General features: G+C 38.9%; 1 protein-coding gene and 3 long non-coding RNA genes across 8 annotated transcripts; 3 read left to right on the top strand and 1 right to left on the bottom strand.

Moving 5' to 3' along the window:
- Positions 1-72,200: 72,200 nt before the first annotated feature.
- On the top strand, positions 72,201-74,613 carry LOC130142936 (uncharacterized). The gene is made up of 4 exons (XR_008819578.1): positions 72,201-72,642; positions 72,822-73,019; positions 73,621-73,668; positions 74,052-74,613. It is a non-coding gene; the product is annotated as an uncharacterized LOC130142936 (long non-coding RNA).
- Positions 74,614-75,939: 1,326 nt separating this feature from the next.
- Positions 75,940-103,539, bottom strand: LOC130142988 (uncharacterized). 4 transcript variants are annotated; one of them, XR_008819602.1, is made up of 5 exons: positions 99,628-103,539; positions 96,175-96,393; positions 95,370-95,474; positions 92,674-92,765; positions 75,940-77,109 (listed from the first exon to the last, which is right to left on the bottom strand). It is a non-coding gene; the product is annotated as an uncharacterized LOC130142988 (long non-coding RNA). The 4 variants fall into 4 exon arrangements; XR_008819603.1 differs by lacking the exon at positions 75,940-77,109 and having other exon boundaries at positions 92,645-92,765; XR_008819601.1 differs by lacking the exons at positions 75,940-77,109; positions 92,674-92,765 and having other exon boundaries at positions 95,025-95,474; positions 96,175-96,406.
- Positions 81,415-92,785, top strand: LOC130142989 (uncharacterized). The gene is made up of 2 exons (XR_008819604.1): positions 81,415-85,272; positions 92,544-92,785. It is a non-coding gene; the product is annotated as an uncharacterized LOC130142989 (long non-coding RNA).
- A 470-nt stretch (positions 103,540-104,009) lies between the features above and the next one.
- MAN2A1 (mannosidase alpha class 2A member 1) lies at positions 104,010-232,019 on the top strand. Of its 2 annotated transcripts, none has more exons than XM_056323960.1 (22): positions 104,010-104,508; positions 117,232-117,492; positions 128,381-128,525; positions 140,117-140,288; positions 141,967-142,094; positions 143,465-143,638; positions 146,215-146,401; positions 151,051-151,228; positions 155,294-155,496; positions 160,814-160,999; positions 162,375-162,489; positions 165,388-165,455; positions 184,576-184,741; positions 186,613-186,843; positions 186,954-187,076; positions 195,187-195,301; positions 201,078-201,211; positions 202,286-202,427; positions 206,272-206,405; positions 221,827-222,021; positions 228,016-228,126; positions 229,064-232,019. In XM_056323960.1, exons 1-22 carry the CDS (start codon positions 104,374-104,376, stop codon positions 229,214-229,216), a joined length of 3,456 nt encoding a protein of 1,151 aa, XP_056179935.1. In that variant the 5' UTR covers positions 104,010-104,373; the 3' UTR covers positions 229,217-232,019. The 2 variants fall into 2 exon arrangements, with proteins under 2 accessions (XP_056179935.1, XP_056179936.1); XM_056323961.1 differs by lacking the exon at positions 104,010-104,508 and adding an exon at positions 104,934-104,952.
- The last annotated feature ends 56,339 nt before the right edge of the window (positions 232,020-288,358 follow it).

The following is a 288,358-nucleotide window of genomic DNA, read 5'->3' as shown; positions in this document are numbered from 1 at the left end:
ACCATGACAATGGCTAACTGTATAGAGTTCATGCTTAACAGAAGTGCTGACTTTGCTTGCTTCCTCCTGTACATAGCTGCTAATTTTTGCAGAACTTTGAGAAATCTAACTATGTTGAAGATGGTCAACTAATAGGGATGAAGAAAAAGTGTAGGCATTCAGTGTTGTGTTTTTTTTTTTTATCTCAGCCTTTAATAAAACTGACAGACCTTGGGCTGCCCAGTCTCTGGACTCAGAGGACAATGAGTGTGGGAACAGTGACTTTCCATTTGTGCACAATGAAGTGGTAAGGGACCAGCTATATCAGCTGAATGTTCACAAGCCCATGGAGCCTAGTGGGATTCATCCCAGAGTACTGAAAGAGATAGCTGATGTTATGGCAGGACCTTTCTCAATCATCTGACAAAGGTCTTGGGAGTCTGGGGAGGCCCCTGCTGACTGGCAACCAGCCAATGTTAAGTCAAATTTACAAAAAAGGTATGAGGGAAGACCCAGGGAACTACAGACCTGTTAGTCTAACCTCAGTTCCTGGAAAAATTATGGAGAAGGTTATACTGGGTACTGTTGAAAGGCATTGAAGGAATGATGCAACCATTAGGCACAGTCAACATGGGTTCACAAAGGTTCCTGTTTAACTAATTTGATATGGTCCTATGATAAGGTCACCTGCCTAGTGATGAAGGGTAGTGGTGGATGTAATCTTTATAGGTTTCAGTAAGGCTTTTGATACTGTCCCTCACAGCATAGTTCTGGACAAGTTGTCCAACTGTGAGATGAGTAGGTACACAGTGCGCCGGGTGAAGACTTGGCTGAAGGGCAGACCTCAAACAGTTGCAGTGAATGGGGATACATCTGGCTGGCAACCAGTCACTGGCAGTGGAATGCACTCCACACACCCACAGACTGGCATAAAAGGGAACAGGAGAAATTAGGCACCAAAGGTTAAAATTAGCCCCTGTGAATACTCTTAATGGTGCATCAATCCATTACTCCCTGGAAATACAAAAAGTTTTGGCAGAAAATCTCAGTCTGAATAGAAGAGTACTACTTCTGTACAAACATCTTGAGTTTGTATTCTCAGCTGGGGAGCAAGAGTGAATTCTTCCTGAAAACTTGCTTTGCTGGGTGGTGATTATACTCCAGTAAAGACATGATCCAAAAGTTTAACAGTTTCTTCCTAATTAATTTAAAGCTGTTGCATAAGACACCTCAGTATCACTGATGCATCCATGCTACAATTCTTATTGTATTCAAAAGACTAAAAAATGCATAAATAGAAAAATTTTCGTGTGAGCCACATGTGAGCATTTAGAATTTTGTAATGTTTTTAATCTTCATAGTATTCAGACCAAGCTTTTTTCTTGCAAGCCAAACTGTAGCTGCACATACTGATGAAGTGCTCAGTAAGAACATACAGAACACCACTATATCAAGGAATGCCACCTCTTTTTCCATCTCTAGATTATTAGGTTTTATAACAAGAGAGTAATTTTTTGATGATCAAGTTCATCCTCCCTGTTGTGGTTTAGCCCTAGCCAGCAACTAAGTAACATGCAGCCGCTTGCTCACTACCCTCCTTGCCCTGGTGGGATGGGGAGGAAAACTGGAGAAAGGTAAACTCCATGGGTTGAGATAAGAACAGTTTAGTAATTGAAATAAAGTATAAAGTTAATAATAATAATAATAATAATAGTAGTAGTAGTAGTAGTAATAATAATGATGATGATGATAATTATAATTATAATAATAAAAATAATAATGCAAAGGGAGATAATGAAAACAGAAAGAGAAATAAAACCCAAGGTGAGGGGGAGGGAGTCAACCTAAACCCAAACCGAAGTGATGCACGGAACAATGGCTCACCATCCGCTGAAAGATGCCCAGCCAGTCCCCAAGCAGAGATCCACAGTCCTCCCCCATCCAACTCTGCCCAGTTTATTTACTCAGCATAATGTCATATGGTACGGAATACCCCTTTGGCCAGTTCAGGTCAGCTGCCCTGGCTGCCTTGCCTCCCAGCGTCCTGTGCCCTTCCAGCCTTCTCCCTGGCAGGGCCTGAGAAAATGAAAAGTCCTTGACTTAGTATAAGCACTACTTAGCAACAACTAAAATCATCAGTGTTTTACCAACATTATTCTCATACGAAATCTAAAACACAACACTGTACCAGCTACTAGGAAGAAAGTTAACTATCCTAGGACTGTATCCACCCCTTATTCCATACCATTTACATCATGTCCAGGTCCCACACTTTTCAATACACCATCAACTCTCTTGTCTTTTGATATATACACACAGGTATCTTTCCCTTAGTCAGTGGGCCATCTCTATGAAATGTCCATTGAGTCAATTTAGTCCATGATTTTTGGCTCCATCTGTTATAACAGTCTTTCAGGGTAGGAAAAATAGCATGTGGTATTGGACTGTTGCATGCTGAAGCCAGTTCTGATTTCATTACCGCTGCATTTGTCTGGTTTCATCAAAGTTCATTTTCTATTAATGTGGTGGCTGGAAGGAAGTTGGGTTCCAATCCCTAAATCTGGACTGGCAGAGATGGGTGCCATGAGGTGTCCAGTGGGGTGATGGGCATATAGCCACCATATAGTGATAATATACAGTGTTATGTAGCAATTAACATCATATGATTTAAACTATTGGTTATTCTCTCCCAAAATCAAATACCCTTGAGGCACACACTGGACTTCCCATCCTCCTACATTCCCCACTAAGTGCACCCAGGTCTTTGAGCAAAAGCAATCCCATGGATAGGTTTGCCTTTGCCTGAGGCAAACTATCTTCCCCAGCACGTTTTATGTGCACTACAGGAACTTTATCCCATTCTACAGTATGTAAAAGTTTTGATTGAGCAGGGCAAGCCTGACTACCAGATCCTTCAGTGTTGACTAGCAAGGTGGTTTTTGCTAAGTGTGTATGCCAGTGTTTGAAGGTCCTGCCACCCATTGCTCTCAGTGTAGTCTTTAACAGTCCATCATATTGTTCAGTTTTTGTAGAGGCTGGTGCATGATAGTGGATGTGATAGACCAACTCGCTGCCATGCTTTTTGGCCCAAGCATCTATGAGGTTGTTTCAGAAATAAGTCCCATTGTCTGACTCGGTTCTTTTGGGGGTACCATGTCACCATGAGACTTGCTTTTCAGGGTCCAGGACAGAATTCCAGGCAGTGGCACGTAACACAGGATATCTTATCTTTCTAGCCATCTAGTGGTTGCTTCCACCATTGTAAGCACACGGCGCTTGCCTTGGCAGGTCTGTGGGAGTGCGATATAGGCAATCTGCCAGGCCTCCTCAAATTTGCATTTCAGCCACTTCTCTGCCATACTACAGAAGCTTTAATCACTTACTTGGCTTGCTTAATTGCAGCACATGTTTCACATTCATGGATAACCTGTGCAATAGTGTTCATGGTCAAGTTCACTGCTAAATCACAGGCCCATTTATATGTTGCGTCTCTTCCTTGATGGCCTGAAGTGTCATGAGCCCAGTGAGCTATAAATAATTCAGCCTTATGTTGCCAGTCCAGATCTACCTGAGCCACTTCAATCTTAGCAGCCTGATTTACCTGTTGGATGTTTTGCTGTTCTTCAGCAGCCTGACTCTTGGGTACATGAGCGTTCACGTGACATTAACTTCATAACCAGGTTCTCCACCTGGGCAGCGACATATTGCCATAATGTGGCAGTGCAGGTGGATTTACCTCTGTGCTGCCAGCTGACCTGTTTCCATTGCTGCAGCCAGCCCCACAGGGCATTTGCCACTATCCATGAATCAGTATAGAGATAAAGTATTGGCCATTTTTCTCATTCATAAATGTTTAAAGCCAGCTGGATAGCTTTCACCTCTTAGCAAAATAACCTGATTCACCTTCTCATTCAGCAGTTTCTGCTATGTGTTGTTGGGGACTCCATACAGCTAATTTCCATCTCCAGTGCTTTCCTACAATACAGCAGAACCCATCATATTGCTTCTCATTTTCTGGTAATTTATTGTACAGTGGGGCCTCTTCAGCATGTGTCACCTCCTCCTCTGGTGACATTCCGAAATCTTTGCCTTCTGGCCAGTCCATGTCCATTTTCAAGATTCCTGGGTAAGTGGGGGTTCCTATTTGAGCTCTTTCTGTGGTCAGAGTGACCCACTTACTCCATGTAGTGTCAGTTGCATGATGTGTAGAAGAGACCAGGAGGAGCTGAGCTTCAGTAACAGTCATTTCCAAAGCGGCTCAAACCCCTTCATAAGCTGCCAAAAACTCTTTTTCAGTTGGAGTATAGTGAGCTTCTGATTCTTTATACTCCCAGCTCCAAAAGCCTAGAGGTCAACCTTGAGCCTCCCCAGCTGTGGTGTAGAGCACATATTTTACATCTTGCCCTGTCTGGGACTGTCCCAAGGGGATGATCTATCTCCTGTTTAATTTGGTCAAAGGCTTGTTGTTGCTCAGGGATCCATTTGAAATCATTCTTCTTCCAGGTCACTTGACAGAGAGGACTTACAGTTAGACTGTGACCGTGCATTCTCCAAAAACACCATGCCTAAGAAAGCTTGTGTTTCTGTCTTATTAGTTGGTTGGGAAATAGCTGCTATTCTGTTGATAACATCCATTAGGATCTGATGACATCCGTCTTGTTTTATTTCTAACCATGGGATCTCCTGGGCAGGTCCCTCAACCTTAGTTTGTTTTATGGCAAAACCCACTTTCAGAAGACTTGGACTATTTTCTTCCCTTTCCCAAAAACTTCTGCTGTATTGCTGCACACGATGGTATTATCAATGTATTACAGGTGTTCTGGAGCTTCACCCTTCTCCAGCGCAGCCTGGATAAGTCTATGGCAAATGGTAGGTTGCCTGTTTCCACCCCTGGGGCAGTCAGTTCCTGGTGTATTGGATGCCCCTCTAAGGGAAAGTGAACTGTGCCCTGCACTCTGCTGCCAAAGGGATTGAGAAAAAAGCATTAGCAATATCAGTGGTGGCATAACACTTGGCTGCCTTTGACTCCAGTTCATATTGAAGTTCTAGCATGTCCAGTACAGCAGCACTCAGCAGTGGTGTGACTTCATTTAGGCCATGGTAGTCAACTGTTAGTCTCCATTCTCCATTAGACTTTTGCACTGGCCTTATGGGGCTATTGAAGGGTGAGTGGGTCCTGCTGATCACTCGTTGGCTCTCCAGTCAACGAATCAGCTTATGGATGGGAATCAGGGAGTCTTGGTTGGTGTGATATTGCCACCAGTGCACTGTTGCAGTAGCAGTTGGCACCTGTTGTTCTTCAGCCTTCAGCAACCCCACAAGAGAAGGGTTCTCCAAGAGACCGGGCAAGGTAGACAGCTGCTTAATCTCCACCATCTCCAAGGCAGCTACACTGAAAGCTCACCCGTACCATTCTCAGTCCTTGAAATACCCTCTCCTGAGTTACTTTGTGCCGAGGATGCATGGAGCCTCTAGGCCAGTCACAATGGGATGATTTTGCCACTCAGTCCCAGTCAGGTTTATTCCAGCCTCTAGTACAGTTAGCTGTTGGGATCCCCCTGTCACTCCAGAAATTAATGGTTCTGACTCTTCATAGTTTGATGACATTAAAGTACACTGTGCACCAGTATCTACTAGAGCTTTATGTTCCTGTGGGTCTGATGTGCCAGGCCATCAGATCCACACAGTCCAGCAAACCCAGCTGTCCCTCTCCTCCACCTGGCTGGAGACAGGGCTCCTCTAGTCCTGGTCATAGGATTCTCCACTTACTTCTTGTAAAGACAGATTAGATTTCCTTTCCAAAGGATCAGGAGTAAGGTCAGCACTTCCACGCTGTCTGGGGAACTGCCCGTTGCAGACTGGAGCAGCAATTTTCCTGGAAGAACCCCCATTTTTGACTGGTTTACCTTGCCATTTGTGTACCTGTCCCTCTAGGGTCAAGGTACATTTTCCATCACACTTCCTTATGTCCTGTTCATGATTCCACAGGAAAAACAACAGGCTACCCTGCGGTGTGTACCTTCTGTATCCTCTCTCTTGAGTGGAAGAACACTCTATGGTTCATAGCTGAGATACAGGTCCATGCAGGTGGGGAGTAGAACCTATCCTCTTTTTGTTGCTGAAACTCATGGAACATTTTTCCACACCTTTCAGACATTTTTTTCCACAGCCAACACACAAGTCTGTAGGAAGGAAGAGAGATTTCCTTCATACTGCTGGAGTTGATGAGCCACTTCATCTGCTATTGGTGCCTCTTCATCTCTTCAGGTCATTACTGCCAATGAGTTGGCATACAGCAATGGTGTGCCCTACAGATTTCTGCTACATGGGTTGTGTGCATTGGACTTTGGATCTGTGGGTGACTGCGTGTTTTTCGGATCATAATAAATCATCTCTAGCATGGTTAATTCCCTCAGGTACCCTCCATGGATACCTCTGTCCAGGGAGGTCCAATTGCCTGGGTGACATATAACATCCTCCTTGAAAGGATGCCTTTCCTCCACACTTGACAGGAGTTGCCTCCAGAGGCTGAGGACTTGTGTCACTCTTCCAATCATCTTGTCAATGCCCCCTTCCCTAGGAAGTGGTCACAGCTACTTGGCTTCCCTACTCTAATTCCGGCTACTAGCCCTGTGATCCCAGCATCAAAGCAGCCAGGTGATATTGTACTCACCTGCATGATGGCTAAAATCTTTTTGCATATTCTGCAGCTCACTTAGAGATAAGGATCAGGTAGATGTTCTGCCTCTTCCTCCTGTTTTTGCGATGTCCTTGCTTTGTCCTCCTTCACTAAACAAGCTATCTTTTGTGTCCGCTTCTTCTTGCATATAGCAACTGATACCAGGACAGGTTGGTTCTCTGGTTCAGCTGCAGTGCCTGTCACCAGGGTTGGAGTAGCCACGGTGTCTGTTGCTTTGCTGGCAGATCCAGACACTTTGATTTCTCCTTGAGGGTATACTTGAGGTGTTGAACAGGGCTCAGTAGGCATGGGCTAGGCACCAGCACATTGCAGCATACTTTTCCCAAATATTTTACAAGTTTCTCCAGATTCTGCACTTGTTCAGGGGTGAAGTTCCAAAACACTGTAGTCACCCACTGCCCTAGGTACTTGCCCATACTATCCTACACCCCCTGCCACTCATAACTATCCAACTTTGGGGAAAATCTCTGGATGGTATACTTAAATAGTTGTTTAACCTTAAACAAGACCCAGAACATATTCAGCATTCCTAGAAAAAGGATCATGCTGGTTTCAACATCCCAAGAATATCCAAAATTTTCAGAATTCTTAAACACTTCTGTAATTAATCTGGTGGGGAAGGGGAAGATGTGAGAAGATATCTCTTCCATACGTTGGCTTACTGGGGGGAAAAGGCAAAAGGTGTAATTATTAATAGTTCTCATTAGACTACTGCTGAAGTACAGAGGTGACAGCAATGCTGAGTGTACATACAAGATTAGTTTCATGACCAACAACTCTATCATATCACAAACCAGTATTACAAAGTACAACAAAACAAGAACCCCAGCCTAGGTACCAAGGGTGATAAATACCAAAATAGTGAACACATGCTGCAAGTAAGGTGTGATAAAATGGAACTCTGAGAATAAGAGCAACAACTCTGAGAGCAAATAAACCAACAATGTGACCACCAACTATTAAACCAATACAATGAATGCTTCTATCAAATTTGTTTTAACATTCAGATCTGTTGTTATCTCAACACTCCATACCCCACGCTGGGCACCAAAAAGGACTGTCATGGTTTAATCCTAGCTGACAATTAAGTTACATGCAGCTGCTTGCTGACTCCCCCCACATCCCAAGTGGGATGGAAAGAACAACTGGAAAAAGGGAAAACCCATGGGCTGAGATAAGAACAGTTTAATTGAAATAAAATAAAATAGAATACTAAAAATAACAATAGTTGTAATGAGAAGGGAGATAAAATGAGGAAGAGAAATAAAACTTAAAGGGGAAAAAAACTCAAAGTGATGTACAGTACAATTGCTCACTATACACTGAATGATACCCAGTCAGTCTGTAAGCAGCGATCCATGGCCTCTCCAGGCCAACTCCTACTGATTTATATATTGCACATCATATGGCTGTGTCCCCTCCCAGCTTCGTCTGGCCCCAACCTTTTCTCTGGCAGGGCCCGAGAAAATGAAAAGTCCTTGCCTTGGTATAAACACTACTTAGCTAACTTAATTAAACAACTAAAACCATCAGTGTGTTGTCAACATTATTCTCATTCTAAATCTAAAACAAAACACTGTACCAGCTCCTAGGAAGAAAACTAACTCCATCCCAGCCAAAACCAGGAGACACTGTCACAGAGGAATTCAAAGAAAATTATGACAGTGTACTGAACAGCAGACATGAGAAACAATACCATGATTCCTGTAAAAAAATTACACTGCAAACCATAAACTGTCATGCCTGTATATTTTCTTGGATACATCTCATTTTTTGTCCAAAAGTTTTGTCCAGTAGTTTTCAAGAATTTAGTTCCCCCCTCACCCCGCCCCCAATGTTTGGTATTCCTACAGTGTACATGAATGGTAGCTTCAACTGGAGTTACTGTTGTATGTTTGGAATGTTTTACATTAGGTTATTTCTAGATATTTCTGAGCAAATGAGATACGTGTACTTCACAGCACAGCAAAAATGTCTTAGAAGTATGAGAAGTACTGTGTATATACTCTACAAGTAATTTGTTTATGTAGTTATGTAGATGCATCCCCAAAACTCTGAAATTACAGCACAACAAGCTGTAAAAACATCAATAACAACACAGAACTCTAAATTAAATCTTCTCCCAAAATTTTAAATGGTTGTAAAATCAAGAAAGCATAGTAAATTCCAGTTTAAAACACAGATAATATAATCCCATCATGCTAAAATTCACTTGCCACTCAAGAACAAGAAAACCATTCTGTTTAATAAAATTAAGTCAGAAGATTTTAAATCAGTTAAAATAATTTTGCTGGAAAATGTTAAAATTAGCCAAGTGATATTTATGCAAGGTAGCATTATTCATAAGTAATATTATTTGTTACTACCACTCAGAACAAGTGTTCTGATGTATACCAGGTACACTTTGCAGATTACATAGATAATGTCAACAGGTAAGTTTACAATAGAATAGATAATAAACACAAACCACCAGTTTTGGAAAGGTGGATTATAAATCCTTCATAATCTGAGATTTTAAAGTATTTTTAATTGATTAAGAAGATTATTTCAGCATGACTGGATTATTCCCTAAACTTGTATTTCAGAGTGCTTCCCAAGGTCCTTTGATTCCTGTCACTACTGCAAAGAAGATTTAAAAATATCTAAGTTTTGTCTTGACTCAGTATGGCAATTTCTATGTAACAAAAGATTTCTTTCTGTATCAAAATCAATGAAATAGTACTGCAAATAAACAAACATTTTAAACTAGCTTAGTAAAAATAATACCTGTTTCTTGTAGCTAACGTCAGTTATTGATGGCACTAGAACGTAGCCTAGTGAGCTTCCAAACAAGCTATCTACTATCTCAGACCTTTTTTACATCTCCAAAACCAAACCAAACCAAAAATGGAACATGATTTTATTCTAGGTCATGTTGTCCAGATAACCAACCCAGATGCTAAACCACAACTATAAGATATAAAAAAATTGCTCTTATAGTCTGAAATTGGGCTGAATAATTAACCGAGTTATTAAAGAATAATGTTATTTAAAAGGTTGCTTTATTGGTAAAATATGGTTGTTAATCATAGCAATTACTGATCAATAAATGCATCTTCTATACTGCAATTATTTAGCATTGAAAAGAGCAGTTCAGTTGGAAGGGACCTACAGCAATCATCTAGTCCAACTGCTCAACCTCTTCAGGGCTGACCAAAAGCTAAAGCATGTTATGAAGGGCACTGTCCAAATGCCTCTTAAACGCTGTCAGGCATAGGGCATTGACCACCCCTCTAGGAACCCTGTTCCAGTCCTCTGCTAGATGGGAATTTACTCACCTGTATACTATGTATTAGTGATTCAACCACGTTCCTATTGCCCAGGCCTCCTAAAATGCCTGTTGTTATGGGTTAGCAAAAACTGAGCTTTGCAGGATAACTCAGAGTAGTAAATGAAATCCTCACTACCAGAAAATTGCCAGGGCAACCAAAGAAATTAAAGTTGCATTAAAGAGACTGAATACACTCCACACGTATTTCTATCTCATAATAATGTACTAAGATGTACGTGGGCTATAAAGTATGAACAAAGTACTGCATGCAATCTTTCTGTGTCCTAAAATACTCTCTAAATAAAAAAGAATAATAATAACTTAAATTCCTAGCAATATCTGTGATTAATTCAATTCATTCAGCAGTGATATGTTGATTCAAAGTTTAGATCCTAATGAACGGTTCTGTATTAGGAAAAATAACATGAACAACACCTCCCCAAAGACCCCATCATAGTCCACAAAAATCTATTACACAAATAGGTACTGTACTAGCTGTAGCTACAAACCTGAGACTCCCCCAATCAATATAAAAACATAATCCTTGTTTATTCATCAACCCAGCACACAGTAGGATTAAAATTTGAAGGGCTTTAGTCATGAAAACAGTTTTTGTCAGGAAGGTACTCAGACAGATGCATGAAGGCCTATCTATGCACACAGAAGTCAAAGGCTGCTAGCTCCCTTCGTTCTTGTATTTCTTGCACTTGGGGCTGTGGAAGTCTCTCCCCGTACCTCCTTCCTAAAGTAACAGCATGTTTAAACAGAAGCAGTCAACTCCTTCCATCCTGTTAAAAAACAAACAAACAAACAAAATGTTAAAAGAGAACTAATTGCTTTTACACTTGCTCTTCATCTACTGTAACAGTTACAGCTGTTACTTTGACTTGCTACAGCATGGGCATGCAACACACTAAAACTAGGCATGAAAGATCCAAGGAAAGGGTGAGGTACAAGCTTCTAACTGGGCAAGACTAATCTCCTCTACCAAATTTCTCAGGTGTGTCAGTGTGATATTGTAACACAGAGAAACAGTGACACCGCAACCTGCAAGCACACCAAGAGAAAGGAATACTGTCACAGTGATTGATTCAGTTTGTCAGCTCAAAGAAACGAAGTGGTACTAGGAGCACTTTTTAGATACACAGCAAAATGTTTCAGTCACTAGCTCAAGAGTTTGCACTCTTTGGCATTTAAAGTAAGCTAACCAGCTTCATTGGAAAAGCTTAACAATTGTTCCAAAATGGTTAATTTTTGCTCTTCAGAATAGAAATACAAAATATTTCTGATCCTAAAGCCCAGAGCAGCTGAAATAACTCTGTCAGTGTTCTCTGGAGCTGACTGAAGCACAGTGTATGCCTAGGCATGTATGCTACATCTCCAAATTTTGGCACAAATTCCAATTTGTCAGGGCTGTGAATGTGAACCCCTTCTTGTGTTTAGCTGGCAGTGTGAAGGAGTTCAGCTGGCTGAGTCTAGGGTGTGCTCCTTCACCAGTGCAGCGAAGAAAGACTTGCCCCTCCTTTCCCCCGGGGGGTGTTCCATATGTGGCTTTACCACTGGTGCCACAGCTGTGCAACAGTTAGTCTGCACCAAGTCCCGGACCAGCCCCAGCCTGGCCCTGACCTGGACCAACTGGCTGGGCTTCCCAGCTCAGCCTTACACCTGCTGCAGAACATAGCTGGACTGCATCTGGCTGTGACCATCATCTCCAGCCCTGATCCTGACCCCTGCAAAGCTGCCAGAGGGGACACTGTTTCCATCTATTTGCTGTCACACTCGGCTTCTGGCTCACCTTTGCAGAGCAGCCAGGCCTCGCTGTGCCCTAATGCAATTTTGGTACACTGTTTTGGCAAAAAGAAACCATTTTGGAGTTTAAGGCTGGCAATTGTGTGTTTCTTGAGAGAGGGATGTCAAAGCGTTAGAGGTAAATAATGAGTTTAATCTGTTAGGATCCAGATAAGAGGTCTGCTGTGTTATCATTCTTGGTATCATGGTAATGATTAAATGCAAAAATAAAGCCTAGCCTAGTAAAGGAGAAAGAATCAAACTTTTGGAAAGCTCCTCAGAGGCTCAATAAAAGTGTCTTCTGAATTTTCAGAGTGCAAAGATTTCTGTTGCTCTGAGAAGATAAAGACTGCCATTCTGAAGCTCAGAGAAGAAAAGATTACCTTTCTCAGGCAATTGTAATGGAAAACGCACTGGTGTCTCAGGATCTTCAGCCCACAGCCTAGAATTTTAGCTTAAACCATCATGAAAGGTGAATTTGTCTTAGCCTATTGGTCATCTGTCAGATATATTTATGAGTAATGGACCAAATTCTACTTTCAGGTGCAGAGATGCATGTTCAAGAATAGACAACGTTGATGCATTTTTACTCCTGACTGCATTTCTGGCAAAGACAGTGTGATCCTGGTAGTTGTATTTGCATAACTAACAGTAAAGTTTGGGCTCTGTATTTTTTTTCCAAGTTCTAAATTATTCTTTCAGACTTTTTATTGACACCCTTGAATACACAACTGCTCAAGACACTCCTTTTCCTTTCCTGTAATAATGAAAAATCTGACTTGAGAGAAGGCAGATCTAATGCATTAAGGCACTCTTTTATTTAGTAGGTTCTGTGGGTGAAGACTTGGTCCTAAAGTGGAAAAAAACTAGTTGTGTAGCTGTTGCAAGAATGTCTTTCCAACACTTGTATGTAATAGCTGTTCAGAAATTACTACCAAATACTGTTATTTTGAAAACTGCCTGGTTTTTGTGAGGATGTATGTATTTGTGTCAACAAAGGATTGATTTTTTTTTTTGCTTTTGGTACAGTGAACTGAGGGTTTTTCATCTTCAGCTACTGAAGTTAAAGAATCCCTAGCCAGTACAGTGACATCACTCTGTACAGATTTGAATCTATTTTTCACTAATTCAGCATTATTTTCCTTACTAAATTTGAGTACTATAAAGAACTTTTTGAATATGTGCATAATCAAATGTACCAAAATAGGTCCTGGCTCAACAAAGAGGGTAAGCCTACTTTAGATGATAATTACACTGATGGTGATCTTATCTGTAGATATTGTGGTTAAAATTTTCAAACAAGCTTAAGACAGGCGTATCAGTTGCTAATTAATCTGATTATTGGTCTGTCTGCCTCAGAGTTTTTCCAAAGACAGTGAGTAGGACAGACTTCACTGAAAACAGCAGCACAGTCCACAGTCCAGTGGAATAATTCTCATGTTTGTTCAGCATCACAATGTGGATGCTCTTTCATCCACAGGAGACCAGACCTGACAGTTCTTTTCTTCATAATACAATGGATTTAAAATGATACAAACAACATAATTAGCAGAAGAGCTGAAATTTCAGAATTTAAACTTTCCAAATTAAATAGGACGGCATAGTTAATTTGCTACAGATTGGTTTTCTACCAACCAGAATCTGTCTAGAAGTTATTATAGGAATTATCTTGCTAGTTATCTTCATTCCGTTTTAGTAACGGCACCTGTAACATTTTATTGATGTAACTAGCAAACCAGGTGGCAATTTTGCTAAATCTTGGAGAAAAAAGTAATTGATTTTTATACAGTCATTGTGTAGGACAACTTGAAAATATTGAACTGGATATACATATTGACCTACTTCCAATCAAGCACCTAGTTATGTTGTTGATAATCTACTATACTATTGATTGCTAGATACTTCCCTGTCCTCCAGAAACTCCTAGATGTGCTCGTATCTTTTATATGTAAAACATCAGGAGACTGTTGGCAGAATTTGAAAGTTCTGTGTAACTTCTGCAGCCCTCACAGATCATACTGCAAAAGCCAAGTCTGTTTTGTTTATTCTATTGCATGCTTCAAGCTAATTTGTTTCCTGGCAAAGAAAGTGGAATATATACACAGCCTGAATTTTATTTACTTATTGAGTTCATAATCATCCATGGCCAGTTAGATTGCTTATTCAAAATAAGCCAGTTAATAAGGATACAAAACAGTTATCTCACTTAAAACAATTGCTGTAACATGCAAAATTATGCTCAACTTCATCTTTTTTTTACTGCTTCTGTACACTTTCAAATAAAATGTGTTGATTTCCCCAATAACCATACTTTAATGTACCATCCAGAAAATAAACAATGAAATAATGTTTTCACTGCAGCAATGTCTCATCTAATTTCAAAGACGAAAAGAGTACCAATAACCATTGTACCTTTAAAAACATAGAAGTTCAAATATTTTCCACCTACCGTATGTATAGGAATGGAAAAGCTATCAGTGAGCTCAGATTAAGAAGCTGCACCACAGAACAGATTTGAAGAGACAGGATTCAGTCTCTGTGCCCCAGAGATAACATTAAGGAATAAGATCAAATACTACTGTCCATACGTAAATCAGAATAGAAAATAAATATGGTGGTACTAGTCTGGCTATCTGCCTTCAGAAGAAGACTTTAAGAAGAAACTAACCAAGAAATCACACAGAAAGCAAACTTGCAAAATTTCCCAAGTCTTGTCTCTTATGCTAAAATCAGGGAAAATATTGCAACATTATTTTATGTCGATAATTTGAAGATTTTAGAAGCTCATTATTCAAAATGAACACTTTAAAAATAAAGCCCACTATTACAAAGAGAGTTAGAATAAAATAAAACAATGTGTCTCACAAAATTTGCAGACCTAAACAATTACATATGGAGTGCTATTCACTTGAGCAGAAGTTCCTCAAAGATACCCTGGTGATCTACACTGCCTGCAAAAACTCTGAAAACTATGCTTTCACCAATACCTTATACAGCTGTAAAAAAAGTGAGCGAGTGAAGATTCTGGATGGTTTGCAAATCAATGTATATTTCTAGCTTTTATGAGTTTTTTTTATACAATATTTGAAAATGACACTATATGCTTTTGAAACAGGAAAAAAGTTAAACACTGCTTTCCAAAGTGGAATTTCACAGTTTTACCTTATGAAACCACAACCTTATTTATTCATTTTAAATAGTTATTTTCCCTGAATGGAAACATTTCTGTGGAGGTGTTCATTCTGAAAAACTGATATTTTTAAGACAGAGATAACTTTCAAGCATCTCTGATCTGAAAACATACACACACCTGGAACACTTCTTTAGCTTTTATGAGTATGCAGGCATCATAGCATAATGTGAATACTTACCTGGTTTATGTTTTCTATCGTTTCAGACAAAGCAAACCATAAATGTTTGTCCCAGCCCTAAATAGCTGCAATGTGAAGGTACTGAGCCAGGGGAAAGTAATTGTCCCCATACAAGAGAAGAATATTGGCTGGCAACTGGTCACATGCTTTCAATATAAAATTTTAGAAATGGAAGGATATTTTCCAAAGAATTCAGTATGCAATGTATTGGGGCAACATGTCACTAACAGTCAGTTAGCCTCCTGCAGACTCCAGTTCAAACTGGAGCCAGTGATCATGCTGAAAGTCTGCCCTCCCCAGCTTCTCAGAGCATAGATCTATAGAGGACCAAGCGGTGATTGCACGGCTTTCTAATGGGTCCGTTAGCCAACTATGTCAGGGTTTCCAGCAGAGTGTCCATATGCACCTCATCCCTGCCATGTGGAAGAAGGAAAGCTAATACTAAAGGGTAGCTCTAAGCGTCTCACACAGCCTATGGGCCATCACGATGCTCCAGAGCACCCAGCTATTAAAGGGGACAAAATTGGGAGGTTTTGGTCAAAGGTGAAGACGCTCAGTAGCAGATCTAGCTCTTAGGACTTGAGTTGCAGGTGAAAACATATGCTGAGGTGCAGGGAAAACATATGCTGGCTGACCCCGCCACCAATTCTCATCGAGAAGGCAGCTGTAGCCAATGTAAAACAGTTGACACCTTCGGCTCCAGAAGCAAACCACCGCATCTGGACGCCAGCACATGGGCCCGGCTCCAGGAGGGTAGAGCCGTAGAGCACGGCAGGAGGTAAGCCAGCCCTTGCTGGGCGCCCAGCCACTGCGCCGGTAACAGCACCTGCGTGGATGAATGTACAACCGGCGCTGGTGCCGCAGCCTGGCGCTGCAGCCGGTTACCAGGATGTTTTTCCCGCTCTGAACTTTGCCCCGCCGAGCGCTCCCGCAGCCGCGGCCGCAGCCACCGCCGCGCACCGGCCGGGGGCGGGCAGCCTCTGCGCTGGGCGGGCCGGGCGGCCCCGCTCCGGCGTCCGAGGCCCTGGCTGCGGAAGGGACGCCTTTCACCTCGGGAGGGGCGTTCGGTGAGGGTAGGAAAAGCCTCCCCGGGGAGCGCTGCCAGCAGCGTCACATCTGTAGCTAAAGAACCGAATTGAGCCGAGCTGCGGGCGCGCGCCCGCTCTCCTCGGCTCCCTTACGCCCCGGCCCCGCCAGCCGGCAGGTGGCGCCGCGCCGCTGCTCTGCGGACGGAGCGCGCACCCGCCAGCCCCGCCCCCCTTCCCCCGGCAGGACGGCGGGGGCCGCTGGCGGGGCGGGGCCGCGGCCTCTCCGAGGGAGGGGCGGGGCGGGGAGGGGAGGGCACCCACGTCGGCGGGCGAACCTGCGGCGGGCCGGCCTCGGCGGGGGGGCCTGAAGCGCCCCCCGACACGGGAGGCCACGGGTGCGGGGGTGGCACCGTGTCGTGGGCGCCGGGCTGGCGGCCGGTGCGCGGGCCGTGCCAGGGGGGAAGCTGTGCCGGGGGGGGGCGGGGCTGTGCCTGGGGGGGTAACCCTGTGCCTGGGGGGGGGGGAATCCCTGTGCCTGGGGGGGGGGATCCCTGTGCCTGGGGGGGATCCCTGTGCCTGGGGGGGGGGCTGTGCTTCGGGGGGGCCCTGTGCCTGGGGAGGGGGCTGTGCCTGGGGAGGGGGCTGTGCCTGGGGGGCAACCCTGTGCCTGCGTGAGGCCTCTGTGCCTGGACGGCCCTGCGGGAGCCCCCACCAGCAGGCAGAAAAACCTCAGCTCCCCAGTGCACCGTGTTAGGTAACAGCAGTGTTTACTAAAGGAGACTTTCTAAAAGATGCAGGGCTCTTCTGAATAGGAAAGAGAAGAGGTCAAGACTCAAGACTCAGGAACTCTGAAATAATGGGGTATTTATAAATTTTAAAAAAAAGCACTTTTCTTTATAAAGAGCCATTTATTTGTAAACATTTCCTTCTTGCAGTAGTGAAATTTTCCCTTGCTGTAGTACAATCCCTTGTTGTGTTTTTAGAAGTTCAGATTCTGATACAGTGCCAGGGAACATAAGCTATTAATGAAGAAAGTTATGTTCCTGGCATTCACCTTCAAAGGACATCGTGTGCAGGGACACTTCACACAAGTAGGAAAGCAGTGAAAGTTGTGGGCAGGCTCTGACAGCTGTGCAGCAGTTACATGCATGTCTATAAACTTGGTGGAGTGGTATGATGATGATGATTTTTTGATACGCTTATATACTACTTTGGTTCCTTCAAGGGTAGGATTTGGGAAATATAATTTAATCCATATTTTTCTGAATGTGGAAAGCAGCAAAAACGTTTTGATACAAATAGCTTAATATGCTGCAATTTCATGACACTACAGTGACGTAGCTGCCTTTTTTTTGTCCAGAGAGGATAGGAATACAGTATCAGACAGCCGACTTATACTATATCACAACATAAAGGCGATTACACATGCAGATAATAGCTCTTAGTGTACCACAGGAGTATGTAACACAAGCAGTTTATATTGGAACTAGAACTGCTGTTGAAGAACTAAGTGTTTGGGTAATTTGTGACTATTGTATGGGTCATGTCTGCAATAACTGAAAAGCAGCTTGGAGAGGCAGTCCATGAAGTGTTTGGCTGTATGGGTATGTGTACTGCTGAGCTAGCAAAGTCAGTAACAGAAGTGCATGATGTTGCGCCTTATCTCTAAGGCCTTTGCGATAATCCACTACTGCAGTTGCCGTGGGAGCCAGAGATATGCTTAAAACACGTAAAGGCAACAGTCCATGAGGTCAACATTCATATGGCTGACAGGCCAAAAAGTTAATAGCGGAGAAGTCTGTAAACTAGGAAGCTGCAAATAAGTATCTAGTGTGTCCACGCAGAGAGAAAGTCCTTTTTGGAAAGACTGTAGAGGAGTTTATTTCAAAAATATTTTTGTCTGGTGTTTTTTTAAGGCAGAGTGAAGTTTGTGTGTAATTCTTCAGCTCAGTAAATGTCATTCAAGCAACAATACAACTTCAGTCTTCTGAAAAGTAAGAGAGGGCTAGAAATCATGAGTGCATCAGAACTGTAACTCTTCCTTAGGCCAGTGAGTACTTATGCTGTTTCCAGCTTTCTGACTTACTGACTTCTGGATACTTCAAAGCATTTCACTTAGCAGGATGTAAGCACATGGTGAAAACATCTGTATTCTGAAGTGTGGAGGCTGCTGTGTAGAATAAGAATGTACACACTAATATAGGGTGTTACTTCAGAATATTTTTAACTCTGCCACTCTGTTTCAATGCTCAAAATATATTTTTAAACTAGAGATAGGTTGTTAAACCCAGAGTTTGTTAAATAATACTGGAATCTTGATTGATTAATTGTCATTCTCACAATTACAGGCCCCGTTTGCAATTAGCAGGTAGTGTGGGTAGCTGGCAAAACTTACTTGGTTTCTGCTGCTGGCTGGTGTGCTGGCTTCATTTGGAAATAATGCCAGAAAATTATAAAGATTCTGTATTGCAACAGTAAGGAGGGTTCTGAGGAGACTGCTGCCTGCTTGCTTCTCAGAGCAATGGGGTCCTGAATCCCAAACTATGCTTTTTTCCCTGCTGTCAGCACGTATCTCTGTTTGAGTGTACTGTCCAAAACTGTTGAAATAGTCTAACCTGTTTGTCCATACATTCCCTTTAATTCCCTTTTGTCGTCCTTGTAACTCCTCTGTCATCTCCTTACATGCAGAACTAATCTTGCCATTCAGACTAAGAATAGAAACATATCACCTTGAAATGACTCCTCAGCCCTTTAAGAATCCAGTTCAAAACTGTCTTTCTTTTAAAAATCTGTACAGATTTTCTGCAGTTTACTTTGCAGATACAGCCCCTAATTTGTCTCCCCATCATAATTTCCTTTTTTTTTCCCTATTTTTTAACCTGCTTCCTTTCTTCTTTCCTTTGCAGACTGTGCAAGCCATTAATGTCAATGTTTTCTTTTTTGCGTTTCCTGCCATCTGTATCTTGCTAACTTCCCTTCTTTCAAACTGCATTGTATGCCATATCTCATTTTCCTATGTCAGTGCCACTAATTGCTTTCTCCCTCAATTCCATCTGATAGAATAATTCATTCACGTAAAAGACAGTATTTATTTTCTGCAATATATACCTTATACTGACTTTCATTGCTATATTTACTGTGGAATATTCTCTCCTTAATGATAATAGACAGAGAGAGCATGTTAATCACAAGCAGCCAGGACTTTGTGGCTGAGGAACAGTTTAACAAAGTGGCTGACAGATGGGTCTGCCACTGTACTCTGTTATTTCATAGCTATCAAAACTCTTCCATACCATCCACATCTTCTAAGAGTTGACTGGCCTTGTCACTGGCAGCAGGAGTTAGGTAACAGCTGTGGTGCCCAGTACTGTCACCATTCCAAAGGTCATACTCTACGATCTGCGAATTACTGCTATCAGTAAGGGACAGATGGGTTGGTGTTATGAAGAGTCCAGAAGGCTGCAGAGTGTTGTCCTAAGAACTTAACAATTTGTTCCTAATTTCACCATGACTGTTAAATCTGTACTTGTCCTTTAGACTAAATATCTCAACTAGGACTGTCTGCTCAGGATCACGTAGCAAGTTTTTCCACAGAGATCCTTCAAGGGTAAGTTATTTTCTAAGCATTCTAGTGAGGAACAAAATGAAACAATGGCCTTCCCAGAAAATGGGAAACCACTTTACAAGAATACTGTTTAAAATACAATAGTACTGTAAGCTTTTCCTATATTTTGGTGATACTTTGTGCTACATGGTATCATAATCTTAGATTCAGTGCTGCCTTCACCAGCTGCAGTTCTTGCACATGTTTTGCTGCAGGTTTGGTCTAGCAAATTCTCGGTTCCCAAAACATTAAAAAGTCTTTCCTGACATCTGCACTCCTTTCATCATGCAAATGCCCTCCCTACTGGTATACTTACAGTTAATTCCTTCTGAATAATACTGCTCTGCCCAGAAATAGTGGCATGACACGCAAGCTAATAGGTTATCCATATTCTCAGCATCACAACACCATCAGGAATGGTAGATTTTTACAGCTGTCGCCATTGGCATAATTTCTGCAAAGTAAACCCTGTATCTTTTAATATTGTGAGGGGGTTTAATGGGACTTGTTTCAAGACTTCATATTTGCTTTGTTAAATAAGTTGAGCTTGCATTATAGGTACACCTAGGATGAGAGAAGTAATGAAAAAGCATTATCTACAATTTTCTGCTGAAAAGGGGTACCTTGGTTTTGATGTTTGTATCCATGAATAGTGCTGTCCTTATGACTCAGCACTGATTTCACTGGAGGGAATTACTACAAAAATTTAAGGAGCATGTGCGAAACAGGTGCATTTACCATAAGTAGGATGCTAATTTTTGTAAACCTACAACAAATGCAAACTTTACCTTGTCCCTAATCTACTGTAAATCTTAATTGTATGATGATTCATAGGTCATGCTTCTAATAAAAAGAAAATTATTTGGGAAAGGTTTAATTTAATCAAGCAAAGGGTCTGGGCGGTATCATACTTTACAAAGTTGTTAGCTTTCCAAAAAGTTTTTAGAGCAATTTTAAGTAATGCCATTCCTTTTCTCAGGGTGCCTTTGCAAAGTAGTTTCAACAGGATTATTTCTCTTTGGTTTTTGTGAAGATGATGCAGATCTCAAAGTATGTAGAACCTAGCAAAAAGAATCCATAAAACAAAAAAGCAAAAAGAAATCAAAAACCCCATGGAATACTGTCATAATTTTAGCTATGTGACTTAGAGAGGTGTACGTAGGTGGGTATGCACTATTTAGGCCTTTGGAAGATATGGGGGAAAGGGCAGTGATAACACTTTAAATTTAGTCTTTTGACTGCTTTCACACAGAGTTGAAGGGAGATCAGATGGTGCCCTAAGGTGGGAGATTTCTTTGTTGATTTTATTTATGTGTCTTTGTCATACCAATCTGTCACCTAATCAGCATATTCCAAAAGTCTGTAGGAATGAAACCTGGAGAGCAAATCGCTTGTGTCTCTTGTTACTCCATCTAGTGAGACCCATCAGCTTGTAGATAGGTTGTGAAGTATGTTTTTCAAATGTTTATGATATATAACCAATTTGAATGTGTTGAAAAGGAAAACAATTTTTTTTTTATGTCAGTAAACAAACTGACTTTATAGCCTTACTATATTTGACAAGTTATATGAACTTCTAAGCAAAGCTAATGTATACAATTTTTGTGATGTGTTAAAGAGGTGTCCTGACTAGCTTCGTATGAGCCATCTTGGGTATCTGAAACAAGCCAAACTTCATATGGTTGACTTTCCCTTCCAGAAGACTATTTAAAGTGGACTATGGTACTCCAAACCATTCTTTTAGTTAAAGGAGATTTTTCTTGAACTACATTTTTTTTCCTTAAGCCATTTGCTGCAGGAGTACTTGTGTTTTCTTTTGAAACGCTGATACTACTGTCAGAGCATTGCAGTTCCAGTGAAAAAGGACCATTTCAAATGATAATGCATATAACAAATACTGACTTTGTTATAATGCAGCCTGGGATATGGAAAAAAGAGGGTTTTAGTCCATGTAAGCTGGAATTGTTCAGAGGCGAAATGTTATGTAAGAACTCTGGCAAAATAAAGTAGTATTTCATGTAGTTCCCTCATGTCTTGTTTCTTACTTTTCTCTGTAATTATAAATAAAGTATGCACTAGATCTGGTTTTAAAATAATCCTTTATAAAAGAAACACAATTATTCCATCTGGTGTATCACAAGCACTTTAGAAAAAGTAATGCAAATTGTGATGTATCTCAAAAAAACTATGTTAGTTACACATAAGCACATACATATGCAAATGCTAGCCCATATCCCAAAAAAGTTTATTCAGCACCCCAGCTGTCAGTGTGACAATGGTTAAAACTCACATTAAACAAGGAACTTAATTTAAAAATATGATGCTCTCTCACTGAACTATTCTGCCCTACCTCTATGCTTCACAGCAGGACTTCTCTCTGGAATTTTCCTCTGTTCTCTTCTGTAGCTACTCCTACGTAAAAAGTAACTATGTCTTCACTTGCTCCTTCAAAGGTGAGTTGCAGAAATAGAAATGACCTTCCAAAGCAATGGGAGGTCTTCATTAGTATTATCCCAAACAAAAGCAGTATAAAACAGAGCGAAAGTTAAACCTATTCAAAACTATGTGTTTTAAGTCCGCTAGGCACTGATGCTGACTTGTGAAGGAGTATTCGTGCAGGATCACCGTAAGTAAAGGAAGCTTACAGCTTTCTACTCTACCTGGGTAGATAGTGGGATTTCTGTGCATTTAGATGTGAGGCAGTAACTGAGAATCCCTGGCTACATTTCTTATTTTTTTGCTGAGTGGATTAGATTTCCATGTGGTGGTGTTGCTGTAGTCTGCGTTTGCAGTAATAAAGGCAAAAAAAGAAAATCGTGTATTCTGGCAGGGAAACAGGAAGATGACAGAAACAATACTGAATTTGCACTGAGCACAGCAAAATGTAGTAGCAATATTCACAAACATTCACACCCAAGTGACTAGCATTTCTTTCACCTTTGGCTTTCCTCAATTGTTGCAAGGGATCTCTCCTGGAATTTCCATTATCCACTTATCCTCTACACTAGGATTGCCTGTCAGCTGCTGCCACCTCCATAGTACATTTAAGAGAGAAATTTGACATTTGAACTAGTAGCTATGGTTGCAGGCAATCTGCTTTGTTCTTAGTCTAAAGGAGCCACAAATAAAGATAGCTTTGCAGCATCTGGATGAGCACTGCCTTTCCCATATATGGAACACCCCTCTTTACTGTGACCATGTTTACTGAACCTCTTTACTGTGACCAAATTTGCTGAACACATTGCAAATTTACATAGATTAGGTGAGTCGACAGAAGACAGTTTATACTTTCTGTTTTGGGAAAATCTTTTACTTTCATCATCTTCTTGAGGATTACAGTCATGCTTTCCACCCATCTCTTTTCCCTGCCACATAGACCCTTTATTTTTACACAAATTTGTATCTTGAAATAATTCAGCTGATGCATGTTTCCTGATAATACATGCTGGGTCTGAGTGTTTCTAAGGTTCAAGATCTGTTTAAATCCAGGTAGGGGGTATGCATCAATGAGAAGAACAAACTAGAATAACAGTAAAATGTCATGTAATACTCCCATGATGGATTTAAAATTGGTACCAATGAAAAAGAAAACAGGTATATAATTTTAATCTTTCACTGAAGGAGGCATGGACAGTCTACTAACTGTGTGTTACACTGTATAGTTTAGTGAGCAAATAGCATTGTTCCTTAAATCATTACAGGATATGAAAGATTTTATGGGGCTAAAAAAAGCCAAAAAAACAACCCACAACAAAAAACAAAAAAAACCACCCCCCCCCAAAAAATAAACAAAAAAAGAAAAAAAGAGTATGTGCAGTCTTTGGTGTATGTTGCACCCAGTACCAGAAGAAAGTATTGGTTTAAGTGACAGGGAACATAAAGGGGGAGGGGAGGCAAACATCTTCTAAGCATGCTCTGGTACCAGGGTGATGTGAACCCTGAATTTTGGTAGGTGTTTCTTCTCTCCTGACATTAATCCTTGAATCTACAGCACCCAAGCTAGAAGGAAATGACTAGAAAATGGGTACTTTAAAAATTTTCTTGTTCCTCCTCTCCCGTACTTGCTGATACATGTCCACTATTAATTTCTGTAAATATCCTATTCTTATTTTAAAGGTAGTGATACCCATTACATAAACAAGAATTATAACCAGTTGAAGCCTCGGAAACTATGCTGTTAGGGGTCACAGGAAACAGTATTTTTGTGGATTCAGACTTAGAAGTCTGTACAACACTTATGGGAGAATTTGACTCCCAACAGATACACATTAATGAATTAACTACCTGACTTGACAAGTGCGTGTTAGGTCATTCCTGTCTTGGATACCAAGTCTGGATTTCTGTAACCTGGTTTTCTAAAGGTCCTCTTCCTGTGAGCAATGCATATGATACCCTTTGGAGCATTTTGACAAACAAAGTAAGGTGCGTCAAGCAATTTTGGATAAAATAGCACACTGTCCAATATTAATGTGTTTACTCTGTACTAGTTTTACAGAACTCCTAGGACTACTCTGAAATTTACTTGAATGAATAGTTGATAAAAGAAGCAATGTCTTATGTGAACAAACTGAAGAATACCAAGTGGGGAAACAGAAGCTTTATTTTGCTAGGGTTTATACAGATTGGTCTACACTTTATACTCAAGATCATTAAGAATTATTCATAGAATCATCATTGTATTTCATGCTGGTAACAAGCTTAATCTGGAAAGACTTGGAAAAATGCACTCATCATTTCCATATCTACCTTGTTATCCATAATTTGAATTGCAGTCATTAGTTAAGTCTTAGACAGTATAAAAAATGAAATGACATCAACTGATCATATGGAATAATATGCATCAAAATGTGCCATGAAAATAATTCATTAGATTTTACAGGATAGCAAAGTTCACCAAGGGGTGTGTGTGTGTGTGTTTATGTGTGCAATCTGCCAAAGCTGAAAAAAACAACTCCTTGATGAGTGTTTCTTCCTTTGTACCAGCCTACCCACTGAGCTGGTAATTATTCTTGCTTTTTATCTAATCATTATAAGACAGAAAACAATCTTTTTCCCCGCTTTCCTCCTTCACAAATCAACCATAGGAAACTCTTTGTATTCTGAATCAATTTTTAATTTTCCCCTGTCCTTCACAATTAATTTAAAATGTTTTAAATTATATATACAGTAATTAATGCTCTTCAAAAAAGTAGCAGTGTCTTATGAGGCAGTTATACTGATCTCCTATCCCTTTCTCACAGACAGAAGTCTGAGGAAAAATCTCTGGAAGGTAAAGAAAAATGCATGTTCAATGAAAGTGTGTTAGAATATTCAGGAAGGCATTAAAGAAGAAATAGCTAATCCCTGACTTCCCTCAGAAGAAACAAGTTGATTATACAAACAGCTCTGAAAAGCAATAATGACAACTCATTTTAGATTCATAACTGAGACATTTAATAAAATACTATTTTATAATCACAAAGCTTGAATTTCAGGAAAGCCTAAATCCCATTGAATTTCACTTTAAAAATTATATTTCTGTAGTCATTTGGTATAAATATTATTTATTTATAAATCATCTTCAGTATATAAACTTCATGTAACTTTTCAGTGGAATATGTGTCGCTGAATGAAATGAATATATTACAAATTCTTCAAAACAAAGGCAGTTTCTTTGCTCTGTATCTATACAGAGCTCACTGTTACCAGGACCCCCAAACACATTACACAAACATAGTAACAACACTAGCAGAACCATTAATATTGTATTCTATGAGGTAAATTGTGTTTCTTTACAATTTTACATCTTACATTTTATGAAGTATCATATACTGCATATATCAAATATATTAGATAAAGACTTTAGTAGTAGTAGTTGTAGTTATATATGTTCCTATATTAGAATTACAATGCAGCATAAAATCATTCCATTTAAATGAAAAAATGCATGTATACCAGAAAATGACACAGGTATATTCCGGCAATTTAAAAAACAACTCAGAAGAAAAATAATGCTGAACATAGTTCATAATAGTACAAATTTGAGTGATCCTGTTCTGAAAGTGGTCACAGGGGAGATGCCCCACTGGGCCTGGTGTTTATAAACAGGGAAGGACTGGTGGGTGATGTGGTGGTTGGAGGACATCTTGGGCACAGCAGTCACGAGACAATAGAGGTTTTGATTCTCAGAGAAGTGAGGAGGGCGTTCAGCAGAACTGCCACCTTGGACTTCTGGAGGGCTGACTTTGGCCTGTTTAGGAGCCTGGTTGACAGAGCCCCTTGGCAGACAGCCCTGAAGGGCCAAGGGTCCAGGAAGGCTGGACACTGCTCAAGAAGGCAGTCTTAAGGTACAGGAGCAGGCCGTCCCCATGCGCCAAAAGATGAGCCAGTGGGGCAGAAGACTGAACAGAGAGGTTTGGCTGGAACTCACGGGGAAAAGGAGAGTTTCCCACCTTTGGAAGAAGGGGCAGGCAGCTCTGGGGGACTGTATTATACAGGGTGAAGATCAGAGAGGGAAAAGCCTGGCTATAACTCAGCCTGGCCACTGCTGTAAAGGGTAACAAAAAATGTTTTTACAAATACATTAGAAACAAAAGGAGGGCCAAGAATAATCTCCATCCTTTATTGGATGTGGTGGGGAACATTGCCTCAAAGGATAAGGAGAAAGCTGAGATACATAATGCCTTCTGTGCCTCAGCCTTGAACAGTCAGACCAGTTATCTTCAGGGTACTCAGCCCCCTGATCTGGAAGACAGGGATGAAGAAGGGCAGAATGAAGTCCCCACAATCCAGGAGGAAGGTTAGTGACCTGCTCCTCCACTTAGATGTACAAAAGTCTATGGTGCTGGATGGGATCCCCCTGACGGTCCTGAGGGATCTGGTGGAGGAGCTCACCAAGCCACCCTCCATCATTTATCAACAGTCCTGGCTAACTGGGGAGGTCCCAGCAGACTGGAGGTTAGCCAGTGTGATGCTCATCTACAGGACGGGTGGGAAGGAGGATCTGGGGAACTACAGGCCTGTCAGCCTGACCTTGGTGCCAGGGAAGGTTGTGGAGCAGATCACTTTGAGTGTCATCACACAGCACGTACAGGACAACTGGAGATCAGGCCCAGCCAGCATGGGGTTATGAAAGGCAGGTCCTGCCTGACGAACCAGATCTCCTTCTATGAGAAGGTGACCTGCCTATTGGATGAGGGAAAAGCTGTGGGTGTTGTCTACCTGGACCTTAGTAAAGCCTTTGACACCATCTCCCACTGCATTGTGCTGCAGAACCCGGCTGTTCATGGCTTGGACGGGTGTGCTCTATGTGGGTGCAAAGCTGGCTGGATGGCTGAACCCAAAGGGTGGTGGTGAATGGAGTTACGTCCAGCTGGCATCCAGTCACAAGTGGTGTTCCCCAGGGTTCGGTACATGGGCCAGGCCTATTTAGTATCTTTATCAAGGATCTGGATGAGTGGATCAAGTGCATCCTCAGTAAGTTTTCAGGTGACACCAAGGTGGGTGGGAGTGCTGACCTGCCTGAGGGCAGGAGGCTCTGCAGAGGGACCTGGGCAGGCTGGAGCGATGGGCCCAGGCCAGTTGTATGAGGTTCAGCAGGGCTCAGTGCCGGGTCCTGCCCGTGGGTCACACCAGCCCCACGCAGCGCTACAGGCTGGGGCAGAGCGGCTGGAAAGGGCCTGGTGGGAAAGGGCCTGGGGGTGCTGGGTGACGGCCGGCTGGGCAGGAGCCAGCAGTGTGCCCAGGGGGCCCAGGCGGCCAGCAGCACCCTGGCCTGTGTCCCCAGCAGTGTGGCCAGCAGGACCAGGGCAGTGACCGTCCCCCTGCCCTGGGCACTGGTGAGGCCGCCCCTCAAACCCTGTGTTCAGGTCTGGGCCCCTCACTGCAAGGGGGACATTGAGGGGCTGGAGCGTGTCCAGAGAAGGGCAACGACTCTGACGAAGGGTCGAAGAGAACAAGTCTTATGAGGGGTGGCTGAGGGAACTGGGGTTGTTTAGTCTGGAGAAGATTCAGGGTAGACCTTATTACTCTCTCCAACTCCCTGAAAGAAGGTTGTAGGCTGGTGGGAATTTGTCCCTTCTCCCAAGTAATAAGTGACAGGACAAGAGGAAACAAACTCAAGTTGTGCCAGGGGAGGTTTAGATTGGGTGTTAGGAAAAATTCTTCACTGAAAGTTTTGTCAAGCATTGGAACAGGCTGCCCAGGGAGGTGGTGGAATCACCATCTCTGGAGGTGTTAAAAAAATGCGTAGATGTGGTACTCTAGGGACATGGTTTAATGGTGGGCTCGGCAGTTCTGCGTTTTTGATCGGACTCGATCTCAAAAGTCTTTTCTAACCTAAATGATTCTATGAGTCTATGGTGCTATGATTCTGTGATTCAAGGTGTTGTCTTAGATGTCCATGCTTGTACAATGCGTTCATTTTTGGTTTCTCCTTGCAGTGAAAACAGAGTGGGTAAAAGACATGTGGGTAACAGTCAATACAGAGAAGTGAAATGACAGAAGAAGAAACATTCAGGACAAAAAGAAAAGGGGAACAGGAAGAAAAGGAGGAGTGAGAAATAGCAAAAGAGAAAGTTGGAATGGCAGTTGTACAGTAAAGGAAAAAAGCAAAGCCAGCCCACCAGTATTTATGATAAAAATTTCTGTCTGAAGTTTCAGACTATTTTGGCCAGTAAATGTGTTAGCCTTCTCTGACTGCTTCTTGGGCAGCTATTGAAATCTTGTAGATTGTTGTGGCCAGGATTTGAAGTCATCTCTCATGTTGTCCCAAACGTTTGTATCTTACTAGTAATTAATCATTATTCCTCTCACAGAAGATTAATATTTTTCTTTAGCTTCCATAGAAATCTTGCAGTCATCAAACTTGATTTATGCCATTTAAATTGTTTGTGTATGGAAGATACTGAAAAAGCATTTTCAGAGTCTGTACAAACAGACTTTGGCACTAACAGAACCACTGGCACGATATTGTCCTCTCCTCATGAAATCATGCTTGAATTCATATTACTAATATTCAAAATTTCCTTGGTACATCTAGATTAAAAGTAAATAAATTTATATCATAATGGCAGTCGTCAATTTTAGAGTAGAATTATTTTGTGATTATAATGCATCTAAAATATATATCAAACCTGAACAACAGAATCAAAAGCCAGAATGAAATGACTCATGTAGAAATGCTGAGAAACAACAAAGCAACCAACATCCAGAAAGGAATCCAGGGAAACCACATGGCTTGAAACAAAAGGAAAACAAGCTGGGTGATAGAAGGCATGCTGTGCAGAAGAACATACAAACAGCATACAATAATGTATAGAAATGACTGAAATAGGATATAAAATACAAGAAAAGGATTAATGAGGCAGACAGAAAAAATGGTCTCCTGAAGTGCCTAATAATAATAATGACAAGCAGTAAGGAAATTTAAGAACAGTATGGCTAAATCAAATGTGTTGCACAAACCCCATTGTTCCACTGCTTTTTCTTTGACGCTTCTTTAAAACAAGTGGGGTTTTGTCTAGGCATCTGATCCAGGGCATAAGGCTAAAGGAGAATCTTTGCATCTTGATACCCTTCTGTGAAAGGAATGAAAATGGTACATTGAACACTCATTATGAAAGAACTGGCTTTGCAGAACTGTGATATTTTTATATAGGCATATTTTAAACTGCTTTCTATTGAGAATGCAGTGTCATGGCATCTGTTTGGCAAGACAGAAGGGTAAGAAGCAGGATGTAGACTAGTAAAAGGAGATAGATTACAGAGCTGTTGGAAGAAGCGGAGTGTCACTAGCCTTTTTCACCAGCAGTTTCATTTCCAAACTGACTCCTCCTAGTACAATGGTATCAAACATATTTCTCACCAGCCCAGACGGCAGAAAAATCTCCAGACTCCAGAAAAATCAACAGGCTCCAGCCGAATGATGGCTGTACAAGGTGTAAGGAAGTGACCAAATAGACCCTGAAAGCTGTTGATATGAAAATGATGAACTGATTGATTACAGGCACATTAATGCCTTTAAGTGATCAAGAATATGTGGGGCAAGAATTTTGCTGAAAAAGTAAGAATTTCAATCCATGATAAAAGTGTTAGCGAATCCAGTAAAAAATTTACACCCAAGTCCCCATTTCTGTGTCTCAAATAGAAGACTTTGTCCAGATCCTTTTTCATCTTTCTTTTTTTTTTTGCTATTCCATGAATAAATGCTTTGAAAATGATTTAAAAATATTTTTTAAAAATTAGATCTGCTCAGCCTATGTTTATTAACATAGTGATGTAGAATGATGAAAATGCCAGCACCTTGTGATTTTATCCCTTCTTAAAGAGGTACGTCACATGAACTGTTAGTCAGAAAATGAAGATGTGAGTACTGGTTAAACAGATGTTAAAATCCTGAAGACAACAAAGAAACAAACTTTCTTTTATTGCAGTGTTGCTACTCTGAAAGTTACTCTGAAAGAAAAGCAAAACAGATGTGTTAGATCAGTTGCACATTTGAGAAGGCTAAAAGGCTGAAAAAAAAGAAGGGTCAAGGTAAAGGCATCTGGTGCAAAGATAAAAACAGCTGTTCAGGCATAGTCTGACAGGACAAAAGCCTGTGTCTAAGGAAGAGCAGCAGCATTTTGACACCTGGAAAATACAGAGGTCCCAACAGAGACCACCCATGAATGGAAGAAGTGGAACCACCTTGCACAAGTCATCAGCTTTCATCCAAAACCACAAGACTTTTCTTCCCCATGACAGTGTCTTAGCATTACCTTTTACCCAACCTCTCCTAAGTATCTGAGACATGATTTATGATCCAGACTGGTCCCTGTCATGCAGAAGAGTTAAACTTTGTTTTCTTTTAAAAAGTGTAACCACACAGAGACCACAGTGGGAATGATTTGTTTCCAGTATAGGACTAATCTGCAGGTATCATCTTGTAACTGAACATGTAAATAGATCATTGCATCAACCCGTTATCCCAGACAAGAACTAGATATACCCCTATCATGGCTGTACCAAACTTAACTTTCATAAGAATGAAACCCCCCAAAACCTGTAGGAGTCTGTGTTGCCACTGGAATGGAAAAGCCATTCATTATTGGACACATTAGAGGAACTAATTTAATGTTTAAACTTGCGTCACTTCATTTTAATTCTAGTTGCTTGCTACTAATGGTGATTAAATTTATCTGTAACAAACTTTGAGGATCCTTTCATTCAACTTAACTAAATCTATCACTTATGTTCCTTGTCATTTTTTTGTGGAAATGCAACATTTTTCACTAACATCAAACACTGTGAACGCTTTGTTACTTCAAGTAGGCACTACATATCACTCAGCTGTTCAGTTTATAATGCAGGCTCATTACCATGCTCATTATTGTGAATTATGGAAGTTGCCTGGCTGGCCTTCATTAACCATCTGGCACTTAAACACTGACTTGTGTTTATATATAATGTTAATTTTACAAAAGCACCTGAACATCCACTGGAAGCATGGATTTAATCTGTTTCTCAGCATTTTTGAGACCCCAGTGACTGTTCCAAAACCATATTTTGATTTACCTTATTATTTTATTTACCTACATGGATGACATCACATAATTGCATGCATGTACACAATAACCAGGAGAAATTTTTCCTCCTTCTCCTGCCTGTTCAATAAAGTGATTGTTTTCTCTGTCTTAGCCAGTGGCTGATTTAATGAAGCCTTGACCAGTATCAACTTTTCAGATCAGGCTTTTCACAAAACAGTGTTTTTCGGCCCAGCGCTTTAGAACTGGGCTTTACTGCCTTAGATAAGTTTCCAGATTTCTTTTATAAGCTGCTTCTGGAACGGCCAGGAAAATATATTTTGAAAAGTACAATATTTCAGTAATTCCACAAGGCACTAGAGTCTGGTCTTAAAGGGTCTGAAGGAGAAGTAATACAGGTTGGATATAGCTAATTTTTCCTTTCAAATTCTGTGAAATTGCTTTTCATTCTAGGTCTTGATCATTCATAACCTTCAGTGGAAACAAAACAATTTGTAATTACTGCACTGTCATTATAAAATACATTAAATCATCAAGGTTTCCAAACACCCATTTTAAAACATTTCAAAGATATTTTATAAATATTGTATTATGTTAACAGCTTGAAAACTTCTGTAATGTCAGAATCACTCTCAGACTCTTGGGAAATGTATTAACCTCAAATTACAATGCCTGCATCTTCAGCAAACTCTCCATCTTTCTCAGTTGTATGTTTCTTCAAATTATTTGCCTGAGCCTAGAGACTAGTATTTTTTCATAAGCTTTTCCAGCTGAACAGTTGCTTTATCTAATTCACAACCTTGTGCTCCTGTGCCATTAAGAATATTCACCCTAGCATTGACAATGTATATAGTTTCCCCAGGCCAACAAGGCCCCATATGATAGAACTTGGAGATGAATCACTGTTTCTTGGATGTTTCCACAAAAAAACCACTGTGAGTGGGTTCTGTGTGATGAGGAAGTCACCTGTCCATTTAACTCCTTTGCAGTGCTGACTGGTGAACTGAGGTGCCAGAGCCCTGTTACAGAAGATTTATACACCTAAAGTGGGACAGTGTGTGTGTGTATCTTGATGTACAGCTAGGATTTTGAGGGTGATCCTAACTTGCTACCTGACCCTGGATGAACTGAAAGGTGACATACCTGGTGCGACCCAGGACAAATCCTGAAAGCCTGCTTCAGAGCTCTCATGTTTTGAAATGAGCTGTGGTGTTTCCTTCTGGTTTCATATGCAGTTCTGTTCTTCCCCTCAGAAGATACAAACACACATTTTATGCCTTTCTTTCTGTGTATAAGCTACTGTAGTTAGAAGAATAGGTGGGTGGGAAACCTGCTGAAATTGTGTCATTATGCAGCAGAACACAAGAGAGGACGTGTGCCGTCTTGTGCAACAGGTAGTCGGAGGACCTAGATGGCAGCATGGCTTCAGGTGTTTTCTTCCAACATGGTTTTTATCATTTTCTGTGTATTGTCTTGGGATAATGCATAGGGTAAACTCAATGACACATACACTCCTCTTCCTGAGGCTGTGCTTAGGAAAGAAGAGAGCCCTACTAAGACCTTTTAAAGGACTTTGGCCTCCTTGGGAACTGATCCTAGCAGAAGGTGATGCCTCCAAAGGACAGGATTGCATTGGCTTTGGTGACCTTAACAAACCCTGTAGACCAGCTCTGGGTGGTACCCCAGTCAGTGTGTTCTCTGCTTGTCCTGTGTCATCCCATGTGCCATTTAAGATGTTAATGCATAACGTTAACTGGATTCTGTCCTCCATTCCTGGGACAAACAGCTAACCCAGCTTTTACCTGGCTGCATTACTAGCAGTAAGGGGGTCTCTTCTTCCCTGCTGCAAACCTTTTCTCCTGACACTTATGAGAGACATGTGTTTTTAGAGCAGAATACTGTCCAACAGGAATGAAGAGAGAGCGTGAAGCTGCCAGCCTCATAGACTGGTTATAATCCTATGCCAAAGAACAGTAGTACAATAGCAAGTTACAGACTTAGTATAGATGAAAATTAGATAACTTATGTATTGTCCAGATTTAAATCAGATACACTCCACTCCCCTGCATTTTCCCATGACTATGCTATCAAGTAGATATATTGACCAGTCTTGTGCTGGAAATATGCCATTTACCTAGAAAGGTCCTGATTCTTTTGCCCTGAGCCTACAAGTTAAATGAAATAGATATTCAAATGTAAGGCTGACATAGCCAGACTATTAATACTATCAGTGAGGTTGACAGTAAACTAATCTTAACATAATTAAACTGTATACTGCAGACACCCTACAAAAGCTTCCTTTCATACTGAATTGCCTTTGAGAAGCTGCATTAGTGATCTCAGCAGGTGTGCCCTATTACCTAGGATTGGGGTCATTATGTGAGTATCATTATGCAAGGATAAATGGGAAAACCTGCGAGAATCTGTGAACAAACCCTCAGTCTTCTGACACTTGGTAAAGTTGTCTAGGACTCTGAGCAGCTCAGCCAGGTATAATCAACATCCTCACCAAAACTGACCAGAAATTTGTTCCTAGTAAGTACAAAAAGGATAAAGCATTCTACAGAATGTGTGTGAGCCTGTTCACAGTATGAGAATAAAGTTCCATGTGTTTTCCAGACATCTGACTCACAAAATCCAAGCCCTAGTCTTTAATGTTCTCTTTCTAGTAAAATAAAGCAAATACACTAGAAATCGTGTCTGTGTGCAGATACCTCCTGCCTCTGCGGCATTTTTTGCAGTGCTCTCTGTATGTATGAAGTCCCCACGTGGCTGTTGGACTGAGGAGTGCTGCTGCCGATCCGGGGCAGAGGTGGGCAGCTCCTGAGGGGCTGCTGGCGAAATACCCCTGCTTGGTGCTGCCCTCTTGTCCTGCTCTAGTTGCCTGCTTCTGGCCCCTCAGAGGTCCAGGCCGCGAGGCAGCTTCATCCCTTAGGGCTTGTTTTTTATGTCCTCATGGGAGAATTAGCCTCATTCCTTATTTAAATAACATAATTTCAACTAATGCTTCCACTACCTCCTTTCTCATTTTGAGTTCCCACTTGTTAAATTCTGACAGTAGGAATAGCACAAAGAGGATTCACTGTTTGTATGACACGTACCTTGTTTGAAATAAGCTTTATATGACCAGTTCATTGCAATTGACGGAATAGATTTCAATTTATAATAACACCTAATCATTTTTGAGCAGTTTTCATTATTTGTCAGCCTTTGTTCTGCCTTCAGATTTTCAGAAGTCAACGATTTCTGCTCTTTGTTGTACTAATACATACAATTAAGCTTGGAGGCTAATAGGTCTTCAGATTATGATGGCATCAATTAGCTGTGCTGTTCCTTGGGGTAAATTGCCAGACTGATAGAAGCATGATGATAGAAAACAGAAAATGGTTTGCTTAAATGAAACTGCGCTTCTCCATCTTGTGTTATTGTCATCCGTGTTAGCACTAGTTGTGGAGCAGTGAGAGTAAACATTGTAGAAGTAGTTGTATATAATAAGAACAGAAAAATCAGCTTGTACCTAATCATTGTGTACTGATGTGCTTTCAGAAAAGCTAACCTATAATGAGGATTTCCACAATGCTGTTACTTTCTGTTTCTCTTAAACCCACACTGATTACTTCCTAAATCTTCTGAAATATAGCATGAATTTTTATATAATCAGAATCGAACAATTATTAGTTTAAGTACTTTTGAAATATGAATTGCCATTTAGAGTAACTGTACTGTTTTCCAAAGAATTAAGCCCCTCATGTAGGCATATACTGAACTTTCAATTACATTTTACAGTGCCTATTGCAAACCATTTTGTTCTACCAGAAAATCATGTTCATTTCTGAATTGTACTGTCACTTTTATTGATCTTTATTGCTTCAGTCACTGCTGCCATCGCCTTTCTACCTTGTTCAACAGAATATATCAGTGTAGCCCTTCCCTTTGATAGAAGACATTGTATTTCATCAGAGGTTAAGGCTGCCTTTGTATAAACAAAGTTGTTACTGCTGCTGTAAAACTTGCGTGCTTGGAAACTGACCAGTTATTCACATATTTGTTCTGAAGCAATATGCATATATTTTCCAGGAAACATTGGATAAACGTCCATGGATAAACATCAAATTAATTTCACTATTATTATGTGCAGCTGCACATTGTGGTTAGGTGGCAGAAGCCAGTAATCACTGGCTCAACACTGCTCCATATTTCGGAATATCTCTTTTTGGGAGTATTTGTGAGAGCCATTACAACAGATATTTTTGGGGAGATACTTTTGAGAGGTGCCTTAGTCATTGCCTCGTTTGTGGGTTTCTACAATGCATTGCGTGCTGTTTTCAACCTGCAAGTTCCTGGAGAACAGCTATTTGTTTTGAATCTGTTATGTATACAATGGTGAAGCAACAATCTCAGGAGGACAGCAGTATTACCACTGCTGAGTGAGATTTGCCTTTGCATAATTACCTGTGTGTTTTTCTTTTTGGATGCCACTTGTTCTGCTTAATCTTGCATTGCTTGCCAACCTGAGTTGAAAGCACAGTTAAGACTAAGTGTGTTGCATAGTCTCTGTGCTGGCTCTGCAGACTTCCCAGTGAGTCAGAAAAGCTGTCTGTCGGCATTTTAAAATCTTGTCTTGGCATTATCATGGCATCACTAGCTTTTTCTCATGTTCCAAATGAACATCAAACTGTTCAAAGTCAAGGGAATCAGCTTCTGCCTCCATCTGTGATCATAACTGAAAATAAATCAACTAAGAATCGCATTGGACTGCAGGATGCGGGCTGTACAAGGAACAGTCTGGACCAGGTTGTCTGTAGGAAAGAACTACAGATTCATTTGACTTATGGGTAAATAGTCATCGCAGCAAGAATATATATCAAAACTTGCACAGCTTTTCTTTGCTTTTATCTATTCAATTAGGTACATATATGTATGTGGTAGTGTGTTTTTAATCTAGCATTCCTTTCATGTTCCTGAGTGCAATATGATTGTAGTGGGCATTATTGTCTTCATACAAAATATTCCTCTTTTTTGGAATTTTTGCAAATTACATACATATATTTAATGTACTCCATCATTATATTATATGAGGTTTTCACCAAATACAGAACCAGCCAAAACTAAACTGCATCAGAAAACTTTCTGTAATTACACAGTGTATTTAGATATGTCATACATTATAAAAATATTGCTCTTCTAGGAGCTCAGTAGATTGGGCTGGCCTTTAGGTTTTATTTACAATGATCCAGAACACTGGTAATTAACTTGCGAAGCCAGTCCATGAATATACAGTTGGAAGTATCTGCTATTTTGAGGAGGCAGATTTAAAGGGAAGAGAGCACAGAAAAGGGCACATTCATTTTTCTGTCATGTTTTGATAGCCCAGAATATCTGAGGATATTGCTTTTGTATATGGACAAACACACTTACACTTAAGAAAGGCTGCCATAAGGATATTGAATAGTTGAGAAAGGACATCTGGTAATATACCATCTTAAAAGATTAATAATTATTTTTTCCTACCACTGCTATCTTGTAGTGGTAATATGAGAAACAAATTTCCAAAGTTTCCTATAAACTTTTAAAGTTTAGTATTCACTTTCAAAAGTGTATTTCTTGAATGTTTCTTCTTTGCATCTGGAATAAAATATTATGGGTGCCAACATCCTATATTTTAATATCCCCACCACCCTCACCCCATTCCCTCTTGCACCCAGCAGATCTATCTAAAAGCTAGATTCTGCAACGTACAGAATATGGTGGCCAGCCACCAGCAAAATACTTAAACATGTACTCAGCTGTCACTGAAGCCAGTAGGATTTAAATGTGTTTAAGTCCTTTGCCAAGAAAGGGGCTTTGCAGAAATAGGACTCTTATGCAGCGTTGTTAAGGACTTCATTCCAATTTCTTTTACTTATTCAGTAAGTTTTATTTACCCACTGTATTGTCTACCCTCCTACCAAAAAAACCCAACATTAAAACTTGTTTTAAATTATATGAGCTGTGGGCACAATAAAAAGCAATAGCTACACATATCACCCACTCTGAAGAGCATAAATGCTAATTAGAAAACTTTGCAACTTTGACTGAAAATGGTGTAAATCAAATTAAAAAGAGAAACTGCCACTGGATTTGGGCATTTTCTCTGTGGACAGCTGTCAGTGGCAGTGAATCCAAAATACAGAAACAAACAGTGATGATTCTGGTGATAATATACATGACTGAGGAGAGCCCAGATAAGCAAGCCGATCTACGTTTACTCTGAGACACTTAACAAAGTCTTCAGTCCTCATATGGACTTCTTTGCTGAATAAGGAGTAGATCAGATTTCAGTGATGGTCCTGAGAGGAAAACAGTGGGGTAGTTTGTTGAAAAATTTCCATCTGAACTGAAACCATGGGTGTACAGAGAAGAAAGGGGTAGGTGTGGGAAGAGTTCTTGTTATTTGTTACGTAGGGAAAACAGCTCGCTAGGTAGGACTGTGGAAGATAATCTGCTTCATGAGGGAAAGTTAAACAGTAATTTATTCCCCACAAGTTGGGAAGAAAACTGTACTGGAATACACTCTTGTCCTGGGCCACTGAACTATAACAGTGCACTGAACCCAGTGAGTCAATATAGCCTAGAAAATAAAATGTTCTGATTTTATTGGACTGAAAATTACCAGCTCAGTAGAGTTTTTACTCTGGTTTTAGGATGCATTAGAATTTCTCCCAAAACCCATCACCAGCTAATTACTCGCCCTTACCAGGGCTCTGCTACCAAAGACCTCTCTTGCCACCCCTTGTCTTTCAAACACTAAGGGCTATCACACCTTTTCCCCTGTTAATAATAAACTTATTTGCTCTCTTATATAAGCAAGCTCCTTCCCCCCACCCCCTACCCCACCTCCTCCTTTTTTTTTTTTTTTTTTCCTTCTGGTTTTATGACTGCTTGAAGGATTTCATTTGAAGTCATAGCAAATGTTCCAATCCTGAAGAGAAACCTTCAGACCTTTCTCCTTCAGACTTGAAGAATGAATTGCATGTCTGATAGCCTGCTTTTTTCCAAAAGTATCAGTATAATATGAGATGTAACCTCTCCCAAAAATCCTTTTCTCATTCTGGTCCGCAGGGACTTTAAAACTCATTCAAGCACACTTGCTGAATTATGAGTACTGTGCCTGTAAGACACAGATGAACACTTGCACTGTTTGTTTGTAGAATTATTGCTGCATCTAATGGCAGTCAATTACTGGGCAGACACTATCTACGCAGACATATGAAAAAGCTTAAAAAATTATAAGGACATTAATATTGTCATGGGCAGCAAAAACCTGTCAACTTACTGTGTTTGGAGACATGTTTCTAAATATTGGCCAACATGAGAATCATAAAGCCATCTGGCCATGTTGTTGTCCCATCAGTGGGTTCGTTACCTGGTGCACAGTGCCAATTCACACACCAAGTCAAGGTGTTCCTTATTGCTTTCTTCGGGTTTGCACAAAGTAGGGAGCTAGGTGGTAACCCACAGATGCCCAGCTCCCTGACTGTCAAAACTGTACACTATTTATACAGTTTAGCATACAAAGACAGCAGCATTCATTGGTTACAAGTTACCCAACTCCTTCATTGCTCAGTACTCCATTTCCCATTTGTCAAATAGTTCTCTTGTTTCTCATGTGAAGTAGTCCCCATGCTCAGTCTCCACTTCTTTTGGGTCTGGGGGCTTTATTGAGCTGGTGGTCAATGAGTTGGTGGTTGCGATCTGCCCCTGCTGGAATTACTTTTCCCCTAGTTTGCTGAGCACATTGCCCGTGGTGAAGTCCCTATCAGCCCATCCACCCCGTGGAGGTGCTTCCTTTGTGAAGTTCATTTCTGAACCAAAGGACTTGCTGTATTTAACGAAGTGCTTGGTGGGACATGCAAAGTGCTTGTAACCTGAATTAACCCTTAACAACTCATTGGCTCCAACTGTCTCAAAGTCAGATGGCCAACAAGACATTCAATTCCATCAACCACCTGTTAAACCACAGCAGATTTTTATGTTTATCAGTCACACATCTGTTACAAACCACAGAGGTCTCATATGGTTAGTCAGTACAGTATTATTTGCACATAGCTTATGTTTTAAAGTCCTGTATAATGCAAAAGCTAGTAACCTAATTATTTCAGAAAATACTGTATTACAAAGCCTATACTTCATGTAAACATATTTTAAAACAAAAACAAAACCTAAAACCAACCACAGTAATAAATATCTTGTGGTAGTTTTACTGTTAGACAAGAAATAAAGGCTCAAAAAGGAAACACAGATGTAAAAATGGTCTCCCTGTTTCAGCTAGATACATTCTATAACTCGTCAGGTCTCTTGCATTTAATAGCCAACAAGCTAGGTATGTACACTGTTTTCTGTAAGAGAAGCACCTTACATGAGTGATTGCTCCAGTTGCAAACTATAGAAAGTCATAGCCACAGTTTTTTTCTGTCTGCTTCTCTGTAGAAAATCCCATTCTATTGGACTATTCCTGGAAGAACTTATTCCACAATATTTTAATTCTATAGTCATTTAAAGGAAAGCAGAAGTGTTGTGTCATGCCACTCACTTCTTGTTTTTCTCGTTTGACAGTAACAGTTTCTGCTAAAAGCTAAGTTTCTTATTATTTTCTTCATTATTATCAATTATTAATCATAATCTGAATAGCAGTATGCCTAGTGGCACACCGAAAGCCTGGTGGCTAATAGTTCCTGTTCTGTACTTTAATGTATTTTAATGTCAGTTTGTATGACTACGTGTCCATGAATGTGCACAGAACTCAAATATTTGCACATGAAGATCTAGTAAATCTAGCAGCTGCCTGAGCAAACATGAGCACATTATTGAAACTTCCCATGAGCTTTTTTTAGAAAATCTGCCATAAGAATCTGATTCAAGGTCTAACTTTATCTGACAAAATACTCAAAGTCCATGAAAACCAAAACCCAAAACTGCTTTTACATTTATTCAAAGGCTGTGTTGGTAGGCAGTGGCAGGCATTTGCCATTCTACTATTTATTATGCATTTATAATGCATTATTTATTTATTATGCATTTGTATTATTTTGAGTGAATGACACATTACTGTCTCACTGCTGCCGGGCCCCATTCCAGGAGCCCTGCATGTAGAATTGTTTTTTTCCCACTCCCACCTCTGATCTCTCTACCCCTCTTCTCCAGCTGCCCTGAGCCTTCCTGTCCTAGACTCCCATTCTCTTTCCCCAGGCTGCATCTCATCTGTGGAAAGCTTTTGATTCTCCTGTTTACAGAAGGGAAGAGAGGAAATAGCACAGAAGTTCGGATCTGCACTTGTCATTTTAATGAAAATATTTACTCCTTTCTGCTTCCCCTTCCCTTCTCTGCTTCTCCCCCCACACCCCACCCCACGCATAGGGTGGAAACTACACTAACGAGGGTTTCAGTTTTTTTTCTGGGTACTTCTGCTTTCTGTCAGTGAAGAACCTGGGTACTTTTAACAGCTTTAGGCATAGGGAAGAAGAGAAGACAGTAACATTGTGTGACTGGTTGATCAATATGCATCATGGTTTAGGCTCGTAGCCAGAGCTTTTGTTAGTGCTTTTACACAAATGCTGGAGCTTCTGAAGCATCCTGTGGAAAAGTGCAGTCTTCTCAAGCTGTGGGACCTGCAAGACTTGTGAGCCATTGTGCCATCTGAAAAGATAAACAGTACAGATTCTGGGTGACAAAAGTGACACGACATATTTTGTACTGCAGATGGACAACATTGCTACAATGAGGAACGACACATTTTTATCATCCTGCAAGTCCTCAAGGCTCCTACAAGTCCTCAAGGCTAACCTTCTACCAGTGGTAGTCTCTGTGTGTGACATAACCAATTACCTTTCTGGTAGATAAACTTGCAGTTATGAGTAATGAATTCCTTTTGGAATTGGATTATAACTACTCCCTATACTGATTTGTTAGCATCTGTGTCCATGGAATGAGTTCCTTGCTGGTGTGAGCAGATGTGGGGAACACAGAGGGGAGGAGGAAGATGATACACTGCATGTGCATGTGTGAGTGTGTATGAGCATGCACACATACATGACTGTGTCTACAAGGATTACTTAGATCATTAGAAAATCCTCACATGTGCAAATTCTATAAAACACAGCTTTTTTCTTATATCTGTGAATGTATGGTAGCCAACAATACATGAATACTGGATATAATCAGCCATCGAAGTATCTGATTTTCTTATTTTTTGAAGAGGTTATTTAATCATTTAGGAGTTTTCTGTTTGTATATAAAAAAAGTATTTTCTCAAGCATAATAAAAAATGCAACAGTGTGCTTTTCATCCTTTTCTGCTATTCCATTTATAGACTATAATATTAGAAATACGTCCAAGTAAGGATGAAGACTACTTTGTCTTAGACAGTTCTCCATCAGTCATTGTCGTTTATGTATGCTATGCTTTGAATAGGCCTACTAATATTTTCAGCATGAGTCTCAGTTATAGATTCAAAATGGTATTTTGAACACTACGGTTAAGTCTCTGAAGAAAATTAATTGCTTTTATTGCAAAGGTAATTAAGCTTGCTTGTAACAATTTTCAAATCTGATTGGAAAGAAGACAAGGCTAATAAGTAGATCTGAAGTTAAAAAAATTGTTACAATATGGCTTCATTTTTCCTCCTTAGCTTCTGATATGCTGATGGAAAAGTAACTTGATTTACGGAAATACGACATACTATTTTAACAGAGATATGAAACATGCAGCTGTGCATGTATATTTTTACGTTTGTATTCTAAAAAGCATATTTCTTGAGTGTTCATAAAAATTGAGGGAAATAGGACTGCCTGAATCTTGGATGATAATCAGCCAGGGCTTTTTGTCTTCTTCTTTTTTTTTTTATTTTTTTATTTTTTTTAAACAGGTCAGGTAATGAAATAAATAGTTTAAACTAAAGTTTTTACAAAAGTGCTGTCAGAGATTTCCAGTACTAATATATATGCACATAAAGGCATAGCTATGCATGTTTACATATATATATGAATGTGTATGTATATGTGTGCATGCAGAGAGTACATGAGATGCACAGATGCATACCTGGGTCTGTACTGCCCATTGACACTCAAGTGTTTTGGCTGCTTTGTCAACTGTAATGTGGCATAAGACTTCTGAGTCATGATTCAGCTATTTGCCTGATCAAATTGTTTACTTCTAGTTTACAGAAAAGACACTGAAAAATAGCTTCAGAAGTAATCTTACAAGCTTTTTAGAATCTGAATAATTTTATAATAATGTTTTAGAACATGACCCTTAAGAACTTTTATATCTTGAATTCCAGTGAAGGATTGAATGATAAATATACTGTACCTTGGAGACAGAAGAGCTGTGAACTTTTCAAATGCTTTGGCAGCAAAGTGATTTGTCAGAAGCAGTAAAGGACTTTAATATGTCATCCAACATGAAGCAATTGCTCTCTGGGTAAACTCCTCTAAAAATCACTCTACATCAGTGCTAAATTAATCCATGGGATTTCAAGGACACAATGATGGAGGTGATTGTGACCTTGTGTATCTAAAGCTATGATTTACCATAAACTTACAAACTAGAGACTCTTACTGGCAGTTTTGAAACTCAGCATCTTTCAGCACTGTGTCTGATGGTTACCTGAGGATATGCATCTTATGTAAAAGAAAATCTGTAGGAAACAAAAAGCTTTTCTTGATAGGTGGAAAGATGTCATGCCTTAGTTTTTGTTATTTTATAACAATTATTAAAAGTAAAATTCAATTTTTTTTAATGACATTAAATTTGGAAAAAATTGCCTTTATTTCCTACATGTCAAGTGCTTGATTCTGCATGAGAAGAACACCTCATGCCCTGGAAGGTCCTGCCTTCCTAACCTGCAAAGCACTGGATGCAAAGACCTCTTCTTGGGAGTTACCACTGCACAATTGCCCTGCTCTTGTTTTATCCCTAGACATTTCAGTCTAGGATGTAGGCCTGAGGTAGGAGACAGGGTTAAATGGACAGGATACTTGGTCATTCATTATAACTGCTCTCATTTTATGTTCTCGTAGTCTGTTTGAATTCTGAATTCACCTCAGCCCAGACAGCAGATAGCTCTTCAGGGAGACAGCTGCAGTTAATTAGTCTGTTTCATCTCAATCTGGGGAAAATTAGACTTGCTGAAGACTTTTGTAACATAAATCATTGCAAGAAGAGCAATAATAGGCCTCCATCCCTTGTTGCACTGTCACACTTCCATAGTCTTCCTCAAAATTGCAGGTGTGGTCACATCTCATGGTGGCCATGTCCTTTTGACAAGCTTACTGAGACCTATATTAGTGAAAGCTTTCTCCGGGTGACTTCCTATCGTTAGTCTCATTCAGAAGACTGGATCTGAAATGCCAAAGGGTCCAGTTGCATGTATGCCACTAACTGCTGAAACTCTTCCAAAATGTACCTCTATTTCCTTACTCCATACTTGTAGATACACAATTATCCTTTAAAAAATATTTTCCCGTTGTTGACTACTATGACTGATCACCTTTATTTGTTTACAATTACTTTCAGAAACCCCCATCATGAATTTATGACTGTAGGCGTAGTACAAGCTTGTGACATTTTTGTTTTGCTGCACTGAACTACATTGGATGGGAAGCCTCATTAAAGTCACTAGAGCTGCTTGTGCATTAAGGTACACTGCTCACTGTGAAGTGAACCACTGATCTGAGCATACTGTGCATAAAAACAGGTATGCAAGTAAATTAATTCTTTAAAGATTATAAAAAAGTTATTAAAAGTATATAAAGATTTTACACTCTGATCTGCTTTCATAAATTGTCTGAAATTGTACTAATGTTGCAGAAATTATAAACACAAAACAATCCTTTTGCTTTTTATATGATAAGAAGATGCCTGGGGAGGGATTGTTGTTCATATGCTTGAGCAGACAACAGAAATAAACCATTCTTAACTGTCAGGTAGAACTATGATTAAAAGTGTTGGTCAGTCTCGAAGTCTGTCAACAAAGGATATATGTACAAAAGCACACAAACAATAGTAGTTGCAAAATAAGTGACTGAAGATGTCACACACTTGGTAGGCATTTGAGCACAAATGCCTGCTTGGTAGGTATTGATTTGTCTGTTCAGGGCTATAATTCTTGTCCAGTTTTGACATATGTATCCACATGTCTACCTGCTGAAAATTGATTCTTTAGGATTATTTCAGAAACAAAAGCCTTTTCCTGCAGAAACACACATTTAGAGGTTGCTGAACTCTCCACTTTCTACTCATCTTTTTTGTGGTAATTCTCATGATTACAGGATACAGTACAGTGGCTCTTTAAAATTAGCCTTGTAGTTCTGCCAAAAAGGGAAAGAAGAATAAGTGCTGCTGGAGGCAGGAGGACTGGCTTTAGGATCAAGGTTATGTCTGCCTAGTATGTTCCTACCGATACGCCTAAAGACCCTTCAGCCCCATGGAGATGGTGTGAAGGCTGTCATCTCCATGTGATGGACATAGTGGATGACAGCACTTGCAAGAATATGGTCAAATCCTTTTTATTTTTACACACCTTTCATGTTTCCTACTGGAACTCTAATAATGTGAAAGGAAAGAGCTAAGAGACAGGCTTTGTGAGACAGATCTTTACAAACTCTTAGATCAGGAGAAATGTTTCCATGTTTTTTTCTTTCACTTCTTAATCAGGCTAGGACTCATTCTTACAAGCATGGCCCCTAGCAGATTTCACATCTGGGCTACTGTAACACTACACTGGTGTGCAAAAATCTGATTAAACTATCTGTTAGAAAATAACTATCAGCTCAGTGGCTATAACCACTTTCATTCTTTAGATCAAGGAAAATACTGAATATATTCAGGAAATGTAAACAACATGGACTACATGAAGCACTTCATTAACACAGACACTCCATCAGGCACAAAGGGAGTAAGAAATACTTGACAGTCAATTCCATAGCAGAGAGGAAGACTGGAGAAAATAATGGAACTGTTCCTGTGCAAGCCTGAAGACTTCCACATCTCAACAGTTCTGCATTCCTACACTTAAACAGTAGCTAGTTTACCAACTGAGTCTTTTATTAACCAGTGAAGAGTAACTAGGCATGTATAAATTACTTAATGTTTGGACCCTGCAACTTGAAAGTGTTAATGTGCCTCACCAGGTATCTCTGTCTTCTTTCACTGTAATAGAAAGCTCATTGTCTCCCACAAAGGCTAAAGGTAGGTTTGTGAAGAACATATTTTCTACACAAAGAGGGACACCTCCATTACATCTCTATGTGGAAATCATTGCCGAGCAGTATACAACCTCCTGGTGTACTTTTCTAGTGGACTTTTACAAGACACATGCTAAGAATAGGCTTAAGTCTTATCATTATTCATCTGTGAAACAGCTGAAGCATACAAAAAGCTGTTAGCTCCCATGTGTGGGGTATTTGTGATCATAAAAGAGAAAATTTCCTGCAACATGTTTACTTAGAAGAAATGACAGTAAACTCAAACTGCTCAGGACAAAAGCCTCACTGAAATTCAAGTGAAAGCGCAGCAGTTAGATCGTATTTACATTTGAAATCAAAAAGGAGTCCGGTAAGGACTATAAATGCCTCATACCATGTAGGTGGAAATATTTTATGCATGCAGATGGTCTATGCTATTTGGCTTGCTATTACAGTGAAAACAGGTAGTTACATAATGATATCATACATAAACATGTTTCTTTTTGATCATTTACAGCTGTTTTGCTTATTTTCTTTCACTGTTATGCATCAGTTGAAAAGTACATTTAAGCAACCGGTCATTTCAGTCAAAGAGTAAATTCTGCCCTACTAAATGAAGCATTTAGTACTCAGGAAACCTTTTCTGAAGCTGTTTAAAAATGGAAAAGCTATTATATTGTATCTCAAAGGCAGCTTATTACTAACAGGTATGTTTTATATAAAGCCTGGACTCTGAAACCACAGTATGAATCATTCTAAAAAAATCGTAAATTGTAAGCTCTAGTTAGGCATACATACAAATGTCTTCCTGTAGCAGCTACCTGGAATCCACTGTTTGATATGTGAAGTGTATTGCACAGATAGCTCCATAACACACTAACTGATCATGATAAATATCTTATGATGAGATGTTAGCCATTAACATGTTGGCATAGTAAAAATCTGGGGATAATGATGGCAGGTGCTTCCCTGCAATTCTAAGCAGTCTTGGGAATATTTTTTGATTTGAAGCTACATGTATATTTCCTCCTTATTTAATAAAGATAGACTCCACACTGAAAGAATATTACATCTATGGTCTTGTCATTACTTCTTTGATGCAAAGGGCAAAATTTCGTTAAAAAAAAAAAAAAAAGAAAAAATAAAAAGTGTGTGCTGTAACTGCAAACGACAAAATACGAACTCCACTTTTTGTAAGACCATCCTGTGACTTTTGCGGTTCTGGTAGGGAGGAAGTCTTTGTGCTTCAGGAGTTCCTGTCCTTTGCTACAGCACTTAGTAAAGGGCTAGAAACTTTAACCCAGATAGGGTTTCTGTCAGGGGTGGTGGTGAGAGAGATCAAAAGGAAGAAATAAAATAATATGGTCTAGCCATTAATAGGAAATGTTTTGAGAACAATGTAACACAATCATATTCTGATTCTTACCAAAAAACATTGAATCATTCTTTTTGAGCTGCTTGTTCTAGTATGGAAGAACCACATCCCTCTGGTGAAGGAGGCAGGGTGCTGAGGAGATAAGATAGTGGAGTATTCATTTATAAAGTCCCTTTCCAAAGAAAGAGACAATATTTGCTTTTTATAGATCGTTTCAAATGAACACAAATGTTCCTTTTTCTTCCAGCTCCATAGAAAGTTCATGGAGCTGCAACATACGATACAGAGGGACCCTCAAAGCAGTCAAGAGAAGAATCTACTACATGTGAAGGAAATCTTCATGTAAATTTTGCTGTAGAAGGCAGGGTGATTTTACTGAGCAGGCTTGAAGCTTTTCAATTGACGTATCCCGTGAGGCACATGCTCTGCAACACTTGATGTGAGAGAGCAACTGTGAGAGAGCACAAGACTTCAACTCGCAATCATTCTGCTTCTGGAGAGGTGTTTTGCCATTTTGCTTGTTCTCCCACCTCCAGAGAGCAGGGTGTGAACCACAATGTCTTCTTGAGGTTCTATTTTTGTTCATTGATTCACAGTATTTTAAAAATTGAGTATAGCAGAAATTCCCATTTTGAAACAGATATTTCTGACATTATAGTAATTTTCAAGGGTTATTATTATTTTTTTGTAAGTATGCTATTTCTGCATCCTTATCTGACTTTCTGTTTGTGGCAGTCTTGGTCTCTTTATACCACATGTCTGAAGAGTGTGGGTCTGATCTGAAGATCTTTCCTGTTATCCCACTAAACATCTGCTTTTCTTTATACATTCAAATTTGCCTATGATTGTCTGTCTTTTGGTTTATTGTATATACATTGTTATGCCTTTCCATTCTTTTAATATAGGTGCAAGAGAGCCATGTGCACACCCATTTGTTTAATGCTCTTGTGTAACATTTTGTAGTATTATGGAGCTAAGTGATTGCTGGACCAGTTGACAGAAAATAAGATTTGTATGACTCCCAGTCATAGTTTCCTTGCCTACTCATTAATTCACTATAATAATAATTCTCACTAATTTGGATTATCTCTAATTTATTTTATATTATCCCAATTGGGTTACTTTATACACATATGTATTTCCTTTAGCCAGATTTTTTTAGTTCCTCCATTTCAGGCAATGCTTAAAATATGTCATTAAAAAACCCTGAAAATCCTAATCCTGTGAAGGCTTTGAAATTCAGATATGTTTTTTTTCATAAGACACATCCACTGAGGCATGAATGACAAAATGTAACAATTAAATTTATTTTTGTGTAATGACATTCATACAAAATTTCATAAAATGCTTCTGCCAGACAAGCGTAATAGCAAGATAAAACCTTGCAGAACTGACAACAGTGTCTTTGGTGCATGCAGAAAGCGACAACAAAAAGTTGTGATAGATTAGAAAGAAATGAAAGTTAAAATATAAAAGAGAGAGGTAAGTATTTTGTAACTGAGTTGACAGAGTAATATTAGTGTCAGGAGGAAGTAACAAAACTGGACGTGAGCATAGTCCTTATTACTTGAATATGAATGGAGAGGTGAGGGAAAGATTAAATAAGGCAAAGTGTCAAAGGGAAAAACCGTATGAGAGAAATCACAAAGGAAAGAGTAGTTCTGCATAGTCATGGGAGAACCAAGAGGAGACCAAGGTGAGGGAAATAGAAGTAGATGGCTCTCAACTGACAGGGCCAGGATGGGGGAAATCAAAGGCAACATTTTGTAAATGAGAAGGGGAAACTTGCCTTTGTTGTGGTAGAGACTGGAAGTCCTCTGTGGCACACTACTCAAAATAAGAACGATCTGCCTTCAATACTATGAACTCTTTAAATTTAGGAATTAATATCTTGGGTGGATTAAGACAGAAACTACTGAAATACCAGTGTAACTCTGCGATAACAAAGAATGGTCATTCTCACAGCAACTGTGTTCAAGCATTTAGGACAGAGGAAGGAGAAAAGGGGAGCAGAAGAGGGACACAATCACAGCTGGAGTTTGCGTAAGAAAGTCTGAGAAATTCTTGTAGATTAGGAAAACAGAGATAGTACTGCTATTTTTCATCTAGCCTCTCAGTATATCTAATTTTCCTATATTCTCTCTTTGCTGACTTGTGCAGTCTGTGCTGTCCTGGCTGATAACACCAGAGGAGCTCTGGCTGAAGGCTGTCAGGCAGCAAAAGCTGCCATTCCTTTTACTCCTCCTTAGCTCCACAGAGACACCGGGTCTGCTGGCTTGTCCTTCCAGTAATTTCTGTGGTCATCTTCTTCTCTAAGAAAAAACAGTAAGAAGTGAACGCAAAGCTCTCTCTCCAGATTCAAGCACAGTTGTTAGTCACCACTCCAGTGACTCTGCTGAGCAGAGCCAGAGTTTCCTGGGACTGAGCTGGTTGCTGTAGCCCATCACACTTAACACGCAGAACAATTCTTGCCAATGCTGTTCGGGGGTGCATGCGCTGTGCCACTGCTGTAATAACACAGGAGAAAACAAAAAGAGCAGAAATGGCAGGCAGCATAGCAGAAAGAGGTTTTAAGGCTTGTGAGGATAAGTGGTGAAAAAAGAATCCTTAAAACTCAGAAGAAATGAGTGTTAGAAGAGAAGGAGAAACCGTCAGTGGTCAGAGTGAGAGCTATAGCTGTTAAAGAACAGGACTTTCAGAGCGGGTGGAGCTCACCTGCTCTCTGCTCTGGAGACAGGGTGATGAAGGAGCTACAGTGAGGTCTGACACCATGATGATGGAGTTTCAGGAGGAACAGGAGGTAGAGGTGGAGATGAAGGATTTATGCATCATTTTGTGTAACACCCATTTCAAAGAAAGATGATTATCTTTTGTTTGTCTGATTTAGTTTTTGTAGCTAGAATATTGGTACTGGTGCTTCAGAGATCTTCTAAGTCTTCGCTTTTGGGTATGTGGGTTTTCATTCCAAAACGGTGTGGGTTTTCCTACATTGTGGTGAAATAGGGTTTTTGAAGGTATATGCATATTTATGTGTTCACTTTCCTGAAACTATTGTGGCTTGCTTAGGAAGATACTTGAAATCCATACCGAGATCCAGCCTACCCATTTCAAAAGACTGAATGTGTCAAATTGAAATTACATGAATTCAGAAAATAGACAAAACCAAGTATTCTGTATCAAAATAATTTCAAAGTATAATGGAATGGATGATTACAGTTTAGATCTCATTACTTCCTTAGTACTTGTAACATATCCTTAAAATTTGTGTGCAATATTTTGCACATATAACAGCATTCCAGAACTAGACTGTAATCTCTTTAATTACATGAATACTTTCATTGATTTATATGAGATACTTCACATAAATAACCATTAAACAATGTATGTCTATTCCCTATGCTCACATTCTGGCTTGTAGTTTTAAGGTTATGGTAGTGCAAAGTGCTTGATATTAAATCCTTACTGACAAATGAGGAGAAGGTTTATTTTATTGACCAAATTGCAATGCGTATAGATTAATAAAAATGTGACTTACTGGGTTCTGTGTCATGTGTGTAGAGGAGCGGGGAGAATTTATGCAATTCTGTAGGGGGAATGCTGTGTTCTGAACAAGTTTATGAGTCCTCATCAAGTGGAAAAGCACATGAGTTACGAGCCTCTCTTTAAAGCACTGTTATTTGCAGTAGTAAAAACAGCCAGCTTCCCCAGCTGTATGAGTTTCATACTCTACAAGCAGGAGAGTTGAGGAGACAGATAGGACTGCAAAGCTGCCTTTGAATGGAGACCTGTACAGACTGGAGGAAATGGCCAACAGGAATGTCATTAAATTCAGCAATTCCATGCAAAGTCCTGCACCTGGGAAGGAAGAACCCCATGCAGCAATACAGGACATCAGCATATTGGACTGTATTGACAAGAGCAAAATCAGTAGATGGAGGGAAACCAACATCCCCTTCTACTCAGCACTCTTGAGACTAGCAGGTACTGTATGCAGTTATGGGGCTGGAAATGCAAGAAAGACAATGGTCAAGTGCAGTGAAGCTGGCCTTGTTCAGCCTCAAGAAGAGAAAGGGGTTTTTTGGGACCAAATAACAACCAATACTTACAAAGAGATTGTTAAGGAGACGGAGCCAGGATCTTCACAACAGTGTATGGCAGAAGGACAAGAGACAACGGACACAAATGGCAGCAACAGAGATTCAGACTGGATAAAAGTAAAAAACTTTTTCCTCATGAGGACAGTCAAGCAGTGGCACATATTGTCCAGAGAGGTTAAGCACTCTCTACGCTTGTTTTCAAGACCTGAGCTTTCCAAGACCCAAATGGATGAAGCCCTGAGCAACCTGCTCTGACCTCACAGGTGACCCTGCTTTGAGCAGGGGGTTGGACTGGAGGATTCCTGAACTCCCACCCTGAATTATTTTGTTATTCTGTGACTCTTCATGGCTTCTAAGTGACCATTGCTCCACTATGGAAGGTGGTTGGACAGGGTCTGTACCTGCATCCCACGGAATCCCTGTGAGAAACTTTAGCAGCTCTTCCTTGCTCACTTTTTGCTATAAAGAATAATGTGGAATATCCAGCAACCTCACTCTATTGTTTATTGTGTGTGATAGCCCTGGAGTGAGAGACATCAATGTATTAACAGCCACAGCCTTGCTATGCTTGTGCTATGGCTTACAACACAAAATTAGTTAAACCTGTAGCAGTCAGGGTGGAAAACCATGTCCTTACACTGTAAAATGAGAGGAGTGAATTCTGGTTTACGAAAACTGCTTACCGATGTAAGAATCAAAGAGAATGAGTGTTGTTCCTCAGCCTGAAAAAAGTATAAAAAAAGGAATATATGTCTGGGGAAAAGATCATAAGCCTGGGACTCACATGCATTCTGGACCCAAGCTTGTAAAACTTCAGCCAGCAATATGAACGGGCTTTGTGTCCCCTCCTCCTTTTATCCTGGTTATACTGAACAACAGATAAGATGTTTGAGTCTTTTATGGTTCCTTTTTACTTTGGTTCATCTACCTTGCACAGTGCACAGGGAAGAAGGTGAGGACAAGCACGATGACAGTAAACTGTCACCGCTAATAGTCCTGCCAGTGTTGCAAAGAGTGTTACTCAATGTCCTGGTTGCGGCTGGGGTGGAGTTAACTTTCTGCTTTCTGTTTCTCAGGCCTTGCCAGCCAGAGGCCTGAAGGGGCACAAAAAGGGCTGTCAAGGTTTAACCCCAGCTGGCAATCAGGCACCATGCCTGCTTGCTCAGTCCCGTCCACCTGGAGGGATGGGGAGGAGAATCGTAAAGGAATGTAAAACTCAAAGGTAAGAACAATTTAATAATTTAAACAGAATAAAAAGAAAAGAACAATAATAACAACAGTTATAATGGGAAGCTCGGGAAAAGGATAAAATCCAAAGTGAAAGGGAGAAAGGAAAACTAGTGATGCGCAGTACAACTGCTCACCACCTGCTGACCGATGCCCAGCCAGTCCCTGAGCAGCAATGCCCAGGCCCCAGCTAAGCCTCCAAGTTTATACACTGAGCACAACGCCCCATGGTGTGGAATATCCCTTTGGGCAGCCCCGGCCAGCTGTCCCGGCTGTGTCCCCTCCCAGCTCCCCGTGCCCCCCCAGCCCTCTCGCTGGCCGGGCCTGAGACACTGAGAAGCCCCTGACTGAGGATAGACACCACCCGGGCACAGCCAAACCCACCCGTGTGCTGTCAGCATTGCTCGCACAGCACAGCCACAGCACAGCTGCACCCGCTGCCGAGAAGGAACTTAACTGCACCCCAGCTGGAACCAGGACAGTGAAGCTATCAAGTATTTCTTAGCTCTAGCAGTTAAGTATTTGGTAAACTTTTTTGAGTAGATACATGTCTTTGAGTCTGGAACTAACATACATAAGTTCACCATCCTCAAGCAGAGGTATCCATTGTCACTGGATAGAAATGATACAGAGGCAGGTGATCCTCTGCAGAGCTCTACAAGATCCTTCTGTTACTCAGGTGTTGGCAGTTCTGGAGAGGTAGCAAGCCTTATGGTCTTTAAATGTTCACTGAGCAGGCACACAGTTCTCAAAATTGTGCTGGTCTTCAGGCACAAGTAACCTTCCCTTTTTATGTTGCACAAAGGGAGGCCCGAGGACACCCAGATCTTAGTATGTTCTTCAGGGAATATAGCTGCCCAAACAGTACAGGCATGACTGCCTGGAGCACCTGAGCACCAGGACTATGAAATATACATGGACAGGCTGTTCACAGCCACCAGAGTTTTGTCATATGAGCAAGGGTCATGATAAAACATCTTAAAACAGTTGCAATATTCATGCAGCCAGGAGCTAACAAGGTCAAAGAGGTGGCTGTGGCAAGCCTCAGCTGCACTGTTAGAGGGCTCTTAATCAGTTCAGTGCCAGCAGCTACTGTCATGGGGCTGCTTGAGAGTACGTAGTCCCTGCTTGCTGTATGCTGTGCTAGCAAAGCTCCCACTCTGAGAAATGGATTACACTGAGGGTAGCCTTGTTATTAACAAAAACTCTTGCTCTATGCAGTTTTCAAAACTGGGTAAAACATAATTTGGTACAAATAAAAATGTTTTCTAGCATATTCAGGATACTGAAGAACAGTCTGGCAGCATGCTAGCAGCCACAGCAAGAAACCTATTAATAAATTCTGATCAATTTTGACCTCTCGAGTTAAATGCGATTCTTGCTCCAGTGGAGCCTTTCCTGGAAAGAAAGAAGTTAATACAACACACTACACCAGAAAAAAAGTTATAGTGAAATGAATGGAAAACGATTTAACAGTAATCCTGTTCCTTAATGTTTTTTATTTAAAAATTGGAATAATCAGTTTAAAGAAAATCTCTCCCCATTTTCTTTTATTACAGTCAATGGCTAAGTTAGATTTGTTATTTGTTCATTCTAAATAATATGTCTAAAGACCTCTACATGAATACAATTATACAAAAAGAATGGATTAATTTTGCACCTCTTCCTGTTTTTATAATCTTTGTCAAGTGAATGGAATAATTTGTGCTATTTATGTTTCTTATTACAGTATTTGTCATTAGAATGAGGTGTCAGGAAGCATTTAGACTGTCTCACATTTTACGAATTAAAATAGTGTGCCATACTGTTGTGACCTTTTCAGTATTCTACATTTTCCTCTACTCCTTGGCGTTACTCTCTTTCTTTGCATATCTTTTCCATTCTATGATGGGAAATGTGAACTTACAGACAAAGTATGAAGCGGCAAAGTGAACAAAACAGTATGTCTCATGAAAATAATTTAAAGCTGAATATTCATGCAATGTGATACTGCAAGCTGTAGACTTTGCTTCAAAATAGGGTTGCAGGTACATCAACAGCACTGATACTCCAATACTGTGCTGCACAGTGCTGTGTGAATGTGCTGTAATTAGAGGGTAGGACCCTTCCATAAGGTGTGAAGGCTGCACAGAAGTTTTCGACTTTTCCGTATGTACAGCACATAACTACAGCACAGTTATGAAAATATTGCTAAGAAACATTTCAAAGGTTAAAAGTATCTTTCTTTGAGGTTTAAACTAGCATCTGACTATGAAACATTAGGATGAAGCCTTCAAAGAGGTAATTTATCTCACACAGGCTCACTAGAAGGCTCTTTTGCATTGGCGTACCTAGTGCTTGCCAGTCTCAGAGACAGTATTGGGTGTTCGAACTGCAGTTTTTAACTCACTGATATGGCTAACAGGGAAACAGATAGGCTGTCATGGTGGTTGAGTCAAACTACATGCGATTGTGGTTCCTCCGTGACACTGTTAAGAGGAAAAAGGACTGAACAAGCAGCGTAATGAATTATATAATTGCTAACAAGATTTCTTTAATTTATATGTTATTTAAAATGCAGCCTGCAGCAGAAAATATGACTACTGCTTGTCTCACTCATACTTTCCTTCACAGTTGGGTGATGATGGAAAAATGGTTGCAGAGATTACAAGTATAGTTAATATGATTTAAAGCTTCCTGATTAAAGAAAAACACTAGCTGACTGACAGCAAAATGCTCTAGCAAATCCTAAACACTTTCATGCAGTCTGTAGTCTCAGAATGCGCTTTTCCTACAGTATGGATATATGACAAGAGGTACAGATTTAGTATTTCAAAGGAAATACAAGTAACTCTTACACTGTCGGTAAGAGCACCAAGGTATTTGTCAGAACAAAGCAATAACAAAACACCTGTTCTGGTGGTCAAGTCCAGATGGTTATGTTTTGTGTCGGTCTCACAGCAAGAAGGCACTAAACTGGATACCATTTGCTTCTGATTCAGCCTGGGAAATCTTGCAACTGATGCCATAAACTCATTTCATCATAATCCTATTGATGGTCTCTGTGGCTGGTTTCTTAAATAAATGATTAGAATTGGCTTGTAAGTCGTAAGTCTTATGAGTCTGGATCGCAAGTTTCACACAGCAGGAGAAGGACACACTCAAAGATCAGAGTGACCAGGTGAGTGATGACTGGTCCTGAAAGGCATGTGAGACTGGGTACAAGATAAAAAGTCTAACAGAAACAGGGAAACTACAAAATATATGCTATCCCTGTGCTGAGGAAGGCTTAGTGTTCCCCTGTCATGACAGCCAAGTATGGAAAATGGCAGCACCATGGCTGATGGTGCATACACGGACAAGACTGGTGGACAAGAGAAGGGAGGAGAGCATCAGACACTCCTTTTCATAGGAGGAAATGAAGGCAGGAGCTGGGCAGGGCAGCCTGCTGAGTACCTTATAACCATGCCTCCCCTCCTTGCAGAGAAGTGGTTTGAATTTCTCTTCAAATCAAAGTTTTTGCGTATCTGTATTGATCCTCCTTGCCCCTCTGATTAATCCCCTCTAATTTTCCAATATCCTGTTTGATATTAAATGCACTGAAAGTAGACTAAATAACTACCATTATGTTCATTTAAATTAAATAAATACATTTCTTAAAGAAACAATTTAAAATTAATGCAAAAACATGACAATATTGTTAAGGCCTGAAACTACTATAACCTTGACAATTTAGGTAATAAATCAAGTTATGTGCTACATCTATGGCCTTCCTCAGATATAAAGATTAAAGGCTGAATAACTACATACAGAATCAGAAAGCTAGGGAACATTAGACTTTTTTAGTCAGCTCAAGCTTTATGAATATATCCTGGTGTGATATATTAGTGTACCTATATTGTTTTCAGTATTTCCACTGCAGCAGATGAGGATATGTTTCACACAAAAATAAAATCTTTTTGAATCCTTATGTGTGGAAAATATTTTTATTTTGCCTGTTCTTTTGGTGCAGTGAACTACTTCAGAGTAAATACTTTCCTCCCCCCCCCCCCCCCCCCCCCCCCTTAAAAGTAGTTCTTCAAAAGTCTGGAAATTGAAGGAGTCAGAATTCTGGTTTTCTGTTTCCAGATGCTGAAAGAAAAACAGGGACTACAAGATGGGTGGCTGTGCTCTTGCCACAAAGACATGCTGCTGACTCGTGTTCAGTTTGCCCACCAGGACCTCCAGCTCGTTTTCTGCAGTTCTGCTCCCTAGCCCATCATGGGTTGCACTGGGCTATTACATCCTGAATGTATACCAGCATGCCGCTTTGCTGATCTCCATGAGCTCCCTTTTGGCCCTCCCAGCCTGTGGTTTGGCTAGTAAAATACTATGGGAGACTGTACAGAAAGTCAAGATAAATGACAGCTGTACATAGCACTGGCCATTTCATCATAGGAACAAACCAGGCTGGTAAAGTGTAAATTCCCCTGCATAAATCCACAGTGGCTGTGCCCAATAACCTTTCTGTCCTTCTCATGCTTTGAAATGGTTTCCAGGAACTGCTATGTAAAGACATCCATATACTATGGTGAGTCTGACTGTCCTGTCCCATTCCAATTTCTTCTGTTTGCCTTTTTGAAGATGTGTTTAACATTTGCTTTATTCCAGTTATTGCTCCTTATTTAATGTTCTCTTTTCAAAACTGCATCAGCTTCCACTGGCTCTTAGACTAATCTGAAATACTTCTTGTTACAGTCCAGTTGAATTCCTATTTCAATCCAAACATAGTTTGACTCAAACTTAGAATAAAACATCTGACTGTAATTTTTAAGAAAAAGAAATTATGAAGAAAATGAAAATGTAATAAACATAAATGAACTATTGAACACTTTCTAGAATAATGAAAAGAAAAAAATAATGTGAACAAATACCTATGAAACTATAGAACTGTTTATTTAAATAATAATAGATATAAGTTGTAATTTTCAGGAAAGAAAGCAGCTAAGTGTAAAGGTTCTGTGTTTTAATGCTTATATAAGCCAATGAAAATGAACAACTATTCAGGAAAATTACTGAAAGTACAAATGCAGAACTTGATTAAATAATTTTCATGTTTCCTTTTATCTATCTGCTTATAAAAAACTATTTAATTTTTTTTTTATTTACCAGAAGTAGTGCAAGTAAGCATCTGCCCCAATCTTTTCGACAGAAGATAATTTCTCTATAGTTTTCCTTATCACCACTTACCATATTTGTTTGTATCTTTTGTCTATCTGCAGCTTCTCATTATAGTGCTGTCCAGAGTAATGCTCATGTCCCTGTCAGTTAGTATACTTAATTTAGACTTAATATGTACAAGTAGCTCATTTTTGCCCTTCAGCTTCCATTACTGCTGCATTTATCATCACTGAATTCCCACTGTCATTTCCAGTCCACTCCATGGGTCCCTGTGAAATTCCTTGTGGGGTTTTTTTGGGGTTTTTTTTTGACATAACTAAACAGCAATATTACCTTGCTTTCTGTACACTAAACAAAACCAAAACTTAACACAGATCTGCTTTTATCTTGCTGTCATTGTGAAGTGTACCCTTTTATATTTTTTGCTTTTCTTTTTCCTTCCTAGCTTTTGCCCAAGTCAGTATTTTGTCTTTTATCTCCTGACTTCAATATCTGATTGTGAGAGACTTTGTTAATTTACTTGAAAAAAAATTCAGTTAATTACATTACCTGGTTTCTTTTTTATTAATTTTTAACACATTTCTTGGCTGCAATATAAAAAATCTGTGCCACTATTGCGTTCATTAGATCTCTTTTCATAATTTCCCAGCCGTTCTGATACTCTTTTTTTGAAAGTATTTTAAAGCTATTAACTTGGTGTCTATATATGATGTATGTATGCACAATCATGATGGTTTATATTTTGAGCAAAAGATTGACTTTGTTACTAATATAGCTTCATTGTTAATGCATATATCTGAGGTAATAATGCCTCATCACTATTCCTTTATCAGAAACTTTTCTTTGGGATCATATAGTCAGTCTGTGCATTTCAGTGGCAGTGGTGTGTGTGGCTCATGCCCTGGAGAGGGCTGGGATGTCCTGTTCTCATGTTCCTGGTGGTACTGGGTCTGGCCAACCCACTGCACTGGCAGTGGTAGTGACACAGAGGCATTACTGGCATAGATAGCGATTTCTTTACAACATTCTTCCAGGTTTTCTGAAATTTTAGATTTACTGTATTTTAACTGAATTGTAAAATGTAGAGCATTATGACTACAAATATTTGTAAAAGATAATATTGGAATAATTTATGTAATCAGAATTTGACATGGCCCTGTTACTTGACTGGACTATTACTTCTGTTGATCTTAACTTTAGGCCAGCTTTATACTGTCAAATTTATATATGTTTGTATGCATATATATGTATATACCTACGAAACCAGTTTTTCTGTAAAAGATCACCAAATTTTAAGTAACACTTAAAGCCAAAGTGTTTATCTATTATTGTTGCATCCTTTCATTTAGTTAAAACTAGCTACATGTCAAAAATGACAAAACTTGGATGGGGCTAGATAGTCATCACTAGGATAGGCTTTTCCACCTTTCAAAGTAAAATAACATGGTCTTATTTCTGCCATACCTCAGAAATAGGTTGTTATTCCTATGGTCTGATGAGTGCTAACATGGTATCTATTTTTAGAATACTGTCTTTTAAATAGTCATTTGTGAATAGGCAACACTCTAGGGAAATTGAGAACTAAATACTAAGTGCTGATAGGCAGATATTCAAAATGGGCTTATGTGTAATATGTATGTCAAACTGATAACCAGGAGGGCAACAAATCAGCAGCACGGGTAGCCACTGAATATCAGACATCCTCTTAAGTCAGTGCAATATTTTTAATTGTTTATTTCTTTTAAAGAGGCATGTGTCTGGGAAGAATATCAACCCTGAGATCTACCGTGATTAGAAACTCATTAACTAGTACTTGAAACATCTACTTTATTGACTTTAAAAGATTTGTTTAGCATGTGTTTGTCTGTTAGCATGTTTAGTTTGTTTGATTCTCTTTAAATGTCGCCCTAGAAGGGAAACTGATTATGCAAATCAGATTTTTTTTGGTGTTATTTTTTGTTTATATCAAATGTACCTAAAATCTCCTTTCCCTGAACATAGTACAGGCAAACAGCCACACACAAAAAGGTCCATCTCTGCAATCTGTCTTTCATGCTTTCTTTTGTTGCCAATCTGATGCTCATGCACATTTGGGCAATCAGTACTCCTAGAAAGGGGGTTTAAAGTTGCTTAGGTGGGAGCCTATCTTTATATTGGTAATTTAATGTTATTTACAATAACATTGTGGCATCATGTGAGGCCAAGTTTTACACAGCTTCAACTTGCAACAGCTGCGGCTCCACCTGGAACACTACTGCCTGAATTCCTTTGCCTGTAATTCTCCCCAGTCATTCCCAATCACATGCTGTACATCTCATCGTGTTTCCCATGTGGCCTAGTGGTTGTCATTACATAAAAAGGCATTTTTGTTCTTTCTGCTTAAATTAAATCTATCCGTAAGCTATATTCAGCTCTGTGAATGATGGTGGCAATTAACATTTTCCCATGTGAAAGTAGCTTGCCACACATTACATGATTTTATGCTGAGACAGCTGATCCCTTGAAAGAAAAATCCATGAACCTGTCCAGATGAGTTCCTGAAAATATCATCAAAGGAATGTATCTCTTGATGCTCACATATTCCTCCAGATACACTGAATACTTAGCACGCAGGTACAAACGCAAGTCAGCCTAAAGCAGGATTCTTTCTTTGCTCATTTGAATGTGCTCACTCAGTTAAAAAACACACAACAGTGAGATGGGCCAAGTCAGGGTCCGTGCTGGCTGGGTTTACCCATGCCTTTGTGAAACGGTAGCTGAGGGTGGGAAGTACATCATACTCAGAACTAGCACAATTAAACAAATGAGAGTAGAAACTCTACAAGGGGACTTGAAAGTCCCTGATCCTCATTAGTGAGCTTTTAAAATAGTCCAGCATTCCCTGTGCCATGTGTCTGCTGAGAATGATTTCCCCATTTCTCATTATGTATGAATGCCAGTGCACTGTGCAGCTCCAGTGCACAGCTGATTAATAAGGTCAGAATTAGAAACTGATAGCTTTCCTCTTCTTAGCATCTACTGCAGTTTTCCCTCAACAGGATTTTCTTTGCAGATTTTCTGTGATCTGAAAAATAGAACTTACTGGAACAGAACATAGGTATTTTATCATGTCTGGCCCTGAACACTGTGGTATCCTACAGTTTTTTACAAATATTACACATCAGTACACAATAGTTTACATTAAAGTCTCTTAAATGGTATAAAATACTTTAGGGAAATATATTACTTGCCTAGAGAGTCTTTTTTTTTAATAGGTAATCACTGTATATTCAGACACCATTTTGTTTTCAGAAGGATGTCTTGGCTTTATCTGAATTATGAATAAAGCAACTCAATATCTTTCAAGTGTCACAATGCCATCAATCCAGTGTAACTGGATTTCTCTTCCATACAGTGGTTAAAGCCATGAATTTCAAATCAACTCCAAACTATTTTAGCTGGTTACAAATTATATAACCTTCTTCCCACCACTGCAGCCAGGGTTTTGCATGTGCAGCTAGCTAACCCTTTATCCAACTGCATTTTTATGAGTACATTTCACAAGCATATTATCGGGTATTCATTGGCTCTTCGAAATAAAAGCTTGTGCCAAGGATCACAATGTTTTGCCTGGGATTATGCAATTTTTAGTTCTGTGATATTAGCTATAGTAACTGATCTGGTACTTTCAGTTGTTTCTTCATCAGCCTAAGATTTTTGGTTTGAAAAATTTCATGGAAAGCAAACTGAAAACCATAATAGTCCCCACCAGCCTGTCACATAAAAAGAAGGAAAGATAAATGAGGAGGATTTTATTCATCTGCATCATCAAATGAACTTAGTGCAGAAAGCAGAGTTTGGGGGAATCACAGACTCACAGAAATGCTGTTTGGAAGGAACTGCTCCTCCTCAAAGCAGTACTATTGCAGCAGAAGAGCTGGGCCAGCTGTGACTGTCCAGATGAGTTTTTCTCCGATGATGGGCTTCCCACAGTCTCTCTGCATACCGATACCCCCTGTCAGTGCTGCACTGCTCTCCTACTGAAGAAGTTAATCTTCATGTCCAATCTGAACATTCAAGTTGAAACCAGCGGCTGCTGCCCCTTGTTTTTCTTTCTGCTTCCACAGAGAAGAATTTGGTTCTGTCACCTTTGAAACACCTGTTCAGGTAGTTGTAGAAAGGTATTACATTGCCTCTCAACCTCCTCTTTGCCAGACTAAACCAACCTTGTTCTCCCTACCTGCTCCTCCTATGGCACGTGCTGTACGCCATTAGCCATCTTGGTAGCCCCAGGGGTTTCCTTCCAGTTTCTCAACAACCAGCTTGAACAAGGGGCCCAAAACTGGACATTTTGGTGCATATATGAGGTGCAACCTCACCTTAGCCATGTGGAAAGAAATAATCTGCTGGATCAGACTCTTCCAGGGTGTAGCTACATTGTTTGGCTTTTGTGATTGAGGTGTACTGCTGGAACATACTCTGCTGTAACCCTAGGTCCTTTCCACCAGGGCTAATGCTCAGCCAGTTGGTTCCCAGTCTTGGCTGATGAAAGGAATTATTCTGTCCCAGGTACAGATTTTTGCCCTTCTTGTGGTAGAACCAATCCTTTGTTGGTCCAATCCTTAAGTTTCTCAGGGTTGCTCTGGACTGAAGCACTACTGTTGGATGTGCCAGCAACTCCCTCTTTGTCTTATCCACAGATTTGCTGCTGATGTGTTGTCTTGTCACCCTGGTCACTGATGAAGCTACTAAACAATTAAGACCTCAGTACAGATGCCTGGCTAAGTGGGTATTCCAGCCTGATATCAAGCTATTTTGTGATTACTTGCATGTGATTCTGGTTGTCCAGCCAGTTTTCAGTCCATCCAACAGTCTGTTTGTCTTGTCTATCTCAACTCAGCTTCCAAATAAAAATGCTGTAGAAAGCGGGGTCAAAAGCCTTCCTAAATTCAAGATATCTTACATCTACCACTCTCCCCTCATCCACATAGTCAGTCATTTCGTTGTAGAGAGCAGTCAGGCTGATCAAGCTTGATTTTCCCTTGGTAAATCCATATTGACTTTTTCTGATTACTTTCTTGTCATTGTCAAACTAAATGCATAGAATATATCTTTTTACTTTTTGGAGAAACAGAGACTCAAGAAGACATTTGCAAATGACCAGGTCAGCTTTCAATTTTCTGGCAGATGAGAGCAGAACCCACCTTGCAATGAAAAACTACTGTATTATATCGGCTGTGCCCACACACAAGAGTTACTACAAGAGTTTGGAAGCTGGCCATAGAGATTGGCTACTGAACTTTGCAACTGATCTTTGTACTGTATGGTGACACATTACATTAATAATGGAGCAAAGTAAGTGCAAAGTAAGAAGCAGTCAAATCACTGTGCGTTTTAAATAATAAACTGGTTGGAATCAGCCGCAGAGACACTTTACCAAAGCTGTATCTTGCACAAATACTGTAGTACAGCTTGGGATCTGGGCCACTGGTCAACTCCCTGAGTAATTTTTTTGCTACTTCATTTATTATGGCTTTAAAATACATAATTCATTTTAATGCACCTTTCTATATGCTACATCAAGCTATATATTCCCTGGTTGTCTCTAAAATTAAATAGTTAAACCAGGTAATCTACAGTTATTATTAAAGTAAAACATATGGGAACAGGAAATCATTACAACATCACCATCTTGCAGGTTTTCAGGTAGATACATAACATTAAAGCAAAAAGGGCATGATGGAGAACATATTCTGCTTTACGATACAACATTCCTGATGGCATACCAGCCATCATTTTCTGTAACATCAGTAAGAATGTCTCTAAATGTTCAGAATAGTGGGAGAACAGAACTCTATGCTGTTGAACAATCCAGGTTTCCAGTACACTTAAATCTGTTTGCAGGATTTGACATAGATTGGTTTAACAGAAAAAGAGTAAGACAGAAAGCCATTTCTGAAATTAGACAGAAAGTCAGACAAGACACCAAGTAAAATCTTTTCCACTGTACCTAAACTGACAGAAATGTAATATGTACACAGGCCCAGAGTTTTCTGCTTATCAACAGGTTTTTTTTGATGATGCTGAGAAAATACTTTTCTCATTTTAATTTATTCGTATAGCTCAGCCAAAAGACTAGTTCCACAATTATGAAAGTTACAGTGAATTTAAAAAGTAGATAGGGTTTCCCCGCCCCCCCTCCCCTTTACCTACATGATGAAAATGTGAAAAGATAGGACATGCTGGTTTTAAAAAACTTCATGGGAATATTAATTTCTTCAGTCCACTAACTGTATGTAATAATTCGTTTTCCTAACATCAGTTGAAAATAGAAACTATTAGGACATTAGCTATCTATGTTATCTTAGTTAGATTACTTAAAGATGTCGTTCCAATCATTACTAAAATAATTTAAAATATTACTTTATGTTGTTTTCTTTTATGAATTCCATCTAATTTTCTACATTTTTATAATTTCTACAGGTACAGACATAAACAAAGAAAAGTTAAATACTGTTCATCAGGGAAGTAGAGGAGAATAATTTTCTAATAATAGAACAAGAACATTCAAATGTAGATAAATTTAATGTTAAATTGTATAGTTGCTTAGACAAATATTACAGATCCTTCCAGAGAGCAAAAAGTGTCATACTTACTGTAAATTTTGCATTAGCCATAAACAAGCCGTACAATGGTGGGTTTTTTCAGCAGATTAATGAAAATCAACCTTCCTTTGTGAAAGTAACTAAAAATTACTAATGATAAACAAGATAATAAGGTTCATTAAAGCAAGATTTCCTGCTTACTGATTTAAATTATGATTAAAATGATTTAAGTTCCTCCACCCTGCATCTTTCCTTGACAGGTTCTGCTCTTGCCATTACAAGTGTGGGGGGCAATAAGTGCTCAAAGAAATTGGTTTGTCTCCTGGGCTAGACACACATCAAAGATGTTTTCTGCTTTCAGAAGTGAACTCTTAAACAGAGTAAGGAAAAGGTTAGAAGTACAGGGTAACTCAAATGTGTTACCATCTCCTGCTCATTTTCTGTCCATGCCTCTTTGTCAAACAGTTGAAAAGACTTTGATGAATGATGAAATCTCACTGTTTCTTGGTCTTCTTTTCCTTTTTGCCTTTGTTGTTCCTTTCAGTCAAACTTTTTGTTGTTTATTAAGATGACTTACATATTGGCTGACAGCTCAATCCAGCTTTTCAAAGGAAGGCTATTTTCTTAGTTGGTATTACAGATATTTCATCCTACTATATGGAAAATTCAAAGGTTATTTTTCTACACTGTTGTAAGCAGTCTACTGAACCTTCCCACTTGCAAGGTGATTGGATCCCATCAAAGCAGCTTACGATAGCATTTGTTATAATTAAACTCAGCTTGGATGTGCTTTCAACACAGGTAGTAAGCCAGGTCTTAGCTTTCCCACAGGGTAAACATGTTGTCCTGACTTCTATTCAGCAAGAAGGTACTAGTTGCAATTTTTCAGTTTGCGGTGGCTGACGACTTACAGAAGAATGTGAACAGCAAAAAACAAGGTGCTGATTTTTTAATAGGGGTTGTTTGTACAGACACTCAGCATGGTGCCCAACAGTTTTCTAGGAATTAGCAATGCCAGGCACATATTGCTAAGACTTAAGAGCTGGATACATTTCTGGTACCAGTAATTACTCAGATGAGGGACTGAAGAGAAGCATGCATTTTTCAATGAATGGCTGAGAAGGGAAGTGTTGCAAATACCACAGGCTCTGGTTAAGTGGAGACTTTTGGAGGCATAGCAATTGCCAGAACAGCTCTGGGAAACACAGAGGCTGGGCTCTTCATGTCCCCAGTCTGCCACACAGCCTCTGCTGCCTGGTCACTGTAGCTGTACCTGCATATTGGGGTGGGGATAGGTGCGCACTTTTGAAGTGAATCTTCTACTCATCCCCACAAGCTCTAGTTCACAGTTCCCGGAAGGCATGTGCTTCTTTCAGGTGATGCTAAACCAGAAAGGCAGGCCACAGCAGCAGCTTTGGCAGCGCAATGACTATTGGGCACTCAGACCAGTGTTAATCTGGAGTAAAACTCCTCTGAATTGCCTATAGCACAGGTGCCAGGCAGTGTGGCATAAGACCCTTTCCAACTTCCCCTTCCATTTCGGGGTAAGGTGAAAATACCAGCAGGTATTTGATCTCAGGTGACTTTTCAGAGATGGTTTACTTTTCCCCCACACTGACTAAGTAACTACATCCTGCATTATACATTTAATTTCTCCAAGTAAATGTACTGTACACTATTATTAACCATGTGCTATTTGGGCACTTTGCCTTTGGCGAGCCATTTCTTTACTGTGCTAGAGACCCATTAAAATCTTTCTGTAACTAAAGTATGATGTTAACCCATAGTATTTCCTTCATGCACACTGGTTTAAAAATGTTTAAATAATATTTATTTATAGATACCCTCACAAAGCTCCTCTTCAGAGCAAAGAAAAGTATGTTAAAATTTTCTTAAACTTGCTGAAGATCATGATGCAAATTCTGTGTCACTGGCACTTTTGGATATTTTCACAGTTACTTCTTTTCTCTTGAGCGGAAGGTTACAAACTACAAAGGAAGACAAGTACTGATTTCAATTTTAAACTCTGGTTCCATTAGAAATACACCACCCAACCAAATTGTCACCTAACCCTACATACAGCCATGTAGATTTCATTAGTTTGGCTACAAAATACATCAAAGAAGCACTTGTTTCTATTTGCCCTCTTCTTTTAGTGCCCAGGGGATTTTTTGGTATTTTCATTATGTGCTTAAATCTCCACTGTGTCATGTCCTTTGGGTATCTAATTAGTCAGGATATTTTAGCTATACAGTGCTCTTAACTGTGGATATTCATTATCAATATGTTATTTGATTTTGTTGCCATTGTATGTGCAGTAGACCCTTAGTACAACACAAAAAGCTGTTATAAAGCACATTATTCTAGATAAGTCCAACTGAGACAGCAGTACAGGCAGTCCTTAAATCATACTGACACAAGCCTAGTTATCCATAACATTACTTTAAATGTATTTAATGTTTAAACACAGAATGGCTATTTAGGTGGACAAGCTGATGAACAAGGGCTTTAATTTCATTAAATCTGTACGTTCAGTCAAGAAATATGTCAATGGGGATTTCAGTTTCAACTACAAAATAATGGGTTTTATGATTTTACTCTTTACAAAGCATTGCTGAAATAATAATTTGCTGTATCCGTTATGAAGTAAGACATAAAACCTAAGAAAGGCACATTGATTTCACAGGATTACTACATTATTTCTGTTCTAAATTTCAATATTGCAATACATTAAAAATCAAAACTGAAAAGTAGATGATTGCTTTACATTGCAATGTAACACCTTTTATGTACTCAGAAACAAATACAAAAAATACATTCTCCTTGTAAAGACAGTGGGTAAGACAACATATCCACATACATTATGTTTTTTATCTTAGTCTTCTGTTTGATTTTATTTGCTTTCTCTTTTTTTTAGTTTTCTGGAGCATTTTTCTGCATTTAAGATAATAGATTTTGCATAGAGGTAATATGGTTTGGCAGTTTCAAATTTTGTATGAAAATTTATTTTTATGTAACATGTTATCTTATAGTTCCTCAGATTTTTATAGTAAACAGTTTGACTCTCAAATGCTTTGTTTTTAATTGATAAAATTACAGTGATTTGAATACTTCTGCATAACATCTGTGTAAAGAATACTTAAAAAGAAGCAAAAGCAATTCAATATGTGAAAATCATTCATGGACAGTCATTCAAAAGTAAATCAAGACTGTTTACTAAGAAATCAATTTTTCATGTCTCTAGTTAAAAATCAGCTGTAAAGCATGCATCTGCTGCCATATAATTAAAAAAAAATTCATGAAGGAATCACAGAAATACCCATGTGTGTTTCCCAAGCAGAAAGAAAGTATGGGGCCCTAAGCTGAGATACTGATATAAATAATATTGTTCAGTTCCTTGACCAATTTATGATTCTTGGAATGGGTTTGAAGTATATATATGAACACACCTGTGTATGTGGATTGTAACTAAGGCTATGGCATCTTATTAGTAACATCGGTAGTACTTGATGATCTTATTAGTCAATTTTTAAGAAATAAAAAGATGAGATTTTACTTTATATATCTATCTATATCCATATCTATATCTATGTCCGTATCTATGTCTGCATCTGTACCTAACAATGCAAGCTGTACATTTGATGGATATTGTTAATCAGAAATTTTTATTAGTAAATGTTGTTCACACCCGAAAATATAGCAGATACAGGGGAAGAAGACTAAGTTCTTATTCAAGTTTCTATTTAATATAGCTGAATTTCGGTGTAAAAAAATCATACTGAAATTCAATTGAGTTACAGAAACTATTTCATGCTTATTTTGTATCAATCATTAAGTATTTTTAATTTAGGCTTATTTTCAGCTTTTTAATTTTATATGATCAGTCATGGCTTTAGTTAGTATGTGCAGGCAAACTGAAGTACAGTTTATAAACATTAACAAAAATTCAATGACTAGATTTTAATGCATGCTATAGGTGGGCAATATATATTTATGTATGTAAAACAAACAAGCTAACCAGATTTTTTTATAGACAGTAATTTATTAACATTTTATAAAACATGTATCACATGATATGTTGGGCACATTCTTAGTCTGTATGTCATACATCAAAAGGTATTATAGTGATTAACTAGTATATCGAGTGTGCTAATTCTTCAGCTCTAAAAATTAGAAGCGGTCCTTTCTGAACCGGGCTGACTTGGCCAACCTGCTGTGAGATGAAGCTTGGTTAGCCAACCACAGCAGCCATGGAGGTGCATGTCTCTGCAGGGCAGTGCTAATACAGCTGAAACTGTGTCCCCATCAGGTCCTTAAAGGATTTTTTTAAAATATGGTTAGTTCTCAAATGGTGTAATATGAATTTGCATGCATGTATTTAGTAATGAAGTAGTAATATGAAACTACTAAACCAAAACCAGTGCACAAGAGGGGGGGTCACCAGATGTGCCTTTTAAAATAACAGTCTCAATTGTTAACAACAGTCAATTGCAACACCACAGGGACAGCAGCACAGCACGTACTTGACAGTCTGGCTAGAAAAGTTATTCCTTCTCCATGCTACACACCCTCTCCTTTATCAGGCCGTTTTCTTCACAAAGCAGTATTTCTAACAACAAGCAGTACTCTGAAAACACCTCCTGACAGCCCCTGTTAAGCTGTGCCTAGGTATCAGCCCTGCAGCCACCAACATGGCATCAATCCATCTCACAGGTCTTGATAAACCTGCCCAGAGTGGAAATAAGGACATGACAATAAGCTTGATAGGTGATTGAACCCTGAATGACAGCACAAAGAATGAGAGGGCAAGGAAACACAATGGTAATGGGAGACTGCAATTACCCCCACATAGTTTGAACAGATATCCTATCAGGTCATGAAGCTGAGACCAAATCCTTAGATAGCATAAACGACTGCATTGTGCAGCAGTTGGAGGACAAGCAGCACCTCGGCTGGCCTTGCGTGCAAGACCTTGTTCATAATTTTACTGCACAAAGTCACAGCGATCACAGGGCACTGGCACTTGATATTCTTTGCAGGAACTACAAAAGCAAAAAATCTCATGCTTATTTCAAAGTTGCATACAAATGAGGTCTGTTAAGCAAGCACAGAAAAAAACACCTTTGTGACACAGACAATTAAAAGCCATCCTAACAGAGGCACAGAGCAAACATTTACCACTTCTTACAAAACCAAAACCCAAACCCTTTAGGAATCCTGTAAGAAAGCCTGCATGCCTGAAAAGCAGATGTAATGATGTATTGAAGTGCACGAAACAGACAGAATCACGAGTTCTTTTAAGTCCAGGATAGGAACATAACACAGGTCAAAAAACAACTTGAGAAACATGCAAAACTAGTGATAGGGGGAGGGCTGGTAGATGAGATTACAGAACACGTTGGTAAACTGGACTAAACCAAACAATAACAGATTGCTAGGACCGTATAGTATTGACCTATCAGGTTCCATAGGGACACTAGGAATTACCAGCCATGCAGCGTAGTATCTTACTTGAAATTGGCTGTGTACCAGAGAATGGGAAAGTAGTTACTGTGATGCTAACTTTTTAAAAGATTCCAGCAGAGAGTTGGGAAGCCATAGATCTGAACTGCATAACTCATATGGGATGCATCAACAGAAATGTTGTCAAAGAATAAAAATAATTGGCACATGGGTGTACCTGACACATTGAGGAAGAGGCAACCCAACTTTGTAAAGAGAAGTCACAACTCACAAACCACTGGGATTCTCTGAGGGAACCAAGGGTCCTAGAGATGCTGAAGCTCTGGCATCACAAGCACTTAAAGGAAGCAATCTGTCATAAAACAAGAAGTGGGATTGCACACAGCTGAAAGGTAAAAAACTAAAGGACAGAATATATACTCAGTTTTCACACACACAGAATGAATGTTTAGAAGTCCCCCTTCATTCAACTTGAACTCAGTTCAGCAGACTATTTTGCAGAACAAAAATCTCCATGAGTTCAAAAGCAATTAGAAAAATCTGTAATACTTAGATGTGCTTGTGGTTTGAAATAAATCTTTCTTGGTTTTCAAAATGGAAATAAAAAAACCTGTATCAAAAATCCCTGTCTTCATGTAGATAGGACTTCTGAGTTTCTAAGCCCATGAAGTGGGGTGATGTAGTTCAGGGAAGTGCGGTAAATGAAGATCACTTACCTACTGTTTATACAGCACTTAGAGGATTTTAAGTGCTCAATTAGAAAAAGAAGAACGAAAAAAGAAGCTTATAATAATCTTTCTTAATAAGTTTATGAATTCTTTATAAGCTCTTCAATCAGTGCTTGTCTTTACCGATCAGTTAAACTTAAGATATAATTAGGGAAAAGTCTTACCTTCCTTGAGCTGTCAAAACTGCTGATTAGATTTTTGCATGTCTGTAAAGTCAGGAGCAGTATCTGACTTTTCAAAAGACGATTTTTTTTTTTTTGAGAATTCATACACAACTACTTTTTAAGATCACCAATATTCCATGTTCTTCAAAGGAAGCAGGAAAGGAAAAGTAAGAACTTATGAGAAAACAAATTAAAGGTTCAGATGATTGGCGAGCTGCAGCCTAGCAGAATCAATCCTGGTCAGACTGAATGCATTCCTGCTTTCTCACTTCATGCACTGAAGCATATAGGGGTCAGGGCTCAGGCTTGCTGAAGAAAGGAGGAGGCATTCGCTATTGTAAATTATGGGATGGATTCCACCTACAAAAGGCTCCATCTAGCTCATGGCCTTCTGAGGGAAGATGATTTAGACAGCACAGTCTGCTCTGGTGGTTTAATGTCTCTTCCTGCATACGCACACAATGATATGGTAAAATTCCAAGCATTCCCACAGCTGTCTCTACATGTTAACACACATTTCTTTGTTAACGTATCTTCTATTTGTTAAAATACTTCTATGAATATGTGCAGCCAGAATCTATAGACTACGGCTATGAGAGGCAGAATCCACAAGCCTGATCCTTGCATCTCTTAGGACTCTATCAGCCTGCAAAGACTGCTATTTCCGTCCTCACAGAGCTTGCACAGGACAGTGACATCCAGCCAAAGGAGAAATGTGTGGGCTTTCTTGGGAACAGCAAACTGCCTGAAATTCAAGGGATCAGGAAACAGATTGTATTTGGATTAAAATGTTCTCTTCCTTCTTATTGTGACCCATCAAGATGAAAGATTAACAGTATTCAACTGTACAATTAAAAGCATTATAAAAATGGCTTTCTCACTATTTTTATGGTGAGAGAAAATTGATTATGCAAAAGCAACAGAAGCCTGCCATGCAATATACTGAGAACAATGAGTTTCATGCTTTCTCACTTGTTTGAGGTCCCTGAATGAGCTGCATCAATATTTGAAATGAAAGCAATATTCTGAGCCCTAAATGTGTTATTGCCTAAATTTAAGGTCTCACAAATAAGAATATGAGGGAAAAATTTTAATCATGTTTAAAGTGATGAATATTGAAAAATGTCTAAAGCCCCTGAATTGTTTCCACAGAGCCAATATCACTAAGGCAAAAGAGCACATCAAGGATTTATAGGACTGTAATAGGAAATTAAATCTAAATTGATTCAACAAATTACTGCACCTAAGAACAAGCTGAATAATTTTAAAAATTGATATGTATAATTTGAGTAACTGGAGAGTACAGGAGAAAATGTTGCATAGGTTAATGTTTATTACACATCTATTTAGTGACTATCTTGAAGCAACAGTTGTTGAATTAGAATATGAATATCAGATATTTTTTAAGTGTATGGAAGGAGGGAGGGTAGGCAGACAGATTCCAGCTGTCTAAGCCATGTGCTATACAGCGGTAATATCTGAGTACACTTTTGCTGAGGAATATCTGCAAAGTTTAAGTCCCTTACTATTTTTTCATGATGTTCCTGTGCCATAAGAGAAACATGGTAAATTCAAAGCTAAAAATGTCCTGGGATGGAAGGTCATTATGATGAATGCATTCATTTATTTATTTGTTTTGAAACATGGCTATTACATGTGTACTTTAGGATTCAACTGCAGAATGGAAAAAGGAATAGAATGAAACTAATTTTAAAATATATATGAAACATAAAAATAATAATTTAAAAAAAGTATTTATTTCCTGAAAAGATAGCTATAATGCTTAGGAAATCTAATTTAAGTTTATCTGGGATTTTAGGAACAATGTAAAAAACATGGTTCACCATCTAAAGTAGTACACGGTTTCAAACTTCTCATTAGCAAGTGATTGCAACCACACGGAATTTCTGTCCACTGTGATCTTAATTTTTGGGAAACAGAAAACCAGGAAGTTATATAGCTCTGTAATGTGCTAACAGACATTCATTATGATATCCTAAAGGGGAAAAAAATGTCTCACTGTTGTGCTTGAAATCTTTAATTTTCTTGCTGAGTTAGTGAAAAAAAGGCTATCCATATTTCATTAAAGTGTTTGGTTCCATGCTTAAGAACAGCATCATATTCAAGAATAGTCAGGATGCAACACAGGAAGGTAGAACAAACTGAATTAAAGAGGATGCACAGTGAAAGAAAGGTCCACAGTATTTGTGGACAGCAACTTTGAGGCTGTCCAGCAGACTGGAGTTGCAGTTCAGGCAGGCAGCAGAGCTCTGGTAGTTGTCCTATGCGTGTCTGAAAGGCACTTCAGAGGGCGGCTGGACTCTGACCACACTGGGAATGGGCACGGGCTGCCCGACACGTAAGGGGGCACAGAGCCTGCCCAGGGCTGCATGGTGGCTGTACAGCACTGCACATGGGAGGGAAATGGGGAGCGCTGGCGGGTGCACCTGCTGCCTGCCAGCAACGTGAAATAAACAGTTCAGGACAGGGAGACACCATAAGTGTGAATCACTTGCTCTGATTTGTTCCTTCCGACAGGAACACCCAGTGCTTATGTGTCTCACCGACTGATCTCAAGGCACTTTGTGGTGAGGGCAGTTACCCCTGCGGTGGCTTGGGGAGAAACTGTCACTGAGGAGAAGTGAAGGAAGCTGCTGGAGGCCACCGAGCAGGATGGCAGCAGAAGTCTGCAGAAAACCCCTTTTGCCCAGCCTGGACACCCCTGCTGCTGCTAAGGTATGGGACTGAGGGTCCCCGTGCTCGCAGACAGATGGAAAAGGAAGGGAATGCTAGCAAGCAAGTAATAATTTGGAAAAAGATGTGGTAGACAAGAAGCAATGTGTTTAGTTCATTTTCACTATCAATAACAGGTAAAATAATTCCAAGAGTTAAAAGCTGGACAGTTAAATTCGGGGGCTGTGTCTGTGTGTGTGTGTGTGTTGACATCAGTTCTAAAAGAAATTCTGCCAAAAGCTACTTTTAAAAGCAGATATTTAGGTGTAAAATTTATTCTCAGTGAATAATTTTTCAACACAAAACCTATTTTTTTAAGTGCTTACACCACATAAGACATCTACAGCTCGAACAGGCCAGTCACTTCAGGAGTGAGATGTTATCTGTTTCTCTGGGCATCTGTTCCCTGCGTAGAAAACCTCTTTTTCCATAGAAACCTAGCTCAATTTGGGAACCATTATTCAAGATGCTCCCTGTACATGGTGGCACACCATGGAGTAGGTGGAGATATCCATCTTTAATAACATGTATCTCCCTGATTGTCCTTTGGTTTTGACCTTTTCTCCCTGAAACTTGGCTAATTTCCACTCCTTTCCCCTTTCAGGTCTACCATACAAGAAAGAGAAAGAACTGTATTGAGGAGGTGGATACAGTAAGTTTTTTTAAAAAATTGAAGCTTTTGATGTCATTATACACAAGTTATATAATCGGGTTCTCCCTGTGGTGTGCTGTTACGAAAAGGTGGCTTTCCAAAGGCGTTCTTGCTTCAAAATCAGCCAGGAAATGACATTAATTTATTATTGCTTTACTAAGGCTAGGTTAAAGGTCATGAAAAAAAGCAATAAGAGGAAGGAAAATCACAAACAAGACTGAAATGTACCATACGCCTCTTTAAATTAACCACCAAAGTGCCACCAGATCAGCTTTATAAAGCACTGCATTGTACCCCTGTTTTGTAGGACATACAAGGTACATTTCAGCTGTAAGTGAATTTCATTGCTTTTATTCTATCTTATTAGTATTCTTTTATTGCAGGTTTCTTTGTGGACATAAATGACCTTGAAGGGAGTATGTGATTTCAAAAGTGCCTAAATTTGCTGATAACGCTAAATTGGGCGGGACCACTAAATAGAGGAGAGAGCCAACCGGTTGAAAATTATCAGGTTGGATAAGGCTTGGAGGCTGATAAAGTAGCTCATGCCCATTAGTATGGAGAAGTGTAAGATAATGAAACAAAGCACTAGAAACAATCATAGTTTCTTTGGGCTAAAATAATACAAGTTTCAGAATCTGGAATAAACAGACAATTTTACACGCTTACTTTCAAGTCTCTTCAGTTCTTCTGAAAACAAATGAGGAACATAGGTCAAAATCCTCTTTCACAAATGAGACTGACAACAATGTATGAAAAGAAAACATCAGATCTAAGTGCTTAGTTATCCATTGGGTTTTGGTTTTTTTTTACCGATTGAAGCAATTTGCAGATTCATTTGAAACTGTGCAATCTCTTCCAACGGTGCCAAGAGATTGGTTTGCTCTCAAAACAGCATAAAGGGCTTGATCCTTCAAAGATGATTAAATAGCTGGATCTAGCAAAAGGAAAGAAAATTCTAGTTTGCTCATCGTAATTTCTGAGCCAGTCCTGACTCTGCAAGCTGTGTGTTTGGCAGTGATGTAAAAGAAATCCACTGTGCCCACCACAATTATTATTTATATTGTAACTTTTCAGAGTCCTAATCATGAAGCATGTCTCACTTTGCCATTCACAAGTACCTGTGTCAGCTACAAATGACCTATTAAAGAATATTTGATTCATATGTGTAACTTTCAATGACAAAGAAGGTCTGAGGATAACTCATTTGTTTAGCAAACGTGAAGAAATGCTGCTGCCTTGCAGCCAGTGTTCTGTGTCCCAGGGTGGAGTTACACAACAGTTGAAACAATCTAAGAAGAGGAGATCCTGCTTCCTCTGCCTCGTCCTGCCCTTGCATCCCATGTCCATCTTCCCAGCCACAGGTTCTCCCTCTCTGCCTTGCTTGGGCTCTGGTCCCTCTTGCAGACTCAACTCACCAGCCAGGTGGGAAGGTATTCAATTCACTGTTAGGTTTGTTTTCTGTCAGTTTACGTAACAGAATTGGCATCACACAGGGCTGATGAGTGCTAGAGCTGGCAGCAGGCCAGTCCAGAGGAGGGAGACTGCAGCCAGGAGCAGGGTGTGGGAGATGCTGCTGCCTGTAGAAACTCATTCCACTGCCCCAGGCCATAGAGGAGAACTGCACTCCCAGCCCCTTCTCCAGCTTCCCTGTGCAAGAGTCTGTGTGCACAAATGAAATGAGTGTTGTACAGTGTCAGAGAATGCGTGGCAACGTTGCACTCCCTGATAAAAAAACCAGACCTTCTCTAGCACAAGGGAGCCAAGTATTAGTGTTCGTGCTGGGCCGTTGACAAGTCATATTTAAATTGTTAAGTAAAACAGAACAGCTGAGCCATTTCTTTCCATCTGTGAAAGAAATGTTCAGTCTGTCCTTCGTATCTCCTCACCACTCATCCAAGAAAACATTTTAATATTGTCTAACTTGGATATTTTTAAATATGAGAAATGTTCTATGTCAATCAGTACTTCTTAATTTAATTGGAAGAGTGGCAGGGATTTAAACAAATAGAAATACAAGCTTAGTTTCATTAAAACAATGCCTTCAAGTCTTTCTGCTTTCTGCTTTCTGGTTTTTTAACCAGGCCAAAATTTAAAAATATTGGAAGTGATTAATTCTTTTAAATAATCTGAATTCAACCCTGCCGTATTTCAATTAAATCAAGAATATAAAGTAAGTCTTTTTAATTTGTTTCTGGTGTTAATGGAAGACACTAAAATATTTTGGTTTATTTAAAGGCAGTGAAATGTTTTAAAAATAGTCAAAGAAGAAAACAAGTTATTCTTTGGAGAAATATAGGAGAAAACCCAAATTAATCTTTTCTAAAAGAAAAAAAAAAAAATCCAAGATGTTTTCCTTTGTTATCTTTGTGTTTACTCTGTGTTTGTGTGGTCAGGCTTCTCCAATGTACTTCATGCCATTCCACGGCAGTTGCCGTTTGTTTGGCCAAGATAGAAAGAGTTTACTTCCAGCTATTGCTCCCTCTCTGCTGTAAAACATGAATAGTATTGACAACATAAGCCTAAAAAAGGTTTAAAGACACATTATATGAAGTCCAAGCAAGTCCCATTTCCTAACTGAAGTATACTATAGCTAATGCACACTCAGATTCTCACAGAGGTTTAATTTGTGTATTTGGCTGCTCCAAAATTTAGTGATAAAGATAGATAAAAATGTACCTGCCACATTTTATTTGTTGTTTCTGATGCTGGACAGCAAACTGGAGGCAAGCAGCTTTTGGTGAACGTGTATAGCACTAGTGCATTCTGTGACCCGATCCTGAAATAACTGACCCAGCACACCTGCTCTAACTAAGGGAATTGGCTATAACTCTGTAGGACAGGAGCACACAAAGCTTTTAACTCTGCTGCTTCATGCAGAAAATTCATGAAAATTGCTTTTTATCCTCAGAGCAGAGAGTAACATTTATAACCCAACCAGTTCTGCTGAAACTGTGGGAATTTCTGCACCCATGGAGGTGCCTGGTGCTCTGGGCTGAGGCTGCTGCTGGCTGCCCTGGTGGCCTGCCTTGCTCCCTGCTGGCCCCGAGGGGAGCATCCCCCGGCCCTGAGGAGCAGCCTGGCACTATCTGTGTGGCTGGTGGAGATGGAGGAATTTGCAGTAGTGACAGACGTAAAGGGAAAGAAGAAGTAAGGGAGAGGCAACGGGGTGAATTTTTGCAGGCTCTTTCATCTGCCATGTTCAGGAAACATTTTGGTTTGGTTAGCTTTGCCATGCACGTTGATGATTATTCGATAAACATAGGAGATGAGAACACAGATTTGTTGTGGCAGGTGTTCCGAGTCATATAAATCCAGGTGAAGTCTTCTTTCATAACTTAAGATTTTGCTTCAATGCACAACTTGGCTAAACAATCCAGGCTGGTTACATGGTGGCCCATCACAGGTTTTGGATATGTGGGAACAGGCCTGATGAATTGCCTACAAAAATAAGACAAACAGGTGAACGTGTATAGAATGGATCTGCACGTGGGTTCAGTGCAGAAAGCATTGAGATGTAACTATTGGACCTTAATGAATTGGCAGCTTTATATTTTCAAGGAAAAGGGGAGAACAATGTTGAGAAAGCACCTTTACAGATTTATTAGAACACTAAAAAAAGGTGGCAGATCAGAGATCAATTTTGAAATTCAAATCACTTTTAAAATAAGAAAATTACATACTTTTCCAAGGATAATGTAAGGTTTAGTATAAAGTTGGAAGAATTCACATTGAGAGTTTGGTGCCACTTTCCCACAGAATAAGGGCAAAATAACAGTAAGCAAAAACAATTAACAAACATCCATCTCTAATCTGAAAAACAACAACTTAATTGGCTGGTGAAATAAAAAGTTCAATTTCAGCGGATGGTCATATTGAGGTTACTCATTTTCATTTTTATACTTCCTTAAAAATTATGTTACCATAAAATTTAAATAAATATTTGACCTTTTTATTTTATTTTCTTTCATAGACAAATGTTAAAAAATATGCTAATTTAAAGCAGAAAATAAATGAAAATGGCATAAAAATAATCTAAATATTGAATTACAAATGATAAAACTTCAATAGCAAAGAATGACCAGCTTTGGATGGACACTCAGGCTGGTCTTCTTACACTCACCGTGCTTGATAGCAGAAGCCCAGTTGTATCGCATCCCTCAGAAGCACGCAGCAGCACTGACTCTAGTAAGGTCAGTGTAAGGATGGGATGGTCCAAAAAAATCTCAGTATTTCCCAGCAGAGGAGCTATTCTGGGCCATGCTTTCTGATCGACATGTGCCTCTTGCGTACAGGCTGCTGCCAAGACTGTAGGAAGAGAGGCAGAGAGGCGTGGGCAAGGGGGCTAGGAAGAGAATGAGTGGAGCCATGAGAGGCTCCCAGTGCTCATTGCTGAGCCTGTTTTGTATTGTAGTGACTCAATCATCTGGCTGGTGCTGCTAAAGGACGGCTGCAAAGCAGAATATGTTTTTTAGAAAAACCTGAGTATGCTAGCTTATTAGCTGCCCTTTGCATCATCCAGCTTGCCTGAAGCTATCACACAGCACATGGCCGTTGCTCAGCATCATGCAGATTCACAGTGGGTAGGCAGCAACCTGCCATGCTGCTGCCCATGTAGATCCAGGAGTAAGAGATATGGTGGGGTACATTAACCCAGCTGTGGCTGGGTTGCTCCAGTCACTGTATGCTGTTCCTGTTGTTGCCCTACCTGTGAGACTGCAAAAATATACCAACACACCTCACCTGAGTTGTGGGGTGCCATGTTAGCTGCCATGAACATGTTCTACTAGAAGACTAGGATCCAAGGAAAGCCTTAAATGTAGATACTGGAAGAAGTCCTTCCTGGGATGTGTGTGTCTACTTCTCATGCATCCAGGCCCTGTCATGGCTAAGGAGCTACATGGTGACCACATTGTTCTACAGTACTGGGTCAGGCATGGACGCTCCCTTACTGGCATGCTGGGCCATCAGGCATGGATAGGGTTGTCTGGAAGATGGGGAAGATGTTGGGGATGTGATAAGCAGCTTTGGGCTGAGGAGAAAGCTGCTGGTTTTGTATATAGTACCCTTGAGCCTGGGCTAAGAAAAATGGCTTGAGCAGTGAAAGGGGGCCACAGTGAAGAGAAAACTACTGCACTGAATACATGTCCATGTGCCATATAAATCAGATCAATCCTTTTATTTTTTAACCTATCAGCTCTGTGTTGTTTTCAGAAATACATGTGAGTGAAGGATCTTGTGCTATCCAGTATCACTTTCCAAGACTGCTACCATGTTGTCTACTGGGAGGGTGCAGAGCAGAGGAGGACTGAAGATTTAGTATGTGCGCACATACATCGCCATATAAAAATGCTTGCCAGAGTCATTCTTGTTTGGCAGACAAGTATGTGTGGTTCTGTTTTCTTTGACTGCACTAGGTGAGATGCGGTGGCAGGACCCTGCAGTGTGGTCTAGCCGGCAGCTAAGAAGGTAACTCTCAGCAGCTGGTGCTTCTGCCTCCTGCAGTTGCTGTGGGAGGCAAGGAGCAGAGGAGCTCTCAGACTCTCATTTCTGAAGACCCAGTTCTCATTGATCAGAGGAGCCCCTGCACTGGAATTCACCTCTGGGTCTGGGGGTACTAACAATGATGGGCAGCAACAGTTCCTCCATCCATTGCTGATGTGATCTCAGTGGAAGATAGTACCTTGGAGTAGAAGAGACTCCTAAGGTGCAGTCCTTTGATTTCCAGATCTTTCTCATCATTTGGGAGACTCCGCAGTACCTTTGTCTAAGGATTTAGTTTGGCACGGCTCAATGCAGATATTGACACTGAGCTGAAATGGGTGTGCAGTCCTGACCCTGGACGTTGACGTAGGCCCTCTTGATTTTCTTTAGTATGTCTATGCATGCCCTGAAACTCTACCAGTCCCACTCATCTGGAAACTGCCCAGTAAATGGGGAATTAGACAGACCTGAATAGCCTTGATCCTGGCCCAGCTTCTCAGGAACACAAAGGACTTATCTTCCCATGTGCTTCCATAGTCCACAGCTGTTGACATATCTGTCTTTGAGAAAATGACTGCTTTGCAGTGGACTGTAAATACCAAGCTGCTGAAGCACAGCCTGCCTGGTGTGAAATGACGGAATGTGGGGGACAGAAGACAGTGTAGATCAAAAATGCAAAAATAGTATGGTCTCATCAGGAATATTGAAAGGAAATGTTCCCTGGAAGTTGCTGAACTATGCCAGTGAATTATTTAGAAAGATTACTAGAAATATGCCAAATCAATGCCAGAAAAAAAAAAAAAGTTTATTACCGTAGACTATGGCATTCACCTTCTTGGAAATATTCCTAAAAGTACTGGACATGTCCAGGGGAAAAGGCAAGATAAACCAAATCTGATATGGGATGATATCAAGAGATATAAACCAGCTCTATGAATAAACTGAAGGCTAGTAATACAAAAGCCTCAGACTTAATACATTATGTCAGCATACTTTAGATTGCTATTGCATTTGTGAAAATACAGAGTGGATTAACTAAGGCTATTTTAAAATAATCTGAAATTCACAGTTTTAGAACGAGATCTGCATATAAATGGGGGGAAAGTAAGCACAAAGCATAAATAAAATGAAGGTTAAATCTGAGCACAGGTTCTGGATGGAGAGGCACCAAGCCTCCAGGGAAGAGGGAGAAATAGGCATTCTGCCTCTCCAAGGCACCTTCCTTCCTGCACACTGTTTTTTCCTCCACTGAATAGGAAGCCTTATATATGAGAGATTCAGATCGTAAGCCTAATCAATTTTTAATAACTTCTAGGATATATTGATGTTTTGGTAAGGTTAGGGTTTAATAAAGGTTTAAGTGTATTTTGTTGTCTTCTCTACACTTCATAGCCTTAAAACATTTATGACAACTATAGGTATAACAACTATTGCTTTTGCTATACCCCACAGAAACTAGATTAATCCCCTGATAGTGAAAAGAAAGTGTCAAGCATCACCATTCATGCACACCTAATCGGATCTATCCTAATTGTATGTATCTCTTACTGTTCAATAAGCGCTGTTCCATCATTCTTCCACTAGCTTTAAACAGTACTTGTTTTTCCTATTAGGAAAGAATAGGCCTAACAGAACTGAAACTCTTATTAGATACATGATAGACGTCTGTCTTGGCCTATATAACTTGTAGCTTCTTTAGTGCTAAAATAGGGCACAGATAAAGAGAGAAGAGAATTAGGCAACAAATGGAATACAGGTCTGAAAAAATTTCCTCTGAAAAATTCCCATGCTCTTGTTTGGATTTTGAACCAGACCCTGGAAAAAACATGTGGTGATGAAGATAATTTGACAGAACTGACTTCTAAGAGGGGAAAAAAAAATCAAAACATTTTCTTTTATCTTTTGTTATGCTAATTTCTGTAGGGGATCTGCATGAGCAAGTTGCTGATCATGTCCTCTTAGGACTGCTGTGGAAAAGAACCCTTGGAATGGTCTGAGTGACTCAAGATGACCAAATTACCACAGCCAGCATTGCCAGTAATGGTATACACAAGAGGCTTACTGTAGTAAAATTAAAGAAATTTATACTTTTAGTATCCAGTCTGATGTTCTAGATTATTTCTAAATCATGAGTGTTTAGATTTAATATGTGATGTCATTTTTTTCAAAAAACGAGTGCTTTATTCCATAAATGCATGAGGTATTAGACAAAATGATAGTACCATTCATAAAAACAAGAAAAAAATCATAGCACTGTTTACATTCATATAATAAGTACTAATTTATGTTACCCATAATAAATTCAGTGTGAAGAAAATACATTCAGCATAAGCCATACTAAAAGTATTGTTAGCAAGAATGTATTTTAAAGAAAACCATAGCTAAATCCTTTCTTGTTTTCTTTTCATTATTCAGTGGACATGATCAAAACAGGAGGCGAGTAGCAGTTTTCTATGTTGAGCCTAACAGCTACTCAAACACATGTATTATTTAGTTCAGACCTATGAAATCTGATGAAAGGTTACACCTCTCTTTCACATCTCTGTGGAAGTCCAGCTTGTTTAGAGAGTACTGAATGGGCCTTACTTTATTATCTGCGCTCATGGTAAATGGCACTTGATAACTGAACAAAAAAAGAAAACAGATGGGCAAGATAAAGGCAATTCATTAAGCACGAGCTACGAAAAATACAAAAGTAACACAGGTCAATGCAGTACGCTAAGATAATATTTATCATGTTGTAAAGTGAATGCGTTGGATAACATCCAAAAGCTTGAATTGCAAGACATTGCCATTTCTGCTGACTTTTTGAAGCACAGCTTTGTTTTCAGAATTCAGAGGCACCGAAGTCTAGTATCAATAGCGAATTATTCTGCTGCAGTGGAGGTACAGGCATACTGGATTCTGCTTAGTCTTTGAACACAAATGTGATACAGTCCTGTGTTTCTACAGCCTCTCCAAACCTTAAATACGAGTACATACTTTCTTACTATATCAATTTCCTCAAATGACACTTTTGCTGATTCAAAACAGCAACTTTTTAGAAAGATAGTTATGTTAATGCATTCCTCCTTGGAAACTTCTTTAGGCCTTGAGTAATTAGATAAATAGGTTTGCTTTTAACAGAAGTATTTTTATTAAGATAAACTCACAACCTGTTTGGGTTCATCAGATAGCATGATTTAGCTGTCATACTACCAGAATGAAAGTTGCAAAGCACATGAAAATATGGAGGAAATGTATCAATATTCTAATAGTCTCATCTTTTCCCTTCTGTCAACAGATTTTTAATGCTGGTGAAAAATGGCAAGAATATTGAAGAATTACGTTCTTTTTCCCAGAGAGGTTCGTTTTCCAGGGCTGCTTGGATCATGCACTTCAGCCTAAGAAATGCTTGTCTACTGTCTAGGAGGTTTTACCAGCAGACAGAATGAAGCCAGAACAGTTCTTCTAATAGAGTGTAATCAAAGCTGGCTGCCTTTCCCAGATTCATGTAGCCCTGGTAGAAAAAGACTATAGCAAAATATATATAGCTTTGGGCTAGGGCCTCCTTGTGTCTCATAGAAGAGCATGTGATGCAGTATCCTGTGCGTTGTTCTTTCTCTATATTTTAGGCTTGGTATAATGTATAGCATAGCTCCACAAAATATGCCAGAGTACTTGGGCAAAATTCCAAGAAATCTGTCTGTTTCCATTCTTTTTACTGCCATTTATCTTTCTTAACATGTCTTGCTGCTAGTAACATGAATGCTGTATTGATCAGTGAAATTATCTCATATATATTGAGAGGGTGAGAGGTACTTTTCTGTTTGCAGAATGACAGCATCAGGAAAGACAACCATCATTTTCAGAGTAACATTTAACTATCACCTGACCCAGCATAGGTTGTGGCCTGTATCTTTGGAAGATGAAGGAAGGCTAAAAATGCCTTATGCTTAGGATAGTCCTGCCGTTGCAGCATGGTTGCATTTTATAACACTTGTGAGGCCCAGAGGACATTCTAGCTCCAAGGCTGATGGTAAGGTGTTCAGTTTCCTTGTGGGTGTCAAACAATCTGAGGTATGCCAATATTTTGCTACATGGACAAGGTAAGATTTAAAATGATGGTTTCACAGAACATGAAATTATGCAATATGAAAAGGAATAACTGCTTTGGAAAATTTGACAGCTACATGTCTCAGAACAAAGAAAATACTTTCATTTTTTACTTGAACTAGAATTATCTAGAAAATATTACTTAAAAAGTGGGAGTATTAATATGCAAGATTATCAGCGTATGCAGTAGATGTTAAAAGATCATAAGCAAGCATGGACTGTCACAGCAATTGCTCTGACCAGGACAAATACAAGGACTAGAAGTAAGGACTGTAATCACAAAAGACCAAGGCCAAGAAGTAAAAGCCAAAGCCAAGGCAAGGCAGGAGCATGCCCAGCACCCAGTTCAACTGCCAGTAACCGTACTAGTGTAGTACTGCAAGGCAGGTCCTGGGACAGACTGTGGGGAACACACGAGAAAAGCTGAAAGCGGATCTGTGCAGCAGTCACAGCTGGGCAACTGGGACTCCAAAGAGAGCCCCAGCAAACGAGCTGCTGCATTTATGTCCTGGTGCAAAATGGCACACTGATTAACACGTGGTGGAACTAGCATGGATACCTGTCAGTCATTTAGGTTTAATGGCCAGCCTTTAATTCTTACACAGTTTAGTCAGGTTATCAGGATGTAGGAGACTGGCTTCTGCCAGCATGCTGTCTGCTGTTTAATAGTCCGCACAGAGCATAATTGCGAATGACAGTAAGTTTATTCATAGCAGTTCTTATTATCTTCTGCCAGAGCAAGACTATAGGTATACTTCTAGGAAGAATGAAAACCCGCTGAAGGGTTTTACATTACCTGGACAGAAGTAATTTTTTTCTCTATTGTCAAGTGGCTGCTGTGCTGTAAGCCTGCTGATAGTTTGATCAATAGAGCACTCTTGACACTTAAGTCTTTTGCGCTGCAAGATGCAAGATCTCTTTAAGTACTAAAGATCAGTCCTTCCTACTCAGTTTTACAGTGTAACCTTAACTACTTAGCAAACATGTCTGCAAAACATGTCTCATTTTTGACTGCTATCAAGTACCATGTTATAATGAAAATAAATGTCCAAGTTCAAACAAGAAAGTACATACAGCTATCATTTTGAGTAGAAGGTGGAGAAAGGATTTTGGAGAAAATAAGCTGTCTATATTCATGAAGCAGCCACTTCTGCATCACATCTATTCCAATTCCTTTTTTACTGTATCCAGAGATGTTTCCAAGCGTTTAACTCTTGCTCTCAACATCATTTGCATTTACAGCTTTAACATTCTCTCCCGTGGGCTCCATTTTAAGGACATCGCTCAGTTCAGATCAGACCATTGTCCATTATTACTAATAGAAAGGTACCAGCGCTCCAATTTAACATGTCAGTGATGAATACCTAAAAAAGCATATCTCAATAGGAATATTCAGGCTTATCTTGGTAAATCTGGTGCATTCAATTTCTCTTTAGTTGGCGTAGACTCTGTCCTGCTGTACCTCTGGGCTTCCCCACCTCCCATACGAAGAAAAAACCCACAGTATTGCCAATAGGATATGTGCATAACAATGTTTTAAGGAAACAGAATATTTTTGCTGAAGAATATAACAGCATAAAAGCGAGGTGGAGCCGGCATTGTTCCCACAAAGCTGTGCTGGGAATTGACAGCCAGGCTTTCAACTACACTTTGCCCTGTGAAGCAGGATTAAAACATTGGACCAGCAAAGCTTCTTCTGCAGGAATAGCTGTATTGTTGCCTCGCTGAGGGAGAAATGTTTAAACTGAGATATCGTTCTTTGTCTGCTTAGGCATTGCATAAACGTAAATATACTAACAAAGCTCTTATCTTATGTTTGAGGACCAGTTTTATATTAACTGGTAAATGCATGAGAATTATTTAAAGAACTGTATGCATACAGACAGATTGTGCTAAAAGAATTAAAGTGTCATTGATAAATCACTGCAGTAATGACCAGTGCAATGGTAAGAGTGGGAAATATCATTTGGATTCCGTAACCTTTAATTCTGCTGAGACCTTGAGCAAGTGTGCCAGCTGTCATGGGTAAATAGTTTGCTTTTGTTTGTTTTATTTTAATCATAAGCAAGCTGTAAGATATATGTTCCCCAGCTCCTAAAATTAGTACCAGAAGGCCAGACACCTCAAGCGTGGGCATGGCTATGCTGGATCTTCTTGCATCCCTCCTGGGAAAGCCGCGTGCTGGATTACCTCTCTGCACTGCCTGTACCCCAGCGCACACAGCCTGGGGAATAAACTGGAAGAACCAGAGATCTGTGTGTGGTCGCAGGGCCATGATCTCGTTGCAATTACAGGGACACGCTGGGACAGCTCGCACGACTGGAACTCTGCCATGGGTGGCTATGTACCTTTTAGGAAAGACAGGCCAGCGGGGCGAGGTGGTGGAATTGCTCCTCATGTGAGGGAGCAGCTGGAATGTATCGAGCTCTGCCTGGGGGTGGATGCAGAGCGAGTCGAGAGCTTATGGGTAAAGCATTAAGGGGCAGGCCAGCACGGGGGACACCGTTGTGGGTGTTTGCTGCAGGCCACCTGATCAGGGAGAGGAGCTTGATGAGCCCTTCTACAGACAGTTGCAGGCAGCCTCACAGTCGCAGGCCCTGGTTCTCATGGGGGACTTCAGCCACCCTGATACCTGCTGGGAAGACAGCAGAGCTGGGAACACACAGCCCAGGAGGTTCCAGCAGGGCATTGATGATAACTTTGTGGTGCAGATGGTGGAGAAACCAAGAAGGCAAGGTGTGCTCCTGGACCTTGTACTCACAAACACAGAAGGACTGGTTGGGGATGTGAAGGCTGGGGGCAGCCTTGGCTGCAGTGACCATGAGAGGGTGGAGTTCAGGATCCTGCGTGAAGGAAGCAGGGCAATAAGTAGGACTGCAGCTGTGGACTTCAGGAGAGCTAACTTTGGTCTCTTCCAGGACCTGCTTGGGTCAGGGGTCTAGAAAGTACGGTGGTCCAAGAAAACTGGCTAATATTCAAGTATCTCTTCCTCCAGGCTCAAGATTTGTGCATCCCTATGAGTATGAAATCAAGCAAGGTGGGCAGGAGGCCTGCATGGATGAGCAATTTGCTTCTGGCAAAAAAAAAAAAAACAAACCAGAAGAAAGGAGTTTATGAATTGTGGAAATAGGGACAGGCCACTTAGGAGGAATACAAGGATGTTGTCAGAACATGTAGGGAGGCAACGAGGAAGGCTAAGGTCTATTCAGAATTAAATCTGGTGAGGGATGTCAAGGACAAGAAGGGCTTCTTCAAGTACATCAGTAGGAAAAGGATGACTGGGGAAAATGTGGGCCTGCTGCTGAATGGGGTGGGTGCCCTGGTGAGGAAGGACACACAGAAGGTGGAGTTACTGAGTGCCTTCTTTCCTTCAGCCTTCATTGCCCAGGCCAGCCCTCTGGTTTCCCAGGCCCTGGAGGCAAGAAAGGAAGTCTGGAGAAAGGAAGATTTTCCCTTGGTTGAGGATCATGTTAGAGGTCACTTAAGCAAACCTGATACCCACAAATCCAGGGGCCTTGGTGGGATGCACCCCCAAGTGCCGAGGGAGCTGGCAGGTGTTATTGCTGAGCCGCTCTCCCTCATATTTGAAAGGTCCCGCAGGACAGGAGAGGTGTCTGAGGACTAGAAGAAAGCCAATGTCACTCCAGTCTTCACAAAGGGCAAGAAGGAGCACCCAGGAAACCACAGGCCAGTGGAGGAAAAGAAGGTTATTAGGAGCAGTCAACATGGATTCACCAAAAGAAAATCATGGCTGACCAACCTAACAGCCTTGAGTGATGGAATGACTGGCTGTCCCCTAGATGAGGGGAGAGAAGTATATATTGTTTACCGTGACCTCAGCAAGGCTTTTGACACTGTCTCCCGTGACTCCCTCACAGGTGAGCTCAGGCAGTGTGGGTCAGGTGAGTGGATGGGGGGTGGACTGAGAACTGGCTGGTGGCAGAGCTCAGAGGGTTGTGATCAGCGCTGCAGAGCCTGGCTGGAGGCCTGTGGCTCACGGTGTTCCCCAGGGGTCAGTGCTGGGCCCAGTCCTGTTCAGCTTGTTCACCAGTGACCTGGGTGAAGGGGCAGGGTGTCCCCTCAGCACGTTGCTGATGGTGCAGAACCGGGAGGAGCGGCTGATGCACCAGAGGCTGCACTGCCATTCAGGGAGACCTGGCCAGGAGAGCTGGGGCAGAGGGACCTCATGGAGCTCAACAAAGGCAAGTGCAGGGTCCTGCCCCTGGGGAGGGACAGCCCCAGGCACCAGCACAGGCTGGGGTGACCTGCTGGAAGGCAGCTCTGCGGAGAAGGACCTGGGAGTGCTGGTGGGCAGCAAGGTGCCCGTGGGCCAGCAGTGTGCCCTGGTGGCCACGAAGGCCGGTGGGATCCTGGGGGGCATCAGGAGAAGCGTGGCCAGCAGGCCGAGGGAGGTGATCCTCCCCCTCTGCTCTGCCCTGGTGGGGCACATCTGGAGTGCTGTGCCCAGTGCTGGGCTCCCCAGTTCAGGAGAGACAGGGAACTACTGGAGAGGGCCCAGCGGAGGGCTACGAAGGTGATGAGGGGACTGGAGCATCTCCCTGATGAGGAGAGGCTGAGGGAGCTGGGGCTGTTTGGCCTGGAGCAGAGCAGACTGAGAGGGGATCTTACCAATGCACACAAACACCTTAAGGGTGGGCGTCAGGGGGACGGGGCCAGGCTCTTTTCAGTGGTGCCCAGCAACAGGACAAGGGGCAACGGGCACAAACTGCAACACAAGAAGTTCCTTCTGAATGTGAGGAAAAACTTTATCTTGAGGGTGCCAGAGCCCTGGAACAGGCTGCCCAGAGAGGTTGTGGAATCTCCATCTCTGGAGACATTGTAAATCTGCCTGGACATGGTCCTTTGCATCCTGCTCTGGGTGAACCTCTTTTAGCAGGGGCTTGGGCTAGATGGTCTCCAGAGGTCCCTTCCAGCCCCAACCGTTCTGTGATTACATGATGACATTTAAAATAATTCACTGAGGAATGTAACATACCTGTGACATTTAGTCTTACTGAGCAAAGACAGGTCCAGGCTGACTGTAATGCAGAAAAAGCCCACAAAACAATAAAAAAATAATTATTCTTTAAAAGCTACTGATAATGTTCTTATCTATTTAAGAATTTATTTTTCAACTTGTTGATATTCCCTAAAGTATCTTACTTCTGCCACACTTGCCATTATCAACATTAAAAAAAAGTAGTTGTAATGATAAACTGTATTTGAATGCACAGCTTTCCAATTGCCACATAGCTATTGCAGTATACATTCTTTCACTGACTGTATCTTACCTTTGCTAACATTTACAAATATATATTTATACATTTCTAGATACATGTGAAATTCTTTCTGTAACTGAATAGTAATGTTATTTCACAAGGCTAAAAACAAATCTATTCCTGAACTGATGTTAAATGTAAAGTAGTGTTTTAGTTAGAAAATAGTCCAAGAGTGACAGGACCTCTGCTTAACTTGTCTAGGTTTTGAATCACATCAAAGCCTTCCATTATAAAAAAGAAACCAAGAAGAGAAGATTATGGAATCTATGAACTTCTATTCATTTACAAGGATTGAACAGGCATTTTGCAGAACTTGGCAGTTGTCATGGTTTAACCCCGGCCGGCAACCAAGCCCCAGGCAGTCACTTGTTCACTCCCCCTCACCCAGAGGGCTGGGGAGGAGAATTGGAAAGAAATGTAAAACTCGAGGGCTTAGATAAGAACAATTTAGTAAGTAAAGCAAAAGCCACACACACAAGAAAAGCAGAATGGGGAATTAATTCACCGCTTCCCATGGGCAGGCAGGTGCTCAGCCATCCCCAGGGAACAGGGCTCCATCACGCGTAACGGTTACTTGGGAAGACAAATGCCATAGTGCCACATGTCCCCCCCTTCCTCCTTCTTCCCCCAGTTTATATACTCAGCGTGACGTCCCATGGTATGGAATATCCCTTCAGGCAGCCCAGGCCAGCTGTCCCGGCTGTGTCCCCTCCCAGCTCCCCGTGCCCCCCCAGCCCTCTCGCTGGCCGGGCCTGAGACACTGAGAAGTCCCTGACTGAGGATAGACACCACCCGGGCACAGCCAAACCCACCCGTGTGCTGTCAGCATTGCTCGCACAGCACAGCCACAGCACAGCTGCACCCGCTGCCGAGAAGGAACTTAACTGCACCCCAGCTGAAACCAGGAGTAATCAAACAATTGAAAATTGCTCCGGTCACAGCTCTATGCCATCTGTAGCCAAATCTGGCTCAAAGGTTTTCTTTTTTTTTTTTCCTCCTTTGGAGGAAGACTAATATTTTGATGGGTGTTTATTGAATTGCATACTAAAAGGAGCCTAAGTAAGGCAGCATAAGGCTCTGCATAGACTTGTAGATGCTACTTAAGGCTCTGACTTGACTTGTTATTATTGTTCAGCTATTTTTTTAATAGAAAGAGTTTAATAACTTATTTCATTCAGCAAATTAAAGGTAACTTCTCCGTGCCCCCAATTCTGTTAAAGATTTATCTAGTCCCTGAGAACAGGTAGCAGTAATAAAACTTCAGAAATTTACTTTTACTGACAGATCACTCTAAAAGCAGTTTTCTGCTCTAAAACTCTATAAAAAGTTTTCTTAAGATTTGTCAGATTTTCCTCTTTTTATTGCAAGTTGGATACTTTCAGAAAAATATTGTACATGTCTTTTCAGACACTTGGTCTAGGGTCAAGGTTAGGAACTGCCCTCTCAACTGCTAGGTGAGAAAAGAAATAATCTGTTTCTATTTTTCTACCAGAATTCTGTAGCTTTTCAAGTATGTTTCGATGAATTAATTCCATTCCAGAACTCAAGCTGTTTTTAGATAGATTATCTAGTTTCACTAAGCTTCACTAAGTTCTATACTTTTTGAATAGTTAGGCAGATGATTTCTAAACTCCATAAGTGCAGAAATCCTGTGTGATCAGAACAATTCAATGATATTCAACTTTCTGTAACTTATTCTGGATGCTTTACAATATATTGTATTTCTTTCAAAGAAATAATCCAACTCCAGAAATATATAATGCTCTGTTAATCCATTATGACAGTTTGAATTCAAAATTCACATTGTTTTCTTCTTTGACTCTGCAAAAGTTGTCCCAAAAGGCTTAAGCTGTCTAGAATGTATCTTAGCTCTGCAGAGGCAGGATACAACAGAATAGAATTATTGATAGCTTTTCATTAGTCAGGAGTAACCACACAAATCCAGAACCCAGTAATGAATTTCAGTCTTGCATGTTTGACTGTTACATGCTATCCAGATAGACTCAAATTCAGATCACTGCATCCCTGGGTTAGAACTGGAAGTAAATTTATCTTTATTTGCCAGTTAAACTGCTTTACAATTAAAGGTGGCATTTAATATTCAGCTTAAGCCAATATAAACTTATGTTCTCTTGCTTATGCCAGCAGAAGTATTTCTGCAGAGACAGTTGGATTCAGGAACCCAGCTGGCTCAAAACAAGTTATTTTTTGTTTCCTTAAGTATCAGCTTCATTGGTTGCCTGATTGCACTGACCATGCACCATGGTGACCTTTAATGCTGTGGCACAAGACAGGTGGTGTAAATTCAGGAATGAGGTAAACAGCAAGACTGACTCTGTTAGAATTAGTGACAACTTAGGTAAGTTAAAGGCCTGACTTCCCACCCTGTCTGAGCTGTGATTCAGTAGACTTTAATTACCACTCTTTTGAAATTAGGTGAAGGTGGAAAGGCTAACCCTTAAATATCAATTAATGTATTGGTTAGCATTAGCACTGGTAGAAATAAAAGACATAAAAATAAAGCAGGATGTCTTAAAAAACAGGGAAAGAGAATAGTTCTGCAAATATATTATCTAGCCAGAGATTTGCTGCCTCAGCTTAACTATGAAATTGGTTCTGGAATAAAGCTTTATTTTCTCATCTAAGAAACTTTTTTTAGGCATATCCCTAACAACTCTTTCATGATGAAATTAACAAGAAAGGTTCTTCCTGCTAGGTGGTAAGAACTTCAAAACCACTAATTCATTATCATTCTAGATCCACCAGTCACTTTATCCTAAATTTGAAGAAGATTCAGTAAATGCCACAACTCACCCTGTGGAAGACTAGTGCTATACGATTAAGTAAATGATAGTGGCAGATTGTTTATGGTTTCTAAAACCAGAAACTAATATCACTTGATTTTCTAACTATAAAGCAGTTTTCAAATATTTACCTTCTAGTTTAGTGTTTATGTAGCTGAAGTAACAGTTTAAACGTACTTTAAATCCTAATAAAGAACTTGATTTTAAACCAAAGTTAAATTCCAAGATTGCCTCTAATTCTATGTAATACATAATTTTCACATTAATAACTGAATGGTCTTGCTGTGTTATTTGTATCTAATAAAACATGCCAAGAAGAAAAAAAAATGCTGATTATTTGTATTGTCACTATGATTCAGAAAATTAAATTATCATGTGCTTTCATCAAGTTACGTGTGCACTTCCTGGGCATCAAAGAATTTAAACAATGGCAAATAGATGGGAGTTTTTAGCTTGCAAGACATCGATAAGTTGCACATCAAATACAAAGCCATTGCCACAGTTCATAATATACATCATTTTAGTGTAACTGGAAGCACAAAAGTACTCCATGGAACTTCATAATTCAGCCTGTGTTTTTGCTGTGCAGTTTAAATGCATAAATGTAAATATTCTCATAATGGTTATCTGCAATTCTATCCCAAACCAGGAATCCTTTCTAAAGTGTTCTCATTCAAGATTGTAAATGTTGTAAGTGTTGTTGAATATGCATTCTCTCACTATTACCATATAGTTAAATTATTTCTTATCTGGTTGACACACATCAAAACAAAGCTTCATCTGAGGGGCACCATGGGTTTTTTAGGTTTCCTGAAAGCACAGCAGGCATAAACTAGTAGAACCACCGCACCAGATAGAATTTTCTTGCACCTGTCTAATCTGCAGTCTCCTTTGTCAGTATACACTGAGCAGGGTCTTCAAGACCATTACCATACAAGACATACTCTTGTATGAGCATACTGTCATTAAAGGACTAAGCAAGCTCCTCATAAAAATGTCTTAATTTTATTTTTCTTCATGGAAAAGTTCTAAGCCAGTGCTTGTTCATCTTAAATTTATATCCTTAAGTGGTCCCACCTATTGTTGAGGTCTCTGTTTTTGTATAGATCTTGTACCTGATCTATATATGCATGCTCATACGCTCCTTTTTAGTTGTTACACTATTATAAAGGACAAGCTTTTGCATCTCCATTTTCTCTGTCCCTTAAGCAAGGTGCGTGGTTTCTGCTGTTGTCTTCTAGCAAGAAAATGAACAAAGTCGTGAAACACAAACTCTATAAAACTGATTTCCCTTCTGAAAAGCAGACCTTGGTCCTAATAATTACAAAGGAAAAGATCCATACCTGCAGCATGTGACTTTGATGAAGTGACATTTGTGGACTTGAACAGATTCCTTCTATGATGATGAGCATGAGCAACCAAATTAAATCCGTCTCTACAAATATAAGAGTAAAATGATAGTGTGTGAATTTCTGTACACAGATCAGACACCTGTATTACTTGTCATCACCACAGCGAGTGCCAATTGAGTCTTGCCTCTTGCTGACATTGGCAATGTGGTCATGAAGCACACATGGTCAGGCTGACAAGCATGTGAATCTTGTGATGCAGTTAGCATGCTGTGAAGAAAAAGCTATAGAAGTCAATCCTCTCCCTGTTGCCTCCAGCAGAGAGGAGATTGGGAGATAATTTCCTCCCCATCATTCACACATTTTTCCTCACAGTAGAAAGAAAGAGATGAAAGAGCTAAGTTGTTAATTAACCATTGGCGGAAGAAATGCAACATTATCAACAGAAAAGCCAAGATACAATGTCAGGATGTTATCGTAACTACTTAGCGATTCCTGTTTAATGCCATTTGATAACTGAGGACCACTGGAGTTGAGGATAGTTGCAGTACTTGAGTACTTGGTAGCATATATTTCTATTAGGATTTGTTTCCAATCTTCTATACTGTGGTGGCGGAAGGCACTACAGTTATTATTAAATCTTTATATGACAGAGAACAATATTTTCTCAAAAATCTCTCCACTATTTCTTATTTAATGAGGAAAAATAAGATTTTATAGTAAGAAGGCTCATATGTCCTCTCTCTTCTGTAACTTTTAAAAGCACTAGCAAGCATGAATCAGATGTTGCAGAAAAACAATGATAAAAAAGATATTATGGTCTTACAGAATTAATAAAAATGGACAGTGAGGTCAAAGACAGACGTCTGATTAATGACATTCTGATGGCGAAGGTTCACAGTTACTTTAATCGCTATTTAAATACATAAGACTTCCTAAGGGAAAGACAGGGTAATAAATGCCCCCACTGTGGAAAATGGTGCTTGCCCTTTATTAAATTACAGCAAATGAAAGAAGGAGGAAAATGGTAAGAAACTAAGGCTTATTTGTTCTGCTGCCAACAGAAACAGCCTCTCTCTTTCCTCCTACCTTTCCCTCTTCACTTTCAAACTAAAACTCTCAAATGCTGTAACTGTAGGACACCGTGCTACAAAATTCTTCCTTCATGCATCTCCCACAGGAACTGTGGGGCCATCCTCACCAGAACTGTATAAATAGTGCTAAAATCTTTCTTTGTTTTTCTTTCTAAATTGTGACATGAAGTAGTGGAATAATGCAACCAAGTGCTGCACCTCCTGACAATGTAGGTCATGTACTGCAAGGGTCATATAAGCTTGTTACAATATGTTACAGCATATAAAAAAGACCTTTTTTTCTGGTGGTTTATTTGTTTGTTTTGTTTGGTGCTGGTGGTGGGTTGTTTTTTTACAGTTAATACTTCAACATCCTACAGAGCTCTTGCACAGGGGTACTGCTGCCCAGTAGCCCTTAGTATGTCTACCTCCTTACTGATGGAGTTTGATATGTGGCAAATTGAACACAAAAATAGACTTGTGGGAGGAAGTTGCAAGGTGCTTGACAAGTTAATGGCCATTCTTTCTGTTTTCCAACATATAGCGATATGCCATCTTGTTAAAGGTTCATTTTTTTTCTACATTATTGTTCCTTAAGTGTCCATTGCTTTGTAGTGTACACACAAATGCACACACATTTACTGCAAAAGCTTCTGTTTATATCTCAACCAGCTAAGCAATGGTATGGCTGACATGACCTCCTTCAACCCCAAACAGCCTATAGCAGCAGCCAGGGACTGTGGAAAGTACTCCCCTTCTGTAGGGGGTGCTGGGGCAGCTGGAGACATGCTGTCCATCCCTTTGGTTAGTGTCATATTATTGGCTTGGTTCAGTTACAATTAATCTTTAGCACATTTGTGAGATATGTGTGTTAGCAGCATCAAAGGTAGCTATTTTAGGAGGCTTTAGGGAAACTTAGGAAGGCAAAAAGGATTAGTTTAATGTGAAGGAATGTAACTAGCGAAATCTGTACTCCTGTAACATTTGTTACTTTTTGTACATTTTTGTTTGTCTTCTTTTAATAACATATTGGCTTTTTAGAGTCAGGGTGCCTACACGGGTTTTTTTGGTTGCTTTCTACAGAACCTCACACATTAAGGACAATTTTTCACAACCTTCTTGCCCATAGTCAACTGTATCAACCAAGAGAAAAAGATACTTCTCAAAAGGTGAAGTTCATTAGTATTGTTCTTTTCATGATGTACTTTTCAGACGAACTGAAAAGGGATCAAAGGAAAAAATAAGAGCCAGAATCTCATCTGAAAAAACACATAGTTTCTTCCTGCAGTTTTGAAGCTTTATTTTCAATAGGCAGTAAGCAACAATAGACATATGCAAATTTTGTTCCATATTGTGAATATTATTCCAAGAAAAGTAAAGCTGTAAATATATGCTGTGATTTTATTAGTTTGTATACCAAATGTTAGAAACATTTGACATATTCCTAGGGCTGTCTGCATTTGAAGTTACAGTGAATTATCTCTTCAAATAAAGATCTAGAACTTCTGTAGAAATGAGCAGTTATTTTCTATCAAGGTGGGCCATGAACTAACACATTCCCATATGCTCACATACATTCCAAGGCATCACTCCAAAGCATAGCAAAATATTCACTACCAAATATACTTCTGGACCATCCTCACTATTTAGGCTGTTACTGTATAATGTGGGAGAGAGCTGTGGATGTGCTCAGCTGCTTTCTTACAGCACATGGTTTAATACCTGTGGATTCAAAACATACATGAAAGCATTAGTGAGGTTCCATAACAATTAGCTTTTTTGCCCCAGGTAAAAGTTCAAAAAGAATGAAATATGTCTTCAATACATTTAATCTTTACATGAATATAGATGACTGATATTTTACTAATTTTTTGTACTTTAGAGGCTAAGTCAGATGGTCAAGATTGTCTTTTAAATGAATACATCAGCAAAACATAAGCTAAGCTTGATTTACATTTATTTCTGTTACCAAACTTAAAATGATAAAACAGACTTTCTGAAGTAGATGGTACTAATTTTACATTTGTAATGGGCCTTTTTACCAAGTAAAACCTTTGCTGCTCTGATGAACATTTTTGTTGCTCTTTGCTTTTTTATATTCATTAAATGTTAGTTAATTAAAAATCTAAATTGATATTTCCATGTGACATCTTAAAACATATCTGAGACACTGCTCTTTACTTTGATGTTGCTAATGCAGAACTTTATCTCCACCCTTTAGTTGTTGCTTTATTCCCTTTAAACTATGTTTGCACTTAAGCATATGCATTTCCCAGAATGTTTTCCCAGTTGTGGATAATGCTGAGAATGAGGATACTACTATATTCCTTATGTTTCATTAAATACTGCATTCCTGTTATGCTTTCTAGAGAGAGTATTTAGTACATTTATGATACTTGGAGATGCAGAAAACTGACTATACCTCTTTTGGAGATGTAATTCTAGTATTACATAATAGCTCTGGTTGATCACTGTTTTTCTTGAGAACTGAATGACACTGGAAAAGGTCCCCCAAACTTCTCTTCTACAACATTCAGATTTTATTTCCGTAGTTCAGTTTATGCTTTATTCTTATATCCGGTGCTGTGTTGTTTACAATAAAGACTTCTCTCTGTGCTCCATCTTTGCTTTGTATTGGACACTGAAAGAAACAGCTTTTGAGAATAAAATACATGTATAGCAGATACATTGTTCATTTTTTCTTGTCTTTATTCTGTTTTTTTAAAGAATGTCCATATAATTAAAGACATGACTAAGTACACAAATAAAAACCAGATATCCAGTAACATTCAGCAAATAAAGAAGGCATTCTTTTATTTTGCAAAAATACATTGATACATTGTGTAATGACTAGGTTCATCACGAAAAGGTTTGTCCAATATATTTTTAATTTGTTTTTAATTTTTTATTTGAGTATTCCTTGTTACAAAATGGATATTATTATTCTGTAATAACTTCAGTAATCTTTCCTGTGGGTTTATACATATTTAGCCATACTTAACAACATGTGGCTTGTCAGAGCTTGCTTTTATCTCTCTGAAGGTAACTTTTAGATTTTTGTCATGCCATGATAATTAAATTAACACTTGTTGCGAAGCTGTCTGCTAGAACCCAGCTGGTTTGACTCAGCCTATCTAGAATTAAGGCAAGACTGTTCAGTTTGAGGGTCTCCAGTAGAAAAGGGCTCTGTTAAAGTCAGTGGGAAAACTGGCCATCCATTAGGAAAAACTCAGTGCTTAAGACAAATATCCTTTATACAGGTTGAGACATACGGTTCATGAAAAAGCCTGGAAAAGGCTGTCAGACAGCACTTGGTGAGAGGGATCATCTACTTCTAATTTGACCTGTAAGAATGGGCAGCACTGTTCTTTGTAAACAAATAAAAAGTCTTCCACAGATTTGAAAGAGAGTTATGAACCTTAATTGACATGCATTTAGCATTTGTTTTGTTCTATGCTTTTGCAGTTAAATGCAATCTATAACAGATTAATATGATTGAGTTACTTAGACTATCAGGGTAATGGAAGGAATTGATTGGCAGCCTCTACATTAACTTTCTGCATAGATACAGTTTCAGCGTTCTGATTTTAACAAGGAAGTACCACACCATTTTTCCCTCTCTAAATAAGATGTTATTAAATAAAGACAGAAACTGTAAACATGTATTTAAAAACATGCCCTCTAAAAGCAGCTGGAGGCAAATTCTGTATGTAAGGGAGCAAAAAACCCAGAGATACACAAGTACCTTATAAAAATCAAATTTCTGCAGCAATTAACTTCAGAAAATACAAGAGGCTTTGTGAACTGCCTGATGCTCCATTCTGTTATACAGTGTTTCAATATCTATACTAGGTCTAATTCTAAAGCCATCAGTGTTTAAATGTATCTCTCTATATAGATACACACTAATGATTTATTTAAAAATTACATGATCCTGGTCCTTGATTCAATCAAACTATTGAGCACAATATTTAAAAGTTATATACCCCAAACTAGCAAAGAAATTCAATGGAGATGAAAGCAATGTCTTATTTTCCTTCAATAGTTACTAATATTTTAGAGAAGAATGACCTGACTGCTTGGAGAGTTGATTGATTTTTGCAGTCTGGAGCCTTACACCTTCAATAAATGCAAAGACTGGCAAGTACTGCTACATGATACTAATAGTAGGCAATGAGGCACTGCTAAACTGTTTCCTGGTTGATTTTTCACTTGCATTTAAATAGAAGTGATTTAACTGACATTGAGGAAATATCAAATAAAAATAGCCTGGCAGGAATGTGAAGCCTTGTTGGTTTAAAAAGGGGAAGGAGAGGGGGAGGGGAAAGAGGAAGGAGAGTGAACAGGAAAGAGAGGGGAAAAATAACAGAAAAGGGAGAAGGAAGCTCACAATAATTCTAACTCGACTGAGCTCCTCCATGAACAGCTAATGGATTTTTTTTTTTTTAGTTTTCTGTAGATAGTTTTTCTATAGCTGTATCTAAAATATTAAACATCTCTGATCACAATAGTCCTCTCCTCCTTCATATTCCCTCTGTTTTTCCTGCTTTTCCTGCTTTTCTTCTTTACAGTGTTTCCAATTTACTCCCTTTCTTCCCTCACACAATACTTTAGCTAACTTTCACTCCCATAGTACCTTCATTTTTGCCCTTGCCTTCCAGTGACCTTATGGGCAGTATAAGCATGTTCTGAGCAATGTGTTCTTGGTCAGTATCTGTGTAGCTTTGTCACCTACTGTTTCCCAGCCACCACTTCTCATGTGTCTGGGAAAGAAGTGGTTTTAGGATTCCATCTTTGTCAAATGCAGTTTACTGTATCCACAGCCTGAAGAGGTACTGAAGTGGGAAAGGAAAAAGGAATGTATGTTCAGACAAGGTAAGCTGCTTAAGAAAATGAAACTGAGAATTGTCCTTATGTCTGTACCAAATCTAAATCCCAAAACATTAGTGGAAAAAAGCAAAGGAAGGCAGGAAGGGTCTCATGTCTTGAGGACAAATTTTGATAAAAGTGAATTCTTCTCAGTTATGCACTTGTATCTGTACATCAAAATGTACTGTCCATAATTATTATACCTTGCAGGTTTTCCTCATTATAGTATCATGCATATATGCATATGCTATTACCTCAGTTGTTTTTGTATTATTGAAAAGCACTCACAAAAAGCTTAGTATACAAGGGAACTTCAGAAGAAATAAAAATTTTAGGACAACCACAACTGGTTTTGAATGTGTAACAACACTGACTTCCATTTCCAATAAGAATTATCATAGGCTAACTAAAAATTATTTAGCCCTTCTGTACCATACTCAGAAATACAAATGCCCATAAAACACAGTATGCTATGGATTTAAGAAGCTGTCTCCTCTTCTTACATTTCAACTGTTGCTACAAATGATGGACATTAATGTATAAGCATTTGATTCAATAAGCAAATAAGAAAAATCAGTTTATTGAAGATCAAAATGCAAAGTTTGCCAAATTCTTTTGTTCCTACAAAATTTCTGAGGCTAGTTACAGTTTTCAAATAACTTCAAACAAGTTTCAAATAACAGTTTCAAAAAAACTATTGGTCAATTATCCAATCCAACAATGGTTTTATATCATGATGATATGCTTACAGTACCCTAAAAAAAATAATTTGTCTCTAAGAACTAGATGTGTATATATATATTAGTTACAGAAGTTATGTATAATTCAAAATAGACATAACATCTCTTAACCTCTGATTTAATATTCATTGACTTGGTGTGGAAACAAACTTTTGACCGTAAAAGCTTTTGCAGATTTTTTTTTACAGTATTATTAACAACAAGAATTACATCTTTATCCATTCTTATGAGTTAGCATGCAGTTAAGAATGTTGTAAAGGTTTTACCTGTGTAATATTCCTAAATTTTCTGCCTTTTTTTGCGTGGTAGATCCCTTCACATATGGAGTTTACTTGACTGCACAGTTTCTCTAGCAGCCAGAGATAAGGTTTCCATACTCTGCAGTGGAAAACGTAATTTAGATACCATCAGCCTGGTCAGTAAGAAAATAACTATTGAAAAACTAGTTTCCTCTGCTTTCTAGTAGAGGTTAGATCCAGAAAAAGAATTTGAGACCTAAGAAAGGGATTAGACAAACTCTAGGTGCCCAAATCCAAAACCGAGAACTACAAAAAGTCCGTTCAGCAGCTGCCCATGACTTAAGACTTATCTGTATTTAAGATGAAACTTCTTCATATGACTACAGTTCTGGTCCCATACTTCTGCAGATGTTTTTTCCAACCTCAGTGCTCAGGTTCCCATTTAATCCTGAATGGGTACACATAACTGGAAAAGAAAAAACCAAATTATGTTGGAAATATTGCTATATCCACCTTCTATATTGTAGCCTAGCACACAGGTTACTGGCATGAGAAAAAGGAGACCAAGGTTCAAACATCGTATTCTTGCCAGTACTGAAATGTACATAATATTGACATAACATGTGAACTACACACATATATAAAAATATGTATGATATGTATTTATTTATGGCTTCTTACAGACAGAAGTAAGTATGTACAGCTTTATGTAAACATGGTTAGTTTATAAAAGTGGTGTCACCATTTTCTACTTTCCACGCTACAAAAGTGGGAATAGTCAATCTTTGAAAAATAAACTATGAACATCCATATTCAAAAGACAAATTCAAAATTACATAACCCAAGTAGATGAAAATATACATTTCCAGTCACTTATCAACATGCCTAAATCCTGGGAAAGGGCAGGGTTTCACACAAATGACTGTCCTTAGTGTTTTCTGTTGACTGCACAGGAGAGTTCTTTGAACAGCTCCAGGTTTTGAGCCTTACTTCTGAGGCTAACACTTCTTACCTGCTCTGTGTATTTCAGGCATCTAACAAAGAAACCTGAATTCTAATTGAGATGATTTTTTGGGGACAAGCACTACATCTCTAGGAGAATCAGAACTCTGCACAGGTTTTAATACTGCATCATACTGATATCCATTTCACATTATGTATGAAAAAAAACCCCCAACCAAACCCCAAACCAGAAAACCACCATAAACCCAAACAAACCAGAACTGGAAATGTTGTAGTTCTTGTCTTTGATACCACCCATACCAGAGTTATTGATGCTGGATTAAAAGTTTGTCTTAGACCACATTACCTGAGTCCCTTATCCTATCTATCAGCTATTAAACATTAGAATACTACAGTGTATCTACTACAACAGAACAGAGCATGTATCTAAACAAGTAACGGTATCTAAACTTAAGTGTCACCTGAAAAAAAATCTCTGACCACAAGAATAGGAAAAGAACATGTCACAATGTTGCCTAGAAAACCTGAATTGGTCCACACACACATTATGACAGTTTTAAAGTAACCTGCATTTGCCCCCTCAAATGTACATTATGACACAGTTTTAAAATAAAAGACCAGATATAGTCTCCACTTGACCCCTGGTTTATTCAGACTGCTCTCCCTGAAACTATTATGATTCAAAATACAGTTTTACTGTAATCATAACTTGTGACCTCTCATATTGCTCCACATACACCACTGAAACAACGAACCAACAGCAGAACAGTTCATTTCTTTACAGTTCAGTGATGTTCTAAGAAATCATAGATTACATACATTACGGTTTTATGTGTAAAAGATCCTTTTAGGAAGGGTCTAATGTCATTGCTTTCATTGACCTCAGCTGCAAATGCAGCTTTGGCATATTTCTGTGATTTAGATTACGCATGTCTTGAGACAGAATCCAGGAAGCAAAGGACCCTTACCACCTTTCTGTTGGTATTTCAGTTCATGTGACATAGTATCACCCAGAAACCCTCTAACAGAGAGGAGAACAGGGTGTGATTGTGGCAACATTTGTTCTCTTAGCCACCTGACCACTACTGTCTCTCTGTGCTACTAGTCTCATTCATCAGTTTCTGACTTTTTTAACAAGCGTAACAGAAGGTCTGCAGCAGGCTGGTTTGTTCAGAATGCTGTTTTTTCCCTCTAGGCACCCCATTACCCTGTTCAATGAAACAGGTAAATATTTCATGAAAAACAGAGGGAAAATAATATCTATTTGATCATGCACAAGATGAACAAAAGCTTCAGAGTCAACTATAATCATACTACTCCAAATCCTGAGGATATTTTTTGTAATCTTAGTGTTAGCTTGCTAGATTTAAATATAATTTCCCTCTTAAGAAAAGGAAATTTGAAAATGACATCTTATGTAAATCACAGCAAAGGTGGATTTTTTGGATTCACAGGGGTATCTGGACTCCACTAACAAAACAACAAATGCACCAAGAAGCATTGTATTTTCTGTGGGGATCTGCCACTAGAGGGGGAATAGAGCAAATGTGAAATGGTAAGATCTTTGTGTTCACAGCCTTTTGCTGAACGGCAGTCATGTCAGGTTTCAAAGATCCTGGGTTTTACTCTAGATTCTGTAGGAGACCCATTGGGATCTTTCCTCTATATTGCCTGACACTGAGTGTTGCGTTGCACCCTTCCACTGTCACTCTACCCCCTAACCAGCTTCATCTCTTATTCCTAGCTTTCCCTGGTTGTCAGTCCCTTCCCATTTACACGCTAGCCCCTACCTTTATGTCCTTCCCTGGGTTATTCCCTGTACTGCCCCCACTGCTCAGCTGCTTTTCTCTTCGACCTCTTTCTCACTCCCCTGCATTAAAATATCTTAAATGCACAGTAGTGCACCATGTACAAGAGGTGGTTTCTCTGCTGTGAGCAACTCCCACCACAGTAGCTCATGACCTCCATACCCCGTAGCTGAAGGAGTCCTGTACTGCCTTTCAAACACGGAATCAAACACTCCCAGCTTTTTGTCCAGTAGTAAAAACGGAGGGAGAAGTTAGGAAGAATCAAACCCTACAAGTAGATACTGTAATAAGATACTGGAATAAGCTCCAAACATGGGCAAACTTAGCGACAGTTTAAGCTTCTTGGCTCCTGCAAAAGTATAGTGAACTTTACTGGCCAAATTTTTGTGTGTTATTACAGTTTTAACAGCTTGGGGGGGGATTTCCATAGAAAGGGAAGCGGTGATGCTAACGCACACATCCTGACTTCCAGTGGCAGGGGTACGTCTCAGTGACAGTCCTTAAAAAAGGACACGCACAGATGTTTTCAGCGTTTGCCGAGTTGTCAATGGCAGTCAATGCATCTATCTGTCAGTACTTCCCCAAAATACCGGTCAGAATCAGACAACAGCCATGCAAATTTTCAAACCTGTTCGGATTAAATCTGCAAAAATCAGGTGCTAAAGGCCGCAGCGGAGGAGAGAGGCAGCCCCCCTGCCAGCCCCCCGGGCTGTGGCCTGTCCCCCCGAGCGCATCCGCTGCCTTTCACGAAGCTCGGTGCTTATTCAGAAGTAGGAAACGCCTGACCCGGGCTGGGGCGTGACAGCGGCCCCGGAACGCGTCCCGATGCCGTGAGCGGAGCGGCGGGGCTCCCACGGCCACGAGCGGCAGGTCCGCACCGCACAGCGCCGGAGCCCGAGGCTCGCCGGGCGCCGAGGCCGCCCCACGCTCCCCGCTCCGCGGCGCCCCGCTCCGCGGCGGGGCACAGCAACGCCCGGGAAGGACGGCGGAGGCCCGAGGCAGCCCGCTCGCCTCGCCCCCCCCCCCGTCGCCTCGCTTCCCACGGCGGCGGCCGCCACACACCGCCTGCCGGCCGAGGCGGCGGCGGCGGGACCCGTGAGCAGCGCCTCCGAGCCGCCGCCGCCCGCTGGGAGGCAGCCGCAGGCCGGCCCCGCCGCGCCGAGCGGGCGGCAGCGCGGGCCCTGCCCCCTCCCCCCTCCCCCCTGCCCCCTCCCCCCTGCCCCCTCCCCCGGCGGCGGCCCCTCGGGGGGGCGGGGGCGGCGCGCGGCTCCCCCTGCCGCCGGGCGCCCGGAGGCGGCGGCGACCCCCACGGCCGCCGCGCGCGCTCCCTCAGCGGCGCTGGGGCGGCGCGCGGGCCGGTGGGGGCGGCGCCGCGCCCGTGACTCGCGCGCGGCACCGCCCGGGCGCGCGGGGGGTGGAGCGCGGCTCTCCGGCGGCGGCCGGCGCGGGCGGGCGGGGGCTCCTTCGGCGCGGAGCGTGTGCGCGGCGGCCCGCGGCGCTCCGGTGGCGGCGGCAGCGGCGGCGGCAGCGCTCTGGCCGCCGGGCGGGGGAGGAGGTGCCAGACTCCGGCGCCGCTGGCAGGCAACGCGGAGGAGCGGAGCGGCTCGTGAGGCGGCCGGAGGGGAGGAAGGGGCGGGGGGGGGAGAGCAGCGGCGCTCGGTCGGCCCCGCAGCGCTGCCGCCGCCACTTCCCCGCGGGGCGCCAGCCTGCCCGGGAACCCGATCCGCTCCCGGAAACTCTCGGCCCGGCTCTCGGCGCGGCGGCGGGGTCTCGGCAGGGCTCCTCGCCCCGGCGCGGCGGGCGGCGGGGGGCAACTTCTCGCACTTCTCCGGAGAAGACTTGGGGCTGCCCCGCGCCGGGGGCGCCGCCGCCGGGGGTCCTCGCCGCCCGCCGCGGCGGGAGAACTTTCACCTGCGGGCGCGGGGCGGCGAGCGGGGCCCGGGAGCGCCGGCCGCGGCGGGAGGAGCGCGGCGGCGGCGGGGCCGGCCGGGCGGCCGCGGAGATGAAGCTGAGCCGGCAGTTCACGGTGTTCGGTAGCGCGGTCTTCTGCGTGGTGATCTTCTCCCTCTACCTGATGCTGGACCGCGGCCACTTCGACCACCCGAAGAGCCCGCGGCGGGAGGGCACCTTCCCCAAGGTGAGCGGGGCGCGGCGGGTGGGCGAGCGCCCAGGCCGCCGGGGCGGTGGCGGAGGTGGCGGGGACGGCGGCAGTGCCGCCGGAGGCCCCCGCGCCCCCTGCCCGGGGGGGTGCCGGAGCGCGGCGGTGCGGCTGCCCCCCCCGGGGCGCCGGTGAGGTGCCGCGGCTGCCGGGCCGTTGGGGCGGGGGACAGCGGTGCCGCCTCTGGGCGGCGCTGCTGCCGGCTCGGCGCGGCGCGGGACCGGGGAGCCGGGCGCAGCTCGCCCGCCCGGCCGGGGGCGGCACGGAGCGGCGGCGGGCGGGACGGGCTGGGGGCTCCGCTGAGCGGCCGCCCTCCGCGCAGTGGCCGGGGGAGTGCGGGGCTCACTTTGCACCGTGGGACCGGGACTGGGGAGGGAGAAGAGGTGGCAGCTCGAGGGTAGACCTCGGCTATGGCATCAACAGGTAGGTTTAGAGAAATACTGACTTCATGTTACAGCTTTCCTTTCCGCTAAACCTCGCTTTGCAGCCGTAACGGCCTGATAACTAACTGCACCGCATGGTTGAAGTAAGCAGCTATGTAGTTCCTCCCTTTCCCTTGTTGTACGTATGGGAGAGAAATTCAAAAGCTGTGTGTCGTGGTCGTGTTCTAATAAGAATTGTTTAACCATGAGAAGAAAAAAGTATTTCAGAGACCACATGGCATGCAGTGCAGAATGGCAGAATACTGCTGTGTATAAATAGCTTTCTTAAAATAGTGGACCCAAAAGTGTTTAGAGGCTTTGAGGAAACAGAAGAGCTCAAAAGGCTTATTTAGAAAGGAACAGTTACCTTTGACAGAATAACTAATTTTTCGTGTAATGTAAAAGTAATAGCTGATAGTGTTTTGTAAACGGTAAAGATAAAAATCTCGACTATATAAGGCAGAGAAAGAGTGCAGATCTGTTCAGCCTTTGTTCCTTCAAGTTACAGTTCAGAGGTCAGCCACTAGTTTTTGTAGGAACTAAGAGAGTGGGAAAGCTTAAGAGGAGAAAACATCACAAAGCTGGCTAAAGCAGCTGTATCTGTTCAATATGTAACTCCAGCAGGAGAATAATGCCATGTGTGACACTTGTAAAAAGTGCTGCTTTGGTGATATGGTGATATCTTATATGAGATCACTTCATGTGTCGTTATAGCACCAGTTGAGTTTAATCCAGGTAAAGTCTAGAACAGGAAAGCTCATACATGAGGGGTTGTTTTTCTTTTTTTTTTTTTTTTAAATGTTAACGTTTTGGTTCAAAATACTAGACCGAACAGGGAAGATCTATTAGGCATGTTTTGTCTTGTGTTGTCAGTATCATGCGGTTGAAATTCTTGTCTGTCCTACAGTGTAACACTGGTGTGCGATGTAACTTCTCCCTTGTAACCAAGGGTTTAGTACCTTAATCAGTTGTTACACCTCTTCCTTCTATGTGATATAGTCAGCTAGAGGCAAACACTTCTCCTTCCGTCCTCCTCCCTCCCCTTGGTCTTCTAGAACAGTCTGTCAGTATTCACTCGTCTTGTCCATATGTCAGTTTCTTTGAGGCTGCTGACTGTCACTGGAGAATCCTCTGCCTGTCAACGTTTTGGCCCTTCCTTTGGGTGAACAGTTACCTTCTTTCTTACTACTTTATTCTTTGAGGAAGTTACAGATTAAATTGGTTTGATCTTGTCATTTCCTCTTGCTGCCCATAGGGTAGAAATTTTTCACTTTGTTAGAACTGGGAAACCTCTGACAACCTAGCAGATGCTTTCAGAGCCTATAACACTAGTTTAAAGTAAATGTGAAAGATTAAGAGTGGAGTAGAAGCCACCAGAAATACTCGAAAGGAACAGCTTTAATCCTCCTCAGCTGACAATGAATTGTGTCTGGGCCCTGTTGCCAGAACTCAGTGTACTGTAAGTGAAACTAGCCACAGATGTAGAAACTTCAAGGTGTTCTTGAGAAAAACTATGGCAGCACCATCTGCCTGTAGATTTAAGAAGCCATTCTCTTTCCTGATGACAAAAGTCAGAACTTTTTTTGCTTAGAAAATGGAATTTAAACTTTTTCACAAATTATTGGAATGATTCACTTTGTGCCTCTTTCTGACAGTGTGCTAATTTCTCAGCTTTGTGGTTCTGTTAACATGCACCCCCTTTTGTGTCCCAGAAGCTGCATGTTGATCACCTGCTTTTTCCTGACCTATGTGGCTTACACTAAGCTCAGAGGAGAGAAGTGGGTACCTCTGGAAGCAGTCTCCTGTTTAGCTTGTGAGCATTTATCTGGGCTTTTGTTTAATTTCTGCCAGTGTTAGAACTGGAGTTTTTCAGCTGTCAGTGCCTTTCGGTCTGCATTCACCTAAAGTGTCATGGTACCTAATACCAGTAAAAAAATAAATTTTTAGGATTGCTGTTCCACTTTCATTTCCACTTTCTCTTCCAGACAAGGCCCCTTCTCTTTGCGTGGTCTTGAGGTACTTTGCATCAGACTCGGTCTTGTGCACCTGCTTTCTTTCAAGCTTATTTCAGGTGTAGTCAGGAGTTGTCCTTCTGGAGCTTGCTTTCTGGTTTGATAGTTCAGGCAGATAGTTGTTCAAGAATGCCAACAGAAGTGTCTTGCAGAAATAATTTTTGGACAAGATCTCCGCAGGTGGGTGAATATCCATAGGCACATGCCTATGTGGTCAGGCTTGGGAGGCAGTTAGTGGCATTGTGTCTTTTTAGGTGTTGGGTTTGCAAAAGCTGGCATCAGTAGTCAGTTTTACGGTGAATGTTATCCACACCTATCCATGGTAAGGTGGCATCATGGCAGCTAGTAGAACCTGAGCTGAAGTGATTTATAGCCTTGTCATCATTGGTGGTGCATTTAAATCATAATATCAGAAGATGTGTATGTTGCCGTAGAACTGAACTCCCTATTAATTTTGGGAAGGTTAGGTACCTATAATACATGGAGATCAGTACTTACTAACCTCTCCTCTGTAATTCCTGCATATATCTTTATGGATCCTGCCTGTTTGTGAGGTGTATATTATTCTTACGATGGCCTTAACACAAGCTCTACCTTTCTCTCTGAGCCAGTTCCTAGCCATAGGATGCTCCTGTCTCAGAACATGTCTTGGGACATGGTGTGCCCTAGCATCATGTCTTAGGCTAGGAACAATATTACAACATTGTGCAGAGATGAGCTCAAGGTGGAGGAATAGACTTAGGTGCATTTTGATATTATTATTATACCACTTGTCAGTAAAAATCATTGTATAAGAGTCTTCTAGTAGAGTATGGTGGAAAAATGGTTGAGTGTATTGTTTTTGTCTGTAATAACACAGAATTCTCTGAGACATCTTGTGTTATTGTACAGCGGAGAGAGGTGCAGAGTGCTGGTTAGTCCTCTGCCACTCCCATGCAGCGAGTGTCAGGTACAAGCGATTTGTGAACTAAATGATAACTACTAAATGAAAACTACATTGAAATGCAGTCTGAAGTAGAATAAGTCCATAAGCAGCTTATCTTGAAGAACCTGTGCTACTGTATACAGGTGAATACCAAATACTGATGAGCCTATATGAATCTATTCTGTGTTTTGGACCCAAAGAGAAGAAAATAAACAGCCTAACATGGCTTGTTTTCTCAACTAACTTTACCTTGAGTTAGGATGTACTCATAAAATTTGTTCATTTCCAGAAGCTTGTGGAATATTTCTTCTGCATCTGAATCTTGGTAGATTCACGCCTAAGCATGCATGGCACACATTAAAAATCCAGTTTAAAAAAAATTAAGTGGAGGATTTGTTTGTAAGAGTATCTTGCTTCAGAAATATATGGCCTTTTGTAGGCTTCATATATAAGTTTATTTTGAGTTAATTTTATGCCTGAGCAAGGGAAAACATCAACACAATGTGGCATCCTCTGTCAGTACCTGATAGGCAGTGCTTTGGATGAGCTTTTTCCTCTTAACTACTTCCACATAGCTTGGTTCCCCCCCGCCCCAGCCCTTGCCCACCATTATTTGAAGCTTACTCTGATCTTCTCATGTGTGTTAACTGCTTTTATGGGCTCACAGGTTGCATTGCATTGAACAGAGGTAGGTGATCAAGTACAGTTTCTCTAGAAGCAGCTAGCTTGTTCTTTTGTTTCCAGTGTTCTTCCTGCAAAGCATTTCTTGGCCTGGCTGTTGGTGGTACTGCTAAAACTCCTTTACTGGATTCGTGTTTTCAAGGCATCTACACAATACATCAAATACTTCTGCACAAATGGCACAAGCAGTGATTATTGCAGTATGGAGTGTTACTTGATCTGAGCTTGCCAATAATTTAATAATAGTACTACCTGGCCAAAATATGAATCATGGTGGGGTGGAGTGGTAACAGCAGGAAATTGGGACCAAATACATGGCAGAAACACCAGCAGTTCTTTGAATCTGTATGTTGAACAAAGGTGCCTTGTGAACTTTACTCTGGTACTGCTGAAGCAGTACTTCCCCTGCTGTAAGGAAGCACTACTGTCAGTGACCTCGGAGTCTCCATTGACTGGCTGTAACTGCAGCATATCAGCCCATGCTTGGTAGTTACTGTGCCCCAGTTCTGTGCCGTGCAAACCTCAGCTCCCTCCAGCGTCGACATGTACGCTTCCTGTTTTGAAAAAGCTCCTGATACGCTATACACACCTTTTCCAGCCAGAGTTTTGCTAGGTGTCTTGCCATGGTAAAATAGTTGAAATCAATGGCTTACATGGATTATAAATACACACGTTTTGCTGCTGCATGTTCGGTGTATTTTTATGAGCTCATTAAGGAGTTTTAGACCTATGTTGTATAACAAGGAACGGGACTTCTGTGTGCGGAAGTATTGGAAGCAGCACAATCAGGTATTTATTTGCTTTACTCCAAATGTAAATAGTGGCAGTTAAGGTTGTACAGAACTTTGAAGTTGTAATTTTCTGACATCTGAGCACTGAAACATTGTGGGCACAGTGACTTTTAATGAGTATCACATTGTTGCCAAAAAGTGTAGCCAGGAAAACTCTTGAAATCAAATGGCAGTTTAGAAAGCTGACACGGGTGTATCGCAGCGCTGGGTGCACCGGGGATCTTTCCTCCCAGCGTGCACACCAAGCTGCTCGAGGGCACGCATTATATACCATAGAGCACCGGCATATCCATAGTACATGGCGTGTGCGTTGTCATGCTCAGGGCTGGTACTAGTTTCCCACTTCCCATGCAGATCAGCGTGCACCTCAGACAGCGCTGCTGAAGCCTTTTACCGACTGCATATGCTCCCCATGCTCCCCAAGCGGGGCTTTGCCCTCCTTCAGCCAGGGGTGGGTTGGGGGTGTGTGGGGAGGGGAGGATAGGGGAAGCTGTTTGAGTTGGAGGTTTCGATCTGTCATTACCACAATTACCTTTGTCCTACTTTCAACTAGTTTTCTGAGGAATGCAATATTGGCTTGTCTCCTCTAGTGGCCAGAACTTTCTAACTTGGAGACTTCTTTCTGCATAATTTACTTAGTGGTGTTCTTATCATTATCTGTTCTTTGTTTCCCAAGATTGACTCCCTTGATTAGCAGTCCTTTCATTCATCAGTTTTGAGGACTTGAGATGGTGGGTACTTGGGAGTGTGGGTCAGCTTGACCTAAATTTAGTGGACATTCTTGTTTGACTAAATCAGAATTTGGTAATTCGAGAGTGTAGGCAATGACATCAGAGAAGAATGACTGTTGAGTGAAGAAATCCACAGAAGGAAACATCATTTTCCTGGATTTGAAACATTGACTTATTTAAACAAACAAACCCCTATTAACAACGCTTACTAAGTTCACTCTAAAAGCCCTTGAGTGTTGTGGAAATAATTATGAGCTTAAGATAATGAAAACTTAGGAATTCTTCTGCTAAGCTTCTAGTACCTTGTAAAGAAGGAGGGGCTGTTTGTGAACATAATTACAGGTCAGTAACAATTCTTTGTACTTGCTGATTTTCAGAGTGTTATTTGTCTTTACACAAGATGTGCAAGCAATAAAGTTTTGGCTAAGCAGCAGTCAAGTAGAAGCTGATAGCCTCCTTCAATTACAGTCTTTAAATATGGTGAAAAATGTTGAGTGAAATGTGTTTTTCAGAAACGTAGTAACGCCACCTATAAACGAGTAATTCCTTCTGCTACCTAGAGTCAATGCCTAGCTTAAACTCTATGAACTAAACAAAGTAAGTTTCCTAGTTTTCTCTTAGGTGACCTTTTTTTTGTCTGAGACAGAGTTTTGTTATTTTGACTTTTGATTTGTTCAAATAAAAATAAGTATTATTGAAATGCTCATACTCTTAATACCATGTAAGCAGTGCCTCAGTTTTGCACTGCTAGCCATTTAAGTAAAGATTCAGTATAGGGCAGGGAGGGGAATCAAAAATGAAATGAACCTGAAACATATCAACCAAACTAGTAGTGACCATTTTTCAGATTGATTGACTTTAAACAGGGAATACTTCTAGATTTGTCTCAATCTCCCTTTCCTTTCTCCTTGCCTTCAGATCGCTGATGATGGTGTCAGATTGGTTCCTAACAGCATGTCTTATATTTTTCTTCTTAAATTACATGAAACTTAAGTCTAGGATAATAGTACATTAAACACTCCTGTTACTGCTGCCTCTAGTAAAACAGAATGTGGAAATCCATCAGATTTTTAGAATCTATTTGTCAGGCTGCTGCATCTTTGGAATAGAACTTTCTTATTTTTTAGAGAACAGACTTTTGTTTGGTAGCTCAGTTAATTCAGAAGAATTCCAGTGTGTCAGTAAAATGAGCCTGTTTTGAATGGTACTTCAAAATTAGGAAATCAACAAGGTTACTTATATACTTTTCATCATCACAAATGCCCATAAGCCTTCTGCCCAGATTAATAAAGACTTGAAACCTTAACTTGTCCTTTTGACCAATACGTTGTATGCTTGGTGGTTTGTTCTGTGTCCTGCCTTGAAATGTGAGTACATGCTGAAACAGTGTGTTTGGATATTAGATGCTACATGAAGTTGCATTTCTAACTTTTACCTGCTTGCTTTTTCAGTACAGGAGGTGACCATTTAATTCTACATTTAATATGTTCTGTTCACCTTTACAATAATCTTAACAGTGTACAGAGAATGCTTTCTGGTCTTACCATCTTAGTATGCTGGCATCCAATCAGAGGGTTATATGAAGATTTTAGTGAAGTTGGTAAGTGATTTGTGAAGTTGTACCTGGAAATAGTTGCAACAAGACTGGTGCAGAAAATTAAGATGCCTGCTATTCAGTGCAGCCTGAAAACAAGATTTGAGTCCAGTTTCCTCAAAGCTTTAGCTTACTGTAGTAAATCTGTATAGGCAGCAATCTTGGCTTGAATTCCACATCCTGTGGAGAGGTGGGGATCCCTCTGTTCGTTGTGGTACTCTGCTTTCTTCACCGCAGCTCATCGGTGTACCAGAGACTCTTATGCAGGACACTGCCAGCTGCTTTGTGGTCTTCTGTTTTTTCATGTGGGTGAGAAGGAGAATGGGCTTTGGCTGGTTTTGAACCAAGCACTTGGTGGCTGCTGGCTGAGTCTGGATACAAATAATCAAGTTCCAGCTGACCTAGCCTCAGAAGTCTCTTATGTGGATTTCTCTGCATGCCTGCTTCCATGAGACTTCCTCGTCTGTGGGCCTGTCATGCTTCCACTTCAATTATTTGAGCTAGCTGTCCTTTTCCTGAAGAAATGATCTTTAGTGGCCTGTTGAAAGCAACTGTGTTTAGAAAAGCATGAGCGTTCGCTGAGGAAATGAAGGTCGCAACTGTTATTTTTTCTGCAATGTACACTGCTTAGATGGGAGAAGCTGCCCATTCTCCACTTCCACTGAATAAAGCAGCTTGATCTTTCATTGTGTTACTGGACTTCCCTCCATGTGCCGAGTGGCAGTATGCTCCTTTCTGGAGAGAGTCCTTGCTACAGATCACATCAGCGTCAGAAGCAGAGAAGGACAAGCAGAGAAGGACAAGCAGAGGGCAGTGGGAAAGCAAACTGTTTTGGAGTATCTGGGGCATGAAAACTGCTCAAGGGTCCAGGCTGACTGAAGCATAAGGAACTTTTTATGTAGCTGGTTCATGTGCTGGTAGTAGGCAGGTTGCTCAGTGCAGCTAGCAGGTATGGACAATTTTTGTTCCATATGGGAAGATGGTGTGCTGATCTGTGCTGGCCTCAGGTTTTGTTGGTGAAGTTCAACCCTATATAACTATGGGGATGGTGACCACATGCACTGCTCATGACATTCTTCTACTGGTGCAGCTGTAGCTACTTTTGATACTGTTGGATTTGTTGATACTTTGCACTTCTTGTAGAAATAGTTGATTTGCTGTACAGTAACAGCAGGGTAGCAGGGTTACCTTTCTTGCTTTTTATTAAAATCTTGATTTGCACACACTTATCAATACATAAAAGCAAAGAGAAATGAAAGATGTTTATACCAAAGTTGTTATAAACTTATTCACTGGTTGTATAGACCAGGTGAGTCATGTAACTTTACATTGCATTTTCCTGCATTAAAACAAGTAGGTAGATTGACAAAGCATCCTTTAATGATATTCACTTGGACTAAGACATACTTATCCAGATGGCGTACCTACAGTTTGCTGTGCAGTTAGGCAGGGCTCAAAGTCTTTGGTCAGGATTGCTGATGAGACTTGATGGTCTAAAGCCAGGGGGAGGTCTGCTGACATTTATGAATTGTGCAGCTAGCCAAATTGCACTATCCAGTATCTACAAAGCTATTTAGATTACAAAATTTCAGACATCATTGGTTAAGGTAAAATTGGTGTATCTCTGCTCAGACTGAAGAAAAAAAAAAACAAAAGCCCTCCTCACTCCCAAATCTGTGGACAATTTTCAAACCTATTTTAACACAAAATACTGTTTTGAGTAGTTTCTAGTAATGAGGAGGACCTGTGTGTTTTAATTAGACCTATTTAATGCTGCCTGTAACAAGCTACAAATCTGTTTTACTAGTCAACATCTGTTACTAGCAATCAATAAGATGAAACAGTATTAGCATAACTTTGCTGTTTTGTACTGTTTGGCATTTTTGTTTGAAGTTGGGCTGTGTTAAGTTGGTAGTCTTCTAAAAATGTTGAAACTCAGTTTATTTTTGTATGTTAACTGTCTTGAAGAGTTGCAATATTCTCCTTATTTAGCTCATATTTTAAAATATTTTTATTATTGAATACTGTGTTCCCAGCATTGTCTACTTAAAATGAGTAAGGAGAAAAGGTGAATATGCAATGAAAATAGATCTAGCTTTTGCATAATTGGGATCCATGTGAAATGTTCTACTTATAATGGGTTCCTAACACCTACTTTCATACTGACTGAAAACTGAAGTACATTTCTAGTTGTGACACTTGTTTCTTAAAGTTAAGTCTCATGGCTGATGAATCTCACAACAGAAACTGAAAATATCTTTAAAATCTCAGAATATTTGGTTGCCTGTCAGTGTTAATTTGAGTACTGCATGGAGTCATAGTTGCATGTTCCTAACTGTAGCTTTTTATTTCATGTTTTGCATTCAAGTTGAGTTAGTACATGGCATGTTTAAATGCTTTAAAGACAGGCATGATGCATCTCATAGTCTTCAGAAAAGAAAGCAGGTTTGTCTTTATTAATTCCTGTTAAATTCCACAATGGGAGGTCTCTCTAAAGATTTATTTCTCCAAATTACAGAGTATCTACCTTCAAAGTTAAAGTAACATACTTTAACAGACTGTAAAAATCGCTGCTCCTCAGAGTCCTAGGCTCAAACCCTCCAGCTTAAAAATAAATAGTTGCTGGAAGTGTATTGCAACATACGAAATCATCATTTGAAGATGATCAGGGAACAAAATATTTCTTATGACACAGGAAGTAGGTAAATTGGTTTACAAAGAAAAGTGTTTTGTCACATAATGAACAGTAAAATGGCAGAACTTGTTATTGTAGATATTTGAAGGTTTAAAGTATAATTTAAATGAAAGGTGCATCTTAGAAATATGAAATATAACATGACTTCCAAATTGGAAGTTTATATCTAACTGCTAGAGACTGGCAGTATATACCAATTGAAGAACCAGCCTAAACACATACTTGGTGGTTTTTTTAATGTTGCTGCTTGGTGTTTTTTTCTTTTTTCTTTTTTTTTTTTTCCCTATGTCGGTTACTAGCCAGTACTGGAGAGACTGTAATTGGTTAGATGACATAAGGCAGATGGGTGGTGTAATCTATGACCAGGCTATTGCTAAGCAATATAGAACACTTTTCTTGGAGGAAGAGGTAAAATATTTCTAGAACATAGGTGAATAAGAATATAAATTTTGAACAGTTGTCTGATGTTACGGTTGTAGAGGGAGTGTATATAGAGGTGGGATAGATATCAACAGTATTTTAACTGCTTATGTACTTGGTAACGTTTATGAACTATTGCCACATGCAGTGAAACTGGTAAAAATGTGTATAGATGGCAGCTATACTCGAGCTTCTTAGGAATCTAAAGATCAGAGCCTATGTTGTGCAGTCTGTAAAGCCCCAGTAATTTCAGGGACTTTACATTATTTTTAGAGTGAGTGGCCTAATAGGCTGTTAATTTTCTGAGTAGGTGAAGCATTCTTTCTTTTAAAACGTTACAGATGTTGAAAGGGAGAATACTAATTTTAAACAGAAATGTATACACAGCTATCTTTAATGTAGTATTTGAAAGATTTCAGTCTAGTTGTTTCTTTTGTGCCACCAGGGGGCATGGGACTACAGTTTGTTTTTTTTTCTTTCCAGTATCCCAATTTCCTGTTGTTTAAAGTTCATCTGTTTTTTAAGTTTCTAGATTTTTATTTTTTTTTAATTGTTGAGGTTCTAGGATGTTGGACCTACATGTATGTTAGCTTAACCTGGATCTGTTAAAATACATTTTTGCCTTTTGGGAAGCAATAACTGTTTGCTTGTGTGGCATTTTAAAACCTGTTGTTGTTTTCAGGATGTATCAATTTAAGAAAAAAAAGCAGGGGTCACTACTTTACACAGCTCAGAAAATGAGGGGATGAATTTACCAACAGGTTGAAAAATACTAAAATGTATCTTCCGCAGAATTACAGAAAACTTCTGTAACGATAAAATTACAGGAATGAGGATTTAGTAGAACCCAAAAGGCTGATCAGTATCTCTTGGTAAGGGGTGTCATTTTTTTTATCCTGCAGGCTTCTCAAAGTGAACAGAATTTAAAGGAAAGTGCACACCACAATTTAGAAAGGAGGCTTAATTCTTTGCAAACTTCTGCCTAACTAGAGAAATTGGTATTAACTTGGCATTTGAGGAAAGCAGTTTGTCCTTTAAAAGGGAAATGTGAAGACTTCAGGTGAACTGTTGTCAATGGGGAAAAAGGTGTCATGTACAGATGTTGTTGCTAATACTATTCTGTATTATTTAGAAAATAAGGCATTGGTGCTAGGAAGAAGTTTTAATTCATCACTTAAATCATAGGTCACAGAGTAGCTGTTTACTGAGTCAATGTTATTTGTGTTGAATGTCATAGGTAAAATGTAAATGGCTGAATCTGCAGTGGGTTTTGTTGTAATGACAGCTTCTCTGAAAAAAAACTTATTTGTATATTGCATGTTTTGGAGTCTGGCCACAACTTTAATAATAGGAAGTGACTGTTTTTTTGTTCTCTACCTTTTCTTATTATTATTTGGTTGAAGTCAGTCTGAGGAAAGAAAGAAATTACTGTTAAGATTAAATATCCCTAGACCCCTGTTAAATAATTTGGCCTTCTGTGATTCTGTAACGGCTAACACACTCATGTCTGGAAAAAAAGCATACCTCTCATTTAAAAGGAGTGGCTAGTACATGAGATGGCAGTAGCGTTTCCAGGTACTTTGCTTCCTCCTGTATTCCAACAATGCAGTGATTAAATGCTACTAAATGGCTTTGTGGTATCTCTGTCTGCTTCCTGATTGCTTTGTGAGATGCCTTGACTTCTTTCAGTTCACGTTGATGTTATTCTATATCCTTCCTCTCGCAGTGCACACTAGAATCATCCACAAAATCCTGTTGTTTGGCAACTGAATATGACCTTCTGACTGAAAGTGCTGTCAGATTGTGCTGTTTTTTACAGGATTATCTTGGTATTTGTAGTGGGCCAATTATACAGATTATTATGATGATCAGGCTGTTAAGGGATCTGTTACCCCCATTAAGTGCTTTTGTTCATTTCTGTCTAAACTCCACTGATAATAAGAAACTTCATATTTATTGAAACGCTCTTTTACCTGTACAGGAAAAACCTAAAATATATACATCCTGGTAATCTCATCGTGATGTGACTGCCTTGTAAAAAATGGCTTTCTCTTTGTTATGATGTAATGGTAAATGAAGAGATAACGTTTTTGCAAATGTATGAAAGACATGAAGAGTTGAAGTCAGCATAACAAAACAGCGTGACCTTTTAAGAATGTCTTTGTATCACTGATTAAATTTTGTGCTGCAAATTCAAGTTTGTGGTGGAAAGTGTAACTAGCTCTTTTCCCTTATTCTGAAAGGAGAAGACTTCATATGTTGGTTCAATTTCTTGCTGGTGTGTCTTTACATAAAATATAGAATAAAGATTTATTTGATTTATTTTTTTTTGTGTGTGTGGTCATATACTATTGTGAAATTGATAATTTTAAAACTCTGTGAAGAATTCATCTGAGAAATAATTAAACTTTACCTTTTTTTTCTTTTGCAGGGCCAACTTTCAATATTGCAAGAAAAAATAGATCATTTAGAACGCCTGTTGGCAGAAAATAATGAGATTATTTCAAACATACGAGATTCTGTGATCAATCTGAGTGAATCAGTAAAGGATGGTCAAAAAAATCCAGATGCTATAAACTTCAGTCAAGGATCTGTCTCAGAGCTCTTTCCTTCTGCTTCCGTTTTGCTTGCAGTTGATTCTGAGGATTGTTTGTTTGCTTCAAAAAGTGGAAGTCATGGTTCAGGAGTACAGGTAAGCAGTATGTCTTTTCTGTCTTTCTGCTGGAGTCCTAGCTGTCATTACCTTTTAATTCTGAAAACATCTAATCACTGGTGAAAGATTGGTGCTGAGCTCCTAGTCTAAGACATAATGGAATTGTTCAAGTGACTGTTGTGTTTAACAGATGTTATGAAACTGTTCCTTTTTACCTTTTTTGAAAAATGTCTAGAAATCTGATAGTGGTTATGAAGAGCCAATATTTCAGAAATCTTAAAAACTTCTCAGAACAGCCCCAAACAAGAACTACTGATTATACTTAGGTTATTGTGCCATATATCACCAGTTCTTTGGAAAGAATTTCCCCTTCCAGTTTCCCCAGATTGTTCTAAAATTGGTGACAAATAAACTGGAAATGGTGGATAGTCTTGTTTTAAATAGGTTTTACATTTTAGGGATATATGTGTAAATGGGTTTTGATGGCAAGACAGAGAATGTTCAAGAACTAATATTTTCAAAATATCTCGGGTACTGTGTTCCGTTTTGAAAGCCATTTCTGTATCTCAGCATTCTTGTGTGTCTCCAGTTTGTATAGGTACTTTGATCAAAAAGGAGGAATGTACGTGATGTTGACTGGTTGGCATGAACTGGGGAGGCTGAAGTTTTTAAAGTCAGACACTTCAGGTTGAATTATTTTGCTTTCTGGTGATGCTTGTGAGTTCATGGACTCTTATATATTCAGTTTTAATGGAGTGTTTCAGGAGCGCTGAGAATACTGTGTGAAGTTTGTGATCTGTGCTGTTTTTGGGAGTCTTGTGGGAGTACTATAAATATTCATAGTACTCTAAAGCAAAGATTAGATTTTGAAGTCCATCTTTCTCATTCTAGAAGTGAAAGTATTTCTATTGCAGGAGAAAGACAGTGGACTTAAGGTGAGTAAGTCACATATTAGAACAATTGTAACCTATGATGTATCATTCATAACACCTTTAAGCTCATCAGGGACAGGCACACCTTAATATGTCTTCTGCAGAGAAAATAGTTGCTTTTTTCTTTTTTTAAAGGCAGTATTGACTTTTCATGTTTCTAATATACCTTAAGGCTTCTGTGCAGGAAAGTAAAGCATGTGGACCTGTGATTGTATGTTTTGAAGTTACTGAATTGTTAACAGGTTATTTGTCATACAGTCTGTTACTGTATTAAATGAAGTGCTTCTTTTTTAGGTGCATTAGAAATAAATTATAGTAAATGTGAATTGTGAATTTAGAGGTGAAATATGTTGGCTTAATGTCTTGGACATGTTAACCTGTGGAAAGTAAAACACGTTTGCTTAAACTGTTCTCATGTTTTGCTTCACGTTTGCAGAATGTCAGAACATGTACCTACAATCAGCTAGTGTTACCTATGTACCTAATGGTAGGCTGTAGTAGCTAAACTGCTTTTTGATAATTTTCCTTACATTTAAGGTTATATGCATGTGCTTAAGAAACAAATACAGCAGGGAATATGCTTAATACTGTTCTTGACTCTTTTCTTTCCTTGCTTTGCACAGGGAGGGAGGGCTCTAATACTCTTTGCCTCATTGCATTAGTACCTTGTACTCAGCAGGTTATCCACCATTGTCATTAAGTCATTTTAATACTGCTTCGGTGTTAACTCTTTCTCATCCTGTGAGTCTAACCTGCATTTCAGTTATGGAATCTAAGACCTTGACTTCAGCAGAATTCCTGTAACAACATGTTAAAGAGCTGATCTAAATTACTGTATTTGAATACAGTTTTAACTAAGTAATACTTTGCCAAGTCTGATGTATTCTGCAAGCTCACTTAACTTAGTTTCTTGTAGATTTTTTTATAAAGACTGAGAAATTCAGAGTAGATTATTAAGATCATTGCTTTTTAAAGAAATTATACTTTAAATTCTAAAACAGCTTGTAAGTGTTAATTCCCTGTGGTTCATACAGATTTGGACCTTACTTTTTCCATGTTGGTCTTTTAAGTGGATGTATGAGAATGAAATGAGAGACTAGAAAGAAGTAAGGGCTAATATAGGTGAGACATAATGTCTGAATAAATATCACTTTAGAGAGTGGAGGCAGAAGAGGCTTCCCTGAAAAAATTATGGGAGACCATTATAGTCTCCCATAATGGAGGAACTATTGTGAGAATGCATTCAGATATGGATTAAAAATCTTTGTGACATTTCAGTGAGAAATATTACCGGGACTTGGTACTTGAAGAGATGATGTTCTTTGCATAAATTGGAAAAAACAAGTTAATAATAACATGAGGGCCTAAAGATTCTTGGACAGATAGCTAAAGGATCTTTTTAATGGAGGAATTGTAAATCAAGAAATTACATACTTTGTTACTTGTTGTGTTTGTAAGTAGGTAGGAAATTGTAACAGAGCCGGCCGCTGAAAATAACACTAAATTGAGAATTGATATAACTCAAATTAAATAGAAGACTAATGTGTACTTTATTTAAAAGATAAAAATGGGACTAGGTAATAAACCCAACAAAATTAAGAACTCCAGATTAAGTACAGTTATGACCTGACACCTTTTTTTAGGTTAGTAGTTCAAGAAGTATATGGAATTTGTGCTCAATGAAGACAGAATTCTCAAGAGTCGTCATGCTGAGCTGGAAGGTTATTTAACTAATACAAAGAGATGTCTGGGCTCTTGTCCCTTTCAACTACTGAAGCATCTAACATTGAGCTTGGTAGTGTTGCTCCTTCTAAAAATGAGGCATGAATCAGTTTTTAGAAAGGTGGCCTGAAAAGGCACAGACTATGCTTTTATTTTTTTTTTTTTTTTTTGCACTAGTTTAGTGTTCATGGAGGTAAATGGGATGTTTGCCCAATACTTGCATTAGTTCAGCAGTTAAGAGTCCCTCAGTACAGAGAAGGAATAAGCCCATAAAGAAAAAAAGACAACTGGTAAGTTTTTGAATGTTTTAATTAAAAAAACTTGTAACAACGTGACTGTCTTCTGAAGCAGCCATAATAAAGACAGGCAGCATCCTTTTCGAATTTTTGTCTACTTTTTGTTATGAAGTCCTTGCTTACTCTATCAGTGTTTTATACTTAGAAATAAAATCAAAGTACATCCAGGAAATACTTCTACCTTTTGTGCTTCATACCGACTAGGTACTTGGAACTTAGTCTTCACTTGAGTGTAACCTGGTCAAGTGATAATGTAACTTGTAATTAATCATTTGCACAACTCTTACTAAGGATGTTGTTCTATGAAAGATAAATATTACTTAACATCTGTCTTCTGGATGTCTTGGCCTAAGTGCAGTGATTTCAGCCTGATTTATTCCAGTGGAAGTTTTTAAGTCCTAATTTTTTTCATGGCTTTTTTAAACTGTTTCTGATTAACATTCAAATCAATGAATGATGGAATGGTTGAGGTTGGGAGCAACCGCTGGAGGTCATCTGGTCCAATCCACTGCTCAAGGAGGGTTACCTACAGCCAGCTGCCCAGGACCATGTCCAGATGGCTTTTGAATATCTCCAAGGATGGAGGTTGTACAAATTCTGTGGACAACCTGTGTCTGTGCTTAGTCATCCTCATAGGGAAAAAGTGTTTCCTATGTTCAAGAGGAATGTCCTGTATTTTAGTTTGTGCTTCTTGCCTTGTCACTGGAAATGAGCCTGGTTCCTCCTACTCTGCAGTCTTTGTTCAGGTATTTGTACACATTGGTAAGGTCTCCCCAAGCAAGTTCTCTAGGCTAAACAATTCAATCTGTCTCAACCTTTCCTCATACGAGAGCTGCTTCAGTCCCCTCACCTTAGTGTCCCTTTGCTGGACTCCCCAGTGCATTGGGGAGCTTGGAACTGTACAAAATACTCCAGGTGTGACCTCACCAGTGCTGAGCAGAGGGAAGGTTTGCCGTGACCTGCTGGCTGCACTCCTCTTTCATGCAGCCCAGAATGTTATTGGCCTTCTTTGCTGCAAGGGCACATTGCTGTCTTGCATTCAATTTGGCATCCACAGGATTCATATGTCACATTCTGCAAAGCTGCTCTTCAGCCGGGCTATCTGCAGCATGTGTGTGTGCTTGGGGTTGTTCCTCCCCAGGTGCAGGACTTTGCAATTCACTAGTCAAACAGGTTGATGTTCCTGTCAGCCCATTTCTTCAGCCTGTCAAGATCCCTCTGGAGGGCAGCACAAACCCTCTGGTGTATCAGCCCCTCCTCCCAGTTGTCATTACAAATTTGCTGAGGGTGCACTCTGCCCTGCCATCCAGATCATTAATGAACATGTTAAACAGGATCAAACCCAGTAGTGACCCCTGAGTAAACCACTGGTTACTGACCTCCAACTAGATTTCATGCCACTGATCACCACCCTCTGGGTCTGGCTGTTCAGCTGCTTTTTGTTCTGTCTCACTGTCTGCTCATCCAGCCCACACATTAGCAGCTTCTCTATGAGGATGTTACAGGAGACAGTGCTGAAAGCCTCACAGAAGCTGAGGTAGACAATAGCCACTGCGTTCCCCTCATCTGCCAGACCAGTCATTTCATTGTAGAAGTTTCTCAAGTTGCTGAAGCATGACTTCTTCTTGGTGAATCCATGCTACTACTGCTGTTGACTTTCGTGTCTTTTGTGTGCCTGGAAATGGTTTCCAGGATTAGCTGCTCCATCACCTTCCCAGGGATCAAGGTGAGGCTGACCAGCCAATAGCTCCCTGGGTCCTCCTTCTTGCAGTTTTGATGATAGGAGTAACATTGCTTTCCTCCAGTTCTTGGGTGTTCTCCCAATCACCATGATTGTTCAAAGGTTCTTGAGAGTGGCCTTGCAGTAACAGCAGGCATCTTCCTCACTACTTTGTGGATGCATCGCACCAGGGCTTATGGACTTGTGTATGTCCAGTTAGTTTAAATATTCCCTGCCCTGGCCCTTTTCCATGAAGGGCACATCTTTGTCACTCCAGACTTTACTGCTGGTCTCTGGGACCTGGGATTCATGAAGGCCAGCCTTACTAGTAAAGATTGAGGTGAAGAAGATATTAGGCACCTGTCTGAGCAATGAGTAGCCAGTTTCTCCGGGAGAATGCTGTGGGACGTGCAGTGTCAAAAGGCTTTGCTAAGGTCTAGGTAGACAACATCCATAGCCTTTCCCTCATCCCGTAAATGAGTCACCTTGTCATAAGGGAAGATCAGGTTAGTCAAGCAGGACCTGCCTTTCATAAACCCATACTGGCTGGTCCTGATCACATGGTTGTCCTTTACATGCCACATGGTAGCACTTGAGATGATCTGCTGCATAACTTTCTCCAGCAGTGAAGTCAGGCTGGCAGGCCTGTAGTTTCCCAGTTCCTCCTTCCTGTCCTTCTTGTAGATGGGCATCAATTTGTTAATCTCTGGGCAACTGGGACCTCTCTGGTTAGCCAGGACTGCTCATAAATGGTTGGAAGTGGCTTGACAAGTGCATCCACTAGCTCCCTCAGTACTATTGAGTTGATCCCATCCAGTCTCCTAGTCTTGTGTGTAAGTGGTATAGCAGGTTGCTGACCATTTTCCCCTTGGATTATATAGGCTTCATTCTCTTCCTTGTCCCTGTTTTCCAGCTTAGGGGCTTGGTCCCCAGGGAACAACTGGTCTTGCTAAAGACTGAGGCAAAGAAAGCATTAAGTACCTCAGCCTTTTGCTCACCCTTTGTCACTGTCTCCCCCAGTATCCAATAAAGAATAGAGATTTTCCTTAGCCTTCCTTTTGTTGCTAATGTTTTTATAGAAACCATTTTTGTTGTCTTTTATGGCAGTAGCCAGATGAAGTTCTAGTTGGGCTTTGGCCCTTCTAATTTTCTTCGTGCATAACTGCATGACATCTTTGTAGTCCTCCTGAGTTGCCTGCCTGTTCTTCCAAAGGTCATAAACTCTCCCTTTTTACTTTGAGTTCCAGCCAAAGATATCTGTTTAGCCAGGCCAGTCTTCTTCCTTGCTGACTTGTCTTTCTGCACATGGGGACGGCCTGCTCCTGTGCCTTTAAAATTTCCTTCTTGAGCAATGTCCAGCCTTCCTGGGCCCCTTGACCCTTCAGTACTGTCTGCCAAGGGACTCTGTCCCAGGCTCCTAAAGAAGCCAGAGTCTGCCCCTCTGGAAGTCCAAGGTAGCAGTTCTGCTGAGACCCCTCCTTACTTCTGTGAGAATCAAAAATTCATTTTGTGTTTGCTATGCTCAATTTGTCCTTCAGCCATCACGTCACCCACAAGTCCTTCTCTGTTTGCAAACAACAGGTCCAGTGGGTCACCTTCCCTAGTTGACTCACTAGCTACATCAGGACCTTCCACACAGTCCAGGAGCGCTCTAGACTTTCCTCTCTGCTGTGTTGTATTTCCAGCAGACATCCAGTAAGTTGAAGTCCCCCACAAGAACAAGGGCTAGTGATTGTGAGACTTCTCCTAACTGCTTATAGAATATTTCGTCTGCCTCTTCATCCTGGTTGAGTGGTCTTATAACAGACTCCTACCATGATATGTGCCTTGTTGGCCTTCCCCTGAATTCTTACCCATAAACCCTATTGCCTCCATCATTCGGCTCTAGGCAGTCAAAACACTCCCTGACATACAGAGCTACCCCACTGCCTCTCCTTCCTTGTCTATCCCTTCTGAAGACTTTATAGCCATCCCTTGCAGCACTCCAGTCATGCAGGTCATCCCACCATGTTTCTGTGATGGTAACTATGTCACAGATCTTCTGCTGTGCAGTGGCTTCTAGTTTCTCCTGTTTGTTGCCAATGCTGCATGCATTGGTGTGGATACACTTCAGTTAGGCTGTTGATCACACCACCTTTTTTGGGGAGAAGCCTAATTCCTACATGACCATTCTCAAGTGCTTCTGTAATTTCTAACACATCAATAACCCTTGTATCTGCTGCTGCATGGATCTACATCCCCTGCCTCTGCTGAGAGGGCAGACTGAGGAGGACTGTGCTGGCACACCATCCCTCAAACACTGGTGTGCTACCCCTGGGGTTATCTCTACCGAGCTTTGTTTTATCCCTTTCCTGCTTCAAATCTGCAGGCTGAGCTCCATGCACACCAGCTGCTCTCTCAAGTAAAGGCCAGATTTTCCTCCTTGTCTTCCTGGCCCGTCTTTCCTCAAGATTTTGTATCACTCCATTGCAGCTTTACAGTTGTTAGCATCATTCCACTATGTCTGCATGATCCCGACAAGATCAAAGGCTTGCAGCTGCACGTAGATCTTCTAACACATCATGTTTATTTCCCATAGTGTGTGCATTAGTGTACTTTAGAGAGGTTTCCAGGCATGTTGATTTCCCAGGAAGGGTAATTGTGCCTTGTAGGCACTTCCTTGCTTACATGCAGATGCTGGGTGACCCTGCTTAAGTCCTGTTTTGTTGATTTTTTAAAAAAAAAAAAAAAATACTATTTTATGCTTTCATGTCGCATCACTCCTGCCCATCACTCCTTCACAGGGCTGCTGGTAACACACTCTCCCTCCCACTTTATTCCTACCTAAAAGCTCTCCATAACAGGTCAGCTATCCTCCTGGCAAAGATGCCTTTGCCCAACTTCGTGAGTTAGATCTTGTCTCTCCTAAGCAGGCACTGGTCAGCAAACAGGGTCCCATGGTCATAGAACCTCAAAACCTGTTGCCAGCGCCAGCTCTGAGACCTGTACTATTGGTGTTCTCCTCTCACACCCCTACCCCTCACTGGTGGGACTGAAGGGGATACCACCTGGGCCTCCATGACCTTGATTACTACCCTCCAGAGCTCTGTAGTCGCTTTTGATGCAGTTTAGGCTGCCCCTAGCAGTATCATTGGTACCCACATGGAAGAACAATAAGGGGTGGTAGTCAGCAAGTTGGAAAACCTTTGTCGGTTCTTCTAAATCATCCCAGATCTGGGTCCCTGGCAGGCAGCAAACCTCTCTCGATGGTGAGTCAGGTCCTTGAGCCAGTTGTTTCAGACAAACTGTTGATTAAGGTTCCAAGATCTAGTTCCTGAATTGCATAATCATGGGAGCATGGTTTGAGATAACTGTAAGGTAATAGACGTTAACGAAGAAATTATATATGTTATGGACTGTAAAAATTGCAGACTGCTGGAAGTTGCTTGTGAAATTCAGGCTCCATCTATGAGAAAAACTCACAGGAATGTGGACAATTTCATGAATTGTTGCTTTTAAACAAATACGTTTTCATGGTGGAAATATCAAAAGAGTTTAGCAGTCCTAAAATCACTTGCTAACGGGCAAAATTACAGAGTATACATTTAATTTTCTTCAGAAGGTTGCATTTCACAGAAAAATTATGGTTCCTCAAAATCATATGTTCAAAAAGCAAGAAAATACGGTATTAAGCTAATTTAAATGTAAAACATATTTTGTCCCTTCAAGCTGGCATTACAGAATGCATATACCTGTAAATATTCCACCTGTATTTTCCATTAAGCAAAATTGTTCAAATCTAGAAGCAATCATAGTGGAGCAGTGACGTGACAAGATACTCGTACAGGCCATAGGCATCTACAGCATGGACGCTGTAGGTTCTGCTGGTTCTAGGATTGCAGTGGCTTGTATTCCCATCTAACATTACTTACTTCTCTTTGTATCTTAAGCTAAAGGTCTGTGGTGGGTTGGACCTTGGCTGGTTGCCAGATGCTAGCCCAGCCAAGTTCAGCCAACTGCAGTCCTTTTTGGCACCCGGCCTGGGAAATGAGAGATAAGGACAGTAATTGGCAGTGGTAATGGCCAAAACTTGGATTGGACATTGCCAGAGCAAAATAACTGTGGGGATTCTTCTCTTGTAATGAGGTGAAGGAAGAAGGGGTGGAGATTTATTGTGTGTCTGAAATTTCCACTTTTTCAGTGTTATGTCATTTTGATTTTGATGTGTTGTTTTTTTTTTTGTAGATGTAAGTGAAGTTTGTGAAGAGTGTGTGATGAATATGTATTTTGTTGACTGTTCTTACATATAAATTTCACAGAGGTGAGGGTGGAATGTACTGGGTGCAGGTAGCCCAGGTGCTGGCAGCAGGGGGCTCCAGGGGTGGTGTCTGTGAGAAGAGGCCAGTGGTGCCCTGTGCCAGACACAGCTGTTCCAGCCAGCTCCAAAACAGACCCACCACAGGATACAGCTGGGCCCTCCTTCAGCAATGGTCGTGACACCTTGGGGAGAATATGTTTGTAAAAAGGGGGGAAACACTACAGGGCAGTGAGGTATAAAGGGGAAAAAAAGGGAGAAATAACCCTGTGAACACCAAGGTCGTTGAAGAAAGAAGGGGAGAAAGTGCTTTAGCTACTGGAGCAAGTTGGGGAGACCGTGGCGGAGCAAGTATTTCCTGGAAGCCTGTGGAGGACCTCCTGCCAGAGCAGGTAGATATTTTTGAAGTAACTGTGGCTTCACACTGGAGGAGTCCCTGAAGGACTGCAGCCTGTGGAAAGGGTCTTATGCTGGAACAGCTCTTGAAGGTCTGTTGCTTGTGGAAGGGACTCAGTGCTGGAGCAGGCAAGAAGTGTGAGGAGGAACCATTACAGACTGACTGCAACCCCTATCTATACACCTCCACCACTTGGGGCAGGAGAACATAAAAGGAGCAGGGAATGAAGGAGTGAAGTTGAACTAGGCTAGAAGAGGGGTGGGGAGGAGGTGTTTTAGTTTTGTCTTTCTTTCTCACTGTCCAACTCTGTTTTAATTGGCAATAAATTAATATTATGTTCCCTAAGCTGTGTCTGTTTTGTCTGTGATGGTAACTGGTAAATGATCTCCCTGTCTTTTGTCTTGACCCATGAGCTTCTGATCTTATTTCTTCCCTGTCCTATTGAGGATGGAGAGTGAGAGAGCAGCTGGGTGGAGGTTTGGTAGCCAGCCAAGGTCAACCCATCACAAAACAAGGCCTTAACTTCTTTAGTCAGGTGTTTGTTTCAGATGTCTGTTTTTCTGAAGTTTCCTAGCAGGGCAGAAAACAGCTTACCACTGGAAATTTTAACTCTTGTGGTGTTCATGTAGGAAATTACTCCAGCAGGCTTTTTTTGTGGAAGTGAAATGTTTGTTGAAGAAAGCTTATTAGGTGTATAATTGCATTCTAACATGGGGTTAGAACTAAACTGAAGTTTAGTTTGTTTTCTAAGCTGTGGTGCCAGCAAAAGGCTTGTCCAGTGATAGTTTATGTTCATAAAGTTTGCTGCCTTTCCTGAAAGCAGACCAGAGCACTAAAAAAAAAAAATATCAAAAATCTGGGTATGGTAATTCTTGTCTAAACCCATGTTAAAAGATTCTTTTTGAAGCTGTCTGGTGGAATCTGAACTTCATGAGAACCTGTTAAAGTAACTAGAGTTGCTTTTTTTACCTGTAACCTTATTTGTATTGACAAGTGAAATATTTCCTTCTTTGTATAATTAGTGTACTGGGCAATGGAAAATACATAAGGAGCTTTGTTACAGCAGTCTGCTACAGTTCTGAATGTTTTTTGTTGATAGTTCCTTTCAGTTCCCTTTTATGAGTTTGACTTTTTCTTCAGTCTCTCTGATGTTGTCATCACTTCTTACTGCATGCTTAGTTTGTCCTTTTCATCATCTGCATTCCCCTATGTAGTGTGTTGCGCTATTCTGCATAATCCTCTCTGTACACTTCTGCCCCAGTGCCATTGCGAACTGTCATAATTTAAGTCATAAGATTTAAGGCTCTTATTCCTACAGTTTATCTAACCAATTTCAGTTTCCCCAGAACAGAGCTTGCCAAGTACTCGTATTCCTGCCAGCAGTGTCTTGGGTGTCCTAGAGTGACTTGAAACTTGGTCCTATTGTCAGTTTTCTATTCATTTGACACTGCATCTCTCCCTGTGTAATAAGCAAGCTGATCCATTTTTGATGAAAACAGCTTTGGTTTTTAATAGCAGAACTGTTTCTGTGAATTCATGTTTTATATTCCTTTTACTCTTTTTCAGATGTTGGATGTCTATGATATTCTTCCTTTCGATAATCCAGATGGTGGCGTGTGGAAACAAGGATTTGATATCACATACAATGAAAATGAATGGGACAGTGAACCGCTTCAAGTTTTTGTTGTGCCTCACTCGCATAACGACCCAGGTAGTATTTTAACTGAATTAATTTGCGCATCTATAGGCTTTTGAATTAAGAAATATATTGCCATTTCTGTTGAGATTTGGGGGTTTCGAAGCGTATCACTTGATATGTTAGATTTAAGTCTAGGAAGGCAGTTAAGCAAATGTATAATTCAAGTGCCATTGACTTCAGGTGACAACTGTTATGATAAAAGTTTTGCATGTACTTACTTATAAACTGCAGTAGAACTCCAGTGTTAGTATTGGAGTGTAATATGGATTTTCTGTATTGATTCTGCTGATAACCCAGTCAGTTCATTCATTGCTGCATTAAGTATGGCCTGTTCTTATTTTGACTTTTTGGACTGTCATAGATATTTAACACTCAGCCTGTATTAAAGAGATGTGTTTTTTGGAAGGCACGACAGTGGCAAATCTGAGGTTTTTGACTGTAGCAGTTTAAGGTTTTGTGCACACTGCCCCCATCCTGGAGTGGGATAATGCAAAGTCTAGATTTAAACTGAAACCTAGATATGCTTGCATAATTTAATGTCTTTCTCCCAAGTGGATGGTTACTGTGTAACAAAATGGAGAAGCATCATTTTTATTTTGAAATGGCAGTAAAATAGACCAAAAAGCAGTGAATTATACTGCTATAATATACTCCTGGTACATGTACACTGACCATGAGAAGCTGGTGAAGCTGCTTGTTATTGTGGAAAGCCACAATTTCAGTGATTTTAAACTTTACTACTGTGTATTTTGCTCTAATAATTTAATTTGTTGGTTGAAGGTACTGTGGATGTGAGCAAAGTAAGATACAGTAGTTTGAACATAGGTGAATTTTATTTGCATGTATCTGGCATTTTCAAAGAAAACTAACTCTGGGATTTGGAGGCACTCTATTGTCCAGTTATGACAGCTAAAATTACGAAGTCTGGATATAGTAAAAATACTTAGAGAAAATAATCACATTAAATTTTAATCTGCCCTTTTGATAGAACTGTCTTTAAAGCTGTGTACATTTATTTCCTTTCTAGTTTTCTCCTGAAAGCTTCCCTAGAAGGAAGCCACACTGTACAGTCATTTAATGAATCTGAAACCATCCTAAAGGATAGTACAGAACTTTAGATCTCTTGGTTCTTACTAGAAAGGGGTATGAGTCTACCTCTCTCCCTTCTTTCTCCTGAAGCTATTAGGATCATATCTTAACTGGGGGAGGATGGTTGGCAACCTACTAGAGGCCAATTGCCTAGTGTCACACCTGTCCTCAGATGATTTTAGCTGGATTGAACAAAGACCTTTGGCACTGTGCAGCCTGAGGTAGCTTGACAGGGGCATGAAGCTTAGGAACTGCAGGAGAATGTCTGGAGGAAAGTTGGGAAGAGCTTTGTAGAAAACTTCACCAGTGTCCATTCAAGGCATGAGGTTTGTTTGGGGCTTAGTGTTCTGGTGCTGATTTCCATCACCTCTGCCAGGTTCTAGTAATTTTGGTTTTATTTTTATTTTTTAATTTATTTTCATTCCTTCTGTTATTGTCTTCCAAAACAGAATATATTGGACTGTTTTCCTCCATGGTGCCTGGCCTGTCTCACCAGTGTGCCATGCAGAATTGACCAGTTTCTGTTGCCATTCTGGAAGGACTCTGTGGAGCTAACCTTTAGCTTTCTGACTTGCAGTCTTCTGCTTTCTTCTTCACATCTAGATTCCTGCCTTGCCTCCTGTCATCAGCTGTGGTAGATATTCACAGTCCACACCTTTTGTGTCTGACAAGCTTTGGTATTGGGTGCCTTAATCTAAAATTAAAATCAATAAAATTGGTTTATCCAGTGGCAGCAGTTCTGCTTACCAAAAAGGGCCCACTGAGCACTCATACTGTAAGAATTTTGAGTGTTGAAGTTACTGGACCTCTTTTAGCATCAGGGTTATTTTGGTAGATACTAACATCTGCCACTACTAATTACATTCTCCCTCGCTGTATACCAAGCAAGGCATACAGTCTTGAGGGTGCTGTTGGCTCAGCTAGCCAATAGCAAAGGCTATTAATATCAGGTTATGCTAGAGGAGGCTTCAGCAGAGCCTTCACATTTTTATATATGTCTTCTGGGGCTAGCAAACTGAATAGCACTGTATTGCTCCTATGAGAAGGGTCCCAAAAATAGTGGAACTGTTGGGAAGATGGACACATCTCTTACTAGCCTCCCAATTAAGATGGCAAGTTACTAACCTCACTCAGTGAGGAATGCCTTCAGCTTCACTATATGTTTGCCATGACACTTGAAATATTATAACTTCTTTTGGAAGGTCAGAGGATAGCAAGGGTGTTCTCCACGTTCAGAGATCCTATTTATGTATGGCATTCCTTTGTCATGTTTGGGTTCTTGGTCTGTATTTAAAAAAGCCAACCAAACAGTGAAACAAACCACAAAAAACCCCACCCTAAAAAACCCCAAATAATCAAATAAACATGCCCCAAATGCCCCCCTAACCACAAATAAAACAAAAACCAGAAGCCCCAGATGAAAAACAACCACACCACCAAAAAAAAACCCAACCCAAACAACCAAACCCCAAACAAAACCCCAAACAACCTGAAAAAACCCTACCCTCCTTCCCTCTCCAAAAAAAAGTTTCTGAGTTACCAGAATTCTTAAACTTCTAGGACAGTTAAAGCATAGATAGTGCTCTACCACCAGTGGTAGCCTCACCAACACGTTTTTCTGTTTGTTTGTGTTCTCAGTCATGGATTTTCCTGTACTTGCCCAGTGGGAGTTTTCTACTTACTGAGGAAATATGCTTACGATGTCTTGTTCTTTAATTTTACATCTGATTGATGTCTCTTGGTGCACTTGAGAGCTCCATTTAATGAAGTTTGATCTGATTCTATTTTGATCACTCCAGCACTACTCTGGCCTTCTTCCAAATATAGAGGTGTGGGCCATAATGAACTTGGCTTCAGAGGTAAATTTTTAGGAGCACTTAGATATCTATCTTGGAGGGAGTCACTCATTAAATATATAGTAAGGTACTTGTTCTTCCAGATCTCTGAAAGAAGTTCTTTGTGGCTGCCAATTCAATAATAAGGTTTGAAGAATTCAGTGCAGTTGTGAGAGCTCTCATCTTTCTCTTGCAACTTTTTTCCTGCATAGGTTATTCCCAAGGACTTGCCTGAAGTCATGGCTGTTGTCATTCACTTTTGATAGCTGACTTTCTTACTGGTGATTAGTTTTGGTTCCTAAAGTCTTCCTTCTTAATACCTAAGTTCTTCATGCCTTTACCATAAAATTGTATTGGTCCTTACATTATCAGCAACTAAAATCAGGAAATCTGCCTCTCCTCATGCATACAATCGATTATCTCCCAGCTTGTTCAGAATCCTCAGTTGATGTCAAAGAGAATTAAACTGAGATATAATCCTTGTAATTGTAAAAAAAAAAAAAAGTAAATGTAAATGGTTCCATCACCAAAAGTGATTGAGAGACTGGTTATTGTTTGCTTTAACAAAGAGTGTTATCGTAGAAATTTCCTTACTTGGTAGTGCTTTTGGTAAGGACATTTCTGTGGAATTGTCTGCAGTATGAGACTGTATTATTAAGCACTTGAAAGAAGGAAAATTAACAGAGATCTGAAAACTCTTGTATAGCTAGTGGTTACATTATTGCTTTCCCACAGAGGATTAAAAGGCATGATCCAAAGGAAATGCCTTCTGGCAAAAAAGCTTAAGGCATAATGAAGCTATAGTGTAACAATATACATGAACAATATTTACAAGTAATAGGGTCAGTAAAGATGTAACTATATTAGGTGCAGAAGCTTTTAATTCTCATTATGTGTTAAGTTTTCTCATCTGAGGCTATTTTAATTTTTCATATAGGCTGTTACACTAGTGAGAATCTATCTCAAAGACAAGGAACTGCCTTGAAAGAGAATCCGTAGGGAGTGGGGCGGTCTTAAGTTCCAAGTTCTGTTTTGTGCTGATGATCTGAAACACTTTCTGTTGCTAAATTCTGCTAAATCCGAGTTAACTGCTTCCATGTGAATTCAGTCAGGACCTACAAACTTGGGGTCTCTATGCTTCTCCTTTCAGTAGCTATTATATTTCCCCATTATTGGGAAATTAGGTATGAGAATGAGTCCTTTTCACACTTTTGATCAGTGGCAGGCATGATTGTCTTGTAGTTTCTGGTAGTTGGTGAAGATTTGAGCACCTTGGCAGCATGTCTGATCGGGGTGTGTGTGGGGGGGTGGGGGGTGTGGGGGTGGGGTGGGTGCGGGATGCTCACCCAGTGCGGATTAATCTCAAGCCATGGAGAGATGTTCAATTTACAAATAGCTGAGTTCTGTGAGGTTATAGCTATTGCAGATGGGTGGCATTTCTTTCTGGAGCAGATTAACGAGCGATCGTATAACCTGCTGTGCTGGCAAAGCCCAGCGGGTGCTTCAACAGTAGTTTCATGTGACTGCCTGAAGTGGATTAGGAGCTGAACTCCAGAGGGGAGAACCCTGCTCAGGGACAGTGATATTGTCAACAGCACAACTGGACTTGAAAGATGATGTTCAGATAACCAGAGGGGTCGAAAGACACCTCTAGCATTTATTGTTCTGTTAGCAGGGATGATTTTGGTAATGTCTTTTCATTAAATTATTTAAGAATTGAGATGTGTGTGAGCTTTGTAATATATGTGTGTATCAGATCACAGTATTTTATTGCTGAATGTGGTTGTTAACAGATCTAGTACAAACAGCATTTTAGTGGAATTGGAGGAGATGAAACAGATTCTTCCTCCCCCCCTCTACCCACCCATCTCCAATTTCTATCTAAGCAAAAATGTATATAGAAGTGTATGTGCATATATGTCAGGTCTAAATACTGCTTTTTATCACTAAGTTGATTATCTATGACATTGGTAACTTTACCATACTAGTACTCACATTAACCCCTTCTTATTATTTAAGGAAGTCTCCATTTCTCAGGAGGAAATCTCTATAGCTCTATGCAGTTAACTGTAGTATTAAGATAAAAGAAAACTTAAGCATAAAAGTTTGATGTTTTTAATAGTACACTGTGGAATTTCAGGTTTGTTTTCTGTTGATGGGGTCTAGATATGGTTTTTAGGTGACTTCTTAGTTTTCCTGGCACGTTTGGAACACAGATTTAGATTGTTGTCTGACCCACAAAAACTTAAGAACATGTTAGTATAAAGCTGAAGCAGGAAAGAAAAAATGCTAGTTGAATGACATCTGAAAACTGAAAGTTTTAGACTGTAAATTGAAAGTTCACTGATTGATAATGTTCATGCTATGTTTTAATAGGAAGATAGAAAAAAAAAATCAGTCACCACTGCTTGTCTAGAACTTGTTTTCCTTTTGTAAGCAGCAACAGTATATAGTATTTTCTAAAACAAACAAACAAAACCCCAAAAAACAAACCACCAACCTGTGAAGGCTGTAAAGAGTATAACATATACATTCAATGGTGGACACCTGATTTTTCTGTTGTAGAGGAAAATGAGATCTAGGAATAATATGGGAAACTGGGCAGCTCACAAGATCTTCTTGACATGCTGAATTACAGGAATCTTAAGTGGTATTCCTGGCTCACTTCTCAGTATTTCTGTGGTTGCATATGAGGTGGTAGGGGACTTGGAGTGAGAGGTGTTTGAGTTTTTTCCCTTTGGGGAAAAAAACCCCAAACAAACAAGCAAAAGAAAATTCAGGGCAGTTCCATGGAAAATTGATAGTTTTTGGCTATGGTTATGAAATCAAAGATGATAAATACAGAATGATTGTTATGGTCCATTAAGCAGAGATCTTTTAGAAGTTAAAGTATGCCATTGGAAAAGTAAATACGGTGTTGTACCTTTTTAATACTGGTGTCTCTGCTTCTACCTAAATGACTTTATTTCAGGGAGTATTTTGGGGGAACAATTTCTTTTTATCTTCTGAATCACAGTGAATGCTTTAACACAGGGATGTGCCAGGTGGCTTTCTTTACCCTGGCTTGTACTGTGCCAAATAGAAAAATGGAAACCAATCTTAGACTGCTTTTAGTTTTCATTTTGAGGTAGCCTAACCTAAGAGATACCATGTTTCTCAAGTGTTCTTTCAATCTTGGCCAATGACCCCATTCATCTTCATTGAAAAGATACAACACTGAAGTTTTGTGTCAGAAACATCCGTAAAAAAAAATCTTAACTTGCATATTTGCTCTCTTTTGTTCTGACATCATAGAATAATGATGCAAGATTTCTAAATTAAAAGATGGGTATGTATAGCCTGTATCTTAAGGGTTTGTTTTTTATTGCTGAATCTACAAAAGGCCTAATGCTAAACTCCATGTGTAATCATACTTACTAAAATGTAAGCTGAAACTTAGCTTTTGGATTTACTTCTAGTATTTGAATTATTGTCATTATTGTGTGCCTACGTATGATCAGTTAAACACATATACCGTGCTTAAGTTCTTCAAAGCACTGACAAGAACTCACAGCTACATGTCCATTAATTGTTTTTAATTATTTTTGAGAAAAATTTTTAGTATTGCAGTAGCTTCACATGTTATGTCGGGTATGCATGTAATTAAGACATCCTCTTTAAGTTTATGACACTTAATAGTGTCTTCTTCCAGGAACTAGTTAGTTGAGAATTAAGCATAACTGTAAAAAAACCCCAAACCCTAAGTTTTTTACTAATGTGCATTTTAAAAATCCAAGAACTGAAGTTCCACTAATATTGTTGCAAAGAGTTTGCTTTTATTTTCTGGAAAGCTGCATAATGCTAGCTGAAATTTATGGTTTTATTTAATTCTGCCATAAAATTAATAAATTTCTCAAGTTTCTTAGGTTGCAAGAAGCAGCAGTGGTGTGTGATTTTCAGACTCAGTGAAATTAATTATGATCTACTGTAAAGTAAATGAGAGATGCAAACTGCCCTCAAAAATGCGTTAATCTAAAAATGGGTCGTATTCCAAACATATACTAGATCTGCTTCTTCAGTAAGACAGATTTAATGACAAACTAGAAAATTTTTTTAAGGATATGTTTCCTCTTGAATGTTGGAGGGTAACTCATGGTAGTAAGCAATTGAAATATCTTTTTTGTGTAATTTCTACAGTTAGTTTTAAACCAAAAGACAAAAGAAATACAAATGTTAAAAAAAACACCCAGCAGCCTTGCTGATACATGTAAGCAGTGCTCAAACACTGTTGGTTATAATGATTTTGTTTTCAAACTTGATTTGTGATTGTTGTCATAATCAAAGCTTTCTTTTTGAATAATGCTAACTTGTCAGCTTCTGTTCTGATTTTGTCCTGAAACTTTGCCTGTATCTCTTAACTGTGCTAAGACACAAGAACAACTTTCTGTAGTGCAAAGAGCTGGTAGAACTTCAAGAAGGAAGTTGGAGTGGAAGGTGTAGACAGGAATAGTATAGCATAGCAATGGATTGCATTGAGATTTGGACATATTTTGGATTCTGCTGTTGATGTGAGAAAATTTACATTAAAAAAGCGAAAAAACGGACAACTGATTGGTGATGATAAATCTCTGTGGATGGGGGGGATCAAGTTTCCACACTTCTGAGGACAAGCAAAATGCAATCAAAAGGCAAGCAGCCTAACAGTGTGTACCCTCTATTGCTTTCTCCTGTGCTGGCAGAAAATGAAAGTAGTAAGGTAAAGTCCTGAATACTTACAAAGTCAGGACTAGCATACTGACATTAGACAGTATTATTTTTTCTCTTACATTTTTATATTGACAAAGGTCCTTATGTAATTTTAAACCAACAAGTTTTATTTTGCTTATATTGGCATATTTAGTTTTATTAATTGCAGTTTTTAAGCTATTGCACTTTTTGTATGTCTAAACTGTACTTGTATTGAAAGTTTCCTGATCCAAATACACTGGTAAACCTTTTCTTTCAACATGGGAATGAATTCTAAGTTTCTGGATATGCACAAGAATGAACTTGAGTTGTACTAGATTCTTAAGTGATATTGGGAACTGAGGTGTGAAATAATTCATGTGGTGGTCTTTAGTAACAGACATAACTAGCAACTTCAAATTAACGTATTCATTGTTCTGTTCAACTTTTGATATGTTTTTTTTAATCTTTATGGATCCATGCAATATTGGACAGTTTTTGTAAGTTGTGGGATTAAGAGCTATCAGTGGTATGAAATTTACTGACAGGAAATGCCAGATTCTTCACCTGGGATGGAGCAACACCGGCACAAGTGTAAACCGGGAGAGGGGTGCCTGGAGAGCATCCCTGCAGGGAGGGTGCTGGCGGTGCTGGTGGGCAGCAGGCTCAGCGTGGGTCAGCAGTGAGCCCTGGCAGCCAGGAGGGCAGCCCGCACCCTGGGGTGCCCCCAGCACAGCACGGCCAGCCGGGCAGGAGAGGGGATTGTCCCGCTGTGTCCGGCGCTGCTGCGGCCTCACCTGGAGCACTGTGTGCAGGGCTGGGCCCCACCATGTAAGAAGGACGTGAGGGTCCTTGAATGTGCCCAGAGAGGGGAAACGTCGCTGGGGGGAGGGCTGGAAGGCATGTCCTGTGAGGAGTGGCTGAGGGCTTTGGGGTGGTCTGGTTTGGAGACCAGGAGGCCGAGGGGCCACCCCGTTGCTCTCTGCAGCTGCCTGGGGAGGGGAAGGGGAGAGGGAGGTGCCGAGCTCTTCCCCCAGGGACCAGTGACAGGTCACCTGGGAAGGGCTCAAAGCTGCGCCAGGGGAGGTTCAGACTGGACATGAGGAAAAGAGGGTGGTCAAGCACTGGAAGAGGCTTCCTGGAGAGGTGGTGGATGCCCCCCATGCCTGTCAGTGTTTGAGAGGCGTTTGGACAATACCCCAAATAACATGATTTAACTTTTGTCAGCTTTGGTCAGGCATTTGGACTAGGTGATTGTTTTAGGACCCTTCCAACTGAAAATACGCTATTCGGAAATAAATGAATTTAAGTGCAAGATGGCCAACACACGGTAATTAAATTTCATAGGACTTTCTTTTGGCTTGCAACTAATTCTGTGAATACTTGTAATTTTTTTCCTAGAACTTTCAGAAGTGTGTTAAGTTCAGTTTATTAACTATGTTATACCCTTCCTCTGTAGCTTAATAAAATTAATATATTAAAACAATCTATAATCTAACTCTGCTCTTCCTACATCACAATCTATTGTCATGACAGCTCCTTTGTCATTTAGCTCTGTGCTTCTTTATTTAGGTTGGTTTATTAAGGATACTAATTCAGTGTAAGTTTGCTTTTATTGCAATATAAAAATACAGTAAAATGGTTTATATTTCTGTATAGGAGAAACAGAGGATGGTTTTAGTTAAACCTGTTAGTTGCATGCTAGCATGCTATTGTCTCTTGCAGAAGAAATTCCTAGTAAAAAGCTATAAATTTGTAGTCTGCTACATGTGGATCTTTTCATGTAAATGTCAGTAAGATATTTCTTTGATTTGTTGCAAAGTAAGTGGGAATTGAAAAAGAAAAATTGGTTATATGATCTCAATTCTTCAAATAAAAGCTTCCATTAGAGAAAAAAAAATGCAATCAGACAGTTAAGGAAATAGGCAGAGATCACAACAAATTTTGATTAAAAACAGTACAAAAGGAAAATAAATTCAGCTTATTTGTTGCCTTTCTGGTTTCAGTCTTCATGAAACTATCGTGTCATAGTAATTTACTCACAACTCTTTTGTATTGAGCTATTTCCATGTCTCTAAAGAAAGTATGTTTTCAGTTTAGATTTTAAGTCCTCATGTTGTCTTGACAAAATGTATTTTTCCCCTTTAAGACAGATCAGATTACACCCTAGTGTTCTATCTGCGCAGAAACTTAGATCAGATGTGATGATTCTTTTAGATGCTCAACTACTGTTAATATTGAGCTAGCACTTTTCCTCTGGAGTGTTATAGTTTTATTTACCCATTTGCAAAGTAAAAAAAGGACAGTTTTGGAAATCTGTGGTGTTTTTGTTTCTGAATACTTTATTAAAATTTGACCTTTACAAAGTGAGAGCGCAATCTGAAAGTAGTGCAAATAAGTGTGCAAGTGTCTAGTGATTATTCCTAATTACAAGATTCTTTATTTGACTTATAATTAACAGTTTGATGTGAACTGGAAAAGAATGTGCATATTGTCAAATTACATTAGCTCTGCATTTCTAGCTAAGATGAATGCAATTTATTTTTTATCCTTGGAGTATAATATATCCTTTCTGAATGAATACTGAGACTTTATTCAATAATAAAATGGTTTTCTTTTATTAGACTAAAAAATGATTTGTTTTTAATAATGCATTTATATATAATTCTGTATTTCTTTAATTACCTTGAAACAGTATTATCTCATTCCAGAACAGCCTAATCCTGTATCTTCTTATAAACAGAGTGGCATTGTGCTGGAGTAGCAGTACCTCTCAGAAGGGAATCCCAAGTATCGTATTTGTTTGGAGTACAGTCCTCACATTTTTTGGAAGCTTTCACAAAATCTCAAAATGTGGATGCATGCTGTAGGACCAATTTATAACATCACTTGTGTTCTTCAGTAGTTACTCTGTTGTATATGATACTTCCTTACACCCAGCTGCTGAGTCCCTTTTGGAAGCACTTGAGTGACAATGCTCATACATGACAAGAGCTGGTATGAAGAGTAGGAATATCCCACTTGTGTATTAAGTAGGCAGCCCTGTCTGCTTCTTTCTTACAGTTACAGGAAGAACATATCCCTTACAGGTTCTGGGAAGGAAGATACATGAACTTCCTCCTGTAAGGTTTTAGGAAGAGCTTAAAGAATTTCATGGAAAGCTCTGTGCTGTGAGAGCTGAATATGTGGCTGAAGTTGGCTTTTCCTTTACTCTGTGTCTCACTGGTATCTTTTCTAACGAGGGATGCAGCTACAAAAAATTTATCTCATTCATTGCTAACAAACCCCTTGTTCATATCTGATGCTGAACATCAGCTGCAGGGCTAACTGCTGCTTCATTTGCCCCAATTTTATTTCTCTACCCTCAAGGTCAGTGAGATACCATTAGTGGCTGTTAATTGTCTGCTCAGGGTACAGGTGTAATATGCCACTAGTAAGGATTTTTCATTCAGTTTTTTTACGTTAAGGAGGGTGGTGGGCTGCTTTGTGACTTAAAAGAGGAGGTAAGACATTGAGGGCAGGATTAGGGATGTTGGGTGTATGCGTGTTGGGAATAGGGCTTGGGCTGGGAAGATGATCTGTTACAAGATTCTGCAGTCCTCCTAATGTGAGAGGTGAGGAAACCTAATGGAAGTTATCAAGGAAGATCAATTTGCGGATATGCACATCTTCCTTTTCAACTACTTTGTGCCTAAATTAAAAAAGATTACAAAAATCTTCAGTGTTTTAAATCTGTGTGTTTGGTTGATCAAAGTAGAAAGCCTAGTAGTCCATATATGAACACATTGAAGAAATAAAACATCTAAACTTTATAAAAAGAAATTCACGGAGAGCTTAGCACTTCAAACTGTCCACAGCATGCAAAGTTCATCTTTTTAAGAAAATGCTTCACTTAACTTTTTGTGTGGAGTGGGAAGGCAGCAGGTCTGTAAGACTGTTGAAAGCAACTTAAATTTCATACTTTCTTTTTCTTAGGTTGGCTGAAGACTTTTGATGATTACTTCAGAGATCAGACACAGCATATCTTAAATAATATGGTTATAAAACTGCAAGAAGACAACCGAAGGAAATTTATGTGGTCTGAGATTTCTTACTTTTCGAAATGGTGGGATGGAATAGATAGCCAAAAAAAGGATGCTGTTAAAAGGTTTGAACGCTGAATTACTTCTAATTTTCCATGTGACATAAGCTGAAACTTTGTGTATTTGATTGTACTGTAAACTTGAGATTGTACTTGTGATGCAGATTTGCAAGAATAATCAGATACTCAAGTTACCATTTCTTTGGCTTGGTTCGTTTTTTTTCCCCAGTTACAAAGTAATGATCCATGTAGAGAAGTGAAGCCAAATTACTGACTTGCTGAAAAATTTGACTAAAAGTTTCCATGTACAACCAGGAAGATGTCATTCAAATTGTAATGGAGTTGTTATTTTAAACTTTTATTTGAAGTCACAAAGAAGTATTGGCAATGGAATACAAATAATCTTTCATATCAGCTATTCATATATGGTAATTTCTTTAGTTTTGACACAATTATGAAATGAGATTTTTTTGTTGTTGTTGTTATATATGGTAATTTTTTGTAAACATGCAGCTACTTAAATAGTGAAGCAGTACATAGTCTACTCCCTTGCTGCTCTTGGTTCTTTTTGAAATCACAAGTTAATGTAATACAGAAGTAAAAGGTTTGCCTTGAGACAAGAAAGCATACTGCTTGGATAAACTTGAAGGAAGGATCTAGTCTGGAGTGTTCAAAAAGACTTTTTATTTTGTTTTGGTTTCTTTATTTGCTTTAAGGCAGGATCCAAGAGTCCTTAGCTCATCTCTGTGATGCCCTCCTCATGCCCACCTTCAAGATGCATGGGTTGCAGTATGCATTAAGGCTATGAGAGCCTCACAGCTGCAAAGGTTAGGTAATGCATCTTGGTAATGATATAGAAAATGATCTAAAAATTTGTGTGCAGTGCATGAGTATTACAGCACAGCTGTTTTATTATATCAGAAAGATTCCTTGGAACACAATAAATGCTAGTCACTAGGAAACCCTGTATTTTCTTCAGAGGAATCGGCTATTGGTTAAACTGCTATAAGACTTCTAGAAGCTGCACTGGAGATTTTTTGCTGTATGTTTTTCATTACTCTTACAGGTATTATCTAAAATGGGACTTAAGTTTTGGGAAGTTTACTGTGTTTCTTAAATTCATTAAACATTTATATGTTAATGTACTGTATAAGTCCTGAAATCACATTACTCAGCTGTAGGGACCACTTGATGCTGGAAGCATGATTATTATGTTCACTCACAACTTTGAAAGACTGGATCACCCAGTGATCTGTTTTAAGTAGGCATTTTAATGGTCTGAAGCTTTTATAGATAGAATAAACTTTGAAACTCTATCTGCTCCCTATAATAACAATAAAAAGAAGAACAGTAGATCAAAGATGGGGAGACAGTAGTAGTGCTTGAAATGTGCAATGTGTAGGCATCTCGCTCAATTGACCTTTAGTACTGCAGCACATACACTTTTATTTTTGTAATCTATGCAGGAAACAACCTTCTTCCTGATTTAAAAAAAATCAGATGTTGTAGCACATGCAGTAGAGCTGTAGTTTTCATTGCACAAGAGGCATTAAAAATTTCAGTGTTCATCTATTCACTCTTTCTCTGTTTGATTAAAGAAAAGTAGTCTGGTGATGGAAGTAACACAAGCAATTTAGATTTTGGCATCGTGTCCCTGGTGAATACCTATTGGATATTCCAGAATAGATTTTTAAGACTGTATTTTCATATGCAGGACTCTGAACACAATTGACATATTTTTCAGGCTAATAAAAGATGGACAGTTTGAAATAGTAACAGGAGGATGGGTCATGCCTGATGAAGCCTCTCCTCATTATTTTGCTTTAATTGACCAACTGATAGAAGGACATCAATGGCTAGAAAAGAACCTGGGTATGTAGTTTGATCTAAAATCTAAATGTGTTAATGTAGAAAGTCAATTAGAAAATGCTTTTTTTATGTTTCTGAGGTGCTTAGACGGTTCTCTTACTCTGCTTTCCTGAAATGTTAAGTCAGACCATGTACTATAGGATGGAGTCTAGTATTTGCAATTAATGTTTGCAGATAGAAGTTCCTGGACAAAGTGTATTTAAACAATTTTACATATATTTTTGTCTTGATTACAAATGTGCATAATATTAATGTAATAACATGTAACATTAGATCGGGCTAAATTGTACATCACATGTGGTATTACAGTTTCAGGTTGCCATTTCTGTCTTCTGAAAACCATTACAAAAGCCTTAAAATGACTTCAAAATTTATATTCCTTCCATGTGTTTGCATCTGTTCTGCAGGCTATTTATTCATTACGTTCTCTTATGCAAGGCTTTCAAAAAATTAAATATGAGATTTAGTAGTAGTTGTATCAGTAGTAGTAGTAGTAGATACAAAACTTGAACACGTTGTAATGTTAGAATTGTTCATATTAAAAAAGAAAAAGAAAAAAGGCAGACTAATTTGTTTTTGAAACTGACTTGTACAGAGATTTAATAGTAAGTTAACATAATAACTTCATCCAATTAACTGAAATTATTTTGAAAAGCTATTTCACTCTGCTTTTCTTAGATGGCAATATCCATAAACACAGCTTAACATAATTAAGACATGGGGTTAGGGAAGGCCTAATAAAAGGGTAATGCATTCCTTACTGTTTTTTTGGTAAGACAGTAAGTGTGTGCCTAAGGAAGTATATTGAAGAATCGGTTAAACAAGTTAGGTACACCACCTTTATTTGTTAATAAGTTCAGTGAGAAGACAGTATTAATCAACATGAATCTAATGACTGCTGACCAAATAAATCAAAAGAAAAGTTAGTTCCAGAGCTAACAGAAGTTCACATTATTTAAATGACAATGAAAATTCAACAAGCTACTTCAATCCATCTCTATCTTCACTTTCTTTTAGCTTTCCTTTCCAATTGTAACATCTGTAAACTACATAAAGTGAAAAAGATGTATTTCATTATGATTGCATATAAAGATGTTTGAGGCACAATTGAAATAGTGGAACAATATTTTTCATGTCGTTAGAATGGCTTGCCTCTAAGACATTTGATTTTTATTTTGTTGTTGGGTTTTTTAATTGTTTAATTCTAGTTTGTTAATTTCACAGTGTGTTTTGCAGGATGCTTAATATTCAGCTGTATATTTTAATTTATCTTATTGGAAATTTTATCTTTAAAGCTCTGATTTAAATACATTGGTCTTGTTTTCTTTGAGTGAAACTTAAGACTTTCTTCCCTTTTCACTTCTTGTCAACAGGAGTAAAACCAAAGTCTGGTTGGGCAATTGATCCTTTTGGGCATTCACCAACAATGGCATACCTTCTGAAACGCGCAGGATTTTTTAATATGCTGGTACAGAGAGTTCATTACTCAGTTAAAAAACATTTTGCAACACAGAAGACTCTAGAATTTTTTTGGAGACAGAACTGGGGTATGTGTTTTTCCTTTATGTCCATTTATTTGTTAATTTACATAGGTAAGAGATGGAGAGAACTTATTTAAGTACTATGGAAATCTTTACATAACAAGTTGTTTAGAGAAGTTAGCCTAGATTGAGAACTTTAGAATTGCAGTTCTGTTTAAAGAAAACCCAAACATTTTTCATCTATGTTAAATTTTGGGGATGATTTTTTAAATTTATTTTCTTTTTAGTAACAGAAAGGGGTCATGAGTACCTGTGTGTTAGCAAAGCGGTTAAGTGTAAAATCTGTATTACTGCCGTTGTTCATCTGATCTTTCTACACTTTCAGATGTGCTTTTACTTTCTCTTACTTTCCTCTCCCATGTTCCTTAAAATTACATATAAAAAAAGTAAATGGGGTGGAATATTCTTTTTCCTTTTTTCACTTCTTTGTTTTCTTCCTCCTGCTTCTCCTATGCGTCAATAATATGGAGAAAAGGAACGTTTCTCTTGGAGATTAAAAAAAAAAGGCCAAAAGTGAATATTTGAAAATGGAGAGATCTCTCATGTCCTTCTAAGGAAAAAAACTTTCAAGCACTTGGTTTTCCTCAGTGGGTGTGACAAGTTAGTGTCATTAGTTGCAGTAGCGAGATGAAAAATTTTCACCATTTAAATTTTCTATGAAATTCTCATCTAAAACCATGTTCTTACAATAAATATAACTGCTTTTTTATATTCTTTATAGACTGTAGTGTCTGAAAGTTTTCTCGGGTAATGTCGTGACTATACTGATGTGTTTATAAATGAATGTACTTCTCTATATGAATACTGTGTTTTGATTTGTACTGTAGCAGCATTCCAGGAAACTGTATGATGAATGTATGTAGCTGAGGTTTTGGCCTTTCTGTTTTTTAAAGTAAGCTAATGTGTCACTGCTTTATCAATACAGGGTCAAACAAACCTATTTAATACTTAATATTGAAAGGTGGTGGTGATTTTGAAGCTTTTCAGTTCCTCTGTGTTTTTAATTGGAAATTGTAGGAAGGAGGGTATTCAGAGAAACCAATCTACTGTGCAAGTGAACTGGACTTGAGGAAGACATGCCACTGTGAAAGAACCTGTCCAGTACTGACACTTCAGAGATTTTTCCTTGAACATTGGTGTATGCCACTCAGTGTACAAAACACTTACCTGACAGGCCTTTTTCCTGAATATTGCATATGTGAATTACACGTATGATATGGTCTAGTGTTTGGGCTTCAAAAGAAGGCTTTTCAAAATGGATCACATCAGAAATCACTGTACACTCTATAATACTTACATGTGGTACCTGAGATAGAGAAGTGTACTTGAAAAGTAAATGCATGTATTTATGGAATATCACCTTTTCTGGTAATAATTAAGTAGTAGTAAAATAGGAGGTTTTAAACAAAAGGCCTGTATTTGAACTGCGAAGACTTGTGCTGTTAGGGTTTTGAAGAGTATTTTTATGCGTATTGTTGACATACTTATGAGCCAGGTTCTGTGGCACATCTACAACATTCATCCCCTTTTTTCAACATAAAATTACTTGAGGTTGTTAGTGCCAGAAATAAGTGATCAGCATTTTGAGGTTTTACCACAGGGCTCCTCAAACTACGGCCCACAGGCTGGATACGGCCCCCAGGGTCCTCAATCCGGCCCCCGGTATTTACAGACCCCCCTTCCCCCCCGCCGGGGATTGGGGGGGGAAACCAAGCAGCCGCAGATGGCTGCCTGCCACTGCATCCGCGCCGGCCCCTGGTTAAAAAGTTTGAAGACCCCTGTTTTACCAGATAGGTAAACTTAGGTAAAAGTAATTTTACTTACCAGATAAGTAAACTTCTCTTAAGTTCTGAGAACTCCAGGTTCTCTTTAAAGATAAATATTGAAAGACCTTTTGACACTTGACAAAAAGTGTGTAGATCTCTGTTCCTGGTGAGTTAAAGTTTAGGGACTGGACTCACTAGGTGGAAAAGTTAAGATGGCAAAGATAGTCTCAGAAGTGTGTAGAATTCTATGTAATTCTATATACAAGCACATTGAATCTATCTACAAGCATGTAGAATTGTACTCTTAATGTACTGAAGTTACATGTTCAAGAAATTGAAGTATTGTTAAAGCCTACTGATTCTCAAATGTGCTAATTAAGTAATGACAGCTAGGTGGTTGGGTTTTGGTTTGGGGTGAGTTTTTTGGGGGGATATTTGGTTTGTTTTGGGGGGGGCATTATTTGTTTGTTACTGTTTCACTCAAAGTATAGAAGACATGTTTTGTTCACTCCCAAATTCTGGAAATAATGAGATTTATCTGGTAAAAAAAAACCCCTAATACTTGGTTCCTGTCTTTCCCAATCAGCTAGTGCTTGACTGGAACATTCCCATCTTGGCTGTATCTCTGTTTATGTAAGGTAATCTCTTTATGTGTAAGGTACATATAAAGGTAGACTTGAAGTATGGCTAGTCAAGGAATTGTCCTGGTCTGATGTTTTTAGTTCAATTCTGGCATTCAGAACATGGAAATGATTTAGTTTTGGCAAATCACAAGAGGGTTTATTTTAAAGCTCTGCTCTGTGTATTTACTTCCAGATTTGGGATCCAGTACAGATATCCTTTGTCATATGATGCCTTTCTATAGCTATGATGTTCCTCATACTTGTGGTCCTGACCCGAAAATCTGCTGCCAGTTTGATTTCAAACGTCTTCCTGGAGGAAGAGTAAGCTGTCCCTGGAGAGTTCCACCAGAAGCCATTCATGCTGGAAATGTTCAACACAGGTACAGATTTGACACGTTCTGCAAGGGGAGAACTTAAAAAAAAAAAAATGCTGGTCAAAGATGACACCTAGGATAGCTTTATGAATTTATATAGTACTTAAAATAAACTCATTGTAGGAAAATAATACCTATTACTTAATCTCATGTTTGCTTTTAAGTTCAGAAGATAATTTGAAGATAGGTTTTAATGAAGATGCATTAATTTTTTTTCTTTTCATGATACATGAGTCTATTATTCTCTCTGAAAGCTAGGCAGAACATAGTCATCTGTTTGGTTATAATCATTTTATTGGTTTGCTGTAGTTTTTGCAAATTTTATGAATAGAAGGTGAGCTGTCTTCTGCAAGTGGAAGACTTCAGGGACATCATGCTGTAGTATGCTGCAACAGTAAACAGTGAGATACTTTGCATGGCTATCCTTCAACACTTGGCATTTTGTGGCCTAGGTTTCCTTTGTTTTTTCCTTTGCTAAAGTTTTGAAGTGATGTGATGATAATGCATTTGTTATCTACATATCATCTGCATGTCCTTTTACTGTGTTTGAATTTGCTAAGCATCTTGAAAATATCACTTTGTCAGTAAAATTCAGTTACAAAATTTTATTGAAGATAAATCCAAAATAAAACAGAATACATCTCCATTGTCATGTTTTAAGGTAGAAATTGGAATGATGCTAGGAAACAATAATTTTCTTTGGAAGTAGAACAATGAAAGTTGAAGGTGACAAAAGAGTAGAGCTAATAGAAGAATCTTTGACACACCCAGTGCTTATCAAATGTGAAGGAAAGCTCACATCTTTAAATCAAAGTTATAAAAAGAAAAATTTTGAGTATCTATTCCAGTTAGCTGAGACAAATACTTGTAGAAGAGTTACAGCTTGTTTAACAAATACCTGGAACACACAGGCTAATGTAAAGAGCCCGCTCATAATATTTTGTAAGGTTTTTGGGTTTTAGTTAGATTTTAATTTATCCCTGCACTTCCAAGATGTAACCGTTGCATAACAATCTAAATTAGATCTTGTGAAAGAAATGGATCTTTCACTATGTCGTAGGAAATAAAAAAATTAGTAAAATAAATGGACAGGTACGCTGAATGTATGATCAGGTTGAAGAGATCATCATGCCAATATGGTCTCTGAAACTTAATCTTTTGCATCAACTTTTGCTAGATAAAACCAGTTTTAGTGTTTTAACAGGGAGCTGAAACTACAGTGTAGTAGATAATACCTAAGGGAAAAGTAAAACTCGGACATGCTCATTAAGTTGGAAGCCTGGATTATCACATTTGGAACACTGGGAAGAACATAACTGTACTATGTAGTTTCGAATAAATCCACTAAAACATAGTAGTGTTTTGCTGGAGAATGCTAAAAAGTCCATTTTACGAAAAAAGAAAAAGTTGGAATATGGTAGGCAATCAAAAACTTCTCCAATCTAGTTTCTGTAACAACAGAAGTTTTACAGTTGTTGTGATGAGATGTGTGAGATGCAGATGTAGTTGGAAAATCTGGCTTCTGATCATGAGCTTTCCAAGATTAAAGTTTTCTAGCACACTAATCTGTGTCTCATATCTGATTGTTTTGTTTTTTAAGACTGGAAAAATACAGGAGATCTATACTACATGGGTATGAGAAAAGTTTTTAATATACACTTGATAAATTTAGAGGCAAGGTTTAGATCACTGACCTTTTTTCAATGCTAAAGCTGCAATAAAATTAATAAAATCTTGATTATTTTTGGTTAATTATTGATTAACAGATCTTGAATAGTCAGACAGGACTGTTGCTTTTTGTTTCAATACTGTTACGGTTGTAATACTGAAGAGATACTCAATTGAAAACTAGTAAATAGAAAAACAAGTAAAATAGACTACTAGCTGTTGGATTTATCATTGCCCTGCCATTTTAGTTGTGACTTGGGAGGCAGGAGTGAAAAAGCAGCTGTCGTGGTTTAACCCCGGTCAGCAACTAAGCCCTGGGCAGCCACTCACTCACTGCCCGCACAGTGGGATGGGGGAGAGGACTGGAAGAGTAAAAGTGAGAAAACTTGTGGGTTGAGATAGAGACAGTTTAACAGGTAAAGCAAAAGCCGTGCACACAAGCAAAGCAGACCAAGGAATTCATTCACCACTCCCCATGGGCAGGCAGGTGCTCAGCCATCACCAGGACAGCTGGGCTCCATCACGTGTAACAGTTACTTGGGAAAACGAATGCCATAATGCCAAACATTCTTCCCTTCCTCCTTCTTCCCTCAGCTTTATCTGTTGAGCGTGATGTCCCGTGGTGTGGAATATCCCTTTGGGCAGCCCAGGCCAGCTGTCCCGGCTGTGTCCCCTCCCAGCTCCCCGTGCCCCCCCAGTGGCACCTGCTGCTGCGAAGAAGGTTAACTCTGTCCCAGCTGAAACCAGGACAGCACCCTAACTGAAAGCCTGTACTTCATAACAGCTTAGGTTATAAAGTTTGCTGTTGTGCTTGCCCTGTTTTGCAGCTGCATCCTTGTCCATACATTCAAATGCTGAAGTTCTAGCTTTTCACGCTAGCAAGAAAAAACAGCTTATTTATTTTCCTTGAATGGGAATGAATTGCTAGAGAAAGCATAGCTTTTTTTTGGTGGTATATCTCTCTGCCGTGCATGGAAATAGGCAAGAATCTATACTGCAAGTTATGTGCTTCAGAGGAGTAGAAAATGGACTTTTCCTTTCGCGCCCTACTGTTACAAGAGCCCAATTTTACCCTCCAGCTTTTCTCTTTTTGGTTGGTCAGGTTGCACAACATGCAGCTGATGTTTAGAATTACATTGCTGATGTGACATTGGTGGCTGATGTTTGTGTTTGCTACCTCAAGAATCTAATTTCACCCTCTTGGGGTTTTCATCATTTGTGAAAGGCCTTAAGCGTTCAGTGATAATCTGAAAGCTTCCCAAAGAAAGGTGAAAAACATTCTTGATGCTGTTACAGAGAATGTTGATACACTTCATTGTTGCCCACTGAGAGTGGAGTTAGGGTGTCTTTTAACATTGAGAACTACATAATGCATCTTGTGTACAATTGCAAGAACTTTTGATTGTAAGTAACAAACCTCATTTTTTTAAACCAATAAAGTGGAGTTGCTGCTGATAGGCTATATCCATAATTGTGGTGCTACAGAAAGTTTGGCATGACTGATCTCTTTGGTTTTTTTAAAATTTTTGTTCAGGTAGGCATAATAACATATATCAAAATTTATCTAATACTGTCTTGCTTGGTGACCAGAAGGGGAAAGTGTTGGTGAGATTCAGTGGACTCTGGGTTTTTGTTTCCTCCAGAAGTATTTTTAACCTTTAGCAAATTCTGTCTGGGGCTTTAATGCTGACTCTTTGTTGCTCCTTTATGAAATAGTGATTTAGGAAGTTATTCGACAGAAACCTAAAAGGATCTACCTTACTTCAGGCATCTAATTTTTCTTTGGTGTTTTTACAATTGAAACTGGTTAGCAATGGAGGGAGATCTTGCTGTCCCCTTAAAAACACTAACAATCCTACAGTTATGAATATGTGAAGAAAGGGGGAACAGCAACACTGATTAATTTTGTGTAGCTATGGAAAGAAACTAGAGGAGGACTTCGAAGAGAGATGTCGAAATCAATTACCCTGTTAACTGCAACCTTTTTTGAAGTCCTGTATTTTTCAAGAAGCTCTAAAATAAAGTATGTTTCCAACCATAGGCTGTGCGTGGAAAATTTGCAATTTTACCTTCTGAGAAGCCAGCCTTAACTCAGTCTTGTGTTGTGCCAATTGTTCTGTTGTATGGAGAGGAAGTCTTTATGTTTGAATGGGCAACCTGTTGAAAGTCATGGGAAATGTTGACTCAATCATAAATACTTGGTAATCTGAACTATAAATCAAACTGAGACTAAGAGAGGAGGGTAAGCCACTGGAATCCTTAACTAAAGATGTTGTTGTGCCCTTATCTCCCTCCAGAATACAGTCAGACCTTGTGTTTGCTCAATACTTTTATGATCTGATAAACAAATAAACCCTGACTTGCTGCTAAAAGAAATACTGGTTTCAAATATATTGGACTAGTTTCAATTCTCAAATAAATGTTTATGTAACAGATCTTAAAGAGTATGAGTTGAAAGTAGATTTTGGTAGAACATTTATTAAAAATTTGCGAGACTGGAGTTCTTCAGCGATTAATTTATGGGCAGTGTTTCTGTCAAGGACATGAAGATATGAAGCAAAGTATCCAAGGGAATTACCAGAGGGGATAAGAAGAACTTGCTTATTAGTGTAAATAAGGGCTGCAGAGGATTAGGATTGTTATCTAAATATAAAGCAGGTAAACATGATTTAAACTGAAGGTTAGTTTTGGCACAGAAACAAATTGACGCAGACTGCCCTACTATTTGAGATGGAGCTTGATAAATGTATTGAAGGATTTAATTAGCATAGTGTTTGCAACAACAGTAGATTGAATGTGGTGTCCCAGTGGGGGGAATTGCATCCAACTTTTTGTTACAAAATGAAGTAGCAGAGTTTCATATGTCTTGTTTAGAGTCACCCTAATGCACAATTTGATGTCTAAGAATTGTTTTGTCAAATGCTGACCTTTTATTCTTTTGTTTTCTAAATTGCTTCCCCTCCCTGCCCCCGCCTCACCCCTCCAAGGGCTTGGATTATTTTAGATCAATACAGAAAGAAGTCAAAGCTCTTCCGTACTAAAGTCCTGTTGGCTCCACTAGGGGATGATTTTCGCTATGCTGAGAGCTCAGAATGGGATCAGCAGTACCAGAATTATCAAAAGCTGTTTGATTATATGAATTCTCAACCGGAGTGGCATGTTAAGGTAAATACACTTTTTCTGGTTTGTGGAGAAAACCCTGTTTCTTATTATTTTGAGATTCTTCATGGAAAAAAAAAAAATGGTTTATTCTTGTTCTTTTTTTTGGTTGTTTTGTTAACTGGCGCTTTGTATATTAATAGCAAATTGGTTTGTCTTGGCAGATTTTTTTTTTACCTTTACCACCTCCTCTCTCTTGAAAACAAAATCTTGCTATTAATACTGTCTACTTGAAAACTATAAATGGTATGCAAACCAAATTATTTCAGATAACAGCTATTAGGCTTGATTATTTTCTTAGTACTCTTGTTTTCACAGGCTTCAGGCACTGTTATTTAAGGCTCGAAGGCTTTGTTACTTAAAATTATTGTATTTTGTTGTTAGAAGTTCAAGCAACTTTTGTTGCTTGCTTTGAGTCTTGGTTTTATGTCCAAAACCAAGGAAAAAGTCCTAAGAGGCGCTGTGGCTGTCACATGTTGAATACAACAAAATCTAAGAGATTGACCTGGCTACAAAAGGGGTGAATATACTAACAGAATTATCAGATGAGATATCACTTTAAATCATTAATTATGTTTGAGTATTAATATACACGTTCATACATTCTAATGTATAATCTGAGTACTTCAGAGACTTCTTGCACTATTAGATGTTCTCTGTGCTTAGGCACCTTTTCATCACCTCTCAGCATGGGAATACAAAATAGGGGGACCAGAACCTTGGTTTTTCTTGAGTATCATGAGGGAGCTCTATTGCTGCTTTCACATTAAAGCTTTTGAAACCTAGCCTGGTCTCTTTCATATATTGTTTGAATGTGCATCTTTTTTCCTCACTTTTTCTGAGACCTCCACTGTTCCTCTAACTGCAGATTTGAATAGTGCCTGTAGTGTATTAGCTCCTCCTGCAGACTGCTGGACTTGTATTCTGCACAATGGACTCGTATTCTGCAGAATTCATACTCTTATGGTATAAAACCATAAGAAAGATAATCTTTTGGGATCACAGCTTGTTTGAGAGCTGGATTTTGCATGTTTCCTATGAGATATGAGCGACAGGATGTATGTGAATGCCTGCTCTGTCTTAGTGGAGTGAGGTGGACCTGGAGAGTACTCTTAAATCGTGATTTAAAAGCTTGCTGCTATCACCAGCTTTACTCCACTCAAAAATGGATGTAGTGTGCAGGGAGTTACTCTTTGGGTATGAATAGCACCATACTTGCTGTAGTCTCGGTTCCTACTAACCTGGGGTGGATGATTTCTTCTTCAGGGTGAAAACTCCAGGCTCTAGCTCTGAGGTCATTCTTCAAGGGCCACTTCTGTCCTGAGGCAGCTGAAAGATCCTTAACTGAAAGGTTCTGCTTAGCCCATTGTCAAGGAGCTAGAAGTCTATTTCATTGTCTGGCTTGCCCACTTGGATTAATGTCTTGGGAATCACACCAGTCCTTTGGGCCCTCATAAAAGTATCCAATCCTTTTTCTGGTAATTAATACCCAGACAAAAAAATACTGAGTCCTCTGATTCAGCCACTTCATACCTAGGGCACTTGGCTCAGCTGGAGCGCTGTTGGCACTGGAGTGTGTCTCTTAAGTTTTATTTATTTAGCTGAGTTTTTTCTGTCTCTCTTTGGTGTGTGTTTTTGGGGGTGGGCGTTTGCTTGTTTGTTTTTGGGTTTTTGTTAGTTGTGGGAGGTTTTTTTGTGTTGCTTTGTTTGTTAAAACTGATGTCATTTATCCTTGGAAATACAAGTTCAGGTGGAGAATTTCACATTCTGCTGCATTTCCCCCAGTGGACTGTAACTCCATGCTCAGCTTCCTGAGAACATAGATTATATAAAGGAGGAAGAAACGTGAACTCTTCAAGTGCTAAGAATGCTTAGGATATTACTACTTACACAAGGCACTGCCTACTCTTCCTTTCTGATCTTTGGAGAGATTTACCCTTTCAGACAAATCTGAGATGTTTATCTGGTGCATATGTCTGTTAGCATTGAGATTCTCATGCCAGCAACTATTTTATGGTCCTAAAAGTATGTGGTAGATTACTGTAAAAAATACCAATTTTGCTTTCAGGGAGTTTAATCTCCCATTTGGAGATGTCTTTCACATCAATTACGCACAAATTAAGCTGAGGCTTTTTTATATGCCAATAGAAGAGTCTACGTGGTTGTTTCACTGTTTCCACTTACCTGACATTAGACTAAGTTTTCTTTGACTTTGCTGGTTCCTCTGGTGGGGTTTTCTTTCTCTGATGTAATCCAGCATACTGAAGGGAGGTCACCTGTACCTCATTTCTCTTGGTCCATTGATACTTTTTTATCTTCTCAATTCTGGTTTGTGGGTGTCAGTGATAGCGAGGGAAAAGGCCAGGTGTCCTAGAGGTGCCTGATAAGGCAAGGATCGCTAATATTGGCATTTCTGTGGCAGTGTTTCTTTGTCTGCTTTACTGCCATTCAAAGTGGTAAGTTACCATACTGTAAACACCTAAAAGATTCTGCCATCTTCTGAATGATTTTGAAGAGTGAATACTCTTTGTTTTGTTTGTTTTTAAGTGTTGAAACAGCATATCCTTGTTAGTCCTTATAGTCCAAGTCACTTTTAAAAGAATTGTATAAAAAGCTTGTTTTGTGGTGTTGTAAATTGTGGCATGCTACTTTTTATGCTTGTTGCTAAAAACACCCACCCACCCTCTCCCCAAAGTGACAATTTAAATTTGAGCAATTATCATTAATATTTCTGATGAGGATACTTGGGGTAGTGTGATTCTCTGTGCTGTTCCCATTTCCATTAATTGTTTTTCCAGTCATTCAAAATCCAGTTTGCACACGTATGCCTTTAACGACATCTCTCAATGTTGGCAACATTGATGTCAATTCATCTCCCTTTTTATTTTCTCCCTTTTTCTGTACCCGCAAGCTTGAGGTTATCTTTTCTTGACCTACCCTGTAAGGGGCTGTTATTCTGTTACTTGTCTGAACTTTTTAAAAAATGACCAGAAGATATGTATTTGTTGTACTCCCCTGAGTTACACCTCTAAACATAATTTATTTGTATGTAGTTTTAAGAAAGAGCTTTTGAAAGCAAATACTTACTTTTTAATCAACAGTCATCTTGTGTTAAGCATATGTTAGGGTTCTAGAGCACAAGAAAGTTAATTTTGAAAACATGGGATTAAGACAATAATGCTTTTGTTGTATTACATTAAGTTTCTTACTTAGTTCAGACATTTACTTACATGATATTGAGGTACTACTTAGCTCATTTATTAGAGACTTGGTCATAAAACATGGAAGAATGCTTTGCTTATTTGTTGAGATTTAGCTTATATTTTTAGATAGCTTTTATTTCTATAGTATAAATCACTATTTCATGAATCATAGAATGGTTTGGGTTGGAAGAGACCTTTTAAAGGCCATCTAGTTCAACCTACCTGCAATGATCGGGGACATTTTCAACTAGATCAGGTTGCTCAGAGGCCTGTCCAGCCTGACCTTGAAAGTTTCTGAGGATGGGGCTTCTACCACCTCGTTGGACAACCTGCCAGTGTTTTGCCACCCTCATCTTAAAAACTTTCTTCCTTATACCTGGTCTAAATCTACCATCTTTTAGTTTAAAACCATCACCCCTTGTCGTATCGCTACAGGCCCTACTAAAAAGCCTGTCCCCATCTTTCTTTTAAAGCCTCTTGCAAGTATTAGAAGGCTGCAATAAGATCTCCCCAGAACCTTCTCTGCTCCAGGCTGAACAACCCCTCTCTCTCAGCCTTTCTGCATAGCAGGAGTGCTCCAGCCCTTTGGTCATTTTTGTGGCCCACCTGTGGACCTACTCCAACAGGTCCATGTCTTCCTTGTTCTGAATTGAAAGGAAGTTGAAATGGTTTTGAACAAGCTATTCAGCTTGTGTGAAAAGTGTGCAGGGAAACTTTAAAGCTCTTTAGGATAGGTTTTCTGCTATGATTCTGGTGGAAGACTGGCATATTTTTGAAATGTGTATGAAACCAAGCATATTAATTTTCTTCATATGTCTAATTAAAGAAAATGGAACTATGTTACATTTTAATTTTAATTTTCATTCAGGCCCAGTTTGGAACTTTATCAGACTACTTTGAAGCTCTGCGCAAAGAAAGCAATTTGGGTGAAAAGAGCAGCAATTCATTTTTCCCTGTTTTAAGTGGAGACTTCTTCACCTATGCAGACAGAGATCATCATTACTGGAGTGGGTACTTTACATCGCGACCTTTCTATAAACGACTGGATAGAGTCCTGGAATCCTACTTACGGTAAATACTGCCATCCAGTAAATTCATAACATGCCTTGGTGCAGGGGAGAGATCAGCATTTAAGTACTCTAAATTTGTTGGACAGACAGAAAAGTGATTTTGAAATGCACAGTTTAAGTTTGCTTGCAATAAGGATAGCCTAAGTGGCCTCCAAATTTAGTTTCTGTTACAAGGATTAGTTGTTGTATCTGGTTGGTATTTTTTTAGTAAATGCACATAAATGCAATGATTTTTTTTTTTCAATCTAAACAAGCAAGTTCTAAAATACTATCCAAGTGATCAGCAAATCCTGATTCCATGAAAAATAGTATTTAGTATGCTTTTTATTTCTGTATCAGATTTGGGCAGCAGTCAGATCAGTCTGTCATTATGGCTATACTGTATACTCTTCTAGAGAAAAATATGAAGGTGCAAATTTTACAAGGGTTGTTAGAGGCAGCTGAGAAATAGTCAGGAATATTGTGCACCGAGTGTCCTCAGATTGTAAGGTACTGCTCTGCAGGAAAGTGTTTCCATCTTCTTTAAAGAAAAAATTATTGCTGAATTTTGGTAATAGAGTATTTAAGTGGTTCTCCCTTGTAGCAGCTGTAGATAAGACACATTGTAAAATGGTTTAATCGTATTTTAAGGCTCTAGAAAGAACTGAGACAGATGTAGATGAGATAAAACTGGGCCATTTCATCTAAGGCCAAAACCTGGAAACTGTGTCTGAAAGATGCTTCTTCCAGGGATCCTTAGTCAAAGGATATTATTTTCTAGAAGGACCCTTCAAAACTACATCTACCTGTAGTGCTCCTATATGCTCTTAAGACCTTTTGGTGCTGGAGAAGGACTTCTGTAATGCTGAGAAATATGTTGTGTATGTGTTTTAATGGGTGGTGGTGGCAAAAGAGGTGTGGAAAGAATTGTTTTTGGAGGCAGATACAAGTACCTTTTAGAAGAGAAACATCCGTATCTAGCAGAATTTATTTTCCTTCTTCCAGGCAATAAAGTCTTTGGTAAAGCTTTGCAAACCTGGGACACAGCTACTCTGTGATCTGTTTTTTCTTGCAATGAGAGTGGCTTTTTCTAGCCTTCATTCTATACTCTTGAGAATACAGAGTAAGAGACCTGAGGAGATCAAGAAAATCAATGAAGAAATGAAAGCAGTAGAGAATAAGAAATTTGTAAGAGAAGTGAGATCACAAGCCTGAGAATAGAAGGATGTTAGGGAAGAGACAATGCGACATAACTTTGAAGGCATTGCATTGACCATCAAGGGGAAGTTTCACAGATGGGAAAGCAGGGAGGAAAGAAGTGACAGGCTGTGAGGAAGAAGAAAAATAAGACCAAAGCTGAAAGGAGTGAGAAAAAGTAAGTCTAGGATACCTTTGACAGAAGAATGTAAAAATAATATAGTAAGGAGAAGTTTTCAGAGTGACTTCTGCAGTGTTTTAATCAGAGTTTTGAACGCTACAAGTGTTATGCTTAATATATATACCTGAAAATGTTAGAAGATTACAAAAAAGGCACTTACAAGGCTAACAGTAATTAGGAAGTTCAACAACTATTCAGAAAGAGTTTATCAATAGACTATCATCACTAAGAATATGATTTTATTAGAAGCATTTTATTTTTTACTTACTGTATCAACACTATAAATACTAATTAGCTCTGTTCTCATTAGCTTGTTTATCATAATCTTTGATTTTCAGCAGAACCAGCCTTGTTTAACGTTGCTATTGGAAAAGACAAGCTATATAGAAAACAGGACAGATGATGTCCATATAAATTGAATTCCCTACTGAATTGCTTTTCATACTTCTGCATGAATTCCTTTCTGTTAAATTGCACCAAGGATTTAATTTTCTCTAAGTTTTATCATAGCCCATTTTCTCAAAGATTTAAAGTGTTTGCTTCATTGCCATTTTCCTGGGGTTTTTTATTACTTATGATGCAGAAAACTTAATATAAATTGCTTTCAGGTTTATTTGTAGTATTTACAACTTTACACTGTTAAAAGGTGTCTTCTTCTAAGAACTTGAGTTACCTTTAACTTGTGAAAATGATGCTAGACTTATAGGTAAAGAATCTCTGGAAGAAAACTAAACCTTCAGTCTTGTTAATTAAAACAAAGCATGTTTCTAAAAATTTCTAGGAAATTCTTCATCGTTCATTATCCACTGTGGAGAACAGGTCAGAACAAAATGCATATATACTCTTGTCAGTGTAGTATTGGGAGTTTTTGGCAACTTTGCTTTCAGACATCTGGAGAATCTTCAAAGATGGTTTGTTAGCTGTGAGAACAGCAGAACTGGGGGTTTTGTCTTTTATTTTTTTATTTTCTTAAAAGTCAGAGGAAATATGTTATGGTCATGTTTAATTAATAACACACTTGACCCAATCTCTATGATTAAATTTTCCGTAGTTCTTTCTGAGCTAACAGATGTATCTGTCTAGTGTGCATATGTATGTGTACATATATATATGAGAGGGGGAATGAACCATGAACAGGAATTAAAAATGTATGTGTATGTGTTCTTTATCAAGAATGAATTATTAAGTTCTAGCAGTACCAAGACTAAGAAGAACTTCACTGCTACATAATAGCCAGCAAACAGTTTTCAGTCTCAGGACATGCTATGGTGGGTGGCCATTTAAGCAAGAACAGAGTTGGTTGGGTGCGTTTTTCCAAAACTTTTTTAAAAACAGGTGTTGTGCATTAAAGAAAGTGAGTGCATGATAGTTTTGATTTTGTGGTGGAGATTGACATCAGTGTTGATTTGTGATATTTTTTTTTTTAATCATAAGTGTGAGATGGATGGATTGAAGTAGTTTGAAGGGTGATGAGATCAGTGACCAGAAGTTTGCTTAACATACTAGTGGAAGGATGTGAAGAACAGCAGCATAGTTGGGAACAAGAGTGCATTCTGGTTTCATTGTTAACAGATAGGTTAGGGAAAAATTACAGCAAGTCTGCAAAAAATACTGGAATTTGGAAGCAGGACAAGAGCAGTGATACTTCTAATGGTACAGATAGACAGAAAAGATCACATCTTGAGAGGTCAGAAACTCTTTGGGAAATTTATTTATTATTTATTTAGCTTAGATACAAAGTGGACCTAAAGGTAAGCTAGAGTAGGCTTTGTGCAATCAGTGAAGCAAATTTTGATCTATTTGTAATGTCCCATCAGGCAGAGATACAGTGACAAATTACAACAAAGTGGAAAATCTGTGGTAACTACTTAAGGTAATCTGCAGTAGTTTGAAAGAGAGGTGAGAAAACAAAGGCTTTATACAGCTTTTATAGAAGGATATTCAAGAGGAGTAAATGCTTCTAAGTTGGAGCATTCTCTAATGTTTCTTGTAGTTTCACTTCTGAGTGCCTTTCACCTTTCACCATTGAACCATTCTAATGTTTAGAATAATATTGAGACTTGAAAAATTTACTTCTAAGAGACTGGTGTACTGAATGAATGTGTAAAACAGCATCAGTTATTTTTCTGAAAGGCAAAAGGGTTCCAAGTGTTCCTTATAGACAAAATGGATTTAAAGTGAAGTCCTGGGAGTAGTTTGAACTGAAAATACATTTACTATACAACTTCATTGTAATGTTACTTTTTCTAGTTTTAAGGTTGTGACCTTGTTTATTAATAACAGACTTCCCTATTAAAAAAAAAAAAAAAAAAAAAAAGGAAAAAAGAGGTGGGATTGTGGGAAGTAAAATGTACCTGGTATTGTGGGGACTAACATTTTATAAATCTTTACTTCATAGCTACAGTTGGGTCAGTGTTTACTAGCTAAGTCAGTGTTTATCCACTAGATGAATGTGCATCTCATGCCTTTTTAACTACAATGTACTAGTTTTCCTTTCAAGTTAAGCTATAATAGAACAAAGGTGGAGGAATATGTAGATGTAGGCATTTGCACTAATCAATGTTAAAATCACAACTATTGAGTTTAAGTGCACTAGTAATAAGAAAAGGAATGACACCTTTTAACACCTTGATTTTGCGTGTATCTTCTGAACAGTTATTTTACCTGTAAGACCAGAATCTCATCCTTTTCCTCAAATCTTGACAGTATGAAAATAAATTGAGCTGTATATTTGCAAGGTACCTTTCAGTTCAGTTTGACATTATTTGCAGTTTTTACATAGTTGTCACCTGTGTGATGCATGAAGACAAAGAGACTAAACTGATTCCAAATATATTTTTCATGTTAATAGTTAATATAAATGCACAGTCTGAAAACCCAAGCTGAGAGTGATTTTACAATTTGTTGTTGTACTTAGTTTAAATTGGAACACATGTACTCACTACAGCCTAGGTAAATGTGAACGTTGATGCATTTTCCCTTTTATTTTTTTTATTTACAGCCTAAGAAGTTAGTTTTATATTTGTTTCAGGAGCATATATTATTTTACTTTCTTTCCTCTTTGTAACATTAAACTGCATCTTCTTGGTTTCTCCAAACACCTGAGAAACATTCATTAAGTTCAAATAAAGTTTGAATAGGAATCTGACACTTTTCAGACTTACACAACCAGAACTGTAACATTTTAGTAAATGGAGGTAGGGGAAGAACATTAACAGATGGTTTTTCAGAATTTCTACAGGCATCTTTGTTAGTCAAGTACTCATAATAACTGGCAATTACAGGTTTTTACTTTTTGTAAAATAAATATAGATTCTCATAAAGCAAGTGACAACCCAGTGGTAGTATCTTAGTGCTAGGCTTTTGCTTAAGGAGAAGGACTCTGCATTGTCTTCAGTCTGAGGGTTTTTGAGTGCACCATTCTCAGTGTTAAGTGAATATATAGTGAGCAGGTGCATGAACTGCCTATCTTCAAGAGAATTTAGTTTGCTTAAAGTACAAATGGCAGAATAGATACTATATGGCATGTACAGGTCAATGTATTTCTTTAAAACAGTTTTTTTTGGTTAATAAATCGCTTTTTGAAATAGGAATTGTATATCTCCTGTAAGGCAGTCTATCCTTACTGTATCACTTTAAGATCAGATCTATATACCTCACACGTCTGTGAAAACTGTATCTTTGTAATGTTGTATTTTTATTTTATAAGCTCTATTTTCATCACTGAAGGCTTGTAAGAAGCTTACAAGGTGTGAAATTAGCTGATGGTGAAGTGCCGCAGTGGTTTTCAACTGTTTGAATCTAGAGATAGGCTAAAAAGTACAAGATTAATGTTTAAAGAACATGTGGAACTAGGCGTGTGGAAAAATACAAAAATATCTGTTTATTTTTCAAGTAAAATGTGTGTTGCATTTTGCTTTTTAAACATATATAAATATTTGATTCTTCTCTGCAATTCCAGGTCAGCTGAAATCCTCTACTCCTTGGCTTTGGTACAGTCCAGTAAATCTGAGAAGATGAGTGTATTTCCTTCAGTGAATAACTATAAATTGCTGACAGAAGCTAGGAGGAACCTTGGACTCTTTCAGCACCATGATGCTATTACAGGAACAGCTAAAGATTGGGTAGTTGTGGATTATGGCACTAGGTAGGTTATTGTAAATATGTAAACTTAAATCTTGATTTCCTTTGCTTTTTGAAAACAGAAGTATTTATTTCAGAGATACAGATTTGCTGTAGCTCGCAAAATAGTACTGAAAATCTACTGGTGCTTTACAAAAGAAGTTAACTTGGTTACACATGCTCTTAATTTATGAAATATTTTTTAATCCTCTGAAGTAAGAATTTGATGTCAAAACAAAATTTCCAAGATTTCTAAAGAAGCTAGGTAGGCATGATACCAAGAGTTCCTTAATAACAGGGCTGTTATTTTCTGCAGTTAACTAGTGTATAGGTGAACATTTTAAATCTGCCTGTGCTAAATAATCATCAAGACACATGCTAATTTAAGCATATATTCCTTGGAAAATCCACACCCTCTGTAATGTACCTTCAGTGTGGGAAATTTTTTTTATGTTTCCAATCTTCTACTTATTTTGTCTGTTTGTTCTGTTAGATCTGGTGGTTAGTTGCTTTCTCAGTATTTACAAATTATTCTGCTAACTACTTTGTGGAATCTTTTTTGAATAGTGTATTTTATATTGTTATGTATGTCAACATATGCTTTAAGTGTTTTTTTCAGAAAATTTTTAATGTTAGGCGCTAGTAAATGTGATTAATTGAGGTAGATGATAGTAGATGGTTCATAGTAGAGCATGTCCATTAAATAAGTTATGGTTTTAAATGCCCCTAAAATAGTCTCTCTCAGTTTAAACTACTGCATTCATGACAAGGATTTTTAAATTCCATAAATCTGTTAAATGCTTATCTATTAAAAACATAGGTGCGATCAAGTTATAAACACATGCAGTGCACTTGGATATGAGGCAGTAAAAGGCTTTTTTTCACTTTACAAAAAAGTTACACAGCACTCAGTATTTGAGAATTTGTAAATCTTGTGTCAGTGGAAGCAGTGGAAATAGTGGTAATTTAAATTTTTGTGTTTCTGATTCTTTTTCTAATCCTGTTTAAACATAACCCTGACTTTGTGACGAGCATTTCAGGCTTGTCTTTGCTGTAGATACTGGAAATAAAACATACAAACCACAGACTTTCCTAAGATAAGCATTTTGAAAAAGTGCTTGGTATTTTGAGGATATACATTTTGTAGCATAGCAGTGGGGTAGAGATGTACCTCATTTTCAGTATGCAAGGTAGAAACATAATGAAATTCAGAATTCTTTTGCATTTTGCACTCTGGTCACCTGCTGCAATTAGCTGTTCTTACTGTCATGTTATATTGATATTACAAATTACATTTGTTTTTCTGTAACATACTTTTGAGTTCTTTGATCTTTTAAAATGTTCATGCTATCACATTGAATAAAAACAACTGAAAACTAAGACATTAAAATTTTGAACAGGCTTTTCCATTCAATAATGAACTTGAAGAAAGTGATAATTGACTCTGCTCATATTCTTATCCTGAAGGACAAAGGTACTTACAATTATGACACATCAACTCCATTTCTGAAGATGGTGAGCTATCTTTCTTGATTTTTTCCAAAAATGAAATGTGAACTATGTCTTTTCAATACAGTTTGAGTGGTCTGGAAAGAAAGTTAGAATGAAATTTGCTGCTTAATACCTGCTCAAAAATCTGCTGCTTACCACTCTTCCTATTAAATGAAGATATTGGGAAGTAAAAAGGGAAAACTTCAGCAGTTAATGCTGAACCCCCTACACACATCTAAAGTAAATGGGCTTATTTTGTTCCACTGGTGAATCACATAGTAAACCGAGGTGTTACGGTACTTTTGTGGGCATAATTTGTTGACTTTAGTGACATGCATATGATAAGTAAATGTATATGATGATCTGCAGTCCTGTAATTTGGCTTTACTTAATACTTAACAAATGTAGGAACAGGAAATGTTCCGTCCTGAACGTAAGCCTAAGTTGAATTTGCAAGAGCAAGTCTAGGCAAGGCCTGCTTTTCTCCTTAGCCGAAATGACTTGAAACGAGAATCTACCAATGATAAAATAAACAACAGATCCACACACATCTTGAGACCCATTTTACAGTGAAGAGTACCTTGAAGGATTACACTTACTAATATTGTTTCCTTTCAGATTTCTTGGTTTCTTTTCTATTTGAGCAGAAGCTCTTTGCTGTGATAGGTAGTCTTTGGAAGTCCATATACCTGGTATAAAGAGGAAACAAGATGCTTTAATTTCTTTGTGCATAAACATAGCAGGATTAAGACAGTCTTTATTATATGGTTACCTTACACTAACATAACTAATATGACACATATTCTGCTGGCTTAGGTGTGCCAAATGTGTCATACTTTGAATTACCCTTCCAGTCACATACATTAATTAAATAAATAAATAGTTAAAATTGTTTTTTTTTTTTACGGTTTATTACTTTGATATTAATATATACGTCCATGAAGCATATGTGCCTGTGGGTGTGTGCTACATGCGTGTGTGCCATGAATATGTCATTTTTCTCCTGGTTGGAAAAGGTAACAAAATGAATGTGCACCTTCATAAAGTAAGAATGTTTCAAAGTAATTCGTGGAATGAAATTTTCACTTGTGCTCTGAATTATATTGGAAGATGATGTGTTACTACTTTTTGCAAAACTTGCATTGTTCCTGTTCTTTATAAGTCTGGATTAATACCACTGGATTGTAGAAGTGCTAACTGCTGTTTAAACTGCATATTGCCTAGAAGCATACTAAGTCAAACTCTCCCTCCCCACTGTGAAAGCAGAAACAAAAAGAAAGTTCTTATTTCAATAAATTTATTATAGCTATATAAACCAGAAAAAAGTGATTGCAGAAGTAGATTATGATTTATCTGTATGATATACAGTAACTGCAGCATACCATAAATCTAATATTCACACAGTACTTTGCCACAACAAAAAGTGTATAATTTGGGATTTGTAAAATGGGATAATGCAAGAACTTCAGGTTATTTACAAAAATTCTTTTGCAAAACTTGAGTAAGTAGAAAGTTCAAAGGCACTTGCTTTCAAATACCATCATGGTATTTTGGTGGCTGATGGAAGCTGACATCAAGAATTGCTCAGATATGGGCATTCAGAATGAATGCTGAGACTTGAGAAAGACAAATGATGAAGACCTTAAGATTGAAAATGGCTTTGTCTTTGAAGGGTGAAGAAGGAAAAAACACGTGGTCAAAGGAACAGAGCAAGAGACTGTAGCAGCATTCCAGTAGATAGTAGGTTACAACCAGAATAAACTGGCCCTTCTTGAGGCCAGGAAAAAGGCAGTTGGAAATGAGACATGGTGGAAGGATTTCATAATGACACTACTAGTACTGTGTTTCTGCTATTCTTAATTATTAGTTACATGCAAAATCATCATGGTTTTCTCAGCTGGTAACTGAATACCTTGCATATCATGTCTTAAGTTTTATGGACTCTGCATCAGCAAACAAACAAACACTAGATAGCTTGGAAGACAATACACTGAAAATCAGAAGAAACTTGGAGATCCCTGCATGGTCCAACCAATAGGATGAGATTCAACCTATAAAACAATGCAGCCATTGCAGCATTCCTGTATATTAGGCTTGTTTCTTTGAGTGCAGGAAGAAAACTTTCATGTAAATGTCAATAGTTGGATTTCAAAAACATAATTTTTAGGATGTTTTGGAATATTTTGAGTAACTGAGGGCTTTGCGCTTCAGTTGCAAAGTCTGTAATTGTCAGCATTATAGGAACTATCAAAGGTATATAACAGTACATCAACAGCTTGGCTGTTGTCTTAAAAGGCTAATGCCATAGTGACAGCAATGGCTTGTCACTACCTTTTGTCACTGGTAGTGAGCCCTGGTTTGTATTTTATTTAAGAAAAGAGAGAAAGTCATGAAAAATAAGAATTCAATATTGTGAAACAATACTTCAAGTAGTTTATATCACGTAAAAATCATACCAACACCCCAAATTATGTTTTTTGAAAATCCAGACAACTAAACTCAAAATCTGTCTGATAAATACACACGAGTTGTAGGGTTTCAGAATAAATTTAAATCGAAAGAAAGTGAATAAAAATATATGGTAAGTATTTGTGAAATTTGAAGGAAGATGGCAATTATGATGTATGCAGAAAGGAAAACACGGGGGTGGCAATCTGATAATGGTATCTAATAAGAGACATCTAGTGAAAGCAAATGTTCCCCAATGAATTGGTGAAAGTAAGCCTTTTTCTTTTGTCAGTCTCAAGTACTTAGTTTATAAATTTTTGTTGTTCATCGTCCTATGTAGCATGCTAAAATAGGCTTCTGTTTATGATATGGCTAGCATGGTTTTGTAATTCATAAGGTTCATATCACAGACAAAGCTCATATATCATACATTTAATTGTATTCAAAAGCAAATTCAAAGATGTTCTCTTGTAGGATGATGTTCAGTCTTCCCAAGATTCTTTGCCACACAAGACAGTTATAAAGCTGACATTGCAACCAAGGTAAATAATTTATGTATTAATTAGTGTATGAGATTCTTCTACCAATGTTTGTGTTTTCACTACCTAGTAGGTTTTTATGCCATTTCCTTTTTTTAACTTTCACTCATAAAAAAAAAATAAATAAAATGTAGTCTGGCATATTATGCTAATATTATGTGTAGTTGAAAAACAACACAGCAGTTTTAAAACTATAGAAGTTTCTCACGTGGCACTAATTCAGCTGCAGCAGGTAGTAGGTTTACTATGTGCTTTTATAGCATTGAAATCCTTAATAAATTATACTTGAAAGGAGCAGTAGAAAATTCTAATTAGACATAATTAAAACATAATTAGCAGTGTGAGCAAAATCTTAGTTTTTATAAGGCCTAAAAATCACAATATATAAAAGCTGGATTTTCTTTACAATTCAAGTAGAAGATAAATTAGGACACTGTTTTCTCTTAATTGCAACTTTCCATTGTATTAAGAGAGCTTACTACTTTAATTATATTTAGGTTTAGAGTATTCAGTTGAAACTGACATCCTGCTATGCCCACGAACATTCGGTATCCAACCTGAAATAACTTAAACATTCATAAAAGTCTACTAATCCAAATAAAGTGAATAATAAGACTTATGAATATGAGAGCTGCTATGGGTGTAAATCAAATTATACAATGTTTTTGCTAACAGAACAGATGATTTAAGATTAATTTTAAAAGTAGTGTACTATTTTTGCTGATGTTAGTATTTATTTTTTCTAGTTCTAGCAAGTGGCAAGCTAATAAAACCTACTTGACTAATTCACAAAGGTATCACACTATTCAGCAGACTAACGGCTACTGTTAAAAATTCTAATCAGATTCTTCAAGAAAACAAGCAGTTTGGTCCTTGTGAGCTTCTGGGGGAAGCGGTCTTGAGTCTTCTAAAGTTAAATATGTATAATATATGTGTATATATAGTTTTAATAGAAGCTTGTTTCTAGTGGTCATGTTGACATACATACTGTTCTTTTTTTAAAATAGAACTTCTGTTCTCTTATTGCAGTTCTAGATAGGTGCTAATAAATTATATTAAACTTGTCCAAAATGATCAGGTGCCTAGATATGTAACTAAAAAGGTTTTAACTTTTTAAAAATGTGCTCTCAGATATCTTCAATGGGAGAGACTGTATATATTGTATATAAACAGTTGGATGGAGGCAAGTTATAAAGTAGACTTTTTGCCATTTCAGGATAGCTTTTAATTCTTTTGCTTTCCTTGCCTAGGTTAGTTGCTGAAATTTCCCCCATAGCATTTCCATGCCCCTTCCATCCCCTCTGATACTCCTTTTGTTTGCATCCCGCTTATCTCTCTGCATAGTATGCTAAGTAAGTTTTTTCCCTTTTTGGTGTTTGTGCATTTATGCATATGAAGTAGATACACATGCCAAGCCTTTTTATTTTAAAATTAATATTATCCTAGCAGTCTTTTGCTGCTGTTCTCTAAAGTTGTGTGAAGTTACTAAGACGGTAACATTGGTAGATAATTGCTTATTTTAATTTGCCTGTGTGAAGATATTATACAGTCATTTTGAGATGCAATTCATGTTCCAAAGGCTGTGTAATCAGAGTTATGGGAGATAGAATAAAGATGAAAAAAGTGTGAGGTAGAAGGGGAGGAGAAGAATTACAAAGGAATGTTGATACTGCTGCCTGAAAACCTGTTGTTTTGTAATGACTTCCTGTTTGGAAACATTTTCAAAGTAATGTTGAAGTACACACTACATACTTCCTTTATTGTTAAAACTTTAATTTGAATATGTTCAATTATTTTGTCTTATAAAAACGGATTTAGTCTTTCTAGGCTTCTGACTTTATCCCTGGTTGTAATCTGAATTTCCACTAACATTATTACCATTGTGAAAAGTGGTATGTAAGCTCAGACAGTAACTTCTGCTTAAGTCTAGTACGTGAATATTATGACTGTGTGTCTGATTTTTCTAGGTTACCAGTAAAGATGTGAAATGTTAATTTCAGCTGAATCTTAAACTTGCCTTGATAAATTTACCATTAAAGATTACTGTGCTTAAACTTCAGTAAGAAGCTTCTAAAACAGAAACTGATTTTTCCTTTCGAATTTTGAGGCATCAGCAGATTGAAAATACTGATTCTCGCCAAAACTTAATTATTTGGTTATCCTCTGTGCATAAGTCCTTTGTTTGTAGCATGAAATCTCTAGATTTATTTCTGATAATGTGTTTTAATATACCATTATGTGGGATAGAATTAAGTCAATGTAATTGGCAAGGTGTTACTTTTCTTTAATTGGCTGAATATTTACCTTTTTGTAGCTTTCCATTTCAAGATTTTGAAAAATAGCTATATTGTAAATTGATTATTCTTATAAAAGTTTTGTTCATATCACCTATAAATTTAGAGGAAAACTACTGACAGGAAGCTCATAAGATTTTTAATGTGATTAGTTAGTAATTTTCCTATTGTTTTTTCTTATTTTACTGAGTTGATGCTGTCAATTTCAAATCTAACCTGCTTTTCAATGGGAGAGTAGTTGATGGTATGCTTTTGTCTCTCTCATCCACCCTTCCTTTTGATGATTTTGAGTTGTGTTCTCTTCACTGCTTATGAAAGTTTGTAGTCAGTAGTAAAAACTGATCAGACAGACTGTACAGGAGAGCTAGTACAGCTTGATTACATGCAAAAAAAGAGGAAAAAAACTGCTGTTTCAGCAGTCAGTGTTCTACTATGAAGTAGCTCCAGATTGTTGTGTGTTTAAGAAATGCCTTTCAAGCTGCTTCTAAGCAGGTACCACTTTTAATATATTTGGTATTGTTTCCTCTCGACCTGTGCATCTCATCTCTGTAGGGCTCTGTTGCCGTATTTTTATGAATCTGTAATTATATAAAAAAAGTGAGGTGTTAATTTCAATGAAATAGAGTACTTTAAATCTTACTGTGACTCTGCCACCTTAGAACAACTAAGTGGTCTTATGATTAGGCTTTTGAGTACTGAAAATATGGTGTATTTAATTATAGTAAACCCCTTTAATTAATAAAGTAGCATGCTTTTTACAAAATTGTTACTTTCATCTGAAAACAAAGCTTTTGCAAGAAAATATCCAACTAGAAATGGAACTGCTTTTGTCTTGTTCTGAAATTAACAAATAATACAGCTTGTCTTGAAGACAAAGCCCACGAGTATACTGATAAATTGGATGCTGCATCATACTTTCATGACAGCCCTGTCCTTTGATAGTGTCGTTGCTACTTGGGAGTAGTCTGACAGAGGTCATTCTTCCTGAATGTCAAAAGGCTTACACTCACTGGACTTGGACAGTGGTGTTGGGTGGGTTTGAACATCTTGCCATCCAGTTTAAGCTGTGACCTGTTGATACAGGGTATGTCGACAGTGTGCGTGGCAAGATTTCTTAGCTTTTTTTAATCTGTGGTGTTTCCTGGAGACAGCATTGCAGGGGAATGTGATACATGATGGAATAACTGAATTGGCTGTCCGTACGGGCTTGGATGTTGTAGTATTGTTTGACACAACATGTCGAACCTAGGAGTGAATGAGATCTAACAGTATCCAGTATCAGTCATGCTCTGCTCTCCCCACCCCCAACTCCCCCCACCCCCCGTTTGGTTTTTTTTAATTACTTCTGAGCCTTCATGTACCTGACTGGGGAGTTGTTGTGGTTTAACCCCAGCTGGTAATTAAGTGCCACACAGCCACTCACTCCCCCCTCACACAGGGGTGGGAGGAGAATCAGAAAGGAATGCAAAACTCAAGAGTTGGGATAAGAACAATCTAATAATTGAAACAGGATAAAAATGAAAGAACAATAATAACAGTGATGACAATAACAGTTATAATGAAAAGGGAGGAGGGGGAAAGAATGAAATCCAGAGGGAAAGGAAGAAAGAAAACACAGGGTGCACAATGCAACTGCTCACTGCCCAGCCAGTTCCCGAGCAATGACCTGCCTGCCCTGGCCAGCCCCTGTGGTGGTTTAACCCGGCCGGCAACCAAGCCCCAGGCAGCCGCTCAGTCCCTCCCCCTCACCCAGAGGGCTGGGGAGGAGAATCGGAAAGAAGTGTAAAACTCGAGGGCTGAGATAAGAACAATTTAGTAAGTAAAGCAAAAGCCACACATGCAAGCAAAGCAGAACGGGGAATTAATTCACCGCTTCCCATGGGCAGGCAGGTGCTCAGCCATCCCCAGGGAACAGGGCTCCATCACGTGTAATGGTTACTTGGGAAGACAAACGCCATAGTGCCACATGTCCCCCCCTTCCTCCTTCTTCCCCCAGTTTATATACTCACCATGACGCCCCATGGTGTGGAATATCCCTTTGGGCAGCCCAGGCCAGCTGTCCCGGCTGTGTCCCCTCCCAGCTCCCCGTGCCCCCCCAGCCCTCTCGCTGGCCGGGCCTGAGACACCGAGAAGTCCCTGACTGAGGATAGACACCACCCGGGCACAGCCAAACCCACCCATGTGCTGTCAGCATTGCTCGCACAGCACAGCTGCACCTGCTGCTGAGAAGGAAGTTAACCCTGTCTCAGCTGAAACCAGGACACCCCCCAGGAATAAATACTCAGCATGACATCCCATGCTATAGAATATCTTTTGGCTGGTTCAGGTCAGCTGTCCTGGCTGTGTCCACTCCCAGTTCCTTGTGCCCCCCCAGCCTTTTTGCTAGCAAGGCCAGAGAAACTGAAAAGTCCTTGACTTAGTATAAGCATTATCTAGCAGCAACTAAAAACATCATTGCGTTATCAACATTGTTCTCGCATCAGAGCCAAAACACAGCAGGTACTAGTTCCTAAGAAGATAATTAACTCCATCCCAGCTGAAACCAGGACAAGCACTGAGCTCCATTGCACTCTACAAGTGTGGTGTAAGACATCCCATATGAACTGAAGATACTGTGATACTGAAAGATTTTTTACAAATCGTTGATTTAGCATTATTTTTAGTGGTAGACCAGCAGTACTTATAATATGCCCAGAAATTATTTTTGTCAGCTAATCACAGAGCAATGGTATGATACCCTTCTTATCAGGCTAGTTTAATAACTTAGCAGATATGTTTTGCGCTGGTTGAAATATTCAGGTTGCCTAGGAGATAAATTCCGAGTAGTATACGCTATAATCAATGATGTCTTCAAAGAGCTGTCAAAGCACTAAGCAGTTTAGTGACATCCACCTTATAAAAGAAAGTTTCATTTTTCCAGATAGGGGATACAAAATAATCTGGACTATTATTCTTATTTCAATATCTATGAACAAGTTTTGGCATAAGGTTGTAATTAACAAAATTTTGACATAAGTTCTGTTTATTCTGTTAGGTCCAAAATTTGTGGGTTGTTTTTTGTTGGGTTTTTTTGGTTTAGTTTGGGGTTTTTTTTAGAAAGAAAATTCTGATTTACCTTTAAGATTTTGCAGGTTGGTTACCTTTGCAAGAAATCACTTGGCCGGTGTACCCACTGCTTCCTCAACACCGCACTGTAATGCAAAATTTAATACTATTTTATTTTATTTATACTAAATTTAATATATGATAAAGAATAATGTACAGTGGTCAAAAACTCTTGGCAGAGCAACGTTACTTATTTGGTTGGAAGATGACAGCAATGATAACTTGCCTGAGAAGGACATTTGTTGGTGTGATATGCCAGAACTGAGAGCTGTCCCGATGATGTGAAGCAATTGATTAAAGCTTCACACCAAAGGAAAGTGTGTCTTTCTGAGCTTAGAAGGTAACTGGATTGGGGTAATGTTTTAATATTCTCATTTAGCAACTTGAACTTTGGTGGTGGTTTTTTTGTTGTTTTTTTTGACCTGTGTCACCCATGTTGTATAATTAATCTAAACAGTTGTCCAGTGTAGTTAAAAGGAGAGGATGTTCTGACAGCGTTTGACATTTTAGTAATACACAATTTAATTACCTTTTGTGCTTTCATGAGTTCTGAGGCATATGCATTCCTAGTTATATACTGAAATAGTGTTAAAAAAGACAGTTGAAATGAGTATTTAAAATGTCAGTGAGGGGAAAAATATTTAAAGAAAACAGGAAAGAATACAGAAACACTTAAAATGAAACCAGAAGTATTTGTGGCAGTTCATACATTGTTAATAAGCCATGTTCCCCAGGGAAAAAAAACAACCAACCAACAACAAAAGCCCCAAAACAACAGTTTTAGTTTTTTATTGGATGAAATAGAGCTAGCAATATGCACAACCTTGTTATGTTTCTGTTAAAGTGAAACCTCTGTATTAGTAACTTTTAAGGGAGGTGAGCAGGACTAGAGGTCATTCAGTCAAGCCTTAAGTCTCTCTTCTTCTATTAAGAAACAAGACTTAATTAAGCATTTGTATTCTCAGCACAGTTGTGCAAATATTTAAAAAAATAGAAAAACATTTGAAATTATATGTGAAGAACTGCACTTATAGTTTCCAGTACCCTGGCTGCTTAGGCTGAATACAGCCTAATGATTTTTAAAACAAATTACTTTAAAGTGTTAATCTTAGTGACCAGCTGCCTGGTCAATTTACTAGATTTCAGATGACCTGTAACTGCCATGAACATGTTCAGTTTGTTGTAAACTCCAGGTCATTTTGACTGAATTGAATGGATATTTAAAAAGCATTCTCCCTCTTGATTTTCATTGAAGAACTGTGCAAAGGCAATTAAATGCTTGGCTGACACAGGGCAACTCAGGCATCTGAATCCTGAAACATCAGTTAATGTGAATTTGAAATAAATATTTCAGTAAAGTCATTCTGCCAAAAGTGGTGAATTCAAAATGAACAGAAGCAAAAGCAGGATACATTCTTTATTCTTTATAGGTGGAGGGTGGCTGTGTAACTGTCTTTTATTACCAAAACCATCAAATTTTGCATTGACAATGTCTAATGGGAAATGGAGTGAGGGGCATGGAAGAGTTCACAGCACCTTGATCTCTTAATACTCTTTCTGTAAGGTCACAGCAGTTTTTCAGAGATTTCTGTTTTTACTGTGCGAGTTTTCTACTTCTTGTGTTAATTACACTAATTACATCTTGGAACTGGCTCCCTGCACTGACAGTTGACGTTTTGCTAAAAGTTTATCTGGGAACTCTGAAAACAAAACAACAGATAAGCTAAGGGATGAATGTATTTTCTGATGTAAGAGAGAGCTCTTTAAAACTGAACAGTGGTTGTTTTGAGTTATTGTAAATTTTCATTATTAAGAAGAAAAAAGCAGCTTTGATTTGCAATTACTTGCACTCCAAAACTTTCTGTGGAATTAATCTTTTTTTTATTTCAAAACTCAAGTTTTCACTATCATGCTTCTGAATTCAAGTTGTTCTAAAATCCATTGAATTTGAAACTTTTTTATTGCATAAAAAAATCTTATAAATTAAACTGTTTTCAATTTTTGGTCTGTCCTATTGTTGATAAGCCAGTGACGGTCTGTTCTAAACATTTTTGTTTACTGACTGTCTTTGAAATTGCTGTTACAAAATTAAACTAGTAAATAAATTGATAATGTTTGTAGTGTTTGTAGAATCTTTGCAGATTCTCAAATTGCAAAAATTTAGGATTTTTAGTTAATGGAGAGAATTTCAAATTTTTCTTGGGGTTTGCAGTACCAGTGCAATGAAGTTGTGAAGGTGTTTGATGCTTCAGTTGCTATAAAAGAATGATAACACTAAAATGAAAAATCCCACAATTAGTTGTTACAAGAAATGTATGGGTTCCTCTAAAAACACTGTTTGTAATGGAAGTGTTGTATGATCTTATGAAATGCAGAAAGAATAGAATAACTAAGCATACTTTGCGGGGAGGAAAAACAACCTGGTTTGTTTTTCAAAAAACAGAAAGTGATCATTATGAAGAAATACGCTAGTAAAGAAATGAATGCAACTGAAAGATCGGCATTATATGCATGTACTTGTTGAAGCAGTTTTGGAAGTAGAAGATACACATTTTCAGTATACTAGTGTATTTGTGTATTATTTCTTCTTTTTTCCAGGCACTGGCCCCTTCAGCCTTTTTTACTGGATTTGCTTTGAGCCAATACTGTAATTAGTCCAAGGCTCTCAAGGCACAGACTGAAGTGATATGGCATACTTAAAGTCTTTCTGCTCTTCTGAACCAGATTTTTTTTCCCTTCTAAATGCAGATTTTTAAAGCCTGCACTACAAGAGGAACAAGGAAAGGATTTTAGTGAAGGTACTTCCTGATCCTGAAAAAGTCAGGGGGCTTCAAGCCCATCTTGGACTTCAGAACACCTCACAACTTTGTGGTAAAAGAAAAATTTAAAATAGCGCCTTTGGACTTAATCCTTTTATCCTTAATTGGAGAGTAGTTATGTGCTCCAGATTAGGATATGCGTTCCACTACAGTCCATCCAAATCATAGGAAGTATGTGTATCTGGCATATGTAGTAGGTACATAACATTTAAAAGTGTTGTCTTAGGTTGATGTTGGTTTTTTGTGTTCTCAAAATTTATAGTTCTTGCTGTGCTGTTGTCTGTGTTTGTTGTGAATGCTGTTTTCTTGAGGGTGTTCCATGGTTTGTTTTGAGAAAGCCACACAAAGGTCCTGTTTCTTGTGAGAGCAGAGGGATGGAATACATGCCTATCATCTGCCTCATTATCTGCCTTTTGCACGAGCAATGAGTATTATAAAGATATATCTGCAGAGTTACAAAATTGATAGGAATGCATGTGTGTGAGTTCTCTCACCTTTATTAGCGAATCTGAAGTTTCACTTTGGGTCTGTCATTAGGAAGGGCATTCCTAGAGGGATTCAGAATTTGGAAATGTCAAGCTAAGATAATGGAACTTTTTTTTAAGGAAAGTATAATTGGTTTTAATTATCTGCACATTAATCAGAACTGTTAGCCGTTGCTGCTTTTAGAAATAATGTGTAATTTTAACATTATAGCTCTATTTCTAAACTGCACATTTAACTTAATTTTCAAATGCTGTTGAAATTGTAGCATAATTCTGTTCTGTGTTGGTTTAAACTCTACTGAATTCTTGTCAATTTACTTATTTATTGATAGCAACTCTTTTTTATTTCCTGATGTCATCAGTTTGATTTTTATAACTAAAAGCTGATCTATGGATAATAAATGCTGTTTCCACCTTTGGTTTTACACCTTACGAAGCAACACACACAAATTTATGTTGTGTGCTTGTAGTTTCGAGTTAAGATCAAATTCCTACTAATTCTTCTGCAGGATTTTTTTCATAATCTGGAAAAAATGTCTTTTGCAAAGACAGGAAGAGGCAAAAATCTTAATATTTGTTCCTATATGATAATATTTGATTCTGTATATTCAAGATTAATATTCTACTCTATAATAAACACTTTAATTGGATTATGAGTTGCTGCTCAGATGTAAATTGATTTTTAGAAGTAAATTGATTTTATTGGTTTTTACATCTGTGGCAGTATTGGTAAATTTACGAGAAGCTTAGCTGCATGTCGTACAGAAGATCATACTAGCATTATTTATCATGTTCAGTTAAGTGAGCTAAAGTCTTCATTAGATTTTATCCAGTCAGTGAAAAGCCCCTATTGGAATCTCCTTTTGGGAGAACTTGCTTTTCTCTGACTGTATAGAGGAGAACTATTTGCCTAACTCGAATTTTTATTAAACCACCCATATTCCCACTGCCCCAGATTTCATTTTTCCATGACAGTGTATTTGAGAGTGCAGCTATTTAATCATAAGGTTTTCCTCACAAAGGACTTCTCTATTTTAATTAAGTGTCTAGGCTTGTATAGTTACGAATGCTAATGGTTTCAGCATCAACTGTACCTCAGAGGGGGTGTACATTAAAGCTGTAGTGATTATTGAAACTAAGTGGTGTAATACAATTAGATGTGTTGATGCAGTTTAAAGCACACATTCGGTGTAGTTTCATTTGGTGCTCTGAGCTTAACTGTATAGCTTTTTGTGAAAGTTCATTCTCATAATGTGCAGACTAAATTTTCAAAAACCAAACACTAACTCAAACAGGAATATTGAAGTAGATCTGTTTCCCTTTCTTTAAAACTGAAAAGCAAAAAAGCAGACTTGGCATCATGTTTCAGTTCCACACTTTCATTTAATTTCTAGTCTGCTGTGAATGCATTTTGCCCATTGCTACCTTCACTCTGCTAATAGACATGCTGGTTGCCTAGCTATTACTTAAATGTTTGCTAAATAAATGTTGGGTAGCACATATTATTCAACTTACATCCTTGGGTATACATCTGAGCAGGATGGAATTTTCTGTGCAAAATGAGGCCAAAACCAAGTAAGAATTTCTTTAGTCCAGATTTTAAAACCACAAATTATTTTCTGTTTGTATTGATCATGCTAATAAAGTAGAATGTGAATAGATTATAAAATTGGAAGTCATATTTTAAACTATCATGGTAAAATGGAGCCAGTATTTTATAGTCAAAGGTTGGAATAAAGCAGGCAAGTGGAGGTATTGCACACCACATGGAAAAATAATCTGGGGACTACAGATTTTAGTGAAGCAGAAAAAGACTGAGCATTACAGAAGATCAGATTGAGAGAGTTACTTGTACGGTGTTAGAGGGAATTTTGCTTTTGGATGATGTAAATGTTCTGTGTAAGATACAGCTGAAATAGTGTGCTATACTTGGAGTGGTGTAGGCCTCATAAAAAATACGGTATCTAGTTTTAGAAAGCATACTTTGAGAGGTGAGACTTTCAGAAGGCTTAACAGGAAAACGAGTACTAAGGTGAAGAAAGTTACCAGAGGTGTTGAAAGAGTATCATCTATTTAGTTTGAAAAGACTGATAACAAGGAACATAAATGTATAAATTCATACAAGTTTGTTACAAAGAGAGTAAGTTGCATTATACTTGCAGTGGAAAAGAGGAAGACAAAATTGGAAGAAACGTTTAATATGAAGTAATACAAAATTTAGTTGTATATTAGCAGAATAGGTGCTTGAGCTGCAGAACAGTATAGACAGATACGGATGTTTTCAAGAACAGTGATTGCAGCCTTTGTCAAAAGCTGTCCTACTGAATTCTTATTCTGATTAAGAGGCCCAACTACAGCAACCTTCTAGCCCACTGTTGTTTTGGGTTTTTTTTTATTAATCTCAATTTGCCTTTTGTTTCTTGAATTTAGTATTGAGGAGCCATAGCAAACCAGCATATTTTGCAGTACTCATCATGGCCTAAGGTTATGGGCTAGTCTGTTTTGTACCTGCTGTCTTTCAGTTGACCAATTGGATGGAATAAAAGTAGACTGGTTTAAAGCATGTAACACCTTCCAGCAACCTGAAATGTCACCTGATGTTTGTAAGAGAACTAGTTGGGTAATGAGAGAACAGCTCTGCTTACAACTGCAGATTACAACACTTACAACTGTCCCTAATGCACGAGCACATCAATTTATGCTCAGTCATACAGGCAAAATGAATTCCCTAATTAGGACAGAAAGTTCTGGTTGTTTTTTTTCCCCTCTGACAAATGTCATTCTGGCACTTGGCAGATGTGCTGCAAAAGGAAGTGTGTTTATGTATTGTTTTTGTGAAAGATCTGCCTGACTACTGGGTATTTTAACTTTTTTACACATTAAATGTTTGCTGAGTAATGAATTTATTTTTTTTTTTTAAATCTGGGTAGGTTTCTGATGGGGTGAGAAGTGTTGAGTAGATTAATAACTACTTACATTAGTAGCAGCAGGTAGTTCTCTATAGGAATACAAAGGTCAAGCTTTTTCCTAATACTGGAAAATCTTAGATTTTCCCTCTGCCTCTTCCTTGCCCCCTGCCCCTCTTTATGTGTATGTATGAAGTTACATTTATGCAAGAAATATCCTAAATCCCTAACTTAGACTTACTAACTAGTCTGTAAACTAGTTGGTATGGTTTGACATGGAAGTGTATTTTCCCTTCTGGAAACCCATCTTATGGTCATTACTGGTTTTGCTTCCTTTCTGGAAATGAACTACAAAGAAAATTATTACTAGATTCTTGGACAACTACTAATGCATATGTTTTCAAATACATATTAAATAATTCCTCAGGGGCTTATTAACTTTTTGTCTGAAAATGAAGTTACAAATTATTTCCACATTCTTTGTTTCCTTATGTTTTGGTGTGGCTTGCTGTGGTTAAAAGGAAGTTGTAAACCAAATCTCATTGATAATAGTTCAAGACACACAGAGGCCAAGTTCGGTGTTTTAATAGCATGTATTAGAAAAAGTATAATTTGAAAGAAATCAGGATAACTTTTTACACTTCAGAAATAACTAAATAAAGAGGGGGGAGATGAGGATGGTTTTGAAAAAAATACATGCAGAGTTAAATTTTCTTTAAAACGAGCATGAATCAGACTTTAATATCTTCAGAAACTGGATTGGTCACATGACTTTTATACATGAGATTTTGAATGACTTTGTCCAAAACTTTCTCTGTTACCTAACTTTCTTGATAAATGAATTTTGAATAGGGCTGAAAGGTGTCTTGAAATGCTGTGAAACATGTAATTTCTAAAGCTCAATTTAGTAACTGGTAGAAGAGTTGTAGAAAAAAGCATTAATCTGCTGTCAAGGAGAGTGTCACGATCATGAGCCTGCACAGCTGGCTTTTGTTCCTAAAGGATTATTAAGAACATGGCTTGAGATACTAAAACATGTCTAATTTTTGTAGAACCAGAGGAACAGCGTGACCAGATGATCTCAGATAATACCCTGAATAACTTTTTTTTAAAAAAAAAATGGAGTTGATTAAAGGACACTTCAAGTTGTATGTATGAAATTTACATGGCATTTATTTTCAGAACAGTTGTTTTGCAGACTCTTTCCATCTTTACTAATCAGTAGCAGAAATGCATGGAAACATGGCCAAATACAGAAAAAAATGTGTGATGGGACCTGTACTTAAAATGTCACTTTAATCATACTTTTGATTAAGGAGGCCTTAGCTTTTTTATGAAAGACCATAAGAGTGTTGAGCAGAACTAAGTAATGTGATACAACTTTTTTTCTGCCTATCATTGTGAGTAAATATTCAGTAAAGTTTTTCTTGTTAAGAAAAAGGAGTTGTTATTGTCAGGTTCTGTTTCAAGTTATTTACCACAAACCTCTAAAGCAAGGAGAGAGCTTTTTCAATAACACAAGAGTAATTTTTGTGGTCCAGTTCTTTTTACTTTTATTCTGTATTTAAAAACTGAGGAAAATGTGTATCTATTACATGTTTTCTTGGGCTTCAATGCAAGAATTATGGAAGTCTTTTCTTCAGGGGAGGTTGTATACATTTGCGACGTACTGATAAATCTGTTTTAAGGAGATGGTTGTGGTTCTCTTTGTTCCCTTTGCCACCATCCTCAAAGACATGGACAACCCTAGGCTGGTGTAATATCAATTCACGGAATTTTTTAGGATTCTAGCTTTCTTGTTGGTGGTGGTGTGGGTTTTTTTGTTTGTTTGTTTTTAGGTTTCCAACATATGGCAGAAGTCACACAATTCAGATTTATTTGTTTTTTATGGTACTTTTGGCAACTACTGTGGCAAGCAGTGATTTACACAGTTTCAGTACTAATCCCCAGTTCATTTACACCTCATACACATTAGCGTTTACTAATTAAACAGTGTTACTATACTGACTCACATCTTTCAAAGTAATTTTTTTTTGCATGTTTTCAGATCTGGAAATGTTCAGATTTCTCTCCCCCCCCCCCCTCCCCATCATTTGATGTCAGGAGAGTTTTTATTGTTTATCATCCCAGTGAGATGACTTCGTTTAGATAATATCAGTTTTGTTAGAACTCTTAAAATCTTAGTCTGTTGGCTGCCAAGATCTCAGAACACCTCTCCTGTTGAACCATGGTTTTCTAACCCACTAGTCCTTCTGGTGATTTTACATATATGTAGTTACTCCAGTTCATTTTCTTTAGGACTTAAAGCATTTTAATATGTAGTGATGTTTTTTCCCTCCCTTTCACTCCTCTTCCCCACCCCGACACTTTGATGATTCAGGAGAACTTATGTGCTTGTGTTTGTTGTTTTTCATTCTTCAGGGAAGACCATTGCTATAGTGTATTGGCTTCATGGCTTGTGTCTTTTTCGTAGTTTTGGTTGTGCTTGTAACAGTTTTTCTTTTTAACCACTTCCATGTTTCCTCGTTTAGCCTCTAAGGAAAAGAAACTAACCAGCGTCAAAGGTGCTGTTTGTGTAACTTTGCATTGAAATTGTGTATATGTGCTCAGAGAACCAATTCCAGTGAGTTACAATGGGAAATGCTTTAATCTGTCTGTGAAGGTTTGTCAGAGAGATTCTTCTAAAATTCATCAGTCTGAGCTTACAAGTGCCTCAAGGAATTAGTTGTCAAAGGGAACTTGAATAAAGATTCTCCACCAAGCAATAAAAGCTGTAGTCCTTAGCTGTCGTGAGTCCAAGTGTCTTGAAGAGGTGGTCTTCTGAATAATCCTTTGTTAACTGATGATCTGCTGACGTATGCTACTAGTATATGATTTCTGGCTTCTCACATTAGTTGAATTCATGGCTTGTGAAGGAAGCATAGACTGAACTTTGTAAGGAAGTGTTAATTGTATTGTAGATCTTATCAGTAAATGTGTGTATGTATCAACATATATGTATGCCCATATATTGGTGCATATCAGTGAAAAAAAAGAATAGTGGTCTAAAATACGATTAACTGTTGGGTTTCAAGTACAAAACTTGCAATAGCATTCCTCTAGGAGACCAAGATTAAAGTTGTTAGAGATCTGAATTAGCTTTATTCACATTTTGCCTGTGAATGTAGCTAATGTAGTTTTCTTGGTGATTTAATAAAGAAAGTATTCGAAATGAGAGTGGGGGCTGGCTTTTTTCAGCTCTGACTGAAGATGTTTCACAGCAAGTTAAATCTTTACTACAGGAAAGACTAGTCAAAACATTCTTTGATGCTTGAATGTACATGTTTAATGGAAGGGTTTATTAATGGCATATGGTAGGTTATATAGGGGAAATAGCATGCTTGTATGAAAAACAGATACTCATTCTGGGTTTCAGAGACCCAGAAAAGTATGGGGTAAAAAAAATTCAAGGTATATCTTTAAAAAGTGACTGAAAAACAGGTGTCAGGGTTTGCTTTTGTGAAATTGCAAGTATTTGCTTATCAGAGGTACATTCAATTTAGGATTAAGAGCTCAAATCTGCACCTGTTTCTCGTTTTTTGAGAGGCTGAGAATAGTTTACTCCTGCTCCCAGTGCACAGATAGAATACGCGTAAATATGAGTAAATTGGCGGTTGCTTTATCTGTAGAAAGTTATATGATTTCCTTTTGTTTCAATACACTTTATATTAAAATAGGTTCAGGTTTCTTTGAAATAGCTTCAGATTTCTTTAATTTCTTGCATAAATGAAAGAAATTATGGATGACACTTGGCCATAACGGTGTTTATTAAGTAAAATATTTTGAATAAAAGTCTTAATTTGAATTTTACCAGTAGGCATTAAAACTCCTCCCCCTTTATTTGGACAAAAGATGTGAGCTTTTGTAGTTTGCTTAATGCTGTTGCCAAAAACTGGTAATATGAATAATGAAAGCAGAATAATATCTTGCTGCTTCTGAAAGACAGTAATAGTCATGTTTTTGCCTTAAAATCTGAAATAGAAAAACCTTTTAATATTAGCAAGTTGCTTCTCTGTGTAATGAAACCACAATACATTACGCAGTTGTACTCTGCATTTGTGGGTGACATTCTTTGCAGTGATAAAGGTTAAGTGAAATATGGCTCTTTTGTTTCATATAGAATTTAAAATAGTTATGGTGGGTTGTTATTTAAGGATGGGAGTTGAATGGTACTTCAGAAGTACTGTGATTTAATTAATTAGTCAGTGCTTTTGTATATGCACCAGAATTAGATCTTAGTATAAATGCTTAAGTCCTGTTGAAATAAAATTTGAAAACAAAATACTGCCATCTAGGCAAAATTCCTGCATTTTGACTGCTGAAAATCTGCCCTGTTGTTACTAGCTTCATCTGCCTTATTACTTAACAATACACATAATGCACTTACAATACATAGAATCAAGAAGGTATAAAACATACGTACCTTGGTACAACAAGGGCTTTATTGTATCTATATATATATATATTAAAAAAAAAGCGTGGTGAAATGTCATGATAATGTGGCAGTTCCTAGGGTCTTTTGTCAAGGGTAAATTTTTCATGTGACTAATTAAAGTTGTGTAACACATTTATAACAATGGGAAGGTGAATAAAGTTTCTCGAAGCATTGTTACATATTTATGTTCTTTGTTTGGCAGATAAATTCAATGAGTATGTGTAGCATTAGTAGAAATTGTATACATAAGCTAGCATTTTACTTGAAGGCGTAAGAATTGAGGAATTATACAGTACAGAAAGAATAAGTAAAAGATTTTTGTAATGTTCTGTTGAGGGATGGGAATGATAATCTGTTCTGATCTTTGGTGTAGGATCATCTCATAGGTGTGTATTGTTTCTGACATAGTTCTTACACTCTTCTTTCACAGTATATGACTTCTTAAAGTATTTAACTTTTTTTTTGTCTTCCTACTATCTAAGGGGTCTAGACTGAGAACGTTGGTTTAGTTTGGTTTTGATTCCACAGCTGTTATAAAAAATTACATTAACATTTAAATTAAAATCTTATCCAAAAAAGAAGACATCTTCACTTAAGCAGGTGTGTAAAATGACCTACCCATGTCTAGAGGAAGCTTTCGCAAAGCCTTGCGTAAGTTCTTAAAGACTCCGAAAGCTGACCAAGAATATGGTTAACTATTGTGTTGCCTAGTGATCTGTAAGTCCTCAACATGAAACAGGGCTTTAAAAAAGGGCATCCCAGAGTGCTTTTGGTTGTGCTAGAAGGCAGCTGACCACAGTTAGATGTGGAAATATGCAAGGATAACAGTTGTTATGCACAGAAGTTGTGATGTAACAACATACAGGAATCTTCATCTAAGGATTTAAAAGGAAAATAATTTTTTATGGGAAGTTCATTCTATGCATGGCAGGTGATCCAAAGGTTCTTGATAGAAAAAGCTAACATCGCTCCGATTTTAGTTTATTCAGCTAATGAGAAGTTGGAGTTGACCATTCCTAATGATTGTGAGGTAACAGAGTAGCGGTGAAAAGCTATGAAATTGAAGATAAACAGCCTAAGTTCAGTGCAGGGAAAAAGAGGGAGCCAGTGAAAAGATAAGGGGGAAATGGTAGACTGGCTGGTGTTTATAAGAATTTGAGTATCCATGGTGCAAAATGGCTTTTGTTAAAATTAGTAGTAGTGTTGAAAAAAAAAACCAAAAACAAACAAAAAAAACCCAAACACAAAACCAAACCACAACCAAAGAGCAGGTTGGAAGAGAGTAGGTGAGGTTTTCCAGCATCATGGAGATTTTCCTTGTGCGTCTGTATTGCATTGATAGTTTAGTAGTGGATTAACTTTGTGTCTCTGACTTTACACTGTAATTGTGTAAAGTCCTCTGTCCCAGAAGAAGGAAGAGTTAAATTTGTACCTCCTAATTAACTCTGAGCAGTTTGCCGCTGCCTCTCAGCCCTGAATTTTGCTGTTACACTATTTCCAAAGTATCATCTTAGTAGTGTTGTCCACTGCCTGTCAGACTTTATGGGACCTCACTCTCCTCTGGCAGGTCTATATATGAGGGCTACCCTGTTTAGAGCTAATGTTGGAAAAGAGAAGAGAATAAAGGGTTTAGCTATGTGACTTATTAGCAGGACCTTAGCTGTACTGTAGTGCCAGGCTAGCAAATAATGGAGCACAGAGCGTCTACATGTGTGAGTAAGGAATTTGGAAGACTTAGAAGCAGAAGGTGAGATTATGGAAGGAGGTTCAAGCTACAGGTGATGTCTAACTTGAAAGATCTAAGTGACAATGAGATTACTAGTTTGGGTGGAAGGAGACAATTCTAGATGAAGCAGTTTCATTTGTGAAGGTGGTAATTGCATTTGAAGGTGAAGATATGAAAGGAGGAGAAGTAAAATCATGCACAAAATGCTGAGCAATCTGCGTAGAAAACAGAGCAGACAATAAGGAGAATCTACTTAGAAGAAATGTTGAAGGAGTGATTTGATGAGTAAGAAGTGGATATCTTGAAAACTGGTGAAACATAAGATTTAATGAAGTAAACTGTTTTACATCAGGAAGGGTCAAAGAGGTTGAAGATAGAATATTGGTTCTACTGTGTATCTAAGAAGTTATTAGAAATTTCGGCGAGAACATTTCTCACTGTGAAATATAAATTTTTTTAAAGGATGAAATGAGCAGAGGGAAACTTCAGGGGACAGTTGTAAATAGTGCATTCTTTGAGCTTGACAATGAAAAGACAAGTGTAATGATAGTCCTACAGATGCACGAGTCACAAATGTTCTAGTATATTTATTTTTCTATATCTTAAAACATAGAAACCTGTAATAAAAAATGTATAGGCTAACGAAGTTGCTGTATTCAGTCTCAGAGCCGATTCTTTTGGTAGTAACATAATCTGTGTTCAAATGAAAGAACACGCATAAGGTTACATAAAAAATAGTTATTCCATATGTACCTAATAGAAAGATTTCAATGTATACACAGACAATTGCCATAGGGAATTTGGTAAATTATAATTACTTAAAAATTTCCCTTATAGCAGAGAGAAACTAGTTGCTTTAAAGAAAATGTATCAGATATATATGTATGTACAGCAGGTTTTATTCATTGCTTCATTGTTTCTAAGTTATGTTAAACGGAGAGCAACTGTGGATAAGAATTTAATAGTTCAGTCTGAAAAATAAATTTTAAATGCCCTTAAATGTCTTGATTGTGCTTGCAACTGTTATTATCAATAATTTAGTAGTTAAGATGGGAAATTGAAGTATTTCTATTCTAAGTTATTTTTAAAATTTCTTGGAAAAATAATAGCATTAAGAAGATGAGGTCTGCCAGAGTTGATGTTAAATATCCATTGTTTCCTGGTTATGTTTTGCATATTTATTTGTTGTGGTATGTACCTGTTGTTCTAACACTGTTTTAACGCTCTGTACATAAAATTTATGTGCAATGATATTAAACCTGAAGGAGGAAGGTTTTTTGCCAAAAGATAATTTGGCAAATATGTTTTTTGCAGGTACCTTTTGATATATAATCCTACAGAACAAGAGCGATTTTCAGTGGTTTCAGTCAATGTGAATTCACCTAGGGTTAAAATATTATCTCCTTTGGGAAAACCTGTTACTGTCCAGGTTAATGCTGTTTGGGATGGAGCAACTACAGTATCACATGAAGCATATCAGGTATGCCGCTTTAAAAAGCGTTAAAGTACTTTTGATAGGTATTGTACCTTCACAGTTGAAGAAACAGAAGGCGTACTGTAAATACTCGCAGTTCTGTCTTCTGCAGATAATGCCATTAATTCATTAAGTCATTTTAAGGGGAAAACCCCCACACATATATATTTAGCATTAATGTTTCTTAATCTGATAAATTATTAAACTTTTGTGATAGTATATTACATTTAAAAGGTCTGTTTCAGCTGCATGAACAGAAAATACTGGATGTGTGTATTTTACTCCAACTTTCCAAAGCTGTCTTTCCTTCAAGTGGTGGTCTATACACACAGTCAGACAGTCTGTATGTGCTCAAGTACTCCAGGTGGAAGTTTTTTTAAGTACAATGGCTTAGGCAGTTAGAATCTGATTTTTATCTTCCAGATATAGAGGCTGTACTCTTGTACTCAAGCTAGTCAGAGGACTTCGAGTCCACCTGTTGGTTTTGGTTTTAAACAAAGTTTCCTAGAATGTCCAAGTCATACATCGTTATAGAAGATTGTCCTCAATGATCACCCATCAGAAACTGTATTTTGTTGTATTTGTAGTAATATAATAGTACTGTGTTACTTTCAGGCTTACATTCTTAGTCTGATTCCTTTTGACTTGGGAGCCAAGTTGGACTTGTTTCAGGATAGTGTTTCTGTGAAGAAAATTCAGTTAAGTGTGTCTCAGTTGTCCTCCAAATGGATAATTATTGATAACTGTTGTGGGTTAACTCCAGCCAGCAGCGCAGTCCCACACAGCTGCTCACTTACTGCCCCCAGTGAGATGGAAAGAACTGGAAGGGTAACAGTGAGAAAACTTGTGGACTGAGGCGACAGTTTAATAGGTAGCGCAAAAACTGCATGTGAGCAAAGTGAGATAAAGAATGCATTCGCTGCTTTCCACTGGCAGGCAGGTGTTCAGCCATCCGTAGGAAGGTGGGGCTTAGCTGTAACTGTTGCTTGGGAAGACAAAGGCTGTAACTCCCAACGTGCCCCTCTTCTTCACCCGGTTTTTATTGCTGAGCACAATGCTGTGTGGCCTGGGGTATCTCTTTGGTCAGTTCCAACTATGATCCATCCCTTTGGTCAGCTCCCAGCTTCCTGCGCGCTGGCAGGGCAGCGTGAAAAGCAGAAGAGGCAGTGCTCAGCCATGGGTAAAGCATCCCTATGTGACCAACACTGCTGATGCCAACACCTAGCACCATATGAGCTACTGTGAATAAATGTGTAACTCTATCACAGCCAAAACCAGTACAATAATTATACTAAATAATACACTGTTAATTGCCTGAGGAAGAAGAACTAAAATCACGTATTAGTACCTCAAATTCTGAGCATATTGCTTTGGAAATCTACCTTGTATATTGTTCTTCTGTGCAGTTTACTTTGTAGCTCCTAAATAACCGGAGACTAACAATGAGACAGTTGCCTTATTTTGCTATTTAAATTGGTGGATTTTTAAATGCAACTTAAGTGATAAATAGGATCTGTGTGCACTTGATGTGCTCAACACGCATCTTTAATACACAGGAAAGATGCTCAGAACTGCACATCGCAGCTACCATTCTTTTTTTTAACAAGATTCAAAATCATTATTGCACTAATGTAACAGTGATCTTGATGCTATACAAATTAGCAATGCAGACATTTTTCTTTGCTAAGTCTTCTTAATGTGCTTCAGCTATTAATTTTGGAATGTCATTTGCAGTATTATACTCATTTATGGAATGTGGGGAAAATTAAGCCATTCTAAAATTACTGAAGCAAAAGGAGTTAGTCTGAGTGCATATTCAGTATGAAAAGTTGATACTTTAGTGTTTTTAATAACAGTTTCTTCTTTGCTCCCAACAGATCTCTTTTGTGGCACATCTACCGCCTCTGGGGATTGGAGTTTATCAGCTTTTGGAGGTTCAGAGTTCAGAAGCAGTTTTAGCAGACTATAATATATACATGAGAAATAATAGGCAGGAGAAGCCAGACAGACTTTTCAAGATAAAAGAGATGCAGAATTCTGTGGATAATATAATCTTAGAAAATTCTTACATGAAACTGTGGTTTTCTGGAATGTCTGGATTACTGGAGGTGTGTTGCATTATATTTTGAAGCACTGTTTTACCTTTTTAAGAACTTCTGTTCTTATTTGTGGAAGTTCAAATGTGTTAACCATTTTAAACATAATTCTCTGTCCTTAGAAAATAAATACCAAAGAAGACGGTAAAAATCATCAAATGAAAGTGGAGTTTGCTTGGTATGGAACTACAAGTAACCGTGATAAAAGTGGAGCTTATCTCTTCTTACCAGATGGAGATGCCAAGGTAAATCTTCCGTTTGCAAAGAGATTCTAATCTCTAAGTAACTTGAAGTGTTCTGGAAATACTGATTGGAAGAGCTAGTTTTCTCCAACCCTGAAATACAACTGTGTGACTAGAAATAATGGCATCAGTTTTTGAAATTATTGGCAGAACTTATTACTTAACTGTACATTTGGGTAAAAACATAGCATTAATTTGAAAGTGTAAAAATTTTCAGAATATTTATGATTCACCAAAAAACTTTCTAGGACCAAGCTGCTACCCTTGCAAGAAATCAGGTGAGATGTGACCATTCATTATCAATAAAATAATTTCACTCACTTATGCTGAAAAGGTGTAGGACATACTGTTTAATTTCTTCATTTCTTCACTTTTCTGATCTTTAAGATTTCTTGATTGGGAATTAGGAACTTTCAGTTCAGAGTGTAGTACCTTTTTAGCTGATACTGGCATATTTAGTTTAATGTGGTAAATAAGATACTGAGTCAAACTGATGAATGTAAAGACGCTGTAACAAGCAACTGTTCTGATTTACTTATCTAAGGTTATCAATATTTTTAGCTGCATAATTATTGGAGGGTAATAGCATACTCCTGTTAGTTTTCAAATTGGAAATTCAGAAATGACAATGTTCTTACACTGACTTAATTACCGTGCAGACTCTACCACTGGTGGAACTGGGAAGGTGGTAATTCAGAAAGCAAACGATGAAATAATGAACACTTTTAAGAAGCTAGCTACTTTACAGCATTTTTCTTCTGCCCAGTTTCTCCTGGGGAAACTTAAGTTGCATGTATAAAACAAACTAGGAGTTCTATGTTTACCACATCTGGAAAAAAGGAGGGGTAATCTTTTTTTGTTTGTTTGTTACATGTGTAAATCAGTCTGCAAGTGGACAGAACAGTTTCCTTTCTTTTAGAAGCACATGGTTTGAGTGTGAGTTGGCAGTTTTAAACTATTTAGTATTATTTAGTCCCATAGTTGTTTCCATTAGTAATGTTCAATAGGCTTCACTTACTGTTAATTTTTACCTGTCAGTGTTTTAATCTGTGACTACCTGAACAATATCACTTAGGGCATTTTTTTATTATTTTTACCTTTCATCAGCTGCATGGTCACACTTTAGCTAATTTTATTTTGGATGCTACTTAGTCTTTTGCTTATGTAAACAATAATTGCTAATTAACATCTAATTCTAAATACACATCTGAATTTGCTTAATAAAAATATTGACAAAGCTACGTAGCTAAATGCTGTGGTTTAATCAGAAAAAGTCTTTCCCCTGTCCTCAAGCACAGTTAGAAAATAGGGTACATATTGAACTTTTATGAAAAATGAAATTAAAGTGCATTTTTAGTTAACATTAAAAAGGGTGGTGTGTTCAGCTTTTGTAACTTTTTATACAAGAAAAATGAAATAATTATATTTCTAAAAATTCTGCTTCATTAATATTAAGGCTCATTTGACTTGCATTTTAATAACATTAATTAGATTTTCCCATTGGGAAAAACAGTGTAATCCTTTAGTAGTTTCTAAGACATTTTGAACTGAAGATTTCTGTCAGAAGAAATGCCATCTGTTCAGGGTTCTCAGTGTGAGGTGGATTGACATTTTTTAAGTCATTGTGCAGAGTCGCAATAGGATAGATTACTGGCAGTTTTCTTGATTTTTGGCTAGGTGTTTTTTTTTTTTTCCTGTCCCCCTGTTACTGCAAACTTTGCAGAGAATAATTGCATTTGATGTTGGGTCATTTTCCTCTGGTATGAGTACAGTTATGTTTTCTTTGCCTTTATTAACTGGTTGTTTTATCATCTGGTAAGTGTTTTGATTCCTTTCTTTTCAGTTCTGCAATATTCAGAAAATGTTTTCTTCATCTAGTTTAATTTTCTGTCTTACTGTAGTACTTACACAACCTTTTTGGTCTTGGATTCTTCTGCCAGTTTATTTTTGGAAACTTGGCGCTGTAACATGCTACCTTTGCAGACTGTGGCTTAAAACCACGTAAGAACACTTGACACATACCATGTAGCTCTGGTCATCAGTAGGCTGTCACGAGTAGATGTTATGTATTTTGCAAATGGTAATCTGTCTACTAGAGTGTACACAGATCTGCATCTTTCAAAAGGTCCCTTGAATTAATCGTCTTTATGGCTGACCTAAAATCAGTCTAGAGCACTGCAGAGTGCATTCTTGCTAAGAAGTGGTAAGCCTCTAGTGCCAGCACTAAACTGGCCATCAGCAGAGACCTGGGTTAATGGCAGCAATTTACATAGCATCAAATAGAAGGTACACCAGTAACTCTTTGTCACTGCTCTGGAAGGAATAGCTGGACTTAAGGCTGTACGACACCATGGCAAATGTTGCCATGATGCAGCTAGACAGCTCCCCATAAAACTCTCTCTGGGTTGTGGCATAAGGTCTTGACCGTGGATGATTCTATTTCTGCTGTCTCTGAAGTGTGAAAGTAGTTCAGTGGCAGTCTCAGGTCAGGACACCAGTGTGAAGTCCAGGACAGTGACACAGAACAGAGGCTCCATGCTGCCTAGAGATAAGACAGTGCTCCTACCATGTCTTTGTATTTTGTGCAAAACAGAAAAAAAGCAAGGTACCAGGGAAAAAGACAGACAGTATTTTAATTTTTTTAAGCGTTAGTGCTGCTTAACTACATACCAGTGTTATCATGGTTTGGAACGAAGGGACGTCTTTGAACCTTACAATAAATACAAACAAAAGCATCCTGCCTGTGGAGGGAAAACATGTTTTTATCTCTTGTGATTTTGTGAAGGGTGGCTGACTCCATAAATCTCTTAGATGTGGAGGAAAAAAACCCCAGTATTCAGTAAACTTTGAAATAGTTAAATGTCTGTTTTTCTTCTGTATATTCAAGACGAAGTCAATACGTGATGACCTACTTACTAGCCATGTTCAGTATCAATAGGGAATAGAACAAAGCCCTTTTTTTCCAAAGAGTCAGATGCTAAGTGTTTGTGGGATCAATGTGAGCGGTTCATTTTCTTGTTTTACAAATGAGTTTTTCAGAATCTAAGAGGACTTTTTTGGTAGACTCAGATTGGGAAGTTGTGATTCTCCTTCAGGCAGCTGTGTCTGTGCACACATGTATATACTAGTTGCTGTAGGTACTTATGTGCTAACAGAATATATAAGAAAAGATACATTATTTTTTTAAAAAAGTATCCTGCAGCATTTCTACTGTTAGAGCTTTTCTCCTGGTTTTTTCCCCTTCACACTTTGTGTCCATGGTTAGACTTCCTTTACTGGTGATGGTCTCTGACTTGTATAGCTGTAGCTGCTGCTACTAGCTTCAAGAAACTTTGACAGGTCCTTTTTTAATCTGTCAGGGTTACCCGTTACCTCTACTTCTCAGAGAAGAACACACATCTGAGTTACCTAAATGCTTGGCCTTCAAGCCTAAGGAAAAGATACTGATATCTTTCCACATTTTTGTGGACGAGGTTAGGGTGTTCCACTGCCCAAAAGGAGAGAGACTAGCCATGTAGAGTATCCTGCAGTATCTATACATCTTCAAATATTCCCTCTCAAAAGGGCAGAGGATCCTCATTCAAGCATAAGTGTCCTTACTTTTAATACTTCCCCTGGTTTTGTATGCCTGATAACGGGGAGAGACAAATATGTAGGCACCACTACCTGGAGGGTGCTCACAATATTCAGAAATCGGCTGTCTTTGAAATGTCTGTTCTTTCCTCGGTGCTATGCATTTTCCTCAAGTATCATATCCATCATCTAAAACTCTGTCCCACATATTGGTGGGGTTGGTTTTGGAGACAGAAGTGTTCAAATGACAGCCATCTCTTTTCTGCCACATAATTCTTCAAACAGTTCTCAAGAACTCATAGTATTTGTTTTTTGGGTTTTTTGAAATCACACCCCCCTGCCCCAGCCCAGTCTGATCTCAAACTGTGTCAAATGAAGGGAAATCTGCTATTGAGAAGCAACTGTTCTTGAAGACTTTTGTCTTGAATTCTTTCTTAAAATCTCAGGCATATCAAGAGCAATTCAGCATTGTAAAACTTGTTTCTGAGCACAGCTTATTTGACTTCCACACCAACAGTGTGCTGCACTGCCAGAAATTTCTAGGCCACAGTAAGATGGTTAGTAGTGCTTCACTTGACTAAACAGGAAAGGCTTATTGCCCATGCTTCATGCCTTCAGGCTGCAATATGCCATGCCAGCTTCTAAGCCAGCCAGCAAACCTTTAAGTGAAGGTATCTCTCCTGTTAACTCTGCCTCTTGGCACTTTGGCACCTGATTCGATGACAAGTATTTTAAGATATCGTGGGGAGTTATGGGATATTATTTTGCTCCACATGTTCTCCCTTAAATGTCTAGCTTACTTTTTTTTTTTGGTTATTTTTTTTTTATTTCCTTCAAGGGGAAGTTGTCATATTTCTCTTGAATATGAGTACTGAAAAATGGTTTCTGGACCCTTTGACCCATAGTTCTGTTATCCTGTTTTTGAAAATACTGCTTTCCAAGCTCAAAAAAACCTGCCACAGCAGGCTGCTGAACCTTGTAAAATGGAACCCCTTTCCAGTGGAGCAGAGGGGAACAGATTTTACAGTCACTATCCATTGTAGCTATTTAGGAAGTGGAGTCTTGAGACGACCACTGGATATGAGACCCAAGTATTTTTATTCCTATTTTAAGGTCTGAGTAATCACAGAATCCTTCATGCTAGAAGGTCGTTTAGTCTAGGCTCCCACTCAAACCAGAGTAAATACTGAACTCAGACTGGGGCTTTGTACAGTCAGTTTTGCAAATATATCTCTATCATTGTTCCTTCCAACTAGAAAGTGGTTTGTGTCTCAGTAGTAAGAGGCCTATTTCTGCCCCTTGGTCAGACTTCCACATTGAAAGTATCTTTATATTTCAGATCCAGGACCAAGATTATTTCACAGGCCTCTGTGCATCTCACCAAGGATCTTTACAAAGATGCTAGAATAACTGCATATTCAGTGTGTGAAGATGTTTTCCTGCTTAAAAGCCTGATTCACCAAATTGTTTTCAGTGTGGCAGACCTGGTCAGTTATCTCTTTATAGGTTCTGAACTCCATATGTCTCCAGCTAACTATTAAGAAATCACATTCTAGCATCAGTTCTTTTCTAGACATGAAAAATTAATTAGGAGACTTCCCTGTTCTTATAGTACCATATTTTTTCTTCATTTTTCCTGTTCGCCCAACAGTCAGGAAGCAATAGGCATCCGTGTGAACTTGAGTGTACATCATATCTCCACTCTTTGTATCAGAAAACTTGTCTAACCCCCAAAATCACATGATACCATGTGCCTTTGTAACTCCCCTTCCCCATTTGTATATTCTCCCTGTGCTGTGTCTGAATTAGAGGCTTGCAAACTGGTTTTGATGCATTTCTCTCAATGCATGTGCTAATGGAATCACAAATTGTGATTTTAAAAAATTCTGTTGTTTCAGACAATATCTGCAAAATAATGTGTAATTCCTTTTCTTCAGTATCACCTCGTCTTTCCATACAGTTCAGAGCAATGAGTATGGTTGCTTCTTATCTTCAGCTGGGGAGCTGATGTGGCAACATGTCCACCTTGGAGAATCTGGTGTGTGAATTTGGTGTTTGTGACAATATCCCAGAATCAGGGAGCTGTTAAATGCATCTCATTTTGGCTTTCTACCATTATGGGAATAATGTATTTTGGTAGCTGTTGTCAACGTCACCATCATGTTTTATACTAACAAGCTCAATGTAACAAAGTTCCTTCAAGTATTTATTTTTTTTTTTACTTTTTGTTCTAAAAAAAAAATCAAATAAAAAGTTCAGGTAATTTTTTTTAGTAATTGCACAGCCTTTTGCATTGCTTTGTCCCTCATCTAGTATCTCTGTTTTGGTAGTTTGGTCCTGGATAGCTCCAGTGAGAGCCCTAATGAAGAATGTCCTTAAAAAACAACAGAGATAAGGTCATGAAATAGGTGTTACTTTGCTAACAGAATGTATTTGGCAGGCTGCTGTTCATGTAAGTAGTATTCTTCCAGGTAATAATTGGTGAGGGTATTTGCTCTGATAATCTTTTGAGGCCTGTTGGCTTCAGATTTCTCAGATCATTTTCTGAGAGTTCCTTTAGCTGCTGTTTCAGCCCTTCATTGCTAACCTGAGGATCTTCACATTGTGCTATCTTGTAGGTATGATTTTGAAGAAGAATGAATTATTCTACCTTCCTGTCAGTAATCCAGTTCCTCCATGGGATTTTAATCTAAACATATACTTCTAGGAGCATGTAGTCTAGTTGAATGAGTTTGTCTTCGCTGCCTATGTCCAATAGATAAGCAGATAGATAGCAATCTCTTCTGTCAGAAGAAAGGGTAAGATTCAGTCTACATTTATGCATCTTTGACGTTTTTCATGGAAATAAGAGAACCCAAAAGTCGGCTCAAATTCTAACCTAAGATCTGGCCTTCAAATTTCCTTTATCCCATGATATTAATTCACCTGGCTTCATGTCCTCCTAATACAATACTACTGCTATATTTCTGTTAGCAAATGGATTTTGCATAATAGGTAATACGTGTTTCTCTTACTGACAAGATGAGACATCTTGGAAGTACCCCAGTATCCCATCATTTTTTCATGTCAACAAGTCAGGAAGTCCAAAAGACTCTTTCCTCATTTGGGTTTTTGTACTAGTTAACTGAATTCAACATTGCTGTAAGATGATCAGTAGAAAAATCCCCCTTTCCCTAAAACAACCCATCTTACAAAGTGTAAGCAACTATGGTTCCTCGTCCTGTACAAAGTATTCCTGCAGTTGATAGCTACAGAGTTGCCTCTTGGAGCTCTGGCAAAGCTTTTATTAAACAGCATTGTGCCTGAAGCTTTAAGAGTAAATATGTGAATAGAAAGGCAGGCTTTTAGTGTTTAAAAGTCTCCTTCAGTTTCTTCTTTTATGCAATACTTCTTGAAATCTTCTTTGTGAATGTATGTATAGTTATATGTTCAAAGAAGGTTGGATGATACATGCCTGTACTTGTTCCTTTCTGCCATGTTTTGTCTTTATGTATCTAATCTTGATTTCATGTCTTCCACAAGATAAATTTGATCTTTGGTTTTCTTCCTTGAGAAAAGAGCATGCTCTCTCTCCTTATGACATTGGTACATACAGGAGGACAGCCACCCTCTAAGAGCTTTCTGCTTAGATCGCTCTGAATAGCATGTTTTTCAAGCATTTTGTTGGGGGGGGGGGGGGGGGGGGGGTAAATGAAGTCTTTATTTATTGCTGTTGTCCTATAGTAGTAGTTGCATGCTTAATATTTAACCCGTTTTTACCCTTGCAACCATCCATGTATTTCTATATAGTGTATACAGGTCAGTTTGGCATCAACTCTTGTAAAAAAGAAGGCATCAATCATTTGCTTAGCCAAAACCTGGAAGGACTGTGACTACATGGAAAAATATTTTTTTTTTCGTCTTTTTGGATATGAGAAAATTTCTGCTAGTCTTTGATAAGTATCATTAAGAACCCAATGTGCCTCTGGAGATTTCGTAATGGTTGCCAATTCTACTCTGCATTCCAGGGGCTCCCCTGGCAACTGTAGCTGCTTTTGATGAAGAAAAACTTCCTCTTTAGCTTCAGAAGGATATGCTAGACTGGTCCAGAAGACAGTGTAGGGGCAGCTTTCCTCATGCAGTATGTACCACTGATACAGTAAACTGAGCAAACAGTCTGCCACAGATTATGAAACTACAGAATGATTACAGGTTAGCAAGTGTAATTTCACATGCAAAAAAGCTCAGTCCAGATGTTTGCAATATTTAATACATTGCTGTGTTTGTCTGTAGGCCTTGTGTCCATTAATCCTCATAAAATACCTGTGAGATATGTAATGAGGTTTTTGTTAATTTTAGCTAAAGGAAAAGTGGTGCTGGGAAGAGAAACTGCTGAATTTCAGATTAGGAGTAATTTTTTAATTCCCAGCTTTTAGACTAGACTCAGATATAGAACAGTTTAAAAAAATCAAAGACTTTATTAAATACTTTGATTTATTGACACTACTTTTATGCAAAACCTTCAAAATAATTATTCTGACTTTCTATTTTCCTTTTTTAGCCTTATATTTTTACAGATCCACCTACCGTAAGAGTTGCTTATGGAAGGATTTTCTCAGAAGTTGTATGTTTTTTCCACCATGTGACACATACCATGCGACTCTATAAAGTGCAGGGTAAGAGTTAGGAAATTCTGTCTCTCTCAGCAGTTATTTTTTGTTACTAGAGTCTTGGATCCTATCTGTCTTTCTAATGTTTAAATGCACATCTGAACCAGTGCAGGATTTGTTAGACTGAAGCCTTTATGAAGCCATGGGTCCAGAGCACCATGCTCCCTTTCTGAGCATCATGCTAGTCATTAAGCAGGCATGCTTAAATTCAACAGGTTTGTTGGAGATACATCTCAGTATTAGGAAATTTTATGGTATAAATTACCTACAAGGAAGTCCCAAACTTTACTGGGTCATCTCAATGTTGTAGGTAGCTGTAAATGGTGAAAATGAGGGGGAAAAAATTTAGAAATGTATTGGAGATTATGTAAAAACATAGTTTCTTTCATAGCTTTAAACTTACTGATGGAGGTACAGTAACTTCTTTAAAGTCGCCAAGAATGTAAAGTTCTTTGTTAGTGGCATTAATAGTGAGGTCTAGTTTACTCCACAACTGTGGGCATGCTTTAGTTATCTGTGAGCTTTGTCTTTATGTTCTTTATTTGCTTGGAAGAGCTTTTGACAGAATTGGCTGGCTGTTGAGAGGCACCAGCACTGAATACAGTCTTTATTGTCTCTTAGGACATAACAACAGTTTTGCTTGCTTTTCCTTCAGTAAAGCTTCTATTTTTTGTTTCTCTACTGTTCAACTCCCAATTTGCAAGAAAATTCTTGGAAAACAGTAACTTTGGAAACTCTTTGCCCTTCCAAACTTGATGATTAAATTGGCCAGTAAAAAATGTAAAAGAGGGAGGAAATGGTGGTGCAATTGTATAAACTTACTTTCTTCTAGAAACTTGACTTAAAATACGTAAGTGTATCTCTTTGTAGTTGAAGTAGGAAACATACATTTTTCAGTTGTTCTTTTTGTATTTACTCTGTTTTGGTTTAACCCCAGCCAGCAGGTAAGCCCTACACAGCCACTCCCTCCCTCCCTCCCTCCCCCTGTATTGAGATGGGGGAGGGGATTGGAAGGATAGAAGTGAGAGAACTCATGGGTTGAAACTAAGACAGTAATAGGTAAAGCAAAAGCCGCACATGCAAGCAAAGCAAAAGCCGCGCACACAAGCAAAGCAGAACAGGGAGTTAATTCACCACTTCCCACGGGCAGGCAGGTGCTCAGCCATCCCCAGGACAGCCGGGCTCCATCACGCGTAACGGTTACTTGGGAAGACAAGTGCCACATGTCCCCCCCTACCTCCTTCTTCCCCCAGGTTATATACTCAGCACGACACCCCATGGTGTGGAATATCCCTTTGGGCAGCCCAGGCCAGCCGTCCCGGCTGTGTCCCCTCCCCATTTCTTCTGCCCCTACAGCGCTCTCGCTAGCAGGGCCCAGGAAACCAAAAAGTCCTTGACTGAGTATAATTGTTAAACAACAACAACATGCAACAAATAGCAACAGCTAACAACATCAGTGTGCTGTCAACATTGTTCACACACCAAATCCAAAACATAGTACTGCACTAGCTACTAAGAAGAAAATTAGCTCTGTCCCAGCTGGAACCAGGATACTCTTGTGAGATTTTTTTGAAATACAGAAGCATTGCCTAATACATTCAACACTTGAAGGAACTTAAACATGTTTTGTATTAGCATTACTTTTACTATAGGTGTCAAAATTGTCTGCGTGGTTTTTAAAATATTATAATTTTCTTTCTAAACACCTTAAAAATCAAATAATGGAGCTATAAGTACTTTCAAAGTCTCCCTTGCTCTTGCCCTTATTCCTTTTAGGTTTCAAAAATAGTATTGTGAGCAATATGTACATCAGTTGCACAGAACTGATCTTTTTTTAAAATTTTTTTTAGTTGTAATGTATTTCTCTTTAGAACTAAAATTCAGATGCCTCATTTTTTATGACATACTTACTTTGAACTTGATTGAGTTTACCCATATGACATATACAGATCAGAGTTCAGTTGCCAGCTTGTCTCATGCAGTAATTGTAGATCAAACTCTAGACCACATTCCTTTTAAGTACAAACCAAAATGTTATGTAGTAATTTTTTGTGACGATCCTGAGGAAACATGTTTATTTCAATATTAATTTTTGGGGGGTTTATGTGATCAATCAGTAAAATGTGCTTAGATGAAAAAAGTTATCTTGAGGTCAAGATGTACTAGATTGTCAAAAATGTGAAAAGAAAGTTACTTTTCTGCATGGGTTTCAGTAAATTGATCTTCGTAGCAAGGAGGGAACTTACATATGAAGACTGTGTATTGTATTGAAAGGGAGGGAAAAAGCCTGAAGAGTGTCTTTTGGTTAGGGTGGGGTTGGTTTTTTTTCTTTAAAATACATTTCTTTGTAATACTTCCTTTTCTTTAATTAGTTACCAGAAGTATTATACTTCCATTTCACAGTTCTCAGAAAATGGGTTGTCAGTGAAAATCACTTGCTTGCCAGTTTCTAGCACATACATTTATCTTTCTTTTACAGTACGCTATTGTTGTGTTAAGAGTCTGACAAGTGGCCAGAACAGGGATGGAGACTGCACCCCTTGGGCTGAGTCATGAGGTTCAGAAAAGACCCCCTTGCTTTCTAAACTCCTTCTCGGAGAGGAGTCTAGGTGCAGCTGGATCCAGTCCTGGTCTCAGACTTCGTCAACAGATTTGTCTAAAGGATTGTATGTACAGCCACTTATCAGAATTAACATTTGCCTGCCAGTCCAGTCAAGGGCTTCCACTGAAACAGTTTCACAAAGTTGAAAAAAATAAATGATTTATTAAGGTGGCAGATATAATGAGTTTGGAATTGGCATTGGTAAAAAAAAAACAAAAACAACTTACTGCAAAAATCAAGCTCAAGTTAAGAGGATGTTGACCTGGGTAATATCCCACATAGTCGGAGGTGCAAATCTTACCAAAGAGGCGTCCCTGCTTGGGAAGGAGAGAAGTCCGGCCCCATTGACCTGTCCCAGTACTTAGAGTTCTCATCCTTGGGGAAGGTGTTGGGGAAGATTGTAAAATGCCAGATTTTATGCTTGTGGTAAAGTGGCACTATAGTAAATTATTGTGTGCCAGTTGGCTCTTAACAGGGTGTCAGTTAGGAAGGTTAGTTGGACCCAGTGGTTCAGCATGGAGCAGGGAGGATTCAGTACAGATACGGATTTATGGTTACATGTACCAGAGATGTCTTGGCCTTCGCTGGAGCAACAGCAGGCTGTGAGATCCCCGCCTCACTCTGAGCGTCAGTCAGTTGGTTTGTGTGTTGGACTGCATCCCTTACCTATTTTGTGAGATAGATACACCACTCAAGGCAAGCTCCCTGCTCCGCTTAGAGCTGAATACAGTTGTTCATTATTCAGTCAGGATGGGGCCAGGGGGAACACACTGCCACAACTATCTAGTTTTTTCTCTTTTTTTTTTTTTCTTTTTTGCTAACTTTTATTTCATCACACTGTTTCAGTACTTAGACCATTACCTATCCAGTCATCATGGTGAAGTCCTGTACCATGCTCCCAGCTTTTACAAGGAAAAAATATGCAATTATGTAATATATTTTCTGTTCACTTTTATGGTGTGTTTTTTATTTTATTTTTTTCATATGAAATGGCCTTTTTCAAAGTTTAAAAATTGATGGCTTTGCATCGTCGTTTTGCTAGGTCTTCATCCTGGGTGTTGTAAGGGAAGTTATTTATATAGCATTACTTCATTTAAAAGAAGGTATCTTGAATTCGTACAACATACGTACAGTAACAAAGAGTGTGGAGAGAAATAAATATGTCTATATATATACATATATTTCATTTTTGACTAAAGACCTGATACTCCTGTTGTAACCTGCCTGCTTGCCAGGGGGTGGAAAGCCTGATCATGTGGCCAATCCAGCTGTTGGACAATGCTTCTGAGGCCTACAGCATTTTCAGCAGTTTTGGTAAAACACTGCTTTTTCCACTTTTGACTTCAGAATTCTGTTGATTTTGAGCAGATAATACTCTGGCTTGACAGCTCTGTTCAGTAACAGACAAATGAGTGATTTTTAACTTTTTCTGCTTCCTTTATCATGTGATTTTGGTATCAGCATGATTTTGTTACTTTTTTTATCAGAAGCTTCTTATGTTTCATTGTATTTTTGTATTAACTCACATTATGTAGTAGAAAATAGCTGAGGGTCTTGCATGGTCTGGTCATTTTAAAATTGAAGACTAAAATATTGTATTGTTCAGTGACCTCATACTTTACTAGTCCTACTTTAAAAGAGTTGGAAAATCTATGACTAGAAGTGTCAAAAGTGGAGCCATCCACTTTTTTAGGACTAAGTCTGGAAACATAGAAGTAATTACCTGAACATTTTGTTGTTGTTGTTGTTTAGCACTGTTATATAGTAGCTGTTGGTAAATTTAAAGTTTTAACAGTTGCTGGTACTGCTGCAGGTGGCGTTCAGATTTTAAAAAAGATGAGGAAACAAATACAGAGCCTGACATCGTCCTCATTCAGGTGGCAAAGTCACAGCCTGACTGCATTTTACATACTAAACAATAGCATAAACATTGAAGCAGGTGGACACTTTCAGCATTCCATTGTGTAAATGTTTAGAGTATTTGTTTTAGAATTTGACTAAGACCTTCTTAAGGGAACTATTCCAACATACTCTCAAAACAGAACTGCTAAAAATATTTGAATACTACACGTGTAAAATGAAAAACAGTTCCGCTAACCTCAATCCATGTGCTTAGGAATCTAAGAATTTTATTTGAAGGTGTTTTGTCCTACTGCAAAAGATTCTGCAGTTCAGGAGCCCAAACCAATGAGCATGCCTCTGGGTCTTACTAGTTGACATACAGTGAACTGTTGGGGACCAAAATAAATAATACTTAGTATCTAAGATTCTTGACTACTGTCTTCAAGTTTTAAAGGACTGAGTAGTTTAATCAGTTCTTGGCTTTCTACTGTCTTCTGTTCATAGTCTGTCAGACAAGCACAATGTAATTTTGTCTCACTACAAAGAGATATTTCCTATCTCTGTTCTGCTTGGTGGAATTATTTTCACAATTGTTAATCCCATTAGACTACAGAAAGAGTAGAAGTGGTGATGCTGAGTGATGGTGTGATTCCAGTCCAAACTGTGTCTAGAGCTGTTTGAAAAGGTCATGTTATTAAAGGTATTTAATTTTCAATGCAACACACTGTAGAAAGAATTACACTGAATATCTGTCTGCATTTTCAGGTACTTAATCATTCTTTTAATAAATAGGCATCTTTTTTCCTTTCAACAAAAACTTCTGTCCTGTTTGTGGTCATGTCAGTGTGAAGTTTCTTAATTCACTGTCCTTAAGGTAGATACTCCCTGTTTTGGTTAAAAAAGCTGACTGGTCTCCTGCTTAGTGGAACAATTGTTGTCAAGAAGCTGGTAATTTCCGTCTTGTCTGTGAATGGCAACAGCTGCATTAAGAGTCAGTGGGAGAAGTAAATGCCTGGGTCTTGCTCCCAGCGTATTAGCTGCTGCTAAAGACAACACGTAACAGTTGTGTACTGTTTCCTGCTGATTTACCAGAACCCACATTTGTTACCATGAATAGATTGTGTTCTGCGTCACTGGAAGGTTTCAGACTGTCTATTCAATGAGCTATATCATATGGTACGTAACGGAACTGGCTTCAGATACCTGGTTAGATATAACAGAAAAGGAAAACTAGCAGGGGAAAAATAGATCATGGTGTTCTGGGACCATAGTCATTCTTATATATGTGGCAATCACTTTTAAAAATTGAGAAAATTTAAATGCATCTTTTTCATGTAGGTTTGGAAGGCCAGTCTGTTGAAGTTTCCAATATTGTGGATATTAGAGGAGAATATAATCGCGAGCTTGCAATGAGAATTTCATCTGACATAAACAGTCAAAATAGATTCTATACTGATCTTAATGGATATCAGGTAATTATTGTCCATTAATTACATAGGGTCTCAGTTTTTTACTATCTTAATACTTCCAACTGTAAGGAGTTTGCATCATACTAATCAAACTCATGTTAAACTCCACTAATTATTTAAAAGGAGAAAAGCTTTATAAATGTACCTATTACAAAATTTGATTTAGACCAGATGAAGTAGCAACTGTTTCCTTTCAAGGAGTTTAAATATTCCTTTATATCTTTTTTAACGTAAGTGTAATACAGCAAGTTATGACAAGCCACTGTGTAGTTGCTTGTATATTTGCATGCCTTCTTTCCCCTCTGGTTTGTCTAGTTAGAGCCCTTTGGGCAGCACAACACTTGATGTCCATAAGGTCCAGCAACTCAGACCTAGAGAACAACTGCTTGCTGCTGTGGTGGAAATAAGTGATGTATTTTTCAAGTGTAATAACTTGGTCTCTTGGTAATGCATCTGATGAAAAATAGTCCAACTATTTTCTTTACTTGGACTCTGCAGCACATATGAAAGAAAGAAGATTTTTCTCTTCTTTGCATTCCTTCCTTGCTAGAAATAGTTTTGCAAATACATTGAAAACCATACCTGCTGACTAAAAAAATGCTTTTCCAGTTAGTGTGTTGTACGGCATTTTGCTGGAGACAGTAAAGTGATTACTTAAACATGAAAATAATTTTAATGCTACTACTAATTTTTCAGGTAAAATTCAAGAATTCCACTAGCACTTTAACAAGCTTCCTTTATAAATCAACAACTTTCTGCTACTTCACGGCTTGCTTTCTAGGGGAGAAAAAAATTTCTGTCATTCTATAACTGTGATTATTCTTTTTTTTGTAGGTTCCCTTGATGAATCTTTCAGGTTTTTTTAAAATATCCTTTGATCTAAAAGTACATTGAAGTTATCATTTCCAAAGTGGTAATTTTAGCCACAGATCTCCAAAAAGCTAAATAATACAGTCGATTGAATGCTTTGGTGCCGCTTGTGCTTCTAAAGCACATGGGATAAATGTCTGAAAAGGTCTTTGAAATTTAAATGTATAGAACGAATGTATTTTATTGAAGTTTGCGTTCATACTGCAGATCCAGCCCAGACTGACGATGAGCAAATTGCCTCTTCAAGCAAATATCTATCCAATGACTACAATGGCTTATATCCAAGATGTTGGCGTTCGTTTGACACTTCATTCAGCTCAGTCTCTAGGTGTTGCAAGCTTGAAAAATGGTAAGCATAAGATGTTAGATATTATAATGGCCTACCTTTCACTGCTGTCTGAAATAGTTCATTCAGAGATTACCATACTTACTAGCGTTTGAAGAAAGGAAACAGGTTTCTCCAGCTCTGACAAATTTTAGAATATATCCATAAGGGAGGATGTAGGGATTGTTCCCACATGAGATCCTGTCATCTTCAATGGAAGATCTGTCTCAAACTAAAGCCAGAAGAAGGAGATTACAAAAAAGACAAAAGGAGCAATAAATTGTCAGAACCGGGTACTTTTCACCCAACAACTCTGATGGAACTGAAGGATGAAACAGCAAAACTAAGCTTTTTTTCTCTTTTGTACTGTTCTGGTAGCAGAGAGCTTAAGATGCATAATGTGATGCTGATCTGTTTGGGTTTTTATTCATTTGTTTGCTTTAGGGTTGAAAGCACTAGTCTTAAGGTATACACAGTATAGCCTAAATCCCTGTCAAGGAAAACAGTAGAAGCTTTTTTGAAGACTAGAATTAGTGAAATAAAGGATAAAAATAACCCTGGGTATAAATCAACATACTTCTTCTGAAGGAAAATCATACCTCACAGATTTAATGGGAGTACTTTCAAAGAGCTTATGAATAAGATGACAAGAAAAATCAATTCATATTAAGAACTGGAAGAGAGGTGCAGTATTGCCCTCACAGCAGGGAAGGCTATGATGAACGGCCTGGAAGGCTGAAAGCAGGTCAGGTGTTCAGTCTATACTGCTACCAGTATATACCAGAATGCCAGAGGAGGCATTCAAATAAAGCTAGCAAGTGGTGGGCAAAATAAGGTATATAATCCATAATTTAAGATATATAATTCCTTGCTGTAATATATTGTGAGTTAATTTACACTGTTTCAAAAAACAATGGAGTCAATACTTAGAAGAGAAAAAGCCCATCAGAAATTACGCCAAAACCTACTTCCCAGTTTCTTTTCAGAAAAATGTCGTATTAATGTCTATTCTGACAAAAGGTGAATACAGTACTAGATCGATGGAAGTATTAGCAAACCTAATTAATTTTAGGGTGAAGAGTTAACACTGATCTGTAGGCCAATGCTTTAATAAAACGATAGTAGAAAATACAGCCTTTTGTTCCAAGACCACCTGATACAAGATCCAAAACACTTTTTTTCATGCCTTCCATTGCTAGAAACTAAATTACCTTTGGCCTGATGATGTTGTACCATCAAATGTTTGTAGGCACTCATAACATAGGTAGTGGAGACTAAATTAGTGTGCAGAGGCTCCGTTCCTTGTAATAGTGTCTGTTTTCACTCTTTAACAATCCTAGTCTCTGCATCACAGAGGAATGCAACATGTAAGTCCAGAGAGACCTGCACTGTCTGTCTTCAAGTTCGGAAAGTTAAGGCTAGCACTGTTTGCCATATTGCAGTTCAGTATCAGGGAGAAACTGGCTTTTTGTGAGCATTGGTTTCATACCAGTCAGAGGACATTAGAGGCTTTTCCCCTACTCCAGTTAAATAAAAGAGCAAAAGATGTATCCCATATCTGGTCATAGCAATAATTTCTTAACTATATCATTCTTTGGCAAGCTCTATTATGTCACACAAGGTTAAGCGATAGAAACATCAAATATTTATTCTGTATGCCCATTAAACAAAAGGAGAATGAATTCATCTGACTTGTTACCATTAGATAGTACTTCACAAAGCAACTGTGTTTACTACCTTTGTAGTAAGGCTATGTTGGACTCCTTAAGAGAGAACATATATGAAGCTGAAGGTTCTGTGGCTGCTAAAAGTCATATGCTTCATGACACTTCTTTTGAAGGCTCTTCAGGTTCTCAAAGAGATCCTGTAAGAAAATCCAAAACATTACAGATTAGGCAAGTGCCTTCAGTAGCTGTGTATCTGTGTGTCTAAAGGCATAAGCCACCATCTGAGATTTGTATGAACAGCCGATTGTTTCTCACTTCCCATTCTTGGATTAGAGACTGGTTCCTTACTATGGAGCAGTTAACTCTCATGCTGTGAGATGATCTCAGCAGTATGGAGAGTATTTCTTGCTGTATTGTCATCAGCCTTCAACATCAGCTTCTAAGAGACTTGATTAAAATCTGTAAAGTACATATGCCGCAACTGTATTCCTACTTCCCATCTCTTCCCATTTGTGGGTTTGGATGCATAATCATTTTTTAATGTTAGATGCTGAACATCTTCCACCTGGTAAATTCCATCTAGTTCTGCTCCAGTTTATGACTTAGTGGATTATCCTCCATGCCTCAGGGAAGACCTCCAGATAGATGGGATGCACCACTGTCATTTAGAGGTGGATTTCCCTGCAGTCTAATGTGTCATTAGTGGGGTAGATGGGGATCACTTATGTCCTGAAGCCTCATGCAATACACTTTTACCATTTGTAACCCAGAAATTTCCCTAAAACTTTTAAATCTTTGACGCGCTTTTGAAATGGTTTTTATCACTGACTTTAGCAGCACTGATTATTTTTGTTGTATTTGCTGTTCGCAATCACCTTAAGAATCGTAAAGCTTTGCTTTGTTGGCCTTCATTATCATAGTTTCTTGAAGAAAGTTGGAAAGATAGTTAGGTAGTTTTAGATCTAGAGCTTCTAACTTTTTTTTGAAAACTATGACAAAATTTTATTATAGGTTTGTGGTGGTTCTAGCTTTTTTCAGAGACATCGTATCTGTCTGTCAGGCCAGGTTCGTACAGTGTTCGTGCACTGTTCGTACAAAGACCATCAGTTTGAGGCACAGTCCTGGCCTTATACCTTACTTCAAAATGGTAATTTGTTTCTTACTCATTGCCAACTGACTTTTGTCCTGGATACAAAACATCTGTTTTTACTTGAGAGAAGGAAAGAAAAAGTATTCAGGAAAATCGGATGTGTATTTGTAGAAGAATGAAGAAGTATAAAAGAGACTGTCTCACTATGCAGCCATTCCTACTAGTTTAAATTGTGCATTTCTTACTTAGGAAACAAGTACTTCAGTCTTCAGTTTTATTTAGGAAGCAAGTATGCTTGTTTGAAGATTCCGTGTGCAAAAACCATAACAGCCTTAATTACATATCTGAACTGGTTTCCCTCTGGAGGTATAATCCTGAAAAGATACGCATTTCATCTTCCGTAAGGCTATTTATGATTTAAACATCATGCTAAAAGAGCTATTCTGAATGGCAGTGCTACAGTTCAGTATAAACTCACAACTTTCTACTCAGTATTCATCTAATGCAAAGTTCTTTCCTACTCCCACAAGTGAAAATATCGTTACAGGGAGGAGTGATTGTGAGGTTTTATATACTCATATTGCCTACCTGTTTCTCCTTCTGCCTCCAACTGTGAAACAGAAAAAGGAAAAAGAGAGGTGCCTCTTTTATGGAGTGTAAGATGAAGAAAATTTCCTTTATGGAAGGTCTCTCTATACAGCTGCAACTACTCAGGGTGATTCTTCTCTTTGATCACTTGATGTGCCCAGCATCCTTGTTAAAAATAATAGTTAACAGTAATAACTTTTCATGTTAAACTTCTATTAAATTCCTTGTTAAAAATAATAGTTAACAGTAACAACTTCATGTTAAACTTCTATTTAGACTCCTATGTCAAAAATTTGTAGGACCTTCTGCTGAAAGACTTGTGAAAAATTTTTGAAAGGTTTTAAACAGATGAAGCCCAACTGTTTTCATATTCAGTCCTAACAGTATTGATCTGCTAATACTCCTCCATACTCAAGAGAAAAATGATGATTCTTTATAGTTATATTTCAGAGTATTTTTCTTAAGCTTAATAGAAGCTTTACATATTTTTGTTACTACTGTAATTCTTCTACTGATCTTTCAGGTCAGTTGGAAGTGATCATGGATCGTCGTCTTATGCAGGATGACAACCGTGGCCTTGGACAAGGTGTCCAAGATAACAAGATTACAGCTAATGTCTTCCGACTTCTGCTAGAAAGAAGACATGGAACAGATGTGGTAGGATTCAATGTCTGGATTTTTCTGGCTAATCAAGATACAAATATTTATTTTTGTTGCAGCAGCAGTGAACTCAGTAAAGAAATTATTCCATGAGCAGTAGAACTAAGGAAACAATAGTTTCCAAGGGAGTTTTGTCAACTTGCTTGCATATTCTTACTGGAAAGACTTAATCTTTCACTGTTCCTCACACAAACACCTGCAGTGTCTGCTTTCTCACTCACACTTCAACACATGTACTGTTGTGGCAGTCGTCTTTTTTCTTTTAATTTTATTTTTCTTTTTTTATGGAGGAAGCTTTGAAAAAAGCTAATTAGCAAGTCTTCTGCTTCTTAACAAAATTAGCTGAATCTGGAAAAAGGTTCACAAATTATTTTGGATGAATAGATGGAAAGAGAAAACATAAATTTCATTTTCTTAGGAAATAAGATTTAAGTGGAAATATTTAGATGCCAGACATGTAAACCTTATCGCTTCATTATGGTTCTGGGAAAGTTGAGACCCATTTTTTTTGTAAGGGTGGGTTTTTTACTTGCACAGATCAGCTCAGTTTGCCTTTTTCTTTAGTCTTTTTAATAACTCTTCAGTTTTCTTTCAGTTCTTTGCATTTGCTCTCTTTGATTTTTTTCCCTATCGTTTGGGGGGACAAAATAAGTAGTATATCTTCATACTGAGGCAGTAGAATCATGATTACAGCACTGAGTATATTTTAAAATCATCACATAGATAAAGATGAGAGGTTGTATACTGAGCTGCTAATGAATATGCAGATAAATTGGAATTAACTCTGGTTTGTAATGGATATCATTAACCACTGTGAGAGGATGATAATATCAGGCTTAAAGCTAATTTCCACCACTTAATGATTGACAGTGGTTTTTTCAGGTTGTACATGTTATTATGATTTTCTAGTTCATCATGTATAACACAGGCAGAATATTAACTACATTTATCACTGTGGTGTGCAAATACCAGAGCTAACTTAGAAGAAGCCAACTTGAGTTTTGTAGCAGTCTAGCTTTGATAACATTGAGCATCACCCAGCTTAATCTGCCTTTGTAAGAAGAAACCTGCAGAGATCTATACTGTCATAGAAAACTACTTTAGTACCCAGGGTAATTTGTGTGTTATTAAATTAGAATGTGAAGCTGGTAAGTCAGAATTATTGGACATGGAAATCTGTATTTACATTAGCAAATAATTTGAAAGAACAGGAGCAGATCAAATCAGTTAGTGCCACGGTGCTTGCATTGACGCTCTGTGCCATTTTGCCGTGTTCCATAGAACCATAAAATAACTCACAAAGAGGTATCTCTGGAAGACTTCTAGTCCAGTCCCTGCTCAAAGCAGGTCTATTTTTGGATCAGAACAGACTTTAAAAACTGCCCAAAGGATCAGTCATCCATTGACTGTTAATGGAGATGTGAAGGGTTAGAGCACATTTGGTACATATGTCCAGGGAAGCTTCTTCGTTACTTCCTTCTAAAAGAAAACTATTCTATGCACACTGAGACTCATCTGCAAACTCACTCAGTGCCTGGTTGAGTTAGCTGTAAGTTTCATTTCAGAATGGCGCTGCTGCTTCAAACCAAAACACTCCTTTGGAAAATAGTTTTGAGTTTACCTTAGAACAAAGGCAGCCTAAACAGCTCTGAGATTATCTGGTTAGTGAAACATTTACATGTGTCTTTGCATACATTCATCAGTTTATTTGGGATACTAGTCAGATATCAGCTTAGTAGAATAACAATGTATTTCATTTTTCTTACTGAAATTTTTCTGACATATTTGAAAGATTCTGTGCAAGTTACTGAGAATCTTTCAAAAGAGCATAGACAGTTACCTGCTAAATCAAAAACATTTAAGGTGTTCTGGGGTACTTGTGTTCCAGCATCTGCCTGCCTTCCGGCTGACCTTTCCCGCTGAGCTTATAATAATTCTAAACAGCTGGAGAGTAAGCCTTTAAGAGCCATTGGTTCTTAGACCAAGGACTGTCCCTCTTGCACGTACTTGAAAAGAGGGGGGATCAAAGCTATGGGAGAGTGGGAACAGCCAAAGAGGTGCTGATACCAACTGATACAGGGTGCACAACCCGCAGGAGCCAAGCAAGATCTTTTAAGGAAACGTTCTCTTTCTGGTGTTACATCTGGAATTCCCTTTTGCTGTTTCAAGAGTGTTCGAGCATTTTGTTTTTCAAAATTTATATGAACATTGCTAACATTTTTGGATTCATGTAACTTTCGGATGTGTTAAAGTAAGGAAGGGTAGTAGTCCCCTTTCTTTCTGTTTTTTTTAAATGTACAAACATTTTTTAGTGCATTGTTACTTAGAAGGTAGTTGTTATAATAGTTTAAAAATAGCTCTGTCAGAAAAATTATGAAAAAATTATATGCAGTTTATAAATGTAATTGGCTGCAGGGTGACTCATACAGTGATCCTAATTTTGTTGTTGTCAAGCCCTATTTTGTTATTGACTTGAGGAACCATCGAACCTACAAGAGGAGAGAGAGTTTTGATCACTTGGCATCATTGCCAGTACAAGCTTTTTCTAAAGTGTATTCCAAAATATTTCATTCTGTGTTTTTTCAAAAACAGTTCTGAGGATCGGGGAACAGGATTTTTTCTGCTCTTTGGGAAACTTTCCCATACAAGGCGAGCATACGAAGTGTAGGATGTGCAATTCTTTAAAATTAAAATAAATGTTAATCACTTTTGTGGAGTTAATTTGGTTGTGACAATATCAACCAAAAGTTTCTTTTATTTTACATCGCTGAAATACTTTTTTCTTCCCCAACCACACACTTAACAGTATATTTTAATGGCAGACTCAAACCACATGAACGTCCTGAAGTGTAAAATTGACCTGTTCAGTGGGTAGATAGAATTCTTAATAACTGGTAGCATACTCAGGTAGCCTGTATTCTACTAAGTCCTTAATCCTGATGTTACCTGGGTTTTGGCTCATTAATTTAGCTCATCTAGCCAGTAATAAATACTCATGCTGATACTGCCTCTGTACAAAAGACTTCAGTTTGTTTTGTTTTGCTGAAGTTTTTAAATGTATTTTATTTCCCCCCTAAGCTGGATACTATAAAAGGTATATTCAGAGTGATGATATTGTTCATTAAGTAAGCTATGTATATGGTAAGAGCTGGGCAAATCTCATTTTACTTTACATTATACTCACCTGATTTCTTGACAACTTACATTCTGCAGACCTACTTCTATTGATGTTGTTACTGTGTTTTGATACAATTTCTTTATACAACTACTTCCCCTCCTAGTAGATGTAACTAATTCTGCTTATATGTTCATTCTGTCTTGCAAGCATTTTTGGGGGTCTGCGTATCTTTTTGACTTCTATCCTAATACCTATTCTTTTTTCTGAGATCAAGCAAGAACTGAAGGCATTGCCTTTTTAAATTGAAGGGATTATTATTTAGCTGAGAATGAAGCTGAGTATAGTTATACGTACTTGCTTGTCAAAAGAGTAAATGTTTTTTCCTTTTTGAAAATACAGGCTCTTTATTTTACATTTATTATAAGTTGTGTTAAAAATAAGCATTGATGCTTTTTTAATGCCCAGGCCTTAGTGTGCTATATTAGTACAAGAATATGAATGAAATAAGATTTGTAGGAGATGGTAACAGCTATTTCATCAATGACATAGCTGGAGAAAAGATGCCATGCCAGGCACACACTTTGTTCTTGAGATTCCTATTTCATAACTTGCCTTGGCTTGCTTAATTTATATAACTGGATTTATAGCCTAGTCTCAAGCAGAGAGCAAGGATTCATTGGCTCAAATAGCTGCTATGGTTTGGTGGAGATTTGTTTAGAAAAACAATGATACAGGCAGTTAATAAAATCACAAATATGTGGCAGTCAGGTAATCAAACTCCTCTTCTTCCACCATATACAACTATTCTTTTTTTTTCTTATTAAATATCTCTCAGTATTCACTTTCTCTGAAAATATAAGCTTGGTGATACAGCTATGTCTGATTATTGAGTTGCATTTGCCACTTACTTGGTGTGTGTATTTATAATGCACATGTACATTTCACACAGTAGCTGTATTCTACACTGTGCATTGCTCTGCTATGTGTAACCACACCTTAACAGGCATAATTAACTCTGTTTCAAAAGAGCAAAAACTCACCATTGGTTTAACTATTACCGTTCAGAATCATTTTCAAGCCAGAGTGTGGCAACCTTAGATATTCTGATAGCATTTCTAGTTATGACTACCATAGTGAACTTGCCAAATCTATACAAATTCTTGAACTTTAAAGTTTGGGGGGTTTATGGTGGCCACAGAAGAAAACATAAATACATTTCCCGCTCTTCCTTTCACACAGAACACAATGCATTTTCTTCAGAGCCTTGCCACATATATTTAGTAAGGGAGGTACACTTATTTGTCGTTTCATTTGGAGAGAGATTCAGGTATGTGTTAGCTCTTTACAGCTTTGCTTAAAATGCTACGTTTAAATTATTATTACTGCTACTACTATATAGATGTTTCTTTTGCTGGAAGTTTTGTCTGCTGCTCAAGAACAGCATTTCCATGTCTTATTTACCTACAAATACTATCTCTTTTCAGGTCAGCACTGTCCTTGTTTTTATGCTAGGGCACCTTACAGCTTAATTTCTTTGAAATACTGTTTTTCCTTGACACTGACAAAGGTATGTTGCAGAAAGTTTCTAAATAAAGATGGATTTATCTCTAACCTCCATTCATGTGATACTGCCTAAAGCTGTAGCGACTGAATGTTCTCACCCTACAGCAGGGAGCAGCCATGTGTAGCTGGCTTGTGGTGAAGTAGGCAGTACAGAGGACTGCCTTTCTCTGATTTCTGGTCTTACAGCTATGTCTCTTGTGGGTTTTTTTCATCTATGTAGGTAATCCCTACAGTGAATTACTTTCCTTTGGTTGTTTTTATTTGTCTTCATTTGTGCATACCTGTCTGCCAGTTCTGTTTAGAAAGAAGGTATTTTATTTCAATGGTATTCAAGCTCGGTGTCTCAACTTTTAGCCAATGTAATTCACCAAAGCAGACGGGTAGACCTCTTCAAAGTCTTTTCTCAGCTTCTCTGGGCTAGTGAAGTTTGAGGTCTTAAATTTAAACCTTTCTGTATCACCACTTCTAGGAAGGCCTACTGATTCCTCCTGCAAGCTCTGGTGGTAGGGCAGAATCCTTAAGAAGGGAGGTCTGCAAGTCCAGCTTCTTCTGGAAGTTAAGTACTCACAGGGGATAATCTCCTTGTACGTTGAGCAGCAGACTTCCAATGAAGATAGCCTCTCTGGAGGACAAAACTTAGAAGATACAGTTATGTAGTTTCTGTCTTTATCATCAGTTTGGTGACTGACTTCCTCATCAGAGCAGCATTCCAGAAAATTTCTTATCACTGTGTTCTGCCATCATTGGGAACAGGATAGGCTCTTCCCAGTCAACAGGAAAAACCTAGCACTGTGTATCTTCCACAGTTTTGGCATGGGTTATTTATTTAGACATTAAGTCCTTCCTCCTTCCTTCTGCACCATTATTGAACAATATGTAAGGAGGGGCTATAACTGAAGTATAAAATACTTATATTGTTGAGAAAAGCATGTCATGCTGTCTATCTGCTTTTGTGATCCCTTTCATCCAGCTATACTGATGACTGCATATTTGTCAACCTCAGTGTTGTGCTTTATGGTGGTGTGCTTATGGTTACGGTGACTATACTTTCTTTGCCATCTGCACTCTTCTGTAGACCAGCGAGCAACTGTGCTCCAAATGATCGGTTTACAAAACACGATTGCTATTATGGCATCTGATTAAAGACTAACTAAATTAAACATGATGACCTGACAGTCATGGAAGGAACAGTGATAGGTGGAGGAAGCTAAAGAACGTAACTAGGGAGGAGTGGAGCATGCCAAACTGGCTGCTCCTGAGACCATGAAACGAAGAAGGTTAGATTGTTCCTGGTGTGAAACTCAACAAGATAACTCACCAGAAATCACTTTCTGCAGACTATAAGAGCTTTAGTGCCTAAAGGGGTTCAGGACTTAGAGGATTTGGAGGAAGGAGAAAATTTTGGAACCTTTTTTTTTTTTTTTTTTTTTTTTTCTCCAGAAGCTTGTTATGAGATGCTCAGTGGAAGGCACATAGGACAGGGAGGAAGGATCGAAGAGGAACAAGTGGGAAGAATGGGGTAACAGGGGCATAAAATGTCCCACGGACTGGAAATGGGGAAACATAACCCCCATTTTTAAAAAGGGAAATAAGGAAGACCTGGGAAACCACAGATCAGTCAGTCTGACTTCAGTGTCTGGCAAGATCGTGGAGCAGATCCGCCTGGAAACTACACCAAGGCAAACAGAAAATAAGCAGGTGATTGGTGACAGCCAACATGGCTTCACTAAGGTCTAATCATGCCTGACAGATTTGGTGGCTGCCTCATGGCAGCATTGATAGATGAGAGAAGAGTGACTGATGTCATCTGCCTGGACTTATGTAAAGCTTCTAACACTATGACACTGTCCCACACAACATCCTTGTCTCTAAATTGGAGAGACATGGTTTTGACAGGTGGACTGCTCAGTGGATATGGAATTGGCTGGATGGTTGCAGTCAGAGAGGTGAACGGCTCAGGATCCGACTGGAGACTGGTGATGAGTGCTGTTCCTCAGGGGTCCACGCTTGGACCAGTGCTGTTGAACATCTTTGTAGGCCACACGGACAGTGGGATCAAGTGTACCCTCAGCGAGTTTGCCGACGACACTAAGCTGAGTGCTGTGGTCAGTACACTGGAGGGAAGGGATACTGTCCAGAGAGACCTTAAAAGGCTGGAGAAGTGAGTCTGTGTGAATCACGTGAAGTTCAACAAGGCCAAGTAGAAGGTCCTGCACCTGGGTAGGGGCAACCCTCAGTATCAATACAGGCTGGGCACAGAATGGATTGAGAGCAGCCCTGAGGAGAAGGACTTGGGGATGTTGGTGGATGAAAAGCTCAACATGGCCCAGCGATGTGCACTGGCAGCCCAGAAAGCCAGCCAAATCCTGAGCTGCATCAAAAGAAGCATGGCCAGCCGGTTGAGGGAGGTGGTTCTGCCCCTTTACTCTGCTCTCTGAGACCCCACCTGGAGTACTGTGTTCCACTCTGGGACCCCCAATGTAAGAAGAACATGAACCTGTTGGGCTGAGTCCAGAGGAGGGCCACTAAGGTGATCAGAGGGCTGGAGTACCTGTCCTATGAAGACAGGCTGAGAGAGTGTGGGTTGTTTAGCCTGAAGAAGAGAAGGTTCCGAGGAGACCTTACAGCAGCCTGCCAGTACCTAAAGAGGGCTTGTAAGAAATACTGAGACAGAGTTTCACAAGGGCCTGTAGTGATAGGACAAGGGGGAATGGTTTTAAAGTAAAAGAGGGCAGATTTGGATTAGATATTAGGAGGAAATTTTTTATGGTGAGGGTGGTGAGACACTGGAATAGGTTGCCCAGAGAAGTTGTGGATGTCCCATCCCTGGAAATGTTGAAGGCCAGGTTGGATGGAGCTTTGAGCAACCTGGTCTGGTGCAAGGTGTTCCCTACCCATGGCAGGGGCGTTGGAACTAGGCCTTTCCAACCCAAACCATTCTATGATTCCATGATTATGTGATACAGGGGTTTGATCAAGTCCAGTGCTTGATCACCACAGGCTATCTTGTATTCTTATTAAATGTTTTCTGTCTGAGCACACAAACTTTTCTGAATCTGTGTGAGTCATTAGCCAACTTCAGGTAAGAGCAGGAACCAAGTAGAATAAGAGGCCTGTGTGTCAGCTGTTGGCGGGATGGAGGGGAGGAGAGAGAGAGATCATGGGACTGAGGGACCAGTGCAACTGGTGCCAGTTGCTGGCAAGACCTACGTTTTCTGTGTGTGCATGTAAACTGCTAGCAAACTTCAAGTTGGCACCTGGAAGGGTGTGAGGTCTGAATGGGTGAATGGTTAAAAAGCCTGCAGTCCAGGCCTCGTTGTCAGACAGACTTAAAGTCCACACTGATTTTTGAGGGATCGGTGGTTGTTAAGTGTACTTGTGAATCAAGAAATTGAGCGTCTTTGCCTAGTGAACTTCAGACCTCATCAGCTGGAGGGCACAATCACACACAGATTGGCTGTTCTTCTCATGTTACACAAATGCTCTGTTTTATGCCGATGTTTCTCTCTGCTCACCTACACGGCTGGTTGTGTGTGTGCATGCTTATGGGGAAGGCATGCACTGCCTTTCTTTTGCCTGGTCTTAGAGGAGCAGAACCACAGCAGGCTTCCATCTATTTGACCTATGATGAGAGGAGTCCTGTCATCTTACAGACTACCAAATTTGCCTGTAGCAGATTGGGAAGAACTAATCCTGTGCATCCAGATTTCCCTCAGTTTGGTTACCTGTAGCAGTCCCAGGTTTCCTCACCTGCAGTCTCAGTGCCAGGTGAGAATCCACAGGCAGATCATACATCCATACCTGGAGGACTTTCAGAACTTGTCAGACTTCGATTATTCTTTACAGTGCACTACTTCGGATGGATTTGAAATAAGTGCATCTGATTTTCACTTGGTGAGGTAACAGCCAGGCTGTCTTGTGCGTAAAGCCTCCAAATAAGTTAAAACCATTTACTGCTTGATGTCAGTTTCATGAATTTGACTAGTATCAGTCTCAAATAAAAACTGAATTTCTCTTCCAAGTTGGGAACTTTAGGGCAATGTGTGTACAATAATGTTGTGCAATTTTCTCACTCTCTTCCTGTTTACAGACACCTTCTTCCCCAAGTGGGAAGCATATTAAGTATTCAGAATGTTTGCATTCAGGGAAGAATGTGTACTTTTAAAGCTAATGCATTTGTTCTACCTGTCACTTATTTTTGTCATGCATTTTAAAACTGAATATTCACATGGTCAATATGTTGTCTGCCATTTGGTTCTCATCTATAAGCAGGCTGGTACAGTATTACCAAGCCAGTTTCTCCTGTAGAAGCAGCATCTCATCAAACATGCAAGGGGATTGTCAATCTTTGTACAGAAGGAAACAAGTTTTTTTGTTTGTCTTTCGGAAGCTTTAGATTCTTTGACTGACACATCTCGGTTATTATCAGTAACTAGATTATGACTGAGATATTTAATAATATTGTCTGCCGATGCTTTGGGACTGGAGATGCTCTGAAGAGTCTTTTTACTCCACAGATTAGATTTTCCAATCCAGAAATATTCTTGTTTGAAGAGCATTGCCAGTTGGTTTTCCGAATGTCTTGACAGAGAAAGCCGATAAAAACTGTTTCATCACACCACATGAGAGACAATCAGAGATCTGTGTGTGGTCGCAGGGCCATGATCTCGTTGCAATTACAGGGACACGCTGGGACAGCTCGCACGACTGGAACTCTGCCATGGGTGGCTATGTACCTTTTAGGAAAGACAGGCCAGCGGGGCGAGGTGGTGGAATTGCTCCTCATGTGAGGGAGCAGCTGGAATGTATCGAGCTCTGCCTGGGGGTGGATGCAGAGCGAGTCGAGAGCTTATGGGTAAAGCATTAAGGGGCAGGCCAGCACGGGGGACACCGTTGTGGGTGTTTGCTGCAGGCCATCTGATCAGGGAGAGGAGCTTGATGAGCCCTTCAACAGACAGTTGCAGGCAGCCTCACAGTCGCAGGCCCTGGTTCTCATGGGGGACTTCAGCCACCCGATACCTGCTGGAAAGACAGCAGAGCTGGGAACACACAGCCCAGGAGGTTCCAGCAGGGCATTGATGATAACTTTGTGGTGCAGATGGTGGAGAAACCAAGAAGGCAAGGTGTGCTCCTGGACCTTGTACTCACAAACACAGAAGGACTGGTTGGGGATGTGAAGGCTGGGGGCAGCCTTGGCTGCAGTGACCATGAGAGGGTGGAGTTCAGGATCCTGCGTGAAGGAAGCAGGGCAATAAGTAGGACTGCAGCTGTGGACTTCAGGAGAGCCAACTTTGGTCTCTTCCAGGACCTGCTTGGGTCAGGGGTCTAGAAAGTAGGGTGGTCCAAGAAAACTGGCTAATATTCAAGCATCTCTTCCTCCAGGCTCAAGATTTGTGCATCCCTATGAGTATGAAATCAAGCAAGGTGGGCAGGAGGCCTGCATGGATGAGCAATTTGCTTCTGGCAAAAAAAAAAAAAAAAACAAAAAAAAAACCAGAAGAAAGGAGTTTATGAATTGTGGAAATAGGGACAGGCCACTTAGGAGGAATACAAGGATGTTGTCAGAACATGTAGGGAGGCAACGAGGAAGGCTAAGGTCTATTCAGAATTAAATCTGGTGAGGGATGTCAAGGACAACAAGAAGGGCTTCTTCAAGTACATCAGTAGGAAAAGGATGACTGGGGAAAATGTGGGCCTGCTGCTGAATGGGGTGGGTGCCCTGGTGAGGAAGGACACACAGAAGGTGGAGTTACTGAGTGCCTTCTTTCCTTCAGCCTTCATTGCCCAGGCCAGCCCTCTGGTTTCCCAGGCCCTGGAGGCAAGAAAGGAAGTCTGGAGAAAGGAAGATTTTCCCTTGGTTGAGGATCATGTTAGAGGTCACTTAAGCAAACCTGATACCCACAAATCGAGGGGCCTTGGTGGGATGCACCCCCAAGTGCCGAGGGAGCTGGCAGGTGTTATTGCTGAGCCCCTCTCCCTCATCTTTGAAAGGTCCCGCAGGACAGGAGAGGTGCCCAAGGATGAGAGGAAAGCCAATGTCACTCCATTCTTCACAAAGGGCAAGAGGGAGCACCCAGGAAACCACAGGCCAGTGGAGGAAAAGAAGGTTATTAGGAGCAGTCAACATGGATTCACCAAAAGAAAACCATGGCTGACCAACCTAACAGCCTTGAGTGATGGAATGACTGGCTGTCCCCTAGATGAGGGGAGAGAAGTATATATTGTTTACCGTGACCTCAGCAAGGCTTTTGACAGCGTCTCCCGTGACTCCCTCACAGGTGAGCTCAGGCAGTGTGGGTCAGGCGAGTGGATGGGGGGTGGACTGAGAACTGGCTGGTGGCAGAGCTCAGAGGGTTGTGATCAGCGCTGCAGAGCCTGGCTGGAGGCCTGTGGCTCTCGGTGCTCCCCAGGGGTCAGTGCTGGGCCCAGTCCTGTTCAGCTTGTTCACCAGTGACCTGGGTGAAGGGGCAGGGTGTCCCCTCAGCACGTTGCTGATGGTGCAGAACCGGGAGGAGCGGCTGATGCACCAGAGGCTGCGCTGCCATTCAGGGAGACCTGGTCAGGAGAGCTGGGGCAGAGGGACCTCATGGAGCCCAACAAAGGCAAGTGCAGGGTCCTGCCCCTGGGGAGGGACAGCCCCAGGCACCAGCACAGGCTGGGGTGACCTGCTGGAAGGCAGCTCTGCGGAGAAGGACCTGGGAGTGCTGGTAGGCAGCAAGGTGCCCGTGGGCCAGCAGTGTGCCCTGGTGGCCACGAAGGCCGGTGGGATCCTGGGGGGCATCAGGAGAAGCATGGCCAGCAGGCTGAGGGAGGTGATCCTCCCCCTCTGCTCTGCCCTGGTGGGGCACATCTGGAGTGCTGTGCCCAGTGCTGGGCTCCCCAGTTCAGGAGAGACAGGGAACTACTGGAGAGGGCCCAGCGGAGGGCTACGAAGGTGATGAGGGGACTGGAGCATCTCCCTGATGAGGAGAGGCTGAGGGAGCTGGGGCTGTTTGGCCTGGAGCAGAGCAGCCTGAGAGGGGATCTTACCAATGCACACAAACACCTTAAGGGTGGGCGTCAGGGGGACGGGGCCAGGCTCTTTTCAGTGGTGCCCAGCGACAGGACAAGGGGCAACGGGCACAAACTGCAACACAAGAAGTTCCTTCTGAATGTGAGGAAAAACTTTATCTTGAGGGTGCCAGAGCCCTGGAACAGGCTGCCCAGAGAGGTTGTGGAATCTCCATCTCTGGAGACATTGTAAATCTGCCTGGACATGGTCCTTTGCATCCTGCTCTGGGTGAACCTGTTTTAGCAGGGGCTTGGGCTAGATGGTCTCCAGAGGTCCCTTCCAGCCCCAACCGTTCTGTGATTATGTGAAAGTGACAGAATTTTTCTTTCCAGGAATAATCCAGATGGTTTGGTATCAGACTGTTTTGATCTGCATCCCTTCATTTAGCAGGGCTAGAATTCTGTTTCCAGATTCTGTTGCAGTGTACTGACATCTGAAGTCAGCATCCATGTTTCAACATGTTAGATCAGATAGTTGTGTGCTAGTGGGGTTCTGGAGTTACAATTAGAGTTCTTTCCCAATTAGAGTTTTTCATAGCAGATAACAGTCTAGAAGAAGAGTAAATAGTGAAGATTTATGGTTTGATATTCTGTCTGCCACAGTTTTCTTAGTTTCACATGGGAGATTTTAGACTACTTGCCTGTGTTGAAAAGCTAGTTTCTGTTAGCTCAGTTGAAGTCCAATTATCAACTGCTTCAGCTGTACTTTCTTCTGTACAGTATTTTCCATTTCTTTCGTCCATTCAATTACTGAATGATTTCTGAAGAGTCTAATGACTATTTTTTGCCTCTAATTAGGGAGCTTGGTTCCTCAATTTAAACTCTTAAAAGAAAACCCCTTGAGTCTTTTCTTCATCTTTTCCATCTTCTATTGATAAAATAGCTAATTTCTGATTTAAGAGCACTTTTTATAGATGAGGCCATTCTTGCAGCTTGTTGCAAATGGTAACCTAAGGTCCTACTGGAGTGCGGCTGATCGGTTTGTTTTTCCTCAAAATTAGTTTAGAATTATGCACCTTACTTTTGGTGACAAGGAAAGATCCTATATGAGGATTTGTTTACATCTATTGCACAGTCACTAGGGTGGTATTTCAACATAGTTTCCAATTGGATAACTGTATACGAATGTTCTGTAAGGTAGTTTAAAAAGTCAGTATTTGCTCTGATTGAAGCTTATTAAGCCGGCGCTCAGCTTTATCAGTGGCATTCATCAGAATCTTGCCAGTACATCGTGTTTGTGAGGCTGCCAGTGGAGCTCCATTCACACTGAGTCCTAAACACTGTCACTGAAGTTGAGGATATAATGCCACTTTTGAGAGAGTAGTACTTTAATTAGATGGAGACTGTGGGACTGCATCTTCTGACTTACCAGCAGCAGGGTACTGCTGAAAACCACCCACACAGTGATTGTGCATATAGAGTAACTGTTCTTCCAAATGTTAATTTTCAGTCACTCATCTCGTAGCAAACTGCATCCCTTCTCCAAGTAATGAGTTGGGATGTCCTACGGTGAGAATTACCATGTAGAGGAAAGTTTTTTTAAAAAAATAGTTGTTTCTGAAGGCTCACCTTTCTTCCTCTTTCCAGCTCCTTGGAGTTCCTTAAATCTGAGTAATTTGGAGTTGAGGGGAACTGTGTTGGCTATGAGGCGTGCACTTCTTTCTGCACATGTTTATGGTGCATGTTAGGCAGTGGTTGAAAGTAGAGAAGAAAATGGATGAACGTGAATGCGCTAGTCAAAATTGCTAATCTCAGATGCTTTGAGTGTGAATGCCTGTTATTTAAAAGTGCATGTGAAAAACTGATCTCAAGTAACTGTTGTTGCTGGACTGTAGTTCTGTCTTCTGTTACTTCTCAGGTAACATGCCTAGAACTATGAAGCAGTTGCAAGGGTTTTTTGATACCTTTTAAATATATAATAGGATGAATAAATTATTTGAGAGATTCATGTGTAGTTTGTAAGATATTCTAGGACACCTTTTTTAAGTTCTCAGATGCAAGCAGTGAACTTTAAAAAGAAAAATGACTGAATAAGAAGAGAATTGATAATAAAACATTTTGACTGACTTTAGCACATCTGTGGCAATGGAGTTAATGGTGTTCCTTTTTAAGGTGAAACAGTGAATTCTTCTTTGAAAGAACATGTATATGCACATTTTCCTTGTGGGCAGAGTGTGCGTACAGTCACTTGAACTGAAGACTTTTAGCTTTAATTGTAAGAGAAAGCTTGCTCATACTTTAACTGGAAAAGAAGAAAATCCTGACAAGGAAGTTTGCCGGTGATGCTGAACTATTCAAGATAACAATAATAATAATTAAAAATAAATGAAGGCAAACTTAGGAACTGGAGGACTTAAGACAGATTAAGCATGCAGTGAAGTGGCAGATGGAATTCAATCTAAAGAAGCGTAGTGGGGCGCATGGAGGAGCAATCCTCTACAACTATCAACAACTACCATTTTTGGAAAGTAAATTGGGAGTCATAATAATCTATAGAAAAAACTAGCCTCAGTGCTTAGTAGCTACCAAAGAGGCAAACAGTCATTACTAAGAAAAGCACCAAGAATAAACCAGAAATTATCATCTTGCATCAATTCAACTCTGGCATATTTTCAATTGCTACACTGTCAGATGTATTTAATACTACTGCATAGGTATAAATAACTATGCATACATGCGATACACACCCCAAAACAGGAATTACTGTTGTGGTTGTCCATTATAAGCTGATAAATAATCCTCCCCTTTGCTTTAAGTGTCTCCCATTTATTTTTTAGTTCCATATTTTAAGCCTATTGTAAAATGCAAATTTAAGATATTGGTGCTTAAGATACTATGTTTTCAGTAAACTTTCTGCAAAGTTTTCACTGAAAGTCACTTATTTAACTATAAACAAGCTGATGTTATAAAACAGAAATTGCCTTTTGATAAAGTTCCTTTATTTTCTTTTCTGGCTTCTATAGAGCTTTAACTAGCTGTTGTAAATATGTAGGACTTGGTCATCTTGGGTTTGTAATGCAGCTTCTGCAGCCATGTAAAAGCTGCAAATGAAAACCTGGAAAGGTACAAAATTTGCAGAATCTTGGGAGAGAGTCCATTCAGTTCTTGCTGGCATGATGTTGAAATAAAACTGCTGAAAGAAATTGTTTGCATTGCGGACCAAGCCAAAGATGCTTGTTGCAGATTCTTCCAGCTAACAGTTTTAAGAAACTAGATATTAAGAGAAAGAGGGTTGTAGAATCTAAGTTAAATGAATCTGAAGAAAATAGAAAAAAAATACAGGACAGAAAAATTATGCAGAAAAGGAAGACTGCAAAAGACTAGCTGGCTGTCAGTATTCAAGTAGGTACTGAATGTAGGAGTAACTTGCTAAAGTAGTAGCTAGTTTCTCTAAACTGCATTGTTTACATGTCAAGGGCCAACACAGAAAACTGAGGGATGTTGTAAAATGAGGTGTCATCTAATGATAATTTTGGAAGATGTACTAATGATTCATAAAAATAGGTAGTATACCTAGTAATAGAAGAGAATTAGTGGATGATCAGAGGTTTCCAAAAGTAATTAAATGGACATTCTGTAAATTAAAATTTTCTATTAAATTAATGGAATCATATATAAAGTGGGTTTCAAAATTTAGACATCATGGTGTATTAACTTGATTTTACAAATGTTTTTTGCATTTTGCAGAACGAAGAGAAGGCATCAGTCAGTTTCCCTTCGCTTCTTAGCCATATGACTTCTTCTTTCTTAAATCATCCTGTAATTCCAATGACAACATATGCAGATTCAGGTGTCCCAGAAATGCTAAATACTTTTTCTCCACTCACGTCATCCATGCCTTGTGACATGCATATAGTCAACCTGAGGACAATCCAATCAAAGGTAAGGCCAAACCACTGCTTTTATGATATAGCTTATATATATGAATTATTATATATATGATATAAATTATGATATAGCTTATTATTATAGTCTAAACAAGTATTTTATTCTAAGAAAGTAATTTGCGGGGGTTTTTTAATATGATACCATAAATTGCGGTGTGATGACTAGTTCTTGTTAATTCTGTAAGCGCTAGAAATTTGTGTCTGAAAAATGTGAAGTATGGGAATTGCTTTTTCACAAAATACTAATATGCATAGTGCATATTCTGTCTCTGGAGGGGGCATATTTCAACGTTTTCCCAAAGTTTAAGAGCAGAAAGGTTCATATACTTTGGCCTCTTTTTTATTAAGAATGAAATTTAAGGTCATTAGGCTTTGTTCTGAGTACAGTAACTTGTGTTTTTAATAAAGTCTATAGTTTTAAATCCATCTGATTCTATTTGGAAGATTTAAAGAAAAACTACCACATCTTAACATCCATAGGAATAAATTGTTAAAATATTTTAAGGCTCAAATACAAGACCTATTGTAATTATTCTAACATCAATTTACAATTCTTGGTTCCTGGGAAATTGTTCTCTGGTAGGTTTACAAAAAAAAAAAAACAAACAAAAAAACCCACAAAACAACCAAAAAACCCCACCTCAAACAAAAAATCTGTTCTGTACTCAATAACTTACACAACTGTAACCATCATATTTCAAATTTCTTTTTAATAAACTATAGAAGTAGAACTGTTTGTGCATCCTTCTTCCACCAGCTCTTGTGCAAATTCTTTTCAGGTTTTCAACACCTTTTAAAATGCGGGTATATTTACTTTATGCTCCATTGCAGTATCACTCATCAGTGCTGTTACCATAGATTAAATCCCTTTTTAATTCTGCCATGCTTACATACTTAAAAACTACAGTTGTCTCTTCTCCCTTAGTCTCTGTGGTGGCTGAAGTAGAACTGCACATCTATGATAACCTCAGATTATATCCTCAGATTATATTCAGTTTATCATAGTTATTCATTTTTAGTCTTCATCATTATTTTAAAACTTAGAAGAATTAGTTTACTTTTATTTTCTGTTAGTAGTTCAATGGCACATATATTCCTTCAGCCATGACTGTTTCTTACTTTGAATTTCAAAATGTAATAACTCTTGATTTTTGTGGGTCTTGTGCCTTTGAAGAGTTAGGAGTAAGCTTTGTACTGAATTAAGTAAGTCTTCATGAGCATTGTATGTTCCACACATCACTGTAAAATCTTTTCATTTGCCTCAGGCAGCTCAGCAGCACTTGTTTGCTTCAGCATGTCAGGTTTAGTGGCAGACCTTCATGAACATGTCCCCTCTCCCTTTTCAAGGCCTAAATGTCCCTTTGTATAATATGCCCATGACACCTGTGAAATGAAAGGCTGGCTCTGTGTCTGCTTTTTTGAGTTCAACATTACTACTCATAGGTGAATTATATGATTTTATTTGGGCTATACCAGTCCTGCTGGCTCAGTTGATATAAGATTGTTTGAGGCTATGATCTCTTCCCCATCCCCAACTGTGTATTTCAATAATTACTTGATTGACAGCTCTTGAGCTTGCAGCATTACTTTATGCTTCAAAGTGAAAGTTATCAATAGTCGTAGGATAGGAGCACCATTGTTATAGATACAGAACATTTCTTCCCTACAGCAGAAGCAGTGCTATGCCTTGCAAATAATTGCTTGCATGCCAAAATGGCCTTTTAAAAATCTCCCCTCGGTTTCTGCTTCCTTTCTCTGTCTTCCATGAATGTGAATGACAAGTGTCATATTTCGGGCTGACACAATGCAAATTTTCGCAGAAACGTAGACTACTACTCCATTGCTTTAGCTGTTGAAGTTGATTTTCAAGAAATTATATCATTACAATTTCACATAAAAGGGTACCAATTTAAAATAAAGTATTATTAAGATTTAAAGTAGAAATCAGAATGCATGAAGATGGATTAAAGTATAAATGAGAAAAAACTTAAGGGAATTCCTAGTTTCACTTTAAACTCTGCTCCTCTTGGTGGGAAGAATATTGCTAGTGTTGTAAGATATGTGATCTTGTCATGGAAGAGTCCACTGCCTTAGGAATATGAAACTAAAGACATTTTTAATAAAGGTCCAGTTTTTACATTGACACAGATTTTATCTACTGTAAATAGACTGGACCTCAAGATTTTAAAACTGAGTATATTTGTCCCTTTGTACTAAATGTAAATACATATTTCTGTCATGTTGCTTGAACTTTTCAATGCATGTTTGTTAGATTATAGTAATCGGATTAAAAAGTGTTTAAATGGTTTTTCTTTCTCATTTAAATTTTAGCAATGTTGCCCTGGGATACAACTATGTGAATGCCTAGCAAAAATTTTTTTCCATCTCAAAGCCTCATGCAAGAACCTCATTTTATCTCTCTGAGATAAAAATCAAATTAGACTTTGTAGCCCTTCCAAGAAAGGCAGTCAGAGATTTGTTAGTAGTAAGGGAATTTTTGTCATACAACAATGCTGTGAAGTGTTACAGGATTAAGGATGTTGTTGTTTGTTGAAAATAGAGAAATCTGTCACAGGTTTTCATGCAGTTATCATGGTCACTTACAGAAGGTGTATTTGATGTAAATTGGGCTCTTCCTTGCTCAGGCATTCCTTAGGCTTGCATACACTTAATCTAGTTTACTTAGAGATGATGTAAGAATAGGTAAGTTAAAGTAGATTTGGAGACTGTGGCAACTTTACTCATTCTTACACCTGCTTTGATAATAGGTTAGAATAGCTTAATTTATTACACATGGATGCTATATGCATGTTAAAGCCCTGGGAATTCTAAAAGTTTGACTGCTGTATCGGAGATGTTTATACTTATCAAAGCTCTTTTCCTGAAGATGTCATTAATTGCTTATTACCTTGCTTTGTTAAATCTTTTGATTCTTAACAAAGATAATATTTAATTTTAAAAACTTAAGAAACTAAATATTTATGTCATCATTTGAAATGCATAGATGCATTATGCAGATTATAACAAGGTAATTCCAGTGTAATAGAGAAAGTGTTGATACCCATTACTGGCTTGTAATTTTTAACATCAGTTTACCCCATAGGAAGTCAGGCTTTTGCAGTATGAATTTTAGTATTTCACTAATCTGGTGTTTAGGCAGAGTATTATTTTGTGTGCATAAAAATGTCTGCTTTTAAGTGCAACACTGTCACATCAATCAGTGAAAGTGAAAACCAAGTCAGGTATTTCATAGTTGGAGACAGAAAGTAATTTTATCACATAATCATTATTACCTTACTTAATGTAGAAAGAGGTGCTACTGTTCCAATAAACAGGATAAAAAGCCATCAATGATATTAAGTACTGCATACTTGAATATGCTGACCGTTGACACCATTCGTTTGAAAAACCTGATATTAGGTGGTTATAAGCAAATGTTCATTAAACTCTTCTCAAACTGTTTTATTCATGATTTGTAAACTATGCAGTGTTTGCCTGTCAGTATTTTACTACAAAGTATCTAATTTCAATTGCAAATACCATTGGTAAATTTTTATTACTTTAAACTAGAAATTTACTTAAGAAACACTAATATTATCAGTTCACCATTTTTTATTTTCTCAGCAAGTATTTAATACTATGAATTTGTTGCACTATGAAGCTGTGTCATGCTGGGTTTCAAAGAAGCTGGTTCAAGCTGTTCCAAGATCATCTTTATTGGGAGAAAATTGGTTTGGGTCTGAAGCCTGTTAGATTGAGGTCTCTCTTGTTTGTTACACCTTCAACAGCTTAAAGCTTTAACATCATAAAGAGCTTAATGTTTGTTGGCATAGGTTTCTCCAAGGCAATAGATAATTAGTGAATCATAGAATCATACAATCATTTAGGTTGGAAAAGACCTTTAAGATCATTAAGTCCAACCATTAACCTAGGACTGCCAAGTTCACCACTAAACCATGCCTCTATGGACCACATCTACATATTTTTTAAATACCTCCAGGGATGATGATTCCACCACCTGTCTAGGCAGCCTGTTCCAATGCTTGACCATCCTTTCAGCAATGAAATTTTTTCGTAATATCGAATCTAAACTTCCCCTTGTGTAACTTGAGGCCTTTTATCCTATTGCTTGTTATCTGGGAGAAGAGACCAACCCCTACCTCACTACAGCCTCCTGTCAGGGAGTTGTAGAGAGTGGTAAGGTCTCCCCTCAGCCTCCTTTTCTCCAGGCTAAACACCCCCAGTCCCCTCAGCCACTCCTCATCAGACCTGTGCCCCAGCCCCTTCCCCAGCCCCACTGCCCGTCTCTGGACACGCTCCAGCCCCTCAATGTCCCCCTTGCAGTGAGGAGCCCAAACCTGAACACAGGGTTCGAGGGGCGGCCTCACCAGTGCCCAGTGCAGGGGGACGGTCACTGCCCTGGTCCTGCTGGCCACACTGCTGGGGACACAGGCCAGGGTGCTGCTGGCCGCCTGGGCCCCCTGGGCACACTGCTGGCTCCTGCCCAGCCGGCCGTCACCCAGCACCCCCAGGCCCTTTCCCACCAGGCCCTTTCCAGCCGCTCTGCCCCAGCCTGTAGCGCTGCGTGGGGCTGGTGTGACCCACGGGCAGGACCCGGCGCTGAGCCCTGCTGAACCTCATACAACTGGCCTGGGCCCATCGCTCCAGCCTGCCCAGGTCCCTCTGCAGAGCCTCCTGCCCTCAGGCAGGTCAGCACTCCCACCCAACTTGGTGTCATCTGCACACTCACTGAGGGTGCACTTGATGCCCTTGTCCAGATCATCAGTAAAGATGCTAAACAGGCCTGGCCCCAGTACTGAGCCCTGGGGAACACCACTTGTGACTGGCTGCCAATTGGGTATAACTGCATTCACCACCACTCTTTGGGCCAGAAATGAACCTGCTCATGGCTGAGAATTTTGGGAGAAAGCACCAGTACAAAAACAAGCAAACAGAAATAAATTAGAGAAAAATAGGCCAAGAAGCTGGCATGATTGTTTATAGAACGGGCTTTTTTATGCCTTTATAATATATGTAATGAAGTGAAGAGCTGAAGAATGTAAAACAGCAGACAATAAATACATAAAGTAATGCATCACAGAAAATAAGTGACTAATGTGAGTGTAGTGGTAACAGCAGCTTGCAGCATGAAGGGTATCTTGTCACGTACCACTCCTGTGGTATGAAGGTAGCTTGCTTGCTGTGTTACTCTTGGTGTACAAGAGTGGTTTTCTACAGCTTGCCGTAAAACAAACAAAAAAATATTTTGTGTGTAAATCGAAGTTTCCCAGCCAGTTCTAAGCTAAGACTTTGTTTTCTGAAGTATATATCAAAAGAAGTTCCTGATTTGCATTTGTATGCTATCCTTGTGACGTTCATCCTAAGTGATTTCCATGATTTGGTCCAAACTATGAAGCTGAGTTTGTGGGTTACTCTTTGATGCCTGTCGAGGCTCAAAAGCACTGTAAGTTTTATCTATAAATGTAAAAAAACCTTATTTGATATTTGTGTTCTAGTGTATGGTTTTGTGTACACCTTAAGCTGAGTTAGATTGTAGAGGGCAGCTCTGCAAAGTAGAAGCTTGAAAGAACAGAGTAACAATGACTATTTAAAACTAGCTATTTTAATTAGCATATGATTTCTAGTTTTATCTTGCTTTTGCCCTGTAATTTTTCTGGGAAGCCAATTAATACAACTATGATAGCTACACTTTGAGTGTGCACAGGTGCATCTATTGAGCCTTGAACTCCTTGCTTAACAACTTACATTTACATTCTGTAGTATTTTATATTTGAACTCTCTGCTCTTTAGTTCTTTGTTTGGCGTTACAAACATTGAAAGAAACATGACTGTTCAATATAGGCTGAACATTTTTTAAGGCATAAGTGGCTCTATTCACTGGCAATGGTAATGGTAATTTTATGAGATCCTAAAATATCTTTCTAGCTTCGCTACTTTCTGAGTAATCTTTTATTTTGTTTATTTTTAGGTAGATAATGAGCCATCTGATGAAGCTGCTCTGATTCTTCACAGAAAGGGATTTGACTGTAGATTTTCAAACAGAGACATGGGTCTGCTCTGTTCCACTACTCAGGGAAAGGTATACTGACATTTTATGGGTAGCTTACCTGACAAGTATCACAGAAACTCATATTTAAGTCAAATTATAGGTGAAGTCTAGGTAGTTATTTATCAAGAGTTACACTTTCAGGATAATAGTTAAGTTTACCTTGAAAGCTGCTTTCCATTTGATAAAGATATGGATCTGCTGGTGTGTGGGAATGACCGTGTAAGCATCAACAAGTAAACTTCTAGGTCAGTTTTAATCTCATTAACTTCCTGTAAATGTTGTTTTCATATAACATGGATCACTATTTCTCAATTTTTTAATAGCGTTTTAGAACTTTACTAAGTAAAGAGTCAAATTACATACTCTGAAATGTATTGAATATTATTAACATATTCACAAATTATGTGACTGTTATTTGAAAACTGTTGCTTATTAGAGTATGTCCTTTGTCTCCCCATGATCACTTACATGACCTGCACCGTTGCAAATACCTGAGCATTCTGCAATTGCTATAGAATTAATGTGATACATAAAATGTTCAAATACAAATTATATCACTTCATTCTGAGGAGTACAGATGGAGTAGATTGTTATGAATCTGTAGAAATTTTGTCATCAAATTTTGAAATAGTTTTGGGATGGGATTTTTCTTAAGCAGAAGAGTAAGTATGGTTTTGTTTAGAAACAGGAAGAGTTTTAGTCCAAATATTTCTGATCAGGTTTTTAGTATGTCTATTTAATTTATTTGCTTTGAAACATGGCAAGTGAACACAGCCCAAAAAGATCTAATTTAGTATATAGCATCTGAGATGTGGTACTTAGAAATATTTGTGATCTTTGATGTAAGAATGGCGGCGCCAATGACCTATAAGGAGATGTATCGTTTGGATCATTGTTAGAGATCAGGTTGAAGTCAATGTTAAAAGGTATATACTGTATTTTCTAATTTATTTTTTTTTTCCCCTAGATAAAGGTGCATAAACTCTTCAACAAATTCAGAGTGGAAAGTCTTACACCTGCATCTTTATCTTTGATGCATTCACCTCCAGATGCCAGAAATACAAGTGAAATAAATATGAGTTCTATGGAGATTAATACGTTCCGGATTCGGCTAAGATGAAATCTGGCTTTAATACTCAGATAGAAGAGGAATCTGCAATTATATGTCCTCTTAAGTTTCACGTGCAATAAGAAGCACATTATTATTATTCCAGCTTCTGGATACTGTGAGAAAAACATGCATTCTATAATTTTTTGACAACACAGTGAAAAGCCATGTTGCAAGCAACTTTTTTTTGGTTTTGGTTGGGGTTTTTTTCTTTCCATAAAGTAGCAACATCAATATAAGTTAATGCAACAAGTTAAGAAATTTCTAAGGATGTTAACCTCTCAACAGCTTAAATCTCAGGTTAAATGCTAACTAATGACGTTTCTGGTGTTTTAATTTTCATAAAGAGGGGATTGGATTTTAAACAGCCTTCTTTGCTGATCCTTGATGAATTTATTTACAAATTATTCAGTATAGAAAGTCCTGATGCAGCTTGGAAATAAAATGGAATGAAATGTTCTTGTGTAAGTAGCTAATGTCCAAATATTTACAATCATTTATATAAATGACAATAATCTCAATTTATTCCACAATTAATTTCAATTTATTCAACACAAAGGGGATTATTAATTGTGGTAAAATGAAAGCCTGCAGTACTTGTGATAAGTGATGGTAGATTTTAATACTTCTACCATTCACCTGAGTTATGTACATAGGAAAACATGAACCTACAAAATAATTTTGCAATGGAAATGTTTAATAAAACGCCCATTTTGTTACTTGACACACTGGGATATGTGCAATTATTCCATTATCATGTCTGATGAGAAGTGTCCATAATCATCATGAACACAAGATTTTTTATAAAACTCATTTAGATACCGATGTTCTCTGAAATGAGTTTTCTATTTCAAGATTACCATATCAAGATTAATGTGCCTTATTTTTTTGATAAGTCTTGTTACAATTTTGGTGTCTATGTTAATGTTTTTGGGGGAAAGGTAGTTTATATAATACTTAAGCTGTGTATCTCCTATTTGACAATGCTGGCCACACTCTGATCTGTTTCCTCCTGCACCAAGTTTGTGCTATCTTATTCTGAACATTTTGACTATTTGAATGTATTAAAATGATGTCATAACATGAAACACAGACAAAAAAAGAATTACTGTACAATCTAAATTCACCTGCTTTCAAGGAAATTGCAACTTGATGCAGAGAGTTGATAGTAAGCAAGACGTAGTCTGCAAACCCATCAAAACATGTGCTTGCATGTCACAGACTGTGGTGACCTGTTAATTCAGAATCATGTGCCTATATTTTAAACATTTTTCAAACTTGCAACCTCACTTATATTGCCAGTGTTCATATTACAGTCTTTACAGACTGAAGAATGGAGTCTTACTTTTTGCTTTGTTTTCACATATTAAGTAATTCATATTTAGTGCTGAAGCCATTCAAGTGTGAAAAATACTTCCCTGAGTAGAGCTGCTGTTTACAGTTAATATATATAAACATGCACTTGAATATGGTCCCATTTCCTAGTCTTCATTTATCTTCATAACTTTCTTCTATCTCTTGCTTATATTTTACTTTTCCATACATCATTGCTTATCTCTAATACTAATGCATGAAAAGGCATCATAACTGGTAAAAAAATGTGCTATTTTCTAACTCTAATATTGCCTACCGTATTTAATTTCATTGTTGTTGTTCCACAGTGTATCAAATTATGTATCATGTAGCTACAGGCTATCTTAAAACAAAATGAAAGTGGAACTTTGATTTCATGCGTTGTCACAGGTTGGATCTCTGTTGAGATTGTGTAGATTTTGCTACTTAATTCAATCTACTGTGTGTTTTGTAATTAATGGAATACTTAGTAGGATCTCGTGCAAGTTACATCAAGAATGTAAGAACCACTAACCACAAAGGGAAGAATCAGTTGGATCCAGTAAATGGATGTTTTCATGCAATAAACATGTACTGTAATTTTCCTTAGCTGTAGTATTTGAAAATACTACTTTTTGCTGGAACTCAAATCTTGGTAGACTTGCCAGCAGAAATTTCTTACAACATTATTTTGTTGCATCTTCAGCGTTAAAATGCTTCAGAGACTTTTATGTGACTGTATAAGAGTGTTCAAAATCTTATTTCAGTTTTGTTAGGCAGAAAAGTAAAATTTTGATGCAATAAAGTTTTAAAGTATCTTGCCTGTTGGAATTGCTTCCAAAAGATGTTTCATACAGCATTTGATCTTTTCTTTTATCATCAGCTGTACAGTCATGATGCCTGAATCTTCTTTAACCAGCAGATTTAATCTTTGTTCCTTTAATTTACATTTTTTGTGTAACAGAAGAGCCTTCAATTTGGGATCCTTTACTTCAAAACTCCACTCAAATTCTAATAATAAATTCTACTTTAATTGGTTCAGAATGTGGCTGTCAATGGATTTGGATTTTTTTGCTTTTGCTTTTTTCCCCAAGAGCTCTTTAATGAGTTCTTACATGGATATTTCAATTAAGTTCTGTGCATTGGCCATCTATAATTTAATCATATTATTTTCTTTTTTTGTATCCGCTGGGTTTGTAACTACTGGTTAAGAGAACCAATCGTTCTTACCTTCTGCTATGGTTTCAAAGGCAATGCTGGGTAAGAAATAGTTTTAAAAACTTGTGATTATTTTCCATACCAGAGTTGTGCTGAATTTGTTGTTACATTCCTTTATCTTAAATGTCTTTGGTTTACTTCCTCATATTGTCTGAAACAAACTGATTTCAACTGAAGGTTTTTTGATACTTTCTCTTGGAAGGTTTTATATCTTATGGGGATATGTAAAATAAGATCTCTAATAAAAGATAATGTTATTGTGAAATGTGGTCAGTGTCATTAATGTCTTAGCCAGCTAATTTAAATTTAAGAGAGAGACAGAGAGAAACAAGCATGCCTTCTTTGAGAAGGTTGATAGATCAATAGCTTTTGGGAATTACAATTACTTGCAGTGAGATGAACTCCAGATGAAAGATGCAATCTATTTCACAGTCACCAAACAGAAGATGATAGATGCTAACTTCAGAGACATAAACATGTGATTGCACGGTGTGGGAAGGGAACGAGTAACACTTCTCTCAGGTAAGGAACCTTGCCCTGACTTAGCAGAAAACAGCTGTGAAATTCTAGAATTCTTTTTTGACTTGAACTAATCTCATTTCTCTTTTAAGCATTTGAGAGTAATGGGATGGAAGCTGTTCTTGTAAATTAAATTAACAAACACACCCTTAGAAAATAAAGTCAAAATAACAGTTCAACTGCAATTAGAATGAACACTTTTAAGAAAATAATATAATGCTCATATAATGTGCTGTAATTACATATGACATGTTGAACAGAAATAGAGGCTTTAGAGGATTGCTTCCCAAAATGCTGATGGAGCTTGAGCCTAATCAGTTGCAAAGATTGTATAAATTTCACTCAGTGCCTGAAGCTATTTGATGTTGGACTCAATAGTCTTAGCTGTAAGCATAAATATATATACACATCCTATGTAAATCTCTGTAATTTTAAAGCTGATGTTTCAAGATTAGAAGTATGTAACATCTAACTGCAGCAGGCACCAAGGGGTATGGGTCCAGTTTAAAGCACCCCTTCATCTTTTTAAGATCATCCTACTTTGGAATCCATATAATCATCTGGACAGAACATGTTCCACTAATTTTGGTTACCAATAAAGTAATCTTTTACTTTTTGAGATCAAACTAACTCTATGTGATGTACCAGCTGTCCATCATGTTGTAAAATAACAGGTGCTAGATCTCTCTACACATCTTTACTAATACTGACACTGAAATACATTGCTCAGATTTAACAGGTTATCTGACTTGTGCTGAGTTGTATACATGATAACATACAAAAAGGATTCTGTTTTTCAAAATTGCAAAATTCAGAAGTGGTCCTATTTGGTTTAGGATAACTACTGTGTCATAATGTTAAGAATTTGCAACAGCAAAAATCGCCCAAAGGTATTGTCTTCTAAAAGAGGGAATGTATGAAAAAAATTAATACATTATTTAGAATAAGCTCAGTTCATTGGCGAACTGCCCGCCCCTACCTACCAAAACCCATCCCCCCACCACACATCCACCCGCCCCTACTGTTGGGATTTTCAGGTAGTGTTCTTACTGATACAAATTTTCTCTGTCTCCAAACATTTCTGTAATTTACCTGCTTATCTGTAACGTACCTTTTTAGAAGTCCTGAATATACTCAGAATTAATTGATCTGTCTTCATCGGGCAATAATAAATCAGACTTTTTGTTAATGCCCACTGTTACAGCTATTCACATCAACCTGTTTGCATCAATGAGAAACGAAGTCTATAATTTCTTATGTGGTTTGGGCTGCTTTCTCTTGAGTTCTGTTAGATGTTTCCTAACTATTTTCCAGAAGCAGGTATGCATGAATCCTATAGATGTAACCAGTTTGAAAAAAGGTATCTCTAGTTCGTGTAACTTGTGTGTACAAATCTCAGCAAGAATGGGATGCAACCCAACTCGTTCTGAAGAAATTAGCCTTTTTACAGCTTGCTTTTGAGAACTGAAATCCCTTTAAACCATAGGCTTTGTACTGGAAGAATTTCTTGCAAACAGTGAAACAAAATTGTTTGCAATTTTTCAGTGAATACTGACTTGAACTCAATACTAAAGATTTCTGCATAGTAACTCTTTTGTAGTATTGCAAAAAATGAGCAATTATATCTATTACATTGTTCTAGGCAAAATACCTGAAACTGCTAGGTTCTGCCATCCTTTAAGACAGTGAGAGTAGCAAAGCTGTTTTGGAACGTGGACAGCTGGAGGATTTCCAGGAAAGAGAGCAAAATTACCTGGAATCACAGAGGAAGTCTCTTGTTAGAACACAAGTTTTAGGGATATTGAGAAATCTAGCCATAAAACAACCAGACAGTCAAGTCACATTGAAGAGAGAATCAGCAACCTGATTGTGCTAGATCATAAAGTTGCCTGGAAAACAGCAGATACTAAAGATTTGGCCAACTTTGAATTTAATAACAGAAAAGAGCTTCAAAGACTTCAGCAGTAAGATGTGCTGATGAAAGAAAATGAGCAGTTCTAGATGACAGTGAAGGTGAGTTTTTTGATGATGCCAGTTAAATACTATCAGCAATACTGTACATTTATAGCAGTTCTTCTCGAGGTCCACAAAAGCTTGAGGAGGAGAAGGCAAATTGTCCCAGTCCAATTCATGCAAAAGTCCTATATCCTTGAGAAAATTCCTTGGTGACTGACTTGGCTTAATTCAGTGTGGTGGCGAGAGGAACAGATGTGAAAAGGAAGAAAAAAAAAATAGGCCTGGTAATGACATTGTGTAGTTCTGCTAGGGACTGGAGCTTCTCGTATGAGGAGGATCTGAAAGAGCTGGCAGTGTTCAGTCTGGAGAAGAGAAGGCTCACGGGGCAGGGGGGAATCTTATCGATGAAATATAAATATGTGAAGGCAGGGTGCAAAGAGGATAGAGCCAGGCTCTTGTCATGGTGCCCATTGACAGCACAGGAGACATTGGGCACAGACTAAAACACAGGTTCTTCATATACATCAGGAAACACTTTTTCACTGTGAGGGTGACAAAGCACTGGAACAGGCTGCCCAGAGAGACTGTGTTATCTCTGTCTTTGGCAATACACAAAAGCCATCTGGACGGGTCCTAGGCACCTGGCTGTAGAATGGCCCTGCCTGAGCAAAGGTTTTGACTAGATGGCCTCCAGAGGTCCCACCCAGCCTCAGCCGTTCAGTCATTCTGTGCTGCTTTGTGGCCTATTCCTGTGCAGGGGAAGGAAGGCCTCAATAGATAACCAGAACTTGCATGAGATGCGTGTTTGAAGATGTGAGGCCAAAGATGATAGTTGAAAATTGAGAGAAGGCATAATCTTTATCAGAAATGTTTTTCCTGGTTCACTGTGCAGTACTGAACGTTTCCAGGAAAAAAAAGAGAAGTTGGCAAATTTGGTGAATTTGGACTTGCAGTTTACAATGTCTAATGGAGACAAAATACATCCTAAGTAAGCCATGCTGTCTGAATCACTGAATTCAGTGTACTGAGAAACAGCTTTGCAAACAAATTACTTTTGTTCACAAAACTCTTTGTTTAATACCTCTGACAGTGAAAAGTATCATTTTGTCCCATATGTTTTGAATTATTTATAACAGTAACCCATTCCAAACTAAAATAAATTAAACAATACGAGTTTAACAGAAGCAATTCAGATAACAATTGTGTCAAAAGATTGAATACAGCTGTTACAAATGTGTCAATTCTGAATGGAGCAGGCTAATAAAAGTCCTTCACCCAGATAAAGAATTATGGTTTGCACGCCAAAAGGCAATTGTCTATTTTGACAGTGCCAAAATAAGTCCCATTGCTTTTGCTTATATCTTGGTAAATGAACTCTACTGGCTTGGCTAGTAGGCATGAGGAAGAAACTGTGAAAGCTCAAATATAACTCCAAGGCAAACTTATTCAATGGTTTTGGCACAGAAATACACAATCTAGTGACCTAATTGTTCTCCAAATAGACAAAATGAGCTGTGAATTCTCATTCATCAGAAACTTGGACTTCAGAATATGAGGCAAGTTGCTAGTAGTTGGGTTGAGTTGGGTTTTAATATAGCTAATAAATGTCTAATCACTTCTAGGAAAGGTGCCTTACAAATTGAGTTTGTGGAGGTTCATCTTTAAAGATATGGTTTAAGGGATTTGTGGACTGTGAAAACACAAGACTGTCGGTATGAACAAATGTGCAGAAATGTACATAATTTCAAAAAAGATTTTATTTTAGCCACACAATCAACAAAAATGAATTTCCAAGGGCAAAATCAGAACTGAAAACGCTCAGAACTGCATAATTTCTCAGGCAGACATAGATGGAAGTAGTTTTGTTGGACTTTGATCCTATTATACATCATCTGCTTGAGGATTTGCCAGTTTTTCAGAACTCTTTTATGGATTAGGTGAGAAACACCAGTTTATGTTCTAGTGGTCAAAGTTTGGAAAGTTGTGGTGGCTGTTGATGCCCTCAGCTACCTATTACTGTTTTTACACTGGACAAAAGTTTGGGAACATAGAAGTTTTGCAAATCTGATTTCCATATTACAAAAAAATCTAAAATCTACTTTAGGAATTCATTGAGAGAACTGAGTATATAGATATTTTCCTTACTGTTTGTATCATTATTACTATGGGAGAAAGTGTATTTACTGTAGAGATCTTTGGTCTAATTGAATGGACAAGTACCTACTTGCTAATCAGCATATCTGAAATTCTATTATATAAATTTTGAATTCAGACTTTGTTGAATCACTGCCCTTCAGGAAAATAGGAATAAGTTTACTGTGGAAAAGATTTGGTTTGCTCTGGAAAATGAGATTTGTGTCTATGTTCTAATGATTAGAAGAAAAATAAATATTCCCATTTCCACTGTTGGGAAAGGAGTATAGGAGAGCAGGATTGCACTCAAAGACAGCAGGGGGTTTTTAAAGTAAAGAGGCAATTAAGCACAGTTATAGAACTGGCAAATCAACAGGCAAGCACCCATCCTAGAAACACAGTTCACCTTCAAGTCCACAATAAATTGTTCCTGATTGCAGAAAGTATGCTTGGATTTCAAATGTTAACAATTCCACAGGAGAGAGGAAAGCCAACTGATGATCAGAGCATGACTCCAGTGCTTATGCTGGGAAGAGGAAGCTTTTAAGATTATGTCATTATTTTAAATTGTTGGGCAGTCTGCAGTTCTAAAAACTTCAGTTAAAGTAAGAGAGAATTTATCTGGGGAAAAAGGAAATGCGGCAGTGTAAAACACACAGAAAATGGGACCAAGTGAGTCTCTAGCCAAGACTAGCTCAGTGGAGGAGCAACTAAGTACATTGCTGTTAATATTTCTGAATTGCATAAGAGGTATGAGACTTAACAAGTAGAAGGAAAAGTTTATAGTTACTGTACATCTTTGCATCTATGACAGACCAAGAGAGAAACATGAACCTATAGTGTTTTGGCAAGTAGAGATATTTGGAGTCTAAAAATTCATATTATCTTAGTAAACTTGCAGTCTTCTACTGGATTTGGGTGGGACAGTGGCAATCAACGATAACTTTTGTAAGCTAATGCTATAAAGATGAAATCAGTCTACAGCATCTGGTTGCTCAGCAACAGTCAGTAGCAACCTGGCTGGCACACAGCAACATTTCTCATAGCTGGGCATCAACAGACAACCCTACAAAACTCTTGTTTGGAGGTCTTGGAAAGCAGAAATAGATTCTGTCATGTGGATGGTGTACGGATCCTGCCAACTCAAACTGATAATAGTTTCACTTTGAGCAGAGAAAATCTGATAACTTCTGACAAGCCAAATGAAGAAGCTCTTTAGAAAAAGTGGATATTTGATTTGTTTCATTATGAGAAGAAAAAAAAAATACAAGCCCTTATCTGACAAAGGAAGAGATCCTATGACTATTCTGACTGGTGTAGCAAATTAAAGTGTAAATTGAATGTAGGTCTCAAGGGTTTACCTAAATTTCTTCATTAAAGTCTGATTAATGAGTTTTCTATCATAAAGGCAACACTACTAAAATCCTCAGTTTTGATGTTTTAGCTAAGGAAATGCTGTAAAAGCCTTGTGCCTGTGAATTAAAACAGAAAAGACAGAAAAAGCAGATATTTGAAAAACACAGCATTCCTCAGATTTACTTTGAAAGATGTCTTACACTAGTGGCTGGAGGCAGAAAGGAATATTGAAAATAAGGACTGAGACGTGGGACGTGTCTATCTATGATATAAGGGACCAGTGCATAAGGCAGAGGACATGTTTGATGTGTTTGTGGTAGACTTTGTCATAAAGCAGAAGCATGAAAAGTGTTCAGTAGTTTCACGCAGGAGGATATTCCATACTGACTAGTGTGGAAAGGCAAACTTTAGCCACAGTAAGCCAGTTTCTGTCTTGGTTCTTTGCTTCCAGGCAGTACATAGGTCTTCTGCAGAGTGACTCAGAGAAGAAGTCTGCTCTTAGGTGCACTGAAGCATTCCCTGCACAGCCCCCTCTCATTCTCATGCTTGTATACAGGTGCTTATAGGGAGATTAATCCTCTGGGGCTCAACTTTATCTTTTGGAGTATCATCTCATATCAAGACATCAAATAGATTGGACATAGAAGTCTTTGAATCAAAAGGATATATATAAAAAAAAAAGATTTAAAAAAGGGTTTAAAGTCAAAAAGCAAAAAGAGATTTTTTTGAAGGCTATGATATAACAATTTAGTGTCAGTGAAGACTCCAAGATCAATGCTAGAATATAGGCTGTATTGACTAAATATATGCATGTACCTTCTATCTCACCAGGTTGTGTTGTGGCTGAAAGTTGCTGCAATGGCTTTTTTTTTTTGTCTGTGAGCTCAGTCTCCCTGTTGCAGATGAAAAAAATCATAGTTTTTCATTCAGAACTTGTTTTAATTAAAGCACGGGAGCATTTCATTTAATATCACCCAAGGGCAGTAAGTAGAGTGACTATGACCTGCATAATGCTAGATCTTTGATTTACACCAAAACACCAGATTCCCTATAGGTGCCATGTTGGCTGGTACTGCAAGTAAAATGCTCCTCTGAGATTTGGTGGCTGAAAAGCCAGGAGGTCATGGTGTAGGTTCACATCACTCTTTGTGGGGTTTCTTTCTCCAGGAAAGAATCCCAACACATCTGCTTACACACGAGGTTTACCCAGGTGACACACAGGTGCAGGGCCGACAGTGACCAGCACTACAGAGGAAGCGAAGAGGATGCCAGCACCCCTACCCTTGGCACACCACAGAGGGCAAAGCAGTGGTGCCACACAGGCAGGTGCCACTCAGTATCTGGAAAGCAGAGATTGCTGAGTTGGAAGCTCAGCTGGCAGCTACTTCCCACTGACTTGTTAAGGAACCAAGGTTCGGTGCTAGCCAGCAGTTAGAATTAGCATCGTTGGGTTGGAAGGCTGGTAGGACTCTGTCATACTAAAAGTGGGAGAAAAGGTACTTTCCTTTAAACCTAACATGGTACTGTGTATAACTCCCATGAGAAAGGAACAAATGACTCAAGAGTCCCATCTTTTAAATTAAACACTTTCAGTCTTCTTAATACTTCCTGAGGTTTTGTATTCTACAAATGTTGGTAGATTATAGTACAGGATTGTTGCATCTACGGTCTCCCAGAAGCCTTTTCAAATGCATGTAATCTACTAAAATAAGAAAGGAAATGAATACACGGTTAAAAACCATGTAGCTGTTAGATTATTTAGTGAGGTGATTACAATGATCTTTTTTCAATTTACAGTTCTGTATACTATAGTCCACAGATACATGTATTTTGTTTGTGTTTTGAGTTTCAAGAAATAGTTTTATATAGGACATACTATTTGGAAAACAAAATAGTTACTCAACATAAACACTGAGAGACAACTGTTTGGAATGGATGATTTTTTAATAAAGAAAATAAAGAAAGGTTTTATTTTTATATAATATTTGTACAGTGCTTCACATTGTTAAAAATTAGAATATCTTTAAATTAATTAATGCACAAATCCATTTATCTGAATATTTTTCCTAGCAATTCGTATGAATGAATCAATAATTTAGAGATGCAATCATTAACAAGGAATATTGCACCTCTGGCTTAGACACAGATTGTTATCACCTATCTCCTAGAATATAGGCAACAGGAGCATTCACATTGGAATCTTGTTGCCATGACAATGGCTTTGGTCTCTCTTTTGTGCTTGGAAGAGCTTGTATTCTTTTCCAAGCCTGACGCTCAGCTTGCTCTTCCTGCTCCATATTCCTTACATGAAGGAAGGTAAGATAAGGTTAATAGAAGAGTAACAACAAACAGGATAAGAAAACATGTTTGATTTTAAGTATGCCTTCAAATACAATTGAGGGAAAGTTGTGAATGCAGAATTTCTTAAAATGTAGGCTACATACAGCCCAGCTTGTCTGACTATACATCTCTGCTTTTATAACAAGGGTAATACAGTTCAGTGGAGGATACAAGAATTTTGATACTGTTTTCACTGTAATTTAGGACACAATGACGTTTGTGTCTGAAGCCAGCAGGACAAAATAAAATGTCATTTACATTCCTGAAGCCCTATGAGTCAGTGTCCTGGTTTTGACACTTGAGACAACAGAGAACTTTGGTGTTCCAGCTCACTTTCTCTCACTATTTAAACATTTGTGTTCAACTGCACAAGCAATCAGCTAGGGTGGCAGCATCTTCACTTAATCTGAAAAAAACATGTCTCCAATCATTCCCCTGCTAGTTACTCCAAGGCTGTAAATACAGTTGTGAGTTTAGGATGGAAAGTGTCACCACTTCTTCGTCACAGGCTTAAAAGTTTCTGTTTCAGTGTCCTGTACCTCTTAGCAGGTAGTGTAACACTCCTCTGGCAAATAGTCTTCTACATAGCGCCATTCAGTAGATGTAACACTGTTACAGTCCTTTCAGTAGCAAATACCAGTAATTCTCATAGACTTGGACCACATGAACATCTTGCTTTTCATCAGTCATTCTACTAGAAGCTGTATGCCTGGTTTTCCAACTTTTTATTATCGCTTGGCACACCTTTTCTGAGAATGTTGCACAAAGTAAACCACGTATGTAAAAACTTCTCACCTAATTTAGGTATAAAACATCATGGGAAGTGTTCCAGAGTTTAAGAATAATAATCAGTGCTTGCAGCTATCACAGTGGGATGTTAGTTGCTGGATTCACAGAGATGATGCATAATATAAATGCAACACCATTAACCTTCTGTTCACATCCGATAAAAACAGAACAATCTAGCTTCCAAACCACTTTAATATTGCTGTATCTGACTTCCTAGCTGTAGAAATAGAGCTGAAAAACATAGTTTGCAGTAATAAAGCCAGAAAGACCTTACGTGTTGTCATCATAGCCACTTCCATTATAAAAAGTCAGTTCTGGTTCAAAGAAAGTTGGGAACATTTTGCCCATCCATTCAGTGTGCTGCAAACGTTTCTGTCATTTGCTGTGTTGGAGAAGTGGTATGTCGGGATGGCTAGTTGTATTTTTTTCCAAAATTAAGTCTGATGTGAGATGTTACAAATTGCAGAATGGGAATGCGCGGCCCCTCAAAGAAACGAGGTGCTGACAGTATTGCCCTTTTAGCATGAAGGTGTTCTTGGCTTTTTCTGGGTTCAGACCATATTGTTATCCCTTTATGGAAAGATCCCATTCTTTCAAGATGACATAGCCATCCATTGCTGACTTTGTTGCATGCAATTTAAAATTGCTCATGTGCTGACTTTGGCAGCTGTGCTGGAGGTTGCACTGTGGGTTAGGTTGTCATGCAAGTGGCCGGAGGTGAGTATGTCCTTACCCTGAAGATAAGGATAAACCTGTGAGAAGCCTCAGGTCACCTTCCAGAGGGCTCTGCCAGTTTGCTCTTCACATCAGACAGTAATGAGTGTAAATTATAAATGCTCAACTATTTCAACCAGTCCTTTGTGATTCTGGGATTCTCTAGCTGCAGACTGACAAGACTATCTGAACTGGTCTTAAAATACATACGTGGTCTTGAATTTCCTCTCTGGATGCCTGCTGGAATTTCTAGGTATTCTGATGAAGATGTGCCATTCTTAAGTTTAAGGGCTGGAGGGGTAAGAAAGCTGTAAGCGCCCACAATTCAGTCTAGCTGTCTCATCAACTTAATTCTCATTATTCATTCAGCTTTTCTAATGTGTGCTTTTCAGGGAGTCTAATTCTGCTAATCTCCCTTATGAACACTAGAGGAAATCACACTGTAAAAGTGATGTAGGGCTTTCCCACAGAATACTTTCTAGCAAAAAAGAATATATTTCTTGCAAATCATTCTGTTGATCCAGAACATACCTTAGAGGTTACAAAGAAGTAATTTTAGATAAGATCAGCAATAGTTATCTAATAAACATTCTTATGTGGATGTTAATTTCTAGTAAGATAAACAAGGTAACAGGAATGCCACACTTAGAGGTAACTTTCAGGACGTTTGTTTCCAGTCAGACAGTGGTGTTAGGAAAAAGGACATAAGACTTTGAATTTTAAGAAATGTTCCTCCTCTATGTGTCAAACAAATACTGCCCCTATTCCAGTATACAAAGCTCTTCCATCTCTGTCATCCTGTCTGTACCAGAAGGCCAGCTATACAGAACTTGAAAAGCACTGATGCTTTTGATGACTCATTTTACTCTTCCCTTTATTAGAATATTCCGCTTTTAAAGAGTAGAATAACTTAAGACTCTCCAGAACTAAAAGTATATTGACACCTATCATGAACCTTGGTATTTTTTCTTATTGCCTTTGTGAATAGTATCTGTTAATATCAAGCTGTTAGACAGTGGAGCTGTAATTTTTTATCAGTGCAGGCCAGAATATTGCCTGTTGTAGATGACAAACCACATCTGTTCCATAGCTGGGAATACACAGAGCTGCTCTAGAGTTGCAAGGGAATGGGGATAATATTGCGAACAAATGTGCATATGCAGCACAACTGTGGGAGGCATTTTTGTTTAAATGGTTAAGTCAGAGGTCCAAATTTTCCTACATCTACATGAATATTCAAAGGAGATATTTGTCTATGAATATTTTCCTGGGATCAAAGTTTCAAAATATATAAAATTTAAAATATATACAAATACCTGGATGCCCTCACTTCATTTTCTCTTGTGGCTGTTGAAAAAAGGTGAAATAAGAAAAATTATGTGAGCTGGACTGGAAATATGAGCCTGCTATGTGACTTCCAGGAAGGTTTTTATTCAATGTGGAAATATGATTAAAAATATGTGGGCGTTTACAGCTTTCTTACCCCTCCAGCCCTTAAACTTAAGAATGTCACATCTTCATCAGAATACCTAGAAATTCCAGCAGGCATCCAGAGAGGAAATTCAAGACCACGTATGTATTTTAAGACCAGTTCAGATAGTCTTGTCAGTCTGCAGCTAGAGAATCCCAGAATCACAAAGGACTGGTTGAAATAGTTGAGCATTTATAATTTACACTCATTACTGTCTGATGTGAAGAGCAAACTGGCAGAGCCCTCTGGAAGGTGACCTGAGGCTTCTCACAGGTTTATCCTTATCTTCAGGGTAAGGACATACTCACCTCCGGCCACTTGCATGACAACCTAACCCACAGTGCAACCTCCAGCACAGCTGCCAAAGTCAGCACATGAGCAATTTTAAATTGCATGCAACAAAGTCAGCAATGGATGGCAATTTGCGCTGGCCAGCAGGATGGTGGTGGAAGAGTATAGTTAATATCATATATATTAGAAAATGAATGGAAGCTAAAATGGTAATGTATGCAAGTATTGTACATCATTTACCTTGAGATTCTGCTCTTCAGCAGCCCAAGCATCCCTCAGCTATCATTTGTATGTACTGTAAATTTAGCTGGTGTGTCATGAAATGCTGTATTCTGCATTTGTTTACCAATCATACAATTTGGAAGCTACCCAGTTCCAAAAGGCTATAGAATAGCCAATCAGTGGAGTAAAAAACCTTTGTGTTATAGGTTCCTTGAATGTTTGCATCTGGGATAATGACAGAAACTGATAATGTGATATTAAGATATATAACAGACAATTCTTAGTTACCCAAGAATTACCTTCTACTAGACTGGTGATTTGTTTTTTTCCCCCCATCAGTAAAATTTACAGAATATGGCTAATCTTTGGTGCCAAAGGGGTTTCACCTAGAAATAACCAGGGCTTATCACTTACTCTTCTTGTCTGATTTGATGGTCTGCTTAAGTTGTGGTGAAAAAGTTAATTTTTTAATTCACTTAAAAGCAGATGACCCCTTCTGGTAGCATTCTCTAACATTGCTAGAGAACACATTAGATCCTGACTTGCTGGTGCATGACCAACACCCAAAAGCGAGCTGGTATCTATCAGCCTGTTATCACCTGCCTAGATGGCTGACCCTGCTTCATTCTACAGGGTCTGCATAGTTTAAAGATGTCCTTTTGCACTGTGACATCCTTCAGTTCTTCGTAACTGCTTGCTTTCTTGAAACTGCCTGTCATCAGTATTGAAATTGATGCCACACTTTCTTTTCTTTCTTCAGGTTTTCCAGGTTTTCCTAATTCTTGAATGCTGTTTCTTGACATTTTTTTTTTTTATATGTTTGGTTTTGGGTTTTTTTTTTCCCACAGTTTTATGTTTGGCACCAGCCATTTATAATAGACAAGCTCAACAATAAGGTCAAGCTTTCAAAGAGGTGCTAGATAGCATGAACAAGTCCCTATTTTTTGTGACAAAAACTCTGCATAACATTTTTTGGGGGGAGACTGAGAGCAACCCATAATTCCTAACAAATGGGTTTAAAAGAGTAAGTCATTGCTAGGCTACCCAGGAGATTTTGGGAATCTTCTCTAATGTGAGTACATCCAGAAACAATCACTCAAAGTAAAAACAAAGCAAAACAAAACACGTTGTCCCCCCACAACCCCGCCCCCCCCCAGCAAGGAAAAAAAAAAAAAAAAGGTTACTTAAGAGTAACTGTTCTTTAGAGATGTTTCCAATATGTACATTCGTAACCTACCTTTCTGTCTTTCTACCTCACAGTTCTGACTCCAAATTCTTGGACTGAGAGGAAGTGACTGGGAGATATCTACCCATTTATACTCCTGTACAAATTGAAAATAAGAGCAGGAGGCTTGGACTGCTCCAGGATGTAAAGAGTGTAACAGTCTGCTTAACAAAGTCAGTACGCTTGTACCCATAGCATGAATGTATATAAATGGATACAAATACAATGCATGGTTTATTTTAGCGGTGAGAGTGAAGCATCAAGACTTTAAAAGAGGGACTGTTGTTTATACATCTATCCTTCTGTTTCCTGTAAGGCTTGTCACCTTCAGATGTTTGAATAGGTGCCTGCGCAGTTGTCTAGTCTGTTATAAAAGCTACCACAGGCTAACATCTTCTCCTTTAAAAAAAAAAAAAAAAAAAAAAAAGGAATTGCAGTATTTATTCATTCTGATCTGTTATAGGATCAGCTTTGTCCTTTCATAGCATTTTCTTTTAACTCTTTATTGCTAATGATATGTGAAGAAGTTAGTTTTATTTCTTCTTCCTTTTCCCCCCCTTATTCCAATCTCTGTGTCTCTGTCCTATTTGCCATTAGACTAAACCTGTATGTTAAAAACAAAACACCACAGTACCAGATTAATCCTATTCATAAATTATTGGAGAGTAGGTTTATTTATTAGATTCGTGACTGGTTATTTCTGAGTTCATCTTTTTAAACTCATAAATAAGCAATAGTACTTATCTATGATTGATCCCTAACCTAGCAAAATATATCTGCTAATGCATTTGTAGGCATCCAGATAGTAATGAGTCTTAGGAAAAGATTTGAAAGGAAAGATAGGGCAATACCTTATTTACTGTACAAAACATAGTTTTCCCAAAGGCTTACTAACTACATAATTCATGTCAATATTTGCATGATATGACCAACAGAGAGAATACATTTAAAGATACTGGTTGCTATGATGGTACACTTACTTCTGTGTATGCAAATTAAAAGTTTGATTTAACTGATCTCTTCTAATTCTAATCAGTTTGAAAAATTTTAATTTTCATTTCAACTAGCTTTTCTCATATAAGGAGTTCTCTGAGTTGTCTCAAATTTCTATCCATAAAGACAGGGGGAGTTTTGTAAATTATAGATTTTATTTCAGGCCTTCCAGATCTCTGCACCTATTTATAGTGAGATGAATGTGGTATAATAGGCATGTGTTATCTACTAGAGAAAGAAAAATGTCTTCTCACAGTTCTTTTCATTCTAGATGCTAGAAGAAAAAAAATTATCAGAGGAAACACATGTTGTGAAGGATAGTGGAAAACACCCCTCATTTTTCTGATTTGCTGATACTTCTTTGCTATCAAATCCTTCTGACTCAAATGTTTTCTGCTTTCAGTAGCTTCAGGCCTGCATGAAAATTGAATTCCTCTTAATATTTTCATAGTCTTTGGATGTCTTTGAAACTAGAGTCTTTCCTGTGAAATAATTCTTGCATTATTTATAACACTTTGTCCAGACTTTTAACTATACCTCACAACTATGTTAGCAGACTTCCGTATCTTCCCTTAAACATGGATTCTCTATTGGCATGTACATACCTGTAATCAGAAACATATCTTTCAACTTGGACATACATATCTATTGAAGTTTTTTCCATCATTCTTATGGTTTTGCATTCTTGTGGCACCACACCTACCATTCAGGATTAGACACTGCAATATATATACCTGAGGCAGGACAAATGGACTGGGACATGAATTGCAGAACGGGTAAGTACATAAGGGAAACTATATATACAAAATAGTGCACTCTAAATCAGCTGTTACTGAGGAAAGAGATCCAGGAGGCACTGTGTACACTTATTTGAAAATATTGGCAGGCAAGGAGAAAACCAGAATATTAGGATTTATTGTTAGAAGGAGAGTCACAGGGGGAAAAACCCCACCCCAGCAGAAAATATTGTTGTTAATTTGCACAAATCAACAGTATGCTCCTGTCTTTAATATTGCCTGCAGTTCTAATTATTTCATCTTTTAAAGGATATAGTAGAACTAGAAAAAGTAATAGGTGCCAGACAAGGCTGATTAGAGTGGCTCCCATATGACAAAAGAGTAAAAAGTTAGGACTTAACACAGCAAAACAAAAAGACATATATATAATTATGAAACTATGGATGTATGTGGATACAGTACCTCATAAGAACTAGTTAAGACAGAATGAAGGTATTAAGTAACAAATTTTAACCAAATAAATGAAGTAGTATAACTTCTAGAAACCTAACGGGTAAATAGATTCAAAAAGAGGTTAGACAAATTCAGAAAAGATAGGCCTTCTGGTGACTGCTAAAAACAGCAGCCCTAGTAAAACCTGAAGTTCTGAAAATCCCTAAACAATTAATTACTGCAAGTCAGGAGAGTAAAGCAGGGTAAGGATTATTTTATGGTGGTCCTGTAGTAATGTTCTTCTCTTCTTAAAAATATTATATTGACCACTGCTGTGCTTTGACATTGTTATGCTACATACACCCCAAATCTGACCAAACTAGCAATTATTATGCAAAATGGCTTATGCAAGATACAAATCATGTATTCCTCTCCCTAGACTGCTTTATGGCTATTCTTATCAATGGCATCTGTTTATGCAGAATTGTGAGATCATTCTCAGGCAAGATTATACTGAAATGGTGATTGCAGGAAAATAGGTGCCATTCAGATGCACAGACTAAAATTAGAAGTATGTGTAGCCTTTTCACCATTTTAATGACTCAGTAGGTGAATAATTAACAAAACTGCTGTTTCTTAGAAATGAAGGGTTATAGACTTTTTTACATACATGATCTAGCATGATATCATAGTCTGATTGTGTTGGTGAAAGCTTAAGAGAAGTTGCATAAGGTAACTGACTTTTTATTAGGAGTATATCATGTCTGTCAGGCTCATGCAACTGCCCACTGTTATTGCCATAAGTATAGACAGTAGCTTCCAGAACAGATGTGTAACTCCAGATACTTTAGAATTTTTGGTATAAAGAAAATGAAATGCCTTCAAAATGCAGAGAAACAAGTTTATTGTTATTCTTTAAAGCCTGAAAGGAAAGGTTTGCTTTCCTCTAGAACTGTGTTGGGAAAGGAAAAACAGTAACTCTTTTTTTCCACCCTGTTTTTGACTATTCATAATTTTATGCTTGTTGAAAACAATAATCTGAAACACTAGCAAATATAATTCTCTTGGGTCTTCAGAGATCATCCAGGTCTGAACTCCTGTGAGTTTAAAAACAGAAAAAAGAAAGTTGCATTTTCTGTAAGACTGGAATACTTTAAATGCTCAGGGAAGGTGCCATTGCCTTAGAACATGTCACTGAAGATAGACCCACCCATTGTTCTTGCTCATTGTCAGACTCATATAATAAAAAGAAAACCTTATTAAATGATGTACATAGAAAGCTGACTCAAAAGAAAAGCTGTTCCAATGGAAACTTCAGCTGTATCCTACACATTTACTTTGTGGTAAAATAATATTCAACAAAAAAGATAGTGTAGAAGTTATATTGATCCAATGGCATTATTCATACATCAATAACATTCCTAAGTAGGATATCTGAGTAATTCACGTCTTGCTTCCCCAAAAGCCTTATTAGGTAGCTTAATTTATGTAACTTTTGGCAACAGAGGCAGTTAAGACTGTAACACAGGATTTATTCGCTATTCTTCACCTTGGCATGAATGTCTTACCCTAACCTATCTGTAGGTCATAAGATAAGACACCTGTGCTCTCCCTTCCCATGTGGTCTGAAATGCATGCATGCTCACATACCCCAACTCAGTGCATGCCTAGTATGTAGCCAGGGATAACTAAGAAAATGAACTTGTTCATGCAATACACGTATCAGGTCATGGCAAGGTGAGGACACCAAGATGCCCTTGGGAAAGCAAATGATGGGGAAGAGGCTGTAGCCTTCCCAGAATATTCACCAGCTTGCCCAAAAGTCATGAGGTTTGTGTCTTGCTCCCTTTCCATATGTGAGGGCTTGGGAAGAACAGTGGCATAGAGTGGGCCAAAAGCCAAACTCCTTTGGCAGCAGCAGCTTATCAATGTAATGAAAAGAAATCCATATGGCCTTCTTTGTATTGTAGCTGGAATGTAGCCATGACCCAATAAAACAGGAAAACATGGCACTGGCACATTGTGTTAGCATACTCCTATTCTATTTGCCAAGGACATTGATGAAAATATTTAAATACCATGAGTTCTAAAACCAATACTTGAAAAACTCCCTAGCTGCTTTTCTCCAGCCCAGTAGTTCTTTCATCAGAGCTTCATGCCATCTCCCTTTCAGGCAGTTCCTCAACCATGTTTTAAGTTCATATATTAATTCCCAGTGCTCACTAATGTTTTGTCCTTTCAGGTTGTTTAATTTCATCAGTTCTATACGTTTAGATACCTACATTTGTTTTTCTGACTTCAAATGATGATTAATGACTCTTTGTGGTACGCTGTCGCAAGACCCCCTAAGATGCATGAGCATGTATGTCAGGGGATTTAGCTAAACCTTTATTTATTTTATTTATTTAGCTAAAGTTAGCTAAACTAGACCTGATAGTAATTGCAAAGAAAAAAAACTAGCTAGTAAAGCAAAAACCAGGAAAGTAAAAATATCACGCCCCTATTATTTAAATGAATAGTTCACTTAAAAGTGAACTATGAAAAGTAAAGTTCACTTAACATAGTTTATTATAGTTAATGGAATGATCTGCTTGCCACAACATAGTCAAGATTAGGAACTAGGAATTCAAAATCTCACAGCTCAGAATTTGAATAATTTTGTGGGTAAACTTGAGTGAACAGAATTGAATCTCTTCCATCCTCCTGCTGGCACATGATGCTCTGCTATGTCTTCGGGCACAAAAAAGGGCTGGCACAGAAGAGAAAGGCGGACTCCATCTCCACTTCATCCAGTGGAACAAACCCATGGCATCTGTGCAAGCAAAAAATATGTTACAAATGACTGAAGTGACTCTAACAGGCTTGAAAGGATTTGGATAGTGCACTGCTGGGGGAAAAAAAACCAACAAAACACTTCAAAATTAGTGCAATAGGTCTGAATTTATGCTGTTTCTTAGTTGCTGTCTTAACAGCTATGTTACAGTTCTACAAATAGCCAGCATTCTGCATCTGTGCCGTAGGTGAGGATCTGCAACCTTCTCTTTAGCTGGTTTTGTAATGAGGATGTGATACTTTTTATAACATTACTTTCACCTTTATCCTTTCATTTTTCTTTACTACTCCAGGGGACTTATAGCAGTTTTGTGTTGGATAACCCTTTTTCAAAAGATCTGTTGAAAATCAGTGGAAGGTAAATGCAAAAGCCAGAACTATATTCTGAATGAAAATATAGCTCTCACCAGTGCTTTATAAAGCAGAGTTCAGTTGGAAATATGTAAAGCTTGAAACAGGGGTCTAACAAAGGCTGAATTTGGTCATGTATTTCCAAGAGGCCCAGAGGTGAGGTTCAGATTCATTTCAAGTTAGTTGTATGGCACAGGTATTGTTTTATTTGGTTAAAATTTAAACTGCTTTAGTAAACAAACATATCACAAATCTTCACATCTATTCTTTTTGTGTGCTGTCTGTAGAGAAATAATCCTTTTGCTGCTGGTTTTCTATCTCTTTTTGCCAGCACCTTAGACCTTCCAACATAAGCAATACTGTTTTAACTTATTGTAATGCAGTATATAGGAACATGATTCCTACCACCATGGGGGAAAAATTCTGTATCGATAGATAAAATGTTTGTTTGGGCTTTTTTAGTTGCAGGAAACAGGGTAGAGGTCTATATGTTTATAAATAAAATTGACTTCAATGTACTGCTGAGGAGAAACAGAACAACTGCCATACAAATTTGGAAAATATCACCATTTGATAAATGTGCAACATAAGCACCATGACTTCAACAAAATTAACTTTAATTTTCCCATCAGCAAGAGAAGAACAAGTTCAAATTAGTTATGCATTAAACGATCAATTCATGAAGCCTAACTGAAGAAGGGAAGACCTTGTAAATTGAAGTCATACAAAAAAGGAAACTGATTAGTCTTTATATTGATGTTTCTGTTCAGTATCATTCACATTTTTGTCATTTATTTAATAAAGAACTGCAAGTCCCAGTCTGAAATTCATGGAATAATGAATGGCTTTCTGTTAGAAATGAAACACAAAAAATCTGTCTCTGTGTGCACATATATATAAATACATAGAGATGTAGTTATAAGCAATGCCATGCCAGAGCCTTCTCAGCTTTGGCTGGTAGTTGTGTGGTTTGCACTGAAAATAGTGCCTTGAAAGCTGGGGGATTCTTCTGTGCATAGATGGAGGTCTTCAAATTAAAATGCAAGTCATAGGCAAAATGTAAACTGAACATTTTGTAGGAGGAATGTGTAGGAGGGTTTTCAGGCTATATGGATTGTGTCTTAGTTTACAGAGAGAATGATCAGTTTTGACTAAAGGGTTAGCAAAACTGTATTTCATACAGAGATCATCAAAATGCTATATCAGATGCTCTTACTATTATAACAGTCAATCATCTAAGATTATTATTTTTTTTAAGATTTATAATCCACGTGTTCACATATTCAAAAATTTCTTCTACATTTCCAACTGAAAAGCAGTTTAGGTTCTGCTTCAATTCATAAAATTTAATTTTAAAATTAGAATCCTAATGCTTAAGAATTTGCTTGTATTTTGTGCAAGAAGGTAGAAAATTTATTTTTAAAGCAGAGATGTTTTATATTAAATACTGTGCTTGTACAAAGAAAGTTTTATTAAGTTCTTACAGACAAATTTGCTGAAAAATCTAAGTACTTTTCACAGACTAAACTATTTTATAAGACCAGACATATTGACCACTAAGGACATCTAAATCTAATTTTAGCTGTTTTGTGTAAAGGAGTTCCCCTAGCAGAGAAACTTCAGAAGTTTTCTAATTCCAAAAATAAGTGTGATTTAAAAAGATATTGTGGTAGACTTAATCACATTTCACTGATTTTAGCTTGACACTATTTAAACAATATCTTGGAAGTTACAGACGAACATATCTCATAGCTTTTAAGGGAGATAATCTTCCCTGGATCTCTGTTAGTATATGAATACAATGACTCATTCTAGAGAAGAAATGTTAGCTATCTTCTTATTTCCATAAGCATTTGAAATGATGAGACAAATAGAATTAACAAGAATTCTTGAGGAAGAATATTTCTTCACCCAGATTCAGCAATCTAGATAAAATATAATTGTTTTCCTACCTACCAGCTTCCAGTCTGGAGTGAAGCGGATAAGTTGTTTTTATTTTTATACAACCGCATGCTTGTTTCTAAAAAGTTATTTGTTTTTATTATGTATCCAAACCCAAAGAACAAGAAACTGTGATCCACAGAGAAACATGTTGGAAGACATGAAGAGATACAAGACGATTTACCAATACAGATGATAAAGCACTAGCCCCATGCAATCCAGAATCCTGAAGTGATCAAATCTTCTTACTGTTAAGTCTTTCTGACAAAGGAGAAGGAGACTAATGCCAGTGTCACATATGCATTGCCCTGGGGGAGGGAATTAGCCATCTGGAGAGACTACACCTACTGAGCACAGTGAAGCTGCGCAAGCATTCACCACTTCACCTGAGGGAAATCTTAGAAATGTTGTGGCTCATTAGGACATTTGCAGGCTGCATGTGGCTTGCAAAGCAGTGCTGGTGGCTGAGGGGAGGTTAATGTAATAACTGGTAATGCTGAAGGAGATGGAAAGAGGAGACAGAGATGAAGGTATACCAATGCAGGGAGTCAGTAAGCAATGCAACATACCTTGTGGGTTTGGTCTGAAGTTTTGGTTCTTTTAAGACTCTTCCACTCTTACAAGTATTTCACCCCTCCCTCCTAAGCTTGCACTCACTCAGCTGCAAGGAAGAAAGCTGGCACTGCTGTAGTTACTTGCTACTCTGAGAGCACTCCATAAACCAAGATTCCTCTGGGTCTTCAATGGCATCCTAGTGACTACAAGCATAAATCATCCTGGGACAGCATCAGACACAGTGAAGGAGCTATGGGGACAACCGCCAGCCATCAAAGGCAACTCCAGAGTGCTGCCAGGGCCCTTCCCCTGACATATTTTCTCCACATGAATGGGCTTATGTGCATTGCTGATGTTGCAAGTGAGATGTTTTTATGCTGCAGTGAGCAGGGCAGAAGCCTGGGAAATTCCTGAAACTTTCAGTGCACAGCACTGAGATAGATGTAGCCCTGGCAGGAATCACAGCCTGAAGATGGTAGCTTGTCCTTCACCCATTTCAAAGTTACAGAGTTTCTACCACACAAGGGAACTGGCTGTATCCATAATTCAGTGCAGTTTGAGTGCAGAATTTTTCATACTGGCTTCAGACGTGTTGTGGTTTAGCCCCAGCCAGCAACCAAGCACCACACAGCCGCTTGCTCCCTCCCCCCAGCTCAGAGGGATGGGAAAGAGGATCGGTAGGGAATGTAAAACTCCAGGGTTGAGATAAGAACAATTTAATTGGTAAAGCAAAAGCCACGGACACAAGCAAAGCAGAACAAGGAATTCATTCACCACTCCCCATGGGCAGGCAGGTGCTCAGCCATCCCCAGGGAAGCCGGGCTCCATCACGTGTAACAGTTAATTGGTAAGACAAATGCCATAATGTCACATGTCCCCTGTAGAGGAATGAAGCTGGGTTAATTATCATTGATAATATACAGCTGTGGGTTAGCCTCAGAGGTGGTGGGTTGGCCGATGTAGATAATGCGCAGCTGTGGCTGGTTAAGTTAAGTGGTTGAGAGGCGATCAAGAGAGTGCAGCCGAGGAAGAAGCAAGAAAAGAGAGAGCAGGCTGTGGATGAGGCGAGATGAGGAGAAGGCAGCAGAGGGACTGGCATGAAGAGTGTGCCAGTATGAGATGGTAAAAAGACCTTGTTGCAGCTGGCTAGTTTGGAGAGTGCTGCAACAATTGGTCCCCCCTTCCTTCTTCTTCCCCCACTTTATATACTCAGCATGACATCATGTGGTATGGAATGTCCTTTTGGCTAGCTTGGGTCACCTGTCCTGGCTGTGTCCCCTCCCAGTTTCTTCTGCCCCCCTCAGCCCTCTGGCTGGCAGGGCCCAAGGAACTGAAAAGTCCTTGATTTAGTATAAACATCACCCAGCAACAACTAAAACATCAGTGTCCTGCCAACATTGCTCTCACATCAAAGCCAAAACACAGCACTGCACTAACTACTAAGAAGAAAATTAACTCTGTCCCAGCTGAAGCCAGGACAGACATGAAGCTTAGTCAACAGAAGATAAAGCACTAGAAGCACTGGGTAGCTGCTGAATCCCACAGGCTAATGAATTAAAAAGGAACTAAGAAAACTGCCTGAATGAAAGGCTGAAGTGGCCAATGACCAAAAAATGTATGGATGGAGGGAGAGAGGGTGGAGAAATTTTAACAGTGTTGCACCTTGTATCTACAGGAATGAAAAGACAGAAAAAAACCTTCCTATATTTCTACCAGATGGCTAATTCTGACACACTTGATGGGTACAGAAGTTAAATTGAACAGGAAGCTAGCTGAAATCACTGAAGAAGTTTGAGGAGAATTTTTTCATTTCATGTTAAAATAAAATCTTTGAGGGTGTTCTCTTTGAATGAAGCTAGAAAAAGCCAGTGACTTATTTTAAGAATGAAAAGATGAACAGTACCTTAGAAAGAGGACTAGACTTTGTTTAGGTCTGGAACAAAATAACTGGAGTAGGAGAAAGGGAGTGAAAGAACAACCAAAAACCTCAGTCTGACCGAGCAAGGCAAAGCAACTGGGCGGGCATCAGAAATACTCTAGACCAAGATGAAGTTTATAAAATGTGGGGACCACTCCAAAGCAAACAGCATGGTTAAATATATATATATATATATCTATATATATATCTGAAATATCTCATGCAAATACACCTAAATTAGAATGACAGAATTCAGGAGCTGAGAGCTCTAGAGACAGCTCAGGAGTATATTAAAGCCAAGACAATGGTCAGCACCCATATAAATGTTGCGAGAAACATAATTATACAATTTTACAAGAATTCGTAAGAGCTTGCATAACATGCAAAGGTGCCAATGACACTACAGTCAGATTCTCAATAAAAGTCTGAAAGGAAATGAGTTATTAAATTATTTTAAGCTGGACACTGATGTACAAAAGAGTGTGTTGCCAGAAGTGGTGGTTATTAATATTAACAATGAAAACAATCCTAGGTATTACAGAGGTAATTCTATAAAATAGTATACCTAAGGCAAAAATCACCCCCAAAAGAAGAAAGCCTAGGAGAAGCACAGAGTACAGTTGTTGCCATCAATAATACTGTTGCTCCATCAAAGGTTTCTTGGAACAATATGCTTCATAAGAAGTGCACCTAATCTAACTGCTTAACACAGTAATCTCAGAATGCTACTCTGGGCTGATGCCCTGGGGACATAAATGAAAACCTGAACACAAAGCAAAAGAAGCTGAAGGAGTTAATTAGGGAAGCAGCAGTGGTCAGGAACAACACCAGGAAGAACAATTTCAGTTGTCTACAGATGACTCCAAAGGGGGTATTAGCATAATCCTCTTTTCAGCAGTGTGAAAATTGCTGTTCAAAACTGAAGACCACAGGTCTGTGTGTGAGGCAAACGAACAGAAATCAGGCATCATAAATGCAGAGGAACTCTCTGAATACAAAAGGCTTTAAGTCTTTATGGGAGGCAAGCATTACTTGAAATGGAACAAAAATTTCAAGTTATTATTGCCAGCAGGGGACTTGGAGACTGGCACTCTTACCCTTCCCTATTCCTTCCCATGAGAGAAAAGGAAGAGAATTATTTTTTCCCCATCTATACAGGCAGGCTGACAAGGGTTCTTAAAATCAATGACAGCAAAAACATTCTTTACATAAGTGGTTCCCAGCTACTCTGTTTGGATTCCATTTTCATCTCTGAAAATTCTTCCCAGTCCATGGTATATCATTATTGTAAATATTTTAACTGAAAACATCAGAAAGGTACAAGGAACTTGGGAATAGCTGCAGTCCTGGTAATTAAAAGCAATACAGTGGAGAAAAGCATAATACAACATTGGTTAGCTTGTTTAGTAAAATAAAACAAAATCATAAGCTTGAATTATCACAGACTAACATAATGTTCTGGGAGAGACCACCGAAAAAATATTACACCTTTTAGCATGGAGAGCTGTGAAAGAATATTCCTGGGCTATGTTGCAAGCTGAAGAGGAGAAGAAGGTGTGTTTTCATTCTTTCGTATTATTTGCTTAATACAAGGACAAAGATTCACAAAGTGTTATAGAATATTTTGTGTAAAAGCATAAATTAAGGTCTTTAGGGGAAGGAAGTCCTGAGAAAGTCTGAGAAAGTTTTATTCTAGCCTTAGATGAACAATGTTGAATTTTTTGAATTTTGCTATAACTAAACAGGCCAGATCAAATGAAAGCCCACAGTAGGACCCCAGGAAAAGATATACTTCTCTGTAGTAAAGCAAATACAATTTCATTTAGATTGTTTAAAAGAATATGTCACCTAGGGTATTATTGTCACTTCTGTGTGAAAATATTCACATGCCCAAGACCATACCAGTAACTAGGAGAAGGTGAAAAACAACTCACTGTCTATAAAGTTCATCAAAACAAAGAGCCAGTCTGTCACCCCAGTGGTGGTTAAGCTCCTACCTATGTCTTTCTCTTGCTTCAGCTGACAAATGCTTTAAAACGGAGAACCATAGGGCATCAGTGATTGGTGTGTAATGTCTGCTTTCTTCTGAGAATACAAAAAAGCTTATTTTGTCAGCAAATGGCATAGGGCTCTTTCAGAAGTGTCTGTAGGAACTGGAAGAAACCTTAACCAGTGAAACCATAATATGGAAGCATGTGGAAGCAGGACACAGAGACAAATCCTTCTCTGTGTGAGGAACAACCATCACAACAAAATAAGCCACACACTGCTCTGGGTTAAAAATATACCATACATGAATCTATGCAACCAGAATTAAGGTGACTGGCACACTTTGGGATAAATATCCATGCTACGTCTAAACCCAGCAGTTTTGGAAGCAATATAGGGAAGTAGAGACATAGATTTCAAGGTGAAGAATCACATCATGAGTAGGTCGCTCAGATTTCTGACAGGTTTGCACTGAAGGCAGTAACCTCATAACAGAACCAGGTAGATTAAGGTTAGCATGGGCATGACTCCATGTGCTTCAATCATATCTTCAAGTTCAGTCTACACATAACATAAATTGATAGTGGTAAAAGGCATTAAATGAAAGCACCTAGTTCAAGACAAAGGAAATGGCAAGAAAAGCCTGAACAAACAAAAGCAGTAGGGTGATTGCAAGAATGGATCAGGGTCTGGATGTAGGCAGGATGACAAGGTGTAGTGATTTAAAAGGAAGGGGAAGGCAGAACAAAATGTTTTGAAGGAAAAAAGCTAGTGCAAGCTTCAAAAAGTCATGGTCAAATCGGGTTTTTGCTGTACAAGAGATTATTTTTTTTTTTAAATGTGGAATTGAAGGAAACAAGTGTAGATAACCACATGAGCTCTTAGTAATGGGACTGTGACCAAGCTGTGTGGTGTGAAAAACTGGCTGTGAACTTTCTTTGGACACAATCTCTTCATTTAAAAGCCTTTGTCTAAAAGCCTGTGGGTTACCTCAAAATGATAAGGTTTCTAGGATAATTTTTTTTTACTTTTTACTTTACAAGAATTTCTTCCTATATCCTAACCCAAAAGACAAGATAGAGTCCAGAGCTTTATTGATGTGTAATAATGAGTAAAAAAGAATAAAGTGCCCATCTAGGGCTTTTGCAATACTGTTAAGATGAAGAATTCATAGAGGAATGCTATCAAATGGAGCAAGGTCAAAGGTATAAAGCCTTCAGTAATCTCAAAAAAGACCAAAATTTTATCCACCCCTTTCCCTGGTTGCTTGACATTTTGATGGTAAAAAAGCTCTGTCTAGTTTTCAAGTGTATATTCTAGAGGGAAAAATTCTGACATGCTAGTTTGATCAGAGTAATAATAAAGCTTCTAAAGAGCAGCTTCTTAGTGAATGTACACAATATTGTACAGAAAAGCCCAGGGAAATAAGAAGAGGTAATTGTATGAATCAAGAGGAAAAGCGGACCAAGGTAATTCAGTAATAATTACAGTTATCAATACAGGACATAACAATTTGAGGTGAAGGCTGCTGGAGGGATCAAAATCTTGGTTTTTTTTTCAAAAGCTTATGTATATATAAATACAGTGTGTTTCTTTCTCCATTTGAATGAATGTTAATCAGAAAAGCTTTGAAAAACAAAATTTCTGTGAGTAGCTTAAATTCATCCATACTCATTAGATGCTCAATTAGGTGAAACAAACTTTTCATCATATGCCAGAGGCTAATTTAATTTGCCCAGGATAAGCAGTTAACCATATCTGTAAAGCTCTGAATTTTTTGGAAATTACTTCAGGGTAGTGAAGCAAAAACTATTAAATACTGGGGAGCTATAGGCAGACTAAAATTCAACGTTGTTTATCCTAGATCTAATGGTATTTACTTGAGGTATTTGTGTAAAAAAGCATTAAATTCCATGCTACACAGTGGCTCATTGAAGTGAATTGTCATCAATATTAGGGTAAAATAACCTTCTATTTGTATTGCAGGAGTGTGCTTTGGTTGTTTTATGACATTTCATGATGAATGTTGTCTTAAAGGTGCTTAGTCAGAGGACTTTTTCCAGTAATTTATAATCAAAAATTAACAAATAATTTCTTTTTGAAGGGGTAGAGTCACTCCCCCTCCCTGGAGGCAAGGGGAGGTGTCTTTTTTGCAGGAGGTGGGGGGAGCAGGGAGTGGGAGATGGGGCAATGGGATGTGACATCTTTAATGACATCAATTACCTTTATGTGCAGTATCAAGACTGATGAATTAAACCAAACTGATGAAGAGAAGAAGCCTTGCTAAACTAAAACAGGCAGCTTTCCTACTCTGGCTTTTTTTGCCTTCTTTGAAAACTAAAATCAGGTTAGAAAATACAAACCAAGTAGCTGCACCTACAGTCAGTATACTGTTCCTACCTGAAAGAAAGCTTCAAGATTCAACCATTTCCCACATGATTATAGAACAATCCTGATTGGATCCTATTTTTATGAAGACTTGGAAAGTTTGGCTACTTTATGTCCTTCTATGAAAATACTGTATTACACTGAATTATCACTAATGAATGTATATAGCAAAAAACTTTAGAACAAGAAGAAGCAAATCTATTTCAAATACTGAGTCACCAGAGGACTATTTTTCTGATGCCAAATAACCAACATTTCCTTCCCGGTTAAAATAGCCATACACTACCTTATTTTATTGCTGTCAGACCTACTTAGGGCAATGCCATACATTTTCAGCAGTCTATGAAAAGACTCCTGTGGCTGATCAGTATCCAAGGTTAGATAAGTTAAAACAGTTTTGCTAAACTATTTTTGATCAGTATATGTGACCTCAGAAGCAACATGGCATTTACACGGCTAAAGTTGCTCTTATTAAATGAGTTGCTATTTCTCTAATAGGGTTCTGGTGAAGATTTGCTGGTTTAAAATTAAGCCTTCTCCCCAGTGAATATACATTACCCAAGTCATTATTATGATCATATTAATTTGCTTGCCCCAGCCACTGAAGTACTTGATACAGTATAGGCAGCCAGAAAAGTTTTATCTCTTGCTGTTTAATTTTCTTAACCAATTCACAGTGTTTGTTTTGAAGCTATGTCTTGAACTGAGGTCCACAAGAGAAAAAAAGTAATAAATCACAGAATCACGGAGCAGTTTGATTGGAAGGCACCTTTAAAGATTATCTAATCACACACACCCTGCCATGGGCAGACTCATTTTTCATGGATCAGTGCTTAAAGATCAGTCCAACCCGACTTTGAACATTTCAACAACTGGGCATCCAACCCTCTCTGGGCAACCTGTCCCAATGTCTCACCACACTCAACATAAAAAATTTCTTCCTTATAACTAACACAAATCTATCCCTTTTAGTTTAAAACTGTTACCACTTGTCCTGTCACTACAGGCCATGGTAAAAAGCTTCTTTCCATCTTTGTTATGATCCTCCTTTAAGTATTGAAAGGCCTTAATAAGGTCTTCCCAAAGCCTTCTCTTCTTCAGGCTCAACAACTTCAACTCTCTCAGCCTGTCTTCATGGGAGAGGTGCTCCAGCTCTCTGGTCATATTTGTGGCCCTCCTCTGGACTCATTCCAACATGTCTGTCTGTGTCTTTCCTGTGCTGACAATTCCAGAGCTGGATGCAGGTGGGGTCTCCTAAGAGCAGGGTAGAGGGGGAGAATTACCTCCCTCAACCTGCTGGCCATACTTCTTTTTGTGCAGCCCAGGATACAATTGGCTTTCTGTACTGCAAGTGCACATTGCCATCTTGCATCCCGTTTTTAATTCATCACTATCCCCAAGTCCTCCTCTGCAGAGCTGCTCTGAATCCATTCATCCCTCTGTCTGTATTGATACTGGAGATTGTGCCAACCCAGGTGCAGGACCTTGCACTTAATCTTGCTGAACTTCAGGAGGTTCACATGGGTCCACTCTTCAAACCTGTCAAGATCTCTCTGGATGGCACTCCTTGCCTCAAACACATGAATTGCAAGAATCAGCTACCAGAGAGATACCATACGTCACTGGTTTCCATGCAGACTTCAAGCCACTGACTGTAACTTTTTGGATGTGGCCACACAGCTTTACCCATCTAGGAGTCTACCTATCAAACCCATTTCTCTCCAATTTTCCAGCAAGAATGTGATGGGTAACCATATCAAAAGCTTTATAGAAGTCTAGGTAGACAACATCCTTAGCTCTTCCCTTGCCCACTGATGCAGTCACTCCATCATAGAAAGATGCTAGAATAGTTAGGCGTGATTCGCCCTTGGTGATGCCATGCTGTCTATCTCTAATCACCTCCATGTCTTCCACATGTTTTGGTACATCTTCCAGGTGGATCCATTCTGTGTTCTTACCAGGCGCAGAGTGAGGCTGACTGGCTGGTAGTTCCCAGGGTTCTATTTTTTACCCTTTCTAAATATGGGTGTGATGTTTCCCTTTTTTCAGTCCCTAGGGGCTTTGTCTGACTGCCATGACTTTTTGTACTGGTTTTGGCTGGGTTAGAGTTAATATTCTTCACTTTAGCTAGTATGGGACTATGTTTTGGGTTTGTGCTGGAAACAGTGTTGATAATACAGAGTTTTCATTACTGTTGAGCAGTGCTTACACAGCATCAAGGCCCTTTCTGCTCCTCACACCACCAGCTGGTACACTAGGGGTGCACAAGAAGTTAGGAGGAGAAACAGCTAAGACAGTTAACCCCAGCTGACCAAAGGAGTATTCTATACCATATGACATCATGCTCAGCAATAAAACTAAGGGGGAGAGTTGGCAGGGGGTCCACTGCCTGAGAACTGACTGGGCATCATTCAGCTGGTGGTGAGCAATTGTTTTCATTTGCATCACTTGTTTTTCTTCAGCTTTATTTCTCACTCTTTGCTTTTTTTCCTTTTTGTTACAGGTTTTTTTTTATCTTCTTCTTCCTCCTCCTCTAATATTTCAATTACGTAACTGTCCTCTCAGATCATGAGTTTTCTCACTTTTGTCTTTCCAGTTCTCTTCCCTCAGTCCTGCTGGGGGTGGGGAGTGAGTGAGCAGCTGTGTGGTGCTTAGTTGCTGGCTGGGGATAAACCACAACACTTTTAAAAAATGATGAAGAGTGACTTGGCAACTACATCAGCCAATTATCTCAGGACCCTGGAGTGCATTTCATCAGGACGCAAGAACTTAGTTACACTGAGGTTCCTCAGATGGTCTTGAACCTGATCTCCTCCTATGATGGGAGTGACTTCATTCCCCTACTCCAGGGGTCCTCAAACTATGGCCCGTGGGCCGGATACACCCCCCCAGGGTCCTCAATCTGGCCCCCGGTATTTACAGACCCCCGTCCCCCCGCCGGGGGCTGGGGGGGAAACCAAGCAGCCGCAGATGGCCGCCTGCCACTGCATCCGCGCCGGCCCCTGGTTAAAAAGTGTGAGGACCCCTGGACTACTCCCTGTCTTGAGTTTCAGGGAACTGAGAGATGTGGGAAGAGAGATTACCACTGAAAACTGAGGCAAAAAAATTGTTGAGGGTCTCAGCCTTCTTCATGTCAGTTGTCACTCATTCTCCTGTCTTATTTATCAGGGTGTGTGTGTACATTTTCTTTAATCTTCTTTTTCTGACCAACAGACCTGTAGAAGACCTTTTGAATCTTTGTATCCCTAGCCAAATTTAGCTCAAACTGTGCCTTACCTTTCCTGATCTGATCCCTACACATGTGGACAGTGTCCCTGTATTCTTCCCAGCATACACATCCCTGGTTCCACTGCTTGCACATTTCATTTTTACACTTTAGTTTGGCTTGGTGGCTCTTATTCAGCCATGTTAGTCTCGTGCCTTCCTTTCCTGGTTTCATCTATATAGGAAAGTAGAGCTATTGCTCTCTAAGAAAAATATTCTTACAGAGCTGCCAGCTCTGTTCTGTCTAAGGGCAGTTTCCCAGAGGGTCCTGACCACTACTTCCTTAAATAATGGTAAGTTTAGTTGCCTAAAATTCAGGGTCCTGACTCTACTCTTCACTTGGCCCATAACCCTCAAGACTGTGAATTCCACCAGGGCTCTCAGCCTATTTACTGATGTTTTTCAAAGATACCTCTGTGTAGTTAATCCATTTTTTGACACAGAGCAAAAACCCCCTGCCCCTCTTTCCTTGCCTATCCCTTCTGAAGAGTTTTAAACTATCAACTGCAGCACTCCAGTTTGTCATTCATCCCACCATGTTTCAGTGACAGCAATTAGATCATAGCTTTCTAGCTGCACAGTGACTTCCAGATCCTCCTGCTTGTTACCCACGCTGCGTGCAGTGGTACAGAGGCACTTCAGCTGGATATTGTCTATACCACCTTTCTAGAGGAGCACAGGCTAATTAATTTGAAGAATTTCACAGATGTTTTTCCCTGTTGGTTCCTAATACATCAACAACCCCTGTCTTGGTTGAGAAGTTTGATAAGGTTTGATTTTGGTTGTGTTACTAGTACAAGCATCTAGATGATGCCTACTGGCATAAAACAGCCTTCTGAGAACTTCAGGTATCTACTAGTTCTGGTAGCTGCTACATGTGTAGAGCCTGGATCTCATGCAGGTGCCTACATATTGGACTTAAACATACTAGGTGACAAAGGATTTCTTCAGACCCATCTAGATATAGTCTAAGCATTCTCGTTATCTAGCTGTTGTCACATATCCAAATTTTTCTAATGACCACTTGAAAACTGGGTCTGAAATAAGCTTTATGTGAAGAGCAGCACTCAGAGGAATCCTTTCTGTTTACAAGGCATTAATATCAGTGAGAGCAGAGTGCAATCTGTCTTTTCTTATGCACTAAGTTAGGAATTGATATACCTACAGTGATAAAGGTGGTTTATGCTAAGTAAAAAGATGCTCTCGCTGATGTCAAATGGCAGTCGATTTTGAACAAAATGCTCTGCTTCCAAATAGTTGCGATGAAGCTGGTGAAGGGTCTGGAGTACAATTCTTAATGAGGAGTGACTGAGGCAACTAAGGCTGTTTAGCCTGGAGGAAAGAAGGCTGAGAGGAGACTCTCTACAGCTTCCTGAAAGGATGATGTAGCAAAGTGGGTGTCAGTGTCTTCTCCCAAGTAACAATTGATAGGATAAGAAGAAACAGCCTCAGGTTGTACCAGGGGAGGATTTGACTGGATATCAGGAAAAATTTCTTCAGGCAAAGAGTTATCAAGCATTGGAACAGGCTGACCAGGGAAGTGTTTGAGTCAGCATCCCTGGAGGTATTTAAAAGACACGTAGATGTGGCACTTAGGGACATAGTAATGGTAAACCTGGTATTGCTAGGTTAACAGTTGGACTTGATAACATGAAGGGTCTTTTCCAACCTAAATGACTTTATGATTCTGTGATTCTATGCTATGTACACTGTAATCAGCCTGGGGAGACCACTGGCTTATAATATTGTCTTTTTTCTTTTCTTTTTTTTTTTTTTTTTTTTTTTTTAAGGTTGGATAACATTCAGGCTATTAATTACATTTGTATCCATAGTTAACTTAATTATGTAGGGGTAACCAAGCTTCTTGCTTCAGGGTGTAAACTAATTACCACAAGGGATATCTGCATCTCATGGGCAGCAGTGCAGATTTGTAAAGTGTATATAAAGTCTTCCTTTTCTTTTCAGAGACAGTGTTAATCACTAATTGGACCTGAAACTGACTTCACTTGTGTGGAAAAAGCTTTATTGCATGTAAATTACATGGAAGCGTGATCTATTCTATTGCTGAATAAATGAAACACTACCATCATCCGTAGAGCTTGGGTCTTTTATTCTAATTCATGAGGGAAAGCAAGCTGATAAACTGAACAAGTCTAATGGTCTAGTCTTGTTTAAACCTCTTAACACAATTTAACTGATGCCTTATCAAATTTAAATCTCTTATGAATGTGGAAATTAATGGTTTTCCATACTGAACTGGAAGGGAATTTGTCCGTGTAAGACAACACTTTTCTGCGGAATAGACTGACTGACTGTACCCTTGACAGCATAAGTTTGCAAAGTTCCACACTTTTACAGAGATCGAATAAGGTACTTAGTCTTTTTGGATGTAAAAAAACTGAGCAGCTGGATCATGTTTTGACTGAGGAAGAGACCTTTGCAGAGTGAATGCAGAACTGTGAGAACCAGTGTATTCTGTAAAGAGGCTATTTCTTGCAGAAGAGCATGAGGAAACCAAAAGAGTGGCTTATGTCTCCAAAATGATGATGATAATGGTGACCTTTCAGTTGCCTCAGGAGGTTTTCTAGTATCTTGCTCTTTCTCTGTGTTCTTCTCTGTTCTCTGATATATTAATTTTTAAGGGATTGACTTCCTAGGAACCAACCAGTATTAAACAACATACTCAAGTGTATCTTGTTTTCTGTTAGTAATATAATATTTCAAAAGGATGAAAATGAAATGTCATCAAAGAGATGAATAGCATGTGAAATGACATAGTGCTCACAGCTGGGGGGAACGGTTAAAGGGGCAATAATGGGACTGAGAACTGAAGTTTGGGATTTTTGTGAAATCTTATAAAAGTCACTAAACTTCTTCTTATACAATGTCCCCTAATGAAAACCAAAAAGTTTGTAGTTATGAAGTTTTGTGTTTCCAATGATTAGTGTTTATCAGTGTTTTGAGGTACACCAACTGGAAATGTTCTGTATGCAAAAAAATGCATATTGTTATAAAAGGTCTTCAGAAGAGATTTCAAAATGCGTATTAAATTTGTAATAAAATACAAAATGTTGTGCCCCTCTGAGATGACAGAAGGACTCAGCTTCCAGGAGAAGTAGCAGGAATTAACAAACTTGACTACTGCAAGTTACCCAGCAGGCAATATGGTTATAATTACAACTTTCAAAAAAAGGCACTCAGTAAGATTCAGCATTCTTCCTGTTTAAAAACAATTTCTAAGATTCTGTCTGTCAAAAGTCACTATATGGTGCCAAAAACCTTAATGCATTTGTAGTTTTTAATTGAGCTTTAATTCCAATTGTTTTGGCAAGCTGTAAAACGCAGTCCTAACAAAGGGTTAAAAAAGTTCAGCAAAGAATGATGAGGCACAGCCTTACCTCCAGTGACATAAGACTCAGTGACAGACAGGACCTAAAGCAGATACAGGGCTGCGTGGCCAGTGTGCAACTTGAATGGGAACCTAGAGTGAGTTTGTCAGCGAAACTGATCCTTGAATAATCTCAAAACACAACTCATTAGGACTCATTTGAAGTTGCAAGGATAAATATCAGAAGATACACATGGAGAATTCGTGTGCCTTTGCTAACAATGTCCAAATAAGATACCTGAAGATTGTCACCTGGCTGGTGTTTGAAGCATCTGTTCTTGCGAGCAATGACTGGAGTCTAGACAGTCATTGGAATCAACGAGACCCTTATGTCTGAAAAAGACATACTGTTTTAGGTGCATAGGAATATCCACCTCCTCTAAAAAACTGAGCAGATTCACAACATCATACTTTTGAAAAAGGCAGAAACAACATCCTTTATACTTGTCTCTAGAAGAACAACAGACTCTCTTTATTGTTTTGAACTTAGTTCTTCTACCCGGTCAGACATTCTGCAGACTTGCCAGATCACTCAACATTTCCATGTTTTTCATCTGGTTTACTTACTTTGCTCCTGTTTATACATGTAGGGGTTATAAGAATTCTCCTTCAAAAGTCATTGACACACTTGCATTCTCATGTATGGAGACTGAACACTAGATTCAGCCACTATTTCTATTATACCAGTAATTGAGAAACAGAAGCAAGCAAAATGCAGCATTTTGGTTTACTTTGCTCTTTCATACAGAATTGCAACCATTTGCCTTGTCTACCAATGAATGAACCATTGGTCATTCTGGCAAAGCTTTTTGGAAGATTCATCAGCCAGTGATAACGCAGAATTGAGAGAGTGGAGGTCCTCCTGTACCTAAGTTGCTTTAGATTTTCTCCAGTAAAAATACCGAGACAATTTTCTGTTTGTAAAATCCAGAATTCATGGTCAAGGGTTTTGAAAACATGTCAAAACACCCTTGTTTTGTGTCCTGTTTATTCCAAGGTACCTGTTAAATGATACAGTAATATGGCTACAATTCCATGTTAAAGTCCTATGATTAGGTAAGCTCACACAAAATGTTGTGCTCTCATGAAGTTGTAGAAATATATCTAGTGACCATCATCTGTTCCTGTGATGCTTTAGAGTCTCAGCTTTTGAGATTTAGACCGTATTAACTGTACAAAAAATGCTTGGTCAAGCAGTGTGCACTACATATTCAAGTAGGTATGTAAAAAGACTCATAAAATCCACATCCAGTGTTACTAGTTTACAAAGCAGAGGTTACTATCATGCAATCTGTTGCAAAAGCACATTCAGCATTCTAGGAAGGTTAGTTGCACATTACAATATATATGAAGACTGCAATATTGCAAAACATAATTAGAGCGTACAGTTAAAAAGGATTGATAAACTTTGAAAAACTTTCTTAGACTTTTAGGTTTCTTTTGAACATGCATTGCACACAGATGTTAACAGGGTTCCTGTTGACCCACAATTCTTTCTTCATCAAGGGCTGATCAGAATTTAATACTTGCAATTTTAAAGGGATACGCTTTTAGGCCTGGAAATGTGCATATAAATAAAACCAGTGCTCTTTCAGCTCCGTTGTTAATAAAAGAAAAATGATCCATGTTCTCTTCAGGGATAACTAAATCTCACAACAGATTTATTTCAAGATTTAGATGCTATTGCAAATAGCAAGAAATCACCCAACAACTATTAGTAAGCCTTCACCCATATCCAACAGGCTTATTAACTGCCTGTAACCTTGTTTCTATGTCCTGCACAGGAAAAAAAACATTTTTTTTTAAATAATGAAGTTGAAAACCATTATAAGATGTGCCTTGAAAAGCAAATAATATTACTGAGAGATACTAATTTTAAGAACGTTATGTTATATTGACTTATTTCCTTATGTCTTAAGATAATTTTCAAAAATACTATTTTATAGTCACCATATGCATTACCGTCTTGTTCAGGAAGCTTGCCCATCATCCAGAAAGAGAAGTGCTAAGGAGAAACTAGGGAGAAAATGAAGGTGACATAGAGGAAGCTACATTGGCTGAAGGATTTCTACAGAAAGAGCAGAGGTAGGGGCAACAGCAAGGGCAACAACAGAGCACAAGAAGAGACACTTAGGTAGTAACTAGTACCATGGGTCTTCCAATGGACAAGAGATGAATAGGAATTACAGACAGGGAAATGTGAAGCACTGAGAGACTCGGTCATCACATTGAAGAAAAGAAAAAAGGAAGAGTGGTCTGAGAACAGAAAAGTCATGGATGGTGAATGACAGGAAGTCATAGAAATGTTAAAGGCCAGGGCACAAATTTGGTACTGGTAGGTACTGTGGAAAGACTGAAGGATGATTAGAAAGAAGAACTGCAGCAAAAGACAGCTAAGTTAAAGTAGCACCTGGTGAAGACTGTAATCGAATAGTAGCTTTTTGGGTGAATGTGGAACCAAGACTCCTGCTTATATTAAAATATGTTGGTGAGGTAATGTGCAGAGCAGGGGGTGGACTGATCGTTGACATGAAGGCTGAAATCATCATAGATGAGTTTAACAGACTATTACAAAAGACAAAAATAACAGAAAAGCTTAACTCCAGAAAACAGGTTGGTGGCTAGTTACATTTGGTATGAGAACAAATGGAGGAGATGGCATTTGTGGTTGCTGCTCAAAAAACAAACAAACAGGAGAGAAGCTAGGAAGCCAGAGGTCACAGGGTGTGGAAGGAGGTAAAGAAATCAGTGCCTAAATTATTCTTTGTGTGAGGAAAATTGAAGTCATCTCCATATCACTTTACGTGACACAGGGATCTAGGAATGACAGTAGCATAGAGAAGCGACTTGCAAGGTCATGAATGTCTCAGTTTCTCAGAAATGTCAATTAGGAATCATGTTAAAAGTAGGTCATGCACTCCAGAACCTCAGAGACAAGGGCACAGGGCAGCATGTAAAAGGGAGAAAGGAAATGAAGAAGGGGACTGCATGGAGGAGGAGTATGGTGGCAGCAAGTACAAATGGAATAAAGGCAGTCTGGGGACAGTGCCACCCCAGGTGATGAGGAAGGGGCAAAGGATTGTGCAGATGCTGTCTGGAACTGTGGGCTTTGAGAACAGCAAGGACCAAAAATGAAAGAAAAAACAGAACAAATGGTGAGACACTGGTGAGAAGCAAGGGTGAATGGCAGAGAGTATTTAAATTTTTTAAACACTGAGTAGTGTTTAAAAAATGCTATAAAGTCAACATCTGTGGAAGTTTAACACTCTTTCCTTATCCTCATCCAGGCAGCTTATGCCTTGTTCCACGCTGCTGAAGTCATCTCTCTTCTTCCAATGTGACAGTATGTACTCTGCAATTGCTTTTTAAACTTTCTCAGGTTTAGTTTGGAGCACAACGCTAGCACAATGACATGCATTTATGCAATGTAAAGTTTCTTCCTGGTCTGGATTTTAAGGATGCAAAAATCTGTCACACACCATAAACAACTAAAAAACTAAAGTTCTCATGTTCTGCTTAATTCTTGTTTCCAGAAGCTGTTGCTTAAGGTTTTGTGGGGTATTTTTAATAGATAATTTAGAAGACTGATGTGTATCCTTGGGGATTCAGGGAAAGCTGATCATTATAGTATGGTATCTGACACTAACTTGCATGTTTAGTCAGCAAATTCTGTTGGTTTTTTTTTATATACAATGCATTTTCCTAGAACCCAGTATAAGCTTCCAAGCTTCACTTTCAAAACGTGTATTTAAATTAAGGAGTTCTGTTTTCCTTTCTTGTGAGTTACTTTGCCTTCCCCTGCCCCCCCCCCCCCCCCCCCCCCCCATTGCATAGGTTTCAGCATTCCTGAGCATGTAAGAAATTGCAGTTGTCTGTTCTGTACATCACATTCAGATTGACACAGTGACATTATACTGTAAATTGATAAGGTAAAATAAAATAATGAAGATATGAACCTACATAAAATATGTTTTCTGTTAATTGTGCCCATTTTCCCTTGCACTCTACTTTTACAATAATATCCTATTTACTATTTGCCATGAGTCATTGTAATCAATTGACTGTATAATAAATGTACTACAAGTTGAGCATGGTACTAACACTGGCTTGAAAGCATTGGCAGAATGATGCTTGGATAAAAGTCAGATTTTATATCTCCAACTTCAGGTGCTGCAAGGCAATGGATGCCTTTTGGGTGTGTCTGTGAAGGACAGTGCAGAGCACAGGGTTCCAGCTGCCAGCTTAGTGCTTGATGGACTGCTGACATAGCATAGCACAGTGCTCATGAGCTTTGGCGCAGTCTTGATCTGAAGGGACTACACAAGTTGTTTCTGAAGCTATCTTATGCCACATTTGCCCAGGAGTTTCTGTGACATGCTGCTTTCCATGTCACAGACATACCCTTAGGTTAATCAAGACAAAATGTTTTCCTTCCATTTTTCATTTCTAAAAATAGCTGGGGCTTCAAGAAATGAAGCACAAAAACTCCCCAGGGTGGTGGCTGGGCTATGAGTTATTTATTTTTGCAACCTTGGAGCAATCTGAACTTCTTAATGTCAAAGTTCTTCTTTCCTCAGTTTTCTTTGTAATTTGGCCTCTGATAATAATAGATCTTGCCTCCTGCAATCACGGTTTCTGAAGATGCTCACATTTATGAGTGGCTAATAATCATCTAGCAATCATAATAGCTAAGCCTGTAAAAGACAGGACCTTAAACTCCAGATGCTCAAGGGATAGTTCTGCTCCATCTTTTATAGGAAGTTACACTAACATTTTGTAAGCCAAATTTCACATACATTTTGGCTTCAGATAGTTTTTGGTTAGTGCAGCAGCTCTCCAAAGCATCTTATGTAATTTTGGTCATGTCATACCCTAATACTGAAGTACCTTACTGAAAAGAATTGCAAGTCATAAGGACTCTGGAGCACTGGAGTTTTGTATGAAGAAACTGAATTCATTGACACAGTAGTCAAAGTCCTTTGTTTTGTACAGCCATTACACACGAACAAGAAGAGCATACAGAGTACACATTTCAAATACTGACTGAAGACTCTGGGTAGTATGGTGATCCAGTGTTATGGTAGCCCAGAGATCTTTATGAGAGGATGGTCCAATTTTGGCTTTAAAAACACTGCTATACAGCTTCCAGTCTGTATTTTACACACACACTTCTGCATTTCTCTGGACTATTTTACTGAAGACTGAGAAAAAGGGGGCTTTTAAAATTTGCTTTACAAGTTTTCATATCTATTCTGAATGTCTCAAAATCATATATTAAGCAACACCAAATCTTTCCTGTTTATATAGGAAATGAGTTATTAAAAATGTTAATAGATGGCCTGAGTGTGAACATGGCATTATTTTCTTACATTGTGAATGTCATGTTTTCATATTGAATAAATTGTAAAAATGGTTTGAGTAACACATAATAGGAAGTCTAAAAAGCCTGAGTTTTATATTATAAAGAGTCTGACACAAAGTTCACTGGGCAGCATGGATCTTTCTACTGTTTTCAGTGAGGTTTAGGTGAAGCTTTATGACATTATGTTTTGGTGGCGTGATTGTTTATGCTTTATGATGAATCAGAGATATGAACTAATGAATCCCCCTCTTGAATGCTAGTGCTATATTTAAATAAAAGGTGATCATTGCCACCTCTAAAACGGATTCTGTCTCTCTCAAGAGAATTCAGTTAAATTGGGTTTATTATTATACCAGCCATGGGAAACACAGGATAAAAGCATGGTATTCCTGGTATTATCCTGGTTTCAGTTTTTTGCCTTACTTCATGTGTGCTTAAATGTTTTTACTCAGCCCATGATGAGCTTTTACACCTCAGATTGTATTTTCCCCACAGAAGATGAAGAAACCCATGGATTCCATCTGAAACAAAAATACTTTCTTATGATCAAAAAAAGGAAAGGTGCTTTCCCACCAAGCAAACCCTGCACTCTCAAGGGCATCATCTAGTAACATCTGTATTCTATTTCTAAAATCTGTTTTGGTAACACTAACACTGCATGGTGTCCACCCCTCACTACTCATAAATAAGCTGCAGAAGAACACTTGAGCACTTGGGAAGCCTGGGACTGGCACAGTATGCTCACCACGCGCTCTCTCAGCCTGCAGCCCGATCCTGAGGTGCACAAATGTCAAAGTTATTCTGCTAACTGCCTTATAATGCAGGCACATAGGAGTGATATGGCGAATCAGGTCTGTAACCACTGGTGACTGCAGGGGCAGCCAACCTGTCAAGAAACAGCCTGCTGCACACATAGCTCTTCATTGCCTTTGCTAACAGCTGCCTTCATCAGCAAGCAGGGAGAGTGCACAAAGCAGTGCATGCTGTTAGGGTCTCCTTTTCTGAGGCGGGGAAGAAGCAACTGTGAACATTTCTTATTTAGCAAGTATGAAACATGCCTGTGCCAGCAGAGAAGGGAAGCGCAGTGGCTGTGGACCCCACGAGGACTGGGCTGGGGGGCTGCGTATGAAACTGGGGCAGGTCCAGGTTTGGGGTCTGCAGTCAAGACCTGGGCGGGGAGAAGTTTGTTGTGTGGCTTGCAAGGGGTTATCTGTGGAGTGAGCAACAGATGAAGACAGAGAGGTTTAGCGTCAAGGGGGAAATGAGTCGTAGGTAAAGAGAAAATGAAAGAAGATCTGCAGTATGGACGGTTGAGTATAGATCACTAGGTATGGCAGCACAGCTGAGCATGTCCTCTCTGTGTCCTGGCTGGGTGCCAGCTGCAAGAAAGGCCATCTGGAGCACTGATTTATACCATGGTTCACCAACATTAATGACAAAAACAGCTGGCTGCCTCTGAGCTCTGCATATCACCTTGATAAAGAAATCCAGTTGTCTTCTTTCAGGCAAAGGTGGTTACAAAAACCCTTATGGAAGTTGTAGTAAGAGTTACGCTGCTGTCATTTAAATTCTATCATCTTTCTAATCTAAATTGGGATCATTTCCCTTTTAAGCCACTGGGCCATTGACACTTGTGTACCTGCCCATTGCATCAGGGTACAGCATCAGGGCCTGAGCTGTGCCCCGTACTAACAACCAAAACTGGTGGGTATCTGCGCAAATTAAGAAGGTTTTAAAACTACACTTTCTAAAGATCTCGCTTCACAAAAACACCATACAGCAGAATCTATTCAAAAGGCAAACAACTTTTATAAGCCTCTTGCGGGGATGATTTAGCTGCAGCCAGAGAAAGTCTAAAACCTATTGGAAGCAGAGATATTATCTTAGCTGTCTCTTTGGTGTCAGAAATTTTAAAATGCCTCATGGGATCATTTCCAGCTTGTCTCTAAGTGAAACTAGCAGTCCATGTTTGTTCTCATTGAAGCTAGTGAGAAACAGAGCACTCCCTAAATTTGTTAGTATGCAAGGGGCAGGTTTCAGGATAGTCCAGATAGTCTGTCCTTTCAGTTTGTTGTCTTTTGACATCTTCCCTCAGAGTATCCTGGCAACAGTGGCACTTCTGACAAACAAAAGTCACACAGACACTGCTGCATCCCATCAGAATGACAATGACTTTCCATTTCAGTATTCGTTAAAATGGTTGTTCAAATATGTGAAGCACTACAGTGGAGACAAAAAAAAAAAAAAAAAAAAAAATGCCAGTGGGTAGTATTATGTTAGAACTTTTTTGGAACATGCAGCAGAGCAACAGTTACGCACGTGGAATGAACTAAACAAGTATAATTTTTAAAATGGCTTGCTGGTGACCTTAATTCAGGGTTTGCTCAAGTGGGTAGCTTTGGCTGTGAAATAAAAACTGGAGAAAAGTTTTCCGGAAAGCACAAAGCCCAATTTGCTGAATGAAATTCTTGCAAGGTCAAGAAGTTACTGCTCTGCAAAAAATGACATTTAAAGAAAAACACTGCTCTCACCTAATGCATTAGCATTTACAGTGACAACGGCATACAGATATCAGAACTTCCTTCACAAAACTTTTGTACAACCTTTTCAGAATAGTCATATGTAGTCTAATATAAAGGCAAAGCAAAACAGGGAAGTGTCCTATACCACTCAGCATGATATCGATCTATGAGAGATCTAAAGGAATGATCTGCGACTTATGTAATTAACTTTCCAACTTAATTTATTTTGAATCTAAACCACTGGCAGCAATAAAAAGAGGAAAGAGACATTTCAGACTGATAGCCACATCTCTAGCACTGAGCTGAATGCCATTTGAGGACTATATTTACCACACTCTTTGGTAACACACTCCCGATGGATCTGTCCCTTACAAAGCACTCAAATATAGCAAAATAACCCCCACCAGAAAGGCCAGACATAAAATGCATAACGCCAGCATTGGGATGCCCATAGCAACATCATTTTCCTACCTATTTCCAACCATTATTCCTTCAACTTTGTCTTCCCCACAAGTAAAAAATTGGAAAACTCTAGACTTGAAGGCACTCCAGGTATACTTGGGAGCATGCTGACATGTGGGCTTGTTGGCATGATCCTCCCTGTAATACTTGCAGAGCTACACCGGACCCAGGTTCCCCACAAGGCAGGTTGCTCACGGGAAATGTGCTGTGCTGGACAGGTGTTGCTGGGGTGCATGGGCAACTGCTTTGGAGACTCCCAATAAAGGGCTCATTTACCACTTTAGCATCCAGGTTAGAGTGCAGTGTGCAAGCAAGAAGCAAGATGTCCTGATACCTATGGCAGCACTACAGGCCTCCTCAAGGGGCCCCAGCTGAAGGGGCGCTGTTGGAAGCCAGCTGTTCATCCCTCTGCGCAAGGGCCAGCAGCGACTGACAGCCTTTTGTAAGCAAGAAAGAGAATTAGATGGCAACACTGAAAGGAATTTTTCTGACTGCAGTGTGTGCAGCTTATTCACTAACACAGCAGATCCTTTGTGAATTCTGTGCAAGCTTCTTCAGTTTAAGTCTACTGTACATTCACTCCATTTAAAAAGATTGGTTTTGGTCTTACTTTAAAGTTGTGGTACTTATGCATGACTTGCATATGAATAAGGTGAATGAATTCATTACTGAGAAGCTAGATTAAGTTCTGCAGCTGTTCAGCCTGGGGACCTGGTTCAAAGCATGGCCAGTGACTGAAAAATCCTTTACTGATCAAGGCAGTTTTAGGCTGCAGTGTAACATAGCAAGTAGCATTAGAAATGTTGGAATGAAAAAGGAATTAAAACAACTTGCTTACACACATTATCTGCAGAATAATGATTTTTAAGAGGGCTACTCTGCAGGTAAGTAAGTAATGATAGTATAGGAGTTGTCCCCACAGCTGCCTGACCTTGTGGGTGTTCATTTGTATCTTGAGTGCAGCTGTGACACTCACAGCAAGTATTCACAAACAAGATGTCAAAAGAGCTTTACAAATTGCAGATCAAATACAGGAGGTTTGTTGTGGCAGAGAACAAAGTGAGAGGGAGAAGAATATCTCTTTTCTTTATGTTTGACTTTTTATCCAGTGTTCTCTCACAGGCGAACTTTCAGGTATGCTCAGAAATTCCAGGAGACCTTTTTTCTTTGTACTAATTCAAATGCAAACTGTGTAATACTGCGAACGCAAGCTAAGTCGCGGCTACTTTCCTCACCTTGTTTAAGCATGTTTCTGACTGCCTGTTAATGGCAATGTTTCGTTACTGCTTAGGACGCAATAGTGCAACCATTTCACGTTTATGCCTTCCAGCTTTCAGAGTTATATTATGTTAAACATTCAAGCTATCATGGCAGAGACTGTTGCATTGTTAAGATACAGGTTATATAGTATGGTCTGCTTGGTAGTTTGACAGCAGTGTTTATTGATTTGTGTTTTAAATGCAGCTGACATACTAAAAAATATAGATATATGTTGTTATAAGGGCTTATCAAAGGAAGAAAAATGTAGCACGGCAGGATCAGAAACACAATTGTGTGAAGAGAGGCCCAGAGGACCAAAACTCCTTGTCATGAGTTTGAAAGCAATTGTCTGTACAACACAAATTCTTCTGTAAGGGTTGGAAGAAAGTTGAAATTCCAGTTAAAGAGTATCTGAGTGTACAAGCTGCAGGGAGCAGAAGTGACGAGTTAAAAAATAGAGGAAGGAAATGCACAGGAAAAAAGTAGCGAGATGAGGCAGACCTTCTGTGACAGAGACCACAGCAGAAAAGCACTATACAACTCCTGTATTGCTGACAGAGGCCAATACTTTGAGAATATAAGACCCAAATAAACTGGTTTCTCTTACTGTGAGGGCTTAGACTGCTCTAGGTACACTGGATGGAAAATTTCTGCTCACTGTAACTAAAGAGATACATAAGAAACACTGTGACCTGTGTTTCTCACTGCTGATTTCCTGTAAGTTTGAGTTGTGATGTTGAGGAAGGAACTACACCAATAACTGCCTTGCTTCTTTCTTGATGAAAGTATTTTGTACCAAAGATAGAACCATTTCAGTGTTTGGATTCTGCTAAAAAAATCAGTCTTGTCTTTATTGATCAATGATCATTTGGCAGTGGATAAGGATCAAATATCAGAAAATCGGAAGATTTTTACATCTTTTAAAAGCTTTATATAATATGTTAGGTACCTAATTATTCCTGTAACTCTTCATGTACAGTCTGCACTTTTATACTGGGTAACTGACTATAGTGGCACGTGACACCCACAGTTTCTCTTGATCTTTGCATGTTGTTAGTGCCATGGTCCTGAGAGTATTAGTCCAGATGCACACAGTGTGGCACGGTACTTTTTTAAGGTTCCAAGTTAAATTCAGATCCGTCTCTTTGAACCTGTAACAGCAGCAAGCTGAACCAAAGCTAGCAAGCACGGCAGTAAGACTTCCAGGTTGTGTGGTGGTTATTCCTTGTGTGTTCCTATATAAAATGAAGGTAGAATATTTTCCTTTAATTTCCAGTGAACTAGAAGTACCCTGAACTTTTCTCTGCTTACTAGCAGCAACACCCTCCCACCCTGCCCACCCTCACCACAAGGAGTATCAGCTTCACTGGCCAGCTTTCAGAGTTCTCAGCTTTGCTTGCAGCCATCCACTCTGTGCAGACTGTGCTTCTGCCAAGGTCCCTTACAAACTCCTCGAGTATTTCTACCTTTTTTCCTGTTTCTGCCTGAGGGTTTCTATCTTGCAGATAGGAGTTTGAGTGCCTTGGCTCTGTTTGGGGTTCTTAATATCCTGCTGCTTTTGTTATTTGGTTACCCTCACGTGTTTGCAGCACAGCCTTTGACCTGCAGCCACCTACAAGACAAATCCACCTATTAAGCTGCTGGAGTCTGCTTGGAGGCCTGATGGAGTCCTGTGGGGCAGGGGTTTCTCCACCACCTGTGAATCAGAGCTAACCAGACACTCAGCTTCAGAACAAACCTGCCACTGTTGCTACCTGCCAGCCAAAGGTCAGAGCCTGGCATCTCCAATTTAGGTAGCCCAAAAGGAGGTGCTATAGATTTCCTTAGAAGACTCCTTGGACTTGGTGAAAAGTAATGGAAATTATGATGCTTCATGTGAAACAATTAAGGCTCAACAAGCATTTTCCAAAGAAATCAGTTTAGCGGAGCATTATTAACTTCTGCAGTAACCAATGTATGTTCCCTTGTATCTTTGGTCTTAGGTAACTTGAAAAATTTTAGTTTTAATCCAACATAATTCACAACAAATACTCAGCATGAAAGAAGAAACAACAGAATTCTGAGCATCTGTTTTAATTAATTTCATGTAATATTGCATGCTGGGCCAATGATAGTAAGTCATTATTTTTCTTCTGAATTTGATTTCATCTTTGCTACAATATTCCTGTAGCCTAAGCTATAATATGGTCAGTTTCATATGGCAAAACTTTCAGCTGCAGATTTCACTGCTGTTTCTATGATCCAGCTTTACTAACAGAATGTGCTATCACAAATCGGTACAAATACTGAAATACATCCTACCTCTGCAATGAGGTGCCAGGCAATTCCTGAATGCAACCTACTATTTTAAGACATGACCACATCAAAGAGTTCCAAATCTCTTCTGAACCATTTCACCCTGCAAATGTGTGTGTGTATGTACACATAATACTATGATACACATAATTTCTAGTTGAATTGCACAAGACAACACTTAGAAAGGAATTTATATAAGGAAAGATCATCTAATCATAGCTTCCTGTCTTTATACCTTTTTTAGAACCAGGAGAGGCATCTCTGCCCTGCTTCTTCGTGTATAGAAGCAATTAAGAGTGCATTTAAAACCTAAACCAGTGCATTTGCAGTGACAAGGAGGGAAGTAAACAGTAATGCTCCTAATTTTACATGACTCCAAATACCTTCCCAGATCACAGTTGCAGAGGCATGTTGCTGATCATTCTGTCGTTCTAGCCTGAGGTATATAAATATCTCCAGTGGTAGATGTGAAGAAATTTAAATTGGTTCATGTTTCTGGTATGCCCATTTCTTATTCCTCAAGGACTAATCTTAAATGTGCACTAAAACCTGTAGAAAAATCACATGGCTGATCTTTGTTTTCAGAAGTGGAGAGTAATGAATATATTGTCTGGAATTCTATGGGCAGTTGTGTAACAACAAAAGACATTTGTATTTTACCTTGATTTCTGAGATACGTTTGATTCCCCTTCTGTACTAACAAAGTCTCTGAACTTTGTTTCAGAAGTACATAACAGCGTATTACACCAAGATCATGAGGAAAAACATTCACTCGAGGGTGGCTTCTAAAATTTCTTGGGAATCCAGCAGTCACATCCCTACAGGATGCTTTTTGGTATTGTTACCCTCCCTGCAGGCAAACTCTCATCCCTTTATTCCTGTAATAATTTATGGAATTGTTTAGGTTGGAAAAGACCTTTGAAACCATCAAATCCAACCATTAACCAGGCACTGCCAAGTCCACCAATTCCTACCTTTTCCACTTGAACTAATAATTCCCTACATAACATTGTGTCAAATTCCTACACTGAATTCCAAAGAGAAGAGACCCAGAGTTTTTTCTTTGTCCAGAATACTAATTATTTTTATCTGTGAAAAATGCTTGGTGACACAAACTGCTTTTCTAACACTGTTACATATTTAGTCCGTTTTCAACTTACCTGCAATTTTTCAAATTAAAACTATTTTGAGCCGTTATTATTGCAGAGGCCATGTGGTTTCCCAGCTCGTTTCCTTTATAACTCTTCCTTTTTGAACCTTTGTTAATATCCTATTAAACCATGTTCTGATTTCCAGTTTAATGGTACCTGCATTTGGGATCAAAGATTCATTGTAAATTCTCACTGCTGGATACATGGTTTCATTTCCCAACTCTTTCAGAATTCTGGAATAAAAAAATATCCCATTCCCTAGCAGAAAACCAAATAATTTCTTTTTGGTTTTGTTTATGCATTAGAAGTTATTATGTATCTTGAAATTTCAGATGAAATTTTCATCTTTGGAGTCATACCTACTTTATACCCCTAAATTTCTCTTGTATTTTCCTATGAATGGAAAGTACCTGGACTTTAGTCTTTTTGCTAATAGTAACAAAACCAGAAAGAATATCAATTTGATTGGCTGGCTTCCAAGGCTTACAGCATCACTTTTAGACAGTCACACTATACAGACTACTCTGAAGCCACTGACCCTTCACAGTCTCAAATCTTAAAAACTTTATACCTGTCTGTGCATTCTCTTCCCTGCTTTTGTTTTTCTTCTTTTTACTTATAGGCATGGGAGAGGAATCTCTATTTTAATGTCCTTTGCTAAGTTTAACTCAATTTACTATCTATGTAATCTCCTTCCTTTACTTGAACAACTGTTCAGTATCTTGTGATATAATTAAAAAAAAACCCCAAGACCTAAGTACCATTGTCCTCCCCCATGGTAGCAAATCTTTATGGAAATATGCTTACTGATACAGATTCATTATCATTATTACTACTAACAAGACAGAATTGTGGGGTTTTGTTTAGAGATTAACCATACACAAATGTAAAAAAGTATGGAAAAGCAACTGAATAACCGCTACAGATTAAGGTATTTGAACCTAAGGATTTCAAGACAACTTGATTTTCTTCATGTGGAGGAAAAAAAGAGTGGAAAACATGCCATAAAAAAACATTACACTTAACAACATATTTCAGTGGTGGTTTCTCAAACAAAACACTATTAATTTGAACAATTCTCATTAAAGATGTTATAGCAAAGATGTAGAGATAATGTTTGTTATAACATTGTTTTCCAGAAGGCAAACTTTCAATCATATCTTTTGCCTTTGTTTTGCAAAAAGGCAACTACATTTGAGTGTAGTCTTTCATGCACCTTTTTAGATGCATTGCTTGACTCAATCCAGGAATATGTAGGAAAGGACCAAAAGCTAAACCAGAGTAAACACATTCTCATCTCTGTTGTTTTGGCAGATTGCCTAGAGCTCTTTTGAAGTCAGTTTTTGTTTGCTTTTCCTGATGAAAACCTCAACGTGAATTAAAACCACAGGCATAAATGTTCTGGACTTACTCCATTTAACTGCTGAGGACACAACAATACATGGGTTCTATTTTGCAAGGCACCACAGCAGCATGTTGAAGGACCTGTCCTTATCACAAAGGTATTTCAGACAAAACAGGCAAGAGAAATCAGGTTTGAGGGTCAGTATAGGCACTGGGAGAAGTTACATTGGATTTTACAGAACCAAACCAGCGCAAAAAATGGGAAGCATCTGCACAGCCTTGTACTTGCTGGGCCGGTGGCATTCTGCTGCACATGCAACACAACCACAGGACAGCAGATGTACTCAAGCCATGGTCTTGTTGGTTTGTGGCAATAGCTCCCAATTATTTGCACAGAGGTGTTTCCTGGATCCACAGTCTAGTACATCAGCAGTTATACATGTGTTTAGCAATCATGAGGTTATGGACTCCTTGCTGACTTAATCATGACTCACAGATAAACAGCTCAAAAGAGGCATTGAGGAGCTCCTTGCACCAGCTTCTGTCTGCTTCCCTGAGAGTAAGTGCTCATCTGAGCCCTGCAGCAGTCAGCTCCCCTGCCCTCAGGTCTCCAGGATATGCATCAGAGGTGGGCTGGCAAAGCAGGAGGAGACAAAGAGCTCAGAACAGCTTATGCAGGGGTGGGAAAGCAAGGAGATAGGACTAGCATCAGTTTGTGGTAGGTGTAGGAGATGGTTAGGGGAAAGGCAGTATTGTGAATCTGGGGAAAAAAGGGGAAACATAGCAGGGAGAACTGGATGGACATACATTCATTCTTCCTGGCTGGCCCTGAGCATACCCAGGCCCTGTGGCTTTAGTTCACCAGGACTGATGCTGTTATCTTGAAAATTAGGTTTGGGAATTGCTGTTTTAAAAAAAAAACAAACAACAAAAACATCAGCATAAGCTACTTAAAGTATTCTGGCAGCTGTGGTTTCAGGGAAGTAAGAATTTAAGGTAGATGAAACCACTATGCACCAGCTTCTGAGCAGCATCGCAGGAAAAGCCACACGCTGTTCAGCACTTTTGTTGCAGATCAGTGTTGTCCACCTTTCCAGACAGGCTGGTACCATTATTATGATGACATTATGGTGACAGATTAGTCAACATTTTGCAACAGGGGAATCCCACTCTGCAGTATTGAAATCTGCTCTGGGGAACAGCCTAGCTCAAGGTAGAACACTACTACCACTTTTGGCTGGTAGTGTCTGTGCACCAGTCAAATGTTACTTCACTGATTCCTCACACCTGCAGCCTCCTTTTCAGCTGCTAGAATGATGGAAATTATTTTGTACTGTGAGTTGTGTGAAGAACGCTGCAAAGTAAGCAATGACTGTAGTAAGCATTGAATATATGTTCAAATGGTTTATAGTTCTTTGTTTGAAAGATTCCTGTCTGATCAGAAGCTCACCAGAATTATCAGTGTTTTGTTGCCTAAATGAAAGGATGTATTGAGTAGGATTCTGCTGGGGACTGTCCTGAGTGATGTACTAGTTGGTATTTTCATGATGATCTAGATGATGGAAGCAAAAGCATAGTTACTACACTTGTGAGCAGTGCCAAGCCAGGAGGGACAGCAAGAACAATTAAGAATTTAAAATAATCTATCAAAATGGAGGCACAGCACCCCTCAATTTCAAAAGCCACAGGATATGGACACTCCCTAACTGCCCAGTACAGTTTTAAGTTAAAATTACTGTCTTGGCCTTAGTTACTTAATGAGGACTTCCCATGTGTAAAGTTCAAGTCACAGAGGTTTTTAAGGCACTGTGATTTAATACTTACAGGGAAATTCAACATGAATCTTAACAAGGGTTTTACAGATGTCTCATAGGAAAAAAAGCAGTCATCACAGTAAGCCTATAGTTACAGAGGGGTGTGCTGATGGGACCTGGAGCATCGTTTAAACTGTATCTGTGCTGTGGCCCTGTGAGATATTTGCAGAAAGCCAGAGAGAAATGTTGACTAGGTTATACCTACGAGAATATTCCAGCTCTCTGCGCTCCTTAGACAGAAATTAAAGCAGTACTAGGATGAGACAACTTTAATGCACTAAAGACAACCAAAAGCTGACCTTTTCTCAATAAATACTAATAAGGATCTAGTTGTGCTTAATGGTAAGAAACAACAGGCACTTTCTCACAAACAAGGAATAAATTCTTACCGCATTCTCAGATTTCCTATCTAGATCTTTTCCTGTCTTGAACAGGAAAACCCACAAAGCTGTTACAAGGGGTCTGAACCTTCTGCAGTATGCCAGAGCACCAGCATCTGTCAGGTCTGCCTGGAAATGACCATTCCTTTTGACATTTTGCTATATTTTAAAAGCTGCTTCATAGATAAGTTTATACCTTCCAGGTTATTAGAAAGTCCATTTAAGTGCTTCTAGCCACAAAGCAGCTTTGTTTAATGTTCCAGCACTGGGAAGCTGCTTTGTCATACCCACAAGAAGCCTTTCATACCCACAAGAAGCCTGGTTCTGGTACTGCATCCTAGATGTGTAGGTTTCCTGCCAGAAGAAGGGAGATTTTGAGCAGGTTAAGGTAATTTGTTTTCTGCTGCTTGCTGGGAAAGTCTGTAGATCTGCTACACTCAGATTCTTCGCAGCCAGCTGCATGTCATCAAAGAGAACCTCTGCATGGACATGTGGAGCAGAAGGACAGGGTAGCTACACGGCAGGAATGGGACGGGGAGTGTGGGATGACAGCACCAGCTTGGGCTAGTTAAATACCTGTGGAGCTGAGGTATTGGTTTATCTGCTAAACAGAGCTATAACCAGGCTCTCACTATAAAGTGTCTCATGAAAATAAATAAATAAATGCATTTACTTATAAAATTAGGTATTTAATGCTGATTTCCCTAAAGGATCCCAAAGGGAAATTGGAAATCCTGTCTTCAGGGCAGGGCTTCAATAACATTGTAAGTACACAAGAACAATGAGGAGAAAAATAAAATACTGAACAACTGATTTTGAAATAAGTACCATGCATCCTGTGCAGTGAATAAATCAGGGATCCCTGGGAAAAGAATAGTGTGTGATCGTATGTTTAAACTCTGTCTTACTTTATATTCATTGTACCATTGCATTACCCCTGTGTAGAAACTTCACTTGTAATCTAACATATTTTGTGTACTTGGTTGTGTGACTTAATGGAAATGTGTGTGTGAATTGTGATTGCTGGTTTTCACGCACATTTTTTCCTTTAATAAGTTGCCCCTGCTTTGGTTGTTAGAAGGAGCTGCCACCATGTTGTGGGGTCCTTCTTTCAACACCTCTTGGCTCATTAGACTGTGAACATCCCACCCTGAGCACGCTGCACTGCTCTGGAGCTTTGATAAACCCTGGGATTTTGGGATGCTGCTCTCCCTGCAGAATGGGGTGAAATCCTTCCTCAGCAGGTGTGCATGGTTTGGAGGACAACCTGGGAAGGCACCATGCCACCCACCCATCAGCCCAAGATCAGTGTGGGGCAAGACCTGTTCTCTTCTCCAAACACGTGTGTACCCCTCATTCACTCATACCACAGGCACAGAGTTTGTCGCTGACATTTCAAGAAGAAATATGTTTCTACTGAGCTTGCCTTTTACATTTCTTTTGTTCTTAGTGTGGCTCTGAAGTGCTGGGTCCCTAGGTCATGGGCACCTGAGGAGCTGTGGGTAGCACCCTTACAGCCATGGCCCAGATCCAGCGTAGCCTTGCCTGCAGTATTGAGCCCAGCCCAGGTCAGCGATAGTGAGCGGTGTGTCAAATGTACTCATGAAGGACAAATTTCAGGAGCAAGGAAAGAATATTTGAGGAATATGAAGAAAACATGGTGGTAAAACAGGGAGGTATAAAAACCAATAAATTACACATTTTGCACCAGCAAGGAACATTTTTGTACTTCATGTTGCAGAATACAGTCTATTGCATCACAGTAAAAATCAAGATAAAGTGAGATGCATGTTACAATACCATTATCTCTTAATAGATCAAGTGGACAACCAACATTGCTTATATACATTCACTGAAACAAATATACCTGGAAATGAACTGAATTAATCAACAGGTCACCCCTACCTCTGCATTTTAGAGAAAGACGAATTAGTTCCCTACATGGACCCAGCTGTGATAAGGGAATACCAAGCAGGGACTTTAGTGTGTAAGCAGCTGCCATTCTGCCTGAGAGAAAACAGGATTGTTTCAACAGACTGTTAGTAACTCTGTGTATCTGCTATGTAAGGTATTATGCAAATGCATTCCTTTAAACATCAGTTTGAGGTCAGTCTGGAAAAATGCCAATATTCTTACAGTTAGTTGAGAAACTGCCATTTGATAAGGTTAGTTGCTAATTTTGTTTATTTATTATTGCAACCCATATTAAGCCATTTGATCTTGTCATTATAAATACCAATTTTCTTACAGTTTAATTACTTCAGTATTTATTAAAATTGTACCAGCCTGTTCAATTAATAATTGTTCAAACAAAAGCCTGCACTCAAGTTAACAGCGTCATTTTCTTACTCGTTTAACTGCTACCAAATAGTGGCCAGCTGGGCTTGTTGTGGGGCTGAATGCCCAATTTTCAAGAATGACAGAACAAAACAATGCGGTATAGACTGAAGCCAAGTGCTGTTAGGAAGGCTTGGACTTCACATGGCACGCTATGTATTCATTTGGAAAGCAAGAAGCCTGATTATCTCCGCTGAGATCTAATTGTGACTAAACTGGTAGCTAAGGTGAGATGCTTGTTTGGAAAAGATATAAATTGTCTTTGTGGTTTGGCTACTCATAGAGAAGTGATGAGTGCTGGAAGATTGGTTTAAGCAGCTGAAAGTCAGAGGATATACAGATCACAGAGCATCTCAGTTGGCTTTCACAATGACAGGGCATTGCACTTGAACTAGCTCAGCCTGGAGGGCCTGCTTAGTTTGTGGTTAGGTTAGTTAACTCATTAAAACATACCTTACCAGTATGTTAGAAGAATAAAACCAGCATGAAAGAGTAATGCATTATTTTTCTGCTTTTCTGGGGAGTCACAGATCATTGGCATTGCTAGACTTTACAATATTGTCACTTAACATATAGCATACTTACATATTATAATAATACAAATAACACATAGCTATTGGCAATATGTTCTTTCCCATACTGCCTTATGCAGATCAATTAAGACATGAATCCAGTGCCAATCTAATCTTTGTTTAAAGGTTGCATTTCCCATTTTGTGAGAAGGCAGATTAGAGGACCCTGTAGGAACACCATAGGAGAATGGCTGAATGTGAAGCCCATTTTGCCAGTTTTAGGAAAGGCACATAATCGATAGAGCAAATACCAGTAATCTTAGGCTGTATTTATCCTGTTGTGCTTAAAGATCAAAAGCATCAAAGATTTGAGGGCTCAGGTAGTGCTGGTGATTTAACAGGTGTTGAAGAAGGAAAAGGGATATCATCCTATCTCATACAAATCTTTTGTCAACAAACTTCTGCATGTGACTTGGCCAGGCATAAATACTGGTTATTTACTACCACAAAAACATTCACGCAGAGCCTGCTGTTCCACAGAATGACAAAACTTTTAAAGCACATGATTCTGTCATCCACATGGTACATGAAAACGTGGCTGAGTTGCGCAGTCAAGAACAGTTAATTTTAAATGAAGATCCTTCACAAAGGTCCTGAGTGCAGTCTGTGTGCACTTATTTCTGGCAGAGTAAATGTTGAACACCTCCAGATGTGCACACATCCAGAAACTCTGTCTACTTTTAAAAATAAGGGCTGGCTTTGCACACAATGCATGCAATTACATGGTTCAACTGCATAGAAGTTTGCCACAACTATGCACACAAAATATTTGTGTGTGTGTGTACACGAGCATGTAGATGGGTAGAGGGCCAACTATTTGCTACTGTTACACTTTAACCAAGACCAAACCCTTCTTCTGCAAAATGATAGACAATTCCTGTTCCAGCTCTCTAAAGTAGGCAAGAAAAGCACGAGATAGAGAGCAAATATATCACATATATACAGCTACTATACATGGAATAATCCTCTGCAACTTTTGTTTGAGGTAATTTTTATTTTGAATGTATTTTAAAAATTCACTTTTGTATGAAACAGAAGAGATAAGGAGAGGAGAACTAATTTAATGGGTTTTTTTGGCTGGGGAAGGAGGAGTTTATCTCTGTGACTTTTCTTATGTGCTGGAGATGAAAGTGCCGGTGTGCAGCACAAAGATGAGCGTACACATTTGCTGTTGTGTACTACTGCCAGTTGTCAAGCAAGTAAGTGATGGAAATGGTGGTTGTTCCACAGGCAGAATGGCGCTGAAGAGTGATAAAATTTGTTGTTTCTAGTAGAAGTCACAGGTATGTGCTGACAGCTACAGAGTGATGAGCAGCAAGCATCTGAAGCTCTGATAAAGGAGGAGAGGGCTCTCTAACACTCACAAACCCTGTTTCTGCTTCAGTTTGACTCCTTTCTGTCTCTTCAGGCCAACTTATGTCCTGTTTTTCCAGTCAGCAATTTCCTTTCTGCTAGACCCTATCTCCTTTATGCTTCTCCACATGGGTCTTCACATGACAAGACTTGGCTAGTAGCTCTTCCAGCCTCAATAGCTTTCTCCAAGCTCCCTACCATGTCCACCCACACCTTCTCATCCCGTGCTGACCCCTCCTTTTCTGCTGTTTTTGGTTGTGTTTCTGTTTAGTTAGTTCCAGCACCACATTTTTCTGGCACATCTTTCCCTCTGCTGTCCTCTCTACTGTAGTTGGTAACCTTATTCTGGGCAAGAGTGGAACCTGAAATTTTTCAGACTGATAGAAGGCAGACAATCAGTTTTAAAACTTTTGATTTCAGCGGTTAATCTTGTCAAAACTAAAGTAATTATAAATCGGGTTTATTGGCTGTGTCCCTAGAATCCAGTAATATTTGTACGAAAATATGAAAATTGAAATGCGGTTCTTGGGTACAGAAGATGCAGTCTTTATTTCAGCATGAAAAAATACAAATAATGAAATTCAATAGCAGTTATAATTAATTATTTATTATAAGGCACTCAGAAATTCTGAGTTATGAACAGAAACACTCTTCTAAATTATCCAAAAGTATACAAAACCCTAACAAGGTTAGTTTAAATTGTTTATGATGGGAAACACGAAGGCAGTGATCCTTCTCTGTTTATGATATATATGAATGTAAAAAATACATGAATGCAAAAGCTGGACACAAAACAGGCATTTGGACTGATCTCAAGACACTTTGCACTGTGTCTCCTCATTATTAGGTTTGCTTAGAGTTACTTAGTATATCACTTAAATAGGGTTATGTAATCACTTTAACCTTAAGTTTGCTGTATCTATGCCCATTTTAATAACACAGTGTCTGTCCATCTAATGTGGGTCTTTTCAGTATGAGCTGACTAAAAATTTGAATGTTTGATGCTTGTTTGTCAACATTTGTTTCCTTATTGAAATGGTATTAAATGTTTGATGAAGTTTTAATTTTAAGATTTTAAAAAGAAGTAATAATATTGTAATATCAATTGTCTTTGAAAAGCTGCAAGGGAAAAAATACATGTTTTAACAGACAAATCTGCACATGTTCTATTTGTTTCTGCACCCATTTTTAAGAAACAATGAGAGATACCAGCCTACCAGCCTTCTATGAAGTACTTTAACAAAAACCCCAATTATTTGTAAATAAAACCACTTGTCTAGATTAAAGTGTTGCAGTCCTTAGGATAGAAATTTCAGAAAAATAAAATGCAAAGGACTGTACTGAGAAACTAGTCTTCAGAAAAAGTGGATTATCTCCCAAAAAGTTAAGATTTTTTTTTTTTTAATCCTAAAATTATTTTATAAGAGGAAAAAATACATCAGTGGTAAATGAAGGTTCTTTCTTATGCTCCTTTCTTAATAAATGAAAATATTTTCATTTTCTCTTCAGATGCTTGAAAGAAATATTGATGTAATTTTTTTGTGTTCATTAAACTTTAATTTTTAATACATGAGTATACCTCTGGAATAATTTATGTTAGTCTGTTTGCCCCTTTGGAGGAAAATATATATCTTTGTGTACATATGTATTAATTGAGACATAAGCTGCATTTTCTCAGACAATAATTCCCAATTTGAGAAGAATAGTCTTTCTGTTTCTAGCCTTGCATATGGAATGTGGTGCATGCTGCAAAACTGCTGATCAATATTTGATGAATATTAAATGTTAGTTGTCATCCTGCATGTATAAGAACTTTTTTGTTGTTGCTCTTTTCTGTATTTTTCCTAAAGAACTACAGCTTCGCTAGCACAAATATTCAAGGAAAGCTTTAAAACATGAGCCTGAATATTACAATGAAATTAATTTCAGTCTATACAATTAGTGCTTT

This window comes from Falco biarmicus, chromosome Z (genome assembly GCF_023638135.1).
Source record: "Falco biarmicus isolate bFalBia1 chromosome Z, bFalBia1.pri, whole genome shotgun sequence".
Classification (NCBI taxonomy): domain Eukaryota; kingdom Metazoa; phylum Chordata; class Aves; order Falconiformes; family Falconidae; genus Falco; species Falco biarmicus.
This window is presented reverse-complemented; position numbering and strand designations above follow the sequence as displayed.

Excerpts from the sequence above, each read along its gene's own strand:
- MAN2A1 (XM_056323960.1), top strand. The coding sequence starts at position 104,374 with ATGAAGCTGAGCCGGCAGTTCACGGTGTTCGGTAGCGCGGTCTTCTGC. Across the intron at positions 142,095-143,464 it reads ATGGCTAGAAAAGAACCTGG|GAGTAAAACCAAAGTCTGGT; the intron begins GTATGTAGTTTG and ends TCTTGTCAACAG. Across the intron at positions 146,402-151,050 it reads GCTGGAAATGTTCAACACAG|GGCTTGGATTATTTTAGATC; the intron begins GTACAGATTTGA and ends CACCCCTCCAAG.